The sequence below is a fragment of the Muscardinus avellanarius genome (assembly GCF_963383645.1).
Source record: "Muscardinus avellanarius genome assembly, chromosome: X".
Lineage (NCBI taxonomy): Eukaryota > Metazoa > Chordata > Mammalia > Rodentia > Gliridae > Muscardinus > Muscardinus avellanarius.
Window position 1 is genome coordinate 73192396 of NC_137792.1, and position 208417 is coordinate 73400812.

The 208417-nt window shown below is 39.3% G+C and overlaps 1 protein-coding gene and 2 pseudogenes across 3 annotated transcripts; 2 read left to right on the plus strand and 1 right to left on the minus strand.

The window, feature by feature from the left end:
• Positions 1-4665: 4665 nt before the first annotated feature.
• Positions 4666-127015, plus strand: GPC4 (glypican 4; the record flags this gene model as incomplete). The annotated part of the gene is made up of 9 exons (XM_080719273.1): positions 4666-4825; positions 81652-81810; positions 106178-106569; positions 118102-118267; positions 123851-123981; positions 124072-124218; positions 125621-125757; positions 126542-126717; positions 126813-127015. The coding sequence occupies 9 exons, from the start codon at positions 4666-4668 to the stop codon at positions 127013-127015; spliced, it is 1671 nt and encodes a 556-aa protein (XP_080575399.1).
• Positions 127016-183735: 56720 nt separating this feature from the next.
• LOC308278606 (protein MAK16 homolog) lies at positions 183736-184633 on the minus strand (annotated as a pseudogene). The gene has a single exon. The product of its transcript is annotated as a protein MAK16 homolog (transcript).
• Positions 184634-186299: 1666 nt separating this feature from the next.
• LOC308278947 (mitochondrial glutathione transporter SLC25A39-like) lies at positions 186300-187283 on the plus strand (annotated as a pseudogene). Its single transcript has one exon. The product of its transcript is annotated as a mitochondrial glutathione transporter SLC25A39-like (transcript).
• The last annotated feature ends 21134 nt before the right edge of the window (positions 187284-208417 follow it).

The following is a 208417-nucleotide window of genomic DNA, read 5'->3' on the forward strand; positions in this document are numbered from 1 at the left end:
TTGTCTCCATTATCTGGCATCTTATTTGCTGATAGTCTTCTACATGAACCTGTACTCAATCAAGATAATGTTTGTCTCTCTCTCTGCCTCTCTAACTCCTTCTCAACCTGCATTGAGGTCCAGGTAAAGGATATCATTCCTTTTAAAGGGGTTCTTTTTTTTGTCTTTTTTGAAACCGGGATCGAACCCAGAGTGCCATACCTGCAAAGCAGGAGCTTTGCACTGAGCTACATCCCTGCCCCATCACACTCCTTTTACCACCAGCCTTGTACTGCAATAGAAGTTTTGTGGGCTTGCTGGGCATGGTGGCACATGCTTATAATCCCAGCATTTGGGAAGCTGAGACAGGGGGATTGAGGTTCATGGACAGCCTCAGCTACGTAATGAGACCCTTTGCAACTCAGTGAGATATTGTTTCAAAACAAATAATAAAAAACCCATTCTACCTCTAGCTTGGAGGTAGAATGCTCCTGGGTTCCATCCCCAGTACTACAAAAAAAAAAAGTTTTGTGGGCTTAGAAGTTAAGTGTTGGGCTAGGGTCTAGTAAAAAGTGACTGTCATTTAACTTGAACAGACTTTGATTTAAATTTCTGAATGTGTCTCCTCATCCAAAAATCAGGGAAAATAATACATGCTTCACAATAATACATGTGAGAGCATTTTCTAACTCAAAGGAGTAAATGAGTTCCAGTTAATATTTTGATATGTCTTCCCATGAAACACTTAAATCAAGAAGTGTGATATGAACTAGTAGTATTTTTTAACCCAGAGGCATTCTATCTCTGAGATATACCCTGAACCATTTTATATTTTGTTTAGAAACAGGATCTTTCTAGTTTGCTAAGAGTCTCACTATGTTGCTGAGGTTGGTGTTGAACCTGCAAACTTCCTGTCTCAGCCTCCCAAGTACTGAGATTACAGGTGTGAACTACCATGTTCAGCTGAATAAGTATTCTTATAGGCAACAGACATGCAAATAAAATAGACTAGATGGGCTCTTAGAAGCCGGGGGTAGAGAAATATGCCAAGAAAGTATGGCTTCTTTTTATTTTGTGAGAATAGTGCCTTGGAGACCTAGAAGCAGAGACCTAGCTCTGCTTGTGGGATTCGAGGAAGGCTTTCCCAAAGAGGTGACATCTCAACTGAGTCTTAAAGAATGAATATGAAAGAATTGTCCAGGAATAAGGGAAATGAAAGAACATTCCCAGGAGAGGCAGGAAAAGTGTGAAGAATCTACTTTTCTGACAAAAAATAGCATGGAATTTAATCACAGGTCTCAGAATTCAGTCTTAGTTTAGCCACTCAACAGCTCTGTGGCTGTGGAAAAGCCACATAACCTTGCTGAGACTTGGTTTGCTTATTCATTTCTTAAAATTTTCTTTTTTGAGGGGTGCTGGGGATTGAGCCAGAGCCTCAAGTAGGCTAAGTACATGCTCTGTCAACAAGCTATATTTCAACCCCTAAAACACCCAGGTTTTCTAAAGTTTTAGGGTATATCTAGAAATATTTTGCAAATGGCAAAGTACTATAAAACCAAAATGTGGTATATCTGTAAACAGAATACTATTTATCCTGGAGAATGTGAAGTGTTGACACAAGCCACGACCTACATGGATCTTAAAACTATGATGCTACGTGAAAAAATCAAACACAAAGATCCCATATTATATGATTCTATATTGTATGATATATATAAAATGTCCAGAATAGGCAAACCCATAGAGTCAGAAACCAGACTGGTGGTTTCTAGGAGATAGAAGGTACTTTGCTTTACTGGAAGAATGAAAATATTCTGGAGCTAAATATGGTAATGGTTGTTCAACATTACAACTCTACTGTCATTTTACAGTGACATTTTAAAATGATTAAAATGATAATTTTGATGATTTTTTTAAACTATAATAAAAGAGACAAAAAGTGCCCTGTGAAGAAAACTTGCCTGCGGAGTTGATGAATCTTGCACCCAATCTGTTTCTAGAATTTAGAGAACTTATAAAATGTTGGTCTACTGCACTGAGGAGCCCCTTGGAGGGGGGAGAAGTGAGAGAAGGAGCTCTGGCCCTCTGAATAAACTCCCTTCTGAATGATATTTGTTTCTGTTGATTGCCATTTGTTCACCCTGTTTGTATTTTAATGAAATAAAGCTTTGAAGCAGAGCCACATCTGAGATAGGCTTGGGGTTCCTGCCTCCCATGGTAAAGTTCAGACTTGTTCGGATCCATTTGTAGCCAGAGGTTACTGTTTCTGGTAGTAAAGCCTCAACTTTTGGTCAATAATACAATTAGAGGAAGAGTGAAAGCAAACTGGGTTGTGAGGGGGAAGGTAAGGAATGAGTTCATCTTGGACTTGGGGTGTGAGAAGCAGCTTTTTGATTTAGGTTAGGAGAGTAGTTCCTCTTATGGTCACTGGCTTTCATTTTATTACTAATGTTGGCTGAGTCTCAGATCATATTCTGAGTGAAAAACAACTTGAAGTTAACACATCAATGAAAGTTAAAAGTGCTGGGCTAAGCCCTAGCAATGCCTTAAGGACTTCTTGGTTAATAGTTTAAGGAAAACCTGGACAGTCCCTTGAAAATGGCTGGCAATTCAATGGTAATTGAGTTTGCATATTTAGAAAAATTGTTCTCTTAGTTTGAGTTAAATGTTGTGCCAGCCCACAGAAAATGGAAGTCCTGGTTATAGACAGGTCACAAGCTGTCTGTTTACACTGATAGTCTCCAAGAGTTAATACAATGTAGAGAAGTCTGCATTGGGCATTCAAAACAACAGCTAAGCTGATTTCTACAGTGCCTCATAGCCAGCATGTCAATGTGGTTTACAATCAACAGTGGAGGAAGTCTCAACAAACCCTGTGAGGGTGATAATTGCAATGATGGTTCATATCTTCACCCTATGTAATTTTATGGGACTTGAGAGTCTAGCCAAATAATAAGTTCCAGCCCTTTTTATCTGCCCAGTTCCCAGCACACTCCTGAGGTGTCTGAGGCACTTCTCACCCTAACTTATTAAAGCAGATTGTAACAACAACAGTAATGACAAGTTCTCAATCTGCACCGGGTCCCTTCATTAAAGGAGCCCTGGGAGCTTCAAAAACACTCATTAATGGAATCTGACAAAACTTGGAAGGTAGAAAGACTAGCTCATTCCCAGTTTTCTGGGTCTCAGAGGTTTTCTACAGTGACTTGAGGTAAAAGGAGGATTCAGGGTCTTAGGGTAACATTATTTCCCGAGAACAGAGTAAAGAGTCCCGAGTTTTAGCAAACCCTAAATGCATGCTACTGGTAAGCTGTTTTCCTTCTCTGGAGCCTCAATTCCCCAGCCTACACTTGGAGTTAGGTGAGAAGCTCTCTAAGGTTTTGGCAACTAACCCTGATTTTGTCCCATCGCCTGGAGGTTCAGGTGTTTTTCCTGCTTCAAAGTTCAGTTAGATTTGTTGCAGAACCCGAGGTGAGGGTGGTGTGGGGTAGGGGAAGAGAATGCCTCCTGGGATCCGGGACAAGTAGGTGATTCATGAGCACCGTTTGATGGGAAGGTCTGCGGAGGTGACAAGGCCAGTTGAGTTCCAAGTTGCACCGGTGACTGCAGCGAAACAATGCGAATAACGAATAACGTGGGCGCCTTCCACGCCCAGCCCAGGAGCTGGGCGGTTACGGAACGTCCCCGGATGCTTACGCGGGATGCACGGGAGTGGGAGGGGGAGACAGGTAGCCCAGAGGGCTGGGCACCTGGTTAGGTGGCCTCGCGAATAAGGTCTAACGCTCCGATATGGGGTAAGGGACAAATCTCAAGTTGCCTGGATCCCCAAGATTTGGGCCCTTCGGTAGAGACAAATTGGCGTTTCCTCTCTGGGTGGGGGGCTGCGAGCAGGTTCCCCGCCTCCGAGGAGGAGGGAGGAGGGAGGAGCCCGACGAGGCGTGTCGCACCGCGCGGTCGGTGCAGCTCCCTAGGAAGTGGATTTAGCGGCTCCGGATCCAAGCCTGCTTCCAGGTTTTCTTCTGGGCCGGCCCAGCTTGCTCCCGCCCGTCCCCAGCCCCCCACCCCTGCCGCCCGCTTGGCCAAGTTTGCGGAGCGTCTCTGCGCGAGCCGACCAGTCAATCAGCGGCGGAGCTGAGAAGGGCACAGCGGAGTGGCCGCCGGCCGAGTAAGCAGAGCCTAGTGGAGCCTGGAGAGAGGACTAGCGCCGGCAACCAGTGAAGCGAACAGCGAGCGCCCGCCGAAGCCTCCCACACCCTTGGCGTTCCTGCAGCGCCTGCCACCTTCCCTTCCTTCCCCGTGCCCCTACCCTGCCGGCTTGCCCTATCGATCCCAGCTCCTCCAAGCCCGGAGGTCGCTGGCCAGTGTCTCCGGCCTCGTGCCGCCTTCACGCCCTCCTCCTCCTCCTCCTCCTCCTCCTCCTCCTCCTCCTCCTCCTCCTCCCTGTTGCCCGACAGGGCGCTTGGCACCGGGGACCGTTGCCTGACGCGAGGCCCAGCTCCACTTTTCGCCCTGCGTCTGCTCCCACTGTTCTCCGCCTCCTCCACCAACTCCAACTCCAACTCCTTTGCTTTCTCGCTCCGCTCCTGAGCCCAGGACTCCGTGCTCCTCCGCAGCTCCTGCAGCTCCGCTTCCCGTCCCGTCCCATTCAGTCCTCAAGGTGGGAGTGCGTCCGCCCCAGCCCGCAACATGGCACGGTTAGGCTTGCCCGCGCTTCTTTGCACCCTTGCGGTGCTTAGCGCGGCGCTACTTGCTGCCGAGCTCAAGTCGAAAAGTTGCTCAGAAGTGCGACGTCTCTACGTGTCCAAAGGCTTCAACAAGAACGATGCCCCGCTCCACGAGATCAACGGTAGGTGCGAACCTCCAGGAGGCGAACGCAGGGACAGGCTCCCGGGGAAAGGGGCCGCGGAGGGCCCTCCACTGCCATGCCCTGCGCGGGACTCAGGTAGTTGAGAGGGTGGAAGGGGCAAGCGAGATAAACCCGGAGCGAGTCAGCCCAGGTACAGAACGTCTTCCGCGGGCGCCCCCCCCGCCCCCACCCCGGTGCTGCGAGTGGAGAGGCACCGCCGGTTTGCCCACCGCCACTCTCGCGCACGGATTCTGCCTCCCTACCCCCCGCAGTCTTCGTGGTCCTGAAAAGTCCTCAAAAGTGCATGTCACCAGCTTTCTCGCCTTTTCCGGGTTGCACTTTTTACTGGTCTCTCCGCTTTGTTGTGTGGGTGCTGAAAGGCCGGGTGGGGGTGGGGAGAAGCTCTTGGGGCTTGCAGATTCGGGGGAGCGCAAAACTTCGGTGTTGATGTTTCATTGATCGTCCTTTAAAAGCCCTCTCCCCACCACTCCTACCGCTGATACGGATTAGTTTTAGTATTTGGAAAGTCTTTAGAAGCCGTCTTTAAAAAGCAAACTACTTCTCCAACTCTTCACTCCTCTAAACCCTGACTTTTGGGAACTCTCTTGGTTTTCCTGAAGGTGTTGGATAAGAAGGGTATTCTCCCCTTCTTTTTTTCTCACCTCGTTTTAAGGGTTAATTGCACATTCAATTACATACCTTTGAACAGACTGATTACAGGAAACCTGAATCTCAGTTTGGAGAGGGTTATGCAAATGAAGACGGCTTTGCCTCTGAAAAAGTTCACTGGATTTTAGCTCTGGGAGGGGAGGTGCGTGGGTGTTTGCGAAAGCCCTTCTTAGAGCGCTGGGGAGGCGATGTTCCGTTCCGGGCCTTGTGAGACACGTTTTGATGCTGGAGCGGGTCCTCTCAGGGTGTCTTGCTCTTTCGCTCTTTCGCAGGGGACATCTGTTGCAGGCAGCCCAGTGGGCCGCCCTGGAGCCCGCGGAGGCGCAGGTAGCCTGTTAGCCCCGGAGGCTCAGAAGGAGTTGTAGAGCTAGCTGGCTCCTGGCCAGCATAGCATAATGGAGGAGTGAGAGAATTGAACCACCAGGACGGAGCCTCCATTCAGAACCTTTCATGGAAGTGAGCAGAACGTGTCTTTGCCTTGCAGTTTTAGTTGCCCTGGTGGGGCTGGCAGGGTCCCTGCAGCCAGCAAAGGAAATACTGTAATTTTAACCGGGTGCTTCCAAAGGCTTAGGAAGATATGGGGGTAATTTTGGAGGGGTTATTAATAACCTTGGAGCTTAAGTGCAGTCATCAATTACATATAAATTACAAAGGTAATTGAGGGAACTTGCTGGGCACTTTCAGAGGAATGTAACCGGCTATATTTTAGAAATAGAACCAAGAAGTGGTCAAAGTAGCCCAAGAGCCCCACTACACCTTGGCAGTTACCAAATACCTTGCATACTGATTAAAGACTCTTTGCCATTCAACTGCCTGTCTTTTGGGGAGCTCAAATATGTCCTCCGAGCGGCAGGATTTTATTGGTTGTATAACCCTAAAAAAAAAAAAAAACCCTTTCTTTCCCCTCTTCTCTGCCTGGCCAGAAAAAGTGACTTGAACCAGTAGTCACTGAAGCTTGGTTCTCCACAGGTCAGACCTGGGGTCTTTGTGCCCTAAACACTTTGGGTTTGGTTGCAGAGGAGATGATTGGCATGAAGGTTACAGTTGTCATTTCCGTGTTTCGAAGGGATTGATGCAGCTATGCACTTAATAGGAAAGTGACAAGTTTTCATCTTATGCAAACAGTATTTGCCTTTGAGATGAACTGGAGGCATTCAGGGAGTGAGCTGTGAAATTGTCTTCCCCAGTTTCTCCAACTTTGTTCTGTGCAGTCTCAAGAAATGGGAGACCATCATCCCCAGCCAGCATCTCAGGAAAAAAGATACTTGAAAGGTGGGGACTCTGTGCTCCTTGATTCAGATTGTTGTGCTTCCTGGAAAACACCTGAAGGGTATTTTTGCATAAATGTCTATCTGGACACCCCAACAAAGGTAGGGGTGTTATTAGTGACCAGCAACAGGAAATGGAAGCTAATGTGCTCACACCCAAAACATTTTATTCTTTTTGTCTTGTCCTTCATCTCCCTCCAGGGCTGCTGCTTTTATTTCCCCTTTTGAATGACCTACTGGACTGCATTCTCCTGAGGAACAAAGGAAGTGCCTTTTAGCTGGAATCCTTGGAAGACCACCAAGGACTTTAGCTCATGCAGTGCAATTTCGCACCACTTTCAACAATAACAAAAATGCATGACTGAATGGCTCAAAAATGTGGAGTGTTAGAGGCATTTATTTGAACCTAGGACACTGTCACAACACAGACAGACCCAAGTAAATACCTTTAGATGGCCAGTAAAGAAACGGGTAATCTTTACCATCACCCTAGCCTCTCCAGATGTATGTATTAGCTTTATCTTCTTTGGGCTACACTCAGATAATTTGAGTCATTATTTTGGGGGGGGACGTATTCTATATCGTCACTTGTATTCAGCCTAGGTCTGAATGAATCAATTGCCAGCCACTTCCCCTGGGAAAGGAGATATAGTTTTATCAATGCAAACCATCCAGCATTGCTTTTTATAGGCAAAGGTCACAATATCTGGGTGTCTAGCTCATTGAGTCCAAGTTTAAGGTTTTATTCTTGATGGCCTTGCACTTGCTTTCCAGTTTGAACAGTTGATGAGTACTTCATGTTCTAAAGGAGTCTCAGTCATAGATCATAATTAGGGTAAGCTGATGTGCTCTCAAGTGTGTCAGGGAGTACATCATTCTGACAGGGCTTTTAACATTGCCTATTGGCTTGAGCCCTGTACTTTTCAAATAATGGCAAGCCAAGATGCTATGACTAAAAGGGTATCTTTAACGTAAGGAATCCATTTTTCATTTTTGTTCATCTTTCAATGGCCATAACTTTTTGGAATGCCTACCATGTGCAGTATTCTATGCTTAGCATCATGGAGGGAGCTAGCAAAGAAGGAACAACCTCTTCCATCAGGAACTTGCCTGGTAGTATGGAGATAGCCATGGATACACACCATTGGAATATACTGGGGTGTAATAAGTGCTTTATGTGTGATAGAGATGAGGAGAATTGGAGCCTGGAGGTGGAACTCAGTGGTAAAGTGTATGCGTAGCATACCCCCTTCCCCCAAAAAAAAGAAGATAAAAATGGATTTGGTCTTAGAGTACTACCTAGTCTAAACTGGTTTCTTATTAAGAATAGTAATTAATTTAAAAATCTTTCTATTATGCATCCCATTATAAAGACAAAGGATATGCAACAATTGGCATTTTATTACTAATCTTTGCTAAAATTGTTTTTGAGTGAGGAAGTTGCTCACAAATTTTTTTTTTTGCCAAAAGTTACTTTCACAGTGACATTGAATGATACCCAGGGGAACTTCGTGCCATTGATGTGACTTTGGAGATTTCATTTATTGTTCGCATTTCTGTTCATGAGCCAGTGCACCTGCAAGTGTGTGCTCACACATGCACGCGCATATTCCTACACATATCTTGTACATTGGAGGCTGTGTGTGTATGTTTTGGAGAGGTAGCAGTACATTCTGATATTGATTATTCCCCTTTCCCTACCTTAAATAGCTGGGTTGGATTTTGCAATGAACTTGTCATGTCCCCTTCTTTTGGGATCATCAGTTTGGATTCCTGTGTTTTATTTTAAGGAAGAGTCTAATTGAACCATACGGCCTGTCATTTAGAAATCATCCAAGCCTTTACAGGAACTATCTCCTGGACATGCTAAAAAAAAAAAAAAAAAAACAAAAACAGTACAGTTCTGGCATATGCAGCTCATTTTCTAGTTAGAACATACAAATATAAAATGTTTGATTCAGCATAAGTATTATTTTCCCTTTTTATTTGATTCATGTTGGGTTGCATGCAATTTCAAGATTAGCTGGAGACTAGACTGAGGAATGAAAAAAATGTTTTTCTTATCTGTACAGGGGAAACAACATTGGTGTCAAGTGAATGTGTGACTTTACGGTTCCCTAATAACAACTATTTTAGCACTGGAATTTATTCCCATATATGTTTAAAAAATGCCAGATGTTGTGGCACATGCCTGCAGTCTAGTACTTGAGAGAATGAGGCAGGAGTGTCACAGGTTCAAGCACAACCTCAGCAACATAGCAATGCCCTCAGCACCTCAGAGAGACCTTGTCTCAAAGTGGAAAAAAGGGCTGATGGTGAAGCTTAGATATAGAATGCCCCTGGATTCAATCTCCAGTATCAAAAATTTCATTTTGACTTGATAAGAGCTAGTAGCTATCGGGTGCCTTTTTTGGACCTGGCCCTATACTAAGAACTTTACATGATTGCCTCATTTAAAGGCCACAACCACCATAGAAAGTCAGAATTATCATCCTATTTTATAGGTAAGGAAACTAAGATTCAAAGTGATTAAGAAATATATTCACAATTTTACAGACTGTAGGAGAGGAGAGATTTGATCCCAAGTCTTATTTGACCTCTTAGAATATAATCTGTGCTAATGTTGTATAGATGGTAAGACAAGAAAATACCTTTTCTACCTGGGTAGAATATTTATTTATTTATTTATTTATTTATTTATTTATTTATTTATTTATTTATTTATTTTGGTGGTACTGGAGTTCCTGGAAACCCTTCTACCTCCAGGCTACACTTCCAGACCTATTTTATATTTTATTTGGAAACAGGGTCTCTTAAGCCAGCCTCAGCTGGCTTCGAATCTGTGAGATCCTCCTGTCTCTGCCTCCCAAGGGCGGGGATTACAAGCCTGCGCCACCATGCCTGTGTTGGGTAGAATCTTTAGAGATACAAATTATGGGATTACTCTTAACTGAGCAGTAAAGATCATTGTAAGATCACTGTCCTAATTCTGTACTTGAGAGGATCCAGACACATCTTCTTCAGGCAAAGGTCAAATGCCACCATAGACAATGTAATGTTCATTATAGAAGGACTATGAACTGTATTTTCTGGGCCTTGGGGAGCCAGTGAGTGTTTCTGATGGGTAGAATGTCAATCATATTGTTTTAGGAAAATGATTAGTTGCACTGGAAGATAAGAGTTGGTGAGACAAGCGATAAGGGCAGGGGATCTACTAGGCTCTTTTAAGTAGTTCTTCACTACTACCTGCACCTTGTCTATTGCCTTCCTATTCTGTTATGAACACTGCCAGCTTAGTGTCCTTACATCATTGCTTTGAATGGAGCCATTCCTGTGCTTTTATCCTTCTTTCACTGAATTACTTCTAAACTCTACAGAGTTCTGTGCGCTTTTCCTTCTGATTCCCTACTTGAATCAGATCCATCGGCTTTGCATAGGACTGCACTGTTTTCTGGTTAACTGTGAGGCACATGTGTGTCTTCTCAACCCACAGCAACCTAAGGGCAGAGATGGCAATTACTGGTGTTGCCTTCACCAAACAGTTTCAAGTGTGGTAGTTCAGTGCAGTAGTGTTAAAACAAGGGGGGACATTGACACTTCTGTCACATTCTCTGTCGACACCAGTGGTATATTAGGATAAAACTGCCTCCCGGATAGAGTGTAATCCAATGTGCTGTTGATCTCTCAAGAATCTTCTGGATCAAAACACTTGGAAGTGAAATCAATTTAGAGAAAATCTCCATGATATGTTGGTATAACTTGAAGAAAATTTTTGTTCTTTGAGAGTATACTTATCTTTACTACCGCATTAATAACCAAGTGCTGTAGGATTTTATTTTAAAAGAGCTTTATTTTTTATTCTGTTTTTCTTCATGTGTTTAGATATACTTTAAGGAACATTTGAGCTGGTTGTGATTAGGCAATTTGGAGATTGTTCAGTGTATATCAATTATGTTTTAAAAAGAAAACACCTTATTGTTTTTATCAAGCAGAAGTACACAGGCATATCAGAATATTTCATATAAATAGGCATACATAATAAAATATGAACAGGTAAGAACTAGCATTTTCAATTTTACTTGGTGAAACATCTGTTGTTTACTATAGAGAACATGAAAGTATAGAAAATTCATGAAGTGATCCATCCTGTATGTAATTTGAAATATTATAGTTAAGTTCTGATGCATTTAATTGAGGAATCTGGTGGGAGAGAAAAATCAAAGAGCTCCATCAGCCAGGTATTCAACTTTTGAAAACAAAACTCTAACAAATGTTAGAAATTAGGGGAAAAACGAATGGAAGAGTTAAAATGTCAATAACCTCCAGGAAGCCTGGAAACTATGTAAAATATCTTATAGGAAGCCCAGATAAATGTGTGGCTGACATCAAAAAGACCAGCTGCTTAGGGAAAGGAAAAGAACCTGACATGACTAACTGGCAGAGTAAGAGAGGATGTTTTAGGGAAAAAGACATCTTTTGCAAAACAAAAAGTTTAGGCCAGAATAGGGAAGTCCACTAGTTAGAGCCAGACAAGTATAAACTAGAAATTAAGTGGACTCAAATAGTTGGAGGTCAGCCTTGGGGGAGATTTGAAAGCAATGCTATGTGATGATGATGGTTAGAAGCAGAGAAAAGCAATATGACTTCTATTCTGTTGTAGTACTGGGGAATGAATCCAGGGGGGCTCCAACACCAAGCTACACTTCCAGCTTTATTTGTTTATTTATTTTGGGGTAGGGTCTTGCTTAATTGCCCATGTGGGTCTTGAACTTGCTATCCTCTGGCCACAGCCTCCCAAATGTACCCAACTTCCTTTAAGAAGAAAACAGGCTTAATTAATCTCCCAGAGTTCTTTGCAAGAAGAGCACTGGGGATGAGAGTATACTTCTGTGGTAGAGCACATACTTAGCATTCATGAAGCCCTGGGTTCCATTTTTGTTTTTTGCATGCATATGCTCATGTGTGCACACACACCCCACACCAACCAAAAAACCCACAAAAAACATGTGGAAATAAGATATAATTATACTTAGTATATAGGTTTTCAAAAATATGCATGAGGTTCCAAGACAAAGAATATTTAGAAAGTACCTTTACTTTGGGATATATTGAGATGTTAGTGTGTTCAGTTACTGAGGACAGAAAAATAATTGAGGGAAAGAAGAAACTCCATTGCCTTATATGAGATGATATGCTTTCTGGGAATTAATAGTTCTAGTCTTATTCTGTGGCAAATTGTAGAATAGCTTTGATGATATTTTTTCTCTTTGGAAATGGAATTAGGAGGCTATTAAAATGCAGGGTTAGATCCATAGTTCTCAGCCCTGGGTATTAGAACTACATGGGTAGGTTTTAAAATCGCCGGGCGTGGTGGTGCACGCTTGTAATCCCTGCGCTTGGGAGGTGGAGACAGGAGGATCGCGCAGGATCGAAGCCAGCCGCGCTGGCGTAAGAGACCCTGTTTCAAAAATATAAAATAGTTCTGGGAGTGTAGCCCGGAGGTAAAAGGGCTTCCAGGAACCCCAGTACCACCAAAAAAAAATAATAATAAAATAAAATATATTCATGCCTGGGTACTACTCCAGGCCGACGAAATCATACCTTCTGGGGTAGGGAGAGGTCATGGTAAAAAATACCATGGCATTTTTTAGAAGCAACTCAGTGGTTCTGAAGATTTACCACAGTTGACAACCACTTTCCTAGGTGTCTAAGGGCTCCTATATCTGAGATGGTGTGATTCTGAAATTTCCCGTAGAGTGTAACTGTTAGTACAGGTGGTTATTTTAATTTAGATTCCATACATACACATTTTAATTTTGGCTAACTTGGATTTAAGAGGTCTGCTAAAATTGGGGAAATATACTGTTGAATCAGGATACAAGTATAAACTACAGCCACTGATCCTTTGCTGCAGGTGGAGACATAAGACAAGGACATTGAGGGTACTTTTGAGAGAATTAGAAAGGAATCCAGTCTTGCTGTCATTTATTGATTAAATGGCAGTGTGCTAGGTAATATTTCTTCCTTCTCTTTATTGGTAAAATAAAAATCTCTTTATCCTTTAATGTCTTCTTTGCCATGTGTTTATTCTCTTCAAGTATCTTATCAAGAAATAGAAGTACAGTAAATCCCTAGGCTTCTGCAAGCACAACTATCCAGAACACAGCTGGGAATGTGGAAGTAAGTTGAAAAGCTAAATGATGGAAACAGCTGTCATAAAGTCTATGTGTTCTACTTGGAAAACAGGCCTTCAGAAATTTATCATCAGCAATCATTGGATAGAGCAGTGTGCAAGGTGTTGAAGATTCCAAGAGAGGTAAAACAGAAATTAAGCTTTTGAGAAGTTTACATTCAAATTAGGTAGATAGGGCTTACAGGGAGAAGATAAACTGCTTTGATTCTCTGGTTTTCTAGTTCCTGGCTGATTAGAAGGAGCAAGTGGAGTTGGTTGGGATATAGAGGGTGGAGAGGCTACAGGAAGGTATAATTGTAGAGGCAGGTAAGACGTGCTATCTGGTGAAGTGCAAGAGGACAGTGTGAAACAGGGTGGGTGGTTAGAGGCTGAACACAGTACTTCTTGAGCTTGCCAATATTGGAAGAAAACTTTTAGAATGGGGTGAATGCTCAAAAGCACTTTTTTGCCCTATTGAACTTGGGGTCACTCTACTGCAGAGCTACATGTTTAGTCCTTGTTAATTTTATTTTTAACAGGGTTTTGCCAAGTTACTGCATACTGGCCTTGAACCTGCAATCCTCCTGTCTTAACCTCCCATGTAATAGAATTACCAGCACGTACCACCACACCCAACTCAAAGGCACCTTTGTAATCCTTGAGAGCACTAGTATATTTCAGGGAATTATCAAAGTGTCTTATTTGGTATATTCTGATTTAAAGGTTCAAAATGTATATTTTAGAAAGATCCACTGGAAATATTTGAAACATGAAAACACTCTTAAAAGGTACAGGAGGTTCAGTTAACTTACACTTTTACCTATTTTTTTTTTGTGGTACTGGAGTAGAACCCAGAGGCTTTCTACCTCCAGGCTATACTCCCAGATCTATTTTATTTTATTTTTTATTTATTTATTTTTGCTGGTACTGGGGTTCCTGGAAGCCCTTCTACCTCCGGGCTACACTCCCAGACCTATTTTTACATTTTCATTTTGTAAACAGGGTCTCCTAAGCCAGCTCGCGTGGCTGGCTTCGAACCTGCGCGATCCTCCTGTCTCTGCCTCCCAAGCGCAGGGATTACAAGCGTGTGCCACCACGCCCGGGTCCCAGATCTATTTTATACTTTATTTGGAAACAGGGTCTCACTAAGTTGCTGAGAGCCTCAGTAAGTAGCTGAGGCTGGCTTCGAACCTGTGCTATCCTCCTGTTTCAGCCTCCTAAGCGCAGGGATTACAAGTGTGCGCCACCACACCCAGCCAAAGCACACAATTTTCCAACCATGCTAAATCAATAAGAAGTCATTCATTCTATTTTTCACTTTGTCTTCTTATTAATAAAAGACATTAAAGTGCTGGAGATGTAACTTGTATAAATGTTAGAATGCTTGTCTAGCACACACAATTCCAAGTCTCTGTGTTCCATCCCTAGCCCTGCCAAAAATAGTTAAAGATTGTATATTATTAATTTAGTGGCTTATTAACTTGAGAGCATTTGGTTTATGATTTTGTTCCTCTTCACATTCTTTTCTAAGTCATCTTGAACATCTATCTTAGATGGACTACTTGCTGGATTCAGCTTGGAAAACTGACTTTTGTTTTTTTTTCAGTATTGGGGATTGAACCTGGGGCATTCTACCTCTGAGCTACAGCTACATCCCTAGACCTATTTTTATTCTTTATTTTCAAACAGGGCCTCGATAAGAGGTGAGGCTGGCTTTGAACCTGTGATTCTCTTGTCTCAGCCTCCCAAGTTTTGGGATTATAAGTGTATGCCACCATGCCTGTCTGGGATACTGACATTTTGATCTGAAATCACAAGAGGCAAGAAGGTTGGTTCTTAGTTAGGGATGGCATGTTTTAACTATTGGAATATTAGTTTCTCTTTTAAACATTTACCAAGCAAAGTAAATGTATAATCATGAGAAAAGAAACATTAGAAGTTAAGGCTAAAGCTGAGTGAAGTGGGTTATGCTTGTTATTCCAGGACTTGGGAGGCTGAGACAGAAGGATCTCAAGTTTGAAGCTAACCGCAGCAACTTAGCAAGGACGCCTGCAACTGAGTGAAACCATATTTCAAAACAAAAAGGGCTGGGGGTGTAGTTCAAAGGTAGAATGCCCCTGGGTTAAATCATCAGTACCCCCCAAAAATCAGGACCTCCATACAAAGAAGTTGTTAGGATAGTCGTAGCTATTTGAACCTTAACAAAATAAGCCCTTTTATGATACAGTATCTGAGAGACAGTGTATGCCCAATTTCTGTCACACTGCATGACTGGTGGTAGGTCTTCCTTGAGAGATATTTTGTGATTCAAAAACAAGTTAAAGAGTGATTTTGACATTTGTTTTATTTCTTCTACTGAAAATTGAACTCGGGCATTTTATGTCCAAGCTTTACCCCCAAGCCCTTTTTATTAATTTTTTTAGTCTTAAAACATGATCCTCATTAGGTTGCTAAGTGTCTCCTTACTTGCTGAGACTGTCCTCAACCTGTGATCCTCCTGTCTCAGCTTTCAAGGTACTGAGATTACAGGCCCATTTTAAGACTATGATTCCATTCATATCTGCTGTAGTCTGGGTATTTGTGTCTTCCACATTTATATATTCAACACCCAAATCCACAGTTGCTTATGGTGTTAGGAAATTGGACTTGGGGAAGTGAGTCCTTATGAATGAGTTTAGTGCCCATAAAAAGAGGTCCCAGAGAGATCCCTTGACCCTTTGGCATTACAAAGATCTGGTAAGAAGACTACCATTTGGAACTAGGAATTGGACCCTCACCAGACGCTGAATTTGCCAGCTTTTTAACTTTGGACTTCCCAGTCTTCAGAACTGTAAGAAGCACCTTTCTGTCATTTATAAGTCACCCAGTCTGTATTTTCTTATAGCAGCCCGAATAGAATAAGACAGTGCCTTTTTAAATTCAATTAACATATCTTAGCTATTTATTTTTTAATTTCTAGTACATCAAGATCTGGATGCCTAAGTAAACAAGGGAACAAGGGAAGTATCTTTGTCCCCTTTAACCTAGAATGCAGTGCTCTTTCTTGGCTTGCTTGGAGGTAGGAGCCCAGTGTTACATGTGCTTTGTGTGAATCCTGGTAGGCTTCTGAACATTGTCTGCTCCAGCCTTTAGCAGGAATTCGGCTGTGCCTGTGGAGGTACTTTTAGAAACTGACCACCTTGGCTCCCCTTCTCCAAGAGGTTTGGGGTCAGGACCCTGGTCTCTACTTCATCCTGGCCATTCTTTCCATGTCAGGCCTTCACACAGCTACTTTGTCAGTTTGACTTTTTTTTGCAGGTCTGGGGATGGAACCTAGAGGCATTTGACCTCTGAGATACAACCCCTGCCCTGTTTTTTATTCTTTATTTTGAAACCGGGTCTCACTGAGTTGCTGAGGGCCTCACTAAGTAGCTGAGGCTGTCCGCGAACTGCAATCCTCCAGTCTCAGCCTTCCAAATGCTGGGATTATAAGCGTGCGCCACCACGTCCAGTTTCAGTTTGACTTTTGCAAGCATCTGAAAGCTGAACTTGATTTGGAAAGGTTGGGCTTCTGTCTACAGGAGCTGGCTGGAAGTAGTTTCTTGTGGACTGGAGAGCTTTCCTTAGTTCACCAAACCCTTGGTGTCTACAATTTCAGCAAGCATTAAGTCCAGGAATATTTTTCCTCCTTTTGTTTTTGTTTCTATTCAGTGGCACATTTGTCTCCATTGAGTTTTCAGTCTGGTGTTTGGTTAGAGATGAAAACAAAGTGCTGTATCCTTGCACACTGCAGGGTGAAGCATGTGGTTAGCAGTTACTACTTGCATTGGTCCAGTCTGAGTGGGAGTATCATTTTTCTTGGCAGTCACTTCACAGAAAGTCTTGTTTTTTTTTGGTGCCAGAATAAGCAGTCATTACATTCCTTACAATTTATAGTCAAATTATTATCTACTATTGTTAAAATTGCCTTAATTATAGAATATTTCCCCGTGCTTCGGTTTTAGCAATGCAAAATAAGATGATGTTTTGCCAGTATACCTTTAGAAATGGCCCTAAAAGATCACCCCTCACCAGGATGTTGGAGGCTATGGTGAGTTTTAGTAATTTAAAAGAAATGCCCCCTAGCTGGCTGGTTGGTTAATGTTCTGCCTCCTTGTTTACCCCTCTGTTTGGAACTAAGTCTTTTTCTTTCTCTGCCTCTTCAGGTCTGACGGGCCTGGAAGCTCTCCTGGTGGGATGTCAATTGATCATTAAGCAGTATGGCAATCTTAGACAACGTTCTTATGTTTTTCAGTTTCAAGGGCAAAGGAAGAAATTAATAGCCTTTCAAAAAAGGGACTGCATGAGATTTCTTGTGGTCTAAACAAAGATTTAGGAGGCCAGATGGGCTATGTTTCAGCTTAGGTGATCTTTTATAATTTCTACTTTTGGGACAGGCTTTCAAGATGTATCTTCAATCTGCCCTATTCTTACCATCTCAACAGCAAACATTGTGATCTTGATGCCTACCTATCATTTATTTTTTGGGTTCTTGTCGTTACCTGTATCCAGTCTCCCTGCTCTGGCTCATTGGCTCTTGGTCTCCCTGCACTTTGCTCTGAGAACAGCAGCCAGCATCATTATATTTGCAAATCTACCTCACATCATTTATCTGCCCAAAAGGCTCCAGTGGCTCTACATGCCATTCATCGCTCAAGAGGACTTACTGGATCTACCCAGCAGCCTTCTCATTCTAGCTATGTTGGTTTCTTTTCCCACAACTATGGAAGGCATGTGTTCTTGGGGCATTTGTACTTTTTTCTTTTGCAGTCCAAGGGACCTTTCCCAGAGCCTTAAGGTATGCTAGGCAAGAGCTCTACCACTAAGCAACATTCCCAGCCCTTCTTATTCTCAGCTCCTAAAACAGGTGCTTGATAGCAGCATGTCTTATTCTCTCTCATTTCAGGGCTTTGATTATCTATCACCTTAAAAGAGAATCCTTCCTGATTGCTATATAAAATAGGATACATTATCACGTACATTTTGTCCCTCTCCCTTCCTTCTTTTTGGTTTTACCACCATCTAACTTGGGACAGTGACTGCGTCTTTTATTCGCTGCCCTATACTTAATACCTTGCATATTACCTGACACTCAAAATTATTTGTTGAGTGAATGCATACTTCTCATAAAAATGATGTCCTGAGTTAGGAAAATGCTTGTAAGAGGCCTAGCTAACTCTTTGGGACTTGTGAACTTAATACTACACATCTATATAGCAGAGTACCTAAGTTGAAGATGCATTCATTCAGTAAATATTGAGTCCTACTCATTGGCAACCATTGGGGATAAAGCAGTAAAAAGAGAGTCAGCCAGGGTTTATACCTGTAGAGATTACAGACTAAATGGTGAGCCAGATATTAACTCAGTAATTCTACAAATAAGTATTTAGTTGTAGTTGTGATAACTACTTCCAAGGAGAATCTCGTGGAATTGGATAGGGAAGGAGGATTAGGAAAAAGCATGGTCTTTTTTGTTTGTTTTGACAGTACTGGGGATTAAGCCCAGGATCCTATGTATACTAGGCAAGCACTCTATCATTGAATTACATCCTTAGCCCTATTTTGTTTTATGTGTATTGGGGATTGAACCCAGGGGCATTCTACCTCTGAGGTACACCCCCAGCCCTTTTTAAAAAAAAAAAAAAACATTTGAACAGGGTCTCAGTAAGTTGAGGAGAACCTCTCTGCATTGCTGAGGCTGACCTTGAATCTGAGATTCTCCTTTCTTAGCTTCTCAAGTACTAGGGTTACATATGTGCTACCATGTTTGGCTTCCTTAGCCCTTTTTAAATATCTTATTTTGAGACCGAATCTTATTAAGTTGCCAGGAAGGTCTGATACTTGTGATACTCCTGCCTCAGCCTCCCATGTAGCTGGGATTACAGGTGAGCATCACCATGGCTGGTTAAGAATGACTGACCAACCTACCTTCCTTCTTTCCTTCCTCCCTCCTTCCCTTCCTTTCTTTTTTGCAGTGGTGGGTTTACAACCCAGGGCCTTGCACATGATAGGCAAATGCTCTACCACCAAACTATATCCCCAGGAGCATATATTTCTTTGAACATTCAGGTTCATGAGGCTCTAGGATTAGTGCTATTTTCTAGAAATAGTGTTTTCATGCCATCAATAGCTCCTGCTATCCTACAAGTAGTGGCCAAAGTTTGTGTTTTTGGCAGTGGGTCCTGAGGCAGATTCTAGAATCTTATCAGAGCAGTTCAGGGGATATGACTCATTATCAAGGCTTACAAGGAACACTCTTTATGGTCATATACTCTGGTCATCTTTGTAGATACTGGATATACATTGGCATTGTAAAATGCAAAGTTAACTCTTGTGTCACTTTTTACTTTTGTTTTCTAGTATGCTCTGCAGAGGAAACCAGCCTATGAGTATAATGCCTTCGGTTTTTGCAAGAGGGGCAATGCATGCTTTCAGTACCATAGAGAGCATAGGGATACTGGTCAGTTGAATGGTGGGTGGCTCAAAATGATGCTCTCTGGCCCAACAATGATTGTTGCAGTAGAACTCTGGCTCAGCAGAATATGGATGGAATGTGTCTGTCCATTGGATAATAGGCTTCCTTCCTTTCCAAAGCCTTTGCTAATGGTGACATGGTATGCATATTACCTCTAGGAGGAGAGAGTTGGACCCTGTCCGGTGGAGGAAGTACAGAGGCTGGTCAGAGAGATTAGGATTGAGCACAAATGCAGCCCAAGTGATAAGTAGAGTTCTTTACCTTTAGATGATAGGAATGAGTGTTCCCAGTTAAATGACCCTTTTCTTGAGAACAGGGAAGAGAGACTGCTTTTCAGAATTTTATTTTACTTCTCCCAACTCCTTTGTGCTTGCATGTGCATGCACTGAGCATTGAACCCAGGCCTCATGCTACCATTATGTTATACCCCAATGCCATGTTTCAGAATTTTATTTTATTTTTATTTTTTTAATTTAAAAAAATGTCTTGGTATAGGGTATTGAACCCAGGAGCGTTCTACTTCTGAACTATACCCTCAGCCCTTTGAATTTTTATTTTTATTTTGAAATGGGCTTGCTAAGTTAATGGGACCTTGGTTAATTGCTGATGCTGGCCTCAAACCTATCCTTCTCTCTCACCTTCCTTAAATACTGGGATTACAATTGTTTACTACCATGCCCAGTTGTTTTTCTACATTTTTAGATGAATACTGAGGGGAAACATTCCTTTTTTGTTAGTTTGTTCAAAAATTCAAAGTCCTAATGAACTCTAAGGCTAGAATATGTGTAGGCACCAGCTTGCATGCCTAATACTTTTGCAAGGTGTGTTCTGTTTTATATACATTTAAAGAAATTATGGCACCTTCCTTATTTAAAATACTTTAGGCTTGATCTTATAAGAATAAGTTGCTCTGGTAAGAATATAAGTGTTTGGTTTCCTGTTGTTGAATCATTCTAGCAGTCTGTTGATCATGAATGAAGCAATCATGAGATGTACTAAACTACATGAGTCCTCAATAGAGCAAAACAATCCTTATCTATCTAAACTGAACTTTAAGCTTAGTGGGAGGAGATTGTACCTGCCCTTTATTTGTGGTACTGGAGATTGAACCCAGGGGCATTCTGCCTCTGAGCTATACACCCAGCCGTGTATTTTTGTTTCTTTATTTTTTGTGGGGATGTAGCTTTTCTGTAATTGTCCGTATTAACGAGAGAATAATGGTTGATTGTTAGGACAGGATATTTGTTTTCCTTCTTGAAGTCTAGCAGCTGTTATACCCTCTTTTTTTGTAGAAAGGAAAAACAACGGACAAATTGAGATGTGTTTTTAATGTGAGAGGAATGCAAGCTGATCACTAAGAAAAAAGGGAAATGATTGCATTTGGCATAGTCAATAATTTCAGAAATGTGCTATATGGATGAGTATTATTCCAGTTCCTAGAATGACATTTAAGAAATGTAGATTTAGATCCTACATTTTGCCAAATATAAATTGCCTGAAATCTTAAGTATTTTCTTGATCATAAATGAATTTTATTATGTTCAACAGTTACTAGATTTGTGATCAGAGAGCTATGCCAATCCTTGAATTTTAATAATATTGTATACTTAATAGTGTAAGTTCTTGAAGAATGTATTGCCTGAACTGCAGGCAGTTTCAAAGGCACCATTAATTTCTTCTTGAAGGACTTCAATTGTGATAGTTTTTGAAATGAAGGAAAATTTTGATCACTAATTTAATTAAGAAAGAATACGGAGGGGAAGCCCACTAAATGCTTGTGCATGTATGTCCTTCTGAACTTCATTATGATGCATGTGTATTAAAAATATGTAATAAGTTGGGCGTGGTGGTGCACCTTGTAATCCCCACGCCTGGGAAGTGGAGACAGGAGGATAGCGCAGGTTTGAAGCCAGCCTCTCTGGCTTAAGAGACCCTGTTCCCAAATAAAAATATAAAAAATAGGTCTGGGAGTATAGCCCGGAGGTAGAAGGGTTTGCAGGAACCCCAGGACCACCAAAAAAAATATGTAAGAAAAAAATCCTTGATAGTGGATAATGCCTGAATTTAGAGGTGTTTTACCTGATACACATTCTACTACTGGCAAAAATAATTAAAATATGTTAATTAGTGTTCAAATCATGTGTGTTCCAGGTAATGAGATAAAATATTAAATATTAAAAATAAAAAGAATACATCATAGGACATTTTTCTTTCAATAATATGAAATGTTGGAGATTTCTTCAGATACCCCAAACTTAAGTTTTATTTTAGTGGATTATATCCACTACAGCAGTTGACTTGTTCATGCTCCTTTTTAAACAATTTATTATAACTGACTCTGCCCTTATCATTTCATATCTCCCTCTTCCCTTTTTCTAATATTTGCTTTCTTTCAATCAGTCAATAATGATCATTTTTCTATTAAAAAACAAAAGAAACCAACATCTTTTCATCAACCTTCTAATTGCTTTACTAATGGAAATCTATTAGTCCCACAAACATCAGGGGTATAGTTTTAAAATGAACTGGTAGATAATTCTTGAACCATATGTCTTTAATTTTTAAAAATCTGATAAGGCCTGAAACTTTAAAAACATTATAGCATTTTTTCCCAAGGTTTCAAAAATATAATTGTAGCATAAAATCTACCTACATAAAATGATTTTGTCCATATTCCATAGAATTCCTACAATCATAATAATTGTTTTATAACAATTATTTAAATATCAATAGGTAACATTTACTGAACACTCATTCTGTACCTATTTTGAATATATTATATGGATTAACTCTAATGTAAACAGAAAATAAAAATGGAGGGAATGCTATAGAAAAATTTATATTATTTTATTTTATTTCTTTACTACTGAGAATTGAATTCAGGGACTTTGTACCACTGAGCTACAACCCAGCCCTAGTTTATTCTTTATTTTGAAACAGTCTCACTATGTTGTTAAGGGCCTCCCTAAGTTGCTGAGGCTGGCTGTGAACCTACAGTAACTTCCTGTCTCAGTCTCCCAAGTACTGGGATTACAAGTGTGCACCATCATGCTAAGCAGAAAATTTAAATGGAATAAAGAATTTATTTAAGAATTTTTAAATTATCTTTATTTATTTAACCAAATGCTGTTCTAGTGAATGAGCTCAGGGCTTCCAGGTATGTGAGGTAGCACAGGACACCCAACTGTTTATGCAGTTTTTTCCTTATCTGATAATAACATTATATATTTTTTAGGAAATGTATTTTCTTGGTGTTGCTAAATCTAGAAAGACTTTATTATGGTAGGTCATTTTGTAAAAGACCTTAAACAGAGTAATAATCAGTGCTGTCAACATGGTTTGCCATGGCAATTTCTTCTACTAGATCTTTAGTAAAGCCTAAAGAATCAACATTTGAGAAATTCAGTCAGGCTGACAGGTCCATGGTGTTTGTTGTCTTGGGTCTTTAGACTAAACAATCAAACTCTTCCTATCTTTAGTGCTAATTGAGTCTATTATGAGTATGAGTTCTTATCTGTTGGTCTCTGAATCAAAGGTCACATAAGTAGCCACCAACACAATAACTACAAATACAGCTACCTACAATGGTCAGAAACCCTGAAAGAGCTGCACATTAAGGCAAGTGAGAGCCTTTTTTCTGAAGCTACGTGAGATTTTTAAGTTTGTTTTTTTTTAATGCAATGCTGGGAATGGAACCCAGGGCCTAGTGTATTCTAGGCAAACAACACTGAGCTACACCTTCAGCCTACTCTTTGAGATCTTGGAAGAAAAATTATTTAGGGTATACAGACAGCATCTTCTCTTTTTTGCCACCCCTTTCTTGCCTATCTGGATGAATAATTCTGCTCTCAGAACTTTGTACCTAGCACTCAGAGATGTCACAATATCATTTGGCCTCCAGAAATGATGATTTAGGGTAGATAAAATGCTTTGCAACTGAAAGTATGATTTAATAACCATAGTAGTCATTTCTATATCCTCTGAATATTGTTGTCCAGTCCCTTTTCACATGCATATGCAGCACACGCTACTTGGTATATCTGCTACTTAATGTATAATTATAAAAAATTTTATGATTCTGCACAGGAAAAAGTTTCAAATGGCTGAATAATATTCTCTTAAATCCATATGCCATAATCTGTTACATAGGCCACATAAGGATAATTAGGTAATTTGTAGTGTTTTGAATGTATGACTGTTTGTATCTTAGTTTGGTTTGTTTTTGTTTTTATAGTGCTGGGGATGGAACCCAATGCCTCACACGTGTTAGGCAAGTGTTTTTACAGCCAAGCTACACCCCAATCCCTGTGTTTGGTTTTCAGTTGGAACACAGCAATGATCATCTTCATTCCCATATGTCTGGCTTCTGTTGAATAACTTCCTTAAACTCAGTTTTAAGATATGTTTCTTTCACTTTTACTTCCAGAAGGTGTCAGAGAAGGAAACTTTCACCTCACGCCTAAGGCCTAGTTCAACCATAGCACATGCCTAGTGCTTCTTAACTCTAACCAAGGGGTATAGCTCTATGAGTTCATAGTTTTTCTCCTCATTTCCTGGATGTACCCTCTTTAAGATTTTGTCAGTAACCTACATGTTCTTTGATTTATAAACACCTATTTTCACCATATTCTCAAGAAAAAATTAAAACATTAGCCAGTAGGAAGAGGAATAACCTGAAGGATAGGTCACTTCATGGCTCTAAGGGGTATTGCCTTTTCTTGTGTTTCTATCCGTTGATTGGAGGAGGGCTTCCTATGTGGCTGTGTGTCTCACTTGGAAAAAAAAACAAAACAAGGGGGGAGGGAATCCAAACAAAAACCCTTCCTGAAACATTTGTCATCTGAACAGAACTTCCTAGAAAGCATATAAAAGTATCATTGTTTTTTTTAAAGGAGAGGCTTGTCATCACTCCCCCCATCCTTCCTCCTCAGCTTCTTTTTTGTTTTTACAATGAAATGATTCTATGTTTGTTAGTTGTTAAATGGCTTAATTCAGCTTCGTATTCTTTATGGAAAATGACTTTGCTGTGCCCAGTGGCTGTCTCTGGTCAAAGGGCGTTTCCTGTGTCATTCGCTTCCACGGTTTGTCTTACTTCGGCTTTGTGATCTAAAGGTTACAGTCTCGCCTTTTCAATTGTCTGCTTCATCTTTTACATCTCAACGGGTCCTGGAAAGAAATCATCCAACAGCTTCTTTGCAATTCCAGGTTTTGAAATATGCAAGGCTTGCTTTATTTTGACAGGTGGATGATGAAAGAGATGCTTAAAGTGTGGGGTAAAGGAGGAGGGGTGGAGAAGTGGAAGGAGAAGTAGCCCCTTCTGTGGGGCTGTCTGACAAATGGGAAGCACTTTTATGCTTGCTCTTTCATTAGTGGCACCTTGAAAATTGGAGTTTGCCAATAAGACCTGTGGTTGGAAGATAGTGGTAACCTTTTTTTGTTTTTGTGGTACTGGGGATTGAACCCAGAGGTGTCTATCTCTGTGCCACATACATAACTTGCTTATTTTTTTATTTCGAAATAGTGTATTGCTAAGTTACTAAGGGCCTCACTAAGTAACGTAGGCTGGCCTCAAACCTGTGATTGTCCTGTCTCAGAATTCCAAGTACTGGGAAGCCTGTGCCACTGTGACTAGCTAGCTATAACTTTTTCAGGGCCATTGCCGGGGCTTTTTCTTATAGGCTGAGACACTCCCTCTGAAAACAGAACATACAAGATACATCTATGTAGATTAATTTTCTGTAATGAGAATGATAAATCATTCAAAAGCTAAATGCCCTTATCAGCAGGAGTGGATAAGCTGCAGAGTCCAAGCTAGGGAGGTTGGTGATTCAGATGCTCTCATGGACCCTGGCATTCAAGGATATCTCCCAATAGCCTGCTTTGCTTTAGCTATGCATTCTTTAGTTTGTACTGGCTGTAGGGTAGCATACTGACTGTTCACTGCCTACTGGATAAGTTAGTGCTTAACTTTATCAAAACTGACCATAAATTGCTACCTCTTTTAACCTCTTTTCTTCCCTAGATTGTCACTTCTAGGGTTAATGTGTCTGATGCTGTAAGAGTTAAAACCCTGTATGCAATCCCTTTCACTCTTCTCTCCTGTATTATACTCCCCTTACTTGTCACCCCCCAACACTTTATCTGTATTTTCAGCTGTCCTCTGCTGATCCCTCAATTCACTTTATGTCTTACTTGTACCACCTCATATTATACAATAATATTCCAGGTGGTTTGCAGAAAAGTGGGAGAGTGTCACTTTTCTGATTCCCCTGCCTCCCCTCCCACTATTTATGAAGCAATTTTTCTGTTACTGTTGACTTCACCACATTTATGAGATTAAAGACTCTTAATAATTAAGAACAATATGTAAGGTCCAAATCGATTTAAAGAATTAACCAGCAGAAACCACCAAAGCTACAACAAAACAAAACTAAAAGGATTTGGGATCCAGACGATTCTTTTCCAGTCTCTCTTTTCTTGTTCTATCTCAGTCCTGGCTTTATAAGTGGCCTCTTGAGAGGAAAGGAAGCAAGAAGTAAGGGGAGAAACAGGGAGCAGTCCACATTGCCTTTTTGTACTAGAACTGTTGTAACAAAGACAGCATGCAAAGAGGGCCATCTGCTGAGGCAGAGAAGCCCTTCTGTCACGAAGGGATGTTTGTTGCATGACGTTTTTGAAATTCACTGTAACTTGTAGATCCCTCATATTTAGAAAGGTGTCTGAAGCTCCTAAATAAAGGCAGATGGTGACACAATGACCATAATAAAAATAAAATGGGGTTTGGTTGGGTTTCTAGAAGCTTGATAACATTCATCAACTTTAATTATCTTTACTGACCTTTTCAGAAGTTCTAAGATACTTTCCACTTTGGTGTCATCAAATTTCAATATTTGTGCTTGCTTCAGCACACAGACATTAAAAATTGGAGCAACACATAGATGATTAGCATGGATTCTGCCCAGGGATGACACTCAAATTTGTGAAGTATTCCATATTCAAAAATTAATATTTGTATTGGAGTTCAGGTCAATTGCTTTTGTGTTCTCTAAGTGGATATAAGCTATAACATAATCACATCAATATAGCACTTCCAGTTAGGAGAAAGAGCCTTGCACTGGGAGTCAGGGAGCGGGTTGCTCATCCCTGCTAAGACACTGAGCAGCTGGAGGGTGGGCATACAACTTGTCACCAAATCAGGGCCTCAGTCTGGGTGTCCATAAAACGAGGGCATTGAACTCAGTTATTATGAAGATTTTTTTCCAGCTATGATATCCTTTGTCTCAGCACAAGTTGAGAGCCGAAGAGATGATCTGGAAAGATAGGGAGAATATGAGGAAAGTCCTTTTCTCATTGCATATGGATTCTTGAATACAATAAAACCTTGAAATGAGCAGTTCTGGGTAACTGAGCTTTCTGAATAGTTTTTGTCTTCTTCCCTGCTGTCAGCTGTCATTCTACACTGCTGTTAGTATGCTTGCTTTTAGCAACTCCTGTCCCTCTTGGCTGCTTCCCTTTTGCTCTTTGGAACCATAGCATTAAGCTCATCAAAACTATGTCAAGTAAGCATATGTAAGTTGTGAGAGGAGGGCCTTTCCTTACAACCCCAGCCTGTGAATTTTGGCGGGTCAGAACTTTTAGGTGCTAGCCTGTTTGTTACAGGCTAGACATTAGCATACTTAATATGGTAATTCTTTAAGAAAAAGGAGAGGTGGATGAGTGGTTGCAGCAAAGCACTTAGGTTGAGGAGGGAACTGATGAGGCAATATGTGTAGATCAGAAGAGGCCTCACTTAGTAAAACATCAAAAAAGCAATGCCAAGTGGACAGCAAGGCTCTGGAGCTTTTTTAGACATTCTGAGTCAGATCTGTACCATGGATTCTAATGTGTGAGCTGACTTGGGTGTGCCTCTTTTCTTGAGGTTGGTCTTCCTCATTCACAGTGCTTGTCTGATTGGCTGTTGCCTGGAATATTGTACAGGAACTTCTGAAAGGCCACAGAGACCTTCTTCCCCTGTCATGTGCCTGGTCACAGAATGCAAATGATCAGTCCCAACTATTTTTACTGTAGAAAGCTAAATATCAAGGCATTAATGTACAGATATATGTTCTCTTGCTTCAAATTTGTTTTTCATTCTTTCTGCACTAAATACTACTCCAGTAACAAGCATTATGTTTAGAACAGTCAGGGCATCAGGTCAGTAGCAATATGTACTCACAGTCTGACCCATGTGTATTTTATGGACAAAAGTGCAGTTTTGGCTAGAGGCCGTGAAGTTATTTCTCCCCATCTTTGTACCTTTACTGTCTTTTGTATCCCTCTTCCCACTCCCTGTAGTTTACATGTAGCCAAACCAGACAACTAATTTTTCAGGAGCAGCTGTCCTCTTTTCCCCTAATGCCTAAATTCACCCCTCCCTATTTCTGCCAATTAAAAATTCTGCTCATTTCTTATAGGCCTTTGTATCTGTTTTCTTAGGTCTCCATGGTTAAAGTCTCCTATTCTTTTCAATAGCATTTTGCTATGAATGAATAAATGGACGAATGAATGAACATTAGAATAGTGATTTGTTCATTCATTTATTCTCTAAGCATTTATTAAATATTTTCTATATGCCCAGATAAGTGTCACATGCTACAGGTATAAAAATGAGTGAGACACAGTCTCAGTCCTCAAGGAAACAATACTTTGCCTTATGTTAAAACTGGCCATTGGTTTTATTACCTCTAAAGGGATATAAGCTACTTGAAGTCAAGCATAACTTGCCCAGCTGTATAATTCCCCATCATGCCTTGCATATGGTACAGGGGCTCAATAAATGTTTATTAACTCAATTTGAAAACCTCACAGTTTCTTCCCATTAAGAGAAAGGAACAGGCTTCTGGGACCAAAGCCTCATCTTTGGTGTGGTGCTTTGATCTAAGAACAGTGGGGGCGTTAGGCTTTGAAGCACATTCTTCCCTGCACATCAAGTGGACTAAAAACACAGAAGGTTAATACCGGTCATTGGAAGGTATAGTAAGGGTCTTTTCTCTCTGAAGCCTCAAAATTAAGGACTTCTGCCCGTTTGTGCTCCAGGGTAAGTGCCCATTTCAGCCTGCCACTTGCCTTGATAGAGCCAGAGTTGCATTAGCACCAAACCTACAGATCTTTTGAAGAGATTTGCTGTTGTGTATAGCATAGAAGAGCCCAGCAGAAGACTTGTCTCAGGAAGAGTAAGGCTTTTTAGACAACACAAAGTTATTGGGGAAGACTGTTTCTGATCATCTAGTTCTTGAGCACAGTGTGACATGAAAACATGGCTGGGGTGATTTATATTAGGTATAAATGGATGCTCCATATTAATGGCTACAGAAATTACTGGGGAACTCAGTTTACAGATTGGGGTCCTTATGTATCAGTGCTACAACTTGAGTTAGGAAAATAAGCAAGGACCTCACAGATCTTATGTACCATGTGGTTAGTAATCAACCAACATTTTGAAGTATGATCATGAAATTAAATCCAGCTCTTATTTACAGGAAACCCTGCCTCTCATACAAATTACAGACTTATTAGGTTTACCTGGCAATGGTGTCCTTTAAGTGCTACATAATTATTTCTAAATCTTTCAGGAAATAATTTGAGAATAATATTTTAAACCCATAAGCTGTAATTCACTAACAAGGTGGAAATCTCATTTAGTCTTCTATGCACTTTCCTTCCTTTCTTTTGTTGTGGTGTTCAAAAATTAACGTTTCCTAGCCGAAACTATTTCCACTTCTCTACTGTTTGCAGTCTGGCAGACACCTACAAATAAGGAATTAAGATCACTACAAAATGCTTCAGGATAATTATTTGTAGCATGTAATTGAAACCCACTGCTGTTTTTTCATGCAACATTACTACAATAAAAGGAAATATTTGGAGATTGAAATAGAGCCAAAGAGCCCACCCCAAGGATAACTATCAGCCTTTATCCATAAAGCCAATTCATGCTTGTGAGCCAAGGCTGATGTGCTATGTCCAATTAAGGTTTAGTGGATGTATAAAAGAACAGGATAGCAGATTATAAGTCAGCTCAGATTTAAACAGGATGCTCACTAGCACTGCGGTTATTTCTCCTTTATGTAGTGGAGAGTACAACATCTTCCTACACCAATATGTCAGGTGGCATAAATTTCCCTGAATCAACCCTCAGAGAGATGGACTTGGGACTTGGCTGCTGCTTCCTTGAAGTGTTAAGACAAAATCTGGCCTCTAATGGACACAAGAATTAGCTTGAGGTCCAAAACACCAGGTGGATTAACGTGTGTGTGTGTGTGTGTGTGTGTGTGTGTGTGTGTGTGTGTTTATTTCTCTCATTCTGCATAAAATTGGCTCTAGTCTCAGAAACATAAACTGAAATGGACTAGAAACTGGAGGTGGAGTGGGAGTGCTTTGTACTCAGAAAATAGGTACTTTTACTTCAAGTGTGTCAGAATGAATTAGGACTATTAGTGCTTTAACAGTGCTGCTAGTTATTGAGCTAGTCCTTAAAACAAGAGAGGCGAGAGTGGATCTGAATAGACAGATTTCTGACTTAATAGCCACCTCTCAGGTTGTTCTTTAGTCTCCAACAATATGCACCTGCCGCCCATTTTCATTAATGTCATTAGGAACTGCATATTACATGAAATACAGGATCATCAGGGTCCTTATTGTTATTCTTTGAAAGGGATAAAATCATGTCCTTTTCATTCTTTCTGAGATATTATGTGTTAAAATTAACATTCCTTGTGTTTTGCCCAATTACTTTTCAGATTAAGTTTCCCAATAATGTGCCTAGAGTCGTTTTAATTTGAACAAGCAAATATGTATTCTTTGTTTAAACACTTTTCTGTTTTATTTATGTCCCTGGTAAAATCATATGAAAGAACTGCTTAGAGGTTGAAAAAAAGGTAAATGCACTCTAGTGTCATTGCTACTATTTAAGAGGCTCCCTCCCACTAAGAAGGAAAGCTGCTACACAAAAAAGATCAGAACAGTGGAGCCCGAACCCAGTCCTGCCCTCTTCCCAAATGGGTATTGGGGAAACGTTCTTTCATTTCAGTTTAGCCTAGTAATACATAGACCTATGTAATACATCCACAAATAAAATGTTAGTTTTGGCTGCTTTTATGTTTAGTATGTTGATGTGGGGTAGCAGAAAGAGCCTTAGAAGTGATCTGTGTTTCTATGACCTGTGTTTTAACTAGTGCTATAATACCTGGTCTGGGTTAAGCTCAGGGCTGGAACTTCTTCCACGAATCATCATCTTTCAGTTTCGCAGGATGCTTGAAGAGAGGTATCTTCTTGTCTTCATTTTTCTTTCTCTTTTCGAGTGCTGGATTTTGAACACTCCAGCCCATATCTTAATCTGATCAGAAGATCAGAAACTGAGCTTCAGTTTTTATAATTGTTAAATCAGATAACACCTTCCAGGTGATGACAAAAGATGATAAAGATGCTTTAAGCATCTTATGAGTGTGAGGCAGTGCTATTATTTCCCTGATCCTTCAATGGTTCCTGGTGTTTAACACCTGAGTTCCTTAGTTTTTCTGATGGTTCTCCTGAGACCATCTAGATCAGAGTTTCCAAACTTACCTTACCCCCTTTTCAGGAAAAAAAAATTACTTAGGTGCCTCCCAGCTCTTCCACTGTTCTCCCAATTACAGCTGAGGCTACTACTGCTCCCCCTAGGATTTGGCCAATGCCTCTCTGGTAGGGCAGTATCACTCACTTTGGGAATCTATGATCTAGATGACAAAAAAATTTATGTTCCTTTCTACTGATGTTCCCAGACTCATAAACATTGACTTGAAAAGTATATAACTTAAAAATAGTCATTCTATTTGGAACACCAAGTTCATGAACTAAATATTCTACTACAAATCTACTATAATTGTGACACAGAGGCATTGTTACACATGAAGTTATTCATTTTTTTCATCCATAGCTAGAAAGGTGCAAGGAAATAGTAAGGAGCTAATCCTATACTCTTAGAGGCATTAGTTGCCTATATTAAGATGCATTTTTATATTTTTCAGCAAATAGATGTGTGTTCATTATGCATTCTGGGTTCTCTGGCCCTGATCTAGCCTGTGAGAGTTCCAGTGGGCTTGGGGAGGACCTAAGTGACAGTACTTCCCAGCAGGGTTAGCCTCTGTGCAAAGAAGGCCTCAGATTTCTACTTGAGATACTCTTCCTATTCTGGTGGGAGCTGGTGTTCTGAAAGGGAAATGCTGGCTAGTAAGAAGTCTGCAGGGAGCCAGTAGGGATTAATGTATGTCTGCTATCTCAAATATGTGCCGGTACCTTCTTAGGACTCCTATTTATTCCTCAATTTTTTTTATGGGAATTGAACTCAGTAGTGCTCTAAAACTGAGTTAGATACTCAACACCTAGCCCATTTAATTTATTTACTTTTGTAGTGGGGAATACAGGGGTGCTCTACCTCTGGACTAGATACCTAGCATTATTTATTTATTTATTTATTTATTTATTTATTATTTATGTGGTACTAGAAATGGAGCCCAGGTTATTCTACCTTTGAGCTACACCCTCAGCCCTATTTTTTTAATTCTTTTTTGAAACAGAGTCTCACTGAGTTGCAAAGGACCTCATTAAGTAGCTGAGGCTGTCTTGAACCCTGATCCGTCTGTCTCAGCCTTCTGAATTCTGGGGTTAAAAGTGTGTGCCACCACACCTGGCTGTTTTTATTATTTTGAGACAGGGTATCCCTAAGTTGCCCAGCTTGGTCTCAAATATGTGATCCTCCCACCTCAGCCTTCAGAGTAGTTGGTATTTATAGGTGTGTGCCACTGCAACTGTGTAAACACTTGAGGTTTTTGATGGCAGCCTTAGGGAGTCGTTTCTGAACTTTCAGGGTCCTTGCTTGGACCTGCAGTTCTGTAGCTCGGGGCCTGAAGCCTTCTTGTTACAGCAACACCTCACATGCACCATGGTGAATGCCCCCAGTGTGCTTTTGGCTGGGGCTTTCATTCCTACTCAGATAATTGTGCATCCTGATGTAACCTTTCAAACTGAACAAGGCATTTATAGCAAGCCTAAAATTCCTCTCATCTCATGTCTCTTTCAAAGTTTGAACTTCAAGATGGGGGCAGGGGATATATATGTATAGTATACACAATCTTAGGTCTTCAACTACCATCTTTATCTTTTATACATACTTTTTATTGGATGCATTGGAGTCTCATAATTTAGCTCAGAGTGATAATGACATACATGCAACACAACAATTGGTGTGATCCCTCCCACTCCCTCTCCTTTCTTATTCTTTCTCCTTCCCAACATGTGATATTGAGGTTTGTATTGGTATTTTCAATATTGTCAATGGTGTTTGAGGAAAAAATATATTTTGGTGGTACTGGGGGTGGAACCCAGAGGCTTCCTACCTCTGGGCTATACTTCCAGATCTATTTTATATTTTATTTGGAAACAGGGTCTCACTAAGTTGCTGAGAGCCTCACTAAGTAGCTGTGTGATCCTCCTGTCTCAGCCTTCCAAGTGCTGGGACTACAAGTGTGTGCCATTATGCCTGACTTGAGAAAAATATTTTTAAAAAAGAAATGACTTATGACTCTTTCTCCCTAGCTTCCACATATTAGAGAGAACATCCTAATTTTTACTCTTTGTGACTAACTAATCTCAATTAGCATAGTGTTCTCCAGTTTCAATCATTTTCCCATAAATGATGTAATTTTGTTCTTCTTTATGGCTGAGTAAAATTCCTTTGTGTACATATCCCATAGTTTTGTAATCCATTCATCTGTTGAACTATAGATGATGAAGAAGAAACCATAGATGAGCAAATAAGGCGACATAACTGAGGGGCATGAGAGGGGGAAGAGGGAATTTCCCTAATATACATGACATACATTCACAAACATCAAAGTCATTTACTAAGCTAAACATGAAAAGGAGGGAGGGGGGAGGAAATGGGGTGGGAATTGGGAAAGGGCTAATTGAGTGATGTGTGCATACATGCATACATGACTACCATGCACCAATAAAATTTTTTTTTTAAAAAAGAAATGACTTAGCTGGGTGTGAATGTACACACTTGTAATCCCAGTACTTGGAAGCCTGAGGCAAATGGATCATAGGTTTGAGGCTAGCTAGCCTCAGCAACTTAGTGAGACCCTCTTTAAAAATTAAAACAAATAAGGGCCGAGATGTATCTATGAGGTGGAGTGCCTCTGGGTTCAATCTCCAGTGCAAAGAAAAAAAAGTCTTTACTGCAGGTTTTGTTGGGCATGCAAATACAAAGGGTGTGAATCGAACAAAAGTCAATTAGTAAGCATACCAGGCTGGTAAGCTGACAGTCTGGTAGGTTTTGGTTTTTTTTTTTTAATCTCTGACACAATCCTGCTTTTTGCCGTTTGGTGGGGGGTTGGGGTTTACAACTCTGTACAATTGACTATTTTTAAGGCTGACAGGAATCCTGAAACAAAATTTGGCAAAGAAAGTTTAAAGTATAACTCTGCAGTGATTTGGCTCATTTCTAGGACCAGCAGGAGTTTTGAAATAAAGTTTAAGATTTTGGGAGATTCCAGTCAACTAAAGGTTATATGAGTGAAAAGGACTAAAATTCTAGAAGATTCTGGTCAACCAAAGTTTATATGAGGTAAAATGGCTGAGATTCTGGAAGATTCTGGTCAACCAAAGGATTTATGAGCTAAAATGACTACTGTCTGACCACCTGTTTGACAGAAAATATTTTATACTTCTTAAGAGTTTTGTGTGTGTGTGTTTGTGTGTGGGTGGGTGGGTGGGTACTGAGGGTTGAACTCAAAGGTATTTTACCGCCGAGCTACACCTCCAGCCCTACTTTTTTATTGGTGCATTGTTATCATACATATTAATGGGGTATAGGATTGTAGAGGCATATATGCACATATCACTCATTTAGCCCTTCCCCAATTCTCACCCCATTCCTTCCCCCCTCCCTCCTTCTCATGTATGGCTCAGTGATTGACTTCAGCCTTATTTTTTAATGTTTTATTTTGAAACAGGGTCTCACTAAGTTTTAGAGAGCCTCACAAAGTTGCTGAGGCTCCTGAGGCAGGCACTGAATCTGTGATCCTCCTGTTTCAGCCTCTCAAGTCTGGGATTACAAGCATGGGCCACAAAACTTGGCTTCTTCTTAATACTTTTTAAAAAAAATTTTGGCAGAACTGGATATTGAACTAGGGACATTCTACCTCCAAGCTACACCCCCTGCCCTATTTTTTATTTTTTATTTTGAAACAGGGCCTCACTAAATTGTGGAGGGTGTCTGCTAACCATGATCTTTTGGTCTCAGCCTCCCAAATGCTGGGATTATAAGTGTGCTCCCCCACGTCCAGCTCTTAACAGTTTTAACAACAAAGTATGGGCCCTCACCTGTCTTCAGTTGAAGGTTATAGCTTTGTTTCGCAGAGATCCTAGAGATTTAACTAACTTTTCAAAGATGGATAGCACTGCCAGGCATGGTAGTGCATGCTTGTAATCCCCCCTCTTGGGAAGCACAGGAGGATCACACAGGTTCAAAGCCAGCCTCAGCTACTTAGTGAGACTCTCAGCAACTTAGTGAGACCCTGTTTCCAAATAAATATAAAATAGGTCTGGGAGTATAGCCCGGAAGTAGAAAGCCTTTGGGTTCTACCTCAAGTACCACCAAAAAAAAAAAAAAAATAGCACTGTTACATGGCTCCTTTTTAAAAAAAAGAGGTCAATATTGTCAGTATTTGTTAGGGTTTTGCGTTTTTATCTTGTGCAGGGCCATTTTGCTCAGGGTCATGGGTGTTTAGATCATTTAAAATATATTAAAGTGCACTTCTCTGTTCTTTTCAGTTCTATGAAGAAACATCTCATGTTGTATCATTTAATAATAAGTATACATGATTTTGAAAAGGCCTTTGAACTTTTATTTGTGTTACTTTTAATATATTTTAATAAGCTTGACTTTTTAGAGCAATTTGAAGTTCACTGCAAAATTGACTAGAAAGTACAGAGAGTTCCCATGCATCGCCCCGACCCCATGCACAGCCTCCTCCACTCTGAACATATTGTACCAGACTTGTACATTCATTACATTTCATGAACCTATACTGGCATATCTGTTTTTGTGTGTGATACTTGGGATTGAACACTGTGGTGCTTTATCATTGAGCTACATATCCAGCCCTTTCTTTTTTTAAAATTTTTGAGACTTAGTCTTATTAAGTTGCCCAGACTGGTCTCAAAAATGTGTTCTTCCTGACTCAGCCTCTCAGGTAGCTGAGATTACAGGTGTACATGACCATGCCCGCCTATTGACATGTCATTACTAACCTGTTTATATTTTGTATGAAAGTTCCTTCTTGGTAATATATCCTTTTTATAATTGGGTTGATCATTTTCTTATTGGTTTCAATACTTAACTATCATTTTGGCAAGTAATAATTTGGTCTCTTCTTACTAGTAGCTGGTCATTTTGATTTTGGTTACCTATTTCAGTTAGCTGTTTTGGACTTAAATCATATCATGTTTGGTATTTGTTCTCCTAAGCTTGCTGACAAATTCATTTTTATTAACATGAATCTTGTGAATGGGTATATAAAAAGAGTGATCAACTAAGTGTAATGTTTTCAGTTCCTTACTGGATGTACACACCTTGCAGGAAAGTGCCATCCGTTTGCTATAACAAAACATATTCATTATTCAAACCCAGGGGCTTAGGTATGGCTCTGGATAGGGCACATCCTTAGCATGGACAAAGTCCTGGTTTCATATCTAGCCCTTAAAAAATAAACCAAAACCAAATTCCTGAAAATAATCGCACTATGTAGTAAAATCAAAGGGCACATGGGAAGATTGGGGTTAGGGCACAATATGAAAAACTTTGCAATGAGCTGGGCGTGGTGCCACATGCTTGCAATACACTACTTGGGAGTCTCAGACAGGAAGATTGTAGGTTCAAGGCCAGCCTCAGCAATTTAGCAGTGTTCCTTAGCAACTTAGTGAGGCCTTGTCTCAAAGGAAAAAGTAAAATAGGGCTGGGGCTATAGCTGGAGTTAGGAAGAAAAACAACTTTGTATTGATTCATAAAAATAAGAAATTTAGGAAACATAGGAGCGAGCATATTTTTACACATGGTAAATTTTTAAGTAACATAAATACTGCAATAACTGTGGCTTTTTACTCTGAACACCTCTGAAGTTTGCTTGTGGGTGTTAGAGTCGGAAAGGAAGGTTTGCAGCTGGTAAGTTATAGTGAAGTGGGGGAAGGAGAATCATCTGAAATCAGATAGAAAAATGTAACAATAACTGTGAAGGGGGGTGGCTTATACCACACAGTGAACTGAAAGAGCTGGAAAATATTTGATGAATATGTTTTTTGTATCCCTACATGGCTTAGTACAGCTGGTTGCAGTTTTCTGCATTCACCTCATTTTCCTTGGAGACAAAATTGTACATAAGCAAACGTGAAATTCCCATTATGCTCAGATTGTACTCTAATATATCAATTTCAATGAAACAAATTCACGTTTTCAAAATAAATGTTATAGCATAATGAACTATAATGAATAGCCTTTGTTGTATTTCTAAGCATATGTTTCTCTCCTTCACATACAACCTCCTTTGTATGGGATGCTCAGAAGTGTTGGAATTTAGGGCCCACTGACTAGGGGTTCTTTTATCAACCAGTCTGTCCTTATACCCTGGGCCCCTGTGTTGGTTGAGAGGGCCAGTTAACATGCATGGAGTAGCCTTCTTGAAGGAGTGCAGGGTTGTTAAGGGCTATCGATCACTCAGAATTGTGGGTATGGAGAGAACATTGGCCAGTACTGAACTGCAGAAGACTTCCCTGGGAGCTGATCTAACTAGGGCTATGTATCTGAGCCCTTAAACAGACTATCTTCATAAAGTAATTACAAGCATATTGGCAGCAGGTCTTCTTTACAGTCTGCAACATGGGTCTTAGCAGGCCTGTATTCAGTTGTCTGCATTGCCTTTTTGTGCACTTTGCCCCTTATAGAAACTCTTTCTTGCTGGGAAAGCATTCAGTCATGTCAAAGATGTGTTTTCAAAGGGAAAACAACACCTTAGAGAGGAATCGAGTTTCAAAAATAGATATGGAATTCACATTGCACATAAATATATAGACAACTGCTCAAGTAGCAACAATATGCTGCCTGACCATTATGGAAAATAAATACCTTATTTTCATTTTTAAAATTTTACAAGATTATTTGTAATTTGGAGGAATGGATTCCTCTCAATAAAAAATGTTCTCTGTGTATATAATATTCTATATTCTATATTCCCATCTCTAAAGATACTTTGCATCCAGAGTGACTCTTCTTGAGATAGACCTTATAACTTCTGGTATGCCATCCAAGAGCTGCATCAGATTTATGGGACTACCATGATGGATTAGAAATGGGACCTTGGAGTCAGGATCCAATACTTGGAAAGGTTTTTAGAAAGAAAACTTAATTTTTCCAAACTCTAGGCCAAAGCATTCCAGTTTTCATTGATGCCTAGAATTCTGTCATTTGCTATTTAAGACACTGAAGTCTACAGAAACATTACTATTCTAGGTAGAGAATGGGGGAGAGAAATTGTTTAGAGAGTGAGGGAAATGGATTTGCTTCCTGGCTTACTGATTTTTCTTCTTTCTTGAGCAATTCCTGTGTGCCAGCACTGTGGTTTTTCATGGGACATCCCATTCAGCCCTCACAAAATATGGCAGAATGACTCACCCCCACTTTATTTTCCACATGAGGGAATTGAGACTATTCTGTCACCTGCACAGGATCAATCAGTATGTGAATGCAACTCAGATCTTTCTTTTAAAACTTTTATTTTTTTACTGAAGTAAAATTTATATCATATAAAACTGACCATTTTAGCTAGCATTAAGATTTAGTATATTTACAGTGCCATGCAACCATTAACACTACATAGTTACAGACCACTTATACTGTCTCACAAGTAAAATCTTGTACCCATTTAACTTTATTTATTTATTTATTTATTTATCTCTTGGTGGTACTGGGGTTCCTGGAAACCCTTCTACCTCTGGGCTACACTACCAGGCCTATTTTATATTTTTATTTGGAAACAGAGTCTCTTAAGCCAGTAAGGCTGGCTTCGGGAACCTGCACAATCCTGTCTCCGCCTCCCAAGCGCGGGGATTACAAGCGTGCGCCACCATGCCCGGCCTAAAATCTTGTACACATTTAAGATATCTATGGTTCCAGGTATCAACAGATTTGCTTCCCATCTTGCTGGACTTATCTGTTCTGGATGTTTTATATAAATGGAATCATATATAATATTTTGCTTCTGGCTTTTTTCCCTTACTTCAAGCTTATCAACACTCTTTCATCTTTCAGCACTTTATTCTTTTCATGACTCAGTACTATTCTATTATATGAACATACCATGATTTGATCATCCATTCATCAGTTAATGAACATTTAAGTTGCTTCTACCTTTTAGCCATTGTGACCAATGCTACTGTGAACATTTGTGTATATGTTTGTGTTTGTATGTTTATTTTCCGTTTTGGAGAGTATATTCTTAGAAGTGTTGGCTCTATGGTAATTTGATATTTGAACTTTGGAGGAAATGCCAGTATTTTTCATGGTGGCTGCACCATTTTATTTATTTATTTATTTATTTACTTTTTATTGTGGTACCAGGGATAAATCTCAGAGGCTTTCTACCTCCAGGCTGCACTCCCAGACCTATTTTTTGTATTTTATTTGGAAATAGGGTCTCAATAAGTTGCTGAGAGCCTCACTAAGTAGCTGAGGCTGGCTTTGAATGCTTGCAATCCCCCTATCTCAGCTTCCCAAGCACTGGAATTACAAGCATGTGTCACCACACCTGGCTGGCTGCACCATTTTATATTCGCAGTGGATAAGGTGAACCCAGGTCTTTCTGACTCCAAAGGCTGTGATTATTTTCTTAGGCCACACCATCTCCCAAGAATTCCTCAAGGGCTTCAGCAAACCCCTGCCAAGTCTTACTTCCAGCCAACAAGAGAATCATGTCACAGGGTGTCTCATGTTTCAAGGGGAAGTTGTTGATAATATGACTTTTTTGGCTTAGGGAAAGAACAAGTGTTAGAGATTTGTCAATGGACAATCTCCTCTTTCTCTATATCAGGTAATAGTTTATAGTGTAGGCTCCAGAACCACATTTTGTATGATTCTAATTCTATAAAATGTCCAGAATAGGCAGGTTCCCAGAGATGGCAAGTGAGATTCGTGGGTGCCTAGGATTTGATGGTTAAGAAATGTCCAAGTATTGGCTGGGGTGCTGACTGAATTCACTAAAAACCATTGCATGATATACCTGATATAGATGAATTGTCTCACATATGAGTTATATCACACTAAAAATTGTAAAGGCCCTCAAGCCTCACTACTGTTTATCAGCTCTGAACGTGGACAAGTTCCTTGGTGACTGTTCCAGTGTTCATATGTATAAAAGGGTGTTCAGATGGTAGTTATGTACCTAACTTGTAGAACTATGACAAAGGAATTAATATAGATACTATAGTGCTTGGTATGGTGCTTAGCACATAATAAGTATCCAATGCATGATACAAACTATTAGCATCATATCTATTTTTGCAGTACTGGCTATTGAACCCAGACCCTCATGCATGCTAGTCAATTACTCTCCACTGTTCTACACCCCCATCCCACCAAATGCTTTTGAGGTTCTAGTTGATCAATGGTGTTTATGATAGAGCAACCAAGATAGGAAAGAGGTAAAATTCCTCTCAAAATTTAAATTATTATTTCAGCCCTTTTGTCAAGGGAAATGAGCAATACGGGACAGTGTAATGAGCAATAATTTGGATAGAATAGTAGCTGAGATCATATGGGAGGGGGTGTTGGCATACATGTAGGGCTAGAGAAAGAACATTGATGCTAATGTGGAAGAGGAAATATTAAAAAGGCAGCTCTACTCTCACTTACCACAGCTATTGGTAGCTCCAGGACCTTTGACCCTCTTGAAATTCTTCTAGGTTCTTTTGTAGGTCATGATCCCTTACTTGGTGGGGCCCTAGTGCAGATTATCTTCCTTAGATGTGTTTTCCTCTTTGTTTTTTTCTAATGCCTCCCATCACTAGGGGCTTGTAGAGCTAGAGGTAGGTGCTTGTGCTACGAAAGGATCAAGCAACATTCCCAGGGAAAGGAAGGAAAGATGTGGGGTGGGATGGAAGACAGACACATAAAAGACATGGATCTGTGAGTGAAGGAGAAAGAATGATACAGGGAGCTCCTCCACTTACCTGGTTACTCACAGGCCGAAGGCCCTTCAAGAAAAGCATCCCTTCTCATCTGTGTCTGTACGTGCAGGCTTGCACAATGGGTATATGCCCAATGTCTCCCAGGCAGTGACCCATGGGAGGAGACAAAAGCAAAGACAGCCAGGCTTCCCCTCTCCTGGTCCTTGAAGAAAACCCAAAGCAAACACGTAAAGAGACCAAAGGACACTTCTAGAGGGCAGGTTCACAAGTGCAAGTGGATTAGGATATAAACCAAGTGTGTAAAGTACCCAGAAAGTATGGTGCACAGTTTATTTTCAGAGTGCTTCACTACCGTTCCCACGCCTCCTTTCAGTAACCTGCTGGAGCTCATGGAGTAATTCTGTTTTCCAGCTGGGAAACCCCTGAACTACCAGCATGCTAAGTCATTTGTCTCCATGATAATCTTCAAAATTAATGTCGGTTTTTGCAGGGCGGTTTGTGTTGGTTTCCATCCTGGAGGTAGAAACACTCATGTCAGCTAAAACTCCACACCTACAAGCACACACGAAGCATTCACATGTGTGTAACATATGCCCAGACAATCATTGGGACATTAATTGCAAGAAGTGTGGTGAGTTTGAAATCCCATTGGCAAGGACTAGGGTACAGCCCCTGTGGCCTTGAGTATATTTCTGGGCAGTATGGGAGAGCCTGGGTGGGTTTTATGCACACACCCCCTGCCCTTCTCAGCCCTCTGTCCATCAGCTGCAGGGCCGCTGGCCTGAGCACATGGGCTGTCCTTGGCTTTGAGCCAGTGGCAAGCTGAGAGCCTGTGACTTTGAGACTTGGCCCTTTTCAGTCCTCTTTGTTTGGAAAAAAGTTTCATCCTGGCTCTCTTCAGTGGCTGCCGAGGATTAGAAAAACCCCAGGGAGACTTGGCTATAGGACAGCTCTCAAAGCTGTACTGGGAAATTTGAAGAGAGCCTGTTTCTCTCTGTCTGATTTCAAGTTACATTCTTCTCTCCCTTCCTGAACGAGTTTTTACTGTCACAAACCCCATGACCTGATCCCTTAGTGTACTTTTGTGATTCTGCAGCTATGGGCAGGGGGATTAGACCAGTACATAGACCAATAAAATATTTTAAAGACCATTGAAATGGAGAGTATGAATTTCTTATTTAGGTACTTGCTTTAAATAATTGTATCAGTTTGACCTGCTGCTTGCTTTCCTGGGTTAGTATCTCTCATTCTTAAAATAAGATAAAAAGATCGGCTTTTTAGTAGCTAGAAAGAAAAGGAAAGACGTCCTGGCTCTTCTAAGAGCCTGAGAAGTGGATAGGTAACCGGCCAAATGCCTTATTATTCCCAATAAAAATGGTCAATTCTTGTAGTTTCTCCTGTTTAACATTGTTAAGGAATGGAAATTGCCTCAGTTATAAGATAATTATCCTTTAAAGCTTTACTTTTTTTTTTCCCTTTTGTGTGTGTTGTACTGAGGCTTGAACCCAGGAGCATTCTACCTCCGAGCTACATCTCTAGCACTTTTTATGTTTTGTTTTGAAACAGGGTCACACTAGGTTGTTGTTGGTGGTCTTGAGACTGCGATCCTTCTGCCTCAGCCTCCCAAGTACTGGGATTACAGTTGTATGCCACCACTCCAGGGTAGTGGTTTTTACCTTTTTAAAAATAACTTTATTCTATGATTATGAATAAATTGTTTCTGACAATATGATTGCCTTACAATAGATGGAAAGTTTTACATTTTCCATAAACTACAGCTTTATTGTTTAATTCTGCACAAAAATGCCTTTATTCATCATATTATTCTGCTCCTTTTGCTATTTTATTATTTTTTATTTTTTGTGTGGTACTGGGAGTGAAACCCAGAGGCTTTCTGCCTCTGGGCTATAAACCCAGACCTATTTTATATTTTATTTGTAAACAGGGTCTCACTAAGTTGCTGAGAGCCTCACTAAGTTGCTGAGACTGACTGGCTTTCAACCTGTGCGATCCTCCTGTCTCAGCCTCCCAAGCACGGGGATTAAAAGCATGCACCACCACGCCCAGCCTCGGGGAGAATTTTAAAGCAAACTGTTTCCATTATAATTATTTCCATGAGGGCACATTAAAAAATCGAAAAGCTGTAGACTACTACATGTACACATACTGGGGGTGCATAGCTCAGTTTCTGTGATCCCATAATATACAATTGGTTGGTAGAATTTCAATGATTTTATTAATCCTGTGAGAATTAGTCCTCAGAAGCTTTCAGGATGCTTTATTATGCAATGTGTGTAGACGTGTTTGTGTTGCTTGTTTGAATCTCTATTGGCCAGCCAGGCAGCAGAAATTTCCCAGTCTCATAACAAACTGTAACAATTTCATAACAAATATGAAGGTTCCCAGAGAGTGTTTTTAGCCTAACTCAACAAGATTCTTCAAAGATTTGACCAGTGTCTTAAAACCCTGTGGATAGTCATGGAGTTTGGATGTCTTATAGTGAAATACTAGTCCATTTCTACCTAACCATAGAATCATTTGAAAAACAGAATGTAAAGGTGATCTCAGAGTAAATTCTTAGTGGTCCCAATTAGTATTTTAGCCGAACTAGATCCTTTTCTGCCTACCATTTGTGTCCTGTCAAAAGGACTTAAAAAGAGAAAACAACACCATGGTTTTTTAAGGGAAAAAACAAGAGTCAGAGAACATATTTTATGCATGCGGTACTGGGGATTGAACCCAGAGGCACTCAACTTCTCACACCCCCCAGCCCTTTTTATTTTTTTTTAAATAGGGCCTCACTAAATTGCTAAGACTGATCTTGAACCTGTGATCCTTCTTTATCAGCCTCCCAAGTACTGGGATTACAGGTATGTGCTGCCATACCCAGCCAGAGGATATATTTTTATTCTTTCTTGTTAATGCTATAGAAAACTGTATTCTGCCTTTCTTCTTTGATTCTTTTTCACTCATTAATGTGCACACATGTGTTACACCCGCTCACATGCATTTGCACAGTTCTGCAGATGGAAGGCAGGGCCTCCTGTGTGATAAAGCATGCACTCTGCCACTGAGCTATAGCCCTGTCTTAGCTGTTTAATGTAACTGAGGGCGAACATTTGGTAAGGTGTGCTTTTACTCACAATGTAGTCCACTCCTGTTGGGCAGTCAGGAAGTAAGGGTAAATAAAGAGATTCTCAAATCATCTGGTTGACTCAACAAGTGTGCCTGATGAAGAGGTTGTCAAAGTGTTAATGGAGATAAGGAGTTCAGGGTATTTTAAGGGGCAGCATGTATTCACATCCCTCTGGTATCAGTAGAAATTCCAAAGCAAAACATGGAGAGTCATTTGGCTTTAATAAGTTGCCCAGCAGTAGGACATTGAAAGCCATACACTAAGCAGCAGAATATTAAAAATTACTTTGACTTGGAAAACTTGTGATCTAGAAAATCCCGGCAACTTTCAAAAGGCGATCAACAAGAAGTGCAGCAGTAGGACATGTGCTTGTTCTTAAGCAAATGCCTAAAATGATCCTAATTTGTACCAGAGACCTTATCAAAGGGCGTTGCCAAACTTCCAGTTTGGCAGTTATGAGTATTAGTTGAGCTTAACTGAGTAAAACTGTCAATTCGTTTGACTTGCAGCCATCAGGGCAAGTGGACATTTGTAAGAGCAGATAGTGCGTGAGTAGAAAGAAACTGATGACAAAAGGGAGGAAGTTTGAAGGGTTTCCTCTCCTCTATTGGAGGCAGCATGACGGTCCCTTTGTGAGCACTGTCCCTACCATGCACTGTAGACCTGAGAGCTCATGTGTAGTAAACACATTAACCCTGCCATTGAAAACTGGCTTCAGCTTAGGCTTTGAATTTTCACTGATACCACCCTCAAGCCCAATTTGGCCATAAAACAAGAAGAAAGAAGGCCTTTTAAAAAAGAATGCAACCACTGCTAATTCTTGTGTGTGTGTGTGGGAGGAGGTATTGGTGATTGAACCAAGGAGTGCTCTACCTCTGCACTACACCCCCTGTCCCTTTTTCAGTTTTTTTTTTTTGTGATGCTGAGTATGGAAAACAGAGGCCTTTTACCTCCAGCTATACTCTCAGACCTATTTTATATTTTATTTGGAAATAGGGTCTCACTAAGTTGCTGTGAGCTTCACTTAGTAGCTGAGGCTGACTTCAAACCTGCGCAATCCTCCTGTCTCAGCCTCCCAAAGCGCTAGGATTACAGGCATGTGCCATCATGCCTGCAATCTTTTTCCAGAAAGGTGGAGGGATAGTGGTTTCTTTATCAGGAAATGAAGACTTCAGCTGTTTTACTAAAAAAAATGTGTGGCAATGGAGTAAAAATATTTTACTGTATTTTGGCATCTAGGCAGTGTTACAATTTACTTTTTTTTTCTTTTTTTGGAGATGTGAAAGAGAATATATTCTTTATGCCATGTGTCTCGACTGATTTTTAATCATTCTCAGAATGTGTAAGATACTGGAAGAGTTCTGAAGGAGCACATAAATCTGTTTTTACTGAACCAGAGACTGCAGTTTTGGTGTTTTTTTTTTTCTTCTGTGAATATTTGAGAATCGTAGCTGGTAGGAGCAACAATGACGTTGGCTCTGAGGGTCTTTAGTCACAAGTGTAGATGTAGATGAATCTGGGGAAAGAGCTCAAAGTACAAAGCCTTAAGGTGTGTCAGAATTTTTTTCTTTGTAGAAAATGAATAGCAGCATGTTTTGATTACCCTTAGCTTATGCTTCTGGGCATTCTTTACAAAATAAAAAAGATTTTTTGAGATTTAAAAGAGGTAGCCAGGTGGTGGCACATGCTTGTAATCCCCGCACTTGGGAGGCAGAGACAGGAGGATCGCGCAGGTTCGAGGCTAGTCCCGTGAGCTGGCTTAGGAGACACTGTTTCCAAAGAAAAATGTAAAAATAGGTCTGGGAGTGTAGCCTGGAGGTAGAAGGGCTTCCAAGAACCCCAGTACCACCAAAAAAAGAGGTAAATGGGTGTGGTGGTACATGCCTACAGAATCAGTATTTGGAAGGCTGAGATAAGAGGATTGCAGACTGGGGGGCAGCTTGAGCAAATAGTAACTCATCAGCCTAGTGAGACAAAACAAAAATAAAAATAGGGCTGGGAGTATAGCCTGAAGGTAAAATGCCCCTGGGTTCAGTCTCCAGTAACACAAAGGGAAAAGAAAAAAAAAAAAAAACAACAGAAGGCCAGGCGTGGTAGTGCAAGCCTGTAATCTCAGTACACTGGAGGTTGATAGAGGAGGATGACAGCTTGAGGCTAGCCCTATCACAAAACAAAGAATAGAAAAGGTTGGAGGTAGAATATCCCTTGGTTTAATGAACCACAAAAAAATAAGGAAAGACAAAAGAAACAGATGGGTATCATATACTATCTTTTAAGCTATTGGCACAAAATGCGGGTAGAGACCCTTGGCATTGAGGCTGTTTTGGAGGAATGAATGGACTACTTTACCACCAGAACAGCACTAATTTTTATGAAATCATCTTCAGCTCTTGACTCAATCTCACAGTGACTTTTGGAATGTCTGGAAAGTTAATAGCTTATCTTTGGGCATTATTTTCTTTTGGCTGAGTGGCATCTCCCTATGAGAAAAAATCATAGCTCTTTTAATGTCTTAAGGTTTGTTATAGTAACTAATATTGAAAAAGAGAATTCAACTTAAGCATACTTTTTCTGTCAAAAAATGGTATACCCACTAAGGGCAAATTTCATGTATAAAGATGGCTTTATTTATATTTAGAACTAAGGGCCATAGGCTTTTATTTGACTTGGTTTAGATTATAAAACCTGAGCCATGTTTCAGCATTGGGGCAGGGGATGATTTTCCCCAAAAGACATTGATTTGAGTAAAGTGGAAGGGTTTGTTGTGACATGTACATATGTGCATTTTTCAGTTCTAAAACCGAAAGTCATTTAAAATATTGTACACCAGGATTCAAAATACTACATTTGCCTTAAGAATATCACAGAGAATACATGGCTTCTTAGCAATTTGTAGCCATACCCTGTCTTGTTTGTTGCTTGTCATGGCAACCTCAGAGAACTATTGAGGCTAATAGTCCTAGATTTTGAAGTCAAGAATTAAGGTCAGTTTTCAGTCAACAGTTTTAAACTTCACCATAGTTTTCAATTTCATTTATATTTGAATAGGAAGAAGGCTTAGAATTTTTCTTTTCCTTTCTCTTTTTTTGTGTGTGGTTATAGAGATTGAACCCAGGGGAATTCTACCTCTGAGCTATACCCCCAGCCCTATTTTTTTTTAGTCCTTTTTATGTTTGAAGCAGGGACTCACTGAGTTGGGAAGGGCCTCACTAAGAAGTAGCTGAGGCTGTCCATGAACCGCAATCCTCCCATCTCTGCTTCCCAATTGTTGGGATTACAAGTGTGTGCAACCATACCCAGCCCCTCTTTTTTAATATTTTGTTTTGAAATAGGGGTTTGGTAAGTTACTGAGGCTGTCCTCAATTCTGCAATCCTCTTGTCTTTCCTGTCTCAGCCTCCCAAATACTGGGATTACAGGTATGCTCTACCATGCTTAGCTAGTGCTTTTATTATTTTATCAATTCTACTCATAAACCACACTTACTGGGAATTTGCTTAAAGACTAATTTTTGGATGTATGTACATTTACACACACAAGTAAAATCACTGGGAATTTGCTTAAAGATTAATTTTTGGATGCACACACACACATGCACACACTCCTCCCTGACTGAGAATTTGCTTAAAGATTACTTTCTGGATGTACTTATACAGAGTAACAGAGCAACTAAGTGGGACGCCATACTTGAATGAATTTTTTAAATATTTTAGCAAAGGTTTCAGAGAATTCATGATATATAAACGTTAAAGATTACTTGTCAAGCCGGGCATGGTGGTGCATGCCTGTAATCCCAGCATTTGGGAGGCTGAGACAGGAGGATCACAGTTTGCGGACAGCCTCAGCTACTTAGTGAGGCCCTCCTCAACTTAGTGAGAACCTGTTTCAAAATAAAGAATAAAAAATAGGGCAGGGGATGTAGCTTGGAGGTCAAATGCCCCTGGGTTCCATCCCCAGGATGGCAAAAAAAAAAAAAACCCAACACTTGTCATAGCTAATAAAGTTTGCTTGAATCTCACTTAATATTTCGCTTCACAAAGTAATTGAAACTTCTTTTTTGCTTCAAACTGAATCCCCCTTCCCTAACACCTAAAGTCTTTGAAGAGCATCTTTCTTTTGGTTAGCCGTTCTATGGATTTTTTCTGAATATCGAACTTGGTCCGCAAATAGTTATTGAGCTAGTGGTCATTCAATCCCTGGAAGGGAAATTAGTTAAATCTGCAAGTGGCTGCTGGAGCCTGAGGAACATCCAAGGAGGGGGATGGAAAGCATTTTATAACTGGAACGTTTCAAACATTGCTTGTGTAAGCCCGGAAATGTGATCCAGGATGAAAAGTGGAGATGGTGGAGCTGTTCCACGGAGTCAAGAAAGGTAAGCAAAAATAAGTTTTAATCTCCAAACTAACAAACACTCAAAACAACACTGTAGTCTTAGGAACTGTCAGTTGGTACAAATTAGCCAAAATTGTAAGATTTTCTAGTGCTTCCAGAGTCTGCTTGCTTGCTTCTTTATTTCAAGTGGTTCACTAGAAAATTGTTTTTCTCCATCAAATAAGCCCAGAACTCTTAACCAACTCTTGCAAAATAGCTCCCCCCTCCCTTCCCTCCAGCCATATTTTGTTTTGGGTTAACAGTAAAATGAAAAAACAGATTGTTGACTTTACCAGAAAATTTTGGGGACAGATTTCGCTGCTGCTGCTGTTGCTTCTGACGTGAATTAAAAAAAAAACCCTCAGATTGCATATCTTCTATTCTCAGGGAAAAACTTATTTTTGGAGTGATGTGGGTGGGTTTTGAGGAGCTCTTCTGTTTTTGTTTTAGAGCATTTGGTAAGAAGACACTTGAATTTGAAATTTTATTTTCTTATGTACTGGCTTGAGAGAGCTGACCTCCCACCTTCCCTCCATCTACCTTGTCAACTTGCATTTCTAACTAAGTAATCAACTAGTTGACATAACTTGCTTATTTGAAAAGCAATCATATGGGAGTGATTTAACCTTTTTTTATCAAGTTGAATGTTAATTATTTTGATCTGCCTCTTGAATGGTGGGTTGTTAAAAATCACAGTTGGTCTGTGAGTACTGAACTCCATATTCTTTGGTTTGATGTTTCATAGGTCACTAAACTACTTTCTGATGAAAATGATTTATTTAATTGCTGATTCTCAACTCTTTCCCCAGTCACTTAGGATAAAGGCCTAGTCCTGTACCCATAATTAGTTTCTTGATGATCAGAAATCCTAATTTAAATGATCATATTGTGTGCATATATATTTATATATACACATATATGTATATGTATATTTTATACCAGAAAGTTTTTAAAGTGCTACTGTACATAATTTGATTTAAATTCATTTAGGAGAGAATAGTACTATAGATTGAATGGCTGCATTATAATTCACCATTCAAGTGGAGTATTTTAAGAATATTTTGACATTGTTGAGGAGGTTTTCATGTTGCTCTTTATCAAATGCATTGAAATAATATATTATGTTTCTTTGCTCATCTCACGTTGTGGGATGAAAGTGGGAAGAAAGCTCAAAACCATTTCAGACTCGGGTTATCTCACATAAGTGACAATGGTTCTGTGACTTAACAGAAATATAAGAAAAACAGGAACTTGGGTGAAAAGCCCCACAGGGTATAAAAAGGTCATAACCTCTCTCAGCAAAGGCAAGTGTAACTGATATACTAGTTTTTAAAGGGCACTTGATTGCATGAAAGAATGCAGTAACAGGATTTAAAGCAAACATACAGTACTAACAAGGATTAAATTGTGTGCATCACATGGGTGAGGATTAAAGGCATTTATTTAAAATTTTTAATTTTCAGTAGAATAAGATTAGTTCCTGATTTTGCAGACATAAGGTACTGAATTTTGTGACAGCCAGCAATTACTATTTAAGGTAGGATGTACATTGGATATGTGATAAAAATAAAGTCACCCTGCCAATAAATGAAAATAACATCACTTACCCAATATTATATTGAAATCATTTTCCCAGACCATGAAATCACCATGGTCTTAAGATTCTTTAAAAAATGAAAATTAATCACCAAGATCTTTGAGATGATATGTCATAACAGTACAAAACATGTGGAAAGATAATTTTATTAGCTATGCTTTCTTTTGGAGATTGAACCCAGGGCCTAGTGCAAGTGCTCTACCACCAAGCCACATCCCCATCCTAGTAAGGTTTTTACGAATTGAAAATATTCCTTTAGACTTGAGTGTGGAGAACAAGAATTAATTTATAGTCAGTGTCGTCATGTGATGTAGTGGAAAACGAGCTGTAGAGCTGTGTAAATGTGGAGCTGTATTGCAACCTCCAGGATGTCTTGCTCTGGGGGCCATTAATTTTTAAAGAAGGGCCAAGATTGGCTATCCAGATTAAATGAAATCTTCATATACTGCTTGGAAAAGAACAAATGGAGTACAACTCTAGTATTCTACTCTAAGCTTTGCTTCCATTCACTTCTCTTTTCTCTTTATCTATTCCTTTTTTCTTTTCTTTTTTTCCTTCATGTACTGGGGATTGAAACCAGGGGCATTCTACTTCTGAGCTATACACCAGAGATTTGTCTTTTTTGTTTCAAAAAAAGGTCTTGCTAAATTGCTGAGGCTGTCCTTGAACCTGTGATCTTCCTGTCCAGCCTCCTAAGTACTGGGATTATAGGAGTGTACTACCACACCCAGCTTCCAGTACTAGTTCAAGATGATTCCTGCACTCTGTTGAGAAAGTTACTGCTTGTGCCTATTTGTCAGAGTGTTGATCCTATGCCTTTCTCTAATAACTTCACAGTCTCTGGTCTAATTTCTAAGTCTTTGACCCATCTCGAGTTGATTCCTGTGCACAGTGAGAGGTAAGGATTTAGTTCCATCTTTCTACAAATGGATAGCCAGTTCTTCCAGCACTGTTTGTTGAAAAGGCTGTCTCTTCTCCAGTGTATGTGTTTGGCCCCTTTGTCAAAGATCAGTTGACTATAGGTTTGTTTCCTTTTCTTCTGTTTTGTTCCACTGGTCAGTATGCCTGTTGTTGTGCAAATACCATGCTGTTTTTACTGCTCTTGTTCTATAGTATAATTTGAAGTCAGGAATTGTAATACCTTCTACATGGTTCTTATTGCTGAGGATTGCTTTGGCTATTTGGGGTCTTTTCTTTCTCCATATAAAATTCATGACTGATTTTTTTAGGTCTGTGAAGAATGTCATTGGAATTTTGATAGGAATTTGGCAGAATGACCATTTTGATGATATTTATTCTGCCTATCCATGAGCAAGGGAGATCTTTTCATCTTCCAAGGTCTTCTTCAATTTCTTTCTTTAATGTTCTATAGTTTTCATTGTAGAGGTCTTTTTCGTCTTTGGTTTGGTTTATTCCTAGGCATTTTATTGGTTTTTAGTTATTGTGAATGGAATTGTTTTCTTTATTTCTTTTATTGTGGATTTATTTTTGGCATATAGAAAAACTACTGATTTCTTTAGATTTATTTTGTGTCCTGGAAATTTGCTGAATTGGGTAATCAGCTCCAGTAGTCTTTTGGTTGAGTTCTTTGGGTCTTCTAGAAAAAGGATCAAAGAAGAATTAACAAGTGGGATGGCATCAAACTAAAAAGTTTTTGCTCATCAAAGGAAATTATCAAGAACCTAAAGAGGAAGCCTACAGAATGAGAGATTTTTACAAGCCACCATTCTGATATAATATCCAGAATATACAAAGGGCTCAAAGGACTCTACACTAGCAAAACAAATAACCCAGTCAAGAAATGGGCAACTGAATTAAATAGACACTTCACAAAAGAAGAGATAAAAATGGCCAATAGATACATGAAAAGATGTTCAACATCATTAGCCATCAGGGAGATGCAAATCAAAAGTATGCTGAGATTGCACCTAATCCCAAAGACAGTGAAAAGCATAAAATAAATCAAATAACAACAAACGCTGATGAGGATGTGGGGAAAGAGGAACTCCTTTACACTGTTGGTGCGAGTGCAAACTACTTCTGCTGCCTTGAAGATTCTTAGAAAACTGGGACTGGACCCACCATATGATCTGGCTCTACCACTCCTGGGTATCTTTCCAAAGGGATTGAAACCAGAGAAGAACAGTAACTTATGCATACCCATGTTCATAGCAGCACAATTAGTAATAGTCAAAAGAATGGAACCGACCTAGGTTTCCATCAACAGATGAATGGATTGCAAAATTATGGGAAATACACACAATGGAATTCTACTCAGCTATAAAGAAGAACAAAATAATGTCATTGGCAAGAAGATGGAAAGACCTGGAGAACATTATGTTAAGTGAGATCAGCCAAGCACAGAGAGAGAAGGGACATATTTTTTCTCTAACATGCCGAAACTAGGGACTGTTAGCAATACCAGAGGGACCCAGATAATGGAGGGGAAACCTCAGCAAAGCTGAAATGGAAGGGTAGTTGATGAAGAAGGCTGAGGTTGATTAATGGAGGAGCTACATCCAAATATGTATAAAAGTATGAATGTAGCATGGTCAACCTGGACACTCATTGTTGGGAGAAGTGGAAGGGGAAAGGCTGGGTGAGGAGAGGGCACAACGCACAGTCTGTATGTATGCCATTTTCAATATGATCCACATATAAAGAAAAAAATCAAAAAGGATGATTCACAGTTGGAAGAGAGATGGCATGGAGTTGAAAAGGTATGCTTTTTTTACCCTTTTACTCAAAAGAAGTTCAGCAAATAGATAATTGTCTTAAAAAGATTGCAGGTGGGATACATTGTTCTGATCTGTCCAGTATACTTGAGGTTCACCTTCTGTTTTAGCATCATTAATAGTGCCACCTTCACTCTCTGGTGTGTTCTAGTTTGAAGTAAATTTTACCATCACCTTAAGGCCAAGAAATGGTATACTCACAAAAAAAGCTGAATAATTGAAATGACTTAAAATAGTTCCACTTAGAAAAAAAGGTTAAGGCAGCATTATATACTTTGCTAGATATAACTTAGGTTGAGGCTGAGGAATGAGGTACCAGCAATCTGATCTAGTCTAGCAGGTTACACATACTGTCAGAGAGCAGGAGCTACGAAGCAGTAAACTGATTGAGCATCCCTAATCTGAAAATCCCAAATGCTTCAAAATCTGAAACTTGTGGCACCCTACTGCCACAAGTAAAAAAATTCCACACTTGACCTCATATGATGGGTCACAGTTTAAAAGCAGGTGCAATAAATATATCACATAAAAACATCCAAGCTACATGTTCAAAGTGTATATGAAACAAATGGTCTCATTCCCAAAATAATTTTTTACATATTTATAAACATTGCAAAATGTGAAATACTTCTAGTCCCTAGCACTTTGCACAAGTGACACTCAGCCTGTACCCCAATGTATAAAAAGAATCACCCAGAGTGGAATTGAACTGATTCTGATATAATAAACTGATTACATTTTAAGTAGGATGTACATTTGTATGTACATTGCCAAGGCTCTAAGTGGACATGCATTAAAAGTCAGGGCCCACAGCCTTGAAGGAATTTTATGGGCAAACTCCCAAATATCTTTCTCCTTCCATACTTTGCTTCTACATGAAACTTGGATGGAGAATATATAACTCCATTCCCCTAGAGCCTGTCAATATTTCTGCTTTTGACATAAGCACTAAAGTAAATATTTTATTCCTTGTGAATGTCTTCCTAGAGAGCCATGATAACAGCAAAGAAGCACACCTGTTTATTAGTGTGTTTTGTTTGCTAGACTAAGTACAATACTCTTGGCTAAAGTTTGAATTATGGTTTTGTTCAGTGATAAAGGATTGCCTAGAGAACATAATGCTCACCCGAAATGTCCAAATGAAATTTCCACATAGTGCAGAATAGGTGTTTGGGAGTCAGATTTATGTTATTATGATGACAAGATGTGGCTTAATGGACTTGGAGTTATAAAATTTATTCTTGGACTGTGCTGGATGACCTTAGACAAGTCACTTAATCCCTGTGTGCCTTAGGCTGCTTTTATACTTTGTGAGGCTTAACATGGCCACAGGAACATTTTCCTTGGGTTGAAGAAGTGAATAACATGCTTCCTACCCTTTGTTTTACTTGATAAAGTAGGGGAGATCATGGAGATCTTTTAAAGCATCTTCAGCTCTGTTACCTCAAGTATGAGACTCAGAATCTGCAGAGTTCTTGGCAAGAATATGCAAGGAAGTCTAGAGAAAAGTTTAGCAAAAAGTAAAAGGCCTGAACACTTGATTCTCCCACCTGAATCTAGTCAGCTGGTAAGTCTGCAAGGATTATTTTTAGTTCAGGGGCACTAGGGTGGGTCAGCTTCCTTTCTAGGGCAGTGTTCCAAACTGGAGCATTGAGTAGCAAAGCCCTCTGGGCAAACTTTGATTCAGGCCAGGGTAGGGGTCCCAGTGCAGCCCTAGCTGAGTATGGTAAAACTTAGCTGTTTGGACACCAGTGATGAGAACAGCTAAATTCCTCACTTACCAGTAGAATATTGCAGAGAAGATAACTGTATTACTTTGTAGCAGCTGATAAGTACTGTATAAGCAGTCTGGTTCTGAGTAGCAATGATAGAGAAGTAAACAGAGCTTTTATAGTATTGTGAGTAGATTCTGTTAGCCTACCAACTTTCCCTTTCAGTGGTTATTTGAACACTAGCTTTGTTAGGATTTCATTTTCTTAGTCAATTATAAGTGATTTCTTCTGGTGTACTGGGTTCTTTTAAATAAAAAAATCACATAAAGACCATAGTACATTAGAACTGGAAGCCTGGTGTGGTGGTACACACCTGTGGTTCCAGCTACTTAGAAGGATATCTTAAGCTCAGGAGTTGGAAACCAGTATAGGCAACATAGTGACACCCTGTAGTTTTTTTTAAGTACATTGTGGAGGGGCATGCCTATAATCTCAGTACTTGGGAGGCTGAGAAAAGAAGATCATAGTTTCAAAGCCAGCCTCAGTTAACTTAGCAAGAGCCTGTTTCAAAATAAAAGACTGAGGGCTGAGGGTGTAATTTGGAGGTTGAATGCCCCTGGGTTCAGTTCTCAGTACCCTAAACAATAATATTAGAACAGGAGGTAACACATATGACACCCATTTTTGATACGAAAGCTGAGACACCAAGAGTTAGGTGGTTTGCTTGGCTATAGTTTATGAATTTGGCCCTATGGACCTAAGTCCTGCTAGGCCTGTGCTGTGGGTAGCTTAGTCAAGCAGTGGCCATGAGAAGCAGGCTTTTCTTTTCTTTAGTATAGTTTTTTCAGTCCTTTACTTTTTATAGAATAGGAATCATTTTATTTTAGTGCTATAAGATTAAATTGGCTTCTGAACTAAAAGTCTACAGAGGGGCCCTGAAGAATTGCAGGGTCTTAGCGAGACCCTGTTTTGTTTATTTTTATTTTTATTTATTTATTTTTTGTGGTACTGGGGTTCCTGGAAGCCCTTCTACCTCCGGGCTACACTCCCAGACTTATTTTTTATATTTTTGAAACAGGGTATCTTACGCCAGCGTGGCTGGCTTTGAACCTGCGCGATCCTCCTGTCTCCGCCTCCCAAGCGTGGGGATTACAAGCGTGCACCACCACACCTGGCTGAGACCCTGTTTTTTTTTATTTTTTTGTGGTACTGGGGGTGGAACCCAGGGGCTTTTCTACCTCTGGGCTATACTCTCAGACCTATTTTATACTTTATTTGGAAACAGGATCTCACTAAGTTGCTGAGAGCCTCACTCAGTAGCTGAGGCTGGCTTAGAACCTGTGCGATCCTCCTGTCTCAGCCCCCCAAGCAGTGGGATTACAAGTGTGTGTCACTACGCCCGGCTTGCCCACACATTTTTATGAACCAGCTGTGTGTTCTCTTCCTTGAAGAGCCCATGGACACCTGTGCTTAGCAGTCTGGAGTGCATCCCAACATTGTATAGTCTGAGAAAAACCATGGTGTAGTCTACCTGTGAGACAATATTCACTGTGCAGAAAGTACTTGACAGACCCATAAATGCATAGAGTTTTGGAAATATCTATTATTCACAGGTTGGAAACCACTGAAATGAACCATTGAAACCATATGTGCGTGCTTTCATATAAGGATCCCATTTGGATCTTTGGTGTTAGAACTTAATAGTATGTCTGAAATGCTTTTATAATTAAATCATCTCAGAACATAGGTGATTTGTACTTTCATTACGTACTTTTGACTTCTGAAATCCATGAAGCTGATAAGGGCTTGAGAAGGTTTCTCTGATAGCATGTATATGCTTGGAGGGTTGATAAATCTAGCATTATGTCTATTCTTTCCAGCTCCTGAGGGGATTTCTTATTAGAATCTCATTATCCAATCATTTGCCATTTTTGGTCTTACTGACTAAAAAGCATGCTCTAACCCAACATTCAGTATAGGCTGTTGCTCCATCTTTTTTTTTTTTTTTTTGAACAGAAAAGAATGCGAGTCAGCTGCAACTATTTAGGAAAGATGAGTAATGCAGAAAATAGTGCATATTTGCAGGTTTTAACAAGATTATTTCCTCTTCTACTCACCTAAAAACCAAGTTTGTAGGTTTGGAAGATCTTTGGAAAACAACTCATTCTAATTTTTCATTTATTTAAGGAGGGTGAAGATTCCTAAGATGTTGGGTTCTTTTGTTTTGTTTTGTTTTGTTTTTGGTGGTACTGGGGGTGGAACCCAGAGGCTTTCTACCTCCGGGCTATACTACCAGACCTTTATTTATATTTTATTTGGAAACAGGGACTCACTAAGTTGCTGAAAGCCTCACTAAGTAACTGAGTCTGGCTTTGAACCCATGCGATCCTCATGTCTTAGCCTCCCAAGCGCGGGGATTACAAGCGTGCACCACCACGCCCGGAAAGATGTTGGTATTTTGAACAGACTTCTCTATCAGTGTATTCAGCATCAGAATAAAAGTTTATCCAGGCACGATGGCACATGCCTGAAATCCATTACTTGGGAGGCTGAGACAGGAAGATTGAAGCCAGCGTGGTAACTTAGAGAGTCCTTGCTTCAAAATTAAAAAAAAAAAAAACATAAAACTTAATTTTAAGGGTGGGGGTAACTCACAGGTAGGATACAACTTGGCTCAATCATCAGCACCACACAAGTAAAATAAGTATGATAGATATGTTAGAGGGACTTCAAAGTGCAGCGATGGTCAAACTGGTCAGATCTCAAACTTGGAGACTCTGAAACAGACAGCCTGACGTAGAAGCTTGCAAAGATAGTGTCATAATTGGATGGAAATAGATGAATAGATTATAACTGGGAAGGGATGGGATGGTATAATGATCCACAGTTGACTTTGAGCTCCTGGAGAGCAGCAGGCATGTTCATTTTTCCCTCAGAATTTGGCCCTGTGCCTGACATATATTACTTCAACAATAAATGTTTGTTGAGTGACTAGAGAATAAAAAGAAAGCTGGTGGAGATACAGGAAAAACAAACATGGCAGTGGTGAAAAGATGATGAAATTGCCATACAAAAGATGAAGTTTCAAAAATTAGATGGAAACCACAGGGTGTGTCAAGTCAGCCACCAAAACTGTAGTTGAAATAAGAAGTTAGAAGAAAGAGAAATTTGGGAAGTTGTAAAAAAATGACTTGGCTTTGGAGCTAAACTTCCACAGCTGTAATCAGGGAAAATTCTGTCCTGTAGCCTGAGTAATGAATAAAAAGAATTTTCATAGTGAAAAGAAATCAACAAGCTTTGTGACTTTCCATAGAAGGGCCCATTGCAGCCTCCCACCAGCCTTTTGCAAGAAGGACATTTTAACTACCCATGTCAGGTTCCTAAAATATGTTGATAATGCTTGCACTCTCTCTATTAGTAGAATATCTTGATATAGACCAAGACTGGCTTCAATTTCTTCATTACTTGGAAACGAATTTTTTAGCTGTGTTCAGAACAGAGGGTATTCTTAAATTGTCAGCAGCACTCCTGTCTAGATATCTTTGGTTTATTTTGTTGTGTTCTGATCTTGAGAGTTGATTATGTGTTCCCTTTACCATTTTTGAAAGATGATGTAATTCACATGAAAGTTATTAAACTTTCTGGTTTTTATTTGCCATTTCATTCCACATTTACAATTGTGTGTGTGTGTGTGTGTGTGTGTGTGTGTGTGTGTGTGTATTGAAGTTCAGAAAGCCTTGTGTCAATTTCAGGTTGAAAACAGGAAATAGTAACTAAATTTAAGTATGTTTTCTTATTTGAGAGATTAAATCCCTTATTTTGGAGTTTGTTTTGCTCATCACTTCCAATTTGAATGTCCCTGTTGTTTCTGGTGGCCCAAGTTGTAGGAAACATCAGCTTGTGGACACCAATCACTTGTGTTAAGCTTCTATCTGAGACCAGTCAAGATAGCATCCTTTATTCCAAAATGTCTATAGATGGCAGTTCCTCATAAAGCTCTGCATAGACTTTTTGTATCATGTGACCTAGCAGTCCACTCCTAGACATATATAACTCAAAAAATTGTGCTCATTCTAACTTTGCAGACTCGTAAGTTTTTAGTGTTCAAAATAGATTTTCTTACCAATATTTGTATCCAATATCAGAATAAATATAAAAAATGACATAAACATTAGTAGTAGCACTATTCGCAGGTGCCTAAAGGGGAAAACAACCTAAACCATCAAATGACAAACAAAATGTGATATATCTGTGCAATGGAATATCATGCAGCCATAAAGAGGAACAAAGCTCTGCTACATGCTACAACTTGGAACCATTATTAATGTAAAAGCCAGTTCAGGTAAATTATAATATACATGATGTCTTCTATATTAAATATTCAGAATAGGTAAATCCATAGAAACAGAAAATTGATTGGTGCTTGTCTATGACTGATCTGTGTGGGGGGGTAGGGGTCACTGGCTATTAATAGTATGGGATTTCTTTTGGGGATGATGTGGATTTTCTGGGATTAGATAGCCCTATGAATATACTGAGTCACTGAATTGTATATTATATATGGTGTACTATTTGGCATATGGATTAAATTTTAAAAGTCGGGGGAGCTGCGTACAGTTGCACATGTCTATAATCCCAGTACTTGGAGGCTGAGACAGGAGGAGCATAGGATTGAGGCCAGCCTCAGCTAATTAGCAAAGATGCTCAGAAATTTAACAAGACCCTTTTTCTAAATAAAAAATAAAAATAGGGCTGGGATGTAGCTCAGAGGTAAAATGTACCTGGGTTCATTCCCTCGTACCACAAAATAAATTAAGAATAAAAATAAAAAGGGCTTTGGATATAGCTTGGAAATAGAATTTTCATGGGTTCAAACCCTAGTACCAAAACAAAAACAAAACAAAAAGATTGGAGTAAATGCCAAGAGTGGGAAACAGGCCATGTGTCCAGCACCACATAGCTTACTTAAAATTTTGATTTGCAATAATCTAATGGCTACCATCATTTGCCTTGGCTGATAAAGAATGAAAAAAAAAAATCACAAGCTTGGCTACTGGAGACCAAGGGTCTCGTTCTGACCTAATGTTTCTACTGTGTACCCTTGAGAGACTTCATCTACTCTTGTTTGTAGGGCCTTCAGCTCCTTTTCTGCAAACTAAGAAAATTAGATCTCAAGGTATTAGGTTCATTCCTTTTTTTAACATTTTTATTGATGCACTGTAGTCATATATCTTAATGGGATACATGTGTGCATGTATGGTAGAGGCATACATGCACACATCACCCAATTAGCCCGTACCCAATTCAAACCCCACTCCCTCCCCCTCCCTCCTCATGTTTGGCTTAGTGATTGACTGTGATATGTTTGTGAATGTACATCATGGACATTAGGCAATCTCTTTCTCCCTCCCATCCCCCTTAGTTAGGTCACCTTATTTGTTCATCTATCATATCTCCTTTTTTGTCTAGAGTTCCTCCTATGACCCATTTCCCCCCTAGCTTCCGCATAGCATAATATTCTCAAGTTCCATCTATTTCCCTGTTTGCAGTACTAGGGGTAGAACCTTTAGCCTGGTGCTTGCTAGGCTAGCATTCTACCATGGAGCTATATCCCCAGCTGAATATTCTTTCATCTTTTAGTGATTGGAAACCTTAGAAAAGTGATTGTTGATTTTACATACAACCTCTTTTTCCTACTTTTTCCTTCCAGAAAATGAGAGTGATGATGGGATGTGAGGCGTGGGGAAAGCTGGATATCCTTTACATAAGAAAAGGTTTGAGGATATAGAGTCAAGGGAAAGAAAAAAGAGCTGTATATCCTTCAAAACAAGAATGAGTGTGTGCATGTATGCCTCTACCATCTGTGTGTGTGTGTGTGTGCATGCACATGTGCACTTGTATGCACGCACACCTGGATATTTTATAGGATGTGTCTGCATGCATGCGCATGTGTGTATTAGTGTTACTGGCGATTGAACCCTAGGGCAGTCTGCCTCTGAACTATACCCATAGCCCTTTTTATTTTGAAATAGGGTCTTGCTAAGTTGCGGAGGGCATCAAATTCCTAAGGTTGGACCTGAACTTGGTATTCCTGTCTCAGCCTCCAAAGTACTAAGAATACAGGTATGCAACAACACCACACCCAGCTACCTGCTTTTTACAGTGAAAGATGGCTTTGTAAGGGTCAGAAGCTGTGGGGGTCCAGGAACCCTTTCTAGGACCACAGCAGTAGTCATTCTTCACTTAGTGAGGAAACAAGACATTTATAAGTTTTCAAAAAAAAGTGATCATTGCATAGGCTTTCATGAAATAAATATTATGTGCCATCACAGAGGGTTGTTTTCAGGACAGCTCTCACAGTGGCTATTTATCCCTTCCAGAACTGCTGGCAATATTGTAAGCTTTTTATCCCTTCTCTCATAAAACATTATTCTGGAGCTTTTAGTATCTGACCTGCTAAGAAGTGGGGAATGTTAAGAGGGGACACTACCATTCATGATTACATATGTGCTGACTTAGCAAATGTTCTATGAAATTGGAAACAGTGTTGGCTTTAGATGAATGTTTAGTCTCCAAATTAAGGTCATTCAAAACAGTAAACTGGCTGGGTGTGGTAACATATATCTCTACTCCCAGTACTTGGGAGGTTGAGACAGGAGGATCACAGATTTGAAGCCAGCCTCAGCAACCTAGTGAGGCCCTCTGCAACTTAGTGAGACCCTGTTTTGAAATAAATTAAAATTTATTGAGGATATACATCAGTGGTAGAAAGTCCCTGGGTCACTCAATCCCCAGAACCAAAAAAAAAAAAGCTAAATTCATCTTAACATTTTTCTTTCAGATATAGAATATCCATACTGTGTTTGTGTTACACATAGGGTAAGGATATGGGATGTGACACTTAGTATGTTGTTGATATAATAAAAAGTGATCTGCTAGTTTTTCCTACCATTTCCTTTTCCTTTTCCTTTTCCTTTTCTGTTTATATTTTTCAAAGTCCTTGTTTCTGTCTTTGTTGTTCTTCTCCTCTTTCTTGTTATTTGGTACTAGAGGTTCAACTCAGAGTTGATCTACCTCCAAGCTATACCCCAAATCTATTTTATTTTTTCAAACAGGGTCTCACTAAGTTCCTGTGGAAACTTACTAAGTTGCTGAGGTTAGCCTTGAACCTACAGTTCTCCTGTCTCAGCCTCCCAAGTACTGGGATTACATGTGCCTGCCACCATACCTGACTAATTGTTCTTAATTTGATTTTGAGGTGTTACCTTCCTCAGAATTCTACTTTATCATTTTTTCTCTTTTGAGAAGGATGAGCAACTCTAGCTTTGGGGCACCATTAATCTACAGAAAAATGAATTATATAACTTATATGGTTTGTATTCCAGAAAACTTTATTTTGGTCTTCAGTATTACCCAGGTTTTTTCCATTTCATTTTCCTAGAGCACTTAATACATTTTACAACAAAGACTGGCAATGGCTCATTCTGCTGTGTGCAGTCGCTTGTTCTAAGGCATGTGGTTTGAGAGTTGGCTCAAGCCAACTCAAGCCTCGTATTTTTTTTTTCTTGAATGTTTCAGATATATTTCCTTCCCTGGATTCAAGTTGTCTTGAGAGAAGTAAAGAATGGTGTGAAGTATATTTAGCAGAGCCTCTTCCCAATTGGGAAACAGTGTGTTTGAAGAAATAAATAAGCCCACTTTAAGAAAGAAACCTCATTTTTCTATCTATTCAAATTTCTTACTCTCTATCTTCTGAGATTCATTATTTTTTTTGGTGCGGGTCTGGGGCTGGAACCCAGAGCCTTTTGACCTCTGAGCTACAACCCCTGCCCAATTTTTTATTTTTTTATTTTGAAACAGGGTCGCACTGAGTTGCGAAGGGCCTCACTATGTAGCTGAGGCTGTCCACGAAAAGAACAGCAGCCTTGCTGTATGAGTCAAGCTTCTTGTGTTGTGTCTCTGGTATGGATATCACACTCACGTGGATTATCAGGATAATGCATGTTCCATTTTGGCGCACTTCAAGGGTTGTACATGTATACCAAACAAATCAGTTTTTTTCTACTACCTCTTCCCATAGGGTTCTCTGAAAACATGTAGAACATTGGTGAAGGTCTTGAGTTGCAACCCAAACCAACCATTGCCTTTATGCTTGCGGTTTTGCAGTCATGTCCTACTTATCTTGCCTGATTCATCTGAAAAATACATATTTTGAATAATCATTATCCTTTTACACATGAAGCTGTCTTTTTAAACTGTTCTAAGCATTTCAGTGAAAATATTTCTAAAATACGTATTCCAATACCTTATATTTTTCTTTCTGCATTTTTATTTTATTTTTCATTTTTTAAGATTTTTGTATTGGTGCATTGTAGTCATATATCTTAATGAAGTATAAGATGGTAGAGGCATACATGCATAATCATCCCCTTACCTTATAAAAAGAAGGATGAAAACCATAGTCAGTTAAAGAAAATCCAAGGTCATCACTATAAAATCCATTTAATAAATGACAGTCTAATGTAGCAGTGGCCATAGAGCTCTTTGAAGTATGAGTGACTGTTTGCCCCCAAGCTAAATAGCCCCAGACTGTTTTGTGGATGTTTTGCTTTTGCCTTCCTTTTTAGCTGTCACTTCGACTGTAATTGATTTGGGTTCACTCTTTGTCCCTTTTTAACCCAGGGCAGAACCAAATATCTAGAAATCAAACAGCAGAGTGTTGGTTAAATATGCAACTGGAGTATTTGTGTACAAAATAAAGGCATGTCCCAGGGGGTGGCTTCAGTCTTCTAGAACAAATTTCACAGACTGTTTTTCTCTCCCCCACGCCCCCATAGACCAAGGCTTGCTTATTGGGTTGTCCCCAAATTAGAAGTAATGCATGTAAATGTGTCATTGCTAAAATTCTAGGGTTATTTATTGAGGAAGCTTAATGTATCAGGAGGTGGTAAAAAGAACAATTTAAAAGCCTCTCCCATACTTTTGTTTAAAAGAAATTACATTTAAGCCAGGCATGATGGTGTATTCCTATAATCCCAGGACTTGGGAGGATCACAGGTTCAGGGCTAGCCTCAACAACTTATCAAGGCCCTCAACAACTTAGTGGCACCCTCTTTCAAAACAAAAAAAATAGGGCTGGGGTGTTTCTCAGAAGTAGAATGCACCTGGGTTCAATCCCCAGTACCAAGAAAAAAAAAGAGAAAAATCATATTTCCATCATTTCACAATTAACCTTAATTTACTTCTGTTTGTCTTCCCCACTGTCATTTCCTTTAACCATTTCTCTAACTTGTGAATTTACCTTATAATCTTTTGTACCTTTTTTTTTTGGTGTGGTACTGGGGATGGAACCCATGGACCTTCTAACTCTGGGCTCCACTCCCAGATCTATTTTATATTTTTAGTTGGATACAGAGTCTCACTAAGTTGCTGAGAGCCTCACTGAGTATCTGAAGCTAGGTTTTGAACCTGCATGATCCTCCTTTCTCAGTCTTTCAAGTACTGGGATTACAAGCATGCAATACCATGCCCAGCTAATCCTTTGTGTCTTTTAAGATTCAGTTACAGTACACAGTAACACTGGTGTTGGATAATGCTTTCTCTAGTGTTTTTGGCACCCTTCATAAATTCTATTCTCAAGGTCCCTTTTATTCATATATTTTCTTTGCACCATCCACTTTAATTTGGTTTATTAAATGATCGAGGTTTCTCTACTTTTCCATAATATTTGGCACCCTTTTTGTCTTTTGTAGGCTTTATTTTCGTAAATGTGTAGTGATTTTAACTTTATTATAAAGTTGGCCAGCCTGCTTGATATGGAAATGAATCATACTGGTTTTTACTTCCTGAGGTTCCTTCTTGAACCCTTTTTTTCTATTCCAATGTGAATAGGAATCACATTGACAAGCCTCAGCCTCTTGGGCACGGTGGTTGTGAAGAAGGCCTACACATGTTTGCCAAAACAATTTCACCCTTGAGTTCCTTCAAAACTGGCTGGTGGCTGCCATCTGGTCCCAGTGTGATTTATTTATTCCTGGCTTGTTGATTAGATGCAGAGCATCATGTTTACCAGTATTTGATCTAGTACGTTTGACCTGCCGTGTTCAGAGTTCTGGTTTGGGAATATGAATCTTCTTATTAGACAAATAATTAATTTATTCTCTCCACCATCTCCTTTTTAGTCCTGTGACTGTGATGAAGTGGCTCCTTTACATGGCTTCTTCCCTTTGATACATTGAAAAGGCCTCTTACTTTTGGCTATCCAGTCTCTTAAAAGTTGCTCCTGCCTAATTCATATTTTTTTTTTTGCGGTACTGGGGTTCCTGGAAGCCCTTCTACCTCCGGGCTACACTCCCAGACCTATTTTTACATTTTTATTTGGAAACAGGGTCTCCTAAGCCAGCGCGCGCGGCTGGCTTCGAACCTGCGCGATCCTCCTGTATCTGCCTCCCAAGCACGGGGATTACAAGCGTGCGCCACCACGCCCGGCCCTAATTCATATTTTGTATTTAATCCATTATACCTTCTGAGATTTTTCCTACTTTCAATCTTGGGTAGATTTCTATTTTTCAAATATACTTTAACTATTTTTTGTTTACCACACTGATGGTTCTCTTCCGGCAGCCTTCCTCAAGACTCAAGTACTTAGGAAAACTTTTTCTGGGGCAAGTCTTTTAAAACTATACTTTTTTCTAGTCTTTTAAAACCAGACTCCAGGCATCTTGAGTATTGTTTACTTTTTAAACTATTTATTTCCCCCTCCATGATGACCCAGTTTTGTCACAGCTTCTTACTCAAATATAGGAAAAGCCACATCATGTGTTTTCTACTTTGCTTTTCTTCTTCCTTCATGTTGCTGAATTCATTAGCACTGTGATCACCATTACACAGTTGTTTACATATGGTTTCTTGGTACTCTGCATCCTGTGTACCACTCAGGACCAAGGCCAGGGTACCTGTACCTGTCTTTTATAATTCCTCCCCTTTTTCACCTGCCTACTGAGTTCTAGAAATACCTGTTCTAGAAGCAGGCATTTTTCCCCTCTCACAACTGTATCTTCACATCTGGGCAGGTAAGCGACCTGCCACGTATTTAGTTCTTGTTCACATCTGAGGAGCTTATGCATAAACGTGAGGGGAAAATGGGAGGGAATCTATCCTACCAGTCTAAGACTAAGTAGAGGGACACCTATTTGACAGAAATATTTAAGGCATAAAGAGAGTGGAAAGAGGCAGTGAGGTGATAAACTGACAGATGCTCTGAGGTCGATAGACTCTCATCAACATCAAAAACTCAGCACTTAAATGCAGCACGACTGTGCAGGGAGCTGTCATTTCCATCTTTGTTCTCTCTGCCTTTGATGTGATAGGGAACAAACTCCCTTCATCTCAGAATGGATTTCCTTCCTTGTTTGAGTTTTTATTCGGCATGCATTTATCTGTAGTCTGAATTTCTGAATCATTTACCTTGATGTCATAGAGCAGAGTGTTCTTTTGACAAAATGATTGGCTATTAGGAAGAAACTGATCATTTGTTAGGACAGTACAGTAGATGTAGTACATGCTCCTGAGTGCATGCATATTTTTAAAAAGATCAGGTGCATATTTATATAAGCAAATAGTAGTGCTTATATCAATTTTGTATTTTGTGAGAAAAAAATTCTAGGGAACAAATAATAATAGTTTATATGCATAGATGTTTGGATATTGATATGAAGTTAATTTACCCAAAATATTAGGACAGACTGTGACTGTGTAAGGGCTGATACTTCATATTTGACCTAAATAATGATAATTTCCTAAGAATCAATTTTGATTCATTTAATGCAGGGATCAAACCCTGGCACTCATACAAGAGTATCCTACCACAAGAGCTACACTTCCAGCTTTTAATATTTTTTTTCTCATTTCTCTCAAAGCTCCTACCAACCATTTTTAAACTAAAGAAAATATTCTCTAGGCTATAATCCCAGAACAGTATTTACAGTCTGTACCCTGAATTTTTATCAAGGGAAAGTTTGTTGGGTCTGTAATTTCTAGAAATAAGTGCTTCCTTAGACTAATAATGATAGTAATAATAATAGTAGCAACAAAAACAAAAACTTTTATATTGGTTAAATATATCAGAATCTTGAAGCATGAAAAGAATCCCATTCTGAGAAATATGTATGCGCGCGCGCGCGCACACACACACACACACACACACAATCTTACAATGTCAATATTCATATTAACTACTATAGATTTTTTTGTGGTATTGGGGATAGAACCCAGGGCCTTGTTTACAGTAGGTGAAGGCTTTCCCACTGAACTACATCTCTGAAGCCAGAGAGGATGTTTCCCATATTCCCTTCCTAGGATATCCTCAACATCCTCCCATTAAATCCTATCTCTTAAAGGCCCACCCCAAATCCACTGTACTTGAGATTAAGCCTCCAATACTGAACACTTGTGGGACAAACTCAAAGACACCCAAAGCATAGCAGCTTAGTTGATCTTTATACTGGGGCATGTTTATTGTCATATATTAAAAATAGAAATACTCAGGAGCAAAAACTTAATAAGCATGTTTTCCACATAGCCTGGTCAAACTCATTCTACTTTAGGCAATTAATTTGCAAAAGTGAGGGATTTATAATGCTGGACACTGAGTTTTGCTTCTGCTTTAGAAATGATCTCTTTCCTTCACATTGAAACAGATTCCAGAATATGATTAAACGTATGTACTGCTATAACAGTGCTTGCAATTCTGGATTATGCTGTCTTGTCTTGACTCAGAGTTAAAACATAAGGTTTAGTAGATTAAAAATAAAATGTGACCTTGCAGAGTTTATGATGCTGTAAAGGATAAACTGAACAAAGTAGGCTGTTCTCTGTTCTTTCATGCTTCTAGTTACTGATAACTTTTTCATGTATACTACAGTATATATTATTCAAACAGATAAGCCAATACTGCCAAGTATTATCTTTTAAAAAAGACCGATATTTAAATCAGTTGTCATTTGTTCTCATCATTGAAGGCAATTTAAAAAAATGTCTCATGTTACAGTGGGTTCAGGGAAAACTAGGAGCTTGTGTAACTATGCATATATCTGCAAGGAGAAGGTTACTTTATTTTGTGTTTTCCTTTGAAGTACCTTTAAGTATATTATTAAAATATATCTTGAACTACATACCATTATTCATTTTCCACATAGGATAAAACATCTTCAAGGAGAGAAGGCAAAAACAAATATATTAAAGTGACTATTCTTTTCTGGCAGAAAGTCCTGATACAAAATTGGGTCCTTGAATTTTCCAAATGAGACTGTATTTATTGCCCTTCTTCTACAAGAAGGGCCATTTTAATAATTTTTGCTATCACATCAAAAGCTCTTCATGATAATTATAGTCAATAATTGCAGTAGTGATGCTGTATGCCATCTGCAGGCTCTGTGTAATGGAAACTAGGCAAAAAAACATGTCCTTTTGCTTGGTGGGAGTTACCTTGGAACCTGAGGCCTTGGTACCAAAACACCACTTGCTTCAGTTGTAGATGACCCTTCCTCTAGGGTGTAGATCATATATCATCTTCTTTTTGTTCTCTCACTTTGCCATTTCTTACCATTCTTTCTTATTTTTGTCTTAGTGGCTACAGGCCTAAACCCACCTGGCCTTCATAGTTGTTGCTTGTCCTAAAGTAGTTGATGGGCTTTGATGATGGATCCACAATTTGGGAGTTGAAGAATAACTGCAACTCCTTTGTGTTCAGATGTTTGAACAGATTAGTTACATTATGAATGAGAAGTTGGCCTATGGCCTAAAAACGTTATGGAGGGTATACATGTTTATTGAAAAAATAACGCTAATGCCTACTTATGGATTGTTATAGGCCTTAGAAAACTATCTGATACTTTGAATTTAACAAGATTTGTCTAAAGCTTCTCTGTTGGCTCGATTTCTGAAGTGCCCAAGTCTCTATTAGGTTCTACATTATTCTATAGCAATTCCATAGTCAGCCTCATGGAAGCAGCCTTTATTTTTTTCATAGCAGCTCAAATTAGAGTGGCCACTCTCAGGCTCATCTCCTTCATCCTTAGTTATCTGATAGTTCTGTAGTAAAGAGGGCCAGGCTGCCTCTAGTGTAGTCTTAGAACATTTATATCTAACTCTTTGACCCTGTAGTGACTAAGAGGCCTCTGGTCTGGCAGGCCTATGTCGAAACATGACCATGCCTTGAACAGATCTATATATGAAGACATAGCAAATGACTGGTTTCTCTTTATTCCATAATACTTTTTGGCAGAGGTGATTGCTTTTCTATCTTTATCTCCAAGGAAGTACATTTTTCTGTTGTGAATAAGTAAGCAATTCATACTTTAAATAAGTGCCCAAGATCTGCCTTTATTTTTTACTTTTTCTGATACTTAAGAAACCAGAGTGAAATGATAGGTGGCTGTCATTGCAGCCCAGTTGATGAATTGGCTAATTGATGCCTTGCATTTGGTTTAGGCACATTTTAATTGGAGTTTTGTAAAGCCCAGAATAAACAGGGATTATTCCTAGTATGCCAGAGAGGGACCAGGTGAAGTATCAATTCCTTTGCCATTTGGTATGCCAGGCACTTGAGAGCATGGATCCTTTTTTGGTGGGATTTAGCTACAAGAATTAAGTGAAGCCATTCAAATGATCTGTTGACTGTACTATCCAAATATAAGTTTGGGTGTACTTACTAAGTGGCCAGATTCAAGTCCTTTAAAAATCAAAGACTTAAGATGGCCTGCATTTATTTATTTACTTATTTATTTTGGTGGTACTGGGGTCCCTGGAAACCCTTCTACCTCTGGGCTACACTCCCAGACACCTATTTTTTAAAATTTGGAAATAGGGTCTCTTAAGCCAGTGCGGCTGGCTTTGAACCTGCGCTATCCTCCTTTCTCCACCTCCCAAGTGCAGGGATTACAAGTGTGTGCCACCACGCCCAGTGGGGCCTGCATTTATTTTAAAAGATAATTTGAATGTTTAATGACCTCTGATTGGCCAAGTCAAATAAATGTTAACAATATTTGAATGAAAAAAATCTCATTATGAGATTAAGTTCTAAGCCCAAGCTAATGTATTCTGTAGCTTGGGATGATTCCATAAATACACACAACATATCTGTCAGTGCAAACATTGTAAATGAGTATGTGAATTTCTCCCACTTTGTTCAAAGGCACCTCCTGTGGCACATCTGTTGGAAGTCCCAAAGTGAGAACGATGAGTTGCGGAGATTTGGCAAATGTAGTATGATTTCTTTTCCTTTTTTTGGCTTCTGAAATTATATGTAGTATAATCTCTGTCTTGCCTTAGTTGTCCCAAGATCATAGGACCTCAGGGACCTTCGAAGGAGGTAGTAGAGGAAATCAGATTATAGTGTAAGGAGAAGAGAAACAAGCCTATAGAGCACAATAAAATCCATGTCTCTTCGTCTTGTAATTTTCAAGAGGGCAAAGATAAGGCCTTTTGTATTTGCTTTACTGAGAGATGGCATCTCACATGTAAGAGGCACTTGATAATTACTGCATTAAATACTGAGAGTCGCCATATTTGGTCAAAGGTTAGAGAGAAATGAATCAATTGTTTGTTGTAGACTTGGGAAGAATGTTAGGTCAGAGTTCTACTCCTAGATAATCTCTTGAGTTGGACTAGTTGAAGTAACTAGGTCAAGAAATGGATTTTGTAATCTTAATGAAAAAAAATCAATAAGTCTGATCTTAAAGGAAAGGTCCTGAAAGATGAAATTGGGGAACTGAATGGTCTCAAGGAACTAAGAGATAAATCCCAATTAGTCCACAGCACTCCAAAAAGAATCCCAATCAAACATGGGGTGTATGCCATTAATAAAGATAAGCTGGTAGAATTAATACTAAAAGAGATACGAAATCTCTTAAGAGACAGTAAAAGAGATACTACAATAATTTATACTGAAGGTAAGAACACTGAAAAATTTAGTTCAGTTTTCTGGGAAAGGCACCATCCTCATTTGCATAAGAGGAATCAGCTTTGCTAAAGACATTGTATTTTCCATAGGGATAAAGCATTTGTAGACAAGGGGAAACCAGAACATAATCTGTTTAAGCCTTCAACAAAGCTTCCCAAGAGCTTTCACACCAAGCGAAGGAAACTCAAAATAACTAGCACCACTACCAAATTATGAGACTGTCCCATCAAATGTTATGATTGGCTTTGGGGTAAGAAATAAGAGATAAATAGGTAATTCCCTGGATAGCAAAATTAATAGTGTATTAGGACTGAGATGGGTTTCACTTAAAGCTCCAGAAAACTACCTAGAAGAGAAAATGTATATTGAAACATATATGTTTGCCAAGAAAACTTTACCAAGTAGTAAAGAGCCCATTTAATGGTCATGAATCCTAGGTTGTGTGCCCCAAGGATAGCAGGCCCAGGTGCTAGGGTGGTAGATAGTAGTAAAGAGGAGGATTTTTTTTTAAAGATAACTGGCAGTGACATGATTTATATTGGGTAAAATGTTGCTTAAAGACTTCATGGCCAATTGGGAATGTTGAGGAAAAGAAACTTTGCGAAACCTCACCCATCTGTCGGTGCTAAGCTTCAGAAGACTTTCTCTCACTTTACAAAATTAACCCCTGTGCGACTGTGGTTCATGTCCACAGGATCTGGGATTAATTAAGAGTCCTTCAATGTAGATCTGTATTATTAAAGTAAGCTATAACTTACTTTGACCTTTAACAAGACTTCTGTGGAAGTGGGTTTTAAGGGATGTAATTAAGCACAAATAATGAAAATGTAAATGTTTTTTCCTCTACTATTTTATTGATGCCTGGCTAGAATTTTAAAGAATGAGTTGTGGAGCTTGCAACTGGATTTTATAGAATTATTCTTTTTTCATGTGGAGAAGCCGATTTGGATGATCACTCAATAATAAAAGCCTCTCCTCACACTGTATTTTTTGGGGGAGGAATTTTAGGTATCTCATGAAAGAGAGGGTTAAGAGGAGCTGGGAGTGCAGCCCAGTGGTGGAGTATTTGCCTAGTATGTGCAATAAAAAGAGGAAAGAAAGGCTGGGCATGGTGGCACACACTTGTAATACCAGTTCTTGGGAGTCTGAGACAGGAGGATTGCAAGTAAGGCTTTAGGCAACTTAGTAAGACCCTGTTTCAAAACAAAAAATAAAATAGGACTGAGGGTGTAGCTCACAGGTAGGATGCCCTTGATCTGATATTGCTCTACAAAATATCTTAAAAATTTTTGGTACTAGGGATTGAACTTAGGGGTATTCCACCTCAAAGCACACCCCTGACCACTTTTACTTATTATATGGATAGGGGCTCAGCTAAGTTGCTAAAGGCCTCACTAAGTTGCTGAACCTGGTTTCAATCTCACGATCTTCCTCATTCAGTCCCCCAAGTACTGGAATTTATAAGCATAAAAAAAGGGAAAGGAGGAAGGTAACTTCTGGGTGCTGACTGACTTCCAAAAGGGAGTGATTTCCCTTATAATTTTCAGACTGCCTCTAAAAGAGCCTTAGGAACCCCTTTCTCAGATAGCCTGCCACAGCCATTTAGGTTTCATGGCAAGATGGAAAAGGGTTTGTTGCTAAGTTTACAGCAAATGGAGAAGAAAATGAAGTCAGTGCATGGGGAGGCTCAGGGGACATCAGACATTGGGCCTCTGAGCCTGGACTGATTGATCAGCTGTCTTAAAAATGGTCCTGCCAAGGCCTTAATCACCAGGGATTATGATATACGTTTTGGGGACACTGGTTCCAAGTATACTATTGGACACCAAAGAAATAGATGTCCTGACCAGTGATTTTTTTCTAGGCTGTTTTTCTTTTGTTGATGTTATTTTTGTTACTGAGGATTAAACCCAGGGGCAGTCTACCTCTGAGGTATACTACCAGCCCTTTATTTTTATTTTTTAAAAACTGAAACAGGATCTCAATAGGTTTATGAGAGTCCTGCTAAGTTGTTGAGGATGGCCTTGAACATATGATCCTCCTGCATCAGCCTCCTAAGAACTGGTATGACAGGAATGTGCCACCTTGCCTGGTTTCTAAGCAGTCTCCTTTTTTTTTATTTTTGGTGGTAATGGGGTTCCCGTAAACCCTTCTACCTCCGGGCTACACTCCCAGACCTATTTTATACTTTTTTTTATTTGGAAACAGGGTCTCCTAAGCCAGTGCGCCTGGCTTCGAACCTGTGCGATCCTCCTGTCTCTGCCACCCAAGCGTGGGGATGACAAGCATGTGCCACCATGCCCGGCAACAGCAGTCTCTTTTTTTAATCCTGAGGATTGAACCAAGGGGTATTCTAACCCAGAGCTATACACCCAGCCCTTTTTATTTCTTCTTTTGAAACAGGGTCTTGCTAAATTGTTGAGGCTGGCCTTGAACCTCTGATCCTTCTGTCTCAGCTTCCAAAGTACTAAGTTTACAGTAATGCATCACCACACCCAGCTTAGGCTTTTTTTTTTTTTTTTTGGTTCTTGGGATTGAACTCAGGGCCATACTCCCAGTCCTATTTTATTTTTATTTGAAAATAGTTTTTCTAAGTTGCTGAGGTTGGATTTAAACATGATCCTCCAGTCTCCAGTCTCAGCCTTCCAAGTACTTGGATTACAGGGTATATGCCACCATGTTGGGCGTAGACTGTTTTTATTTGTTTGTAATTGTTGCAACAGACATGTTGACTTTGGGAATCTCTGTATGGTTTCTTTCATCTCTCTTCTATAAAAATCTTCATAAATGGGGAAGGGGAAGGTAAAAAAGAGTTATGGAAATCTTAATTTCATAGGCACAATGTAACCAGCATCCTCAGTTTTGTATTTCTTTCCTTTCAAAGGACTTAAAATTCACACATGGCTCTTTCATTTTTTTATTGGTGCATTATAAACATACATCTTGTTAAAGTTCAGGATGGTAGAGGCATACATGCGCACAGCACTTAGCCCTCTCCCAGTCTCCCTCTCCTTGCCTCCCCTTCTCCTCCTTGTGCTAAGCACAGTGATTGGCTTTGATATGTTTGTGAACATTCATTGAGTTGCTTCCCTCTTCCTCCCTCCAATCTCCCTCAGTTTAGGTATCCTTCATTCATCTATGGTTTCTCCTTCGTTATCTGGAGTCCTTCCTATGTCCCATTTTCTCCCTAGCTTCCATATATTAGGGAGAAGATCCAACTTTTCACATTTTGTGACTAATTAATCTCACTTAGTGCAGCTATAAATATAGATAACTTTCATATCATTGGTATGATTCTGAAATTCATACAGACATTTGGAATCCTTTATTTATCCCCAGGCATTCTGTTCAGTTATGAACCCAATGAAAATCATAAATTAGTATTTGAGTGAGATTCTCGATTGATGCCACCAAAGTCTGTGTACCTGAATCATTGACAGAAAAGATCTTTTCCTGCCTGCCCCAGGCCATCCCCTAAGAGTTCCTAGCAACTTTCCCTTAGCCTTTTATTAACACTGACTCTTTAGGAAGTATTTGCTAGAGCCTGAGGATTGTTGAAGAATTTGAGGTTAATTTCTGGTAATACTATTTCTGTTGTGTACTGGAGGTGGTAGTGATAATGTGCAAAGTAGATTCTCAGAAGTGATTGTACCCCAAGGTCAACGAAACACACAGGCATGCACTGCAGGCCCTTCACTTCCTTTAGTTCAGAGTTCCTCACTCAATAAATTTTGGTGCAGTTAAAATGGGGATCTTAGATTATCAGATAGTACCTTCAGTTCCTTAGTTGTCTATCATTTAAGAAGCTATAAGAAGCCCCATTTGATTTCTAACCAGAGTGCAGTTTAAAGCTGTTGCATGCTCACTGAAATAAAGTGTGGAGTTTTAAAGTAATAGTTCTGAGCATTCCAACTATGCTTACACAAAGTTCTTCTTAGAAAAACATAATAAAACTGATTTTTTAAATGTATGTGTTTTGGATTGGCCTTCTCTACCCTAACTTGCAGGATTAGTGGACCTTAAATAATTGGCAGTCTAAGCCCTCCAGAGCTATGTTTTGGCAAGGTTTTGCAAAATGCTAACTAGCTGTGTTTCTCCTACTGATTAGTAGGTGATCTCAAATCATACATCTGCATAATGACTGTAATTTATGTGCTTTCTTATTAAGGTTTAGGTCAAATGACTTCAGGCTTTCAATATACATAGCACATTATATGTAGTAATTTTACTCCTTTTTGGAAGGGGGAGGGTGGATTAATATATAGGTTACTTCACCCCTTGGGATTATTAAAAACCTTTAGAGATTTTCTTTCTTTGCTCCCATGAAGCAGAGCATTGTATGTTCCTCATGGGGTTGTTAGGTAGCTTGGAGGGGCTACAGTTTATATAGCAACCTGCATTTTAGCTTGCTTTGTAACTATGTAAATTTAGATTTAAGAAGTGAACAGAAACTATTTTGGTAATGCTTTAGACCAACAGCAAGGAATTGTTTTAGAGCAAATAAAAATTAGAAAAAGGGTAAGGTAGCAATTGAGGGATTAGGAAAATTGCCCCAGCAAATAATAGCTTAATGTACCTCTCTAATATTAGAATTACATCAAGTATTTATGTTTTTTGAAAGCATGATAGAAGTCTTCCCATAACCACCACATGTGTTTATCCTTTTTACACTGAAAGCAACCAAGGCTTGCTTTTTTTAAAAAATAAACTTTTTTATTTAGTGGAAGAGATTTAGATTTACAGAAGTTGAAAATACAGTACAGAGAGTTTTCTATATCTTACTCCTTAAAAGCCTTATTATTAACACCTTAGGTTTGTGTGGTACATTAGTAACAATTGATGGAACAATATTGATGAACTTTTATTAACTAAAATCCATACTTCCTGGTTTCCATAGTTTTGTTAACAATTTTACTGAGATATAACAAAAATTTTACCCATTTATTATATATAGTAGATTTTTTTATGGTACTGGGGATGGAACCCGGGGGCATTCTACCTTCAAGCTACAACCCCCAGCCCTATTTTTTTATTCTTTAATTTGAAACCAGATCTCACTGAGTTGCAAAGGGCCTAAGTAGCTGAAGCTGTCTGCCATCCACAACCCTTCTGTATTAGCCTCCCCAATGCTGGGATTACAAGCATGCACCACCACGTCCAACTTTGTATACAGTAGATTTTTATACACTCAGATTTGTGTCTCCATCATCCAAATCACTTAACACCACTCCAGAAGGAACCACCACACCATTTAGCCATCACCCTCACTTTCTGCTATCCTTGTCTCAGCCCTGGGCAACTACTAATTAACTTTCTGTCTCTAGATTTGCTTATGCTGGATATTTTATATAAACAGTTACAGGGTATAGACCTTTTGTGACTGTCTCCATTCTTAGTGTTTTAGAGATCTAGCCATGTTGTAAGATATATCAAACTTCATTATTTTTATGACTAATATTCCTTTATATACAGATATGCCATGTCATGTTTTGTTTATTCATTCATCTGCTGATGGAAATTTGGATATTATGAATAACACTGCTATGAACATGCACATACCAGTTTTTGTGTGGTTTCCTTAGATTTCCCTGTATGTCATTCTGTTCCAGGATCCCATCCAGAATACCACATCATATTTCTTTATCATGTCTCCTTAGGCTTCTAAGACTGTTCTTTTATTTTAAATGTTTTATTCTTCAATACTGGGGATTGAACACAGGAAATTCTACCTCTGAGCTACACCCTTAGCTATGTCACTGCACCCAGCTTTTATTTTATTTTTCAGTGCTAGAGATGAAGCCCAGGGCCTTGTACTTGGTAGGCAAGTATTCTACCACTGAGCCATACCCCCATCCCAAACACTTTGCTGTTTATTGCCCTTTAAATGTTTATATTTCCTTGCCATCTCTTTACCATCACACATACACACTACTCAACTTCTTCTTAGTATGCTTATGGCACTCTCCAGTACTACATCCAATCAGAAATTACCCTGACCCATCTGCAGAGAAAAAGTGCTTTTCTCTAGATCCCTCTCTGCCACCTAATACACATTACCAGAAACTCGTCTTTATCCAGAACTTCCGTGCTGACCAGAGTACTCGATGGATGCTTTTCACTTCTTTCATTAAGAGATAAGTGTTCTTCATAACCAAAATAAAGCACTCAGTTTCTTCAAGCGAGGCCAGTGCACAAATCACAGTCTCTTACATAGGCAGTTTTCAAAGTGTTCCCAGTCTGATCTCTAAAGTACCTCACTGTAGCTCCTACCATTAGGGTGCAGTTTGCATCTCTTACATTTTCCAAAGATATCTGGTCATCTTATTGGTAAAATAAGTCTAGGTACAGGGGAATGAATGCCTGTGACACAAATCACACTTGTGTGGGTAATTTGGAGTTCTCTGCTAGTGTCTTGGAATGGTATCTGGCTACTGTTTCCTCCATTTAGGTCCCCAGAGGAGTAATCACTAGGGGATTACTTTGTCTCCTGCTGGAGTGGAAAGCTAACACTTTAGCAGCTACTATAATTATTCCTCTATCATCACTTCACACTTACCCTCCTTCCATACCCACCAACATATGAGGATCAGACCCACATTTTCTTGACATCAGTTGGATTTGACAGTGAGTTTTCTGGGAGGTATATGGAAAATGGTTTGTTAGATATAGTTGAAAATTTTCTCATTTGTAGGTAATAAGCTGAGGGCCAAACTGAGAAGCTAACCACCATTTATAATATTTGGCAGCTATAATATTTCCCCATAACAATGGACAGCTGAGTTATGAACAATTGAAAAGAAACAAACTTTAGCCATACCCAATCTGTACATCCGAATTAGCCTTTGATGAGAGGAACAAATGAGATAAAACAAGAAAGCACAGTTCCAGATTATTTGCCACAGGACATTATTGAAGGATGGAATAGATTCTTCATATTCAATGTCTCTGTCTTTAATCATTAATTTGAAGTGGCTTAAAAAAAACAATATATACTCCAGGATTGCATAGTAATTTATTGTAATTGTCTTTGTTAGACTTTGAAAACTAAGGCATTGATATTAAGACTGAAGAGAAATTACATGAAACTGGTGAGATTGAAAAAAAGGTTGGCTCTTTCAGGTGATATTTTTTTAAATGCCATAGGCTTGGGCTTTAAAAGCACGCTTCATTGAATCCCATCCAAGCCTCCTACGACAGGGCTGCGGGATTTTTTTTCTATTGAGGGCCACTGACCCACAAAGAAAAAAACTAATCAAGGGCTATGTAGAAAAAGCAGCTTAATTTAGGTACTTCCTTAGAAAACCAAAAGGCATTAAATTTATCTGCTTTTAAAAATTAAGAACAAGGAATTTTCAATAACTACAACAAATAAAAAACCCTTTAGTTCATATTATGTGCTGTTAAAAAGTGGAGTGGGAAAAAGAAAGAACAGTGTGAATTTAAAAAGAGTGGAAAGTAAACAGGAGAATTGGAAATAACTAGAGAGATACATGGTAAATAAACTATATGTGCCTCAGGTCCTAGGAGCAGAAGTTTGGGTTAGGGAAATATGGGAAACAAATGATCGTCATTGATCATAACCCATTGTTCACTGAGCTATTGGATTCCCTGACAAATTGCTTTTCCCAGCTCAAATCCTGAAGAGCCTGCCTAGCAATAATTCTGTATGTGTGTGTGAGAGAGAAACACCCACACATACAAACACACATATACACACACAGAGACTAACTGCATATTGAACCCAGGATGTCCTACCTCTGAGCTTTGTATTTTTATTTTGAAACAGGGTCTCAGCCTCCCAAAATACTAGGATTATAGATGTATACACTATTTTTCCCAGCTGTAACAATAATTTCTTAATGAATGATGTATATCAGAATCACCAAAGGCCTTTTTAAAAAGTGTGCATGCCCAGTGCCACCTCCCAGTGTCAGTCTACCTGTCCTACATTACTCAGTTGTCCTGGTGTTTGGGTCTCTCTCAGCCTAAAAAAAAAGTGATAGCATCTTTCTTGAATAAATATATAGGACCAAAAGTTTTAGAAAGGAAATTTCCAGAAAGAAGAAGCCTCATTCAGACATAGTGTTTTAGAAGCAGCCTCAAACACGTAAAACAGAAAGCCTTTCAAATAATATGTATGCCGTAGATTTAAAAAGAAACGGTTTTTGGTGCTTAAAGTAGAAATACTCCAAGCTTTTTTATTTTTATCTTCTGGTACCCAGGAAGGAGCCCACGGCCTCATGTGTACCAGGCAAGAGCTCTACCACTGAGTTCCACCCAAAGCTCTGAAATATTCAAGTTTTTTTTTAAATCCAGTTGCTCAAGTTTTCAGAGATTCTTACCAGAACCCAAAGCTATAATTCTACCTTCACATGCGCCCAAATACTTTTATTTTCCCTCCTTGCATTTCTCATCAGCACTAACTGGTTTTGGCACTGAATCCCTAGTAGCTTGAGTATGCCTTGGGATTTAATTCATAAGTGTGTCTTGGACTGCATGTGCCTAAGGGCTTTTGGCAAAAACGTCAAATTACATTTTGAAGTAATGTTCTTTTATAAATGCAGACAGGACAAGTGGTGTGTTTGAAGCTATATGGCCAAACATAGTATGTTGCAGTAAGAACCTTGCATGGAGAGGAAGATGACTTTGCTAGCAGGAACATTAGCCAAGTATCTACCCTGTCATTACCTTTTACACAGAGCAAGTCTTTCCCCACTATATGAAGTCTTCCTAGTAAGATCTTAGATGAAAGCACACTGTTTTCTTTCGTATTAGGTATTTCTAAAACAAAGATGTCCTTTTTTGTCAAATATGAGCAGAACTCTGTAAAGTCCTGCTTGAAGGCCTTTGTGTATATGAGATGGGCGGAGTATACATGCCATTCTAGGCCCTTTACCATCATATACCAGTGTAAATGGCACTCTGTACTTTCAGCAGGTTACCAGTAAAACGTTCATGATGGCTAAAAGTTTTTGAAGAGTATATCCTCAATGTAAAATTCCTGTGGTTAAGTTTAAAAATCTCAATGGTAAATACTTTCAGTGGAGAAAATGATTTTTTCTGCTGTCTCTTAATGTTTTCTGGCTTCAGGTTTCATGTATGCACATGTGCGTAGGCCCTCACATACATGCATGTTGGAGATGGGGTAAAGGGGACCTCTTCCTTGAACTTAGAAGCCATTTTGATAGCATCATACAAGTGACCCTTTATTATTTGTTGAACCAAGTTAAGATTAGGTGAATGTAGATGATTTTCCAAACTCAGGAATTGATTTATTCTGGAAATCCAATACACCACAATGCTTTTCAAGCAGGGGCTTGAAAAATAGCTTATCCTGAGATGAATTTTAGCCTGTGACAATCTTAAAGTATCTGCTCCCTTATTGTGAAGTAATTAACTTCAGTGGTTCTATGTATGCTAAGTTCTCATCATAAGCAATTCCATTTAACTTTCTATGTGTACAACACTGTATACTTACAGTCCTTCATATTGCTTTATATGTTGAAAATATATTAGGGGAAGTCTTCAACCTTAAACCAAGATTCAACTGAGTACCTCTCTATCATGTGACCTAGTAGTAAAGGCCTTCTGCAAAGTTATAAAGCCAGAGGTACTTTTATTTTATTGCGACAAAGGTGTTTCCTTAAAACTCTGCCTCAGAAACCCTTCCTTCACTAATGAGTTCTGAAATGTTCTGCAACTTCAAAACTCTAAACTCTATTACATGGCTTTTTAAATGCATTATTTACCTAATAGAAGTATCTGCTTGCCAAGGTTTTCAGAAATACCACAAGAAACTTAGCAGTTTCTGGGTGGGGAACTTATTTGAACAATATTCTTTAATATTGCATGCCTCTTGTTTCTAACAGCAACACTCTTCCTACTTTTTTAATTACCAAGAAGGAAGAATGATCTAGAACATATATGATTGTGTAGTTATTGGCACATGTGTAGGTGATGATCTAGTGATAGTCAAATAAGTTGCTAATGCAGTTTTATTTGAAATACTCCTAGCCTAGCCCCAAAGTTCCTTTGGTCTTGATGTTAGGTGAAGACTTACTTCTTATAAGTACACATGGCCAAGCAGCAGCAATAGCCATCTTATAGTCTATTTTGTTTCCATGGTTTGCTTTTCATTATCTAGCTCTTTGTTTACTAAACACACTTACCTATTGTCAGGCTTGCATGTTTTCAATAAATTTATTTCTGAGATCTTTTTCTGGTTCCGAAATCCTGGGTCCTAGCAACCTTTCTGCCTCTGTCTCCCAAGTAGTTGGGACAACAGGTGTTCAGCACCATGATGAGCTTACATTCTTGACATCTTGATTCTTTTCAGATCTCTGTTGTTCTACATGGGAATAAACAGCAATACTAGAAGGAACAGTGAAAGTGAATCCTTATAAATATAGGTACAAAATTATACTGCACCAGTTAATATTGGGCTCTGTGTTAGAGCAGCACTGCATCTCTTAGGCTTGGTCTTTGTAGGGAGAGAGATATTGTCTTCAAAGAACAATTTTTATTCTGCAATAGAAAAGGAACAAGGAGGAACACTAGAATATATAGAAAGAATTCCTTCAAACCCTTACTGTCAAAGTACAAGCAGAACACAGTTGATGTAAAGGAGGGAGGCATTTGGTGCCATTGGCGTCTGTCTTTGACAATTCCTTTGACTTTTAGGTTTACATCACTATATAAAGATCACATTTATTGGGAGCCACTAGACTATTTTGGGATGAGCAGCTGTACTGCTCATAATTATAGATATAGTATAACTATATACTGTATACACACATACATATATAAATTGGATATAGTATTTGACATCTGCACAGAAGAAGCTGTACAGAAAAATCATAAAATTAAGGATTATTTGTGATCACCTCTTTGTTTTTTTTTATTATAGACTCAAGTTATCCAGCAGGGACTCCCATAGTTTTCTCTGTGCTGACAACCCTTTGAAATGCTCAGATCACTTTGCCTCTCCACAGTTTAGTGCTCATATATTTGCTTAGTTTTTGGTTGTTATCACATATTTTATAAATCAGTTTTCTTTAAGGATAGTCTCTAGGAGCATAAATTTTCCAATCCAGAAAACGATGTCTCATGTTTTTTTATTTAATCCACTATCTAGCAAAAAATCTCAGAGAATTTGTATAAGAGACTTTGTTTGATAATAAATATACTCCTTTTAATTGCTACACTGATTTTCCTGTGGTTCAGCCATCTCCTTGATCTTTCTTTGTCTTTTGGAGGGGGCTTTATTATTTTATTTTTTCATGAAGGGAGTAAGTGATGTTAGGCATCATGAAACTTTTTTTTCAATTCACAGGAAGCCTGAGCTTCTGCAGAAATTTCACAGACTGGAAAATAATATATGCATCTAAATCAAATGCTTCTACCCTCTTAGACTTGATGGATGATGAAAGAAATTGACTGTACTACTTTTTATCTTCCAGGTGATCATTTGAAGATCTGTCCCCAGGGTTATACCTGCTGCTCTCAAGAAATGGAGGAGAAGTACAGTCTGCAAAGTAAAGATGATTTCAAAAGTGTGGTCAGTGAACAGTGCAATCATCTGCAAGCTGTCTTTGCTTCCCGTTATAAGAAGTTTGATGGTATGTTATTCAAGTCACATTTAAGAGCTGACAGCTGAATTTATATGGCTGCCTCTTCAGAGCTTCCCTGTCCCCTCAGTGATTGTTTTCTTCCAACATGTTCTTCTTGTTGGCTGTCAGGGGCATGTAAGCCCCACAACTTTATTGCTTGAATCCTTTTGAATGCACTGGAATCTGTATAATAAGCAGTGTGAAAATATACTCAGAAGAAACTATAAATATATTGATTTAATTTAAATGCTTTCATTTTAAACTTATGACTGATTTAATAAGTGTTAGTTAAGTTTTTACATGTCTTCTTGTTATTAATGAGTTTCCAGGTTAGACCATGACAACATATTTATAATGTAATTGAACTCAAATACTGTCTATACATTTTTTTTATGTACCAGTGACTCTATCCATTTCTTCAACACTTCAAAATAGCCATAGAGATGCTGTAGATGCTGGATGTGTAAATAACTTTGAAAAGGGATCCTCAGAGAACCTGAATTTCTAGAAGTTATGCAGAACATAGACAGCATTAAACCTCAGCTGTTGGGTGTTCACGCTGTAGCAACCTACAAATAGCTACTATAGTATCATCTTCATTAAGCTGGGCTTCTTCTCCAGTCTTGTTCTTACCTGGAGTTTATCACAGTCTTTCCATGAATGCTACAACAGAGCCCATTGTAATCCCATTAACTAGTCATGGCTTCTCACATGTATTACTTTCCTTTAATAGTGAAGAAATAGCAAAGTAAGAGGTACTTCAGTCTGATCTGGAGCATCACAGGTACCCCTCAGGATTCTTTTCTCTGGTGCTGTTCATTTAGTACGATGATTGTTGCAAAGTAGATTTCATTTTAATAAGAATTATTTCCTTTGTGCTGGTTTTAAAGGCCATTCTAATTACATATTACCTTTGAAGCATGCTTTTCTTGACATTATGTGTGCCGAAGAAATATAAGGCAAATTTTCTACATGTGAAATGTCTTTGAGTATTTCTGCAAAGGGCTCGTTACCATAGTGAGAAGTTAGACTAAATTAGATTCGATATAGTGGATAATGCAGTTCCCAGATATAGAACAAGTTGTATTTCAAATGCTGGCTTTGAGCTTTGTTATTTGAAACTTATAACTGATTTAATAAGTGTTAAGTTTCCAGACTAGACCATACAGCATATTTAATTTATAATGTAATTGAACTCAAACACTAACTATACATTTTACTGTGTACCAGTGATCCTACCCATTTCTTCAAACACCATATGTGTAGAAATGCTTTTTTCCTTAATATCATTTCCTTTATCTGGGTGGATGAGAATACATTTATATATATTATATAGATATAGCCTCCTTATTACTCCAACCTCTCAACACTTATGTTGTATCTGTAAAAGAGTATTTAGCAATATGTTAATACCAAGTGAATATGGGTGTTCTTGGCAAAATGCATTATTAGTCCAATTCTGTTTCTCTTGATCACCGTATCATTATCATTATTATAATCATTGTTGAAAAACAGTATTCCCTTGACTAGACACTTCTCATTCAAGATAATAACCTAAGCATTTTCTTTTACTTCTGGGAGAAAACTTAGATAATTAGATGGTAATCTTTGAAACTTTGAAATTTAAAAATTACTACCTGGGGGTCAGGCATAGTGGCACACTCCTAATAATCCCAGTAATTTGCGGTTGAAACAGGATGATTGTAGGTTCGAGGCCAGCCTACACAATTTAGCAAGACTTGGCAACCTAGTGAAACTCTGTTTTTGTTTTTGTTTTTTGTGGTACTTGGGATGAAACCCAGGGGCATCATACCTCCGAGCTACACCCTTAGCCCTATTTTTGTTTTTTCCTACTTTTTAAAATTTTATTGATATACTTTATTTACTTTAATAATTTTTAGTGTCACTTTAACATGTTTTAAATATAAAAATTTTTGTGAGATATCGGACATATTTTTATCTTGTTAATGAACTACATTTTAGGATGGATTTTCTACCTACAATGCATGTTATCTTGGACTAGCATATTTTAAATGCTTGGTAGTAATAATAGGCTGTGAGAATCTTATTAGAGAGTGCAGGAAAAAATTCCAAAATTTTATTCTTATTTTGAAACAGAGTCTCAAAAAGGCCTCACTAAAGTAGTAGCTGAGGCTGTCCTTAAACCACAATCCTCTTGTCTCAGCCTCCCAAATGCTGGGATTACAAGTGTGTGCCACCACGCCTGGCTTGAAACCCTGTTTTGAAATAAAAAATAAAATAGGACTAGGGTATATAGCTTAGGTATAGAATGTCTCTGGGTTCAAACTCCAGTACCCCCCCCCAATACTACTTGCGGGCTTTGTAATGGAATCCAGAAGGAAACACAGATCCTGCTCTTTAGAAATGATATGCCTGCTGGCACCATGACATACTGGAGATAAAGGTGTTTCCATGTTCCAAGGCCACCTTCTCTAGATCATCTCATTTCTTGTTGTCTTTCTGAAATGAAGCTTGCAGGCATTCTTATGGGTCTGCTGATTTAGCTATTCTTTTCCCCTATCACTCTCCATGGTTTTATATCACCACTCCTATGATTCCAATTTGTAGGGGTTTCTTTCTTTGGTGGTACTGGGATTCCTGGAAACCCTTCTGCCTCCGGGCTACACTCCCAGACCTATTTTTTATACTTTTTATTTGAAAACAGGGTCTCTTAAGCCAGGGAGGGTGGCTTCGAATCTGTGTAATCCTCCTGTCTCTGACTCCAAGTGCAAGGATTACAAGCGTGCGCCACCATGCCCGGCTTTTATTTTTTTTTAAGGATAGAGACAAGGAATCCCAGTATGATAGTGACAGAGCTAGCTGCTCCCCCTCTTGGCCAGTTCTGGGAATTCTTTTTGTAGTAGACCTTCAAATTAACAAAGCTGAATCAGTTATCTCATGAATATGCTAATCAGATACTCTGTTCAGGAGAGTTAGGAAGAATTGCTTGGCAAATGGAATAAAAATAGTAGAAATGAGGCATATTCCATGTTTTAGGATCACAGCATAAAGTCCTACTCCAAAATTTCTGGCAATTTATGAGACTTAAAAGCAGCATAGTTAAATAAAAAACTCAAGTAAGATGATTACAGCTGCTATGTTAAATATGTTTCTGAATTATATATTAAAAATGATGTAACAACTTTGAAGAAATATTATTGCTGAGCAACTCCATACATCAAACTCTTTCCTATTTTGCACGTCAAAATACATCTTAAGGAAATAGAGATGTTGTCTGCTGCTAGTCTACTGTGAAACCTCTTTTAATTTGTCATTTGGGGAGCAAATTTAGCAATTTGGGATTAGAGACAGAACACAATGAATTGTCAGCCAGGTTCTACAATGAACCCTCCGTGACCTAGGGCAATTAACTTGGTCTCAGTTTTCCCATCCATAAAATGAGGGGGTTGAGCTGGATGCTCTTCTAAAAACCCTTTCAATTCTAAAAATTCTGTCAATCGTTTAAACATGTGACTAGACCAGCTGCTTTAGTGAAAGGTCTTACAAGATGTTAATTAGCCATCTGTATGGTGCCCTCTATTTTCCCCTTATCATTTCTTAACCCTCAGCTACTCTCACTAGGTCTTTGAAAACCCTCCTATGAGCCCCTGCAGCTTGTTAACTTGAATAAGGGTCGAAATTTTCTGAATTAGCTTAAAACACACATAAAGGAAATAATTGTCTGTCCCATCTATCTACAAGGGCTGTGTAAACTAGAGTGGCTGCTCTTCTCTTAAGCTCTCAGCCCCCCACCCCCTTTCCTATAGTTTCACAGAAGAGAACTGAGCACTCTCAGACTTAGGCATGTCTGTACTTTAAACTGTAAGTAAATATTTTCTGTAGTTCATATTGGCCATTACTTCATTAAGCTGGTAGGCAAACCAGTGTTGAGGCTCAGTAAGTCAAAGGCATTTGAATTCCGGGGCCCGTGAAAGTTATGACCTCAGTGGAAGCTAGCTGTTCACTCACCTTAAAAGATAAATACATCCAACTAAGCTGAACAGCCATCAGCTAAGTTGAAATTTCTGGAATTTTCCTGACCCCTGACCTTATCTATTTCTTAACTACTTGGATTTATTATTATCCTCAGCATAGTTATAATTGCTGATGGCTGCCTGGGTTGAGAATTGTCTAAAATGCCCTCAAAGTGTGTCATAGAAATATATAGCAAAACTTGGATCGATTTTTTTTTAATTCTTGCCTTAGGTTTTTGTTCATTAAGACTTTTAAATCTGTTGCTTTTTAAAAGCTCTTCTGTAGTGCAGGGGGCAACATTTCACAGGCTTAGTCGTCAAAGAAGTACAGAGAAAGCTATGAGATTGTCCGGCCTTTATCTGCAAACTCACTTTTCCCTCTAGATCATGCTAATGGTCTTTAATTTAGTTCCAAAGCACTGCTACTCTTTTCCTTTACAATTCTATTTTCTTTTCCTTCCATGTGAAAGAGACTAAAAAAAACCAGTATTTTTTTTTTTTTTGCTCTTTTATAATCTCTCTGTGAAACTTGACGAGAATGAGCCACTGCCAGCTTACTATAATCAAATCAAGAGCCCAGACAAAACACACACATTTCTCTATTGACAAAGGTTTTCTGCCTTTCGAGTTGTTGTCTGAAGTGTGACCAATTGTGGATCAGCATTGGCTCTTTCATAGGTTGCTTCTGTGGAGCCCAAAATACTTTTTTTTTTTTTTTTTTTTACTATGGTCCTCTGCATTTAGCATTGACTTCTTCAGAAGTCATGACATAAACAAGAAGCTGCCGATCTGTTTGGAGTCCAATAAACACATAAAAGAACTTTTGCTGCAATGATTTTGTTGACTCTGTTGGTTCATTGCACTTTGGAACAGAGAGTTTGTCACTATCCACTCTCCCTTCTGTGTGGCTTGTCTCCCTAGGAAAATAAAAGGCTTATTTGATACAGCACTGATTCCAACTGATTGATGAAGAGGATTGCCATGCTAGTGGGGCTTCAGCTCCTCCTTCTTCATTGTTCCCACCCATATCCTTCCCCTTCTTTCTTGTAAGAATTAGCAGAACAATGGAAACTCTCCTGAGGAATCTGATCCAAATAGCAAGGCTAGTCTAGTCAGTGGGCACACCTTTTCAAGCAGTGAATTTGGCAATGTGTCAGAGTGGTTTAGTCATTCCACTTCTAGGTATGTATCCCTAGGAAAGAGAATAGGCATAGAAATTTGTGTAGGGTGTTTGTATACATCACCGCATTATTTACAGTAGTGAAAAATTGGAAATAAGCCTAAATGTCCCATAGTGATTACAATATGACTTGCTCTTATGATATCATAGATATCATATTATAATATAGTCATTAAAATTATATTTTAGAAGAATTTTTAATATGAGAGCAGGGTATAAATGCTATCATGTCAACTATAAGACAATTATATATTTTCCTAGGAAAAAGGAAGAAAATCTGAAATTTTTTAGAGAAATACTATATTTTTCTTTTTTAGAGAATATTTGGCATTGTGAATCTTTTTTATTTTTTATTTTGAAACAGGGTTTCACTGAATTGCAAAGGGCCTTGCTCAGTAGCTGAGGGTGGCCATGAACCTGTGATCCTCCAATCTCAGCGTCTCAAATGCTGGGATTACAAGTGTGTGCTACCATGCCCAGCTGTGACTCATTTTTAAATGTTTTATTATAAACTCAATTGTACCAATTCATAGGTTTTGGGCTGGGCTTGTTAGCATACACCTATAAATATCAGTACTTGGGAGGCTGAGACAGGAAGGTTATAAGTTCAAGACTAACCTCAGCAACATAGTGAGGCACTCATTAACTTAGTGAGACCCTGTTTCAAAAAAAAATTAAAAACAGGGCTGAAGATGTAGCTTCGAGGTAGAATACCCCTGGGTTCAACCTCCAGTACCATACAAAAACATACAAAAAAACTAAGACAAATTAGTGCATTTCATTTTGACATTTATATACATACATTTATTGGGCCTGGACCATGTCTACCTACCTTTTATTCCTAGCCCCTCCCACATTCCCTTCTTCATTCAAGTCAATGTTCAAGTAAGTTTTTTGTACATTTCATATGTGAGAGATAGCACGCACTGTCTTTTTGTGTATGGCTTATTATACTTAATATGTTGTCTTCCAGTTTCATCCATTTTCTTGTAAATTATATAATTTTATTTATTTATTTTTTGGTGGGTCTTGGGATGGAACCCAGGGGCATTCTACCCCTGAGCTACATCCCCTGCCCTATTTTTTATTCTTTATTTTGAAACAGGGTCTCACTAAGTAGCTGAGACTGACCATGAACTGCAATACTCCAGTCTTAGCCTCTCAAATACTGGGATTACAAGCATGCACCATCACTCCCGGCTAATTTTATTCTTTATGACTGAATAATATTCCATTTTGTGTGTGTTCCTTATTTTCTTCATCCTTTCATCTTTTAATGGGTACTTATGCTAATTATATCTTAGCTATTATGAACAATGCTATAACACATATGGATATGCAAGTCAGTCTGTCCACCCGCCTGCCTTTCTTTCTTTCTTTCTTTCTTTCTTTCTTTCTTTCTTTCTTTCTTTCTTTCTTTCAGGAGCTAGGGATCTAACCCAGGGGCATTCTACCTCCAAGCTATACCCCCAGCCCTTGATTTCGAAACAGGGTCTTATTAAGTTGCAGAGGGCCTCAGTAAGTAGCTGAGGCTGGCAGTGAATCAGGATTCTCCTGTCTCAGCCTCTTAAGTACTGGGATTACAAGGATGTGCCATCACACTGGGCTTAAGTATTTTTTTATATGCTGATTTATACCCAAGTGGGATAGCTGGATCATAAGATAGTTCTATTTTCAATTTCTTGAGGAATCTCTATACTGTCTTCTTCTAAAGTCTCATGTACACATTTATATTCTGACCAATATTATATAAGGGTTCCATTTCTTCCACATCCTTACCAAGATTTCTTTATTTGGATTTAAAAAATATAATAGCTATTCTGGTTTGAGTGAGATGAAATCTTAGTATATTTATTTTAAGTTACTGTGAACTGGCCTCAAACCTTTGATCCTCCTGCCTCAGCCTCTCAAGTCCTTGGAATAACAGGCATGCTCTGTGATGCCTAGACTTAGTGTGTTTTTTATTTGCATTTGCTTAATGGCTAAAGCTGTCAGGCATTTTTATATATTTATTGGCCATTTATACTTTTTTGAGAAATGTCTGTTTAGATCATTGTTAAAATTTTAGTTCATTATATATTATGGATATTAATCATCTGTCCGATGAATAGCAGACAAGATTTTCTCTTATTTTGTAGGTTGTCTCTTAAACTCTGCTGTTTATTTCATTTGTTGAGTAGAAGCTCTTTTTTTTTTTGCAGGTTTGGGGATGGAAGCCAGGGGCATTTGACCTCCGAGCTATACGTCCTGCCATAGTTTTTATTCTTTATTCTGAAACCAGGTCTCAATGTGTTGCAAAGAGCCTAAGTAACTTAGGCTGTCTGCGAATCGTGTGTGCCACCACTCCTGGCTTGAGTAGAAGCTTTTTAATTTGTTGTAATCCAGAAGCTTTTTAATTTGTTGTAATCCCATTTGTCTATTCTTGACTTTATTTCCTTAGCTGTTGGAGTTCTATCCAGGAAATAATTGCATGTGCCAATATCTTAGGGTATTTTCTCTATATTTTCTTCTAATGGCTTCAATGTTTCAGGTTTTATTTTATTTTATTGTTTAAATTTTATTGGTGCATTATATGTGTTTCAGGTTTTACATTAAGGCTTTTGACATATTTTTTTTGGTGGTACTGGGGTTCCTGGAAGCCCTTCTACCTCCAGGCTACACTCCCAGACCTATATATATATATATATATATATATATATATATATATATATATATATATATATTTTATTTTATTGGTGCACTGTATTCATACATCATAGTGGGATACATACTTTTGTAGACATACATGCACACAATGCCCAGTCAGCCCCCACCCAATCCCCACTCCATTCTCTCCCTATCCCTCCCTCCCATGCTTAGCTTAGTGGTTGACATCTAGTATTAAAGCAATTTATCCAAAATTAAAAATGATAATCTCACATAACAGTTTCAGTTTTCTGACACCAAGCTTTTGATGACTTAAAGATAACTTTTCAATATTTCTTTTTGCTTTCTTTCTTACCAGAGAATATTTTTTTCTATTTTTTAGGTGAAACTATCATATATTTATATATTTATTTTTCAGAAAAAAAAATCTATCCTAATATGGAATATGGACTCTAGGTACCCAAAACGATCTTGAAAAAGAACAAAGCTAGAAGATATATATTTTCTGATTTCAAACCATATAAAGCTACAATAGTTGAAACAGTGTAGTACTATTCTAAAGGCAGATATATAAACCATTGGAGTTAAATAAAAGCCTAGAGCTAAATTCTTCACTATATTATCAAGTTATTTTTGACAAGGTTTCCTCGAACATTTGGTGGTGGAAATAATAATCTTTTAACTAAATATTGTTGAAAAATAATAATTACATGGAAAAGAATAAAATTGGACCTTTACCTAATCCCATATACAAATATTAACTCAAAATAGATAAAAGACCTAAATAGAACTAGAGAAACAAGATTTTCCATCCAACAGACAACTAAGATTGGTTATCTGTGGAGATTCATTATTTATGTTAGTCTTTTACCTATCTCTAAATGGTATTGTTTGCCTTTATTGTTGTTAATTTTTAGGATTTCTAGTTGGAATATTAATATACCTTCAGATATAGCATTTGGAAATATTTTATCCCATTCTATTAGCAACTGTTAACTCTGTTTACATTGTCTTTGGATATACAATATTTTTTTTTATTTTTTAGGGAGTTTGTATATTCTTCTGTAGCCTGTGCCATTGAAATCATAACCAAGAAATCACTGCCAATTTCAATGTTGTGAGGTTTTATGACCCAGATTTTCTCCTAAAAGTTTATAGTCTTAAGATTTATATTTAGGTATTTTTATATTTTTATTTGGAAACAGGGTCGCTTAAACCAGTGAGACTGGCTTCGAACCTGCGCAATCCTCCTGTCTCTACCTCCCAAGCACTGGGATTACAAGTGTGTGCCATCACGCCAGTGGCCTTTGACATATTTTGAGTTGACTTTTATAGAGGGTTAAAAGTCTGATTTTAGTCTTCTACCTGTAGATATCTATTTTTTTCAGCACCATTTGTTGAACAGGCCATAGTTTCTTAAATGTATTAACAATCATTGGCACCTTTGTTGGCAGTCAGTTGGCCATAGATATTTGGAATTCTTTTTGAGTCTTCAATCTCTTTCCCTTGGCCTCTATGTCTGTTTTTATGACAATTTCATGGTATTTTTATTATGATAACTTTAGTATGTTTTAAAATAAGGTGCTGTGATGCTTCCATTATTGTTCTTCATACTCAAGATTGCTATGGCTGTTCAGGATCTTTTGTGTTTCGTATGTGTATTAAGATTGTTGATTCTAGTTCTGTGAAAAATGTTATTATATATTAAGGATTGATTACATTGAATTTATAGATTATTTCTTATATTATGTCTACTTTAGTAATATAGATTTTCTCAATCCATGAACATAGAAGGTCTTCCCTAGTTTTTTTTATTCATATTAGAGGTTTTTCTTCTCTTTTGTATGTAGTATTGCCTTAATTATGTTCTGTAATTCTAAATTATATTCTGGTCTAATATCCCTGCATTCCTTTAGTTTATGCTTATCTTGAAAGGTCTTTATTTCTTCTTTGATTCTGAAGGTTAACCTTGCCAGGTATGATAATTTTAGTTGGAAACATTCTTTCCGAACTTGCAACACATCATTCCATGCCCTGCTTGCCTTTAGAGTTTCTACTAAAAAATCTCTAATTCTGATTAGTTTGTCTGTAAATGTGACTTGGTACTTCCCTCTTGCAGATATTAATATTTTTTCTTTATCCATGTGTTTTTTGGTGGTACTAGGGATTGAACCCAGGGACATTCTATCTCAGAGCTACACCCCCATCCCTAATATTTGCTCTTTATTTTGAGAGAGTTTCACTAAGTTGCAGAGGGCCTCACTAAGTATCTGAGGCTGGACGAAAACCTGCAACCCTCCTGTGTCAGCCTCCCAAATACTAGGATTATAAGCGTGTGCTACCATGCCTGACTTATCCTGTATTTTTTCTTTTTGGTGGTACTGGGGGGTGGAACCCAGGGGCTTTCTACCTCTGGGCTATACTTCCAGACCTATTTTATACTTTATTTGGAAACAGGGTCTTAATAAGTTGCTGAGAGCCTCACTAAGTAGATGAGGCTGGCTTTTAACCTGTGCAATCCTCCTGCTTCAGCCTCCCAAGCACGGGGATTACAAGCATGTGCCACCACACCCAGCTTATTCTGCATTTTTGATCATTTAACTCTAATATGTTGTGGAGAGGTTCTGTTCTGATCGTGTCTACTTGGGGTTCATTTTTTATTTGTTTTCCTGTATAGAGAATTGAATCCAGGGCCTCATGTATGCTAGATAACTGCTGAGGTACTGAGCTACATCCCTATCCCCGATTTGGGTTTATAAATACCTCCTGTATCTTAGTTCCATGTCTTTCCCATGATTTGGGATATTTTCTGCTATTATTTCACCATATAGGAGTTCTGTGCCTTATGCATGTAGTTCTTGTCACTCTGGTATATATTTGTACATTTGATCTTATAATGGTATCCCAGAGATCTTGTATGTTCTATTCATTCATTCATTCATTCTGTGTGTGTGTGTGTGTGTTTGTGTGTGTGTGAGACTGGGGATTGAAACCTAGGGGCATTATAACTTTGAGCTGCACCCTCAGCCCTATATTTTATTCTTTATTTTGAAACAGAGTCTCACGAAGTTGCAAAAGTCCTTATAATTTTGCTTTATTTAAGTGCTTATTTATTTATTTATTTATTTATATTTCTTATTGGTGTACTGTATTCATACATCATAATGGTATAAAAAATTTTGTAGACATACATGCACATATCGCCCAGTTAGCCCCTACCCAATCCCCACCCCGTTCCCTCCCCATCCATCTTTCCCATGCTTGGCTTAATGGTTGACATCTAGTATTATAGAAATTTATCTAAAATTAACAATGATAATCTCACATAACAATTTCATTTGTCTGATACCAAGCTTTTGATGACTCAAAGATAACATTTCAATATATCTTTTTGCTTGCTTTCTTACCAGAGAATATTTTCTTCTTCTTCTTTTTTTTTTGGTGAAACTATCACACATTTATTTATTTATTTATCAGAGAAAATCTATCCTAATATGGAATATGGACTCTAGATACACAAAACGATCTCGAAAAAGAACAAAGCTAGAAGATGTATATTTTTCTGATTTCAAATGTTATAAAGCTAAAATAATTGAGACAGTGTAGTACTGATATAAAGGCAGATATATAAACCATTGGAGTTAAATAAAAGCCTAGAGATAAATTCTTCCATATATTGTCAAGTTTTTTTTACAAGGTTTCCACAGACATTTGGTGGAGGAAATAATAATCTTTTAACTAAATATTGTTGAAAAATAATAATTACATGAAGAAGAATAAAATTACCCTTACCTAACACCATATACAAATATTAACTCAAAATAGATAAAAGACCTAAATATAAATCTTAAGACTATAAACTTTTAGGAGAAAATCTGGGTCATTAAACCTCACAACATTGAAATTGGCAGTGATTTCTTGGATATGATTTCAAAGGCACAGGCAACAGAAGAGTATACAAACTCCCTAAAAAAATTGTATATCCAAAGACAATGTAAACAGAGTTAAAAGTTACTGATAGAATGGGATAAAATATTTCCAAATGCTATATCTGAAGGTATATTCATATTCCAACTAGAAATCCTAAAAATTAACAACAATAAAAGCAAACAATACAATTTAGAGATAGGTAAAAAACTAACATAAATAATGAATCTCCACAGATAACTAATTTTAGTTGTCTGTTGGATGGAAAATCTTGTTTCTCTGGTTCTGGTGTGTGTTACCTGTTTCTTCTTTGTAGTTAATCTCTTTGAGTATTTTCTCTAGCGCTGGTTTTGAAGACATAAATTGCTTCAGTTTCTGTTTGTCATGGAAGCTTCTTATTTCTCCATCTAATTTGATAGAAAGTTTTGCTGGGTAGGAAATTTTTGGCTGGAAGTTGTTTTCTTTCAGAGTTTGGAATATGTTACTCCAAGCCCTTCTGGCTCTCATGACTTGGTTTGGGAAGTCTGGAGTGATTCTAATTGTTTTGCCTCTGAATGTCACTTGGCCCTTTGTTTTGGTTGCCTTTAAGATTCTCTGCTTGGCTTCCACATTGGTCATTTTGACAATTATGTGGCGTGGGGATCCTCTTCTCCGATCCTGTCTAAAAGGAGTTCTGTAAGTTTCCTGGACCTGTGTATCGACCTCTTGCTCTATGTTTGGAAGATTTTCTGCTATTACTTCCTTGAAGAGATTGTTGATACCTTTGGTTTCACCTTTTATTCCCTCCTCTATTCCAATTATTCTTAGGTTAGCTCTCTTAAAATGGGCCCATATTTCTTCAATGTCAGATTCCTGCTGTCGGATTTTTTTTTCTAATTTAGAAACTATGTGTTCATTTTTGGAGTGATCATCTTCTAGGAGCGAGATTCTATTCTCCATGTGGTCTAATCAGTTGTTTATTCTTTGAATTGAGGCCTTTACTTCATTAATTGCATCCTTTATCTCCTTTTGGCTCTCTCTGAATTCTTTTTGAAATACCTCTATTATTTCTGCAGTTATTTTCCTGATTTGATCTTCTAGAAATCTCTGAATGTCTGTTTTATTGGGTTCTGATGTTGTGGGGTTGTGGGCATTCATTGCTCCATTGTTATTCCTCTTTCCCATGGTTTCAGAAGTTTGTGCCTTCACTGGGTTCTTCCCTTGGGTCACTACGACTTCACTTAAGGTGCTCTGGATCTCGAGTCTGTGGTATCTCTGTCACCACTACTCCTTTATTGGGTTGTATCACAGAGTCTCAGACCCAGGGAGTCAATTGAGGCTGCTTTAGACCATGGGGGGTGCCAGGCTGGGCGTTCTCTTTCATGGAGTTGTGACTCTAGTGTGATATCTCTGCCACTGCCACTCCCCCACTGGGTCAAGTCCCTGGGAGTCAGTGCTGGGATTTCTCCTCTAGGCACCACAATTTGACTCACTGTTGTTGAGTGCTCCAATGGAGCTGTAGTGGACTTGGCAAATTCGCTGCTGCTGCCGCCCCTGTGGCAATATGGCACCGCTGCCACGCCCTCGGCTGTGAGGATGGCGTATTTCTTCTCTGTTTTTGAGCTCCGCTCTGAGTCCCTGCAGGGTGCACTGAGCCCAGCCCCTGGGAGCTTTAGACGCTCCCTGCGCCGAAAAATCTGCTGAATCCAGCCCGGCTGATCTGCAGCGTTTCACCTCGGCTCACTTCCGCCGCTCCTCTCTTGAGCCTGGTGGCTGTTGAGTGCGTTGGTCTGGTGCCATCCAGTGAAGTTGCCATTGCCGCCAGCAGTATGGCGCTGCTGCTGCGGCCTCGGCCGTGAGGCCGGCGTATCTCCTTTCTGGCTCTGAGCTTCGTTCTGAGTTCCCCTCCTCTCTGGGGCCTGGTGCTGGAAGGAAAGATGGCGTCCGTGCGGCTCCGCGCCACGGCTCCGGCTGCAGCACTGCGGTCTGATTTCTTTCTTGTGTCTCGTTTTTTCAGCCCTCTTTTTCTCTGTCCCTTGTATTTACCTTTTTGTTTCTCTGATGATGGTGTTTTCTGGCTATGTAAGGCGCTGATTTTGTGGTAATAGAGATTGGTTGTTAGCGGGGCTCGTAAGCCCCGCTTTTCTCCATCACCATCTTCCCGGAAGTCCTAAGTGCTTATTTATAACCATCATTGTCTTCATTTATTTATTCAACTACTTAGTACTATTTTGTTGGATTTCATCAAGCTTTTAAAAATCAGGCCAGCTGCCGGGCGTGGTGGCGCATGCTTGTAATCCCCGCACTTGGGAGGCAGAGACAGGAGGATTGCGCAGGTTTGAAGCCAGCCACGCGTGCTGGCTTAGGAGATCCTGTTTCCAAATAAAAATGTAAAAATAGGTCTGGGAGTGTATCCCGGAGGTAGAAGGGCTTCCAGGAACCCCAGTACCACAAAAAAAAAAAAAAATCAAGCCAGCCATGATAGTGCATACTTGTAATCCCAGTACTTGGAATTCTCAGACAGGAGGGTCACAGGTTTGTGGCCAGTCTCAGAAACTTACTGAGACTCAGTAACATAGTGAGACATTGTTCCAAAATAAAAAATAAAATAGGACTGAGGGTGTAGCTCAGAGGTAGTTTAGAAGATGTCATAATTCCTTGTTTTCCTCATGTTTCTTGTGCTTCCATATTGAAATGTATACTTCTGTTAGGATGGATCTCTTTCAACTTTTATATGAGGGTCTTCTTAGGAGCCTTGTCTCAATGACATGTTCTAGGATACTGGTTTCTTGTGTAGTGTTGTGTTTAATTCCAATTGGAGTTTATAGTGTAAACATCTTTGGCTGTGATTAATGGATTTTGAACAAAGGCTGGAGCCTAAGAGACACACTTTCTCTGTAGATCTCACAAGAGTGGCGTCCTTCTGGTAGTTCAGGTAGGCAGGCATACTATAGACAGTAGACTATGTAGGATATATTCCCTGTGATTACCTCTGAAATGAGAATGGAAACCCCTGTCAGGCATTGGGGGATTTCTCTTGCTTTGATGCTATTGGCTCTGTTAACTTCAAAATAGTTCTGCTACTGGCTGTTTCAATTGTTATAATGGGTATATATCCAAAGGAAATTAAGCCAATATGGTGAAAAGAAATATACACTCAAAGTATTTACTGCTACATTGTTCAAAACAGCCAGAATATGGGATCAAACTAAATGTCCATCAGCAGAAGAATGGATAAAGAAAATATGGTATATGTGTGCCATGGCAAACTATTCACAGAAGGTGTGAAGTCCTGTCATTTGCAGTAACATGAATGAATCATGAAGACATTATGTTAAATGAAATAAGTCAGACACACAAAAACAAACACTACATTGCCTCATACATTAGTAAAGTCCTAAAGGGTTTATCTTAGCAGTTGAGAGTAGAATAGCGGTTAACAAAGACTAAACAGGTTAGGTCAGTAAAGAGAGTAGAAGACATTTGTCACTGGATAAGATGTTACAGTTAGACAAAAAAGAATAAACTCTGGCCTGCTATTGCACAGTAGGGTGACTATAATTATTATGTATTATATATTTCAAAATAGAATAGAGGACTTTAATGTTCTCACTATGAAGAAATAATAAAAATTTAAAGTAATGAATGTGCTAATTACTCTTGTGTTGATCACTACCCAGTGCATATATGAGTCAGTATTTCACATCGTACCTTATAAATATGCACAAATATTAAATAAAAATTTAAATATTACTGAGCCAGGCGTGTGGCAAACTCTTGTAATCCCAGCATTTGGGAGGCTGAGACAGGAGGATTGCAGTTCGGCAGTTCGTGGTCAGCCTGAGCTACTTAGTGAGGCCTTCTGCAATTCAGTGAGACCCTGTTTTAAATAAAGAATAAAAAATAGGTCTGGGGTATAGCTTGGAGGTAGATTGCCCCTTGGGTTCCATTCCATCCCCAGTACTGAAAAAAAAAGAAAGAAAACTAAGTATCACTGAAAATTGAAGAACAAAATTGAAAAACATACATTGAAAAATCACCTTTTATCCCCAACATTCCACCATTGCCATTGTATTACCTCATCTTTTTTTGTGACTAGATAATACATGCATACATGCAAATTAAAATCATTCTGATTCTAGCTGGACCTGGTGACACACACAGTCTCAGTACTCGGGAGGCTGAGACAGGAGGCTTCCAGATTTGAGGACATCCTAAGCATTATAGTGAGACTCTCAGCAATCTAGTGAGATCTTGTTGCAAAATAAAAAATGAGTCTGGGCTGGGTTCAACCCTCAGTTGAAAACACACACACACACACACACACACACACACACACACACACATCATACTGATTCTGTGATTTTGTGCCCTGATATTTCACTTTACATGAGATCTGAACAGATAGACTATATTAGGAGGTTTTTTGTAAAACCATATGGTGCCCCCCTGACAAGTCACACATAGCGTAGCATCTAGAATACTTGCAGTGGCTGCTATAGCTTTCTAGCTTACATATAGGTGCTCTCAGCCTTTTTTAGGCACTTCTGAATGCAAAGAAGCTTGGGAATCATAAAGCCAATTGGTTAGTTGGTGATGGGAGTGCCCTTTTAAAAAATGGAATGATGTCTAGCAAGAGCACTGACTATGCAGTACCGAGCCTAAGTTTGTGACCACTGTTAGCCAAACAGTAGGGACCAGCAGAGAGAAATGTATTTTTTTCCTACTGTGGAGACATTTAAAATGCATTCAAGTGATAAAAGTATCCTTGCGAAGAAAGGCTGATCCTACTTTGGCAAGACACCCCCACCTCGTACACTTTGGTATGTCATTGGCCTGTCAACCTAGGTGCCACCTATTAATTTGCTCTGTACTAATAGACAGTAGTTGAGTAGGTGACCTTTTGGTATACTAGTATCCAATCTGGCACCCTTGAGAAGTGAGTTGATGGCATGATACAGGAAAGTGCCTGTTAAGAATTTTCACAAGGGTTGTGTACATGTATTTTTCTGACATTTTGTACCCCAATATGATGTAAAATTATAATGCACCAAATAAAAATAAAATACTGTATTGAAAATAAAAAAAGAAAATCTCATGGAATGGGGAAAGGATTAATTGACCAATTGATCAATTGACCAGTGGGGGAAAGGATCAATAAACTGACCAAATCATATATGTGTGCATGTACAAATATGTAACAATGAATCCCACTATCATGTATAATCAAAATTTATAAATAAAAAAACCTTTTCACAGCTGAGTGTGGTGACTAATACCTGTAATACCAGTACTTGGGAGGCTGACATAGGCCGCTTGCAGGTTCAAGACCAGTTTCAGCAATATAGCAAAACTCTCAGTAACTTAGTTTCAAACCAAAAAACAAATTTAAAAAGGGCTGGGGGTATGGCTCAGAGGTAGACTGCTCCTGTATTTAATCCCTAATACTAAAAATTAACAAAAAACTTTCAAACTTTATGAAAAAAGCAAGACAGAGATAATGATAACCCGGTTTGAGTGTATCAGTTAAATGCGTCCTGATTGTCCTTTCCCTCTTACATATGTAGATGCCTGTGTTAGCCATTCTCCATTAATCGCTTGATCTTGGGTGAATGAATGGTAGAGTGCAACTCCTTAAGTTTTCTTAACAGTTTTAAAAGTTTGATTTTTTGCAGCATTTACAAAGAAGCTTCTCATCTCAGGAATTTTGTTAATGTGAGAAATTCATGTTTGCATGATTCTCCAGGGCTATATGAAATACAGCATTTTTAGTAAAGGGGAAATTTATCCTTCTATGTAAAAGACATCTTTCTAACAAGGTAAATATGAGATGGTAACGTATAACACCAAGCAAATGGATTGAAATAGCAAGGGCTTCCAGTCGGTTAAGGTCATGTGTTGATTCTAGAATACATTGTAGCTCATTAATCAATGGCCAGTTGATTGTTTATAATGGCATTTAATAGCAGAACTGGAGGTCCTTTGACCTTTTTCAAGAATTTTGAATGTTTATTTGATGCAAGACAAGTGGCTGGCTGGCAGTAAAAGTTCCAGGAGTACATGATGTTCTTTTTCTTTTTTTAAAAGACAGGATATTTATGTAGAAAACTCCTGTGTGGAAAAGTTTTGCCTCTTTACTGTAGTTTTTCCCATGTTAAATTGGTACTACTGACATTAAGAATAATTGAATTTTATACTGGAAAATACTTACATTCCACCAATTCAGTCTCTATACTGAGTAGACTTCTGGCAAACAAGGTAATATGTAAATGAAACACATGGGAAGGGGTTGAAGATTGACTTGCTGACTAGTTCTAATTTTTATGTATGTGATATGCATGGCATTCTTTTAATGTAATATAAATCATCTTGCCAGGGTTGAGGTTTCTCCAGTCCTTGTTTTTCCACTCTGTAGCTGCTCCCACCCTCTTAGATGCCTGAGACGTTTCACAACCTTGGAAGGTAGGGACATTAAGCATTTCCTTTTGTATAAACAGCTCTGAGTTTTATAAGGCCTTGGATCTTCAGGGCAGACCTTTGACTTCATTTATGTTCTCCCAGATGGATTATTTTTCAACTCTTCTAGGAAAGGTAAAAACTAATCTTAAGAGTTTTCAAAGTGACTATTGATATGAACAAATTTGAAGTGTGACAGTATCACTTAACATATAACTAATAGTGCAGATGGGGCCACAGAGCCTCGAGAAGGCATGCCTTTTGCCCAGCCATGGCCATACAGCTCTTAAATGAGAGTCTCAGGCTTTTCTCACTATGTCATGGTGCTTTAGATTCATAACATGTTATGGCACTTATTCCCATCCTTGTGTTAAGTGACCATTCATGAACTCAAGGAGTAACAGCTGCTTGATCCTTACAACATGTATACTTAAAGCTCTAAACTGACAATTGAAGAGCAAATAAACTCTGGTCACAGACACCATGTTTCAAATATCCATTAACTACCTCCTCTCCAATTTTCTTCTACTTAAAGCAGACTCTCTGAGCAGTAGTAGTTTCGTGAACAAACACAATAGCTACTAGAGAGAACTAGCCTCTGATCAGTGTGCAACTCTGGTTTCCACTACCCTTGGCTACGTTGTGTCTTAGAATTGATTGCAGGCATAATAATTAGGAAGGATGATCGATGGATGCCTTGGCATAGATAGCTCTTCTTCAGCAGTTAGGATCTGACTTTAATCCTGAATTTCTGAGAATAAGAGGGCAGTGGAGATGAGCATTACAGCAATTAATAAAGTGCTATTGATGGCTAAGCACCAGGGCCTGAATGTCTAATTTGTGTTCCAGTCCTCACTGTAGAAGGAAATGTCATGGAAAGAATGGGTCAAGGAGCGAGGATGTAAAGAATTATGTAAAAAATATGAATACTGCTAGGGTTTAATAGGAATACCCTTAATAGGAAGCAAAAGGGTTTTCAGTCATTTCTGCCAATAGAAAACTATTATGCTCTGGTAGATATTGTATCTAATTGCTATAAATTTTAAATTTAATTTATATCTGCCATTCTTATGAGGTCCCCTATAGGTATAACAGACCCATTTAACAAGACCAGTGGAAATAAGTCTAAGGAGAAATTAGGCTGAGTCTTTTGGACCCTTTCATTTTTGTTTTATTGACTTCCATAGGGGAAAGATGAATATTTAAGAATTGGCTATGTGAAATATGGGATTAAGAATACCATATATGTTTTAAATTTTTCTGGCACACTCAAAACCACAAGTGGAATGTGATGGTGTAGTAAAGGTGAATTGGATGGGAGAAATTTGTCTTTTTAGAAATTTTCATTACTGTCTCTGGGTAGAAGGAGGGTTAAGGTGCATAGTTCAGCCTGTGCTTTGATTTGAACCTATAATAGCCACTCAGTACATACTTCTCAAATTGCACAGCCATTTGGAGAGATTAAATTGTGAGGTTTTAACTTGTTATATCAGTTTTATAGAATTTCTCAAGCATTTATTAACCACATGTACATTCAAGTGGTTTTTATATTTGCAATTTATATGGTCACATTAAAGAATCTTTTAAAATGTGAAGGAAAGGAAATAAAATTTCAAAATGATGAAATGAATTAGGATTTAGTGTGTATGCAGGACTAAGCAAATCTCTGAAAGTTAAAACTAACAAATGCATGTTCTCCCTCCCCTCTCCTCTCCTCTCCTCTCCTCCCCTCCCCTCCCCTCTCCTCCCCTCCCCTCCCCTCCCCTCCCCTCTCCTCCCTCTCCTCCCCTCCCCTCCCCTCCCCTCCCCTCTCCTCTCTACCATCCTTTTTCCTTCCCTCTCCTTCTCTTCCCTCCCCTCCCCTTCCCTCCCATCCCTTCTTCTCCCCTCCCCTCCATTCCCTTTATCTCCCTCCTTTCATCTCTCTTTCCCTCTCTTCCCCCATCTCTTTCTAATTTTCCTAGACAGAACACGAGATATAGGAACTAATGTAATGTCTGTGATGGTGTTGATGTTACTTTCAAATCAGTCTCCTCTACATATAATCATTTATCTTATATTCCTGCATCAATCAATATCTTATACAGCTGCATCAATCGATAAGTTCCTGCCCCAAATGGAATGTTTAACTTTCTTCATAGAATGTTCAGCTTACAGCTCTTTGAAGCCTGGAGGATAAGCTTTTGACGTTTTTAGTTTTAAATTAAAACTAAGCTCAATGTACCACTCTGTATTCTCCCATCCTAAAAAAATAGCTGTAGGTGCCACTCATTAAGAATTTAAGTGAGCTGGAAGTGGTGGCGCAGGAGGCTTGTAATTCCCAGGCTTGGGAGGCGGAGACAGGAGGATCACCCGGGTCCGAAGCCAGCCTCAGCTGGCTTAAGAGACCCTGTTTCCAAATAAAATACAAAATAGGTCTGAGAGTGTAGCCTGGAGGTAGAAGGCCCCTGGGTTCCATCCCAAGTACCACCAAAAAAAAATGCAAGTGAGTTTTGAGCATTAGTTATTAAATGAGTATGAAAGCACAAGTTACATAATTCTTAACACCTATTTCTTTCTTTAATTTTTTTGGTGGTACTAGATTTGGAACCCAGAACCATTCTACCTCTGAGCTATACCCCTGGTTCTATTTTTTAGTATTTTTATTTTTTGAAACAGGGTCTCACTGAGTTGCAAAGGGCCTCACTAAGTAGCTGAGGCTGTCCGCGAACCATGACCCTCTGGTCTCTGCCTCCCAAATGCTAGGATTACAAGCATGCACCACCATGCCCGGCTAACACCTATTTCTTATGCAAAATATAATACAAAACTACTATAAAGAACCTGCAGTTGCTGTTGTAATTTTCTCTTTTAGGTCATGAAACATTAATAACCCTGGATTGAAACAAGGCTTCCATATTTCAGACTTTATTTTTCCAGTATGTGAGTATGCAAACTAAAGGACACGTAATAAAACAGCTCACAAATACTTTTATGTCCCAGATCAGTAAACACAACTTAGCTAGAAGGCTAGCAATTCAAGAATGATGTGGGGCAGAGACCAGATGATACTTTATATGTAGTTGAGAGATTCTTATATAAGAAAAAATTTCCCCAAGAAAACAGCAAAAGTCACTCCTAGCAACACAAAAAATCTTTTATTTTATTTATTATTTTTTGTTGTTGTTGTTGTTGTACTGGGGTTCCTGGAAGCCCTTCTACCTCCGGGATACACTCCCACGGGCTACACTCCCAGACCTATTTTTTAACATTTTATGTGGAAACAGAGTCTCTTAAGCCAGTGAGGCTGGCTTCGAACCAGCGCGATCCTCCTGTCTCCGCCTCCCAAGCGTGGGGATTACAAGTGTGTGCCACCACGCCTGGCATAAAAAATCTTTTAAAGTGCAATTCATTAGAAAAAAAACCCCTCTTAATTAAAACAGTACTGCTGCTGGGAACTTGTATCACACTCCTGTAATCCCATTGACTTTGAAGGATGAGGCAAGAGGATCACAAATTCAAGACCAGCCTGGGTAACTTAGAAAGACTCTGTCTCAAAATTAAAAATAAAATAAAAAAAGGGCTGAGGATATAACTCTATCTAGAGTACCACTTTGTTCAGTCCCCAGTACCGTAAAACAACAACCCAATATTGCTTGCTTTAAGTGCTTCCTATTCAGCACAGTCCCTGAGCTGCTGGAGATTGGTAGTGAGAGGTAAAATGGAAGTTTCATTAGCTGGAGCAATTGTTCTCCAACCTTAGGGTAACAGTAGAATGACACATGGCTCGGATCCCCCCAGCGCTTTTGATTCAGCAAGTCTGGGGTGGGTCTGGGGAACAGTATTTTTAAGAATTTCCTAGATGGTTCTGATGCAGTGCAGGTTCCTAGCTCACACATTGAGAACTACTCAGGGGACTTTTATAGGCCTTCCCACATAGTAGTTTTCTTATATGGCTCTTCTATGATAATTGGTCTTGGTTGTCAATTTGACTGGATTGAGGAGTGTCTAGAGAATTGGTAAAAATACACTTCTTGATGTGTTTATGAGGTGTTTCGAAGGAAGGTTGGGTCAGTGAGCTCAGTGGGGAAGAGCCACACTGAGTGCCAACAGCACCATCCAGTAGGTAGGGGGCACAGACAAACCAAAATTGTGGAGGAAAGGGAACCCAGCTCTTGCTAGTGCTCATAATGTACCCCCTTCATGCTGATCTTGCCCATGGACTTTGAATTTAGACTTGTACCAGCAGCTCTCTAGTGGGTTTTCAGGCCTTTGTCCCAGGACTGGGGGCCCCCTAATTAACTTTTGCTTCTTGGACTGGGCAGCTGGATTCCCTGTCTCTCCATCCTGTAAATGGCCATTTAGCCTCTAATCTAAGTCTCCTTATTAGAATATATATAATTTTTTCTAATGGTCCTTTTCCTTTGGAGAACAGTGACTAGTAAAGTTCCTGTAGCTCTCTTTGAAGGTTCTGCCCTCTTACTTTGTGGGAAAGAACTTTGATAAAAATGCCAATAGGGATGAGTTGGCCTACCTTTAACTTACTCTGCTGAGAGAGCCCACCCCCTTTCTTAAAGTCCAGGAAATAAAAGAGCAAAAATAGTAGAAGGAAAAAATAGATAAAATGAGGAGATAAATCCCTTCCTCCCCACCAAAAAAATATACTGGAATCAGAATGCAGTGATGAGTTTGGAGAGCAAGAAGCATAGGTATATAAGGAAGGCCATATGCATCAATCTACCTCAGGTCAAGTTTACAAAAATATTAGGAACTAGTTGTCAACCTCTTATATGTCTACCCAGCATGAGTTGAGAACAGTTTTGTAGCACTGTCGCATTTTGATAAACTCACCAGTTTTCTGGCTTTGAAGTAGGTTTTACATTTTCTTTCTGCTCCATGCTCACTTAGAGACAGTTTTTTATTTGATGTGGTCCTTGTACTTTACTCTGGTATTTCTTATACTTTATGTTTGCAAACTTGATATCATGAAGTATTTATTTTTATACCAAGCAAGAAATTCTTGAAGAATGATTAATATTACAGATACTGTGTTAGCTCTTCTGTTCATTGAATTTTCCGAGAAAAGCTGCAGGAGAAAAGGAATTCATGATTTGTACATGAGAGATTAAAATCTTTACATTTAGGTGATAGTTATGTGGTAAAAGCAAGTATTCTCATTTCTCTTTTTCGGTTATTTTTCCATCTCATTTTACAAATGTACCAAAGCTGTGGTTGAATGCATTTTAGTGGGGGAGATGACTATTTATTTTCATTTTTGGTTTTATTTATTTTTAGAATTTATGGTTGCAATATGATTATATATTACAGTGAAACTCAAAGTGATATGTTCATATATGCACGTAACATCTCTTAGTGTGTTTCCCTCCTCACCCCATTCCACTATCCTCCTGCTCCCTCCCTGTACATACTAGTAAGGTTGTTAGGGATGACATCTTCATATATATTACTTGGGTCTCTTTGCTGGAAAGACAGACAGAAAAACACACACACACACACACACACACACACACACACACACACACACACACACACACCACGTGCTAGAGTATCGTGATGTTACTGTATGAATCTTTTTGGAACCCAAGGTTAACTTGGATACCCTCAATTTATACTAATATCACAGAGGAATACCTAAGAAGTTGTTTTCAAAATTTGTGTGCTTGCTTCTAAGGGTGTTTCATTATGTTCCTTGGCTTAGTGCCTTTTCCAGCCATGCCACATAGATAAGTAATGAGGAGAAGAGAAAAAAGCTCATGTCCAAGTAAAAGAACTTTTGAGAACACCTGTCCAGGTCTTAGGTTACAACTAGTGAGAATGATTCACTTTTGGTGTAGAATTTTGCAGCAAAAATGTATTGAAAACCTGATATTTTAGACATATTATGCTCATTTTTATATAGTACTTTTTTTTTACAGAGAGAAGGTTGTTCTGACTCCTCAGAAGTTGTTGCTTTAAATTTTTGTTTTTTCCCTCTCAGATGTCAAAACATATGTGACATTGTAACATAGGTTTCCTTTCACCAACAAGTTTATCTGAGATGCCAAATTACCCAGAAGACATTCACACTGTACACAAACATATTTTCCAATTTAATTTCTTGATTCTTTTCAGTTTTCAAGTTTATTTGGAAAGCACTGCTATTACTAAAAAAGAAACCCTTCTTTCATTTGTCTTCCTTTTATGTTTTTTTTAGAATTTTTCAAAGAACTGCTTGAAAATGCAGAGAAATCCCTGAATGATATGTTTGTGAAGACATATGGCCGCTTATACATGCAAAATTCAGAGCTATTTAAAGATCTCTTCATAGAGTTGAAGCGCTACTATGTGGTGGGGAATGTGAACCTGGAAGAAATGCTTAATGACTTCTGGGCTCGCCTTCTGGAGCGGATGTTCCGCCTGGTGAACTCTCAGTACCACTTCACAGATGAGTATCTAGAATGCGTGAGCAAGTATACTGAGCAGCTGAAGCCCTTTGGAGATGTCCCCCGGAAGCTGAAGCTACAGGTCACTCGTGCCTTTGTAGCAGCCCGTACATTTGCTCAAGGCTTAGCAGTTGCAAGAGATGTTGTGAGCAAAGTCTCTGTGGTAAGTGCTATTTGTGTTAAGTGTTTCTGTTTTTGTTTTGTTCCATTTTAAAAGAAAGTTTGGGAAAGTACAAAAATCTCTGGTATTTCATTGGTTCAACAGTATTCTGGTTTCTCTTTTCTTCATCTGTTGCCTCTCCCTTCTCTTACATTCTGTCCTTATACATGTACCTTTTATAGTTACTAAATAATACCATAATGAACATCTTTATATATCCTTGTTATTCTTTTTTGTGGTTTCCTTGGCTGTCATTCTTAGGGTAGGATGTGTGTCCACCTTGCATTGGAATTTTTTAAATGAGGCTAATAATCTATCTACTTTTTTTGGTTTATTCTCTTTCTCCTCGTGACAAAGACACATACATACAGGCTCTACATTTGATTGTTTTTAGTGACTATGTTTCAGCCCACCAGTTGTAGTATACAAAATCCATTATTACAGAAGCCAAATGTTTATTTAAAGTGTACTTGGAGCTCTTTAGAAAACAGTGCTTTCCCAGTAACGGTAGCGCAGGCTTTTAATCCCTGCGCTTGGGAGGCAGAGACAGGAGGATCGCGAAGGTTCGAAGCCAGCCTCCCTGGCTTAAGAGACCCTGTTTCCAAATGAAAATATAAAATAGGTCTGGGAGTGTAGCCCGGAGGTAGAAGGGTTTCCAGGAACCCCACACACACAAAAAGAAAACAGTGCTTTCTGTAACAATTAATGTGGGCCACACCACCCTCGAAAATGAATTTGTTCATAGGATTATCACCAAAGGAAATAAAATTGTAAGCCTGGCATGGTGGCACAACCTGTCATCTCAGTACTTGGGAGGCTAAGACAGGAAGATCATAGATTTGAGGCCAGCATAAGCAACTTAGTGACACTCTATTCGAAAACTAGGGGTTGGAGGTATAGCTCAGAGATAGAAAACCCATGGACTCAATCTCTAGTACCAAAAGGAAAAAAAATTGCAATATGTGAACAGGAGCTAATGGAATGGCCTCAGTTTCCTCATTTGTGAATTAAGTGAATTGGACTATAGACCAATACTTGTGAGATTGCTCCTTTGAGCCAGTTTAGAAGGCACTTCATGGGTCTCATTCAGGAGGACTAAGGGAGAAGGGAGTATTCTGTCTTCAAAGTGGAGGAGACTGTGCATCTCTGCCTTTATCTCCTGATTCTTCCAAAGAAGTATTGCTTTCTTTGGTTTCATGTAGTAGGGATTTGAGCATGATTTCAAAGGGGAAAAGGTTAAATTTGAAACTTTTTTGCCATGTTAGGGGTGAGAAACAGGACTTTGCACATGCAAGCAAACACCCTGCCTGCCCCTGAGTTCCTCACCCAACTCCTGAACTTGTTGAAGGCCGTTGCACCATTTCTCTTCCATGACCCAGTACCAGGGAAGAAATAAATACTGAGGCAGTTATCTTTGCAAGACAGGGAAACTTGTGCTTATGCCCTTTAGTCATTTTGAAGACTGGAGAATGGTCAGCATAAAAATTGGACAGTATTGCAAATTGTAAAATAGCCACTTAACTCCTTATCAGAGAGTCCAACTACAGTTAGGGTGACCTTATAACTCATTGTCCAAACTAGTATGTTTATTGTCTAAATCAGAAGTTGTCTAAACAATTCTAAAAAGCAACATGTGTCAATAAATAATTTAAAAATGATAAAAAAATACATAATAAAATTGTTAATAAGCATCCAAGACTCCTTAGGATGTGTGGTCACCTTAGTAAAAGAGAAAGCTCATGTTTACCAGAGTGAAGAAAAGTATTATAAAGGGTAGGGTGTTACAAAAAAATAGATGCTTATAGGGTTTTCCATATTAGAATTAGGTGATGATAAGGATTGATTGATTGGTTGGCTGCATTCATTATTACAATATTGTTTGTTCTCTCTCATCTCCAGACCATAAGCTCTCAGGAAACTATTCTTTGCAGTATGGTTTTGCTCACGTGCTCTTTTTCTTTCTGATATTTTCATTATAAGTTTTAAATATTTGTTGGGGCATATGAGGCTGAGTTGAAGAGTGATTGTTATAATTTAAAGGAATAATCTGATGCCAGCCCTTCTGCCAACCCTAAAAACCTTTATTAATCTTGAAAACACTTAAGTCAGTCCATAGAACATTACACAGCTATTCTAGGTCCAAAACCTTTACATGATAATTCACCTAATACATTTGGTTCTCCTGTAAAACTACCTTGTGTTCATCCTAAGCAGAAAAGACAGAAAGGTGAAAAATAATGTTTCATGGCTTTTCTAAGCATTGTATTTACAATTGAAAACTTTTTAGAAAAATACTGTTTTGGCTTCACCATTGAGCTTCATCTAGACATATGGGATGACTTGAAATCATACTCTTCAATTAAGTTGGGTACTATTATCTAAATTACAAAATAATAAGACACATAGGCATCAAATGCATTTCTAAGAGTTCATAAATAAGAATTGCATAAAAATCCATCAGTTGGAGAATATTTCTGTGTAGACAGATACCAGACATATGTATGTACTTGAAAAATATTTATTGCATTAATTTTTTTAGTAGGACTGCCAGTTAAACAGAATTTCAAGTACAGCAGTATGGAGAAGACAGTAATGAGCTGGCTATCAAAAACATGTTTGAAATGGAACATGTTGGAAAAATCCATGATTAGTCTACAGTTAATATTCTCTACTATTTTGGGTAGTCAAATAATGTTTATTCATATATGTGAATTCCCATCCCTTCAATAGTGTAACTTCCAGGTGGAACATGAAGTGAACATACCTTCTTTTGGAACCTAATAAAAGCCTTGAGCCTAAAAAATACCTTTCAAAGCAGGGAACATATTTTCTAATTGAAGGGACCCACCTTTCATGCTTATTTACAAAGTCAAATATGACAACCATCCTAGTCTTGGCTTCTGATTACATACTTAGAAATGTTCCCACTTTCTCTTTATGAGTGGATCCTATGCTTCTCCAGTTTATTTTTGCAACAAAAGGGTTGCAGTTAGAACTAGAACGATGATTTTGGTCACCCCTAAGCCTTAAAGGCTATTAGCACCTGCAAACTTCACATATATCAAGAGAAAGGAACTGCTTAGTTGAGGAGGATTTTCCTTGCTTTAGGTTTTGGGGCACAAACATCCAGTGATTTCAGTTCACTCCATTGGGCTTTCAATTCAAACTTCAGAAAACTCCCTTAATTAGTAGCAGATGGTTCAAGAATACCCTGGTGCTGCACAACTTTATATTACTTATTCCAACTCTATTTGTCATGATTCATGATACGTTTCTTACTTACCTGCTTATAGCAGCAGTTTGCCTGGAAGGGTGAAGTCTGTTGTGGTATTTTGGAAATGCACGAGTAGTTACATGCACCATGAAAATTAATAGCTCCTATGCCAAAGAGAGCTCGTTCTCATGGTTTCAATTAACACTGACATAATAGGACTGTGTCTACACCCCCATTGCAAACTACAGGGGCTATAATTAGAAATCTACGCCTTACCATTGAGATGTCTAAATGGCTGTCCTGCCTTGAAAATAGTTGTTACAGCTACCCCTTTATTTCTTTCTATTCACAATATCCCAACACAAGCGTACTGAACAAATCATTTTGCCATTCCCCTGAATCATTATAAATATAAATTTAAAAGGCCACCAATACAAAAATGTTTTAAGAGACCAAGTGCAGACATTTATTTAACCTCTAATATTTTCACTCAAAACTTTGAAGGCTAGTATTGTAAAGAAGGTAGGATTCAAGCAGTGGTTGGTACGGGGATGCTAGGTGTGCAGGAGTGTCATGGGATGAACAAATTGATGTTACACATGATCAAAACAAAAACTGAGCCCCTTTTCAAGGGTGTCAATACAATGATACTTTAAAGTCACAACTAAGTTTTGGTAATTTCAGACAGACAGAAATATGACTTTTTTTTGGTGCTACTGGAGAATGAACCCAAAAGCATTCTACCTCTGAGCTGGGGTAGCCCCAGCCCTTTTTATTTTGAAATAGGATCTCACTCGGTTACTGAGGGTCTCACTACATTGCTGAGGCCGTCCTCAAGCCTGTAATTCTCCTGTTTCAGTCTCCAAAGCATTGGGATTACAGGTATGTGCCACCACACCTGGGTATAAGATAACACTTTCAAATACCAATGCAGCTTTAGTTCATCTATAAACTGAAAATATATACTCTTGAATGAAACCTAGTTCATTCCTTACATCTTATTATGCTTTTAAAATTCTGTTAGCATATAAGTAGTTAGCAACTTCTCATCCTCCTTTCTGTGTGTGTGTGTGTGTGTGTGTGTGTGTGTGTGTGTGTGTGCACATTTAACTGGTTAGGAAACTGTTGAAGAAACTCATCACATCCCATGATGAGTGTGGATTCTCTATCTCTCTTTCCATAATTTTGGGAACTATTTCCTCTTATTTTTATTTGGTGCTTATGTTACCAAGCAACAGATAAAATCTAGACCTTTTCTGTTTGTTCAATATTATTGGATCTGCAAAAAATAAAATTGCTGCAACGAATGTATGTTAGGAGCTGGAATAAACTAAAAGGAAATGTGTTTCTAACTTAAATGCAGCATGTTTATTGCCATCACTGTGTAATGTGGCTAAAGGCTCATTCTAAATTTCTGCAATGAAATCCAGGCTGAGTGAAGAGTTTGGCTCCCGCCTTTTTCTTTTTTAGTCTGCTTGCAGTAGTTTTTAATGTGATATTTGGAAAATTCATGTTATTTGGTCGAAAGGCTCAATCTATGTTAAAAGAATCTTTGCAGAGGAGACTTTTCTGCAAAGGCCTTTTATAGCAGATATAGCATGCAGATATCTAGTAAGTATACATATTCAGGAAGGCAGGCAAGGGTGACATGTAGTTTCTGTTTTTGCTTTTGTTTTGAGATACTCGGGAATTGAACCCAGGCCCTGGCACATGCTAGGCAAGTGCTCTAGCATTGAGTTATGCTCTACTACCTAATTATTTTTAAAAGAGTCTTAACAAGTGAAAAAGAAAATAAAGACTCTTCCCTGACTTGACTTTTATTTTGGGACATAAACTGACTCCAAAAATCTCAGATTCTAAGGTACCTCCTAAAATTACTTCAACATTTAGAAAACCCTTGGTTAGTTTTATAGGATATACAAGGACTTGGAAATTGAGTATTAGAATATCGTAATTTTGAGTCAGTAATTCAGATTGATTTTGATATTAGTTAATCCAGAAATATTTAGTCCTGATGACATTCCTTTCTATCATATCCTCCCCAAAAGTAAACATTCTAACTCTTACATAAATCATGTGAAACCCCTTTTTCCATATAAATAAGGTCCTGCCTTTGAGGATTTGATCATTGTAGGAAATGGTTATTGCTGCTACATTAAGTTGCAGTTCATTCAAAATTTTAGAATTTTGGTAAAATATGAATTGTTTTCTGGTTTGTTTTCTTCAAAAGAACTTTTTCTCTCCATGTCCAGCAGTGTTTTCTTAAGCCCTTGAATTCTTTGTGAGCAGAGGCCAGTGAATAATACACTATAATTATGAGTTTTTCTCACCCCCATAGCACATTGAAAAGCTGTAAATATATAGCACTAGTACTTAGTTGTTATTGTTTCATTAAATTAGCATCTAGTTTTATCATGTAAGTGTCTAGGAAGTATTGCTCCATGTAAAACAGTTGTGTCCCAGATTACCTTCCACCAGAAAAACTGGTTCATTTGGCCAGTAAACTTTGAAAACTGAAAATTATCCCTAGAAAGTAGATAGCTCCATTACTGAGCAGGCACCAAGTGGAGATACTATACTAGGGCTCTGATCTTTGGAGAAAAACCAGACCTAAGTGCTATCTTTAGGCCTCTTATAGTCAGTGATTCAAAAGAAACCATTTAGGTACCAGTCAAGGAGTTGGGGACCATAGTTGTGTGGTAGAACTCTTACCTGGCATGTATGAGGTCCTAGGTTCAATCCCTCACACTGCCCAAACCAAAACCCTTTATAAATACACATCCTGAAAGTCAGGTATACATGTTCTGAAGCAAACTTTCTGTATTAAAATCTTGACTCTGCCATTTACTGGAAGGCTTTGTGTGAGTCCCTTAAACTCCTTGGGCCTCCATCTGCTGCATAAAGAGATGAGATGAGAATACTCACCTCTATTATATGATTATTTTGAAGCTGAGATGAATTAACACATGACAGGTTCTTAGATCCTGACACATACTAAGTACTTGATAAATATATAACTCAATAAAACCCAAGTTATCAGTAGTAATTCTGCATTAAAACAACCTTTTTTCTCTTGAATCTTGACATCAAGACCTCCAGACCCCTGAAACCTTAAAAGCCAAGTAATTATTTACCCTCTAAAAGCATTAAATGATTCTTTTTGTTCAAAGGGGGAAGGGAGGAGTATACAGTTTTACGTTTCCTGTTCGTCCATTCATTTGTCCATTCATTCGTCCATCCTTCCTTCCTCCCTTCCCTCATTCCCTCCCTTCCTTCCTCCCTCTCTCCTTCCTTCCTTTCTTCCATTCTTTGCAGTACTGGAGATGGACACCCCCCAGGGGCATTCTACCTCCGAGCTACACCCTGAGCCCTATTTTTTATTTTTTATTCTTATTTATTTATTTTTTGCAGTACTGAGGATGAAACCAGGGGCATTCTACCTCTGAGCTACACCTCCAGCCCTGTATTTTATTCTTTATTTTGAAACAGGGTCTCACTGAGTTGCAAAGTACCTCACTAAGTAGCCGAGGCTGTCTGCAAACTGCAATCCTTCTGTCTCAGCCTCCCAAGTACTGTGATTAAAAGCGTGCACCACCACGCCTGGCTCTGTTTTTTCTTCATATGATTTGGAGAAAGAACTATTAATCTCTGAGAAGTCTGCCAAATGTGACTTTGGTAAAAAGTAGTCATAACACTGTATTTACCCAACCCAAAGGATTCTGGAAGTCACTGACATATGGGCTATACAGGCTCTTCTAAGTAAAAGAAAACCATCAAATGTTAGTCAAGAGCTGTGCCCCAAAGTAACAACCAGATCACACATTTTAAGTGGTATGACATGTCATGGAGGATAAATACCTATCTGAGGATTACATGAATACCTTAGCACATAGTTACCCTTTTTGTTAATCCCTGTGTGAAATGATCAGTACTTGGTCTTTAATCTTTTAGAGTAAATTTATTTCAGTAAATGAGTTTTGCAGGACTCAAAGGAAGTAATTGATTTTGATGGTTACGAGGGGATAAAATGTGAATGAACTTGAGTTTCTATTCAAAATGAATAAAGCCCCAGAAGAAAGTATATCTTGGTCTACTGTTATATTTGCTTTTGGGTAAAAAATCTTGCCCCTGGGAGTGTAGAGAGTCCATTGGAAACTTGTGAAGGAACACCCAGTAGGTCATGGCATATCACCATGTGACAGCAAGAGCCATTTGGGCTTTTTCCAGAAACTCTAAGAGAATTTAAATTACATTATCATACACAGTTGTTTTTCTTTCTTTGTTGTGATGGTTGGCACACCTTTGGCCCTTTTACTAATCGATATCCCTTCTTACTAAGAATACTTTGAAGTTTCAAAAAGAGAGGCAGCCTATTGGTTTATCTACTAGGGAATCCTATACAGTCACACTGGTCCTTAGCACTCTGGCTCTTTCAACCAAGGCTCGAATGTTGGTGTTAGTGACACTTCCTCTGGGGCAAGGAGGGGAGTCCTGTTTGTTTAGGTCTTGTGACTTTTATAACCCCACTGCTTGAGAGTCTTAGGCAGAATTACAGGTTCAAGGATAGCCTTAGCAACTAAGCGAGACCCTTAAAAACTTAGTGAAACCCTGTTTCAAAAGAAAAAAGAAAAAAAACACTGAGAGTATAGCTTGGAGGCCAGACCATGGCACATACCTGTAATCCAGGCAACATGGAAGGCTGAGTCAGGAGAATCACAAGTTCGAGGCCAGCCTGGGCAACTTAGCAAAATTTGGTCTCAAAATAAAAAATAAAATATGGCTAGGAGTGTAGCTCCATGGTAGAGTGATTCTGGGTTCAATGCCTAGTACTGCCCTCAAAACAGAAAAGAAAACAAACAAAAATCTTCCTTTCATGCTGAGACCTCCTCCGAGAATTTGCTTCCCAGGTTCTGAATGCAAGGTAGTCAGATTAGTAGTTATGAAATGAAAGTCAGATTTTTTGACTTTGGTATTTTATATAACCTTTCTTGTCCCAGTTTTCTTATAACTTCACCATTGCTCTTTTTAGTTCTGATATTATTTAGTGTTCTCATTGCATGTTATAGTTGAGTTCCATGTGATCATTTCGGGCAGTTCCACAAATATTTTACCTCTACTGTTTCATTTCATTTTGTGTCTGATTTTAAAACTTGAGTTTCCATCAGACTGTTTTAGGGGAGAGTACCACAAGATCTATAGTATAAGTGATTTGACTAACAATTGAATTAAGAATGTAGCACATTACTTTCTAGAGTTATCTCCCTCCCCTTTCTTGTGTTTAAAACTTATGCTCATTTCTTAAAGGCCCTCACTAAGTGATTTCTTTGTATTTTATAGAGTAAGCCCCATATCCAAACATAGACTTGCCTTGCTACCTAACACAAATATATTCTAGACTAACCCCTCATACATAGTAGGTGCTTAGTAACTATTTGTTGACATTTTAGCTTTCTACATTTCTTTTTTCCGTTTGTGGTACTGGGGATTGAACCCAGAGGCATTCTAATGCTCAGTTACACCCCCAGCTCTCGCTCGCTCGCTCTCTCTCTCTCTCTCTCTCTCTCTCTCTCTCTGTGTCTCTCTCTCTCTCTCTCTCTCTCTCTATATATATATATATATATATATATATATATATATATATATATATATATATTTGGTGGTACTGGAAACCCTTTTACCTCAGAGCTACAGTTCCAGACACCTATTTTTTATATATTTTTTTGAAAACAGGGTCTTTTAAGCCAGCGAGTCTGGCTTCGAACCTGCGCGCCATCCTCCTGTCTCCGCCTTGCAAGTGTAGTTAGGCACCACCATGCCGGGCTGTATTTTATTTTGAAACAGGGTCTCACTAAGTTGCAGAGGTCCTTGCTAAGTTCCTGAGGCTGGTCTTAAACCTGAAACCATCCTGTTTCATCCTCCCAAATACTGGAATCATAAGCATGCCCCACCATGCCTGGCTCTACATTTCTTAAAAGGACATTGTCTGCTCTTAAAAATAATGTTCAACAATACCAACTTCTATACTAGTTGATTTTTCACAGTCATTTATGTGACTCTTTCCTCTTTAAATCCAGCCATTTAGCAGTATTACCAATGTGTATCCCAGCTAAAAATAGAGCAGAAAATAACCAATGTCCAAGAATAGAGTTTTATATCTTCTGTTTAAGAAGGCAGGGAAATATTATACATCTGGGAAATCTTTTTGTCATAAATGTTTGATGGTGCAGTGCTGGAATTAAATATAACAGGGTGACTGTCAACAAGTTGCTTAATCTACTGGGCTTCAGATTTCTTACCTTTCAGGCCCCTTCCAACTTCAAATTTGTATGATTTTATGATGGTCTGGCACCTCCCTTCCTGGGACTTATTTGCTCGTCTGTAAAATGAGAGGTGGATGAATATTGACATCCTAACAATCTGTGACTTTAAAGGAATGAACATTTATCTATCCAGGAAATCTAGTTATCCAGAGGGCTATTCGTTGTGGATATTGGTTAGCCAAAATTTTACTGTACATTAATATGTGGTTAAAATGACAAATTTAATGCCTAGGAAAACATTTGGGACTGGTTAAAACTGTGGAAAAATCTTAATTCTTTGTAGGAAATGTTGACATCAGTGTATACAATTACTATCTTTTGGTTGCATATTTTTCTTCCTTTTAGGCTACAGTTGTTTTTTTATGAGACTGAGGGAGTGTGTGTGAATATACTGTTGCACCTGCCAGATAAGAGGTTGACACGTTTTTCTCCTGACAGTACTAATCCTCTATTCCTGTTCCTAAGGGCACTGTTGATAAGTGGTATCCAGAGTAAAACACCAGAGCAGGTGAAGTGCATTGCCGGCTACCCCACATGGCAACATCTGTTCCCGGAGGTGGTATCTGCTTCTAAAAGTCTATGTTAGCAGAACTGGCTGATGCTGATAGGGAAGAATGCAGTAATCCTCTGATACAGACTCCAAAAAAGGAGAGTGTGACAGAGAGAAAGACAGGAACTTTCAGTTGGCTGCCAGCCCATGACAGCTAGCCCTGCTCCTTTCTAAGCTTTGATGGAATTGAGCCACCCATGGAATTGGCCCTTCTAGGCCCAGCACAAGTTCACCTTACCAAAGCAGAAAAATGAAAGTCAGTCCTATTTCTCTGGGGGACATGGCCAGCCCAATCTGACCTCAGCCCCGTTTTCATCCTCACTGCTTTCTTCCCTCAAACTTTTAGTTGCCTATGTGCTTCCATATGGTGTCTCAGTTTCTGCCTGGTATTCAAGCCTCTCTAAATTCTGGCCGATGCATCCAGTATTGTTCCTCCAGATTGCACAGCCCTATTCTGAAATTCTGTGATATGCCAGGTGTGGTGGCGCACGCTTGTAATCCCCGCGCTTGGGAGGCGGAAACAGGAGGATCGTGCAGGTTCGAAGCCAGCCGCGCTGGCGTAAGAGACCCTGTTTCAGAAATATAAAATAGGTCTGGGAGTGTAGCCCGGAGGTAGAAGGGCTTCCAGGAACCCCAGTACCACCAAAAAAAAAAAATTCTGTGATATGCCTCTTAACAGCTTTTTAAATTTCATTGTCTCTACCTGAGATGATCTCTATTTCTCCACTTAAATCCAACCCCTTCTTTAAAATTTAATAAAAATCCCAGCTCTGCCCTCTGAGTAGAATTCCTTTATACCCTACCAAGTTTAAAGACATAGTCTATTCTGTAAAATGCTTTAAGTCTGTGTTCCAAACAGCTCTTGGCATAGAACAAAGTACACATGTGGTCCCCTTTTCCAACTTAGCTGGGGGCTAAGGATCAAAGGTCAGTCATGTAATTAGTAGAAATTTGCCTGTATTCCAGTCTGGCTGAGGCAGGCATATGATTGGAGGGACCATAGTAGGCCCTACTTAGTGGCAGGTGTTTTAGAAAGTATTTGTTACTGTCTCAGCGTTGATCCTGGAAGGTCGTTTGTAAAAGGACTTTGAGATAATTGTGTAGTGGGAAATGAGTGTGGAGTGTGTGAGGGTGAGAGTGAGAGAAAGATTGGAAGACACACAGGGAGGGGACTGAGGAAAGAATAGGAGTTCATGGGGTGGAAGGTACACATACTGTGGTTGTTTAAGTCATACAGTGTTCATCCCCACCTTTCCTTCCCTCTTTACAGCATATATCCTCTGTTTATCTAATACACTTCCATTGAAGGCAGGCCAGGCCTGCTAATTGTGATCAGTCTTAAGTCCTTACATGAAGTTTGTGGCTAAGCCTTCAATGCCCATAGGATAGATTTTCAATTTGGTGTCAATTTTAGCTGCACCATTACTGTCTTTTTTCTTCTCCCACATTAGGTAAACCCCACAGCACAGTGTACTCATGCCCTGTTAAAGATGACCTACTGTTCCCACTGCCGGGGTCTTGTGACTGTGAAGCCATGTTACAACTACTGCTCAAACATCATGAGAGGCTGTTTGGCCAACCAAGGGGATCTCGATTTGGAGTGGAACAATTTCATAGGTGAGCAAGGGATGACAATGTGTCACTGGAGATGGCTCCGCTGCTAGCCATGAGGAAAGTTGTAATTGCCAGCTGTCAAATTTATTTTCCTGTTATTTGTTTTGTGTGTGCCACATTCCTGACTGTGCTATGCTCAATATTTTGAGGAGAGTAAAATCATGACTGTAAGTAAAAGTTTCCTTAAGCTAATGATGACATTTTTGAGACACTAGATAAAGTGAATACTAACTTCTAATGATGAGAAAATACCTTTTGGGGCATTTTCTGCCTAAAGGTCAATTTTAGTTAGGTATTATACATTTGCATTCATGTAAATGCTAGAGTCCAACCTGCTCAAAGCTGTGACTGTGGATTTTATAATGTTGATTTATATTGCAAAGAAATCTTCTACAAACTGGTGAGATACCCATTTGTATTTTTAAACAGAAGCTGTCTGATGGTGGAAATTTAAAGGTTTTGTTTCTATCAGGGATTGAGCAATAGTAGATACCTCTGGTAAGAATGGAAAGTCTTTGAGCTGACCATTTAAGAAATGTGTATTCTCGCTTATGCCTTCCACCTAGGAAAGCATTACTCAAACTCAGGACTCTAAGTTTCTGACAGGGTTAATTATGATTTTGGAAAAAAAGATAAAAGAAGTATAATAGCCATAAACTGACTTGATGCCTACTTAGTGCAGGTATTAGTACTGAACCCTCAGTGACAGTATATAGCGTCAAAGCTCCTAATACTGAATTGTTAGCAGGACCTTCTGTACATACTAACAGCTCTCATAAACAAACTCATTTCCCCATCCCCCAACCACATTTGCATAATTGCAGAATTTGAGTGTCTTTATAAGCACCTATTTTTTCACCTATTTGTCCACATCATGGGAACATGCGTGCAATTTGCTGGCTTGTTTTTATTTTTTATTTTTAGGGGGGCCTTGGGGTTGGGGAATGCTTTTTAGTCTGCAGGAGAGCTAATTACCATATTAACTCTGTTTGAAAGTGCATCAATAAATTGGCTCCAACAGATTCTTGAGAACACTGGCACAGAAAAAAAAGATGTGAATATTAAGCACTTCAGCACAGTTGTAGCCTAAATACCTCAAAGCTGGAAGATCTGAAAAAAAATCTTTTACACACAGAGATGCAGAATACCATGAAAGGGAAGGCATGAGACCAGCAATGTCACACAGGCACTAATGGCACATCATGCCTAGAATAAAGGCAAGGGAGAAATTTTTACTTCAAAATATTTCTCATGGATATATCATAGCCAGTGACATTTCCAATGTAAAATTGATATTTGTTCTTTCTATCTCCCTATTTTTAATCCCACCATCATCCCATACCCAAATGTCAAGTTTGCTATTAATTTTCTCTAAATTGAGTTTTTAAATAACGGTGAACCTTTTTACTTTTTCCTATAATGAACTGTTTCTTTTGACAGAGGAGTTGAATTTGCCCTGTGTATGGTGACAGTGATCCAGCTGTTAAATTCCTACTTATACATCTGGAATAGAAAACAGAGGGACACTTCCCTCACTGTTATTCTGACATACCAGCAGCCACTATCACGAAAGTCCTCATATCCTTGTATTAAAATACAAATTCTTTTACATATTTTTCCAAAAGTTTACAGGCCCTTACCAAAACAGAACCATAACCAGGCTTGCTTAGTTTTCAGTCACTTACTCTGAAACAAGGAAACCCAAGTTGCTATTGTTCTTATACTGTGTTTTTAAAATCACGTGTTATCTTTGAAGAAACACAATTAAACCCAAGTGGCAATTGATGGAATTTCTGAATTGAATTTTCCTGGTCATTTTAAATTATACTCTTTGGAAGGATGAAGTACATAATTGTATCTAGACTTAATTTTTATGGGTGTACTAGTCTTTATTTCTAATAAGCTGATAATAAAAGGCTGGGAGTAATAGACATTGTTATTCTCTAGTGCTTTTCCATGAATTTTTCACAAGGGTCTAATTAATCTGCTCTGTGGTTATAGAATTCAAGTCCCAATTTACATGCCTCTGCTGTAAATTCTTTTTCCTTGTCTTTTTTTCTCTCTGCAAGGAATTTTTCTTTCCCCTTTAAATGACTGCATTAATGAACGGTCAAGGGCTTTCTTAGCCTCTTCTTTAAATCAGATCTTGGGGTTAAGTCGGGAAACTGCCTTTTGTTCTTAAGTCAGGTCAGGAGGCTGAAGATGTGGGATTCTGATTATTGGCGGCACAATGCAAAGAGAAAGAAATTGCTTTCCCCAGTGAAGAGGGTGTGCTTTGTTGCAGGGTATGAGGGACAGTCAACGCCAGTATGCAGAGCACTGCAGTCGTGCACTTGGGCTACACTCTTTAGGAGACTATAGATGGATCTTTCCAAGTGTGCCTTCTTGCTGCCATGTGTTCCCACTTCTCTAAACTGCCACAACCTGTGAACCCTTAGTAAATGTGGAAGTCTCATCAACCCTTATCAGAATGGATCTGAATAATTGAAACACCTCTGAAGTTACCCTTATGAGTGGCCAGTTAGGTGAGGTGTAGACAGTAGGATCACAGGTTCAGGGCCAGCCTCATCAACTTAGCCAGGCTCTCAGCAACTGTTTTTTAATAAAAAATAAAACAGGACAGGAGTATAACTTGAAGGCAGAATGCCCCTTGGTTCAGTCATCAGAAAAACACACGTGCACACATACACGTTTCTGGAGAATCATAAATTATTCTTAGGTGCAAATTGTTCTCCACCATATACTACAGCTGTTTTACTCATAATTGACCCTGTTAATATCACATGTTGCTGCTGGTAGGAATTTAAGATTGGGATTGCTAGTGGGGACACCAGCCAGTAAGTTCCTGGTAGGAGCCAGAAGCCAGTCACATTGCACATAAAAAGAGATGTGACTGTGGCCTATGGCAACCAGAAGAACCCAAAACCCTAAACTAGCCATCACTGGGTTTCTCTTGGTGTTTCTTATCAGGGCTGATTGCTGTTGCACTGGAGTCAATAGATAGCCAATTGTTATTTCCTGCAGGGGTTAGAGCCAGCCTGGGCTCCTGGGCCAGGCTGAGGGCAGAATCCTTGGTTGCATTCTTCAGCTACACAACCCAGAACTCCATGGCACCAGCCCCAACAAAAGCCCAGCTTCACTTTCCATTCCCAGGCCCCTGTGATGGCCAGCAGGCTCAGAGTTTACAAAGACACCAAACAGCCAGAAGAATTGGGGGTTTATGTTTCCTTTCAGTCTCTTGCAAACAAGTTACTGATCTTGCCTTTCCTCACCACTAGAGGAATAAATAGTTACAAAACGTAGTGTTTAAATCTCTACATTCCGGAGGGTTATTATCTGTGTATTCATAATATTTTTAGTTGGAGCCAGCGATTTCTTCTTGGCTTAGGAAGGAATGTGCTTTCTGTATGTGGCAGCCCTGATGCTTGGACAATGATGAACACATTTAAGTTGTGCTCCACTTGTTTACAAAAGTCTCCTTTTGCTAGCACATCAAAAGCATTTTTTCTCCCCTTTAGCACAATGGTATATTCATGCTGTCAGCCTTCACTTAGAGGTTAGAAGCATCACTTTACTGGCGCTTACCACAATGCAATCTGAAACTTCATTTGTTATTACTTTAAAAAAATTGCATGTCACGGAAATCTAATTTGTCGTTTGTGACATCAGAATGGTGGTTAAGAGAAATGACCCATGCTTTTAAATGCCTGACAGCATTTGTTCTAAGTTGGAAGGTGAAAGGTTGATGACCGAATGTGGTTTCATTGATACACTGCTCCTTAAACTCCTTTCCACTAGAGAGCTTAGGTAGAAGCGTGGCTAGAGCTGAATTTGAGAAGGACATGCAGCCTTCCAAGAAATAGCCCTTCTTTTTAGTAGTGGGAAAGCGCATGAATCCTTTCTAAAATAGCCTTTCTTTTTAGTAGACCTTGGAATACATGCAGGTGAGGGCTACTGGGGACTAATGCTCTTTCTCTTGCCATTTATTAAGCACTAGAGCATAAGGAGGGAATCAAGTTTAAAAGTTCACGGCTTGAGCTGGGCGTGGTGGCGCACGCTTGTAACCCCTGCGCTTGGGAGGCTGAGACAGGAGGATCTCACAGGTTTGAAGCCAGCCTCAGATACGTAGTGAGGCTCTCAGCAACTTAGTGAGACCCTGTTTCCAAAAAATATAAAAATAGGTCTGGGAGTATAGCCTGGAGGTAGAAAGCCTCTGGGTTCCACCTCCAGTACCACCACCAAAAAAAAAAAAAAAAAAAAAAGTTCACAGCTTGTCATTCACAAAGCATCCTTTTGTTGGAATGGGATTCATTTCCAAATTCTAATTTACCCAACAGGTATCAAGCGAAATAGTGCATAATGGCAAGGAAACAAGTACAGCATAGTAAATTTAAAAGACTTAGTGCTTACTAGAAAATGTTAGACCCCCTCCAGAGTCTGAAAAGTGACCTGGGGGTAATAGATGGGCATTATGAGCACATGATTTTTTGTGTTGTGTCTTGTGTTGTCTTTTCACTAGAATGAAAAGATACATATTTTAATTTAAAACACAGTGAAGCCAGGTGTGGTGGCACAGACATGTACTCCCAGTATTTGAGAGGCTGAAACAGGAGAATTATAGGTTCAAGGCCAGCCTCATCAATTTAAGGAAAACCTGTTTCAAATTATAAAAATAAAAAGTTGAGAATGTGGCTCAATGGTATAATGACCCCAATACTACAAAATAAGCAATAATTAATTAAACTGAGACTCTTGTATTTGGAATAGCAAGTTTGTCTTAACACAAAATTACATAATTCAGTGTTTCTTAAAGCCACCAGAATGTATAGAACACTTTAATTTGTATTCTCCCACTGTGCACTCAAGGATCTGAAAGTTTTAACTTTATTTTTATTTTATTTTATTATTTTTTTGCGGGTCTGGGGATGGACCATTCGGCCTCCAAGCTACACCCCCTGCCTATTTTTTATTATTTATTTTGAAACCAGGTCTCACTGATTAGCAGAGGGCCTCACTAAGTAGCTGAGGCTGTCTGCGAACCACGATCCTCCGGTATCAGCCTCCAAAATGCTGGGATTACAAGTGCGCACCACCACGCCCAGCTAAGTTTTAACTTTAAAAAAATGAAATAAAAGGATTGGTTTGCCAAGATTTTAACTGATTTGTGTTTTCAAGTCTTATAAATGGACTCTGAAATGCAAAGATTCTAGGGAAGTCTCTGAGAGAACTGGCCTGTTATGCTGTCTCTCTAGCTTGAGGTTTTTCTGCTGGATGCCAGCCTTATAGTAAAAGCCTCTCATACTTGCAGAAATGAATTATCAGTATGAAGAAAGAGTTCTCATTGGGTTTCCTTGTTGTAGAACAAACCATTCATCTGGTCATTTCACACTTTAGAGAACTAGTGATGCATAATTATTAAATACAGTTTACCATAATAGAAGTAGATATAGAAACATGAATTAATTATGATGTATGCCTCCCCCTTCCATTGCACATAGGAAAGAAAACAGGAAAATAGACTGATTGCTTAAGACTGAACTAGTGATTTACTTTGCATACTATACTCTTACCCAATCCTCTTATTAGATGCCATGCTGATGGTGGCGGAGAGGCTGGAAGGGCCTTTCAACATTGAGTCAGTCATGGATCCCATCGATGTGAAGATTTCTGATGCAATTATGAACATGCAGGAGAACAGTGTGCAAGTGTCTCAGAAGGTAATGAAGGGAGGATGCTGGGAAAGAGCTGTAGGCCCTTCCCATTCAGCACATGACTATCCTAATACAACCATGCTTTCTCTGCTGCAGGTTTTCCAGGGCTGTGGACCCCCGAAGCCACTGCCAGCTGGACGAATTTCCCGTTCCATTTCTGAGAGTGCCTTTAGTGCTCGCTTCAGACCTTATCACCCTGAGGAACGCCCAACCACAGCGGCTGGCACTAGTTTGGACCGATTGGTGAGACCTCAGATAGGAGTGGCCATGTTTAATGACAAAAACTGAAAACATTTGCTCAAAATGACTTGCTACTTGGAAGGCTTACAAGCATGTGTCTTTTGGGTATACCTTTCAGCAAGTTGTGGATGGTAGTCCATGTGCCCCTCTCACTTGCTAGCCCAGAGAGTACCTCATATATATATGAGGAACTATATTTTTTTTCAAGGAAATGGAATGCAATGTCTCATTTTAAAACTTCCCTTTAGGCCAGGCATGGTTGCACACGCTTGAAATCCCAGTATTTGGGAGGCTGAAACTGGAGTATTAGATTGTAGGTGAGGCAATTTGCAATTTAATGAGACCTTGGAGTATCAGATTACAAGTGAGGCACTTTGCTACTTAGTGAGACTTTGTTTCAAAATAAAAGAATAAAATAGGGCCAAGGGTATAGCTCAAAGGTAGAAGCCCCTGGGGTTCAATCTCTAGTACTATACACACACAGAAAAGACTTTCCTTTAGTTTAACCATGTGTTGACCAAGTCTCTACTATGTGCTCATCAATGGGCTAGGTACAGGGAGGCTCTGAGGAGTAAGATTCTTGTTCTCAAAAGGCCACAACAAAGAGGGAGAGGTAGATTGTCCAGGGTTTCTTTATCTTTTTATTTCCTTTTTTCTTTTTTGGTGCTGGGGATTGAACCCAGGGGAAGTCTACCTCTGACTACATCCCCAGGCCTATTTTATTTATTTTTATGTTGAAACAGGGTCTTGATAAGTTGTGGCATGCCTCACTAAGTTACTGAGGCTGGCTGTAAACTTGTCATCCTCCCTTTAGCCTCTCAAGCACTGAGATTACATGCATGTGCCACCACACCCACCCAGGATTTCTAACCTAAGGTGACATATGGTAAAAGCTAGGTTGGAAGAAGAGGACTATAATATAGGTAAATTACTTCAGATATAGAAATATGCTATACAAATGTAAGAGAGTACTAATATAGCAGTAGAAAGGAATACAAAATGAGGAGCCAGAGTAGATACTGATAGATGGGGAGGAAGAGCAATAAAAGACAAGTTTCCCAAAGTGGATAATATATAAGCCTGATCCTTAGTATAAAACCCTTGAGTGAAGGGCCTGTCTTGGCATTGTGTCTACCAGGTTCAGAACAGGATGGGCTTCAGGTATTGTTATAATGAGGAGGTAGAATAGACCATAGATCTAGGCAGCTCCTCAGAGTTTGTACTTTCAATATTATTTCTTCATGTGATTCTCTTCTTCTAAGTGTAAATTCAGTCTGCATATTTTTTGACTACAGTTGAACATTAATTGCATGACCACCCTAGAGATGTTTAGAAATGATCAAAAGGCACATCTATAGGTAGATTTGTGTTGTTCAACAAAGGTCTTTTTTGTTTTCTTCATCAGGTTACTGATGTGAAGGAGAAACTGAAGCAGGCCAAGAAGTTCTGGTCCTCTCTCCCTAGCAATGTGTGCAATGATGAGAGGATGGCTGCGGGGAATGGCAATGAAGATGACTGCTGGAACGGGAAAGGCAAAAGCAGGTTAGCTGATGCACCATGGATCTGGGTGACCTTCAGAGAGGCTTCTCTCCACCGTAAGAAAGGCACCAGGAAGCAGATCACTAGGGTAGCAGTGGCATGAAAGGCTTCTCAATGATTTTAAGAATCAGTTTTACAGTTAAAGTGTAGAGAAAGCCCCCTAGCTACTTGCCAAGGGTGTTGGGTCAAAAATTGTTGGTAGTTATATTCTAGAATTAGGCCTATTCCAATATGATCAATATTTGTTAAATATTTAATGCCCAGTGGCCTGGCCTCATCAAGAACCAGTTCTCAAAAAAATCTCATTACCTTTCTCAATGATGCTCTGTGTCTACCTCCACCAATCACACTCTAACTTAGATAAATATCACATTCTATCTGGGTGTGGTAGCATACACCTGTAATTCTAATATTCAGGAAGCTGAGACAGGAGGATTACAGATTCAAGGACAAGCCTCAGCAAAGTAATGTGACCCTGTTTCAAAATGAAATAAAATAAGGGCTTGGGATGTAGGTCAGAGGTTAAATGCCCCTGGGTTTACTCCGTACCACATAAGTACTCATTCCAAGGCCAACCTCACCACCCTCCACGGGAATAGAGAGCTTTCAAAATGATCACAGTTCAAATTGAAGAAAGAAGAAGAAGGAAAAATTAGAGTTCACTTTGAATCGAAGCACTTCCGTTTCATTGTGTTCAGTGGAAGTACCAGAATCTAGCAGAAATCTTTACTGATCTCTTTTTTTTTAACTTTACTGATGATTTTAATGAGGTTACTTCTCATCTCAGGTACCTATTTGCAGTGACAGGGAATGGATTGGCCAACCAGGGCAATAATCCAGAAGTCCAGGTTGATACCAACAAACCAGACATCTTGATCCTTCGTCAGATCATGGCACTCCGGGTTATGACCATTAAAATGAAGAACGCTTACAATGGGAACGATGTGGACTTCTTCGATATCAGTAAGCCTTTGTGGTTCGAGAGCAGGAGTTGACCTAATGTGCCTTGTGATGAAAACAAGTGGGATGAAATCTCTCTTTCATTTTTTTAAACACAGGTGATGAAAGTAGTGGAGAAGGAAGTGGGAGTGGATGTGAGTATCAGCAGTGTCCTTCAGAGTTCGAGTACAATGCCACCAACCACGCAGGGAAGAGTGCCAATGAGAAAGCTGACAGTGCCGGCACCCGGGCTGGGGCTCAGCCCCAACTCCTCGCTCTCTTCTGCATCTTATTCCTGCTTATGCAGAGAGAGTGGAGATAATTCTGAAACTCCAAGAGGAAGTGTTCATCATCAGAGAGTTGAAAGGCACCGGTTATCACTTTTCTACCATCCTAGTGACTTTGCTTTTTAAATGAATGGACAACAATGTACAGTTTTTATGATGTGGCCACTGGTTTAAAAAATGCCAACTTTGTTTTTTTCATTCAGTTTTGGAGGCAGAAGGGACTTGTATGTTACATTGGTCCCTGATCCTCCAGAATCATGTTAAACGTGGCTAACAGTGTAGGTACAGAACTGTAGTTAGTTGTGCATTTGTGATTTTATCACTGTGTTGTTTGTTTTTTTCTCATTTTGTTTGGGTTTTTTCCCCCCCAATTATGATCTCACCTTGTTTCTTACAAGAAAATCAGGGTCCTTTCTTGGCATGTAACATGTACGTATTTCTGAAATATTAAATAGCTGTACAGAAGCAGGTTTTATTTATCATGTTATCTTATTAAAAGAAAAAGCTCAACAAGCAGTAAAATCTCCATCTATCCCTGTTATTTTAGCTGCCTTACCCAGAGAAAAATGGAGGTGATTTCGGGTTTTTTTGTTATTGAATTAAGACAGAATGTGAAAGCCTGAGTGGGCTACTGAACCACTTGTTGGGTTGTATTCAAGCAACAATACAAGAAAAAGGTTATACTTCATTTTTATAAAGTTGGTTGGAGGAGACTGTAGACTACCTACTTTGGTTGAGTTCAGTTATATACGCTAAAATCAAATATTGTTCTGTTTCTTGAACCAGCTTATACTTAGAGTGTAGCCTATCTTTTTTTTTAAAAAAAAGATTCTTGCTGTACTCTCCCTTGAAAAGTAGAAGGCATTTGGGATGGTCCAGTTACCACATGTCCACACTTGGGTTTTGGGGTGCGTATTCTTTAGACCAGATGAGTTAGCAAGCCACCATGTGCCAGCTTTTATGTTCACACTGACCCTCTTTAAATTTTTATCCCAATGGTAGCAACAAGTGATCAACAATCTCATTTGGTCCACCTTGCCAGAGTAATTCAAACGCCAACCATATAGGGGAGCTAGCCAGATTGGGGTACAGCCTGGGCTCAGGGAATAGCTGTCAACACTCGAGCAGTTTCATCTGTGTGTGTATCTTTACATTTGTTTTGGGATCCCATTTTTTCTGTAAGAATGTTAGGTGTCTGATGTGAGCCTTTTTCTTGCCCAGCCCCCTCTGAGAATGAAGCAGCCAAGGAGTCCACTGGGGGAGAACTAGGTGTCCACATTTTTTCATGTGTTTTTTTTTGGGGGGGGGTGGATGTGAGTAGTTAGAGCTGAGAAGACCACATCTAAGTGGCAACCCTTAGCCACATAGGTGAACTGGCAAAGGCCATATCTGTTGTCCTAGGCCAAAGACTAACAACTGCCTTGCCCTCTTAGGAGCCTTTTCCTTGTGTCCTTACCAAGAGACAGCTCATAAAATAATGAGCATGTAATAAATCACTTTAAAAGGGGGGAGGGTTCCCAAAACGTCTTCGGAAAGACTGAAATTCTGTAAGTCTCTTCGTGCTCTAGACAGCCATTAAAATCCCAACGAATTCTACAGAACCCAGAGAGAGGTTGTTTGTGTTATTGTTTAATCTTCAGTTGTAAGAGTAATTCTCTATTTTTATATTGAAGCATAATTACTTGATAGCTCAGGGTCTACATTTCATTCAACTTTTTACACCAAATTCTGCAGAATGGTCAAAATGAAAAATTGGGGGCTGTTGTAAACAGAGGCTTAATTTTATTAGAAATAGCCAGTTATTTATTAAAGCATGATGTTAATAAAATAGGCATATTCTGGCTGATGTGTATAAGTGTTTTCTTTTTTAACAAATCACAGAAGACATAAATTTGGAAAGGTACTCCATTTATGTATGAGAAGAAATAGATTGTAAAAAGCTAAGCTGCCTTGCAAGAACTTGGAAAATGTGCTGATACTTAGTAACTACCTCAGTTGTGAGGAATTTCCTTTTTAGCTTAGACTTCTATTACTTTTACTTAGTAGAAATGAATCTGGTCTCCAAAATATGGCTCAAAGAGTTATCCCCATAGACCTTGTTAGATTGTTTTTAATTTAAGCCTTGAACTCTTTCCAGCTGTTTTCTTTCAGTGAAGTTCTCTAACCCAATAACATTTTCCGAATTAAATATTCCTGAAGGTTCTTTCTGGACTCTTCCTGATTTGTTCTCTTTCTGTGCATTTCCCCTATTACTCTTTTATTATTTAAATTGTCTTTTGCTTTTGAACTTGAAACTATGAAATAAACAAATCATAGATTTTTCCATTCATGTCTGACTGGATAACATTTGGCTCTTAACCAGTTGGCAGGCTTACTCTCACCTCCTACCCCACCCCACAAAAAAAGAATAAAGGCAAGTTGAGTGCTTAAAAACCTTAAGAGTTTGGAGTAAAGGTAGAATAAAAGCCTTGTTAGGAGAAGACCTAACTTTTTCCAAAGTTAATAGCATGTGATAGGGTTTTCATATTAAAAACACTTCACCCATTCTATACCTTCTAGGGGGGAAAATATTTTAAAACATTTATTGTTTTATTTTATTTTGAAAACTTAAATTAGTTTAATATTACAAAGATAGAAATACAGGTTGTAACTGTTATGGCACCATTAGAAAGAGGAAAAGCTAGAGCTAAAACACTACGCCACAGAGTGACATAGTGGGATGACCTGGAACAAAGTCACCCTATTTTATTTTAAAACGAGTAATTAGCACCTATTTTTTTGATAAAAGAACAAGAATAGCAAATAATTAACTTGCACTTTTAAACTTTAAAACATGCTGGGCATGTGGGCGCACGCTTGTAATCTCTGCGCTTAGCAGGCTGAGACAGGAGGGTTGCATGGGTTTGAAGCCAGCCTCAGCTACTTAGTGAGAACCTGTTTCCAAATGAAATAAAATAGAAAATAGGTCTGGGAGTATAGCCCAGAGGTAGAAAACCTCTGGGTTCCACCCCTAGTACCACCAAAAAAACCCACAAAACTTTAAAACATAACAGTTTACATTAAGTAAAAATTGTTATTTCTGATCCCAGAACCAAAGTTACAAAGATGCTACACAAAAAATTTCCCCTTTCTGTTAGCATAATATGTCTCTTCACATAACTACTAACAGGTAGTAAGTTAAGGACAGTATCTACTGGAGGAGGAGGGGTGTGTGTGTGTGTGTGTGTGTGTGTGTGTGTGTGTGTGATCTCACTGTTAAATACGAAAATGGAACTTATCACCTCTTTTTTTTTTTTTTGAGGTACCAGGGATGGAACCCAGGGGCATTGTACCTCCAAGCTACACCCCAAGCCCTATTTTTAAGTCTTTTTTATTTTTTTAAACAGGGCCTTTACTGAGTTGCAGAGGGCCTCACTAAGTAGCTGAGGCTGTCTTTGAACTGCGATCCTCCAGTCTCCACCTCCCGAATGCTGAGATTACGAGCGTGCTCCACCATGCCCGGCTTACCTGTATGTATGTGTGTGTGTGTGTGTGTGTGTGTGTGCGCGCGCGCGCACGCATGGGCGCGCACACACACACAGAAAAACACCCAATTAAACTTCTCTGTTAGAACTTAGTGGGAAAAATATACCTCTGAATTTCATGATATACTTTAGTGATCTAGTTTTTCTTTTGTTCTTCATTCTTCTAAAAACCCTTTGTCTATCTGAGAAATATATGGCAACAGGATTTCAAGTCCATCAGTGAGGCAAATGGTGTATAAAATTTACTTTGATTTTAATCACCTCTAGTTTTGTTATCAATTAGGTAATATATAGACAGGATTTTAAAACCAAACAAATATAAAGGTATTGAGTGAGTTTGACTCCCATCTGCCTGATTACCCCTATGCCCTAGTTGAATTTATAGTTGTTCATATGTCTTTTTTCCCAAAGTTTCTTTATGTATTTTTAAGCAAATATCAATAAAGACTTTTATATGAAAGGTATTATTTTATGCCTATAATATTCTATTTCTACATTAGCTAAAAAAATTGAAAGTAGGGGAACCTAAAGGTACAGTTCTGAAATTAAGTTTAGAACTTCTATTCCAAAAGCATGACTTCGCCGGGTGTGGTGGCACACGCTTATAATCCCCGCACTTGGGAGGCTGAGATAGGAGGATCGCACAGGTTCGAAACCAGCCTCAGCTACTGCAACTCTCAGCAACTTAGTGAAACCCTGTTTCCAAATAAAGTATAAAATAGTTCTGGAAGTATACCCTGAGGTAGAAAAGCCCCTGGATTCCACCCCCAGTACTATAAAAAAAAAAATTAAAAGCATGACTTCTCAGTAATACCACAATTTAATTTTTACTGCATTTTGGGCCAGATTACTTTAGGCAGTTACAAAATGAAATAGAATAACCATGAAATAAAAATGGAATACAATAACTAATTTGTTTTTATGTGCTACAATGCAGAGTGGAATATCAGGGTGTCATTTATTAGTGTTGCCATTTAGTCCTGGTGGCTTATTTGTATATCATTGCCAGTGAAAAAGACGTTGACCAAAGCAATTGAGGAGGTCCTCTTAAAACATAGCACATTTTACCACACGTTAACACTTGGGAATGGATCCAAGGAGTTGTTCTGGCCTAGGATGTATGCATATTCTCTTAGTATAAATTACACAATGCTTTCTGAAGCACAGGATGGAGATAAAAATAATAGGAAATGTGTAGGTAGAATGTGACTACTAAATTTTCTCTCTATCAGTCAAGGAGTTATTAGAATACGCAAGTTATTGTTCCAATTTCAACTTTCATGTAAAATTGAATTTTTGTAGTTCAGTGTTTAAAGGAGACATGAGTTCACTACTAATCAGTAAACTCTATAGAAGTCCACTACTCAGCATATGTGTCTATGTGTAGAACTAAATGCATGTTCCAATCTACTATTGACATTTTTTTCTTTGAGATGGTGTCATTCGGTGTTACCCAGGCTGTTCTTGCCTCCAGAATATCTGAGACTACAGATGCGCACCACCATATCTAGCCACTTTTGAAATTTCTTAAGGAATTGTTAGGAATTGTGGAAAAAAAAAAACATGGTTGTTGGAAATAAAAATATATTTATATGCCAATCCTACCACGTAAAAATGATGAAAGATAACAAGTGGTTCAAGAGTAAAGATAAGGGTACATATGTTGGGCGTGGTGGCGCACGCATGTAATTCCAGCATTTGGGAGGCTGAGACTGGAGGATCGTGATTTGTGGACAGCCTCAGCTACTTAGTGAGGCCCTCCATAACTCAGACCCTGTTTCAAAATAAAGAAAAAATTGGGGAGGGGGTGTAGCTTGGAGGTCAAATGCCTCTGGGTTCCATCCTCAGACCCGCAAAAAAAAAAAAAGAAAGGGTACATACATGATGACCTGAGAAGGGGTTTATGATCTTCTTCTATGGCAACTTCCTTTCCCCTTTCTATTATTCTTAATGCTTATGTTTTCTATTTGATAGCATTAGAAGTTGTCTGTGTACACAGACCTACATGTATACATGTGTGCATTCATGAGTACACATACACATTTTTAATTGTGTATTTTCCAATGAAATCCCAGGTAGGTGTTGCCCTATCTCTTCTTGGATGCCTTTCTTCAGCTGTCAGTAGTGTATTCTTGGGGAGTGTAGACTAATTTTAATAATAACCTAAGGGAAGCATAATTAGAAGATAAATCTGCCAAGAAAAAAACCCATACCGTATAAAATGCATTCCTAAGCTCAAATAGAACTTAGATTTGCGACTGCGTGGGATTTGCTTCTCTGTATCACCATGGATAACCTAAAGCTGGCTATAACCTGCTGTTTGTGGTCACACTGCTCAGGGCATTTTGGTGCCAAGTTGGCTACAAAGACAATCATGATCAGCAGATGATGTTCTGAACACAGGATCTCAACCTGCTTTCAGTGCATTTGCTTTTAAATGTTCAGCGACTTTGTTCTTGCCTATCTTTGAAAATGGAATGAAAAATTATTGTTTTTACTCTGCTCTTCTGAATAATCTGTGTCCTGCTCTGGCAGCACCAACAGTCATGTAGATATATTTCATTGTAATATCCTGACAGAAGGAAGGTGAGAAGAATTATGTGCCTAAAAGTAGGGCCAGGCCACATTGGTTATCTCACACAGTCCTGCAGAGTAGGGATCACTATTTTATAGATGAGTGAAAGGCCATAAAGAAGTTAGGTAACTTGTCCACAGGAGACACCAGATAAGAAATGCAGGAACCAGATTGGGAGTAGAGTTGGATCTGCAATTAACCTGTTCATTCAAATGCTACTCTTCCTTGTATGATCCCTTTTCTTTTATTCCACATTGTCTGAATTGTTAGTAAGGAACAAGGCTTATCAAGCCTGCCACCTATGTAGCTGTCCTGATCCTGAGGAAGGGTAGGTTAATGGCATGGCTAAGGTACTGGTTGACTTGTCTGACCTGAGTGTGGATGAAGGAGTCCAGAGCCACTAGGAGATATGTCTTGATGATGGGGAGGGTTTCTGACCTCACAAAATGGTTCATGTGGCTGAACGCTTAAGCAAATACAATCTGTTGAGAAAAAATACCATAGTTTATGTAGGGAGAATTCAGACGTGCTTCATCATCTGGGGCATTGTGTGGAAGTGAATATATCTTAGAATAATTAGGGTCCAGAAAACATAATATGGAGTTCTTAAAGAGCCCTCAATAAAATTCCATCTTACAAGCTGCACTTAGGTCAGAGATTGGACACAAAGAACAATGATTGTCACTATATTAGGCAAGTCTAACAACAGATTTCTCCTGCTGAACTGACTAGTGCACAGTAGAAAAGAGGACAATTAAAGACATACTCCATCCTTCAGGGAGAAGAGATTTTGACTTGCCATCCTACCTAAGGAAGTAGCCCGGAGATTTGCTGGTCATTTCTCCTGAACATAGTTCCCAGCATTCTGGAACATTGGGATGGTCCTAATCTAGAAACCTTCATCCTGGGTCCAGAGAGGAGCAGTGAGTGCTCTACCTCCATGTGCCACCTGTAAACAGAAACAGGTAATGCACCACCAAGTCAGCTGGAAAAAGGTGAACTAGACCTGAACACTAGCTACTCCTTAGAGTGAGGAAATAATCCATTTTGCACAAAGAGTTCTTGCCTTACTCAGGGAACAGTGGTTTAGGTAATTGGGCAAACCAAAGACTGTCTGTTAATGGCAGCCAGCTGGTGGTGAACAAGAATACCTGGTTTGGAAATGTAAGCGGGTGAGAGAGGAGAGGGAGGTGGTTATCAGAGATTGGGATTAATGGCCCTTCTTCAACCCACCGTTCGGGCCATCAGCGTACATGTGAATCCGGGCTGGACAGAGTTCTGCATGACCTTCACTGCATACTTGGCCCACCAAGTTCTTTTTTAAAGAATTATAACATATGTTCTGCCAAAGAATTTGAAGGCCTTAGGTCCTTGAAATATTGAAAGAGACCCAAAGATGAAGTGCCCAGAGAGGTCAGTCCTTCATTAGCAGAGATCTGACTCTGCATGTGTGGGCCTCCAAAACAGTAAGGAATTTGAGACAGTGTTGTGATTTATGACTTCTGTCCTTGGTCTCTGCATGGTAGGGCAAGAAGGAAAATGTAAAGAAGATTGGATCTCTGCTTCTAGGAAGTCCATAATCTCAATGGGGAGATGAAGCTCCCCCAGGAAACCTGCCAGTGAACCTGCAGGTCCATGGGGGATAGGTATAGCACAAATTGGAGAGGCCAGGGTGACTTCAAACTGATGGGAGGGGATGATTTCAATGAGCAGGAAGAAACAGAAATTCTCTGGATTTTCTTGTATGCAGGACCTATCATTAGTTCTTCCTGTACCTTGGATTCTTCTTGTTACACAGGCACCAAAGCACTGGTTGCTTTGGGATTGCAGGAGGAAAGAAAGGGAGGAGGGACACAGTGTTGTCAGGGGCCTTTAGTGAGATGAGTATGGGGAGTGAGGAGGCTGAAAGAAAAGAGAAAAGGTATCTATAAAGCAGGGGTGCCAAGTTTGGTGGCACATGCCTGTAGTCTCAATACTTGGGAGGCTGAGACAGAAGAATCACAGGTTCGAGGACAGCATCAGCAACATAGTAAGACTCTCAGTGACCTACCAAGACCCTGTTTCAATAACAAAAAATAAAAAGGACTGGGGGTAAAGCTCGGAGTTAGCCTCTGGGTTCAATTCAATTCCTTCTCTCTCTCTCTCTCTCTCTCTCTCTCTCTCTCTCTCTCACACACACACACACACACACACACACACACACACACAGCAGAGGCAACAGGTTTTCTAGTACAGAACTGGGGAAGGATGGGGTCAGAGTCACATGCCCTCAAAAGCCTCAAGTGACCTCAAGAGGCCATTTATAATTCAGGTGGGCGGGTGCAAAGGCAAATTCCTGAGTAGGACATAATGCACAGGATGGTACTGTGTAACCTGAGGGGATTTGGCTCCCTCTGTATCCTGTGTATCCTAGCCTCCTAAGAACTGTCTTGGTCTGGAGCTTTCTAGTGAAGACAATACATTTCAACATGATTTTTTTCAGACATCCAGGTTTGGAATGTAGTAAGACATGTTAAAATGGTCTGGTTTTCCCAGTCTTTCACCCCATTATACCTTGAGTTTTGGCCAGCCACACACACATTCTTTTACATATCTTTCAGCACTGTTCCCAGTTTCCCCTACAACTCTCCCCCCAGAGGCATTCCAGAAATTCCATATGCCTTAGGCCATCCTATGCTGCTACTTCCTCCAGATTCTGGAGAGAAACAAAGAAGAATCTATGAAGTCTCCTTCCCCATCCTGCAGGGATGTGGGATTGCACAGGAGTTGGGAAACCTCTTCTGACATTAGTCATTAGGCTTTAGGGGGATGCGTGCTCAGGTCTAGTTGAGGAGGTGCCACTCTGCTGCAGTGGGAGGGCCAGAGCCCCCACTGGAAACCCTCTCCTTGTCCCAGGTGGCTTATGGCAAGTTTCCACATAGGAACCCTAGATGATAGTTGGGAGACTAAAAAGCAGCTGCTTGACTTCTTTCTGGGAATTTCTTTTAAATCAGGTTAATCCTGGCTCTGTCTGCCACACAGAGTGCTTAGAAGGATATACTGGAAAGATAAAGCAGCATTTTGGGAAGCTGGAAAGGGCAGTAGTGTCCCAAGGCAAGAAGTATCCTTCCTAGGGCTACAGTGTCAGGAAATGCTCCACCTCAGTGCTTTGCCCAGGGCAATGGCTCTTATATAGCACCTTTCTCGGCAGGCTTAATGGCCGCTGAGACCTTTGGGTGAGAGATGACAATTTATAAGACCTGGTCAGTGAGTTCTAGCTTCTGCAGTTGGGCATGGCTTGGAATGGAGGCTGCAAGGACTCATTCAGTTGGCCCCATCTGTATTCTTCACACTCTTTCTTTGGACTCTGGACTGATAACATTTAGAATGGAGCTTGCTTGCAAAGGCTCTCTCTTTCTACCTGATGTTGCCATGAGGAATGCTACATTCAGATCAAACATTTATGGCTGAGGTTTTCTAGAAAATGAGCTGAAGTAGTGTGAAGACTGTTTCTTCCTAACAAGAAGAGTCCAATTCTCTAATAATGATATATTCTGATTTAGGTGCTTTGAACAAGAGAAACTCTTTTATTTTATCCTGTGATTTTCTTCTACCTCTGACACACGTCCTTTTCTAATCTTTTCTACCAGTGCAACTAGGGAAAGCAAGCAGGACACTTAGGGGAGTGCTCCTCAATTTCTCATTCCCCTACCTCACCCCTCCAACCAATTTCCTGCCAGACTCTGAGTTCCTGGGAAAGTGCCATTCCCTTTATAAATTAAATTCCTCTCCTGGTCACATAGCAAAGCTGCACTAGTTCCTCTGGCGCAAGGGTTGACAGGGAGAAGGCAGAAACCTAATGCAAAAGTGTTTCTAAGTGTCTAATTTACATCTATTTTCCCACCCAAATAATCCAAAAGGGTCTTGAGAGGTGGGCTGGTGGCAACCTAAGGGCTTCCTGGACCCTTTGGGTACTTTGCATGTTTCTTCACAGATTGAGTCTTTAGTGCTTCATATAGTCAAGGCTTTGGTGATGGGAGTTACATTCTCGAATGAATTGAAGTTATCTTCATTGCTGAGTTTGTGCAACCTGAAATCTTCCTCGACTGCACAAAGCACTAAAAACCCAGTCTGCGAGGAAACATGGCTCCTTAGCATGGTGATTGTCTGATTGGAGTTACATTCTGGAATAAGTTGAAGTTGTCTTCATTGCTGAGTTCAGGCTGGGAAATGGAAAATCAGTTTATCAGTTGTAGCCACCTTACAAAGAAAACATATTATACAATTTGAAGATCCTCATTAGGATATTGCTTTAGGAGTCTGTTGAATTTGTTATGGGGCAAAACTTAGTATGGCAGCAATTTATGTGGCTTCACCCATTCCAGAGATACTGATGGAAGAAATACTGTGTGCCAAGCATCATTCGAGGCACTGGGGATACAGGAAAGAAGGAAAGTAGACTTGGTATCCATTCTGGTCAAGCTCACCACTAGTAAGGGAGATCAAATAATGAGAGCAGTAAAAGTATAATTGCAGATGAAGATGGGACCCTTACAGCTCAAAATAATACAGTTAAAGCCCCCAGAAAGCCTGTACCCCCATTTAGCAGTCACAGCAGTATGCAAAATCTAGGGCAGTGGTCCTCTGACTTTAACAAGGGTCAGAATCCCCTGCAGAGCTTAAGAAGCTGCAGATAACTAGGCCCCATCCCTCAAGTTTCTGATTCAGTAGGTCTGGGATGGGGCTCAAGTGTTTGCATTTCTGTCAAGTTCCCAGGTAGTGCTACGGATTGGGAGACAACATTTTGAAAGTCATTGGCCTAATCAATGAGATTTGGAGCCTGGTTTTTGACTCAAGTCCCGAAGCCCTACTGCGCAGGCAGTCAGGGCACCTCCAGAGGAATATTAGGAAGAATAGAATCACTAAGTTGCTTTAGACTGCAAGCATCCTGTCACACTTTAGGAGTATTCCAAATGGAGCATAAGCTCTGTTCATTGTATCACAGGATCCAGAAAATGCCAGGCAAATGTGGAGGGTCTCTTTTTATTTAAGATCAGGGAGTCACGTGGACATGATAGCTCCACAGGGGAAACTTAAATGAGTGTCAGGTTATGGGGCTGCTTCCAGACCAGTGTTAGAGGGAGGTGATTCTGTGTTTCATTGATTATCCTTTCTCTAATCTTCTGGCTCAGACCTCATGGATTAAAAGAGCAACATTACCATGAGATTACTTCAAAGGCTATCACATTTGATAAGATGTTCTTGGCTACAAGTGATGGGGAATCCAATCCCAAATGACTTAACCAATGAGGGGTTTATCATCTATATAAAAATAAGCTCCAGAAATGGCTACCTCTCAATATTATCAGCAAGGATCAGGGTTTCCCATTTCTCAGCCCTGCCAACTTCAGCATGTTGTATGGCTTCCCTCATGGCTTCAAGGTGACTATAACAACAGTCTTTGTGATAACACAGCTTCACAAACCATTTTTTGTTGGCTGCAATGTATGAATATTTTCCTCAGGTCTCATTTGAAGGTCTAAGAAATATTTCTCAGAGGTGGCCACTTCCAGTAGACATCCCCTGACATCTTGGTACCTAGAATTGGTTCACATGCTTTAAACTGTACAACAAAATGGCTAACCAAGACCCACATTCTGCACTGAGGCCAGCCCTACCTAAAAAATGTAACTGCACGAAAGAGGATCTACACTGAACAAGTTATGAATGATTGACAAGGAAGAAGGAAAGAATGGCATTATAGATAGTTACATATGAAATATAAAGATCTCACTTATTAATGTTTAGAGCTGATGTAATTGAGTCATTAGGGTTGTAATCCCATTTCAGTGGACTGATGGCCTCGGCCGGTAGGGGGTGGCTGGAAGAGGTGGATCCCTGGCACTGTGGCCTTGGAGATTTTATATGGTTCCTCCTCCCCTCCACTCTTTCTCTCTTGCTTCTGTCCTACATAATGTGAGCACAGCCCATATGCTGGCCCTCTTTCTGCTTCCTGCCCCCATCCCCTGACATCCTCAGTACCTGGCCTTACATGGACTGAACTCAAAACCATAAGAAAAAAGTCTTTCCTCTAAGTTATATGATCAACCATTTAGATTATAGCTAAAAGGAAGCCGACTGGAACAAATGGCTATTGGCTAGGCAGACAACTGGGTTGTTCTGCCTGTGTGCTACCAGAAGGTAATGCTAGTAGAAGTATAGAGCACTCTTGGTACATCTGGAATTAAGTAGGACACTATATCAGTGCATTAGTTATCAGCAATTTGGGTAAGAGTAGGAAACTTCACTTTTCTGCATGGATTCTGCTAGAACACAGAACTCTAGAACTCACAATAGTATGATATCCAAATGAGACCATGGTAAACTAAAAATACCAAGTTGAAAATGCATTTAAAAATCTGTGATACTGATGATTGAACCCAGGGGAATTTTGCCTTCAACTATATTCACAGTCCATTTTTTCTTTATATTGAAACATGTTCTGGCTAGGTTGCTGAGCATCTTGGTAAGTTGTTGAGGCTGCCCTTAAACCTGTGATCCTCCCTGTCTCAGCCTCCCAAATACTGAGATTATAGGTATGTGCCACACATTACAGGTATCCTAGCCTGCAAACACATTTTGAACCCAGAGGCATTCTACCTTCAAGTTATAATCCTGGCCCTATTTTCTTTATTCTTTATTTTGAAACAGGGTCTCACTAAGTTGCATAGGGTATCATTAAATAGCTGAGACTGGCCACAAACCTGCAATCCTCTTGGCTCAGCCTCCCAAGTACTGGGATTACAAGCGTGCACCACCACACTGGGCTGCAAAATGCATTTTAAATATCTAACCCACCCAACATCAGAGCCCAACAATACAGCACTCTGTAGAGTGCCATTGTTTTCCCTTAAGATTTTGGGGCAGAGTGAGAGCAGCAGCTTGCTGAGGAGATTCAATATCATAAGAAAGGATCAGACCACATTTTGTTAGCCCTGGGAAAGATCAGAATTGAAAATTCCAGTATGGTTTCTGTCAAATAAGTATAGCTTTGCACTATCACTAAGTTGAAAAGTCATAAATCAAACCATTTTAAGTCAGGGACTGCCTGTATAAAGCTACATGGAAGTCTATCACCTAAATATGCACCAATTCAACTAACTTCCATGATCCCTTAAAGGTCATCCAGGTAAATCTTGAACCCTTGATGATTGATTTTCCTCTCCATAGGCCTGCCAAGTGGTTGCCCAACCAGTGCTTGAATACCTCTAGTGACAGGGATCTCACTACTTATAACGGTGTTCTATCTTTAGGCACCTCTAGATATTAGAATTTTCTGAAGACTCTGAAATGTACATGCATGTACAGTTTGCTCAGTCATTAGGTGGCAGAGCCTTTGAAGTCAATGTCAGTATTCCCACTTTAAATGGAAGTTTTCAGAGATTTCTAAAAAAAATTTCTTGCAAATACATGTGTTGCCAAGAGATACTTTAAAAAATAAACAACCAAATAATTCTGGGAAAGAAATGCCTTATCTTTATTAAAATCTTTAGATAGTTTTCAGAATTCAAACCCAGTTTTTGTCTGAATAATTTTAATTGTGGTGTTGGCTATTGAACCCAGGACCTTGAACATGCTAGGCAAGCACTCTACCACTGAACTGCATCCCCAGCCCGGAATGCTTTAAATTTTAGAAAGGAATTCGACCATATAATAACCTATTAACGAACATTTGGGGGATATTTTAAAGAAATGGTTGCTGTATTAGCAGATGTGTTCCACATTGTTTTGTTTCAAGTTAGGTTGGAGAAGCATGGCTCTACTTGGTTGTCACTTTTGGAAGAGGGGAACACTTCCCTTGGTGGTGCGACACAGAGACCTGTAAGTTTGATGTGTTCCCCTTGAATCCAGATGAATAGAAGATAACAATGGCTCCCATCTTGGCCCAGATGTTTCAGGAGTTTAATAGCTTTGACTTGACATCCTGCAGTGGTTAGGGGTTGGAAGGGGTGTCCCAGGGATGGATTAAGGTAGAGATTATAGCACCCTTTGTGTCCCAGCAACTCTGTTTTTCTCTGATAATATGGATCGCCGCTGCTTGACCAGATCTAAGGGAGAAGCCGATTTACTGGAGTCCTGGATTCCAGTCAATTGTTTTAAAATCTTAGGATATTGCTATAGATTTTTGAACTGAGAAGAGTGCACTTAGTATGCCCTGCATTTTTTCTGAAATGATATGACATTAATTTTGATTTCAAGATTGATACCACCTATTATGGCTTAAATATTATCATACTACATCATTATATCATATAGCATTGATCCTTATGTGATTTTATCAAGTCATCTCACCACCTACCTGATGTGTATTGCCCTTCTCCACCACTCAGTCTAAAGCCACTGTCCTTGCATCGGCCCTCCTCTTTCTCCCCACCTCCCTTCTCTGATCCTGTATGTTCCATGTCAGATGTGGTCTTTTCATTTGTTTTTGATTGTCAAAATATGGCTAATAGAGCCGGGCGTGGTGGCGCACGCTTGTAATCCCTGCGCTTGGGAGGCTGAGACAGGAGGATCGCGCAGGTTTGAAGCCAGCCTCAGCTACTTAGTGAGGTTCTCAGCAACTTAGTGAGACCCTGTTTCCAAATAAAATATAAAATAGGTCTGGAAGTGTAGCCCGGAGGTAGAAAGCCTCTGGGTTCCACTCCTAGTACCACACACACAAAAATATGGTTAATGCAGATTCAGACTTCCAGCAAGAGCCAAAAACTTGACAGAGATGTCTCATCTCTCTTTCCATGGATTCTCCCACTCCCTGCAACTCACACTTGGCCTCCTTCTCCTTTCACAGATATATGTTCACTTTTTCAACCATGTCTGCTTAAAATCACCACCTCACAAGTTTGGCCACACTGTTACAACTCAGTGGGGAAGCCTTCCTGCCTGCAACACATTTTATCCACCCCCACCTGGGGCATCTCTCCAGCATGTCCTCATGGAAATAACTTTTTAAACAGCCAGAGTTAGTAAAGGCCAAGTGTGTGGAGCACTGATCAAAGGGATCTGCTGGCAACCAGATCTTTTTGCACAGACTCAAGGTGCCAGAGAAGCCAAGTGTTCAAGTGCTCACGGGGCTCTCTTGACCTCAAGAGAGACCATTTTGCTGAGAAATGAGATGTGCCTGTGAAAGAAGGTGGCAGATGTTCTTACGTGTCTCAGAAATATTTTCAAGGCAGGTCTCAAAGCAGCACTTCAAGCTGCAGATGTGTGGCATGGTGGCTGGAGCCAGTCAATGAGGTGCCAGTTCTGAGCTTTCGTCAAAATCCTTCGGTCTCCTGACTGTATGGACACATGGTGGCTGATGTGAGGCTGTGACAGGAAGCCCTATTAGCTAGGTGGCAAGCCACATCATTAGCTCTAATCCAGCCTCCTTAAAGGTTGAGCTCTGTCATCTTGTCACCCATGGCATATTTCTCTGGCAGTCACTGCTGGTGTGACCCGACTAATTATACCAAATCTGAGAGATCTCCAACCTATCAATTCTGAAACTCAGATTTAAAAAATTAAGTCATCTTTTTAATTAGCACAGAGTGAAAGGATAAGAGGTGGGCTTTGAATTGATATTTGGGCCTGATGGTAACTTTTCCATAGAGGAATTAGGCCTGACTCATAGGCCAACTCCCTACTGCCATTAGTCCTGGGAGGACAAAAAGAAGGGAATGTGCTCACATATCAGCAAGTAAGCAAAGATGCACAAGTTATAAGGTATTAATCACTATCTGTGTGTGAGCCACTGTGTTAAGTACTAATAGAAGCTATCATTTAATCCTTAGAATAACCCTATGAGACAGTGAGTATCATCCCTGTTTTTCAGATGTGGAAACTGAGGCTTATAGAATATAATGGCCTTCCAGAGATCACAGACTAACTAGTAGATCCCTGGCAGGGTTTTTGTCATGGTTGGTTATTGTATGTGTTGTTGTGGATGGAACCCAGGACCTTGTGCATGCTACACAGGTATTCTACCACTGAGCCACAGTAGCTGCTTCAAATTCTAGATCCAAATTTGAAACCAAGTCCTTTAAGTCCAAAATACTAAGCAATGCCATTTTTAATGTACATGTTAATCATCTAGGAATCTTTAAAATGCAGATCTGGTTCAGTAGATTTGGAGAGGGGCTTGAGATTTCATTTTTCACAAGCAACCAGAGAATGTTGATGCTACTGGCTTGGGGACTCTGCTTTGAGTAGCAGTGGGATATACCACTTTATAATCTGGTCGCCAGCTGAAGTCTCACTTTATCTATATTGTTGTGAATTGTGTGAAATCCAGGATGGGCTCTGGAAAAACAAGGAAGGCCAGGTTTGTCCTACATCCCCTCTGCCTCCTATTTACTTCCCGCCCCACATGGCCCAGAGGCTCTGACACTCTGATTTCTCCCTGGGAGGATCTATTTTTTCCCCCAGAGAAAATAAACTGAAGCCATTGTCATGGGCATTTGAGCAAGGGTTAAAAGAGGAAGGAGAGGATGCTTGGTGGCTCCTTCTAAGTTGCCCAAATCACTTGTTAGTTCCCGAAAAACACCAGCCAGTGGACTGTTTTGCATCTTGGAGACAATGTGCCACCACGATGGTCTCCAGAACCTTGTTGTGACTTGCCAAGATGAAGATGGTTTCCATTTAGTCTATACTTTCAGTTCTTCCTGGAGGGCAGACATGGCTCCTCCCACTCACTGTGTTAATAACAGGCAAAGGCCCATTTGGTAATGTAGCCAGACTTGTTGGGTGGCTCTTTGGAGAGCAGATGAGCTGAGTGAGCACTCAGGGTTAAGGGAACTGGGAGTGGATACCAGCCAGACCACCGTGGCCCAGGAAAGCTGATTATACAGATGGGTGCTGCTCTGGAGAGGGCTGAGGAATGGGAAGAGGCTGGTTCAGCATTCGGCCTAATTTAAGGCCTAAGTAAAAATGTGTGTTTGGGAATGGAGAAACTCATATTGAAAACAGGTGTGCTGTGCCTACTCTTTAAAATGGACCATCTGAGGCCCACGGTGCTTTTCTGGCTCCAAAGTGTCAGTCCCGCAGTAGGTTTGGCTCTTCACTTAAAGACCAGTTCTGACTGAGCCCCTATTCTGGAGGGAGGACCCTGAGTGTCCCCAGGAACATGAGATTGGTGTGGAGTTTCAGATCTCACCTAGTGGCAAAGAGCAGAAAAAGGAGCTCAAATTCTATCCTGTCTGTCCATGTATAACGGCCCCAAGCATGGTGCAAAAATTAGTCTGAGCTCCAACTATGTGCCAGGCACCATGCAGGCACATGGAAGAGAAAAAGCTGTGGCTTAAATGTTAATATAAGACATGAGGTACATAAAAATAATAACAGGAGGAGGTAGCACAAACTACCAACCATGTAGAGTGGGATTTTCTAGCCTATTTTCTGAAAGCTTGCTGTAGCACAATGGAAACATTGTATAGGTAGTCAATTCACTCACTCATTCCTTAGAGCATTTATTCATCTCTTCTACAAGATATTCTTCAATGGAGAAAGGAAAATAATATAAGGGCATGGATCCCTTTTATAAGTGAGGGGGGTTTATTACTTGAAAAAAATCTTTATTTTCTTTCTGCAAACTATGCTCTTGATTTTACCCTTTAGTTAATTTCAAATAGTTAAAAATTTAGCTAGAAAGGGGTATGTTCAAGAGTGTCTATTTATAAACAAAATTTATTCCATTCACATGCCCAGTAACCCACAATACCTTTTGCTAGCATATATGACCTAACTTTTAATATTTTAACATTATTGTTATTAAAAAATGTACACTTGCCACTGGTTTCAGCCAGAATTTTTACTGCTGTAGTCCAAAACAACTGACCACACAATTTAGAGGAAGGAAGACTTATTTGCTCACAGTTCTGGAGATTTGAGAGGTTCATTCCATGTCAGGCCAGGTCTTCAGAGCTCAGGGCATGGTGGCAGGAAGCACAGAATAGAGAGCACGGTCTCTGCTTTCACATCATGGAGGCTGGAAGCAAAAGAGAGAGCAGGGGGAGGAGGGACAGACATAATCCCCAAGGCCACACCTCCAGGGATCCCTCTTTAGCAACCATGCCCCATCTCCAACATGGCTGCCTACCCTCTGTGAGGTCTCAGGGGATGTTATAACTCCAAACTATTACATCACTGCACACTGATTATAAGACTGTTCAATGCGGGGCTTAAGTGGAATTTTTGTGTTAATATACTAGTTCTGTGGATGTTGGCACAGCTAACATAGTTTGAAGGAGAGAATGGTAATGATCCCTACATCAAAAACCACCACGTCTAACACAAGAAATTTCATTCGGAGGGAAAGAACTATGTTTAAGGCTCAGGTTTGAATATAATTCCTGAAATCTCTATCTGCTTTAAATTTTAGTGGTTTTATGACCACTCAATGGATTATATTGATTTTACATAACTCAATGGGTAGCTAGACCACTTAAGAGTATATCGTAGCCACACAACTGTAATCCCAATACTTGGGAGACTGAGAAATGAGTATTGCAGATTTGAGGCCAGTGTCAGCAACTTAGTCTCGAAATTTTAAAGAAAAATATACAATGGCTGGGATTGTGCCTCAGAGGTAGAATGCCTCTATGTTCAATCTTCATTACCAAAAATAGAAATTTAACAACATAATAAAAACAGTAGATCCTATTGCTAGCAGCACATTTTTTGGTTTTTTTTTTTGTTGTTGTTTGTTTTGACATGGGATCTGGCTATGTTCCCCAGACTGGCTTGGAAATCCTGCATTTGAGAATCCCTCATACCTTAGCCTCAGGAAAAACTGAAAGTACAGGCATATGCAATTGTGCCCAGCTCTGTTTGGCACCACTTTTTGTTGTTGTTTTGCATTTGTTTGTATGTTTGTTGTTGGTACTGGGTACTGAATCCAGGGGTGTTCTACCTCTAAGCTATACCCCATCCCCACTTTATTATTTTTTTATTTTGTAACAGGATCTCACCAAATTGCTGAAGACCTCACTAAGTTGCTGAAGCTGGCCTTGAACTTGTGATTTTCTTTTCTCAGACTCCCAAATACTGGGATTATAGGAGTCCACCACCATTCCAGATGTGGTATCCTTTTTAATATGGCTGATTTTAAAAGACATTAGGTTAAACATAGGGAAAAATTTACTGTGAGATTTTCTGGTGCTTTGGGGGCACATTTCACTATCTGTGAGGATTCACGGAATTACTAGAAAAATTATCTGCAAGATTTTACATAGTAGCCAGGCATGGTGGGCCATAGTAATCCCAGTACTTGGGAGTCTGAGATAGGAGGATCACAGGTTCAAGGATGGCCTCAGCAACTTAGTGAGACTTTCAGCAACTTAGTGAGGCCCTGTTTAAAAATAAAAATTAGCCAGGTGTGGTGGCACATGTTTGTAATCCCCATGCTTGGGAGGCAGAGACAAGAGGATCACACAGGTTCGAAGCCAGCCTCGCTGGCTTAAGAGACTCTGTTTCCAAATAAAATATAATATAGGTCTGGGAGTGTAACCCAGAGGTAGAAGGGTTCCATCCCCAGCACTACCAATAAATAAATAAATAAATAAATAAATAAATAAATAAATAAATAAAATTAACATTAAAAAATAAAAATAGGTCTGGGAGTATAGCATGGAATGAGAATATCCCTGGGTTCAATCCCCCCAATACAACACACACACTAAAAAAGGATTTTGCATAGTTAGTTATTGGTCTCAAATGCTTACCAGAATGCAATGAATAGAGAAACACTGCCATGTACAAATACTCAGTGTTTGGTAGTGGGTATTTGCTGGGCATCCTGTAGTGAGATACGCTGTTCTTTAAATTCAATACCAAATATAGGCAGTTCATGCCCTAGCACTTTGCTTTATGTAAAATTCAGGGCTAAGAGTGTGGCTTTCTCATTCTCATTAAAATGGGCTTGCAGTCCTTCTGCCCAGAGTTGTACAGTATAACCATGTAGCCAAAGCGGATGTGAGATTGAAGGTCATTTAATTTATGGTCATTTGGGTTCTTAAGTACTCATGAAACTGAATGAGTCTTTTTAATTTTCTTCTGAGATAGTTGGGCAACTGCCTTAAATTCCATTTTTCTCTGGGTGGGGATACATGTTCTTGTTTCTTTTTCTTGACTACTGCACTTGATTTTCTCCCTTGGATACTATAACTGTGTTCTCCATAGTGTCCCCCAAAGACATGTTCTTTGGTCATGTGTTTTAGTACCCTGACAAACAACTGGAAAGTCCAACTTCTCCCAAGTGACTGGAGAGTAGGAACTTTTTGATCTCTGGCATGTATCTTTCAGTTGATTCTCTGTGAAGCCAAAGCAAACTGGTTCCAAGAGAAACCAGCTTTGTTTTACAGGATGAACAGAGATCTGAGGATAGTCCATTTAATATGTGTGCAGAGAAAGGCAAGATCTACTTTACATAGTTTTAGGGAAGATTTCCTTTTGCTAATACATGTGAGTAAAAATATATACTGTGGATTCGCCTTCTGTAGCCTACAAGCACCTAAATAAGCGCAGTCATAAATCAAATAGTGATAAATTGAGACCTTTGTGATTTCGTGTGTGTGTGTGTGTGTGTGTGTGTGTGTGTGTGTGTGTGTGTTATTGGAGGTTGAACCCAGGGCCATTCTACCTCTGAGATACACCCCCAAACCTATTTTTTAGACTTGAAATATATCTCACTAAGTTGCTTAGGCTGACTTGTACCTGTGATCCTACAGTCTCAGCCTCCCATGTACTGGGATTACAGGTGTGTGTCATCTTCACTACTTGGGACTGAACCTAGGACCTTGTTCATGCTAGGAAAGCACTTTACTACTAAGCTACACCACTAACCTGGAACCATTCATTTTTCTTAATCCAAAAGAAATTAATAATATGTGTAGGTGAAAAATTTTGAGAAATAAAGAGTACAGGGAAGCCAGAAATGGTGTCATTTATTTGTATTCCCAGGACTTGGGAAGCAGAGACAGGAGGATGTCAAGTTCAAGACCAGCCTTAGCAATCTAGTAAAACTCTCAGCAACCTTGGGAAACCCTGTTTATAGACAAAAAATAAAAAGGGGTAGGGGTGTATTTTGGAGGTAGGATTCCTCTGTGTTCAATTCCTAGTACCACCAAGAGAAGAGAGAGAGAGAGAGAGAGAGAGAGAGAGAGAGAGAAGAAAATTATTAGATACAGGCATAGTACATATGTTTCAAATTTTTTTCCTTAGAAGACTTTGAAAAGCAAAATGAAGTTTTGCATTAACCAAGTTTATTAGATTTTCTGATTCCAGAATAGGATAAACTGGATTTTTCCTTCGCAATGATAATTTAGAATTTAAACAGAGACCAACTCCTGTTCTTGGACTTAGAAAGTATTTTCCAGGCAGAGTATAATTTAAGGTACAACTTTCCTTGTAACTGATCAGTATATACAAAACTGTTGTAACAAATGCCTTCCTCATGTCCTGGCAAATAAGTTGCTGATAAGATACAGAAATAAAAATATAACCACCTGTTCAATATGAAGTTCCAGGAAAGAAGGGGTGGTGGAGAGATGTGTGAGTTCCTATGTCCTCAACTCAAGGACTTTCATAAACCAAATGAGCTAAATCACTAAAAGAAAACTGTGGTTCCCAACCAACCAAGTACATAACAAAGTTGGAACAAAGCAGGGACTATGTTCCTTAGCTTGGATTGGGTTTGTTCATAGACTAGTTTCCAAAAGCAGAGTGAATGAGTTGCTGAAATGCTATTGTGGTGGTGCATACCTGAAATCCCAGTACTTGGGAGGTTTGCAGATTTGAGGCCAACCTCCGCAAGATAGTGAGACCGCCTGCACCTTAACGAGATCCTGGTCCCAAATAAAATAATAAATAAAATAGGACCGGAGGTGTAGCTCAGAGGCGGAATGCCCTTGGGTTCAGCCTCCAGCACTATAAAATTTATTTTAAAATTGTAAGTAAAGGTCTGAGAGTATGGCTCAATGGTAGAGTGCCCCTGGGTTCACAGAAGTGCAAGTAAGGGCTGAGTAGGCCAAAGCTTCTAGGAGATTTGTCAAAGTCATAGAAGTATCTTTCAAATAAAGATGGATGTTATACCCAAATTTTATAAACCTAGAGCAATGGGGCAGAAATGCAGGTGACAGTGAGGTCATTTTGCGTTCACTGTTACATTGTCCCCCTTTGCCTGCCTCCTTAACAATAGATTTGTCAATGATTCGATTCACCTACAGAATCTCCTGAGAGTACTGCCCTGTTATTGAACAAATAGTTACAGTAAGAATGTATAGATTTGTGTGCAAATTGGATTTTGTTACACTGACTTCCTCCAGACCTAGAGTGAGTCTGGTATGTGCAACTTTAACTTGAAATGAGAACTCTGAAGATTTTCATTTTCCCAGGATCTCTGGATGAAATGGATACTTTTATGGCATTTTTTCTCCCAGGGCTTACTTGAAGTGAGAACAGAGAGGCTATAGAAGTGTGTATACTCTTCTCTTTCTTTGGAGTAGAGATCAAGCAGATAAGAGCCAGGGATGTTCAACCAGAAAGTACTTCCCTTCAAAGCAGGAATATGAGCCGGTCAGTTCTTTCAGCTCTTGATATTCCCATGTCTCAGGTTTAGGGTTTGAGTTAGGAATCAACAAGTGTTTACATGTATAGAACTGAACAAGATTTCTGGGAGAGGTGATGCACACGTGTAATCCCAGCCTTTTTGGAGGCTAAGGAAGGAGGATCACAAGTTCAAGGCCAGCCTGGGCAACTTAACAAGGTCCTGTCTCAAAATAAAAATAAATGGGGCTGAGGGTATAGCTCAACTGAATAGCATTTGCCTAGCATGTGCAAGGTCCTAGGTACAATTGCCAGCAGCAACAACAATAAAAATTAAACAAGCTAACACTCTTTACTTGTGTATGAGCAGGTCTTTGCTTGTCCCTTTCAAACTGTTCACTAACACAAGTTTTGGAATGTTCCAAACTTCACTCCAGCCTATTCCTGCATTAATCAATTCCCCAGATACTGTGTTAACCTCTCAACACACACATACTTAAAGGTTATTATCCAAATTAAGTATAGTGGTGCATGCCTGTAATCCTGGTACTTGGGACACTGTGACAGGAGACTGGCAGTTTTCAGAATGCCTCAGCAATGTAACAAGACCCTGTTTAAAAATAAAATAGTACTGGGAGTGTGAATAGGAGGTAGAATGCCCCTGGGTTCAATCCCTAGTACCACATGCACAAAACACCCAATCCAAGCTGCATCACGCTTTTGACTATAGAGTACCTTCAAAGACAATGAAGTTTAGAACACACAGATCAGCAGAACTTTGAGCTTGTGAGAAAAGACATGTGCTTAATTGGGCCACAAAATTGGAGAATGGGGTGCCACTGAAGTGAAGAAGGAATAAGAGGCATTAAAAGTAAACTGAGTCACCATAAAATCTTTAAGACTTTATCCATGCAAATAAAGATTCATGAATGGTGCAGCTCCAAACTGGAAATGGATCCTGAGCTCCACCAAGGGAAAACAAGGGGAAAGCCTTCATAGGACAGCACAGAAATAAAGCAAAGGATGTATTTTATTGGTTATATTCAGACAATTGCTTTGTTTGGCCTATTCCATCAGAAAGTCCCTAATCATATAATTATAAGTTTTGTTAACTACTTCTGCTTGGTTAGCTTAAATTCTGTATTTTTTAATATAGACATTTGCAAGAAGTAGCTCAAGGTAAGTTTCACTTATGAGTGCAATTTAAACAACATTAAAGTCACTTATGAAGCCTAACTGGTTTTGTCTGTTCAAAGATTCTTTCAGACATTTTCGTTAACTTTAACAGTGGTCAGTATCAGCAACTTTCTCCAGACCATCTGTTGTCCTTTGCATTTTTGTTCAAGTTCTCCATGGCAAAATACAATCTAAACTGTATATTCAGTCACTTTCAGGGATATTCAGTGTCTTCATGACATTCTCAATTTAAAACCTTCTCTGTAACTGAGTGTGGTGGTGCATGCCTGGAATTTCAGTGCTTGAAAGGCTGAGACAGGAGGATTGCAGATTCAAGGAAAGCCTCAACAAAGTAGCAAGACTCTCAGCAACCTAGCAAGGACCTGTTTCAGAAACAAAAAACTAAAAATGAAAGGCTTAGAATGTCACTTGGAGGTAGAATGCCCGTGCATTTATTTCTCATTACCACAGAAAATTAAGGATAAAACCTTCTCCAGGTCTTATTACAGAAGCAAGGATGCCATGTCCCTTCCTGTTTCCTCTCATCAAATGTCTGTCCCCTCCAAAAGCTATTCAGAAGTTTCCCCTTTCACCTTTTCAGGTCTAATAGTGTGTGGGTTCACATTCTTTTCTAACTATGCAAACACCACCTGTTTGATAATATGGTCCAAAATTTTGCTGGAGCTCAGTATCAGGATCACTACTTTGCAGTTTCCGGAATCCACTCACATGCATGTTTATATTTAGTTGTCACCATCAACATTGTCCATCTGACCATATTTAGCCAACTTTTGTGGGGGCTGTTGCTGTGACCTTGTAATGAAGCTTTAAGCATGCTTATCCTGATCAAGGAATTAAAAGATCACCTGTTCATTGCAGCCAGCAGCCTCTTTAACCTGTTTCATTTTAGATATAGTTGGGTTGAAGGCAGGAAGACAGTGTTCAATGGTCTGTAATTGGTCAATGGTTTTTGGGGTGCCTGTCCCTCTGCAAAAATGCTCAGGTGAACAGCAAGACCCAATTCTTTCTGGGAGCCATGCAGTGTGGGGACCCACAACTGGTCACAAATGGCTAAGCCACAGCAATTGAGTAAAGGGCACAATCCTCTTGTTGTTTGAGTGGAACAGAGATTGTGACTGGGTCTATTCCCCCTGTTTGGAAGAAATTATACTAAATAAGTTTATCTTGTTTCATAAATCAAAATAAAAAATCTCCTTTAAATGAGCACCCAGGGAAGATTTAGCAGAGAGATGGAATGTTACAATAGGTGAACCTCCAGGATCAGTGGAATATGGTGAGAAGGGCTTGAGGGGAATTCCATGACAGTGGATGACCTAGTTTATGCACTGAGCTCTTTAGGACACTCATATTTTAGCAGTTGTTTTAACAGTTTCTATTTAGGAGTTAAAGTAGGGGCAGGAGATATATTTCAGTGATAGAGTACTTGCCTAGCATGCCAGAGGTCCTGAGTTCAAACCGGGGGGAGAGGGAGACAGAGGGGACAGAGAGACAGACAGACAGACAGACACCATGGGATGAGTGAGTCCTGGATTATAAACTCCACAAGGTAGGGCCCACACCTATTGTTCACCAATGTAGCCCTAGTGCCTAGAACAATACCTGACACAGAGAAGGGGCTCAAGAAGAATTTGTTGATAAATGAATGGTGAGAAGTTGAAGAAGCAGGGTGCAGCTTGACAAGCAGGCATGTGCTCAGGGACTGGCCCAAGCCACAGAGCAGCAGGACTAATTTTAGTCCCCACCTGCTGGTGGAAACTAGGCTCTAAATATTCTGCCAGGCTTGGTTGGCATTAGTGTATGCTCAATTTCAAAGCTGCAAAAATAGATTGGAGGCTTCAAGAGAGCAGGAACCACATCTGCCTCAATCACTGTTGTATCCCCAGTGCCTGAGAATGGAGCGAAGATCATAGTAAGTTCTCTTAAATATTTGCTGAGATGGGAGAGTTGAATTCTCACTGGGCCTGTGCCACTAATTAGCTGCAAGGTAGGCGAATGATTGCTCCTTCTCTGAGGCTTTCATTTCTTCTCATGTGCAACGAGGAGACTGGGCCTGCTGCTATCAAAACCCCTTCCACTGTGCATATTCTGTGGTTAGAGTAGTACTCCATTTCTGAGAAATTCAAGCATTATAAACCCAGCTGGATCAATGGGATGTATGTGTTGGGGGGAGGAGTACTGGGAATTGAACCCAAGGACATTCTACCTCTGAGCTACACCCCAGCCCTAGTTTATTTTATTTTTGCAACAGGACCTCACTAAATTGCTGAGGGTCCTCACTAAGTTACTGAGGTTGGCTGTAAGCTTCCAATCCTCCTGTCTCAACCTCCCAAACACTGGGATTACAACTGTGTACCACCATGCCCAGATCAATGGGAATTATTAAAGTAGCATGAACAACAGGGAAGTTCCTATGTTTCTAGGGGGCAGGAAACTACCTATTTCCAAGCAGTCTGTACTGACACCATTTGGAGTTTCTTGTCAATTTCAAGCTTGCTCTCTGCAAACAGGAAAAGGACAACCGTGACCCAGAAACATTTCAGTTTGCTTCCCCCTAGGGAGTAGCTGAGTGTATGTCAAACTCCCATCTGACAGGGGTCCAGGTTTAAGGGTGGAAGCTAATTAAATCAACGAAAGGACTATTTATGAGTTTCTGAAAGTCCTGGATAGCTGAGCGGGGTTGTTCTGACCCAGGGAGCATGTGCACAGGGGTTTCCTTATCCATGCCAGGTATGTTTGTTTTGGTATACTGGTACATGTAAGAGGCTACTATTAGCCACAAATGCTTGGTTTTCCTATTTGTAGAGACAACACTAAGACCCTGACCCCCATATCACTAATGAGGCACCAGTCCCAGCTCCTATTCACTCTTCTCATGGGCAGAAGCTATGTAGGCACAGTGATCTATCTGATGGTACTCCTTGGTTGAGCAAGGCTGGACTTTGGAGTTTGTGGTTTTACTGCATTCCATGTGGAGGCTTATTCCAGGTCAGGCACTATATCACCTAGAAAAAAATATTTGTAACTTCCCAGGGATCTGTTTTGAGAATGAACCCTAGGATCCCTCTGTCCTAAGGCTTGGGGTCACTGCATCCTGACTAGTGGCCCAGACCTGAATGCTGTTGAATTCTCTGAAAGTCAAGGATGGCTAGAACTGTTAGTCTAAAAAGGAGTATAAATATTGGAAAAGATGTCAGTGAAAATGGCCAAGATGATCAGGGGAGCTCACATAGGATTGGGAGAGAGAAAATGTGACAATGTAACCAGTAGGTGATCAAATCAAACTGACTCTATGAATTGGGGTGTAACTTTGATAAGGGTCACTGTCTACCTTGGGGATGGCATGTCGAGTTATTTTCTAAATTGTGCTCCTTTCAAATTCTTAGCCCATTTACTAATTTATAATTTGGTTTCCATTTTGATCATCAATTTTCCCCAAAGGATTGGAAGTGACTTTCTTCCCTAGTTAATTTTCAAAGCAGAACCATTTTTTAAGACACTTTCACTTCTGGCAACAGCAGCGAGGCAGCTTGGCTGTAGAAGGAGGGCTGGGCCTCCAGTTCTGGTTACCAAAGTATTCAACATGACAAGTATTTATGGGGCACCTGTGTGCATAGCTCTGTGGGGCTATAAAAGACAGAAAAGCTGTCTCTGTCTCTTTTGCTTGGCCCACTCCACTCCCAGGGCCTTAGGAACTTTAAGGGGTAGGAGGGCACAAAGGTGAGACCCTCAGAACAAAGTAGGACAAGTGACAATTAGGGACTTAGGAGCCTTCTATAGAAACTGCAAAATTAGGGGACCCTTTTAGAGATCACTGATTGTACTTCCCAACCTGGGGTTCACAGACCTTCAGAACTACAAGTGTTTTTTTTTTTTTTTTTTTTCTGGACGTGGAGTAGAACTTGTAACCACAGGAAAAAACAAAGTCTTCTTATTTTTAGAATGTTATTGGTGCAATGTAATTATAGACTGCAGTGAAATTCAAAGTGACATATTTATATATGCACACAATTTCTCCTAGTGTGGTTCCCTTCTAACTCCATCCCACCACCCTTTCCCCGTACATACTAGTACATTATGTCTTCTTACTTCAAGATTTTGGTTAGAGTGGAGGCAAGTAAAGAACTGTTGTTTGTTTTTTAAAACCTGATGTTTTATATTTAAGCAAGCACATACGCATTTTAAAATTCAAAGCCTTAGGTTTCAAAGAAACCGTGTGTGTGCCATGGTAGGCTGCTTCAGACTATATTCTGAACTAGCCTGCCCTACCCACATGACACTTGTATAAATTTTTAGTGATACGGCACTATGGAAATGTAAGAAGCTATACAATTGTGCAAGTAGTGCTTGGTACCATGGCTCACACCTGTAATCCCAGTGACATGGGAGGCTGATGCAGAAATATCACAAAGTTGGAAGCCAGTCTGGGCAACTTAGTGAGACCTTGCCTCAAAACAAAAATGAAAAGGAATAGAGGTGTAGCTCAGTGGCGAAGGCATATCTGGGTTCAATCCTCAGCACCACACACATTTTTTTCATCTAGTGCCACATTAGAAAGGAAAAAAGAAACAAGTGAGCTTAATTTTAGTGATACATTTTCTTTAAACCATTAGGTCCCAAATATTACCATCTCAATATGTAACCAATATTTTAATAAATATTAAACATTTAAATTTTTAGACCATGTCTCTGTGTATTTTATAGTTCTCACACATTTCAGCTCAGACTAGCTACATCTCATGTGCTCAATAGCCACATGTGGCCAATGATCATTATATTGAACAGTGAGTTCTCACCTGCTTTTTTTCCCCCTATAAGTGAGGGAAAAATGCCATCCCCTGAGATCAGTTTCTTGTCTGCCTTAAACTTCCTGCCACCAAACTTTGGATTTTAAGCCTAGCTATTCACCCTTTCTTTCATGATTTGAGTGTTATAGGCAGGTAAACACACAGGCACAGCATTCCCTCACGTATTTTGCTATGTACCTTTCACATTCTCTTCAGAACCACTTTTAGCCCCTCAAAGACCAAAATGTTCTTTCCTGTAGCCTTTTACACCCGTGCCCAGCCTCACAGCCTTACAAACCACATAAACTATTCCTTGGTCAGAAGTTAATGAGTATGCATATGCCAGGTGGGATGGTGAACGTCTGTAATTCCAGTTTTTGGGGAGGCTGAAACAGGAAGATCACAGGTTCCAGGCCAGCCGTGCATGATAACTTAGCACGACATTGTTTCCAAATGGAAATTAAAAGGACTGTGTAAGCTCCATGGTATAGTTCCCCTGGGTTCAATTCTCAGTACCATAGAAAAAAAGGTTTATATGAATTTATGTGTGACATTACTCCCCCTACATCTCATCAGTACTCCGATTCACTTCATATACATTTTTGCATTTTAAAACCAAACCCATGAAATTTCAAAGAAATTTCATGCTCATGTCAGGCTTCTTCAGATTATGTTCTGAAATAGTCTCCCCTACCTGCTTCCATGGTACTTGTATACACTTTTAGTGATATACTAATGGGGAAATGTAAGAAGCTCTAAGCTGATTATGCAGCCCTGTGCTGTCCAGTAGAAATGCAGTTCAGGCCAATGTGTGTAACTGAAATTTTCTAGTAATACTGGGAGCTAATAGCAAAGAACCTCATCCCAGCTCTTGACTGTGGGAAATTTTACATTCCTGGGCTGAGGCAACAGGAAGCAGCCTTTGAGGGTGGGGTGGTTCGATGCTATTACATGGGTAATATATAGTCATAAATGAGAAAATATAGCGGATGGAAGGAAGAAGAAAGTCATCCATAATCTTTCCACTTGCACCTAACCACTTTTACTACTCTTTCTTTCCTGCTGGGCTTTGTTTTTGTTTTTGAAGTTCTAGGTATTGAGCCCTGGGGAACTCTACCTTTAAACTACACCAGCAACCCTATTTTCTTTTTCATTTGGAAACAGAGTCTTACTAAGTTGCTGCATGCTGACCTCCAGTTTGCAATTTTCCTGTTTTAGCCTCCCAAGTAAACCTGTGGTGGTGCATACCACCCTGGCCCAGCTCTGCCAGGGAAGTTTTAAAGGCCATTGTACAGGTACACCTCGGATCAGGACCACAGAGCTGCTCCACAGCAACAGGCTGCTCATGACAGCTTTCCAAGGAAGGGCAACCTTCCCAGGTCTTTCTCACATGAATCTCCTCCTAACAAGAGGGACTGAACTGAGCCATCCCAGTGCAGCCTGGGCTGTTCCCTCCTCCACAAACCCAGCCCTCCCCCCTGGGTAGCTACACACACACACACACACACACACACACACACACACACACCAACACTGCTTAAGCAGGAAGCGCTGTGCCAGGGCGACATTGTGCTCCTTAGAGGTTGGGGCAGCCTGTAGAGGTTCCTTGACCTCAGTGGCCCTGGGCTGATCCCCTGCCAGAATAGAGGAGCTGGAGTGCCAAGAATGCAGTGGAATCCCGCTGAGGCTGGAGCCTTGCTGGAGAAAATGTGTGGAATGCCATTTGTTAGGCACACTGGCCTTTGCACAGAAAAGCTATCTGGGCTTCAACAAAGGTAGGACCCATTGTCCCTGGACTAAGGGTCTTATCCAAGTTCACTTCTCTCTGTCTCAAAAGGAGGATCCCAGCTCATTAAAAACAAGACAAAGCAGCAGTACTGCAGAGATTACTTGAACTTGACAAAGTTCTCACCCTGTTTCAAATTTGAGTCTGATGTCAAGTCGGATGTAAAACAATAACAATCTTGAGCTATTTATAGAAGGGAGATGCTTATGTGTCTAAGTCCACTGCACTGTACAGTGTAAGGAAAATGTTCGGAATGAATACTATTGAGGAAGTTTGTATTTTTATTTGGAAACGTTCATGTTTATTATTCATTTTTTGTAACTTTGCCTGAAATCCAGTTGTAGTGATGGGGAAGGGTGGGTGGCATCAAACAGCTTTACATCTGCCTAATACTTTACACTTGATAAACATTTTAAATAAAAATCTCTTTTCACTTTTTAAAATAAAATACAGTCCTGGAGTTAACCCTGAGAGATATGGGCTGTTTGTATGGCGAGAGAAGGGAGCTGAGCCCACCAGGAGGTAAAAGGAGTAGCCCATACTAACAAACAGGATCTCATTAAATTGCTGAGGCTGTTCTCATATCTGTGATCCCCCATCTCAGTCTCTTAAGTACTGGGATTATAAGCATGTGCCACCATGCTGGGCTCCCAAACAACTTTATTTTTGTGCCATCTAATAGAGCTTCCTCTTTCTGTTTTTAATATTTATTTTTTATTTCCTTAGAACTTTCTCTAATGATGGGAATGGTCTATATATACTATGCAATGGGGATGTAACTGTTGAAAACTTGCTTGAAGCTGGGCATGGTGGCACACACTTGTAATCCCAGTGGTTGGGAGGCTGAGACAGGAGGATGGCAGGTTCACGTCCAGCCTCAGCTATTTAGCAAGGTCCCCTGTAACTTAGTGAGATCCTGCTTCCAAATAAAGAGTAAAAATAGGGTTGGGGTGTAGCTTGGAGATAGAACGCCCCAGGTTCAATCCCCAGTACCAAAACAAAACAAAACAAAATACAACACAACACAAAACAAAACAAAAAAAAACTATCAATTAATATGTATTTGGAGTGGGGTGGGACCCAGAGGGATACACATTAAGTGCTATGTACATATTTCTTTGTATCTCTTTGAACTTCACTATTCTTATAATAAACCAATAAAAGAATAAAAACACAGCAACATCACAATAAATATTGGGGATAAAAATTTCAAAAGTAAAAGAAATTTAAGTAAGAAATATCACAAACAAAAGGAAACACAATTGTATTTCTATATACTAAGAGTAAACACTAGAAACATACAACCCACCTCTGTTTACATTAATAAACATAAAAAATAGATTTAAAAATAACATTAAAATAATAATAGTTGACATATATCATGCTTACTTCGTGCTAGTTACTCTTCCAAATGTTTTGAATAAATTATCTTATGCTAACCACAGTCATGAAGGAAAATGTTATTATTCCTCCCATTTACAAACGAAGAACCTATAGCATAAAGATGTGTAGTGCCTTGCTAAATTCACATAGCTAGTATGTGTTAGATTACATATTTGAATATAGACTTCCCCAACATCTAATCCTGGATCTTCTCACCTTTGCTTTTTAACAGAGTGGAAAGAGCATTTATGAAATATAGATACTGGTCCTCACGAAGTTCTCTCATGTTTGACCTCAATGTACATTAATTCATTTGGCATTTATTTAGTGACGACTACATGTGTATCTCTGTGGGGGGGATACGGTAATGGTGTGGATTAAAAGAGAAGATTGTCAAGAAATTGACAATACTGTAATATTAATGAGACAGAATGTAAAAAGGGCTTGAGGGAGGTATTTGCAGAACACCAGATGTTCCAGGATCTCAGCTTACTGCAAGGGGAGGGAGGGTATATGATCATACAGAGCAGGATCAGACAAGAGCTTGAAGCCCAATGTGAATGGGGCATAAGATGTGGGAAGACTTGGGGGAATGAAAGGTAAGTCTAGAAAAGCAGGTAGGGCATCTATTTGAATGGAATGCTGAGAAGTTTCATTTATAGCATGTAGGTGACAAGGAACTCTGGCAGGATTTTGAGGGGGAGCACTAGAGAACACATACCAGCAGGGCTAGGAAAAAGCAACTACATCTGGAAATCCAAGTGCCCAGTTGAATGGGAAACATCTGATGTTTCCTACCAACCACAATATGTGCCCCTAGGCCACTACCTTTGAGATTCTGATTAGGAGGAGTAAAAGCATTGACGTGATCTAGCAACACACACACACACACACACACACACACACACACATATGTATATGTATATGTATGTGTATATGTATATGTATATGTATATGTATATGTATATGTATATTGATGTTGCAGACTGAACCCAGAGGCATTCTAACTCTGAGCTACACCCTTAGCCCTATTTTATTTGTTTTTGTTTTAAAACAGGGTCTCACTAAATTGTGAAGAACCTCGATTAGTTGCTGAGGCTGTCCTTGAACCTGCAATCCTCCTGTATCAGTCTCCCAAGTACTGGGATTACAAGCATGTGTCACCCACCTGGTTTTAACTTATTTTAAATATAATTTTATTGGTGGATTGTGATTCTACATCATAGTGAAGTTTAGAGTGATACAAACATTCATTCATGCACAAAGCACTTCCGGTATTTTCTTCCGCATCCCAATCTACTCCACCCCGCCTTATAAATATTGGTAAAATTGGTAGTGAAACCTTCAAACATAGACATAGCATTACTTGAACTGTGTTCTTCATCAACCCTCCTTTTCCTCTCCCCAGTCCCATCTCACTATTATATTATTCTGATCCTCCTCTCTCTACCTTTTATAGGAACCCTTTCCATGGCATTGGACCTACCTGGATAATCTAGGATAATCTCCCTAGTTTAGGATTCCTATGTAAAGTTCCTTTACCATGTAAACTAAAGTTTCTGGGGATTAGAATGTGGGCATTTTAGTGTAGAACATCTTCTACCCTACTATACCTACCCATTTCTCAAGCACTTGACAAGAAAAATGGGTGTATGTGAGCTGTATCAATTTAGGTTTTCTCCCTGGTGCTAATAGGAACTTGATGAAACTATGGGGGAGACATCCTGTGGGTCAAAAAGTTATACTCTCTGACTTTTTCCTGCCACTCACAGAGAACCCTGACAATGAGAAATGATCATTGACCTCAGAAATGAGCCACTTGGGACCCCTGAATGGGCTACTGTTGAGCTCAGAATTAAGGAAACCTCCACTGGGCACACAGGCTTGTCCTGTATTCTCAGTGACTTGGGAAGCTGAGATAAAAGGATTGCAGGTTTGCAGTACCTTAGTGTCCTTGTGTAATCCCATTTCAAAATAAAAAGGGTTGGGAGTAAGTGCCCCTGGGTTCAATCCTCAGTACCACAAACACACACACACACAAAAAAAAAAAAAAGGAAGGAAGGAAGGAAGGAGCCTCAAAAGAGATGAATGCAAAGGCTTTCATTGACCTCCTTGTTTTTGTTAAGGACTATACTAAGTGATAGGATATAGCTGTGTATGGCTTGGTCCTTCCTGCACGGTGCCCAAACTCTTGCAAGGAAGGGAGATAGACTGACAATGCTTATCTGATATTACCATGCACAAATGTCCCTGTGGCTGTATAGCAGCTAAACTGTTGAACGCTGCCCTTGGGGAAGCCTGGAGGTGCTAATCTAGCCCAATGGAAGGAAGAACCAATAAAGAGCTAATATATACATGGAGCACTTTAAAAACTTAAGTTTCTTGAGCCAGGCATGGAGGTGCATGCTTGTAATCCCAGCATTTGGGAGGCTGAAATAGGAGGATAGTGGTTCATGGACAGCCTCTGCTACTTAGTGAGCCCCTTTGCAACTCAGTGAGACCCTGTTTCAAAATAAAGAATAAAAAATGGGGCTGGGGGTGTAGCTTAGAGGTAGAATACCCCTGGGTTTCATCCCCAGTACTGCAAAAAATACATAAAAATAAAATAAAAACTAAGCATCTTGGATGTGAAGTCACTCAATACAACTATCCTTATGTCCATTTTACAGATGAAAAAACTGAGGTACCAAAGTACCGCATCCAAGACGTACAACGAGCAAATGGCAAAACTGGGATCCAAACAGCTTCAAAGACCATTCTTTTAACCCCAGTGCTATAACACTTCCTGAGCAAGGATGCCACGCCTAGGTTGCAGATGCCCAAACTACAGCAGAACCACTTCCCCTGACTCCAGGGACTGGATAGTTTATTCTTGGATATGACCTCGAACTCTAGTCAGAGGTTTGGTGTTCCCTTGGCAGCCCTGGAGATTTGAGAGGTAGTGAAGAGCTCCCAGGGTTCCTATAGTTCCATGGAAATGACAGGCTTGGTAACTTGGCTTTTTTCTTTTTTTTTTTTATTGGTGCACTGTATTCATACATAATAGTGGGATACAAACTTTTGTAGACATACATGCACATCGCCCAGTCAGCCCCCACCGAATCCCCACCCCATTCTCTCCCCATCCCTCCCTTCTATGCTTGGCTTAGTGGTTGACATCTAGTATTATAGCAATTTATCCAAAATTAAAAATGATAATCTCACATAACAGTTTCATTTGTCTGATATCAAGCTTTTGATGACTTAAAGATAACATTTCAATATTTCTTTTTGCTTTCTTTCTTACCAGAGAATCTATTTTTTTCTATTTTTTAGGTGAAACTATCATATATTTATATATTTACTTTTCAGAAAAAAAATCTATCCTAATATGGAATATGGACTCTAGGTACCCACAATGATCTTGAAAAAGAACAAAGCTAGAAGATGTATATTTTCTGATTTCAAACCATATAAAGCTACAATAATTGAAACAGTGTAGTACTATTCTAAAGGCAGATATATAAACCATTGGAGTTAAATAAAAGTCTAGAGCTAAATTCTTCCCTATATTGTCAAGTTATTTTTGACAAGGTTTCCACGAACATTTGGTGGCGGAAAAAATAATCTTTTAACTAAATATTGTTGAAAAATAATAATTACTTGGCTTTTTTCATCTGTTACCCAAGCCTATGAGAGATGCTGGACTACACATCATTCTCTTGTTTTACCTAAAAGAAACCATGAAAGCCTAATGAGGATGGAAAGAAAAATCCATTGATGGTCTTCCTGAAGGAAAGCCAAGGGCTTTTGGCATCCTGTGAACCCTCCTCCTTCATGTACAGGATAGCTAAGGGTTGACATAGATAAATATCTTCACTGCATGGCAGACCCAATCATTTAGAACCCACCCACTTGAACTGCATACAAGACTGAGTTAAAGCTGCTTCTGCTCTAGCTCTGAATCACGGTTTGCTGAGGAAAATTAATAGTGTAATCTTGGAAGAATTAAAGAGAACCAGTGCGTCAACCTCCTTCAAGCCTTGCAGATGTCTATGCTGACACACAAAAAACATGCTGATTGAAAAACATTCTTTCACATTCCATGGATCCTGCAAAGAGTTCTTAGGAGCTATATAGTTAGATGGAACCTAATGACTAAATGGAATAACCTTGGAACCAGTTTCTGAAGAATGACACACCCCACCTCTGTTTTAGATCATTATATATGCATATAATAAGCTTTAGGGTGTTAGCATTCCTTGACATTCAGTTGTTTTGCCAATGGTTTTCAAATCAGTCTTTCAAATACTTCCCCCCCCGCCCCATATTTCAAGGCATTATTTGTGCTAGGTGTATTTTTTTTTTTTTTTGCGGGTCTGGGGATGGAACCCAGGGGAACAAATGATAGACATTTGAGTTGCTTTCACTTTTTGGCTTCTTCACATTATTCACATTCGGCATTATTCACATTATGAATAATGCTTCAATGAACATTCACAAATAAGCTTTTTTGTGGATATATTTATTTGTTTAAGTATGTAACTAGGAGTTTAAATTCTGGGTCATATGGTAACACTTATGTTTAACTTTTTTTGGTGTGAGGCTGTAATGCACCAATAAAAGCACAAAAATGTCTATTTTTTGCTCATTTTAATTGAGCTTATATTATTATCATTACTTTGCTATTGAGTTGTAGGAGTTCCTTATATATTTGGGAGATTAACTCTTTATCACATATATGGTTTACAAATGTTTTATTCCTTTGCATAGGTTATCTTTTTCATTCTGTTTTTTCCTAGCTGCGCAGAAGTGTTTTAGTTTATTGTAGTACCACTTTTCTAGTTTTGCTTTTGTTGCCAGTTCTAGAAAAGAAGCACTTTTGAAATTTTTGTGCCGAGGATTCAAGCCAGGAACACTCTACCACTGACCTACCTCCCCAGCACTTTTTAAAATTTTGAGACAGGGTCTGACTAAGTTGGCTAGCTGGCCTGGAATCTGACATACTCCTGTCTCAGTCTTCCAAGTTGTTGGGATTACAGGTATATACCACAAAATCTGGCTCTAACATTTTTTGTGGGTCTGGGGATAGAACCCAGGGGCATTTGACCTTCAAGTTATACCCCCTGCTCTGTTTTTTATTCTTTATTTTGAAACAGGGTCTCACTAAGTTGTGGAGGGCCTCACTAAGTAGCTGAAGCTGTCCACAGACCATGATCCTCCGGTCACAGCTTCCAGAATTCTGGGATTATAATCATGCCACCATGCCCGGCTGGCTCTAATTTTTTATTTTTTTATCCTGTAATTTTGCTTAAATATTTCATTAGTTTTAAACAAGTGTTTTGGTGGACTCTTTGGGATTTTCTACATATAGGATTATGCTATCTGCAAACAGATAATTTTACCTTCTGTTTTACAATTTGAGTACCTTTCTATTGCTTTTTCTTGCAGTATTACTATGGCTAGGACTGCTAGGACTATGATGAATAGCAGTGGTGAGAGTAGACATCTCTGTCTTGTACTTGATCCTGTACACAAAGCCTTCACTACTATTTAACTGTTAAGTGTGGTAGTAGTTGTAAGCTTTTAATATATAATTTTATTATATTGAGGCAGTTTCCTTCTATTCCTTTCTATTCTTAGTTTGTTGAGTATTTTTAGCATGAAAGTGTGTTGATGTTTGTATAATGCTTTTTCTCAACTCAGAAGATCGTGTATGTGGTCTTTATTCTTTGTTTTGCTAGTACATTGACTGATTTTCATATATCTAGACATCTTTGTATTCCTGGTATAATTCCAACTTGGTTCTGGCATATATAAATAGAATCTCTCCTCATCCATAGTAGATAATGTTTCAAGATCTTCAGTAATACCAGAAACTCTGGGTAGTACCCAATCCTAAAATTTAATGCCTGTGCATGCATGTGTGCATGCATGTATAAGTGTGTGTGCTGTATGCATGTGTGTGTGTGTGTGTGTGTGTATGCATGTGTGTGTATTAATGGGAATTGAACCCAGGGTATTCTACCCCTGAGTTATACCCCTAATCCTAATTTTGTTTTTGTTTTTTGTTGTAACAGGATCTCACTAAGTTGCAGTGGCTGACCAGGAACCTGCGATCCTCCTGTCTCAGCCTCCGAAGTACTGAGATTACAGGCATAGTCCACCATGCCCATCTCTGCCTTTTTCATCTTAATTAATCACATATTATGCACTGTGGCGGAAACTTTTGCATTTTGAGAAACAACAACAAAATCAGCATTCATTCGTTCAATTATTTATTTCTTTTGGATGCTAGAAATTGAACCAAGGGGCATTCTACCTTTGAGCTGTACGCTCGGCCTTATTTTATTTTTATTCGGAAACAGAGTCTCATTAGGTTGCTGAGAGTCTTGCTACTTGCTGTGGCTGTCCTGGAACCTGAGATCCTCTTGTCTCAGCTTTGCAAACACTGAGATCACAAGTATGCACTATCATTCCTAGCTGCATTTCTTTGTTTCTTTTACACAATTTCACAGATATAAGATTCATTTTTATTGATCTTAGCTACATCAGCTTACTAAGTTGATAACTTTCACCTTTCCTTTTAAGGACAGTCTTTCTGCCTTCTTGTTGACATATCCAGATTGCCAGATTCACTCTTGTGTTTGGGGGCCATTAAAAAATAAGAATTACTTGAACACAAGCACTGAAGTACCACAGCAGTGGATCTGATAACTGAGATGGTACTAAGTGACTAACAGGCATGTAGCTTATAAAGTACGGATACACTGGACAGAAGAATGGCTTGTGTCCCAAGTGAGATGAAGCAGGATGGCATGAAACTTCATCACACTACTTAGAAGGAAGGGCATATGACCTAATCTTTACAAATTGTTCATTTCTAAAATTTTCTATTTAACAATAGACTGCCAGCCACTAAAAGTATAGAATGTGAAGCTGCTGATAAGCCAAGAGTGGGAGAGTGGGAGTGGTACTGTAACCTTTTAAATGCTCTGTTGAATTCAGTTTTCCAGTATTTTATTGACGTGCTTTTCATTATTATTTATGAAGGTATATTGGTCTGTAGTTTTCTTTACTTGTTATATGCATACATCTGGATTTGGTGTCAGCATAATGCTGACTACTATAATGTGTTTGGAAGTGTTCCTTCCTCTTTATTCAGATCTTTTTGATGCATTTGAATAGGCATATGTAGCAACAGATATCTGTAGTTTTGCTTAGAATGTTTGCCCAAACCATAAATGATATCAAACCAGGTAGATTTTTTTGCCATGCCATTGTCTGTTGTGGAGAGCTTTCCACAATACTACATACTGAGCCCTCCTTACTTTTTATAACTGATCCACGATCATCAGTCAATACTTTTTGTTTCCTTTATCCCTCCTTTTGGCTTTCACAGGAGAAATCTTAGCTGGGATACAGCTGTGAGTAAGACAGACAAAGCCTCTGTATTCAGGGAGTTTATATCATAGTTGGGGGAGAGAGATAGCAACTTGATCAATAAGATATGATAGTTTCTGTTTATGATAAGTGATGTAAAGGTAATGACAGGGTCAAGCAATGATAGGGCCTAAAAGTTGATAGGTTTTTAGGGTGTTAGCGAAGACCTCTCTGAAGTTGTCTCCCTTTTTTGTGGTATTTGGGATAGAACCCAGGAACATTCTACCTCTAAGATACACCCCAATACTATTTTTTTTTATTTTGAGTGAAAGTCTCACTCAGTCGTGGAGGGCCTCACTAAGTTGCTGAGGCTAGTGTCAAACCTGCTATTCTCCTGTCTCAGCCTCCCAAGTACTGAGATTACAAGCACGTGCCAAATTAAGTGTTCCCTTTTGAACTGAGTCTTCAAGGAGCTATCTGTGTGACATGTAAATATTTGTTGAATGAATGCATGAGTAAATAAGAAGTAAAATATTGACTCAATACATAAATAGAAATAAATCAATTTCTTATATTAGTATATGTGTATGATTCTGTAGAGCATCTAGCTCTGTATGGGTATAATTATCTATAGAGGAATAACTGTCCTCTGAGGACAGGTAATTTAAGATCAGACGTCCTTAAATCAGATGCCACTATAACTCAAGAAGGGATTCCTATGAAACACCTTGTGACTGGGGGTTTTGTTAATGGGCATCTTAAGGCTTTGAATGCCCTTCTTCTAAGGGAAGGGTTGGAGAAATGAGGTGCCATTAATCTACTGTGGGTTAAATTTTACCCTACTACCTGGAATGGGAAAGGACAAGATGTATACCTGCAGGGAAGGTTGATCTGAGAAGGAGGAGTAGCTTGGAAGGGCATGGGAAGAAGTAAGGAGGGATGGGTGACATCAGATTTCTCCAGAACAGCAAGCAAAATGAAGACTATGCATGAACTCCCTCTGTCTATCTTAAACTCACAAAGAGTGAGATGGCCCCTAATAAGTCTCCATCTCACTGGATTTGGTAGCATATGCCTGTAATTTCAGCACTTAGGAGGTTGAGATAGGAGGATTGCAGGTTGAAGGCATGCTTCAGCACCTTAGTGAGAAACTGTTTCAAAAAAGATTAAAGGGCTAGGGGTGTATCTTGGAGGTGGAATGTCCTTGGGTTTAATATCAAGTACAAAAAATATACTCTATCTTCTCCCTCCCTGGAAAGAAGACACATAGGAACAGCTCTATTAGGAAGGTGGGGAGGTGGGGTAGCTGATAACAGAGTAAAAGCATATAGTCCTTAGTGCTACTGTTGTTTTTTGATAGGCAGCACAGATTAACAGTAGCTATGTGGTTTGGGTGGCCAGCCCCGAGAATAAATATCTTGTGGCTTTAACCCCCAAAGGGTGACAGTATATTTTGCCCAGAGAGACTTTTCCTTTGCTGAGGTCTTGTGTAAACAAGTAATGATTCTCATCAGGATTGGTTTGGGTATTCGTGAGTCACTAACTCACAGGGAGTTCTAATGGTTTCTCTTTGGATTCTAAGCAGAGGTTACATATCCGTGGATATGAGTATACATGCATACACAGACAGCCCCAGTAGCACATTTCATGACTGTGGTCCCTTCAGTACTCTTACTCACAATCAGACATGGATTCCAACCAATTAACTTCTAATTCTAGTGCCATTAAATAAACTGAAAGGAGAGTTGGGGATCTTAGGTCACAGCCTGTGACATTTTGTATGCCGCCAATCTCTCTCTCTCTGGGTAATAGTTTCCTCATCTATAAAGTAATGAGGCCAAATTAGATGATCTCAATGGCCTCTTTCAGTGTGAGCCAATGATTCTATAACTTTTAAACATGTAGAAATTCCTCTGGGGCTAATTCCTATAAACTGCAGAGGTCAGATGGGCCCAGGCCACTTTGGTTTGGATGAGTAGACACAGTACATTATTTACAAGATTTCCTAGATTTAGAAGTAATTTGCTCTGTAATGAAGAAAGAAAAAAGCACAAGATGCATATGTGCCTCTACCATCTTGTACCCCATTAAGATGTATGACTACAATGCACCAATAAAAAATTTAAAAAAATATGAAGAAAAGATTAAAGCCCCAGAGCTTTAGTCCCCAGTTGCGCAGTGCAGCCATCAGAAACTTCCTTCACCCCTGCAAGCTGAAGCAGACTGAATGGGGATTGTTGAAAAAGGGCCAGACTTGGGTCCTATTCAATGGCCCAACCCTCTGCTTTGAACTTTGCAAGTACAGTTGTCTGAATTCTCATCATCTATCCAGCCTCCCATTTAATTGCTACCTTTCCTTTTTTCCTGACTTTAGAGGACTAGCCTTCATTAAGAACAGAATGCCACAGAATGGGACAACGACTCTGGTGGTCAACATTTGTAATATTTCAAATTTTTCCACTTTGGAATTACTCTCAGTAGTGTGAAAATCCAATATTGACAAAATTTACTTTGAATATTTTGTGATAATAAAAATAGAGTTGAGTGTATTCCTTCCATCTCCAGATAAATGAAGGCAATATTAGATGAGACCATCACATCAACATAATGGAGCAGAAGAATGGAAGAGATTTGTAACCCTGCTGCAGTCACTAAAGTTAAAAGCAGGGAGTAGACTCCCGGTGTGATGACACATGCCTGTAATCCCAGTACTTGGGAGGCTGAGACAGGAGGATCACAGGTTTGTGGCCAGCCTCAGCAAAGCAACTTAGTGAGATCTTGTTCCCCAAAATATATAATAGGCCTGGGAGTATAGCTCAGAGGCATAATGGGTTCAGTCCGCAGTAACACACACACACACACACACACACACACACACACACACATATATATATTCCAGGGAGTAGAACTTTTTGAAGGTTTTTAATCATTGCAGTGATAAACAATAGTGGTTTGGATGTTCTGCTTTTTTATTTTGATGTCACTTGGTCCAGATCAGGCACCCAAAAGCTCTTGTCAGGGCCCACATTTCACATAGGTTATGGAGTCTATACCATGAAATTGAGGAGAGGATGCCCAAAGCCCTGGGTTGTGGATCAGCAAGACTTGCTCCTGCCAAAGTGGGAAGCCCAGACCCCCAGATGCCCCATAACTCAAAAGATTGGGTCGTACTGAAGCCACCTGTACCCAACATAGCAAGCTCGAGGGGAGGCCCTGATGTCTTGGGCATGGTGGCCACAGGAAAGGGGAAGTCAAGGGGAGGCAGCTATAAGGGTTAGAGACTCTGGTATACAGCATCTCAGGGCAATGAGGGAGTTGATACTGGAACTACTAAAGGAAAGAGAAAGAGATGAACAGATGCAAGTAGGTGGCTGGTTAATGGAGAATAGAGCTGAGAGAAGGGCAAGAAAGAGACTCAAGGAGAAAAGGAGGGAAAGTGAGTTATAGGTGGCAATGATGTGGCTCAAGGAAATTACAGTATTCAGTTGGGCGTGGTGACACATACTTGTAATACCAGAATGTGTGTGGCTGTGACAGGAGGATTGAAGGTTTGAGGCCAGCCTCAGCAATTTAGAGAGACTCTATTTCCAAATAAAAATAAAAAGCTAGAAGTATAGCTTGTAAGTAAAATGCCCCTGGGTTCAATTTCCAGTATAAAGGAGGAGGAGGAGGAGGAGGAGGAGGAGGAGGAGGAGGAGGAGGAGGAGGAGGAGGAGGAGGAAAGGACAGTATTTAACATAAGAGCATATTTATTGACTTTTTAAATTATTCTAGGGAGACTTGATTGGAGGTGTGAGCTGAAGGCCTGGGAGGCCTGCAAGTATAATTTTTATCATGTTTCCAGCACCACCTTCCCTCCAGCTAACCTGTCATTTCCCATTTTTAGTACCTCTAACAAAACTGAGGGTTTGATAGAACCTGAGGGCTCTATGCTATACTGCTAGAATTCCATGAGGGCATCTAGTGTGTTGTGTGGCCACAGGGGATGTTGGGCTTTCTCTGCAGTCAATCTACCCAGAGTCTGTGGAGTTTATCAAATGTAGTCCCACTCCTGCTAGTATTCTCTGGGACCTTGTATGGAGACATTTCTGAGGATTGTGTGCCTGTTATTATAGATAGGTTTCAATAAGATCATGTTAATGGTATTTTGTCTGTTGCAGTAAGCTTTGTAGATTGCCTAGAACAACAGACACAGTGATAACTCACACAGAAAATTAAGATCCATATTATATTTACTAGCCCAAAGTGAATGTGCTTTATAGATCCCAAATGTGCATATCAAGGTCACCACTCTTTAAGCGTCCAGCTGACTTCCCAAATCCTGATTCTATCAGCAAGCCATGGCCCTTCTCCCCAATGGGAGATGACAACCCTGAGTACATAATTTTGCTAAAGGGCAACAGAAACAAGACTATACCTAATGAAACCTTGGCCCCAAAGAGATGGTGAGCATATTTTCCAAATACCCAGCTCAAGAAAAGAAAGAAAAAATCAGGACTTATGATGTTACCAGGCCCAGTGTGCCTACATGAACGACAAAGGAAACTATTTGAAATTGGGACTGTTGTACAATACACGTGCTTGCCAGAATTATGCCATCCACTCTTTTAAATAAACCCAAAAAAAGAAAGACTACAGGATTTCCAGGGTCCCTTTGGACGCCTGATCTGCGTTCCTACAGCTCTGTTTCCTACCCCTCTATCCTCTCCAGTCCTCACTCTGCTTTTTGTAGCATTTAGATGCTCTTGGTAATTACTGAAAGCAAATGATAGAAGACAAATTTTGAAAAGGACAGCTTTGTTGTTGCATACATCATGGGCATTGTTTGTTAGGGTTTGTTGTTTTTGGATGCAGATAGGAAGGATAAGGAGGAGGAATTCAATCAAGTCTTTCCAGCTAGATCTCTGAGAGTTGTAAGACGTGTATTCTGTGCTAGGCCAGTTTCTACCCAAGCAAAAGCAGGTTCTTTATTTTTTGTTTGTTTGGTTTTCTGTACTGGGGATTGAACCCAGGGTTGTTCTAGCACTGAGTTACAGCCTCAGCACTTTATATTTTTTATTTTGAAACAGGGTATCACTAAGCTGCTGAGAGTCTCACTATGCTGCTGAGGCTGTCCTCAAACCTGTGATCCTCCTGTCTCGGCCTCCTAAGTACTGGGATTAAAGACATGTGCTACATGCTTGGCTAAAGCAGGCCTTTTCTTTCTTGAAGTTCCTCTGCCTAGTGCTTCTTGAGACATGCTGCAGCCACACAGAAGTAAACAGAGATTACAAATGGTTTTCGGGCCTCCTCTGGCTTTTATCCAATATTTTGGATATTAAAAAAAAATAAAAACAAAGAACAAAGTTGAAGTTCTAGGGAATATTTTGTGAAACATGCCCGGTAGACAAAGGTTTCTTGGCACAACAGTAAGTTGGGGTGTCGCCTAATGGTCTGGAAAGTTTCTTCCACCATGACCAGTCTAAAATTCATTAATGCCAGTATATTCAAGAAAAAGAAGAAGCCAAGGTTTTCTTCAGGGAAAAGAATGTAGTCATGTGTGTTAGACTTTAATTGCTAAATTGAGAGGATTGTTGCAAACTTTTCATTCATTCAGGATGTCACACAGAGCATGTTTGAATTATTAGAGGCATCTGAAGGCCTGCACAGGATTGGGGAAACTGCCTAAGAATCTGGTATTTCTTCAGATAAACACTAGGTGGCATGGAAAACTTAATAAGTAAAAAAAAAAAAAAACACTAATATTGCAAATTGGAAAATAAGAAGCTGACCCTCTCCTCTTATTTGCAGCAATGTAAAACCTCCCTGTCAAAGTTTAACAGAATACACTAGCAGTATGACTAATGTTGCTTTCTGAGGCATCCACGAAGAGAACAGGGCTGGAGGAATTAGTTCACAAAATTTCCCTTTATAATCTTTTCTGGACTATCATTTTATAAACACAAAGATAAATTCAAAAATATAATTGTTACCATGACCAGATTTCTTAATAGAAAACAGTCTACTTCTGTCAGCGGGGATGTGGTTTTCATTTGAGAAATCCTGGCAGACTTTTCCTTTATGAAATCAGCCAATGGGGTGGGGTTAGGGATAGGGGAACAAAAAAGACCCTGATAGCTCGTCTCCAAACATCCCTTTCAATTAAAAGGCAGGATTTTCCCTGTCATTGGGACATTTCCAATACGTTGGTTTTCCTACATTCAGGGCTAGAAAGAGAAATGAACATCTTTCCCATGATGCTCAATGTAAAAACCTATGGAGAAGATGTCCTAGCTACACTTAGATGATTACATCATTTCTGACAATGCCATACCTCCCCTTTGCTTAGAAAATCCCATAGGGAAAAGCAAAGCTGTATCACACCAAGACATTCTTGACCTCCCAGGTACTGATTAATAGCAAGGGCTTTTTAAGGTCCGTTTGCCTTCTTATAGCTGGAAGTCCTAATGCACACAAAGTTCCCAACCCTGTAGCAATGCCATGTCCTGCCCCTGCCAGACAGGAAACAGACTGAAAAGGCAGAGGTAAGCTTCCTGACACTTAGAGCAAGTGTGTAATTATACCTTCCAAGTGTTATGTCTAAGAGCAATAAGAACCGGGTGTGGTGGCGCATGCTTATAACCCCAGCTCTTGGGAGGTGGAGGCAGGAGGATCGCACAGGTTCGAAGCCAGCCTCAGCTACTGAGTGAGGCTCTCAGCAACTTAGTGAGACCCTACTTCCAAATAAAGTATAAAATAGGTCTGGGAGTGCAGCCTGGAGGTAGAAAAGCTTCTGGGTTCCACCCCCAGTATCCCCCCCCCCACACACACACATAGAACAATACAAGTCAGGCAGCAAAGTTCATCCTCTGAAAGGCTCCAGCTAGGTTGAGGAAGTCTCCTGCCTAGTCATGGAGCTGTAAAAAAGTCACACAGATACTCAAGTCCAGTCTACAGAGAGATGATGAGCTAATTCCAGACTCAACCCTTCAGGATTGTATGGAGGAGCAGACCAAGTGGAAGACACTTTGGAGGCCATTCTGGACCACTGTCTAGCTATTCCGAGCAGGAGAAAAGAGCTTAGACTGTACTTGTCTCTGACCTTCATCAAAGGCAGCAGGATTGTTCTCCTTCACATGATGGACTTTTACTCAGCCATGAAGGACGAAATTATTTCATTTGAAGAAAACTGAATGGAGCTAGAGAATATTATGCTAAGCAAGATTAGCCAGTCACAGAAAGTGAAGGGCCATACGTTTTCTCTCAGATGTGGAAGCTAGGGAGTACATAAGAAACAAAGGAGTCTCCAGATAAATAAGGAGACATACCAATAAATAGTGGGAGGAATTTTATGAGGGAGATGGGGAAAGGAAAGGGGAATCTTGGTAAAGGAAACAGTTTAAACAATCCAATGTACATTCGTGAAGCTATCAGTACCAATTTCAATATTATGAACTGGGAGGGGAGGAATGTGGGGGGAAATGTACAGGGTGCTGTGTGCATATGTTTCTATCACATTGATCCTCAATATGATGTATACTTAAAATGCACCAGTAAAAATATGTTTAAAAAAGTATCAGGAGCAGGGCAGCCCAATTGTGCAGACCGATCCCAGTATTGTGGACCTTAAAGATCACCCTTTTACCCCATATTGAGTAGGGATCTCCTCACCTCATTTTTGTGGACTTGTCTTTCACCTCTCACTCATGTTACCTCATGAAGGAAATTCTGCATACATGATCTCATTCCAAACAGTTTACCTCAGACTCTTAACGGTCTAGTTTTTGTGAAGCAGATCATATTAACTTGCCAGAACTTAACACACACACACACACACACACACACACACACACACACACACAGAATTTAACAGGTTTTTAAAAAAATTATATCACAGGTTACATTTTCACTGAAAATTTGAACATCTCTAAGTTTGTCATGGTTCTCTCCTTGAAAAGGAAGAGTCTGCTAATACGATTTGAGCATGAAGAGCATGCTGTGCTTTTCAAATGTGATGGGCTGGTTTAAAAAGTCATTATTAAAATCCTTTTCTATAAAAATGACCATGACCTAAATTATCAGTTTTGCAAATGTGGATGTTTTTGAGGGAGAATCTCTTCTCCGACCAACATTCTATTATGAAAAATTTCAACAAATTATAACCTTGAAATATTTTTACAGTGCACTCTCATACTTAACACCTAGATATTTGGCTGTATTTGTTTTATCAAACATTCATTTGGCCCACCTGCCCCTGTATGGTTCATGACCCATCTTATTTTCTTTTCTATTTTTGAGGGTATTGTTAATTGAACTCAAGAACAGTCTACATCCAAGCCACACCCACAGCCCGATTTGTTTTTTGTTTTGAAAAACGGTTTCACTAGGGTACTGAGAGTCTTGCTATATTGCTAAGGTTGACCTCAAACCTGCAATCCTCCTGTATCAGCCCCCACATACTGGGATTACAGGCATGCATTACCATACCTAGCTCACCTTATTTTCTTTTTTATTTATTTTAAAATTTTTATTTTTTATTGGTTCATTATAGTCATACATCTTAACAGAGTTTGTGGTAGAGACATACATGTACACATCACTCAATTAGCCTTTTCTTAATGCACAAATGTGGATTTTTATCTGCAAGGTTTGTTCCACATGATACCCATAATGATACCAAGATTCCTGAAAAAAACTTTCATTCTTTTCCTACTTATTTAAAGAAAATTGTATGTTCACCTAGAGACTTCATGTTTCCTTGTGATCTTTTTCCACCTCAGTCAAAGGATGAAGCTTTGCTCTGCTGATGGACTGTTAGACATGCCTCTGTGAACTCAAAGTCAGAATCAGTCCTGTGCTGGGCATACAGCTTAAGCTAAATCAAGAGGGTTATGAAGTCCTCAGGGCTTAGCTTACCATGAGCAGCTGAGTGTCATCACCTGCACCGTGTGCCTTTGTCCCTTTCCACTTCATTTCCCTTGAAGTCAAATTAATCTTCAGCCCTGGTATCTTCTTTAGATTAGGCACAGGCTATCCTCAGCGCGCATACCAGAGGTTCAGACTCTTATTATTTTCACTGGCCTGCAGGGACAGCTGATAGCCTATCGTGAGTCTTTAAGCATCCTAGATCCTCTATTTTTGTACTTTGATCATTCTTCCTGGTGTTTCCTCTTTATCTTATCCACAGGAAATGCATGATGCTTTCTTTGACTGTTGATTCAGAACTACCCTTTCCCAAAGTACACTAAACTTCAAAGGTTTAATTCAATCAAAATCTAAAGATAAACTCAATCAAAAGTGTCATTCTCACATTATAACAGATCTAGGAGAGTATGACTAAGGGTTAACCAAACACATTTATACTAAAGTGTAAGTGGCTGGTAGACCATTGCCATTCCCCAAATGGCCTCCATTTTCAAGGAAAGATGTACTTGTTAGCTCACATGGATCTGAAAATGGAAGTATATGTGAGATATAATTATGAAGCCATCCTAGTGACCCTCATCTTCTTCCAGACCTGTCTGTCCCCTGTTCCTTTCATTACTGTGTATCCAGAACAGAAATTTGTGTTTAACTCCTCAGAAAAGTTTCTACCCCCTGCCCTCTACCTACAGAACAAGAGGCGTACTTATCCCTTTAATATGAGTTTGCTTCCTGTGTCATGGACATGAGTAATATCGTAAAGTGGCTCAAGTAGTTTCTGAAAAGTTGTTGGTTCTAAACATGGACCCGATGCACAGAACATCTGGATGGTAAAGTTTTGGCTGTGCTTCAAGGGTCCCAATGTCACTTACAGCTGGGGTCCATCTGCAGGGGCGAGCATTCAGAAGCTCCTAAAGTACAAAGTCTAAGTTTTTATTGGTTAATCTTAAATGAGCTCTTGGGAGCACAGATCACCATTTTGTACCCAAATGTGCTGCCCAAAATTCTAGATTTTCACCATGCAAACATGCTTGTTTTTACAAAATTATTTTATTAATATTTTACTGTTGCATTGTAGCTCGATGTCATAGTGAGATTTGTGGTGTACTGCACATATGCATATAATATTATGAAATTATTTTTGTATTAGAAAAAAGTTTGTAGCACTGGGGATAAAACCCAGGGGTAATCTACCTGAGTTACAGCCTCCACCCTGTTTTATTTTTTATTTTATAACAGTATCTCACTAAGTTGCCAAGGCTGGCCTCCAAACTTCCATCCCCCTACCTCATCCTCTACCAAAATTACTCTATGAAACTAAAGTAATAATAATGATCTCTTATACTTATTATAAAATATGTTTATATATATATAGTCTCAGCTCATGATTATATCTGTACTGGCAGAGGGACAGGGCAGATATGAAGATACCCATTGTATAAATGAGAAAATTGAGGTCTGGATTTAGAATGGCTTGCTCATCTAGGGTTAAACAGCCAGTGAGAAACAGAACTCAATTGTGGATCTTCTGAGTTTTACATTATAGCACCATACTGACTGAGCTGATAAGAAAAGCTGACTTCTGATCGTATTATTTGTATAAAATAGAATGATTTGTGTTGGGACAGTTGGTTTATGGTCTCTATGATTGAACTCTAGATGGTGGCAATTATATTCTTCCTCAAGAACTGAGCTTAATAATCATTCAGACTTGGCAGAATGCTCTGTATTTAAAAATTATTACAGGAAGATAGACTGTGCTGAGCTCCAGGACCAGTGTGCTATGTGAGATCTGGGTGGAGTCTCTGCCTTGTTCATTCCTTCAAAACAGGATTTATCATAATCCAGCAGATGACTCTATCATACATCTGAAGAGAGCAAGGATTAATAGCAGCCCACACTATTTGGCCAAAGAAATCTAAAATGTTGAATGGGTCACCTTGGGAATCTCTCAGACTGATCCTTCCATCCTTCTTAGAGGGTTCAAGAATTTCCACTCTTTCTACCCTTTTATTAGTAAGTACCAACTCTTATCAGAAATAGAATATGGATACTAACAGCAACTTTTGTCTTGGTTTCAAAAGTGAATTTCAGAACATTCACGTATTGATAACATTTGAACCTATTTTATAGGATTGTCAGAAGAGAACATTTGCAATGTGTCCATGGTAAAATGCCTGGTATATAATAGGCAGGTTTAATAAATGGTAGATAAGTATGTACTTTCCCTATGATGTAGAGCCACTATCGGGTTGTTGTAGTAGGACAAGTACAAGTAATCTAACTTATCTTCAAGCTGAATCATTAAAACATCTGGTTGTAAAACAAAAACAAAGCAAACAAACACCAAAATTACCTGTAGCCAAAGCAAAGTTTGGGTGTCATCTAGACAAAAATGCACTGCAACAGTCTCTACCTGAACAAGAATTCAGGCAACTGGCTGTGTACAAAGTTGCAGCCTGATTTTAGAATTTATATAATCTATGAAGCAGTGTGTTCAAAAGTTTCCTCTTTGCGGGTGGGTGAGCCACAGATAATAAAAGACTGATTTTTGTTTTTTGTTTTTGTTTTTCTGTGTTTTTTTTTTTTTTGGTGGTACTGGGGTTCCTGGAAACCCCTCTACCTCCGGGCTACACTCCCAGACCTATTTTATATTTTTATTTGGAAACAGGGTCTCTTAAACCAGTGAGGCTGACTTCGAACCTGTGTGATCCTCCTGTCTCTGCCTCCCAAGCACGGGGATTACAAGTGTGCGCCACCACGCCTGGCGAAGACTGCTTTTTAAAGATGTGAAATTATCAAATTTTCAGAAGAAAAGGTTTAAGCATCATTTTCAACTCTAAAGCTCAATTTTTGCCTTTGATGTCGTAAATTATGTGGAATGGAGATAATTTTGGTCTTAAAATTGTTGAATGGCTACTATCAAGTAAACTGGTGATCCAAATTATCCAGATACCATGTGAAAAACAAGTCATAGAAAGCTTCACTTTTTCTTTTTTCATCAAAAATGTCTCAACCTCATTTGGACAGAAATGGAAAATGACATTTCAAACTTTAATCCCTTAATATGTAGTCTGGTTCTTTCCAAAGTTTGCAAGGTTTCCAAGTTCTGGAATTCATAAGTGATTAACCATATGGAAACAGAATGTTCTATATATCTTGGCTTCTCAAGCATTGTCAGAGAATCAGTGACTCTCATTGACATTGTGCAGGAACATACAGGCAAGCAGTCCTCGCCATTCAGCCACACTCTTTGCTAGGGCAAACTCTTTCTTTCCAAAGTCTAATGACCCTCCTAGGCCAAGCCCATTCAATGTGAAATTCCCCACCAAGCCTTTGTCCTTGAGGTACCTGCTCTACACAAAGGCCTTCTTTGCATTGGAAGATTCATCTCAGATTCCACCTTCCCAGAAGGTTTTCTGGGACTACTCCCAACAATAGGTTTCCCTCCAATTACTATTTATATCATACAAGTTGTGACTCTTTTTTGGTCTTGCAGTCCCCAAACACTCTGCTCCAACCCATTCTCTAATCATATCCAAACTGTCTCTGCTCAACTTCCAATCTAGTCCCTCAGAAACAAGAGTGGATTTGAAAGTCAGATAAATTTGGGTATGATGGAACATACCTGAAATCCCAGTACTTAGGAGGCTGAAACAGGAGGAACATGTTTGAGGTCAGAATGCCATAACTTAGTGAGACCCTGTTTCAAAAAGGGCTGGGTATGTAGCTCAGTGATAGAGCACCTCTGAGCTCAATTCCCAGTACCACAAAATAATAGCTTGACTAGGTACCTCCAAAAAGCTGGGGGTATAGTTCAGTGATAGAGAGCCCCTGTGTTTGATTCCCAGGGGTGTGCGCGCATACACACACACACACACACACACACACACACACACACACACACACACACCAGAAAGATGTATTTGCAACTTGGAGTCATTCAATGTTCTAGCTGTGAAAATGTTTTCTGAATACCTAAGCCTCCTAAAGTTTCCTTATGTAATAGAAACAATGATACCTATATTACAGGGTTGTTATGAGAGACTATTATGTGCTGATAGCAAAATGCCTGGTGTATAACAGGCAGGATGAATAAATGGTAGGTAAGTATGTAATTTTTGTGCTATTTAGCACAGAGCAGGGCTCATGATGGATAATGGAGCCTGACTAGATTAATAAAAATATTTTAATCTAGTATCTTTTTGATACTAACATATACATAAAATTACATAATATATAATATATTACATAATATATACTTTTTTTAGATACAGACAGATTTATTTAGGGAAGTAAGAAAAAATTCAGTGGAGAATGCAGGCCTCTTACAGAGCAAGAGACACATTTTTGGGGTTCATGGCACTCTTAAAAAAACTTGTTGAAGGAGGGTATAAAAATGTATGTGAGGATACTATCAGTCTGGTGAGCACAAGCCAGTTTACAGAAGTCAAGGAGCCTGTCCATTCTGAGTTCCTGAGGGTAATGTCCAGTTTATCTATTGATCAGAGGATGGAAACCACAGTACACCTAAGGATTCTGAGAATGACTTGAAATATTTAAGTATGATATTTAACCAGCGGGAAGGGGGGGGGGAGGAAAAGGAGAGTTACCAGGGAATGGAATTGACCAAATTATATATATGTACAAATATGTAACAAAAATCCTACTATTATATATAATCATAATGCACCAATAAAAGAGAAAATATAAACTAGGCTTGGTGGCACATGCCTTTAATTCCAGAATTTGGGAAGTTAAAATAGGAAGATTACAGTTTAGAGGCCAGGCTTAGCAACTTAGTGAGATTTCATTTTATAATTATATATATACATATACATATATATATATGTATATATATATATATACACACACATGTAGTATATATATATACGTAGTATATATATATATAAACATACTCATATATAGATAGAGAAAGAGGTAGTAGCTCAAAGGTAAAATGTTTCTGGGTTCAGTCCTCAGTATCAAACACACAAAAAAGAAAAAGGAAAATATTTATATATAATAAAAGTATGGTTTTAAATAAGGTAAGGAAGGCCGGGCATGGTGGCCAACCTGTGTTTGGGAGGCAGAGACAGGAGGCTCGCTGGTTCGGAACCAGCCTCGCTGGCTTAAGAGACCCTGTTTCCACATAAAAAAAGTTAAAAAATAGGTCTGGGAGTGTAGCCCGTGGGAGTGTATCCCGGAGGTAGAAGGGCTTCCAGGAACCCCAGTACCACCAATAAATAAATAAATAAATAAATAAATAAGGTCAGGAAGCCGGGCGTGGTAGCACACACTTGTAATCCCAGCATTCAGGAGGCTGAGACCTGGAGGATTGCGGTTTGTGGACCGCCTCAGCTACTTATAGAGGCCCTCTGCAACTCAGTCAGACCAGGTTTCAAAATAAAGAATAAAAAATAGGGCAGGAGGTGTAGCTCAGAGTTCGAATGCCCCTGGGTTCCACAACCAGAACCGCAGAAAATAAATAAATAAATAAATAAATAAATAAATAAATAAATAAAGTCAGGAAGTACAGAAAATATGAAAAAAACACCAAAAAGGTTAATCATTGAATTAGGGTTGCCTTCTCAGTCCCCAAATTTGCTGTTTTGTTATTGTTTCACTATCTTTATTTTTTAAATTTTTATACTTTTATTTCTATATTGCAATTATATATCATATAAAGGTTATTTATACTTTTATTCATAAATTATAATTATACAACTTAGAAAGGTTCATAGTGTATTCTAATTAAAATATATATGCAGTTTTTAAATTTTTTATTGGTGCATTGTAGTCATACATCTTAATGGGATAAAAGATGGTAGAGACATACATGCACACATCACCCAATTAGCTCTTACCCAATTCCTTCCCCATTCCCTCCTCCTCTCTCCTTCCCATGCTTGGCTTAGTGATTGACTTTGATATGTGTAAGTACATCATATGCTTTAGAGAGTTTCCCTCTTCCCCCCTCCCATCCCCTCAGTTAGGTTGCCTTATTTGCTCATCTATAGAATTTCCTTCTTCATCTAGAGTTCCTCCTGTTACCCATTTCTCCCTAGCGTTTGCATATTAGGGAGAGCATCCGATTTTTAATTTTTGTGACTAACTTCACTTAGCATAATGTTCTCCAGTTTCTTCCATTTATTTCCCTGTAAATGATATAATTGTGTTTTTTTATGGCTGAGTAAAATTCCATTGTGTATATATCCCATAGTTTTATAACACATTCATCTGCTGATGGACATCTTGGTTGGTTCCATAGTTTGGCTATGGTGAATTGTCCAACTGTGGACATGGATACACATGCATTAATTTGGTAGTTTGGTCTCCTTTCTTTTGGGTAGATACCCAGAGGTGATATTGCTGGATCAAATGGTAAATTCATTCCCATTCTTCAAAGTGGTTGCACTAATTTGCAATCCCACCAACAATATTTTAGAATTTCTACTTCTCCACCCCCTCGCCAGCATTTGTTTTTGTTTGTGTCTTGAATGATTGACATTCTAGTTGGAGTTTTTAGATGAAATCTCAGGGTACTTTTGATTTGGAACTCTGTGATTGCTAATGATGTTAAGCAGTTATCTCATGCATTTATTGGCCATGTGAATTTCTTCCTTTGTGAAGTGTCTACTTAATTCACGTGCCCATTTTTTGACTGGATTATTTTCTTACTGCTGAGTTTCTTGAATTTTCTGTATATTCTAGATATTAGTCTTCTATTGGAGGAATAGGTGTTAAAAAATATTCTCCCATTCTGTTGGCTCTCGAATGAGGTTCTTGACAGTGTTCTTTGCTGTACAGAAGCTCTTCAGTTTCATGCAATCACATGTATTGATTTACCTTTTAGTTTCTTATGCATTTTGGGTCTTGTTGAGAAAGTTTTTTTCTGTGCATATGTGTTGCAGTGTTGGATCTATGCCCTCTTCAAGAAGCTTTAAGGTCTCTGGTCTAATTTTCAAGACTTTCATCCATCTTGAATTGACTCTTGTGCAGGGTGAGAAAGTGGGATTTATTTCCATTTTTCTGCATATGGTTAACCTTTGTAGAAGAGCTAATCCCAATACTCCTCAATCTATTTCATGAAATATAAAATAATGGGACTCTCCCAAATACATTCTATGAAGCTAACATCACATTAATACCAAAAACAAATAAAGACAGTGCAAGGAAGGCAAATTACAGGCCTATATTATTGTTGAACTTGGATGCAAAATTGCTAAACAAAATACTAGCAACACACATTCAAAACCACCTCAAGAAAATCATATACCATGACCAGGGTTCATCCCAGGGATTCAAGGGTTCATCCAAGGGATGCAAGGCTGGATCAACATACAAAAATCAATTCACGTAATTCATCATATAAACAGAACCAAAGACAAAAATCACATGATCATTTCAATAGATGCTGAAAAAGCATTTGATAAGATTCAACATCCATTTATGCTAAAAAGCACTGCAGAGAATCAGAATAGTAGGAACATACTTCAACATCATAAAGGCAATCTACAGTAAGCCCACAGCCAACATCACTATCTTTAATGATTTTAGCTTATAGAAATTATTTTCTAAATCATTCCTATGTTTCTTTTTTATGGCTTGCTGTCTTTATTTCTATAAATACTTTGTATGGTTTATTCAGACTATTTCATTTTAGCTCTTTAATCTTGGACACTTTCAAGCCCTAGACCCAACTTACTTTGCCTTGGTCAGAATGAAGCCACCTGTCAGCATGTTAAGTTTTTAGAGTAACATGTTCTGACTGGTGAGCTGTGCTCTCATGTCATCCATTCTTTTTTTTTTTTTTTGGTGTGTGTGTGTGTGTGTGGTACTAGATGGAACCCAGAGGCCTTCTACCTCCATGCTATTCCCCCAGACCTATTTTATTTTTTTATTTGGAAACAGTGTCTCACTAAGTTGCTGAGGCTAGCTTCAAACCTGTAATCCTCCTGTTTCAACTTCCCCAGTACTGGGATCACAGGTGTGCACCATCACACCCAGCTCTTTCCTTCTTTTGAGTATAATACTAAGAGCAGAATGAAGGTAAAAGGAAAAAATCACAATTAAAAAAGCCAGTGTCTGGTTTCATGTTTCAGAGTCTCCTGGCCAAAATCTTCCTAAGCTGTGAAGACAGAATGGTGGTGAGCTGTGTCAGGAAAGTGCAGGTTTCTGACAGCACTTCTAACCATGGAACTTAAGATGGCTCCCTAAGAGGAAAGGATTTTCAATTCCAGATTGTATAATGAAGTTATAGAAAAAGGTACTTTCACATTATTATCACACTATGTTTTGTAAGTTGGAGCCCCCCTCCACAGGAATAGAGAACAGAAGAACAAGAAAACAGAAGTCCTGCCATTTCTAATTAAAGTTGGTGGAGGGTCCCAAGGAATTCACTGCCTAAAATTTATAAACATTTACACCCACAATCTCATTGCAGCCTCAGGAATTCATCTGTTACGCTTCTTGGTTCAAGCTGTAACTTCAACACGTATGCTATAAAATACTCTCATAATTTCAGGCTTTCTTCTACTCACTACAGATTCCTTACTGAAGTGACACAAACAGCAAGAACACAAATATTGTGTGAAATACAACACAATAGAGCAAAAACTGAAGGTGTATGTACTTAGATAAGAGATGTTCGGTATTCAGTCCCAGTTACAAATGTCGAGGGAAATCACATGGTTCTGGCCTTGGCCACAGGCTCTGTCTCTTGTTCATACTCTATCTCTACATAGGCCCGTTTTCTCTGAAAATGTTCCTTCAAGGGGGCTTTGCCTTTGCGTTTTGCATTATGGGCCTTTTCTTCTTCTTCATTGGAGGCCTTATCATCCTGATCTTCATCACCACTGGTGTCTAGGTCATCCATATCCTCAAAATCACTGAGGTCACTCTCATCCACTTCATCATCCTCCACAAGTTCTCTTTTTCCTATATCTTCCTCCTCCTCTTCATCATCTTTTTCCTCAGCATCTTCAGAGTCACTCTCTGCCTCCTGTTGTTCCAGAGCTTTGTCAAAGGCATGAATGGGGAAGTTGTAGATGTCACCTTACGTATCTTGTTTCAGTCTCTCCAGTAATTCCTTCTCAATGGCATTGTCCAGCTGAGCAGCTATTAATGCTTTTTCCTCTCTCCTTTTCTCCCTACGTTCCACCTTCATACTCAAAGGAACAAGTTTCCTCTGTCACTTTAGTGTAAGTTTTCTAATTCGAATTAGGTACTGGGTTATTTTGGTGAATCTCTGCTTATATTTGTGTCAAATGAAGCGAGGCCAGTAAATCAGATTTTCATCTATTTGTTCCAGTGCTTTCTCATAGTTTTTATTAAGCCAGACCCGCTCCCAGAGACACCTTGGAAAAAGCTGCTCGTTCTATAACCTTCATATACAAGTAGCACTGTCCTTTCTCTTCTTTGATAGTGGCATACTGACTATTTGCCAGGGGACAGGATGAACAGTTGCATAGTCCAGTCAGGCTGTATTCATTTCTGCAAAAACCCTGAGTCTTGGTTCATATTTTGAAGGAAGAAAATTGCTTGTTTCCTAGTGTATCCCAGAAAACATCATCTGACTGCATGGCATCCGCTTGCAGCACCTTGGCCGAGTCCCTCATTCTTATGTTTCTAAGCTGGTCAAGTTCATTTTGGTTCAGTTCATGACTAGGCTGTTATTGATAGGCTGGGTTCTGAGGAAAAATATTCTTCAGCCTCTTGAATTATCTAAATCTATGAAATGGATTTCATATCCATATCAAATGGCTATCTTGATGTGTTCACTGACTTCTTTCTGGTACATTTAAATTACTTTGATTCTGGTACTCTGTGTCATGTGGATCCTGCCTAGAGTTTCTGAACTGTCCCATGGGTGTTGGAACTAACTAAGAAGCTTTTTGTCCTGGTGGTATCCTGAGTGTTGGCATATTTTGGTTACTCTTTTGTAAGATGCACAGTACCTTCTGGGGCAAACTGTCCTTGCTTTCCGTATGTTTGTTCAGCAAATGTTATGCCCTAGATAATGCCTTCCCCTCTATGACACCTCATTATGGTGGCCAGCTTAGGTCTGGGATGTGGAGTTCTTACTCAAAACCCGCCTGACCACACAACTTGGATTTGTAGCTGAGATAGAAAAGTAAGAGGCATATGATCAGATGACACAGAACAGGGTCAGGGAGGCTTGTTACTTCCTCTGTTGGCAGTGGGAACCGTTGAGTGTGTGCTTAAAGCATTACATGGATTTTAAACTCAGGTTGCTTTACTGTTAACAAGAAGAATATTTATTGAACACATACTATGTGTTAGACACAGAGGAGATACACTAGTAAGTAAAACAGACAAAATTATCTTCCTTCAAGAACTTCATACACTGTTGTGAGTTCTTTCTGAAACCTGATGATGATGTTCCAATTCTGATCAAACAATAAAATAAGGTCAAGCAGATAGACTCTGGATTAAGAACCAGCTGAACACATTCCACATTTCTCTTTGGTGTGGCTTATTTCTGGGGCCTTGGATTTTGTTTTATTCAGACAGAGTTTCTATTATATTATGGACCATTTATTTGATTTACTGTGTGATTTTTGACCATCCTCTGTCATTTTGAAAAATAGCCTCAGTTGCCAAGGTTTTGACTTTTGAGACAAGGTATTCAGGAGAGGTAGATAAACTTCCTTTCACAATGAGATAAATGAAAGTGTAGTCCATCTGACTACATACAGATGATAGATTTCAGGAAGTGTAATTGGCTCATAACAGTAAAAGAGAGCGTCATAGAAGATATACTGTTTACTGAAGAAGAACTATTTTACAGAAAATGTAGCTGACTGTGTTAAAACATAATCTATACACAGTGTTCTGCTTATATTACATCTTGGTTGTAAGACTGTGAAAGAGTTGAAGTTTTCTCCCAAATCTTAACTAAGGTTTCCCATATTGAGCTAAGATCTTTCCCAGAGTGGTTTAAAAATGATGGATCAGAGGTCCATCCATTTGTCAGTTTTCTTTGATGAGTGTGTGTGTGTGTGTGTGTGTGTGAGAGAGAGAGAGAGAGAGAGAGAGAGAGAGAGAGAGAGAGAGAGAGAGAGAGAGGCGAACCTGCCATCAGCAGAGCGCTATGAGCCCATCAGGCCCCCAACAATGCACCCTGTGAGCACTGCTTAGAGCCAAGATTGAAGCTACAAGGTGGCTGATCAGGACCCTGAAGGCATCATCCTCCTTCAACACATGGTGGCTTCAGGGGTTAGGACTATGGTGACCTCTCTCTTCATGACACTCCTGGACATGGTGAGGTCAGCTTGCAGTTTCAGCACCCCTCAGTAGCCAGTGAACCGATGTCTCCCTCAAGACTCTGGAGCCTCTCTTACACCAAATGGAAGTGCTTCCTATACTGCAATGATGTCCTGAAGCCCCTGTACCTGTGCCCAAATGGTACCTACTCTGTCACCTAATTTCACTACCCAACCCACTTCACTGGCACTTTGGGTGTCTTTGTGAATATCTTGAGACATGAGGGCAACCAGGACTCTGTAGAGTGGTCTCTCAGGCACCCTGGTGCTGACTGTGCCAGCTACTGCCATCTACTTCACTACATACGGCTAACTCAAGACTTTTATACATGGTTGGATCCTGACTTGTGACATCTACACACCGATGGTGGCTGGCACACTGGGCCGTTTGGGCACTGTGACAATGGTCAAGCCCTTGAGGCTTGTGCAAACAAGGCTGCAGGCTCTACTTGTGTAATATTGTAAGCTGGGCACCTGTATCTGGGCCTGCAGTGCCTCAGAGTGGATGGCGCTCACTGTGGCTGAACTGGAGTCCCATTGCCCTTGAAGATGTACTCTTCTCAGCTCTGTACTGTTTCAATTATGAGATGTTGAAGAGCTGGCTGAATAGGCCCAGACCCAAAGACCAGACATTGTGGGCATCGGCGTTGTGACTGGATGCATCTCAGGAATGGTGGCTGCTATCCTGATTCTACACTTTGACATGGTGAAGACACAGTGGCAGGTCGTGAAAAGAGCCATAGAGGCTGTGAGAGTGAAGCCCCATGAGTGGACTCCACCTGGCTGCTGCTGAGGAAGATCCAGGCTGAGTCAGGCACCAGGGAACTTTTTACAGGGATATGAGGATAATAAAGTCCACCCCCTCTGTGCCATATTAATTAGCACTTATGAATTTGGCAAAAGCTTCTTCCAGAGGCTCCACTGGCAATGGAATTTGAGCCACTGAAAGGAGCCAAGAAGCATCCCCAGGTCCTGGGAGATGGACAGGGCCAGGAGACTGAGCCAAGTACCTTTTCATCAGCAGTGGGGGCTCACTTCCCTTCCAGCCATGGAACCTAGTAGATTCATCTCCAGGACCTGGACTTCCCAGGCCTTCCTTAGGTTACAGCATGATTCTTATTGCTCCCGCTTTCCAAGATTGTCATTTTCCCACCTCCCAAGTTCAAGTCCAAATCTGACAATTGCCTGCCCTTTGTGTTCCTTTTGTGTTTGCTGTAACTAGGTTTCCCAGGAGCCAAGGATCTATGGGTCCAGTTTAGTCTTCCCAGCCCCATTCACACCCTGTCTAAAGATAATGAAGTTGGCAGAGAGAGAGAGAGAGAGAGAGAGAGAGATTATATCTGTTTATATCTGAGGACATAGTTGGTTTGTTCATAGAACTTGGCCTGAAGCTCACAATGCTTTAATGAACCCCCTGGCATTGCAATTCAAGCACTGATTTTTATGAAGCTTTGGAGCTCTTGCAGTTTGCATTGCACTGAGGTCAGAGCTGCTGAAGCACTCCACAGCTGCATGCCCTGATAACTACAGCCTCTTGGTATATTGCCTTAATGGCGAGTGGTTCCTCCTCCTCTTCCTCCCCACCGTGACTGTCGTTGCCTCAGAAATGCTCCAAAATGGCACTAAATGATGTGCAAACACACCAGATGGATTGCTAATCTGTTTTCAAGGCTTTCTTAATGGTGCATTCCATAGCCCCTTGGAGCAAACTCAATTTCTCTCCATGCACTCTGTTTCCACTTTTACAATTTTCGAAGAAGTCATTTTGGCAAACATACTTTGTGAGTTGGATGAGAGGTAATTTATACAATTGCTTACCTACTATGACAACAAGCAGCAGCTCCAGTCACAGGAGGATGGATAGTTGTTCATCAATCACAGCTGAGGCATGGAAATGGATCTGAAGATTTATGGACTTGGAACCATGAACTTGGGGACTTCTGTAGGCAGAAGGAAAGTGAAAAGAAAAGCAAATGTGGACTCTTTGGGGCTTCACTTTTACATTGATCACCAGATCTTAAGAGTTTCAAATGATCCATGTGAGATGACAAAACTCAACTGGATCAAATGTCATTGGGCAAAGAGCAGACACTGCCAGGTCTTCTGTGCTAAGGATGTAGCTGGGACCCTGATCTGTGAGTGATGATACCTGATCATTTACCCCATTTAGGCTAGTCTATCCACCCCACACCCATCCTGGGGAAGTCCCTGGTCACTCCCAACAGAATTCCTTATATGCCCTGGAAATGTTGTTGTATACTTCAGGCCCAGTCGAAATTTTTACAAATTTAAATTTGTATATAAAGATAAGTATCTGAAACAGTGGATGGATTAATTCCTATCTAAAGACTTGTGTGGGTTTGTTCTAAGCCAGTGGTTCACAGATATACAGCACATTAAAATCATCCGGAAGAATTAAAATTCCCAAATGCCCAGGTCTTAGACAGACCAACTGAATCATAACCATTAAGTGTGGGACTCAGGGGCTAGTTTTTTTTTCAAGCTTCCCTCAATCAATTCTGGTGTGTTCACTAGCTTAACCAGTGAAAGTTGATAAATGGTTTCTAGCTTTAGTGTATTCTGGAATCGCTTAAGAAACTTATTTAAAATGCAAATTCAGCTGGGCGTGGTGGTGCAGGCTTGTAATCCTCGTGCTTGGGAGGCTAAGACAGGAGGATCGCACAGGTTCGAAACCAGCCTCAGCTACTGAGTGAGGCTCTCAGTAACTTAGTGAGACCCTGTTTCCAAATAAAATATAAAAGAAATAGGTCTGAGAGTATAGCCCAGAGGTAGAATGCCTCTGGGTTCCACCCCCAGTACCACCAAAAAAAAAAGTTTAAAATGCAGATTCAGAAGGTCCAGGTTTAGAGCCGAGAGATCCTCTATTTTTTTTTCTGTTGTACTGAGGATTGAATCCATGGGCATTCTACCTCTGAGCTATACCCCTATATGTATTTTATATTTTAATTTGAAACAAGGCCTGATTAAATTGTGAGGGATCTTGCTAAATTGCTGAGGCTGGCCACAAACCTATGATCTTCCTGTCTCAGCCTCCCAAGTACTAGGATTACAAGCGTACAGCACCACACCTGGCTGAGATCTTCTATTTTTTAAACAAGCTCCCTAAGCAATTCTGGGGCTGGTGGCGATGGATCATATGCTGAGAAAACTGGCTAGAGAATTTTACCCTGCAGCTTGCATATTTCCCAACCTTATTTTATTGTTTGATTTCATAATTGTCCTCTCCTCTCATATATCCCCTTTTCTGCCCATACATATGAGAGGTAATGATCCCTGGAAGATAATCAGGTTGACAAGTATAGACACCTGACCTTGTAACTTTCCAGAAGAACTGAGACAATAATAGATCAAACAGGTGCTGGTGCAGGCAAAGGGGAGTGGAGATGGAATGAGCATGAGAAAAGAGAAGAAGAGCTGGGTTTGCTCTGGTATCTTCTGGAGAAAACATCCAAATTTGGAGTCAAGAAGTCACTCACTTGGATGATCACAGTAGCAATAATCATCCCAGAAGATATCCCACCAAGGGTTCCTTAAAAGGCCTTCAGAGTCCACCCAGGCTATATATAGAGCTGTGCTAAGGACCTCCTGCCTGTATAGTCCTATGTGGTGACATTGATTTCTTGTCCAGCCTTTTGTTTTTATAGAACCACATAAAATTCTGAATATAAACACTGCTAGGTTGCTGTAACATAAAGGGAAAAGGATGGAGTGGGGAAAGGCCACAGCTGTGATAAAGAGACCTCAAGTGACTCTCCTAGGTACCTATGCTCATCAATATTTGCCCCTTTTTGATATGGTACATAGGTTCAATGGTGTGCAGGTGGAATACATAGGTCTCAGTAAAGGTAATCGTTAAAATGTTACATGGAGAAAACATGAATTGTGCAGTCAGACTAGGCTTCCAATCTTTCTTCTACCACTTAACAATGGTGTGTGTGGCACACATATGTGTCCCCATTGGGTAAGACTATCTCTGCTGGTCGTGTCTGTTAGGAGTTAGAGTATGAAAATAGAGAGAGCCTCAGATAAGAGGCCGAATATGCTTTGCTCGAACCAGGAAGGATGGAGTAAGATACCCATGGGCACAAAGAGAAAGAAGGAATTCTTTGGAAGAAAATAATGCTATACAAAGGATTGGAGAGGACGATTACTGTATTGATTTAATTTTCTGCTGGGACCAATCTAGGGAGCTGTCATGGCTTACTTTGGTTGTTAAACTGAGATTGTTTTCAACTTCCTCGGTGGCTTTCCAACCCCTTTCCTGCACACCACATATGGAACAATAGTCAGATCATGACTCACTTGCTGTAAGGCCTTGGGTAAGTTGTTTGACTTCTATGAGTCTTAGTTTCCTTACTTATAAAATGGGGATCTTAAAAGTATTCCCTCACTAGACATGGTGGAGTGTGACTATAACTCCAGCACTTGGAAGCTGAGATAGAAAGATCACAGGTTCAAGGCCAGCCTCAGCAATTTAGTGAGACCCTGATTTAAAATAAAATATAATCATTATAAATTAGGGCTGGGGGGAATGTAGCTTAGAGCTAGAATGCTCCTGGATTCAATCCCTGGTGAAACACACACACACACACACACACACACACACACACACACATACAGTCCCTTACACATTTCTTAGAGAGATTAAATAAAGTGCCTGTATAAAATTCTTATAATGCCCGTAACATAGTAATGTCTTAGCATATTATCTGACCGTATCATATAGCATTTCCTGTTAAATTTTTACTTACTTTTATATTAAATGAGGTGCATGAAAGAATAAAAGTGAGCATTACTCTTTGATGAAGAATTAGCACAAGAATTTTAAATGTTTTAAATCCAGTTAAAAGTATTTTCTCACCAGGTGTGGTGTTGCATGCTTGTAATCTCAGAATTTGGGAAGCAGAGACAGGGGGATTGCACAGATTAAAAGCCAACCTCAGCTCTTAGTGAGGCTCTCAGCAACCTAGTGAGACCCTGTTTCCAAATAAAATATAAAATAGGTCTGTCATTATAGCCCGGAAGTAGAAAGCCCTGGGGTTCCATCCCCAGTACCACAAAAAAATGATTCTCTCACTAGGCATGTTGGAGCGTGACTATAATCTCAGCACTTAGGCTGAGACAGGAGGATCACAGGTTCAAAGCCAGCATCAGAAACTTAGCTTAGCCCTCAGAAACTTAGTGAAATGCTGTTTCAAAAATAATAATAATTTAGGACTGAGGATGTTTAAATGCAGTTAGGACCCTAAGGGTCAACTCTATTTATAATTAAATTTTGACCCCACTCATTCGTTCATTTATCCTCCAAATATTTATTGAGCACCTATTATGTGCAAGGAGGTGGTGCTAAAGGCATGGAATGCTCACATTCTGAAACAGGGAGAGAGTCAATAAACAAATCAGTAAATATACACAAAGTCAAGTGGCAATAGGTTCTAAGAAAAAACTCAAATAGGGTGGCTAAATGGGGAAATTGGGGTTTAGGCCATTGACTAGACAAAAAAGGCCTCATAAAGGAAGCAGAAGTTAAGCAGAGATCTGAAAGCAAAATAAATTGAAAGTGAGTTATGAGGGTATTGGAAGAATACCCTCATACCTAGCGAGACCCTATTTCAAAATAAAAATCAGAAGGGCTGGAGGTATAACATGGAAGTAGAATACTCCTGCATTAATCCCTAGTAACCTCCCTATAAAAAAGATACCAGTGATTCTGAAACAATGGGCCATAGCATCTTGAAGCCCATTTGAAAACAGTAGGGATAAATAATAATTTTGAACTATACAATCCAAGATTTTAAGGACTAATGAGAAGGCACACATTTATGCATGGCTAAGAAAAGAGTGACCAATGTTAATATCAGCTCTACACAATTGTAGCAGAAACAGCCCAATGTCTTGCCGAGTAAGTTGTTCAAATAGAAAAGACTGTAGCACTTTGACGAGGAGGGGGTGTTTCCTGGAGTTAAAACTGCTCAGATTAGGCCTTAAAACACATGCAGATTTGGAGAGAAAGAACGAAGGAATGGATGAGCAATGTATCAGCCATTCTGAGACGTCCACTCCTGAGAAAGATGTGTACTAGATCATTCTTGTTAGCCAGCTCGATCTCTGCCATTATGATCCATCATCTATGCTCCGGAGTTTCCATAACTGTTTTTTTTTTGTTTGTTTGTTTATATATGACAATGGTGATTGAACCTAAAGGAAGTCTACCTCTGACCTACACCCCTGGCCCTATTTTTTTTTTTAATTTTAAACATAGTCTCACTAAATTGTTAAGGGCCTCGCTAAGTTGCTGAAACTATCCTTGAACCTGTGATCCTCCTGTCTCAGTCTCCCAAGTACTGGGATTAAAAATTCACACCACCATGCTTGGCATCCTGTTTGTAATACTTCCTTCTTTCAATCCTAATTTTACATAGTCCATGAAGCAAACAACCTCTAATTCACAAAATAATAAAATACTGCATTTCCTGATAATGTGGGCCTCAGGTCGCATTTAGTCTCAATCCAAAAGTGCTTCAAGTTTATAAAAATTATTCCAAATCACCATCAGAAAATGAATGGCCTTTTCCACCGTGGGTAGGCCTTGAAGGCAGAGGGGACTAGGGCCTCTTTTTCATGTTCAGGCAGAAAAATACCACAAAGGCCTGGACACCTATGCCAAATGGATCTGGTTGACTTAATAAAGTTGTTTCTCTTGTGGGCTTCTTAGTTTGGTGGGTGTGGTAGCTGTGTCTGGTGAGCTCAACTCTGGCTGTTTGCTGACAAAGAACACTACACTCTAGTTTCTTGGACCAGGCTGGATCTTTGCTTTTAATTATAACAGTGTACAAAGAATGGACAGGATTCTGACTTTTGTTCTTGTATTAACTCAAACCATTCCATTTGTTTTCTTCTTTCTTGTGTGTTCATTCGTTTTTTTCTCTTTAGAAGATACTTTTACAAATCCACCTTCTCCTAGTGGTTCCTAGGATTAAAAATAAGAAAGCTCAGAGTATTGCAGTAGCTAATCTGTGTTATTAGCATTATTGGAATTATTTCCACTGCTTTGTAACCACCCAACCTGAGAAAGGGAGCCAAGATGTATTGATGACTTGGGAAGGGGGGACCCCGGAAGACTATGGTGAAGAGTGTGACCTATGGATGAGTGGACAAAGAAAATCTGTATGTGCAATGAAATATTACTGAGCCATAAAAGGAAGATCTTGCCATTTGTGCCAACATAGATGTACCTGGAAGGCATTATGCCAAGGGAAATAAGACAGAATATAGAAGGACAAACGCTGCAAAATCTCACTTATATGTGGAATCTAAAATAGCCTAACTTCTGGAGGCATATAATATAATAGCAATTCCCAGGAGCTAGGGGTTGTGGAAGTAGAGAGTTGTTCAATGGATATAAATTTTCAGTTATGCTAGATGTGTAAATTATAGAGATCTGGTATGTGACATACTATCTGCAGCTAAAACACTATATCTTATATTTACCATTTGCTAAAAGGGTATATTTTAATTGTCCTCATTAAAAAAAAAAAAGCCGGGCATGGTGGTGCACGCTTGTAATCCCCGCCCTTGGGAGTTGGAGACAGGAGGATCCCGCAGGTTCAAAGCCAGTGGCGATGGCTTAAGAGACCCTGTTTCCAAATAAAAACATAAAATAGGTCTGGGAGAGTAGCCCAGAGGTAGAAGGGTTTCCAGGAATCCCAGTTCCACAAAAATATTGACTATATGAGGTGATAGATAGATATATTTTATACTTAGGATTGAACCCAGGGCCCTACATGTACTAGACAAGTGCTCTACAACAGAGCTACATTTCCAACTCTTTTTGAATTTTTTATTTTGAGATGGAAGTCTAATTAAGTTGTTGAGGATGGTCTCAAACTTGCAATCTTTCTACCTCAGCTTCTTGAGCCACTGGAATTACAGGCATGTGCCATCAGGCCTAGTAGAGTGGATATTTTGTTTATTTGTGGTGATCACTCCCCAATGTATATGTATATCACAACATCTAGTTGTCCAACTTAAATACATACAATTTTAATTTGTAAAATGTATATTAACAAGGCAAAATATTGATAGCTGCAATTTATTAAATGCTTATATGGTGTCAGGCGGTCTGCTGATCTGGTCTTTGCAATAACATTGCAAGGAATATACCATTTCTATACGCGTTTTATAGATCAAAAACTGAAGCTAATTGACTTGCCTATGTTCTTAAAGTTAGCAATCAGCAGTCTTTCTGGTATTTGATCGGATTTGGGGTCTGAATCCTGGACCTGGCCTTTCTGATCTACTTAACATCTCCACTGCCTTTCTTACAAAATTGGATGATGACAGCTCCAATTTCACAGGGTGGCTAGGAAGATGGAGATCCATAACATCTACAAATACCTCATAGGGCCTGGCATAGTGTAAACACTTGGTCAATGGTAAGCACTTTTGTGAACTTGAACTCTGAGCTAGGAGATTGAGAGCCACATTGTCTCTGTTCTGGTGTGTGGGCAGGTTTCAATGAGCTGCCAGAATACACATCTGTTTGTATCTCGTTTATTGGTTTGAGCAGCATGCGTGCTCCAGTGCAAATGCTGGAATGTGAGCCAATTCTATTAGCTGGGGTAAATCGGGTGGGGAACTCTTAATAATTGAAGGCATCTATGGAATATTTCTATTGGAATTTGTTGTGTGTCTGCAAATTGGTCCTGCAGGAAGGTCATATCTTCAGAATACAACCACTGATATAAGATCCTGGCCCTGAAATGAACTTGATGACTTGGACCACAAAGGAGAAACTGTCCTTGTGATGAGACATACCTTTCTATGTAATGGATTTGATTATTCCGACGGACAGCTCCTGGCCCCAACGGTACTAAGGCCCATGGCTCATTCAATCATGAAAAACCTGGTATGTGGCATATGACCCTTATTCCCAGATCCTGGAATTGTGGTGAGGAGCTACTGTAAAGTCTAGTGCATGGGAAACTGAATGACAATCCATGTTATGGTCTGAAAGTAAAATGTCCCCTGGAATTCATGATATGGATTTGGGTATCTGGGTACGTGGCCAGTGACGGTATGTACTGGGGATGCTGCAGGAGCATATCTGGGGATGTGGCAGCATATTATTTGAGTGAGTGTGTGTGTGTGTGTGTGTGTGTGTGTGTGTGTGTGTGTGTCTCCCAGCCCCACCCAGCTGCAGTGTCTTGGTTCTGCTCTACTTTCTCTGACCTTTTGCTTTCTCTCTACTCCCTGTAATGATGCCCTAAGGACCCATAGACTTGGCTCCTACTTGGCAGCTGGTACAAAATGGAATATATAGTGTGGGAATAAGTGGATAGGAGTTATTATTCATATATGCATACTTAATTATAATATATATGGACTGAAGTCTCCATATCTGTGAGCAGATAAATCTTCCTTTTAAGGTGTGTGTGTGTGTGTGTGTGTGTGTGTGTGTGTGTGTGTCAGGGTTTTTTTTTATCACAGTGGTAAGTACCTTAACTGAAACAATTCAAAATTACCCTTTCTTTTCCAGCTTTGAGGGAGATCTGACTTGATGGAAAGCATAGGAGTAATACATGATACTGGGAAAAACAGACTGCATCAGTAAAGCCTTCTATTGTTGACTTCCTTATCAATAATCTCTCCTTTCTATCAAGCACGTATTCCTAGAATAAATCATTTTCCATGTCATTCATCTCCTCAAGAACTTTCAATGGCTCCCTGTGTCCTCCAGCACTAAGTCCAAATACCTCAGCTTATCTCCTTTTCACAACTGCACTCCCTACCTCACTGATTTTTTTCATTTGATTCATGTTCATATTTACTGTGTATCTATTATGTTTCACACACTGGGCTATGTTCAGGGGCCATGCAGTGAATCACTCAGATGCCCTCACATGACCCTCTGCTTGAATCAAGCTCTTCAGTTTCCTGTCATCTGCCTAGTGCCTGGTCATGCTGCCACTGTACGCATCTGTTGCAAATGGTTTCCCTACTCTACTCTGCCAGCATATACCTCTCATCACCTCTAAAGACCCTGTTAAAACACACACACATATTCCCCATTTGTGGTAATAAGGAGTTCAGGAGAGCCTGCCTTTCTTGCTTAGATAGAGGATCTGTAGCCAGAAACCCCCTGCTTAAAGCCTTTAGATGCAAGTAAAAGAAAAAAAATACTTTATATTACCTGATAGACTTCAGTAGGGATAGGAGGACCAACTGTGTGGCTGAGTGGCTTGGCACTGGCCCGACAGTGGCAAAGTTCTGTGTCCCATTCATAGCTCTGAACCACCACCACCACCACCACCACCACAAAAATTAGTAAAACTTGGGAAACACGGTTTCAGGAACAATCCCCAAAGCTAATGCACAGAGAGTACAGCAAAACTTTTTGTCTTTATGCATATTTGTGTGCCTTTTGTAGGTGCTGCTAAGGATATTCAGGTTAGATGGATTAACCAAAATTTTAACTCTTTGGTATGCTATATCAAGGATATGATTGACTTGGAAATATGTGAATAGGCTTTAGTAATGTGATCACATTTAGACTCAGAAAAAGAAATGTAAATATGAAAGGAAAGCAACAGCCTATGTTGTTTATTCAGCTAATTATGTACTGAGTAGCTACTGTACTTCAGACTAGCCTGCCGCTAACATAGGTGCAGTCCGAGGCAAGTATACAAAGGTAGTCCCGGCTATCATATGTATCGACTTATGGTATAAATTAAGCTAACACTGTTTAATAAAGTAGGTTCTGGTCTTCTAACACCAGAATGATCAGGAAGCAGAGATTCCTCTTCAATGGATCTGTCTTAGGCTCACAGGATCCATACTGATGTCCTGACCTCTTCCTCCACCTCATCTTTGTTCCAGACCTGCAGGGGCCTTACAAAGATGTCAGTCCCTGGTCCCATGTCCAAGGGGTTGGTTCACTGCTGGTGTATTCTTCCCTGAGGCAGATAGACCAGGGACAGAGGCCTGCACAGGTCCAGAGCGGCCAGAGTATGGGCTAGAACACATCTCCTTGTCCTTCGGGTACTTATCATCAGACAAAACAGATATACAGGCGCACACCCCAGGCTGCTGTGCTGGTATTGATAACAGAGGTCTTTGTTGGAACACAGAACACAGAAAAAAAATAAGATATGAAAAGAGGGATCTGAGAAATAACTAAGCAGGAAAAGAGGTGCCAGAGAGAGAGAGAGAAAAAAAGCCACATCTTTTCTTCCTTTTAGTTTCACTTTAAGGTTCAATTTTTTTCTATTAGGGGAAAATTTACATTCGGTTAGGACTCAAATCCAACACTGCATTTCCAAGAAGTTTTATGATTCGAGGAATCCCCTCACACCAGCCTGAAAGAAACCTTAATTTTGCTGCCTATGGTCATAGATTAGTTCTGGCTCTTTTTGAACTTCATATAAATGGAACTATATGTTTATTTTTCACTCAGATTTTATCCTTTAAAATTAACTATATAATATTCCATTATACTTAAAACATTTATATCTATTACCTTCAAAACACCTACATCTTTCTAATGGGTTCCTGTTATAAAAATCGAAGCAAAATATATATTTAGTCTGTAATCTATATTTATTTATTTAGCGGGTCTGGGGGATGGAACCCAGGGGCATTCGACCTCCAAGCTCCACCTCCTGCCCTATTTTTTATTCTTTATATTGAAACTAGGTCTCACTGAGTTGCAGAGAGCCTCACTAAGTAGCTTAGGCTGTCCACGAACCGTGATCCTCCGGTCTCAGCCTTCCGAAAGCTGGGATTACAAGTGTGTGCCACCACGCCCGACTATTTATTATTTGAATTAAGAGATGAAGTTACACTACAGTGTTGACATTTTACTAGCACATTTTTGTTTTGTTTTGGTTTTGGTACTGATAATTGAACCAGGGACATTCTACTTCTGTGTGACACCTCCAGCCCTATTCTATTTTTGTTTTGAAATAGAGCCTTTCTAAGTTGCTGAACCTGGCCTCAAACCTGCAATTCTCCTGTCTCAGCCTTCCAAGTACTGGGATTATCCACTGTGAACTGAGGGACTCCTGTTTATATAGTTTATCTATCTCCCATACCCTTTCCAGCCCAACCCTATTTTGTAGTACTCAGTGTGCACACTAGAATGTTACTCCATTTCCTAGAACACAATGGGGTTCACTTTTAATTGATCTGTACCCTTGACATTCATCATATTTGTATGATACCAGACCAATGGTTAGACCATAGGATATTTTCTTCCTTAGAATAATATGATTAATCCTGATGCAATGATATACACCTGTAATCCAATACTCAGGAGGTTGAGATAGGGGAGTTGTAAGTTTAAGGTCAGCTAACTCAGATACTTAATAAAATCCCATTTCAAAATAAAATAAAATGCTGGGGGAGTATCTCAGAAGTAGAACAATCCTGAGTTCAATTCCCAGAAACACACACATAAACACAATGAATGAAATGACTATCTTGCTAAACCCTACTTATTCCTGGCCTGTTTATTAACTGTCACTGAACATAGCAGTTGCCAAGAATAACTTATGCCTTCATTATACACTTTTTTCTTGATGGAGGCAAAATATACAGGAAAAGGTGAAGAAGACAATAGACAGTCAACTTTTGCTTTTATTTTTTAATTTATTTTCAAATGTCCTTTAGGATCCATCTGATTTTACTATGAACCAAATGTCTCATTTTACCAGTATGAAATCAGCTTTGAACTTCACATTATGTTTTCTAACTCATTTTAACACAGCAAAAGATTTCCAAATGGTCAAGCAAGCCTCTTGTATCCCCAAGTGTTAAAGCATATTTTGTATTGCATAGTCTGTCACTGGAGTTGGGCCTGTGTTCTGCTTCCAGTTCCCCCCAGACTCAGTGTTACCTCCGAGAAATCACACCTTCTGGGGACTTTTGTTTCACAATCAGTGCAGAATCATGCCTTGCCCACAGTGTCAGATGAGACAAAGAGAAATGTTTGGGGTTCATTGAAGGAAAGACAATCATATAATTCCCAAGTGACCTGCATTGCAGTAATTAGATTTTTTAATTTTGTGAAGTGAATTGATGTCCTATTACACGGAACCTACTTAAATGTGATGATGCCCCATGTTTTTCTAGAAACTCTTGTGGTGAAGGATGGATCTTTAGAATGACCATCTACTGACCAATAGAAATGTTGGCAGCATCCTAGCAAATAGACACATGGCCCCTGCTTGAATACTACCTCGTCAGAGACTTCACCCCTGCTTGGACAGTCCCTTTCTTTATGGATCCACTTTTGTTATTAGCAAGGTGTTTCTTTTCTTTTCTTTTATGTTTTTTAATTTATTTTATTGGTGCACTGTATTCGTACATCATAATGGGATAAAAAAAAAAAAACTTTTGTAGACATACAAGCACACATCACCCAATTAGCCCCTACCCGATCCCCACCCCATTCCTTCCCCATCTCTCCTTCCCATGCTTGGCTTAGTGGTTGACATCTAGTATTATAGCAATTTATCCAATATTAACGTTGATATTCTCACATAACAGTTTTATTTGACTGCTACCAAGCTTTTGATGACTTAAAGATAACATTTCAATATTTCTTTTTGTTTTCTTTTTTACCAGAGAATATTTTTTCTTTTTTTAGTGAAACTATAATACATTTATTTACTTATTTTTCAGAAAAATCTATCCTAATGTGGAATATGGACTCAAGATACCAAAAATGATCTCGAAAAAGAACAAAGCAAGAAGATGTATATTTTCTGATTTCAAACTATATAAAGCTACAATAATTGAAACAGTGTAGTACTGTTATAAAGGTAGAATGCCCCTGGGTTCCATCCTTAGTACTGCAAAAAAAATCAGAAATGAAAAAGGAGACATCCCCACAGACAGTGGAAAAATTCAAAGGATTGGATTATCAGAAACTATTTTGAAAATTTATACTCCAAAAGACTGGAAAACATGGAAGAAATTGATAGATTTCTAAGCACATATAACCTACCTAAATTGAACCAAGAAGAAATAGCGACCCTAAACCAACCAATAGCAAACAAAGAAATTGAAACAGCAATAAATATTCTACTATCAAAAAAAAAATCCCAGGCCCAGATGGGTTTCTAGTTGAAATACTTTCAGAGAAGAACTAATTCCAATACTTCACAAGTTGTTCTGGGAAATTGAAAGAGATAGAATTCTTTCAAACTCCTTCTACAGGCAAGAATCACATTAATACCAAAACCAAGTAAAGATAACTCAAGAAAAGAAAATTACAGACCAATATCTTTGATGAACATAGATGAAAAATTCTAAACAAAATACTAGCTATATACATTCAAAACTATATTAAGAGAATTTTGTACCATGACCAAGTTGATTTCATCCCAGAAAAGCAATGCTGGTTCAACATACGTAAATCAATACATGTTATTCACCATATAAATAGAACTGAGAAAAAAAACACATGACCATATCAATATATTCTTAAAAAGCATTTGACAAAATTCAATAACCATTCATGTTAAAAACACTGCAGAGCTGGGCGTGGTGGGCCATGCTTATAATCCCAGCATGTGGGAGGCTGAGACAGGATTGTGGTTCAAGATCAGCCTCAGCTACTTAGTGAGGCCCTTTGCAACTCAGTAAGACCCTGTTTCAAAATAAATAATAAAAAATAGGGCTGGGGGTGTAGCTCAGAGGTAGAATGACCCTGGGTTCCATCCCCAGTACCACAACAAAACAAAACAAAGCAAAAACAACAACAATAAAAACTACAGAAAATTGGAATAGAATAAAGGTATCTCAACATCATTAAGGAAAAACTGCAGGAATTCCCTCTAAAATCAAGAACAAGACAAGGATGCCCCTATCACCACTCTTTTTAATATGGTCCTCGAGCTTCTTCCCATAGCACTAATATGGATGTAGCAATCAGAAGGATATCAAAGGAATTCAAATAAAAAAGGATTAAAATTATCCTTGTTTGCAGACAACATGATCCTAAATCTAGAAGACACAAAGAACTCAACCAAAAGAATACTGGAACTGATTAACCAATTCATCAAAGTGATGGGATACAAAATCAAACTAAAGAAATCAGTTGTTTTTCTATATACCAACAATGAATCCACAAAGAAAGAAATAAAGAAAACAATTTTATTCACAGTAACCTCAAAACCAATAAAATACCTAGGAATAAACCTAACCAAAGACGTAAAAGACCTCTACAATGAAAACTATAAAACATTAAAGAAATTGAAGAAGATCTTGGAAGATCTCCCTAGCTTATGGATAGGCAGAATAAATATTATCAAAATGGCCATTATGCCAAAAGTGATCTATAGATTTAATGCAATTCCTATAAAAATATCAACAACATTCTTTCTAGACCTAGAAAAATCAGTCATGCATTTCATATGGAGAAAGGAAAGACCCAGAATAGCCAAAGCAATTCTCAGCAATAAGAACCATGCAGGAGGCATCACAATCCCTGACTTCAAATTATACTACAATAGTATATAAATAGTAGTTAAAACAGCATGGTATTGGCACAATAACAGACACACAGACCAATAGAACAGAATAGAAGATACAGAAATAAACCCACACACTTATAGTCAATTGATCTTTGACAAAGGTACCAAACTCATATGCTGGAGAAAAGACAGCTTTTTCAACAAATGATGTGGGGAGAACTGGCTATACATTTGTAGAAAGATGGAACTAAATCCTTACCTCTCACCATGCACAAGAATCAACTCAAGATGGATCAAAGACTTGGAAATTAGACCAAAGACTGTGAAGCTATTAGAGGAGGGCTTATGTTCAACACTCCAACATATAGATCAAGGTAGTAACTTCCTCAACAAGACCTCCAAAGCACAGGAAATTAAAACTAGAATTAACAAGTGGGATACCATCAAACTAAAAAGTTTCTGCTCATCAAAGAAAATCAACAAGATTCTAAAAGGAAAGCTTATTATAGAATGGGAGAAGATCTTTATCAGCTACCACTCTGAGAGAGGGCTAATATCTAGAATATACAAAGAGCTCAAAAGACTCTACTCTAGCAAAACAAATAAATCAAGAAATGAGCAACTGAATTGAATAGACACTTCACAAAAGAAGAGATACAAATGACCAATAGATACATGAAAAAATGTTCAACATCATTAGCATCGGGGAGAGGCAAATCAAAACTATGCTGAGATTTCATCTAACACCAATCAGAGTGGCAAACAAAAAAGAAATCAAATAACAACAAATGCTGGCAAGGATGTGGGGAAAAAGGAACTCTTTTACACTGTTGGTGGGAGTGCAAACTAGTTCAGCTGCTATGGATATCAGGGTGGAGATTCCTTAGAAAACTGGGAATAGATCCACCATATGATCCGGCTATACCATTCCTGGGTATTTGGACAAAGGGGTTGAAATCAGAGAACTACAGTAACATATACATACCCTTGTTCATAGCAACACATTTCCAAATATGGGAAATACACACAATGCAATTCTACTCAGCAATAAAGAAGAACAAAATCATGTAATTCACAAGGAGATGAAAAGACCTGGAGAACATTATGTTATGTGAGATTAGCCAAGCACAGAAAGAAAAAAGACACATGTTTTGTCTAATATGCCCAAGCTATGTAGTATTAGAGATACCAGAGGGACTCCAGGTGATGGAGGGAAAACCTCAGTAAAGCCAGAAAGGAAGGGTAGGGGAGTGTGGGGAGCCATTAAGGTTTTCCCCTAAAAGAATATTTCTGACTCAGCTGACTGTCCTTCGCCCAGAGTCAACAAGGTTTGGGGTCATAGAAGGTTCAAAGTAAAAGGTCTGAGAGAAGATCAGGTGGTGATGTTCAAAGTAAAAGGTCTGAGAGAAGATCAGGTGGTGATGGCCCAAGGGTACTGATTAGCCTACCTTTAATGTATGTGCTTTGGATTAGTCTCTATTGTATTCCAGTGGTGATAGCACAGGGATGTCAATTGATCTGAAATTCTATAAATACATCAAGAGAAATGAACCCGTTGTCAACCAGTAGAGATACTGACCCAGGAGCAGCGGTTGTCCAGTAGAGATAGTAGGCTGGCAGCTCCCTCACGTTAGAATTAAACAATTCTTGGAATCAAATTCTTAAGAGTTGAATTCTTCATCCTCACGCCTCTCTTCAGAACCTGAACTTTTGCCGGCTAGCTTAGGCAGGAGAGGAAGAAGGATGAGGTTAATTAATGGAAAAGCTATATTTGAATATGTGTACACATGTGAATATAACATTTTTAACCTGGACATTCAGTATTGGAAGGGAGAGAAAAGGGGAAGAAGGGGGTGGAGAAGGCACCAAGTATTGTGTGAATATACACCATTGTCAACATGATCCATATTATAATGTGAGACTATAGTGCACCAATAAAATGAAATAAAAATAAATAAAATAAAATAATGCTATATTTTAGTAACTAAAAAGACAAATTCACTTATCAAATCTATATATATATCATTTATAAAAGCATATTATATATACATATTTATACATTTATTGATTCACTGTAGTCTTAAATCATAATATAGCTGCTAGTGATAGTGACATACATGCACACAGCACTTGGTGTTCTTTCTTCCGGCTCTCTCCCTCCCCATTCCCTCCTGTTCCCTATACAGGATATTGAGATTGGCATTGGTATTCTCACATATCTACATAATGTCAATGGAAGTGCCTCTTTCATTAATTCCCCCCCACATTCCTCCCCTAGATGCTCGCAATCATTCCACTGAAGTTTCTCCTCCTTTATCTGGATTCCTTCTTGTATCCCGATTTCTCCCTAGCTTCCACATCTGAGAGAAAACATATGACCCTTGTCTTTCTGTGACTAGCTAATCTCACTTAGCATAATGTTCTCTAGGTCATTCATTTTCCTACAAATGACATAATTTTGTTCTTTATTGCTGAATAGAATCACATTGTGTGTATAATCCACAATTTTTGTAATCCTAACACATCCTTTTTTGATAATACCAATAAAATAGATTATTGAATAACACAGTAATTTTTTAAAATTTTATTCATATGTGGAACATATTGAAAATGGTATACATTTAGACTGTGCTTGGTGCCCTCTTTCCACAGCCCGTTCCCCTACCCCCTCCTAACAATGAGTGTCAGGTTAACCATGCTATATTCATACTTTTACACATATTTGGATGTAGCTTCTCCATTAAGCAACCTCAGCCTTCTTCCTCTCCTATCCTTCCATTCTAGCTTTGCTGGGATTTCCCCTCCATTATCAAACACATAGAAATTTTTGAGTAGTGCCAAGTGTCTGTTTTCCCATTAGTGGTTTTAAAGGTATCCAGGAATTAGCATTGAATTCCCAATTTAATAGCTGAAGAACATTTCAAAATGTGAATCACTCATATCTCTTTTAAATTAGTGAATATGTAGGTCTAAATGTCTTATAAATGTGTGTATTCTGTTTCCAATGGACACTGGATGCTACAATTGCAAATGGTTTTGTTTGTATAAACATATAAGATTGAATCAAATACCCATACAGTGCTATATTTAATTTAAAATTTTAGTTTTACGTTTGATATTATTTATTATTTGTTTTTCCTTTTATTTTTTGAATACAAAAATAAAAATAATTTAACTTAAGAAATTGTATATTTATTTAATTTATACATTGACAAAAATGTTGCATTTTATTTTCAGTGGTTATTATATTATCTTAAAAGATAGTGGTCACATCTTTGGTGTGTTATGAATGGTAAGAACACTTAAGATCTACCATCTTAGAAAATTTCAAGTATATGATGCACTATGGTATATACCATTGTTAACTATATTAGATCTGTAGAACTTTTCATCTCACATAACTCATATTTAGTACCCTTTGAGCAAAATCTTCACATTGCCACTCCTAGCTCCTGGAAAACACCATTGTTTTCTCCCTGCTTCTGTGACTTTGACATTTTTTATGCCTCATATAAGTAGTTTACTGTAGTGTTTATTCATTTTTGTCTGGTTTATCTCATTTAGCATAAAGTTCTCCATGCTCATCCATGTTATCACAAATAGCAAGACTTCTTCCTTTTTAAGACTACATTATCATCATACATGTGATTCAGTGTGTGTGTGTGGGGGGGTGTATCATGTTTTCTTGGTCCATTGATTTATCAATGGGCATTTGGTTTATTTTCATCTTTTAATTACTGTGAATAATGCTGCAATGAACATGAACTGTAAATATTTTTCAAGATTCTTATTTCTCTTATTTACGTATTTGTTTACTTATTTCTGGGAATTAAACCTAGGGGCATTCTGCCTCTGACCTACACCTCTAGTTTTCAAATCTGTCCTCAAGCCTGCAATTCTCCTGCTTATGCCTCCCACATAGGCATGAGCCACTACACCTGGAGACTTTTCTTTTTTTGGCATATACACCCAGAAGTGAGATTCCTGGATCATACAGTAGACCTAATATAAAATTTAAAAGAATCTCCACATTTTTTACAAGAGCTCTAACCAATTTATATACCTAGTAAAGGTGTTCAAGGGGCCCTTTTTCATTATACTCTCACCAACACTTATTAACTTGTGTGTGTGTGTGTGTGTGTGTGTGTGTGTGTCTGTGTCCATTCTAACAACTGTGAAGTAAATTTTCATTGTGGCATTGGTTTGCATTTCTCTGATTACTGATATCAAGTACTTCTTTACCAATCTATTGCTCACTCATGTCTTCTTTTGGGAAATATCTTTTTTAACTCATTACACATTTTTAAAATTTGGTTATTTCTCCTTTTGCTATTGAGTAGTTTAAGTTCCTCATATATTTTGTATTTTAATATTTTATCAGATATCTGTTTTGCAAGTATTTTTCCCATCCTATAAGTTATTTTTTCAATTTTTGGTGCCACTTTTGCTATTCAGAAGAATTTTAGTTTGATGTACAACATGTGTATTTTTGCTTATGTGATGAGTTCTTTTGGTGTTATTTTAAAAACGTCCTCAGAGAAATATCAAGAAACTATGTTTTACAATTGTATTAGTAGTTTTACAGTTTTAGGTCTATGTTTAAGCCTTTAATGTATTTTTATGGTACTAGTGATTGAATTCAGGGGCATCCTATCTTTGAGCTACACCCTCAGCCTGTATGTATGTATGTATGTATGTATGTATGTATGTATTATTTATTATGGTATTGGGGATTGAAGGCAGAGCCATTCTATCTCTGAGTAAACCTCCATACCTATTTAATTTTTTTGTATTGAAACAGGTTATGACCAGGTTATTGAGAATCTCACTAAGTTGCTAAGGCTGGTTTCCACACTGTGGTCTTCCTGCCTCAGCTTCCCAAGTATTGGTGTACAGGCATGCGTAACTGTGCCTGACATGTTTTTAAATGTGTAGCTGTGTGTAAATGTTTAATACATTTTGAGTTTATTTTTATATGTGGTATGAGCTAACACTACAATTTTATTTTTCTGCATATGGATAATCACTTTTATCAAACCAACTTATTGAAGAAGATTGTATTTTTCCCTTTGTGTGTTCTTGGCAGCCTTGTTAAAAATTAGTCAGATTCATGGCTATATTTCTGGGATCTATTTTCTTGCATTGGTCTATAAGTTACTATGATTATAATATACAGCTTTTATTAATAAATCTTAATAATATATCTATCAGGAAATATGATGTTTCTACTTATGTTCTTGCCAAAGCTAGCTTTAGCAAATACTCAGGGTTTTTTTTCAAGTTACATATGGTATGATATAGGACTGTTATTTTCATTCCTGTAAATAATGCCATTGGAGTTTTGATAGAGACTTCCATGATTCTGTATATTATTTAGGTACCAATAGACTTTTTAGAAATATTATTTCTTCCAATCCATGAACACAATATGTCTGTCCATTGATCTGAACTTTCTTCATCAATTTCTTTCACCTGTTTGGTTAAGTTAATTTCTAGGCATTCTATTCTTATTTCAAGATTGCAAGATGAATTGTTTTCTTAACTCTTTTTTTGTTTAGAGAAATGTAACTGATTGTAATATTTTGATTTTATATCCTACAAATTTACTGGATTCTTTTATTAGTTCTAATGATTTTTACCTTGAATCCTTAGGGGTTTTTTTTACATATATAACCATATCATCTGCAAATAGGAATAATTCTACTTTTTTCCTTATTAATGGAATGTCTTATTTTTTTCTTGTCTAGTTGCTTTGGCTAGGAATTTGTGTAGTATGTGAATAGAAGTACTATGTAAATAGAAATGGCAAGAGTGAACACATTTGCCTTATACTGGATCATAAAATATTTCAGTTTTTTCATTGCTTATGATGCTAGCTGTGGGAATTTCATATACGGTCTTTATTGTGTTAACTTCTTTCTGTAACTAGTTTAATGTTGTCAAATGTATTTTTTGCTTCTATTGATATGAACATGAACATTTGCTTTCAATTTATAAAAATGGTTGTTATGGTTTGAATTAAAATGTCCCATATTACTTCAAGCTCTGGAGGCAACTATGTTTGAAGGTGGATTTCTGAGGGTGTGGCCTCTGAAGGGCATTTTTGGAGGTGGGTCTTTGGGAGTGTGACCTTGGGTACTTTATATATCCCTTACCCTATTCCTTTGCTCTCTCTGCTTCTTGCTATCATACCGTAAGGATCTGTAACCCTGGGTCCTGCTCAGCAGCTTGTATAAAATGTATATATATATATATATATATATATATGTATATATATATATATACATATATACATATTTATATAAATCTTCATATGTATAAATTCTCATACATGTGTATATATTTATTTTTTTCAGAACTGTAACCAAATAATTTTTTCTTTCTCTATGCTGTGGGTGTCAGACACTTATATCACAATGGTGAGAATACTGACTGAAACAATGGTATATCTTATTGACTTACATAGGTTGAACAATCTTCATATCCCAGAGTCCTTAATCCCATTTTATCATGTTGTATAATCTTTTTAATGTGTTGCTGAATTTAGTTCACTAGTATTTTATGGGGGATTTTTCATTTC